Below are 288,358 nucleotides of genomic sequence, written 5' to 3'. Positions count from 1 at the left end.
TTGTAACATCTGTGAAATTGGGATGTGTCTTACGTTTGATGGTATTTGTTGGTTTTGGCCAGGTGATTGTTGTGATGTAGGTGATGTAGTTGTCATTGCTCGGGCATGAACTCTGCCTTTCTCTTTATGTTGTTGTCATTTCTTCCGTTTACAACCTTTGGGAAGGTGAAGCAAACACCAGTATCAGAACTTGCAGGATGGGTGTCTTCCTTGAGTGACAGTCCTGGAGTAATATTGGAGCACTCTTCAGAACTACGGTCTTGAGGCCAGAAGGATGATAACGTGAAGAAAAATTTTAAGTGATGAGAAAGCACTGTGTGATAGTATGATTTGTAGCTTGTTCTTCCTTCAAGGTTAATAGAATAGAATACCATTTGAATAGATGGCTTTGTGTGTTTGTTGAAACAGAGTAGCTCAGCTGTATTTTTAAAATCCTTGGCCTAACAGCAGGATGTTCATGATTATTACAACAATAGTAACCACACCATGCCAGGCACTGAGTTAAGCGTTTATCTCATTTAATTTTCAGAACTGATATTTATTATATAAAATAGAAAAAAATAGAGGTTTAGGTATAAATGTTAGATGCAAAATGTGATTAGACTTCAAATCTGGTGTTTTTATGTGTTGCATATATTACTATCCCTGTATAGATGAGCCTTGTTGTATGTTTCTAGACAGTTCTTTAATTCTACTGCCTATGTTTTAGCAAACTGAATTTAGTATTTTCTCATTCTGGTAGATTAAAAACTCAGATTTTGTGTCTTTATCCACCTTAGCTTTTATGCCTGTGATAAAGCTACTTCATCCATCTTGTCTTTCCCCCTCCTCCCTTCCCCAAAGAGCCATACCCTGAATTTCTTTTAGCACATATACACCCTTAGGGCATCTGCCATTCTCCACTGTGTATTGTAAATGCGAATGGCATGTTTTAATTATCAATTTGTAATTCTTTTAAGTTTGGGTCTGGACCTGATTGATTTTTTTTTTTTTTAACCTTTTAGCTTCTGGCTTAGTGGTTTACCCTTTTTTGGGTGCAGCAAGTAAATGTGTGTTGTATGACTCTGAGTCCAAGATGAAGTTTAACACTGGTTATATATGTGCCTAAGTAGACTCTGAAAGCATTGTAGAAAGGGAGCACAGAGGAGGACCGCATTTAACTGCCCAGAGATATGTATCCTCTAAAGACTGAAGTTACTAAATATAGCCTTTTGGGACTTTACTTTATTACTAGGATAAGTTCACAGATACTATGGAAAGAATCACATGAATGGTTATGTACACAGCTGACTGAACTGAGAATGGGTATTCATTTTATATAGCGAAAGGTAAAAGGGGTATGAAAAATTGAACCAACTTTTTGATAAGAGATTCAAAATGAAACCTTCGGTCACTGTTTTCTCTGAATTCATAGAACATAAACTAATATATGCGAATGGAAAAAAGTATAGTATCTTACTCTGTTTTTTTGTGTATGTGATGAGAAATTCTTCCATACAAGGACTAAAGTGAAGATAGTGAAATGAATCTATTGCTGTATCCCAAGCACTCTGATGCTTTCATTTCAATGTGGATCAAGGTGTGATTTTGAATCTGATACATTTTACAGCAAAGTTTACAGGAGAAAATTGATCTGTCTGTCCTATGGGTACAATAAAACAGTTTTAATCCCAATATAACAATTTTATTTAGAAATCTAAATGTTAAATATTAAGGAAGTGGATGCGTGAAATAGAGTTGGGCTGGTTAAAATCATGTGTAATGGTGTATACATACATGTACACACACACACACACACACACACACACACACACACACTGTGTTCTAGTGTTTAGTGTGGCAAAAATGTCCTAATGAAAATTTAAAAAGCTTTGAAGCTGAGTAAGGCTGCCATAATAAACGTAAATTTTTTTTACATTAGTAGTGAACCCTTAGGCTTTCATACCTATTGACTTGACTTAACTCAATTGAGAGAAGAGAGGGTTAAAAATAGATGAGGTTAGTAAGATATGTTAAATGTCAGAAAAAATCAGTTTGAAAATGAGTATATTGAACAGGATTATCCCTCGTCTCTGAAGCTGTATAATCTTGTGATAATATAATGATTGGAATATTTTGGAGAAGTCAGAGGTACGGAGAATAATGGAAGAGATCTTTAAGGGAAGAATATTCCTTGGTGGGAGGCTTTCTTTTTAGGAGGAAGTATGTACAGTGTTTAGGAGTGTGGGTGGAGCTGGACTGCCAGGGTTCAGTTCCTGGCTCTGTTTCTTATCTATTGAAATAAGCAAGTCACATTTAATTTCCCTTTGCCTGTTCTCTCATCTGTAAAATGAGAATAATGTAATTTACCTCATGTGTCTGTCTTGAGATTTTAATCATTTTTGGTCTCTCAGTGTAAGGTCCTTAACTGTGCTTGATGTAGTGTTCAGTAAATGTTAGTAGTTTATTACTATTACCATCATTATCGTCATCATCATTGAAGGAACTGATTTTCTAGAAAGGAAGCTGTTGGATTCATTGAAATAGCTACATTCTTTTAAGAAAGCTGGATGTCCAAAAGTCTATCTCTGTAAGTAACTTTTCAAGATCATTGATGTGGTTTTTGTCTGTTTAGTTGGTAACAATGCAGACCATGTCCCCTGTTCCAGCATACCACAGTGGAGGAGAGGTTCATAAGGGTAATTTAATTCATCAAGAGCAGCTCATGCCACATGTAAGTTTTCCTGAATAATTGGTTCTTAAAAAGCCTATTTAAAATGAAACCATTTATGGGGCACCAGGGTGGCTCAGTCAGTTAAGTGTCTGCCTTCGGCTCAGGTCATGATCCCAGGGTCCTGGGATTGAGCCCCACATCTGGCTCCCTGGGCTCCCTGCTCGGCGGGGAGTCTGCTTCTCCTTCTCCCTCTGCCTCTCTCCCTGCTTGTGCTCTCTTTCTCTCGCATGCTCTCTCTCAAATAAATAAATAAAATCTTAAAAACACACACACACACACAAAACCGAAACCATTTAGGGGCATCTGAGTGGCTTGGGTAAGCAGATGCCTTTTGCTAAGGTCATGGTCACAGGATCCTGGGATCAAGTCCCTCGTCGGGCTCTCTGTTCAGTGGAGCCTGCTTCTCCCTCTCCCCTTGCCTCTCCTCCCACTGGTTCTCTCTGTCTCTCTCTCATAGGCTCACTCTCCTCTCTCTCTCTCAAATAAATAAATAAAACCTTTTAAAAAAGGAAACCACTTAAAATTTGATCCGTATTTTAAACTTAATTGTAAATTACAGGTCTGATTGGGATTTTATCTTCAAAAATTAAAATTTTAGAAAAACATTAGGTTATAATTGTAAACATGTATTCTTAAAATGAACAAAGAATGAATCAAGTTTGATGGATAGGCTTATTTAAAAAATTTTTTTTTAAGGAGAGTGCATGAACTGGAGGTGGAGGCAGTAGGGGGGCGGTGGACAGAGGGAGAGAGTCAGTCCTAAGCAGGCAGGCTTCACGCACCGTGCAGATGCTGACACAGGGCTTGATCTCAGGACCCTGAGATCATGACCTGAGCCGAACTCACTGAACCACCCAGGCGCCCCAATAGGTGTAATTTTTCTCACAATAATTTAATAGCATGATAGGGCATCCTTTGTGTTTGTCATTTGTGCTACTAACATAAAGATCATTTTTATTTTTTTTACAAATATATCCATAAAAAATAAACCTTGATTTTACTAAAGACCAAGGTTAATCCTTTGAGAGTGAAGGTACTCTCTTTCCACAAAGAGAGGCCTGCTTAATGTAACTGTAAAAGGGTTGAATTCCCCAAATTCATTGTTCCTCATCAGTGCAAACTCACTGTAGGAGTACCGTCCATCTTGGCCATATTTCATCACTCCCATGCCTGTGGGTCTCTTGGAGGCAAAGGGAACTGCAAATCTGAGGCTTATGCTGCTTGCTGTGCCATGAGTGATAAAGTCCTTTGTCTCTGGCTTAGGAGTCTTGTGGCCTTTGTCAGCATCCACAGAACAGTTAACAAATTAACTTACTTGCTTGGGGGGCTGGTAGGGCAAAATTAAATCCCAGCTCCTACATTGTTGGGCACTATTTGAATAAACTTTGTGAAATCTTACTGTATTTTGCAAACTTTGCACTTTCACTGTTGGTTTTTAAGTCATTATGGTGAAAGAGATGGTAGTGAATGGGAACCAGTTTTTAAGTGATCAGTTCGCTAACAATTTTTTTTTTTAAGATTTTATTTATTTATTTATTTATTTGTCAGCGAGAGAGAGAGAGAGCGAGAGCGAGAGAGCAAGCACAGGCAGACCGAGTGGCAGGCAAAGGCAAAGGGAGAAGCAGGCTCCCTGCCGAGCAAGGAGCCTGATGTGGGACTCGATCCCAGGACGCTGGGATCATGACCCGAGCCGAAGGCAGCTGCTTAACCAACTGAGCCACCCAGGCGTCCCCGCTAACAAGTTTTTTGAAGACTTTTATAAATCTTAAGGTGTATAGCTCAGTGAACTTTTACTTAGGTGTACATCTGTGTCATCATCACCCAAATCAAGTTGTAGAATAGTTCTTTCTCCCCACAAGGCTCTCTTGTCCCCACTTAGTAACCTTATTGTCTTTGATGACGTAGGTTAGTTTTGCCTGTTTTTTTTTTTTTTTTTTTTTTTTGACAGAGAGAGAGATCACAAGTAGGCAGAGAGGCAGGCAGAGAGAGAGAGAGAGGAGGAAGCAGGCTCCCCACTGAGCAGAGAGCCCGATGTGGGGCTCGATCCCAGCACCCTGGGATCATGACCTGAGCCGAAAGTAGAGGCTTTAACCCACTGAGCCACCCAGGCGCCCCAGTTTTGCCTGTTTTTGAGAAGGAATGATATACTGTGTAATCTTTTATATCTGATTTCTGTATAATTATATCTCTGTATAGCATGTCTGTGCGATTCATCCGTGTTTCTCATATGTTAGTTTGTTCTTTGACATTGCTGCGAAGTAGTCTATTCCTTGAAGTTATTACTATGATTTATTGTCCCACTCCACTGTTGATGGATATTTGGGTTATTTCAAATTTGGGGCAAATAAAAGTAAAAATAAAGTTGCTTTGAGCATGTACTTGTCTTTTGATGACAATAGCACCTGTTTTTGTTGGATATAATTGCTGGGTCATAGAGATTTATGTGTAACATAGAGTGATATTTCACTGTTTTCTTTAAAATTTTTTTCTTAAAAAATTTTTTTTTCTGATAACTAATAATGTTGGGCCTATTTTACCATCTAATGGCCACTGTAGTATTTTCTCACATGAAATGCCTGATCAGTTCTTTTGCTTATTCATCAGTAAATTTTTATGATGAATTTTGTTCCTCTTTTTTTTTTTTTTTAAAGATTTTATTTATTTGACAGACAGAGATCACAAGTAGGCGGAGAGGCAGGCAGAGAGAGGAGGAAGCAGGCTCCTCGCTGAGCAGAGAGCCCAGTGCGGGACTCAATCCCAGGACCCTGGAGCCTGGGATCATGACCTGAGCAGAAGGCAGAGGCTTTGACCCACTGAGCCACCCAGTTGCCCCCTCTTTTTAACTTTGTGAGACTTAGATAATGAGTACTTGGATTACTTGCTCATACCACTCACACAGTTTGCAAAGTTACAAAATCTTTTTGGAAAGAACACCGTGTGAGACGTTTCTAAAATTTTTAATCACTTAATATTTAAAGATTTGAGTACCTGGTTTGTGCCTACTCCTTTCCCAGTGCTAGTTTTAAGAAAACACTAATATTGAGTCTTAGGTTTTTGGAATCTGACACCCATCTGTTTTTCTGAAACCGGTCTTGAAGTTGAGCTAATGACATCCTCATTTACCAGTCATTCTCTCTCTTGCCCTTCCCCCATTCCATGCCTCTCCCCAAAGGTAACTGCAATGATGAATTTAGTATGTAGCCTTCTAGTCCTTGTTCTATGTGTACATGCAGAAGTAACTTTTCCTTTTTTTTCCTTTCAGTTAATACATAATATGGTTAGTATTTGATGATGGTGATGATGATGATAGTAAGATTAGTAGTTAAAATTTATTAAGCACCTTCTAGTGGTTAACTACAATATGTTACCTGGTCTTCAAGCTTTTCTTCTCTTGTTCTCATTTTTTTTTTTTTAAACTCTGCCTTGTGTATGATACTCTGCAATACTATTGTATCTAATTCTAAGCTCCTCCTTTTAATGATACTTTATTGGTAACTTTTTTTCTCTTCCCTACCAGTCAGTGTTCTCTAATATGCAGGTGTTAACATGCTGCCCTTTTCTTTCTATTGAAAACCTGTTTTTTATTACTGTTTCAGATGTTTGTAAATGCAAAATCTTAAATCTCATCTTTTTCCTTGCCAAACCTATATGTCTACTCGTGACCCTTTTCCAGTAGAGTTAACCATTTTCTCTACTGACTAAACTACTTTCTGAGTGTCCTTAATTCTGCTAATGGAGTTATCATTATCTTAGTCACCTGGGTTAAAATTTGAAGTTTTTGTTAATTTCAAGGTACAGTTGATAGAAAAATCAATGACCGTTCATTAAATGTTCCTTTAATATGTTGTATGATGCATGGAATAGTGCCAGGTGCTGAAGACTTCCTCCTGGAAGGATTTTGTATTCTATCTGGAAAGTTAAGATCTGTTCTTATCACTGTCCTATTAATTTTTATGATATTCAATAGCCTCTTTAGAATTGGGTGGTAAAGGAATTTTTCACCAGAGGGGGTGGCCCTGGGCTCATTATTAAGGATGAGTGAGATTTCTCTTGGAAAACCCAGATGGGCAAAAGTATAGGAATTTGGTCTGGTGTATAAAGTGTATAAAGTGGTGGGTATATTAGGTTGGTACTAGATCCAGCCCTTTTTTTTTTTTTTTTTTTTTTTAAAGAGAGGGAGTGGGGAGGGTCAGGGAGTGGGAGAGAAAGAGAGAATGTTAAACCGGCTCCATGCCCAGCATGGAGCCCAACACGGAGCCCAACACGGGCCTTGATTTCATAATCCTGAGATGAGGACTTGAGCCAAAAAGAAGAGTTGGATGCTTAACCCACCCAGGTGCCCCAGATCCAGCCATTTTTTTGAGTCTTGATTCTTCCTTTGAAAACTCATGATCATAATTCATGTTTGAAGGACACTTTTTAGTGCATCTGTTGTGTTTGTGTTTATACATATGTGCACACATATTTTATTATTTTTTAAAAGATTTTATTTATTTTAGAGAGGATGTGCATGTGTGCAATGTTGGTGGGGCAGAGGGAGAGAGAATCTTAAGCTGAGCATGGAGCCCGACATGGGTCTCCATCCCATGACCCCATCCCATGACCCTGAGATCATGACCTGAGCTGTGAAAGCAGGCGACCCTACATATTTTATTACTTGAACATTTCAGTCACTTAGGAACCATCATCCCATTTTACAGAAGAATTAGTAGAATTACAAAGAGTGATACCCGGTCATGGTCTTATATCTTGTCGGGGACAGAATCTGATAATTTTCTGTTTTTTATCACACTACTTTATAAAAATTTAGAAATTGTGAATATTTTGAGTTATGAAATATTTTAACATAGAGAAGAAGAGAGAATATAACATCTCATGACTTGCCAAACTGTTTTTTAATCTGGTTTTAAAACAGCTGAAGCTTTTCCATTCTTTGTCCTTTTTTCCTTTTAGCAGTGGCAACCTGTACTCATTGTCCTGAGACTGGTGTGTATCATTTTTATCCATGCTTTTTTTCTCTTACCATATCTGTCCATATCCATAAATACTGTGTTTTGTTTTAACCTTCACACGGTTGCTCTGGTAAAGAAATGTATATTTTTCCAAGTTGCTTTTCTTTAGCTCACTCACTCACTACTTGCTTGCTCATTCATTTAATAAATAGGCACTATTCTCAGTCTAGGGGAATTTGATGATGGATAAGGAATATGAAGCTACCTGCCTACTAACATTTCAGTAAGGATGACATATACTAAGTAAATAAAATTAATATGTTGATTAGGTTAGGAAATACCATGAAAAGTGAGCACGGTCAGGAAGTAGAGAATGATATAGGAGTGTGATATATGCTATTTTAGAAAAAGTGGCCAGGGAAGTCCTTTTTCAAGAAGTGACATTTGAACAGCTGAATTAATTGAAAGAGTAAGCATGTTAAATAAGATCAGGGAGAATTCCAAGGAAGGAAATATCAAGAGCAAAGGCCTTAAGGTAGAAATAACTTTGTAGCACTTGAGAAATGGAAACGAATGGTTAAGTGCAAAGTTAGGTAGGAGAATGTACAAAATGACTTGGAGGAAAGGCTAAAGGCCAGATCATGTAGGCCCTATAAAGTGATGTTAAGGAGTTTGGATACCAAGTGTAATGGCAAGCCACTGAAAAATCTTTGAGCAGAGGAATGACATAGTTTGACATACTTATAAGATTACTTTTATACTAGAATTCTGTGTAGTAGAAAAGAATGTGGAAGCACTTTCTATATTGGAATGGGAAGATCTTGAACATACATTGTTCATATGTTTCTCTGTACCTGTTTCTTTTTAGACTACCACTATGTAAAAAAAGATTTTCTGTATATATTTATATTTGTTTGTGTTAAATTTCTCTGTAAGGGCATGAAAGACAGATACAAAAGGATTACCTATGAGAAGTGAAATTGATTGATGATGGGGAGAAAAATGAGAAACTGGCACTCTATACTTTTTTGTATGTCCAGAAAATTTTTAAAAATCATACAGAAGTGATACACATCTTAAGTATCCCACTAGCTGGATTCTCACAAACTGAGCTCTCCCATATAATCACCCATAGGAGAACCAGAACTTCACCAGGATGGCCAGAACTCAGATTTTCTTCTAGTTAACACCCTTCCTTTCAAAGGGAAACCACCTGTCTGACCTCTAATAAAGCGTGCATTAGTTTTACCTCCCATTGTACTGGCACTTGTAACTCTGTTTTCTTCACAACAATTTGTTTTAGATCATTTACTATTTTTATTTTAGTATTATGCAAGTAATGTGTTAATAGATTCCCTTTGTGTAAAGCTTTAAACGATACAGAAATACATAAAACGAATCACAAGGACCCCTTTCTCTCTCTTGCCCTTCCCCCATTCCATGCCTCTCCCCAAAGGTAACTGCAATGATGAATTTAGTATGTAGCCTTCTAGTCCTTGTTCTATGTGTACACGCAGAAGTAACTTTTCCTTTTTTTTTTTTTTCGGTTAATACATAATATGGTTAGTATTTGATGATGGTGATGACGATGATAGTAAGATTAGTAGTTAAAATTTATTAAGCACCTTCTAGTGGTTAACTACAGTATGTTAATCTGGTCTTCAAGCTTTTCTCCTCTTGTCCCTTTCATCAACTTAATCTCTACATTGTTAATATATTCTCTCCCCACACACATGCACTACCCTGTCTGGTCTCCATTATGTTCTGGTGTTGCTGGTTAAGATCTCATTTAGCCAGACCTATCTGTTGTCTACTTTAGGAAATGCTCTAGTCATGTTTGCCCACAGATTTTTTTGTTGTTGTTTGTGTCCCTATGCCTTTGAAGTTTCTCTTGTTTTAGACAAGCCAGTGATACTTTGGCTTACTCTATTACCTTTACTCTCTGGTCCAGATGGCTTTTATCCTGTATTCTTGATGTAGCTACAGCTGAGCTCAGCTGTCTTAGCACATAACACTTCACAGTCTGTGACCTGTTACTGACACTTTTCGTCTTTCCTTATATTTCTTTAGTTTAATATGGTCAGTTTTGCCTACCCGGCAAAAATTACCCCATGTAGGGTTGGGAAGTCCATCCACACAGGAGGGGTATTTACTTTACCTTTGTGCACCTTTGCACCCATTGTTCTAGGTTCTCATCATGGTTCATGGCAGTCTGGATAGCCAGTGCTGGTTGATCATCTTGGCACTTACTACATCTCAGTAAGTGTATGCTGAATGAATGAGTCAGTTGGCTCTTAAGATGAAACATAATTTGGTGTATCTTTTTCTTTCTTTTTTAAGCACCATCATGACAGTTCACAGTGTATGGCACATAGCAAGCAATTAGATATTATTTGTTGAATTCAACTCAGTTTTATTTTAATTTATGTTTGCCTGGGTTTTACTGAACACATGTATTCTTTTCTGGGAAGATGGGTCCCAATCCAGAATGGTCTTCATGCCAGAGTTTGGTAGATATTGTCAAAGACAGAGCTGCAGCATTATTTCCAATTTTAGGCACAAGAAAAGGAGCCTCTTGGCTTCCAATTTGTTACTGACATCCTTTTTCCAAACATTACTCCTGCTGTTTCACTAGCTACTCATTGTCTGTAGTTGGCTGTGTAGTGACCACAGGGAATTGTACCCATTCTTATCGGTGCAGTGCCGCTGCACATCACTTCCTCTTGTCATCATCTCCAAGAGCTTCGTAAAGGTACAGCGGGGCAGTCTGCCTAGAGCAGGTTCTTTAACTTAGCATGCCTAAAATATCACAGAAGGCACTAGGAATCACATAATTATAAACTGTGCTCTTCTGGGTTAAACTTTGAATTTATTCTCTTTACATCTATTCAGCGTTTTTAGTTTTAAAAATAGATACTTTGCATTTTTCTGGCAGTTATGTGTGTTACGATTTATCTGAGGATTTGTTATCTCATTAAAAAATCTAATATAAAATTTGATAAAATTTCCATCTAATAATGTGACTTAAATAGGACAATAGCTTTTTCCCAAACCTTATATAAGTCTATGAAACACTTTACGAACAATAATGACCTTAGGAAAGAGATTTCTCTGAAGACTTGTAGACATTAGGACATAATGTGTTCAAAATTGACATGGCATGACATGGGTTTCAGTGAAGGGAAGTACTTCAGAATCAGACCTTAGAAGGGTGTATGGGGGCTTATTGGCCTGAGGAAAGGAAATGAAAGTCTAGAGCTTACTTGTTTGGAAAATATATAGGAGAGAAGGTAGAGCAATCTGTTTTGCTTTTGGTTATTATTTGGCATTGCCAGTGAGTTATTTTTTCATGTTGTGAAGAAAGGAAATGAGTGGTCACAGGACTTAAGGGAAAATTTCTAGACTTGGGTTTTTTGTAATAATGCTTTTCTGCTCATATTTAAAAATAACATACTTTCTAATTATATTGATTTAGGTGTATGTTAATTACATGCATTTAAGTTAGGGGTCTTATCCTTTTCCCTCTTTCTCTTTCAGGACTTGAACCAATGAAAGAATCTTATGGCACTTATGAAGATAAATGTCACTCCTCCCTTTTTAATTGGAACTTCTGCTTAGAACCTTTATGTGATTTTTCATCTGTGAGCTGTTCTTTGAGTAGCCACTGACTTTGAGTTGCAGGAAGGTCTCCGAAGATTTATATCAAATGACGTCAATGGCCAGCTTGTTTTCCTTTACTAGTCCAGCAGTAAAGCGATTGTTGGGCTGGAAGCAAGGTGATGAAGAGGAGAAATGGGCAGAAAAGGCAGTTGACGCTTTGGTGAAAAAGCTAAAAAAGAAAAAGGGTGCCATGGAAGAACTGGAGAAAGCCTTGAGCAGTCCAGGACAGCCAAGCAAATGTGTCACTATTCCCAGATCTTTAGATGGACGCCTGCAGGTTTCCCACAGAAAAGGCTTACCCCATGTTATATATTGTCGTGTTTGGCGTTGGCCTGATTTGCAGAGTCATCATGAGCTAAAGCCATTGGATATTTGTGAGTTTCCTTTTGGATCTAAGCAGAAAGAAGTCTGTATCAACCCATACCACTATAAGAGAGTGGAGAGTCCAGGTAGGTTTTACCTTGAGAACATTTACGAAAACTTGTCTCTTTCCGATTTATAGTTCAGTGGATTTAGTAATTAAAAGGCCATATTAGCCTTGTGTTTCTTTCCTAAAGATTTTACTCTTGGAAGAAATGGTGGATTTTGAATTTAGCTTTTTGTGTATAGATAAAATAGCTCCCAAGTAGCTAATTCTAATTCATGTTCACTGTAAGCAGTTGGTCATATGTACATGAATCAGTTGGAGTCAGTGATTTGCATGCCCTGCCTTTCCTGTGGATGACATGTCTCTCTTTTTTTTTTTTTTAAGATTTTATTTATTTGACAGAGATCACAAATAGGGAGACAGGCAGGCAGAGAGAGAAAGGGGGAAGCAGGCTCCCCGCTAAGCAGAGAGCCCAATGCGGGGCTCGATCCCAGGACCCTGAGATCATGACCTAAGCTGAAGGCAGAGGCTTAACCCACTGAGCCACCCAGGCACCCCAACATGTCTCTGTTTTCTCTAAAACCCAAGTCCATATGTGTACTACATCCCATTCCTTTTTGTCTACTCAAGAACTTTGTTCATACAGTTATCACCCCTCTCCCCAGGATTACATTTCCCCTCTCTGTTATACTATTTCTGTCAGCACATAGGCATGTCATGCTACTGCCCATCCTAGACAGAAGTTAAAAAAGAATTTTGGTCCCAACTTCATTCACATCCCCTCACCCCTAGTCTCCTGTACTGTTTCTTTGAGTCCTTTTGTAGGAGTCTCCTTTTTTTTTTTTTTTTTTTTAAAATCTCTACGTTACTTTATTCCCATTCTTTCTGGACACTCCCTCTGCTTAGTCTGTCTTCCTTACCATTTAACTTGTCAAGATCACTGGTGACTGCCTTCTGGTTGGAGGGGTCTTTCTCAGACCTCATCTCACTTGCCTTTTTAGCTTCATTTGAGAAGTGCCTCAACAGAGGCACTTGCTTTCCTTCTCTCCCACTCACAACTTTCTCTTTATTGGCTTCTGAAACATGACACTCTTTTAGTTCTACTTCACTGGCTCTTTTTGCTTAGTCGTGTTATTGGCTTATTTTCCTATTTTCACATGACTCAGTCCCTAGACCTTTTCTACGTCCATATCTTTCCTCTGTGGGCTCTCATGTGGTCACGTGTCATAAAACCATAAGCTCATTCTCACGTTTTGAACTCCAGAGTGAACTTCTCCTTTGAGTTTTAGGCTTCTGTATTCAGTTGCCCACTTGACATCTCCACTTGAATGTCTCTAAACATGTCAGATTTAATATGTCTAAATAGGACTTTTGATTTTTTCCCCCACCGAGTCCTTTTTACCTCTAGTTTTCCCAGTTGAAGTAAATGGTACCAGCATTCATGTAATTGCTATCTAGAAGTCATTTTTTTTCCTCTTCTTTGAAGTCTTCATTTAAGTTATGAACAAATGCTATTTGCTGTATCTTCAGAATATATCTTAATAATGTACCCTTTTACACCATCTCTCAACACCACTACTCTAGGACAGACCATCATCATCTTCTACCATAAGCAGTGTCCTAATTGGTCTCTGCCTTTCTTCTTTCCCCCAACCTGTTCTGTTTTTTGCACAGCAGCCAAAGTGATCTTTAAAAAGTAGCAAATCATGGGGCACCTGGGTGGCTCAGTCAGTATGTTCAACTTTTGGTTTTGGCTCAGGTCATGATCTCAGAGTTGTGAAAGTGAGCCCTGTGTTGGGCTCCATGCTCAGTGGGGAGTCTGCTTGAGATTCCCTCTATGTATATCTAAAGTCAGTTTTTAAAAAAAAAATACCAAATCACGTCTGTGCCTGCTTAAAACACTTAAGACTTTTATCACACTTAGAACAGATTTCTACAAGACCCTATGTAACCTCTCTTCAAATTTCCTCTGTTCCATGGACTTGGCCTATTCCTGCATCTAGACTTTTTTTCCCTTCTCTATTTCTACTACTTAACTCTCAGAGAACATGATCTTTTCATGATACATTTTCTCCCTCCGTTCAGTCCTTACTCGTGTACCACCATCACTACTTGATGCTGTGTTAGATATTTATTTTATTTACCGGCTGATAATAAAAAGGAATTTTCTCTGTTTCATTCTGTACTGCATCACCAGTGCCTAGAATGGTCGTAGTACCTGGCACTTAGTAGGTGGTACACAATAAATATATTTTTTAATGAATGAATTATATAAGCTGAGATACTAGTTGGGTGCATTAATTATCTTTTGGTGCATAACAGATTAAGTGGCTTAATACACATTTATTACCTCACAGTTTCTGTAGGACAGGAGTCCAGACATGGTTTACCTTAAGTCCTTTGCTAGGCTCTGTTTAAGGTATTGGGTCTCAGTGTACGGCTCAGCTAGGGAAAGATCTGCTTCCCAGCTCACGTGATTATTGATGGGGTTCAGTTCCTTGTGGGCTGTTGGACTCTTCTTGCTGGTTGTTGACTAGAGGCTGCCTTCATTTGTTTGCCACCTTTTTCATGGGTAGCTCGCATTCATGGCAGCTTACTTCTTCAAAAACAGTAAGAAGAGAGGGCATTATATTATATTGTGTCACACATAACATCCTATCACCTTTGCCATGTTCTGTTGGTGAGCAGCAATTCAGAGATAATACCTTGAAAGGGAGAGGGTTTTGCAAGGGTGAGTACCTGCCGAGAGGCAGGAATTATGGTGGCCATATTCGAGTCTATCTTCCATGCTGGATTTCACATGGAGACAATAAAAGCCTGGTATGGAAATAACACTGGGTATGGAGACTAGCTAAAAGAATGGCAGTGATAGTGCTGTTAGGGTTAAAGACCCATGTATGAAATTTTAATATATCATGGTTAAAAAAGAAGATTCTGAAAACTCCCAGAGAGAAAAGATGGGACATATAGAAAGGACTGGAAGTGAGAATGTTGGGTTTCTTAGAGCAGTTCTGGATTCCAGAAGATAGTGAAGCAGTGCCCTTAAAATTCAGAGAGAAAAAGTTGTTTATTCTGGAATCTGCAGACAAAGACATTTTCATATATGCAAGGACAAAAAATTTATCTTCTTTTTACCTTTTTAAACAATTCTTAATTATTTGAGAGAGAGAATGAGCAGGGGGAGAGGCAGATGGAGAGGGAGAAGCAGACTCTTACTGAGCAGAGAGCCGATGGGGGTGCATCCCAGGACCTCGGGATCATGACCAGAGCCAAAGGCAGATGCTTAATGATCTGAGCCAACCAGGTGTCCCCTTCCTTTTACCTTTCTTAGGAAACTAATAGAGCATGAGGTCCAGGAAATGGGTTCCAACAAAAGAGAAGGGAAGTCTAAGGACTTGAGATCTCCAGATCTCCAGACTTAAGGATTTAGCATTCTAGATTGTAGAAGGATGAAGAGTCCAGGGGAAAAATGAGTTAATAGATCACATATTTGTGGCATCTGGAAAATAGTACTGATAGGAATTTAACATATCTGCTAGACTTCTGGAAATATTAGTGGTGTGTAATTAAGATTAAGCAAATGAAGTAACAAGTCAATAATCAGCTTTACTTAAAGCACTGTTCAAGAACAAATATAATCATACCACACACTTGGCTCAGGAATGAATAATATTTGTACAGATAATAAACACCAAGTGTTGATTTAGCCAGCATTTTTAATGTAACTTTATTGAGGGGAATGAGAGTGGGGTAGAATAATGTAAGAAAGCTACTTCATTTGCCACAATAGCAGACCGGCAGATGATGTTTTGGCAAATTAATAATAGCAATATAAGCATATTGTTTTAGCAGTGCACAAAATAAATGTTAGAAGAGGTAGCTAAGAGTTTAAATTTGTTGTCTCTGGAAGCTGTATGAGAGGAGACTTAGAAATTGCTGTGTTTGTTATCTCTTGTAGCATCTGCCTTTTTAAACTATGTATTTTGGAGGAAAATAGTCTTTAAAAAGTGATGTGTACAGATAATAGACAAGAGAGAAGTCCATGATTTTAGCTCTGTCTTGAAAAAAAAAAGTAGAAGAATTCTTACTGGGTTGAATTCCTCATTAGTTATTTCACTTAGTCTTTCAGCTTGCTGGCCAGCTAAACATAGAAATTCTTATTGTCTAATGCCCTACTCTCCAGTGGCAGCTGTCCCATCATTCTGTAAAGGGAACAGCAGTTGGTAATACACAGTAGAACGAAACAATCGTAATCAGATGTTAACCACATAATTACAACACTGATTTAGTACAAAGAAAAGAGATGAAAAACAGTATGAATACTGAGTTACAAAGCCTCTCATTCCTCAGGTACATCCCTACTTCAGGCAGGGAAGTATGATCTAGTTAACTTAAAGACAGATTGATTTTGTTGCTGCTGAATGACGTCAGAGTCAAAGTGAGATTTTTGGAAGTAAAATTACTTTGACAGATATGGGAAAGTTGTATAAGAGATGAACTCATACCATGGAGTTTAAAAAAATCATGTTTGTTTAGATTTCCTACGGGGTGGGTAGTCAGACATTTCTTTGTGATTGGCCATTTGGGTCTTCAGAGATAGTGAGTGTTTGAATAAAGTTAAGCTTTTAAAAAATAGGTCTCTTAAAGTATTTAGGCTTTGTTGGATATGTTTTCCTTATGATCATGTGTAGAAAAGTGATTTTGAATGGAAGACTTCTACTTAGGAAATGTTACTATTTTCACTAGGGAAGACTTGACTGAAGAACATAAAATGTGAAATCTCTCCAGCTAAGAAAGTTGAGATGTTCAAAATTGGAAACACTGAGGCTTTTGGGGCATCATAATAGCTGACCTCAGCATCACACTCTAATCTCAACTCCAGTTCAGTGCTTAGGCCAACTGTTAATATGCTTTCTCATCCCTCTTCTGGAGTCTCCCCATCTCCTTCTCTGCTGTCCTGCACCTGGCACCCCCTGTTCTTCAATGTCCGATCAGATGTAATCTTTTCCAAAACGTTTTGATTATTGCTAGATGGAAGTCCTCAACTCTGTTGAACTCTCATTACATTAAATTCTTTGTGTTAGGATTGTTTTAAAATAGGCCTTCTCTCCTATAACAGGAGTGGTATCTTTCCTGGATTTTCAGTTTTCCAGAGCTCTTTATGCAGGCCTAAATCCTTAGAGTGCTTTTGGTTTAGTTATTATGTAAATATACATTCAAGGTTCTACAAAGCAGCCATTCCTGAAAGTAAATTGTTTTAATAGGTTTACAATTCTACCGAATCCTTTCTATCTATCCTTTAATATGTTTGGGATATTTGCTTTAGTCTTTGCTGACAGATGACTTTTGATTTTTGTCTTTCAGTCTTACCTCCAGTATTAGTGCCTCGTCACAATGAATTCAATCCACAACACAGCCTTTTGGTTCAGTTTAGAAACCTGAGCCACAACGAGCCGCACATGCCACAAAATGCAACGTTTCCAGATTCTTTCCACCAGCCCAACAGCACTCCTTTCCCCTTATCTCCAAATAGCCCTTATCCCCCTTCTCCTGCTAGCAGTACATATCCCAATTCCCCAGCAAGTTCTGGACCAGGAAGTCCATTTCAGCTCCCAGGTAAGAATTTATTTTATTTTATTTTATTTATTTTATTTTTTTTTAAAGATTTTATTTATTTATTTGACAGAGAGAGATCACAAGTAGATGGAGAGGCAGGCAGAGAGAGAGACAGGGGGAAGCAGACTTCTCGCTGAGCAGAGAGCCTGATGCGGGACTCGATCCCAGGACCCTGAGATCATGACCTGAGCCAAAGGCAGCAGCTTAACCCACTGAGCCACCCAGGCGCCCAAGAATTTATTTTATTGATTAAAACGATGACCCTTGAGAATCAGTGGTTGTTCTTATACTGCCGGTCCTCTGGTGAATTGTTACATGCTAAGAGATGGCTATTTTTGACTCTGTGTTCTTTGGTAATTATGTGATTTCAGAAGAGTTTTGGATTTTATTTTGCTGTGTACCATATGTTTTTTAAAAACGGAAGTGGCCATATTTTTCATAGCAATAGAAAAAACAATCTTAAAATTTATATATAGCCATAAAAGACTCAAGAATAGCCAGCGCAGTCTTAAGAAAGAAGAATCAAGCTGGAGGCATCACATTGCCTGATTTTAAACTATATTACAAAGCTATAGTAATTTTTCAAACAAATTTTTAAAAAATTGAAGTATAATTAACTTACTGTTTCAAAGGTACTATAATTAAACCAGTGTGGGATTAGCATTAAAACAGACCTGTAGGTCAGTGGAGCAGAAGAGAGAGCCCAGAAATAAACCCACACTTAGGTGGACAGTTAATTTATGACAAGGGAGCTAAGAATATGCAGCGGGGAAAGGAGAGTCTTTAGTAAATGATGTTGGGAAAATTGGACAGCCACATGCAAAAGAATGAAGCTGGACTACTATTTGACACTATACACAAAATTAAGTCAAAAGAGATTAAAGACTTGAACATAAGACCTAAAATCATAAAACTCCTAGAACAAAATAGGCAGGCAGCTCCTTGACATTGGTCTTGGTGCTGATTTTTTGAATTGACCTCAAAAGCAAAAGAAGCAAAAAATAAACGAATGGGACTACATGAAACAAAAAAATTTCTGCACTGCAAAGGAAACCATTAATAAAATGAAAAGGCAACCTACTGAATGGGAGAAAATACTTGAAAATCATATATCTGATGAGGGGATAATATGGGAAATACGTAACTGCTACAGCTCACTAGCACAAAAACATTCCAACTGAAAAACGGGCAGAGGACACGAATAGGCCTTCTTCCCAAGAAGACACACATGATCAACAGGTACAGGAAAAGGTGCTTTGCATCGTGAATCATCAGGGAAGTACAAATTGAAACCACAATGAGTATATATCTATCACCTTATACCTATTAGAGTAGCTGTTATCAGAAAGACTAGAGATAAAAAGCCTTGGCAAGGATGTGGAGAAGAGGAAAACCTCATGCAGTTGGTGGGAATGCAGATTGGTACAGCCACTGTGAAAAACAGTATGGAATCTCCCAAACTGCAGGTTGCTGACGGGGAGGGGGTGGCGGAACGGGGTAACTGGGTGATGGACCTTAAAGAAGGCACATACTGTAATGAGCACTGGAGATTATATAGGACTGATGAATTACTGACGTCTTCCTCTGGAACCAATAATATATGTTGATTAATTGAATTTAAATTAAAAAGAAAAGGAAAACAGTATGGCATTTCCTCAGAAAATTAAAAATAGAAATGCCATGTAATCCAGTAAATCCCATTTTTTGTTACTTATCTGAAGGAAACAAAAACGCTGACTTGAGAACATATGCAGTCCCAGGTTCATTGCAGCATGATTTATAATAGGACACAGAAGCAACCTAAGTGTCCATCGATGGATGAATGGATAAAGAAAATTGTGGTATATTCAGCCATAAAGAAGAATGAAATCTTGTCATTAGTGACAACATGGCTGGACCTTGAGGGTATTAAGCTAATGAAGTAAGTCAGGAAAAGACAAATATCATATAATTTTTCTTATATGTTGAATCTAAAAAAAAACAAAAACAAGAAACCCAGATCATAGATATTGAGAACATTTGGGTAGTTGTCAGAGGCAAGAGGTAGGAGAAATGGATGAACTGCTTTTTTTTTTTTTTAGTTGAAATAAATTGAACATTGTAAAAAAAGCAGAGTTTTGGAGAGATGATCCTTTAAGAACAATAAAAAAATTCACATTCTCCTTTCATCCTGTCTTCTTTCTCTCACTGCTTGATTTTTCTTGATAGCCTATATTACAACCCAACAGATCGTCTGTATTTATATTCTGTCCTTTCCTACTCTCCCTTTCTTGACTATAAACTCCATGAAAAAGGGAATTTTAGCCTTTTTTTTTTCTTTTTTAAATTGCTACATCCCCAGTTCCTATATCAGAGCCTGGTATATAGCAGACCTTCAATAAATATTTGTGAAATGAATGGGTAAACTTACAGAAATATATATATATACATATGTATATATATATATATATATATATATATATACATATGTATATATATATATATATAACTAGCTATGCAAAGTGGCTACCCCTGCAACCTGAGAGTGAAGCCAAATGGTGCTAACTTGAAAGGCTTCATAGGGGGTCTATATATGTGAAAGCAGTGTTCTAACAGGTTATCAAAAACCTGAAGACAGAAAAAGACTTTGTGTTTGATGACTATTATGTGGAGTAGGTATTCTGGAAAACTGAAAGTGTATTTTAGGTATCATTGGATCATTTATTGGCCCAAACACCCAAATTATGTATTTCCAGGCATTAAAAATTAAAGTTCTAGGGACGCCTGGGTGGCTCAGTTGGTTAAGCAGCTGCCTTCGGCTCAGGTCATGATCCCAGCGTCCTGGGATCGAGTCCCACATCGGGCTCCTTGCTCATCAGGGAGCCTGCTTCTCCCTCTGCCTCTGCCTGCCATTCTGTCTGCCTGTGCTTGCTCTCTCTCCCTCTCTCTCTCTCTGACAAATAAATAAATAAAATCTTTAAAAAAAAAAAAATTAAAGTTCTACCCCCCCCCAAAAGAAGTAACCTTGTTTGACTTAAATATTTTCATGTAATTTGTAATATGAAGTACCATTTATTGAGTGCCTTTTGTATAACTGGTACTGTGATGAAGATACTGCATTAAATTTAATCTTCAGAGCAACCATGTGAGATAGTAGTCCGATCATACAGGTGGAGAAAGAAATTGATACTCCCTTTAGGAGTTTAAGTATCTTGGCTGAGCTTTGCGGCCTAGGTTTCTCTGCTCTCAAGTCTGTGCTTTTTGCTTTTTTTTTTTTTTTGGTAAACATATAGTGTATTACTATAGTGTATTACTCGCTTCAGGGATACAGGTCTGTGAATTAAACTGTATGCTTTTTTAACTTCACTGGTTGTCATATGATTATAGACTTTGGAAAGTTAAAAAGGCACCCCAGTTATCTTTAATTAGATAACTGATAAACTGGTTTGCCCGGGGAAAGTTCATAAGTAGATTTTATAAAGTGCCCAGATTTTGTTAATGGCCTGTCATATATGGACGCATCACTATGTCACTTTGTCAAGAAATAATTGAATGCCTACTGTTGCAGGTGGAGTCATAGATAAGTATGTTGTTTCTGGTTTCTTTGTTGCATTGGTTGATGTGGTTTTTTATTTTTTTAAGAAGAATTAAGTATCAGCTGTTTAATGTGCTGTTGGGTTTTTGTGCCAGAACTAATTTTCATACTTTGCCCTAGATTCAGTTTGATTACAGTTCTCTGTCAAAATATATTTTGTACAAACCTTGGAGTGAAAGACAGAAATAGAGCTGTAGCTTCTGCAGAGATTTTTTAACTACGAGGGCTGGAATTCAGATTGTCTAGTTCACATTCAGATGTCCTAAGAATTACCTAATCATTTACTAAGGCCTTACAGCCATTTCAGGATATTGAAAAGAATTAAATGTCTACCTGCTGTTCATGTTGGTAGTCCGATCATACAGGTGGAGAGTATAGTTTTAGTTTTTGGTATTAATTAACAACATACAGTATGGGATCTTGGTAATTTCAAAGTGTCTCTGTAGAGGTACACTCAAACTAGGTTAATCTGCGTCCTTCAGATTGGTCTGTAGTTGTTGCAGTTCCTCCCAGCATGGGTCTAAGCACATAAAGACAAAATTCTTGACCTTGAATTCTATTTTAGTGAATTTCAGCACTGATCTACTATCCTGGATTGAACTGAATATATGTGGTCCTTTAGTAGGTTTTCAGTAACTAATAGGTGTGCTGTCTTTTCTCCTTTTCTCTTGCCTCAGGTAGCATCGTACATTTTTGTTTTACTATAATGTTCAGTGACAAACCCTGTTATTAATCTTAGGAAATTTTTTTTTAAAGATTTTATTTATTTATTTGACAGAGATCACAGTAGGCAGAGAGGCAGGCAGAGAGAGAGGGGGAAGCAGGCTCTCTGCTAAGGAGAGAGCCAGATGCGGGAGGGACTTGATCCCAGGACCCTGAGATCATGACCCAAGCCAAAGGCAGAGGCTTAACCCACTGAGCCATCCAGGCGCCCCAATCTTAGGAACTTTTTAATGCTTTTAGAATACATTTAAGCAGGATGAAGGTATTAACAATTCTTTTGGAACTTTAACTTTTCTCATATTCTTCTTCTTAGCTGATACTCCTCCTCCTGCCTATATGCCACCAGATGATCAAATGGGTCAAGATAATTCCCAGCCAATGGATACAAGCAATAATATGATTCCTCAGATTATGCCCAGTATATCCAGCAGAGGTAAGAGAAATTTTCATCATAATTTGTTGTTACTGCTATTTTGTTTTTAACTTCTTACCACTTTTTAAAAACTTTATGAAGTATTGTTTATAAACCATAACATTTATCCATGTATATGATTCAGTGACTTGTAGTAAATGTATAACGTTTTGTACCATCACCACAATCTAGTCTTAGAACATTTTCATAATCCTTTAAAAAGATAACCTTGTACGCATTTTCAGTCTATCCTTGCTCCTGTCCTCAGCTCCAGACAGCCTCTAATCTGTTGTCTGTGTATATAGATTTACCTTTTTAAAATATTTCATGGAAGTAGAATCGCATAATGTATAGTTGTTTGCATCTGGCTTCTTTCACTTAGCGTAATGTTTTCAAGGTTCTTTCATGTTGAAACATGTATCGGTAGTTTTTTCCTTTTTATTGCTGAACTGTTTTCCATTGTATGGATGTACCATATTTTTTTAGCTGTTCACCAGTTGGTGGACATTTGAATTATTTCTAGTTTTTGGCTAGTATGACTACTACTCTAAGGAACATTTGCATATAAGTTTTTGTGTGGGTTTTGTTTTTATTTTTCTTGGGAAAATACCTAAGGCTGGAATTTCTAAGTCAATATGGTGAATTTAACTATTTAAGAAAAACTGCCAAATTTCTCCAAAATAGCAGTGCTGTTTTATATTCTTACCACTAACATATGAGGGTTCCAGTTTCTCCACATGCTCTTAATTATTTTTTAAAGATTAGTTTATTTATTTGAGAAAGAGAAAGCACAAGCAGGAGGAGCAGCAGAGGGAGAAGGAGTCCAATGAGGTGCTCCATCCCAGGACCCTGGAGTCATGACCTGAGCTGAAGGCAGATGCTTAACCAACTTAGCACCCAGACACTCCATCTCCACATGCTCTTGATTCTTGTTACTGTCAGTATTTTGGATGTACCCATTTTAGTGGGTATGAGGTAGTGTTTCATTGTGGTTTTAATGTGTGCTTCTGTTTAATTTGCATTTAATTTTCCATCATTTCTGTAATCAGTGATGATGATGAGCATTTTTTATGTACTTATTAGCTGTTCATGTATCTTTTTTTTCATGACATATTTAAATCTCTTGCCCAGTTTTAATTGGGTTGTTTTACTTTTGAGATGTGAGAGTTCTTTTATATATTCTGGTTAGAAGTCCTTCATTAGATGTATGGTTTGCAGATATTTTTGTTTACTCTGGATTGTTGTTGCATTTTCTTAATGTCTTTTGAAACACAAAAGTTTTCAACCTTTTTTTTGGGCACAATTTTATTTTCTCTTCAGTAAGTTGAAATCCTTGACGGGTACAATATCACATGGATTCTGTGGCAGATGACTTTAGCAGGAAGGTTGCTAGGGAATTTGGCACAAACAAGGCTACTGTTTCCATGAGCACGAGTTACTTTTCCCCAGATTACTCTGATTTTGTACAGATTGCCACCAGGAGTCACTGTGTTGTTCTTTGATTTGTACACAGAAGCACATCTCTTGCCTCCATAAGAGTTCAATTTCATTTTGAGCATAAACACCTTCAATTTTAAGAAGAGCTGTGCACTCCTTCTAGTTCAGAATACCTCACTTACAGCTAGCAAAAATGTCTCTGGACCATAGCCTTCCAGACATATTTGTCAGTTTAGGAGTTCTGTTCCCAGCAGGCCTCTGTAGGCTGTAAGATGGCAGAAAGAGCTGAAAGTTTTAAATTTTGACGGAGTCTAGTTTATCACTTCTTTCTTCCCTTGTTCATGTTTTTGGTGTGCATCTGGGAAATCTTTGTCTATCCCAAAGTCATGAAAATTTTGTTTTGTCTTATAGAAGTTCTGTAGCCTTAGCTTTTACATTTAGGTCTGTGATTTATTTTGAGTTAAGCTTTCTGTATGGTAGAGATCTCAATTCATCTTTGTGGATGTAGACATCCATTTGGTTCTAGCACTGTTTTGTGGAAAAGGGTATCTACCATTTCTCCACTGAATTGCCTTAGCATGTTTTTCCGAAATCAGTGGAATAAATGTAAGAGTTTATTACAGGACTCAATTTATTCATTGATTTTTATGTCTGTACTTCATAGTCTTAAAATACATACTAAAGCTTCATAGTAAGTTTTGAAAACAAAAAGTGTTAATCCTCCAACTTTGTTCTTCTTCAAAATTGTTTAGCCGTTCTGCATTCTTTGCATTTGCCTATTATTTTAGTACCGGTTTGTTAATTTCTGCCTCCCCAAAAATCCCCTCCTTGGATTGTGATAGAGATCACGTTGAATCTAAATCAGTGGGGGAGGTTTTCCATCATCTTCCAGTGCATAGATTTGGTATGTCTTGTCATTTATTTAGATCTTCCAGTGTTCAAGATAAATTTTTTTACTTTAGCATCTCTTTATAGATATATTCTGAAGTGAATGGAATTTGGTTTCTTCTTAATTAAATATATTGAAATACAATTGGTTTTTCTTGTATTAATCTTGTAATCTGCAGCCTTGCTGAATTCATTTATAAATTCTGGTAGGGATTTTTGTGTGTGTGTGTGCTTATCTATCTGGATTCCGTAGGACCTTCTAAATATAAGAATGTGTCAGTGACAAATAGCATATTTTTCTCCCTGCTATCGAATCTGGATGCCTTTAATTTTTTTTTTCTCTCTCTCTCTCATTATTAGAGGGCATGTATGAAAAACCTATAGCTATCATCGTCCTTAATGGAAAAGACTGAATTACTATTGGAAACAAGAGAAGAATGCCTGTTCTCACTACTTCTGTTTACCATCATTCTGGAGGGGCTAGCCATAAACTATTAGTTCTATTCCTAGTTTGCTGAGAATTTTTACCATGAGTGGATGTCGGATTTTGTCAGAAGCTTTTTCTGCATCTGTTGAGATGATCAGATGAGGTTTCTTTCTTTTTTCTATTTGATGTATATTACATGAACTTATTTTCTGATATGAAACCAGGCTTTTATTCCTGGGATATTCTCATGTGGTCTTGGTGTATAATTCTTTTTAATACATTTCTAGATTAGATTTACTGATATTTTGTTGAATATTTTTGCTTGTATATTCGTGAGGCAGGGATTGTGATGTCTTTATTTAGCATTGGTGTCAGGGTAATAATGATCTCATGGAATGAGTTGGGAAGTGTTCCCTTGTGTTTTTGGAAGGGCTTATTTGTATTATTTCTTTTTTAAATATTTGATAGAATTTACCAGTGAAGCTATTTGGGTTTAGACTTTTCTTTATGGGGAAATTTTTAATTACTGATTCAATTTCCTTAATTGGATCAGTCTATTCAGAGTCTCTGCTTTTTCTTGAGTTAGCTTTGATAATTTGTGTCTTGCTAGGAGTTTTTCCATTTTGTCTAAATTGTCTAATTTGTTGGCATAAAGTTTTTCATAATATATTTTATAATAGTTATAATTTCCTTAGGGGTTAGTGGTGATGTCTTCATTCCTGGTTTTGGTATTTTGTGTCTTGGTTGGTTTAGCTAAGGGATTGTTAATTTTGTTGATCTTTTGAAAGAACCAGGTTTCTTTTTTTCATTGATTTCCAAATTCATTTGCTATTATTTTCTTTATTCTGCTTACTCTACTTTTAGTTTGCTTTTTTTTTTTTTATAGTTTCTTAAGATGAAATCTTTGGTTATTGGTTTCAGTGTTTCTACATTTTTAGCATAGGAGTTCAAGACCACTCCTTTAGTTGCATCCCATAATTTTGGTATGTTTTGTTTTTATGCTTATTTAGTTCAAAATTTTTTTCAAGTTCCCTTGTGATGTTTTACTTTGACCCTTAGATTATTTAGTAACACATTAATCAGTTTCCATATATTTTGGGATTTCCCCATTTTTTCTGTTGATTCCTAATCAGATTCCATGTGGATTACAAAGCATTGAACATACTTTGTATGATTCCAGTTCTTTTTAAAATTTATTGAGAATTGTTTTATGTATGTTTTGTGTAGCCTGTGATCTAAGAATGATTTTTAGATTATTAAAGAGTTGTTAAAGAAGAAGAATATGTGACAAAGATAGTATTTGACTTACGAAACCTAAAATATTTGCATCCCACTTGGTCATGTATTTAATCCTTTTTGTATGTTCCTGGATTTGGTGGACAAGAAAGATTTGCCAACCCCGGGCACAGCAGTGGTCTGTTTTAGAGACTATTCCATGTGCATTTGAAAAAGCAAAACAAAAAAACCCTATACATTTTGATACTGTAGGGTGTCCTAAATTCTGTGCATTTTATTTAGATCAGGTTGGTTGATAGTGTTGTTGCTCAAGTCTTCTGTATTCTTGCATATTTTCTTTCTAATTGTTGTATTAGTTGTTGAGAGTGTGAGATTGCAGGTTGGGATATCCCTAACTGTTGTTATTGGATCATTTATTTCTGCTTTCATTCATGCTGGTTTTTGCTTCATTGCTTTGGGGGCTCTGTTGGTAAAGTAAACAACTCATTATGATTTCGTATATTCACAGAGACATGCAAAGCATCACCACTGTCCATTTCCAGAACTTCTCATCATCTCAGACAGAACTCTATACCCATTAAACAGTAACCCCTCTCCCCTTAGCACTTTGGTAATCACCATTCTACTTTCTGTCTCAATGAATTTGCCTAGTGGAATCTTATAATATTTGTCCTTTTGTGACTAGCTTTTTTCAGTTAGCTTAATCTTTTCAAGATTTATTCATGTTATAGCATGTATTAGAATTTCATTTCTTTCCAAGATTGAATGTGTTCTCTTGGATGCATAGCCCACATTTTGTTAACCCATTTATCAGTTGGTGGACATTTGGGTTGTTTCTGCCTTTTGGTAGAACAGTGAATAATGCCATCATGAATATTATTGTACAGGTATTTGCTGGACTGTGCTTTTTAAATCATTTGGTATCCTATGCCTGGGAGTAGAATTGCTGGATTTTATGGTAATTCTGTTTAACTTTTTGAGGAACTGCCAAACAGTTTTCCACAGCAGCTATACCATTTACACATTAACACTAGCCATGCTTTAGAGTTCTTTCTCTACATTCTTGCCAATACTTGTTAATTTCCATCTTTTTTTTTTTAAATACAGTAGCCATCCTAATGGATGTGAATTGGTATCTCATTGTTCTAAAGTCACTTTTTTAAAAAGATTTTATTCATTTGAGAGAGAGAGCACATGCCCATGAGAGCATGTGGGGATGGCGGCGGGGACAGAAGGAGAGGGAGAGGCAGACTCCCCACTGAGAAGGGAACTGGATTTGGGGCCAGTCCCAGGACCACAAGATCATGGAAGGCAGATGCTTAACTGAGCCACCCAGGTACCCCTGAAGTCACTTTGTTTTGAGACTTTAATCTTCTTAGTTTATAACAAGTTTGGGAGAAGTTCGGTACTGCCATTTTATACATTTCTTAAAAGAATGATGTTTTTGTGTGCTTTGTATGTGTTTGTGATGATACTGAAGGAGTGAGTGTATGTCACACTTTGTTTTTCTGGGAACCCCACATTTCTAAGAACAGTTAAATTTCAGCCCTCCTTAGTAGTCTTGTTAATGTGTGAATACTGTCTTTGCTTTTTCAAGGTGTAGAATTTATCTAGGACTTATATCATACTAATTTTCTTATAATTTATACAGTCTACCTTCACATAGAACAGAATGTCTCTGGAGGTGAATTCCTTTACCGCTCCTTACTCGCTTTTTAGCCTCAGTTAGCATTTAAAGTCTCTCCACTTCTCTTTCTCATTTGTACATTAAACAGAATATTTACACAGGAATTATTAGTTGTTGATTGGGTTAGACATTGTGTATAATGGCTCTAACATAGTGCATCAGGGGATGACCAATAAATGGTGTTCTCATTCTTATTTTGAGACTTCGGGCTGGATTTACCTCCATTGCCGTCTTCCTTCCCTTCTTTGTCCTAGCTGTCCAGAGATCAGCGTGCGGCTCCATGGTGGTGTCTGTTGGGTAATCCTTGCACTATCATTTGTCGCAGCCAAACAGCTGAGTCCTCTTTAGGGGCACTTGGCACTCAAGTCATCTTGCCCTCGTTGATGTCTTTTTTCACCAAAGTTTCCTGTCATTTCAGTCCTATTTCGTGTTTTTTCTCTCTGTTTTATTTTGACAGAGGTGGCAGAAGGGACATCAGAGTGAAACTGCAGCGCCTTGAATTGCCAGTTGACAATATGTCCTTTGCCTTGAGCAGAGCTCTTCTTTTTCTTTTCTCTGAACCAAAGTTGTCTTTTTAGTTTTGCTTAGCAATTTTTTCTTTGCAAGCTTCTGTTCATTTTTGGCTCTAGCTTTCCTGACACTATTCTTATAACTGCTTACAACTCATTTGTATGTGTCTTTGGTTGTGGGCCCCTCCCTGTTCTATCTTTTATATAAACTTCATATTCTGAGCCCTTAGGACTTCTCTTTATGGGTCCACATTGGTTTATTTTTTTCTCTTCCTCCTCATCTGAATTCTTTGCAATTCAGTAATCAAACTGAGTCTTAAAAGTTAACCAGTTATTTTGTATTGCCTACCTAGTCCACATAGCCACTCTTAAGAGTTTTTTGGATATTTTTAATTTGTGCCTTTTTTGAAAGGGAATTTGAGAGTTCCTGACTTCTCTTTCTGATTTCAGCCCCAAGAAAGATAATCCACCAGCACTGGGTGAAAAATTTACATGTGTCCCTTCCATGTGTTACATCCATTATGAATTGTTGACTTCTACAGTAATAAGAGTTTGGCTGTAATTTATTTTGTATATATATCTGTCTCCATAGGCAGTTCTGGCATTTAACATTAGATTGTATACCAGCTTTTATCCAAAGTTCATGCTCACTTAGTTGTGTGTGTGTTTTTTTTTTCTTTAAGTTTTTTTTCTTTAAGATTTTTTTTTTTTTATTTCTTTATTTAACAGAGAGAGAGATCACAAGTAGGCAGAGAGGCAGGCAGAGAGAGAGGAAGAAGCAGGCTCCCTGCTGAGCAGAGAGCCCGATGTGGGACTCGATTCCAGGACCCTGAGATCATGACCTGAGCCAAAGGCAGAGGCTTAACCCAATGAGCCACCCAGGCGCCCCACTTTTAGTTTTTTTTAAAACAGACTTCATGGGGCACCTGGGTGGCTTGGTGGGTTAAAGCCTCTGCCTTCGGCTCAGGTCATGATCCCAGGGTCCTGGGATCGAGTCCCACATTGGGCTCTCTGCTCAGCAGGGAGCCTGCTCCCCCCACCCCCTTCCTGCCTCTCTACCTACTTGTGATCTCTATTTGATAAATAAATAAAATCTTAAAAAAAAATAAAACAGACTTTATTTTTCATATGAGTTTTAGGTTCACAGCAAATAAGAGTGGAAAGTAGAGCGAGTTCCCACACACCCTCTGTTTCCACACCTGCACAGCCTTGCCAGCTACCAAAACCCTATACTGGAGTGGTACATTTTTTTGCTTGTTTGTTTTTTTAAAGATTTTATTTATTTATTTGACAGACAGAGATCACAGGTAGGCAGAGGCAGGCAGAGAGAGAGGAAGGGAAGCAGGCTTCCTGCTGAGCAGAGAGCCTGATGCGGGGCTCAATCCCAGGACCTTGGTTGGGATCACGACCTGAGCCAAAGGCAGAGGCTTTAACCCACTGAGCCACCCAGGCGCCCCTGGAATGGTACGTTTTTACAGACTTAGCTATCTTCACACATCACCCAAAATTGATGGTTTACATTAGGGTTCGTTTTCGCTGTTGTATGTTTTGTGGATTGTAACAAATGAATAATGAGAGGAATGTACTACTATCGTATTGGTAACATACAGAAATATATCTACAGTATACAGAATAGTTTTACTGCTGTAACAATCCTCTGCGCTCTCTGCCTGTTCATTCCTCACTCCTGACCTGCAACCGCTGATATTTTTACTGTCTGCATAGTTTTGCCTTTTCCAGAATGTCATTTCGTTAGATTCATACAGTATATAGCTTGTCATATTGGTTTCTTTCACTTAGTAACATGCATTTTAAGTTCCCTCATCCCTTTTCTTTCTTTTTTTTTTTTTTAAAGATTTTATTTCTTTATTTGACAGAGATCACAAGTAGGCAGAGAGGCAGGCAGAGAGAGAGGGGGAAGCTCCCTGTGGAGCAGAGAGCCTGATGTGGGGCTCCATCCCAGGACCCTGGGATCGTGAAGTGAGCTGAAGGCAGAGGCTTTAACCCACTGAGCCACCCAGGCGTCCCTCCCTCATCCCTTTTCATGCCTTGCTAGCTCATTTCGTTGTAGAGCTGAGTAATATTCCATCATCTGGAAATTACCACAGTTTATCCATTCACCTGCAAAAGGACATCTTGGTTGCTTTCAAGTTTTGGCAATATGAATAAAGCTGCTATAAACATCTGTTTGTAGGTTTTTATGTGGACATAAGTTTTTAGCTCCTTTGTGTAAGTTCTGAGGAGCCTGTTTGTGGATTGTATGGTGAGATTATGTTTAGTTTTGTAAGAAACCACCAAACTGTCTTCCAGAGTGGCTATACCATTTTATATTCCACTAGCAGTGAATGTGAATTCCTGTTGTTCCACATCCTCCCCAGCTTTTGATGTTGTCACTGTTTTGGTTTTTGGCCATTCTTACGGGTATATCATGGTATTTTATTGCTATCTTAATTTACATTTACTGATGACACATGATGTGGAGTATGTTTTTATATGCTTATTTCTTATGCATATATCTTCTTTGATGAGGTGGCTGGTTATGTCTTTGACCCATTTTTTAAATTGGGTTACTTATTTTCTTGAATTTTAAGAGTTCTTTGTATATTTTGGATAGTAGTCCTTTACCAGGTCTGTCTTTTGTACATATTTTCTCCCAGTCTATGGCTTGTCTTCTTATTCTGTTGATAGTGCCTTTTCCAGAGCAGAAGTTTTAATTTTTAGTAAAATCTGGCCTAGCAGTTCTATCATGGTTCATGCCTTAATGTTGTCATTACCATATTCCTGGGCCATCTAGATTTTCTGCTATGTTACCTTCTAGAACTGTTATAGTTCTGTATTGTACATTTAGGTCTGTGACCAGCCTTGAGGTAATTTTTGTGAAGGATGTGATGTCTGTGTGTAGATTAATTTTTTTGCATGTGAATATCTGTTGTTGTAGTATTTGTTGAAAAGACTGTCTTTTCTCCATTATTGCCTTTTGTTCCTTCATCAGGAAACAGTTAACTGTATTTATATAGGTCTTTGTCTGGGCTCTCTCTTCTGTTCCTGTTTGTGTATTCTTTTTGCCAGTACCATACTGTCTTGATAACTGTAGCTTTATGGTAAGTTGAATAGCATCAGGCTTCTGATTTTGTTCTTCTTCAGTATCATATTGGGTGTTCTGGATCTTTTGCTGCCCCAAATAAACTTTAGGATTGGTTTGTTGATATCCACAAAATGATTTGCTGGGATTTTGATTGGGATTGCATTGGTTATCTATAGATCATATTGGGAAGAACTGAATTCTTGGCAATATTAAGGCTTCTTTTCCATGAATGTGGGCTGTCTTTTTAATTTATTTAGTTCCTCTTTGATGTCTGTCTTTGGGGTTTTATAGTTTCTTCATCTAGATCTTGTACCTATTTTGATTTTTACCTAAGTATTTCTTATTTTGAATGCTAATATAAGTGGTGATGAATTTTTAATTTCAAATTTCACATTGTTCATTGTTGGTATATAGCAAAGTGATTCACTTTTGTGTATTAACCTTACATCTTGTGATCTTGTTATAATAGCTTAATTAGTTCCAGGAGGGTTTGTTTGTTTGTTTTTTTTTTTTTTTTTTCTTTTTTTTTTTTTTTCAGGTTTTCTAGGTAAGCAGTCATATCATCTGTGAACAAAGATGATTTTACTTATTCCTTTCCAATTTGTCTACCTTTTATTACCCTTTCTCTTACTGTATTAGCTAGGACTTCTAGTGCAGTGTTGGAAAAGGAGTGGTATGAACATCCTTGTTACTGATCTTGGCAGGAAGTCTTCTAGTTCCTCACCATTAAGTGTGAAGTTAGGTATAAGTTTCCTGTAAATGTTCTTTATCAAATTGTAGAAGTTATCCTCTATTCCTAGCTTGCTAAGAGTCTCACTTGTTTTTTTTTTAGTTCATATTTTTGTTTAGAGTAATTTTACAAATACTCATATATGTCTTTCAGGTTGCTGATACAGACAGAGGCTTGTTTTATAAATATAAATCTTGATTAGATTGTGCTAGAAAAACAATCTAAAATGTTAAAACACACCTGTTGAAAAACTTTGGGACACAGCATAAGCAGTTCTAAGAAGGAAGTTTATAGTAGTGCAGGCCTACTTTAAGAAACAAGAAAAATCTGAAATAAACTGTCTAACCTTACACCTAAAAGATCTAGTAAAAGAAGAAACAAAACTTTAAATCAACCAATGTGTTATAATACATTAGTAACATGAAGGATAAAAACCATATAATCGTCTCAGTAGATGCAGAAGCATTTGACAGAAATCATTATCTGTTTATGATGGAAATGCAACAAAGTGGATTTAGAGGAAACATACCTCAATATAGTAAAGATGATATATGACAAACCCACAACTAACATCATTCTCATTGGTGAAAAGCTGGAAGTTTTAAGATGAGGAACAAGATAAGGATGTCCATTCTTGCCACTTACTTGTATTCAGCATAGTACTGGAAGACCTAACTGCCGCAGTCAGATGAGAAAAAGAAAGAAAAGCCACCCATACTGGAAAGGAAGAAGTAAAACTATCACTTGCAAATTATGTGGGGGGTGTGTGTATAAAATCCTGAAGACTCCACCAAAAAAACTACTAGAACTAAGAAATGAAATCAGTAAAGTTGCAGGGTCAACTTTAGATCATTTGAATAGGATAGAGAGCCCAGAAATAAACTCATGCTTATATGGTCAGTTAATCTGTGACAAAAGAGGAAAGAATATACAATAGGGAAAAGACAGTCTCTTCAGTAAGTGGTGTTGGGAAAACTGGGCAGCTACATATGAAAAATGAAACTGGACTATTTTCTTAAACCATTCACCAAATAAACTCAGACTAAGGACCTAAATGTGAGACCTGAAACCATGAAACTTCTTAAAAAAACAGGGCAGTGATCACTTGGACATCAGCCTTAGCAACATATTTATGGGATATGTCTCCTCAGGCAAGGAAAATAAAGACAAAAGTTAACTATTAGGACTACACCAAAATAAAAAGCTTTGTAACAGTTACAGAAACCTTCAACAAAAGGAAAACGCAGTCTGCTGGATGTGAGAATATATTTATAAATGATATATCTGATAAGGGGTAATATCCAAAATAAATAAAGAACTTATACAACTCAAAAAAAAAAAAAACGCAAAACCAAAATCAAACAAAAATTAGATTAGAAAAATGGGCAGAGAAGCTGAATAGACACTTTTCTGAAGAAGATGTACGGAGAGCGAACAGACACATGAAAAGATGTTCAGCATCACTAATCATCAGGGAAATGCAAATCAAATCGCAGTAAGATGCCACCTCACACCAGTTTGAATGGCTAGTATCAAAGGACTTAAGTATTGACAAGGATATGGAGAGAAAAGAATCCTTGTGCACTGTTTGTGGGAGTATATATTGGTGCAGCCACCGTGGAAAACAGTATCAGATTCCTAAGAAAATTAAAAATAGAAATATCATATTATCCGGTAATTCTACCAGGTACTTACCTAAAGAAAGCGAAACACTAATTTTTTTTTCGAAAACACTAATTTGAAAAGATAAAGGTACCCCTGTTTTGTTGTAGCATTTACAATAGTCAAGATATGGGAGTAACCTGAGTATCCCTCGATAGATAAGCAAATAAAGGAGATATATACACAATGGAATATTATTCAACTATAAAAATGAATGAGCTCTTGCCATTTTGCAGAAGATGGTTGGACCTAGAGGTTATTATGCTAAATGAAGTCAGACAAAGAAAGACAAATACCATGTGATTTCACACATATGTAGAATCTAAAAAACCAAGCAAATGAACAAATAAAAAATCAGAAACAGACTCATAAATACATAGAACAAACTGGTGGTTACTGGAGGGGGTAGAGTACAAAATAGGAAAAGAGGATTAAAAGTACAAAATTCCAGTTAACACATGAAGTAAGTTATGGAGATGGAAAGTACAGCATAGGGAATAATAATATAATAATATTGTACAGTGTTGTTCGGTGACAGATGGCAACTATGTTTATCATGGTGAGCACTGAGTAAGATATAGGAATATCTAGTCACTATTGTTGTACACTTGAAACCATTATGCTATTGTATGTCAACTCTACTTCAATAATAAAAAAATTTTAAAAAATAAAATAAATGTGATATTATCCATCCTTACATTTGTATTTAGGTAAGTTTTAAAATCATTGTATTCAAGGCATTACTGATTTTTCTTTCTTTCTTTCTTTCTTTTTTTTTTTTTTTAAAGATCCGAACTTTTTTCCCAACACCACTTACTGAAGAGACTGTCCTCCAGAGAGGACAGCAAGACTGAAGTGAAATATGTGAAAGTATTTTTCATAGAGTGCTTGGGTTCACTTAAAGGGAAACACAAAGAATCCTGGGTTTCTTATTCACTCACTAATCATTTTTTCTGTCTGGTTTGTTTACAGATGTTCAGCCTGTTGCCTATGAAGAGCCCAAACATTGGTGTTCAATTGTCTACTATGAATTAAACAATCGTGTTGGGGAGGCTTTTCATGCATCTTCTACTAGCGTGTTAGTAGATGGATTTACAGACCCTTCGAATAACAAAAGTAGATTCTGCTTGGGGTTGTTGTCAAATGTTAATCGTAATTCAACAATTGAAAACACTAGGCGACATATTGGAAAAGGTAATTTTGTCATTTCCCTGCATTCAGTTGAAATCAGTCATTTGTTGTGCTCACTGTGTACCGTGAGTTGTGTAAAGTTGTCTATACCACGAGCCTGAGGCACTGGCTCTGCCCTCAAGGGTCAGGTGCTAGAGAGTGAATTAAGTCAAGACCTGATCAGTTCTCTTTTCCTTATCCTTATTGTCATAGTACTTAGTCTCTGAAATCATACTATTCCTATATTTATTTTTTGAGTGTCTTCTTGACTGGAATATAAGCTTTACAGAAGTTTGCTTTGTTCACAGCATTATTTTCAGCAGCTAGAACAGTGCTTGGCTTATAGTAAGCACAGACAAATATTTGTGAAATATATGAATGCTGGTGAAGGATTAGAATTTTTTAATTACGGTATTTTGAGTTGAGGTGCCTTGTAACAATTTGTGTTATGTTGGAGGAGCTGGGTTATAGTTAAGAAGTCCAGTTTGAATGATAGCAAGTCTCCAGTGGCTTCATCACCACCCCTCCTACCTTTTAAATTCAGGTAACTAGGTTTTATTTCCATTTCATCCCACAAGACAGTTGCCACAACAAACAAGGAACCTTTCCCACCTCCGTGAAATGTCTGAGTCTCATGTATCAAGTGGTCAGGAAGGAAACCTTTCCCAGGTGGAGCGTATTGTCTGTCTTTTAAGTTTAGTTTTTGCCACTAGCTCTGTTTTGTTTCCTGGATTTGAGAAAGTCTTAGTCCAGGTTAGATAGAACAAAAGGTACACTTACATCCTTTACCTACGAACAGTAAACTTTATTTGTACCTACAGGAGGTACAATTATAATTGTAATGTGATTTCTTAGATAAGAGATTCAGCAAAATACTATGGCCAAAAATAAGCTGAAAAGAAATTTCTGTTCTTTTTTGACTCTTGCTAACTTGGCATTGATTTTGTGGGTGAAATGCCTCACTTCTATGTATTGGTTTTCCCACTGCAGGAGAATGATTTTAGAGAAGTCTACCTGGTCAATTCTTAAATTCTACTATCTGTTTTCCCATTTTTCCTAGTATCTAGTTTTAGGATCCCTTCCTCCATGGGTCATTTTATTTGCTCAGAACAAAAAACAAAACATAGGTTTTCGTACCATAGCCTAATATAAGTCTTTGACTCACATGTGTATGAGGTATGAGTGTACAGGGATCATCTTTTTAGCACTGTTTGTAGTGGTGAAAAGTTGGAAATAACTTCAGCTTTAGCTGTATAATTTGAAGTTTTAATATTGAAACTGTGTTCACATATTACTTACATACATATTTTTAAAATACCCAAACCAGTCTTTTCAAGGGAAATAAAATAAATCTGCCATTTAAAGTCTTTTCCTGTGACCTGAAATTACATGTACGACTTAGGGTCTTTTTTTTTTTCCCCAAAGATTTTATTTATTTATTTGACAGAGAGAGATCACAAGTAGGCACAGAGGCAGACAGAGAGAGGGGGAAGTGACTCCCTGCTGAACAGAGAGCCCGATGTGGGGCTCGATCCCAGGACCCTGGGACCATGACCTGAGCTGAAGGCAGAGGCTTTAACCCACTGAGCCACCCAGGTGCCCCGACTTAGGGTCTTTTTTAATGCTCCTGTACTCCCATTAGTAAAAAGAAAGCGGAGCATCTTGCCAGTTGACTCTTCGTGATAGTTAAATTAACTTAGCACCAAGTGCTCCTTTGAAAAGACTGATCATAGGTGCTTTTTGGTCTTTTTGCCTTCGCTTTCTCTCACAGAGATATTAAATGATTGTTGGCAAAGAGAAAATAACCTAAGAACTGATAAACCTGAGGCTTAAGTCTTACTAGTTATTTAAGGACCATTGTAGAGCTCTTGATTCTCTTTGGCAGTGTAAGGCCCTCTAGTGGTAGCTTCTGTCTACAGACTGCTGGGCATTTGCTGTAGGTTAGTGGGTATTCTTGGTTGCACCTTATACTACCTCTTTGGTTTCATTATACTGCTGTATTAAGGTGAGTCTTGTAATGCTCGTCTTTTTAAGGTGTTCACCTGTACTATGTTGGTGGAGAGGTGTATGCAGAGTGCCTCAGTGACAGCAGCATATTTGTTCAGAGTAGGAACTGCAACTTTCATCACGGCTTTCATCCTACCACTGTCTGTAAGATTCCCAGCAGTTGCAGCCTCAAAATTTTTAACAACCAAGAGTTTGCTCAGCTTCTGGCTCAGTCTGTCAACCACGGATTTGAGGCCGTGTATGAGCTCACCAAAATGTGTACTATTCGAATGAGTTTTGTCAAGGTGAGTGGGTTGTAGCCTGTAGCTTAATTAGAGTCACTGTAAATATGTATATTACATTTCTCTAGGTTGTGATTTTAAAATGCCTTTGTGAAATGAAAGTATTTACTTTTGACCTGACTTAATAGGTTTTTAAATGATACTCTTGAATTTAAAGCTTTAAAACCACACGATAGGTCTAAGATTTAATTTTATAATCCGGACATTATATAATCCATGATACTGATACTGATTTTGATATTGAATAGGGGCTGAGTTTATAAAGAGCTACGGTTAAAGACTGAATTGCTAGAAATATTAAAATTGCTTTTGAAGTTCCTTAGCTTCAGCAGTTTCAATTATTATTAGATCCCACTGGGGTGACTTAAAAAATTCTTCAGAAGACTAAAATTATCTTCCTTGCATTTAACCTCTGTTATTAAGGATTTGCAAAGTTGAAAGAACTTTTCAAATTTATCATTTGCTCTTGGCCTGATTTTACTGGCCTTCTGAAGATAATGGTTTGTGAGTAAAATTAGGGAAGAATTTTAGTGACACATATAAGCATCTTGTACTCTATCCATTTGGTCCTTAAGGATTTAGCCAAAGAAGAACAACTGTGAAATGCTCTAAGTGGGCTTTTTCTTTTTGGCATTCAGACCCACAGTCCAGTGTTGCCTTGCTGCTTTGCTATAGGTCTTTTTTATGCATCAGTAGCCCCAAAGGCATTCCCCCTCCATAGAAGCATAACTTCTTAAAAAAACATTTTATTTATTTATTTATTTGATTGAGAGAGAGAAAGAGTATGAGGGTTGGGGAGGAGCAGAGGGAGAATGAGAAGCAGATTTCTCACTGAGCCGGGAGCCTGACTATGCAAGAAGTGGGGCAGGGATACGAGCTTCAATCCCAGGACTCTTACGAAGTGTGCCACCCAGGTGCCCCAGAAGCATAACTTTTATATGTTTAGTCTCTACTTGCCCATTTCCCCCTTCCCAAGCCTTATTTTTCTGGGCCAGCACTACCGTAAGCTGTAAAGCAGAGAGCTTGGTGAATCCAGGCACATAAATGTGAAAAAAATTCTGTTTAGAATTTTAAGCTAAAGTGTTCCAGTTTAATTCATCCCACCTACTTTAATTACAGTTGCATGCATTGATCAGATCTATAGTGTCTTATCGCATACTTAAAAAAAAAAAAAAATCCCAAACCTGAAAACCCAAAACTTTTTCATAGCAAAATCTGATGTGAACTTATATGAGGCTCTTTGTGGGTTTTATTTATCCCATTAAGTGAGAATGTATCTCACTGCAGAAATAATAGTGTTTTAATTATGAGATATTGTACTTTCTGAAGTACAAAACTTTACAAACTTCAAAAAGAGGAAGAATTCTGAAACATATCTCACTCCAAGGGTTTCTATTAAGGGAATCCTATCTCTTTCACTACTGTAACTCTGTTGCTTTTAACTCCATGGTGAATTTTGAGATTGGTTTTGTGGTCTCTACTGTTAAAGTATCTCTGTTAGTATGTTAAAATTGTTTTAGGCTGGTTGACAGTTTAAAGAGAGATTTGCTATGATATCTTTTCATTTTCTTAGGGCTGGGGCGCCGAATATCACCGGCAGGATGTTACCAGCACCCCATGCTGGATTGAGATTCATCTTCATGGGCCTCTTCAGTGGCTGGATAAAGTCCTGACTCAGATGGGCTCCCCTCTGAACCCCATATCTTCTGTCTCATAGTGTAGAAGTAGTCTTTTCAATTATATTATTAGTGGACTTGTTTTAATTTTAGGGAAACTTTCAGTACAGATACTGTGAGCTTACATGGAAAACAGATATTATAGCTTATTTTTTTTTCTACATAATTGTGACCAATACATTTGTATTTGTGATGAATCTACATTTGTTTGTTAGTCATGTTCGTGTGATTAACTCCCAAAAGTGTTGTGAGAAATGCAAAGTAAGTGTTGTACCCCAGTTGACAAGTTTGGCATTGAGCTTAAATTGGGACATAATTTTGCCTTCTTGTCCCAAATGACTTGTTATTTGTTCATTTTTTTTTTTTAAAGTAATACATCACATGATGACAAGTTATAATAGTGTTAGAAGGTATGCCATGAAAAGTCTTCCCTCCTCCTCCTAACCCTACGGAAGCTCTACTTTTACCAGTTTCTTTGTCCTACCAATGTGAAGAAAGTGTAATTCATTATTTCATAAAAGCATATGGTAAGGGCTGAAAAGAAACTATAAAAAAACAACAACACCCTTTTATTTGAAGGAACACTATGCACTGCTCTTAACAGGTAGTGTTCGGTAAAAGCAAAGTGATAGTTTTCTAGGTGATGTCATGAAATTTACATTTAATACAGCTAAATGTTTGTCAGTCTGTTGTGACTTCACTCAGTATATCTTTTGTAAAACATTTCCTTTTAAAAAAAAAAATATTGTAAACAACAGATCTCCAGTATATGTCATTTACCCAGAATCTGTCCTAAGTACTACTTTATAGCTAGTGACAGTGCACGCACGGCCTTGTTCAGACTTGCTGCTTTTGGCCAATGTTGCAAGAACTCTAATTTTGACATGCATTAATCTTTTATTTTGCACTTTGATGGGTGACAGTTTTTAGTGTAACCTTTTGTGAAACACGCTCAAGTGACTTGGACTTGGATGCTCACCCTTACTTCCTTGGTACCCCTTTTATATTAACAAACACTGCAGTTTATAGACGACAGTTGTAGGAAGTTACACTTTTTCTAGCTTTTGGTGTATTTTCAACCTAGATTATAAGACTGTTATTCTGTAGCTCCAATTTAAGGGGCCTTTTTAATTTCCTACTGCTTTATGGGTGTTACTCATGTTGGAAAATCACACACTTAATCCCATTGCTCTGAGTGGCGTCAGTTGCCCTGAGCAAGGAAAGGACCTGTGTACTGTAGCCAGAAGAGCCTCTTCAGTCTGGCCCTGAGTTGAGGCTCCTGGTCTGGTGCTTGAATGAATAAGCAGTGGTTATGGAGATAGTTGACTTTAAAATAGTCACATATGAAAGACTGCAGACTGTTCTCTCTGTTAACATGTGTGCTGGTTCTCCCCCCCCCCCTTTTTTTTGGTACTTTTGTGGATGCTAGTCTCTCAGAACAGTCCTCAAGAGAGGAAAGACAGGAACACTCTAAAATACCCATTCAGTCAGTCATGCTGGAGGGCTTTGGGTAAAGAACTTTTAACCTCATTTTCTAGAGAGCAGTCAGATGGACACTTTGTTATGGCATGAGAACAGAGACATTATTAAAAAAAAAAAAGGAAATTACCTAATGTACCTATGGGAGAAAACTATTTTTCTGGTGCCTTTTGAAAGTATATGGAGCCATGTCAGTCTTCTATTTAAAATGTTAGTTTGGTTTGACTTTCTACTTTGCCCTTTCTGCTTTTAAGAGAAGAAGAAATGCATTTTTTGAGGAGAAGAGAATGCGGTTCATTTTGTTTTCTGTGCCATTATTTATTGCTTTTACAAAGTGCAGCCAGTGGGTGGCTTTAGTTCCTTTGGGTGAGGCGCCATATGTGTTTCAGTTCATGGTCCTTTGTTGGGTAAAAGGATCCTCTCTGACCCTCACCTGTGCCTTAAACGTAAGTTCTACATGGCATGCATTCTTCATCTTCCAGTTGTGTCAGCCTCAGGAAAGAGAATTACTTGCTCCGTGTTTGAACCTAGCTACCCACATAATTCTTTTACTTACCAAGCATATGGCACAATCTTTGGAACAAATTTATAAGAAAAAAAAACAAAAACAAAGCACGCTGGTTGAATGACAGATACATGTAGTCAACTTCAGTGGGTTTGAACTGGTAGAAACTATTGAATTGTTTTATTGATGTTTTCAATTGAGTTAATTAAAATTTGTTTTTATTCATGCCACAGCCTTTAGAGTTGGCAAGGTTTCATGTGATTGGCCTTTTCTGTGTTTTCCCCAAGGAATTTTGTCTCATGAAGGACAGTACTGAAGCTCTTAACTGTTGAGAGTTTCATGGAAAAGTATAAGCTTGTTGTATTTCCTAAAAGTGATTAACTCCACACGCCTGGATTATAAGTGAGAATTGTACTCAGTGTAACTGCTTCTCTAATTCCCAAGGGTGCCCAAAATCTATGGATGGGAAATAAAAATTGCCAGTGACCAATGAAAAGAAGACATTTCTGAAAGAAACCTTTTCAGAAAAATGCAGTTTTAAAATTTTATTTGATTTCTAGAGTGGTTTATAGTCAAATTTATGGAAACATCAACACCACTGGAACAATCATGTTTTATAGTGTATAACATATTAACATATGTGAGCTGGAAAGACTGGAGTCTGGAAATAATAAAATCACAACCGGTTTGGTAAATGCAGAAAGAGACATAGAATCAAAATTAATCTGAGTAATGAATTATTGCAACAGAAAGATGGTTGGGGAAAAAAAATTAAAAGTTGCATTTGATCAGCATCTCTTTAAAATAAAGTGTTATGGTCTTTTTGGTATTGCTTGGCTTAAGTTATGGAATGTCAACTAGTAGGCGTGTTATTGATCTACTGAAGCTAACACTTTCTCTTAGAGATTGAAGAAGACATCAATCAAAATGTCAAGTCATATACATCAATATAAATCATTTTTCACATTTTATTGTTAAATAAGGAAACTGTGGTAATAGAATTGGCTGGGTTTCTGAGTTGAAATCCACAGTAAGATTACTAGGTAGTACAGTGAGCTGTATACCTCATAGTACAGAAAGAGGATGTAGCTACTTTATGCTGTTCATAACATTTGACAGTGAGATATCCGTTTAAGATGTAAAATGATCAATAAGTGTTCAGATTGAAATCTCTTGTCAGGGTAAGAACTGGGGCTCACATTATAAAATCCTCAAGGGTACCTGTGGGAAACAGTCCTCCTGTAATAGTATTCTGTTGAAGGAGAAGGTTTATACAAAAAATAAAATCCTACCAGTAGCAGAGAACCTCCAAAAAGTCTGATAGTACCTGTTTAAGTACTGTCTTTGTGTTACAGAGAGCATCTGTACGTCAGCTTAGATCCATTTCTTTATACTCTTTTTAGTTGTTTTTCAGTATTACTTTGGATTGTTATCACTTTCCCACTTAAAATATATTAATATCTTTCATGCTTAAGAAGGAAGGCTCTTCTGATCATTTTGAACTCATCTTCCAGTGATGATTTCAGTTTGGATCTGTTAACTTTTCAGAGGGTCTGAGCCCTTCTTTGTCTTATTAAATCCTCACTCACTCTCTCAGCTAGTAGTATAAATATGTGTCCTCATTATGCCAGTGAGCTAGAAAAGCAAGGATATTTTAAAGTAGTAGATAGCAGGGTGGTTTCAGGCATGTTTGGTGATTTTCATGGAAGGGACTTCTCCTGAACATTGGTTTATGGGTGGTCTCTTGGGATACTAGCTAGGGCAGCTTTATGGGGGTAATCTCAGGTTTGAGGCCTGTTTCCTCTGGAGCAGCAGCCATTTTCCTCGATGGTACAGGCAGGACTTGGGGGAGGTTTTCTGCTCATAGAAGATGCATGTATGGAAAGTGACGATTCAAGGCATTTCTTCTGTATAAGCAGTGTGCCTGCCGGACAGTTCTTTGGAATCACTGGATTACAGTTTAGCATTTCCTAATTACAAGAGGTAACAGTATGTATCAAGCCTTTATCAATTGGATTATTCATAATAGAAACTTACCTTCTAAAATACAGCTGTGTTATAACTGAAGTGTTAACCTGAAATTGGATGGTGTACAAAAACCAGTAAGAGGGATTTTTACATAGCAAAAAAGATTTTTTTTTTTTTTTTTAAGGAAGAGCTTATGATATAATACTTGCTGGTTAGCATTTGCTGTAAAACAGGTGATGGGATGTTATAGTGAAAAGATCCAAGAGCAGGATTCTTCTGTCGTTCATGGCAGAGTGAAAAAGGTCGGTGTGGTTCTTGTCCAAATAATTCAATTCTGAAAATTCTTGCAATCATCGTAAACCGTTGTCCTTTAAGGATTCATTTGAAGATAGTGTTCTTAAAAAGTTCAGAATTTTGTGTACAGGTAGGTTCTTTTCCCTAATTAGTAAGTAGTGCCTTGTTGCTACGAGCTGGTATTAACTGTAATAAAACTACAGTGAGGCCAGATGGTTCCACATTCCTTACTTTTATAAGGAATTTTTTAGAATCATCTTTTCCCTTCTCATGTCATTGGAGATGATGTTGCTTTGATTTATTCATGAAATATTTTATGTGTAGGGACTCTGGAAGAAAATAGTTGGGCAAGTGATTTTCTTGATCTGGTGGGTTAAAATTGCGTTTTGAAAATCACTTATTTTAAAATTGGATAGGATTGTAATCAAGAAAACTGGATGTTTGTATGCACCTGCCCATCTTCTCTTAAAAGGATACTTCATATGCAGATGATAAAGACCAAACCAATGGCTGCACTATAGATCTGCTTATTTGTACTTGTTCTGCTTCTGTTTATGTTGTAGAAAATGAAGTTCTAGCAACATTCTTCAATTCTGTTGCCTTTTTGATACTTATAAAAATGTATTAGGTTTTACTATATTATGCTTTTCAAAGCCATAACTCTTAAGAACTTTGTTTTTGCGTATTGTTTGCTAATACTTTATTTTAATAAATCTCAAAACCTGATAAATGTGTGTGTGTGGATTTTTATTTTGTGTGTTTTTTGGACTCTCTTTCGACTTAACATGTTTCACTGAGTGGAGTTATAAAAAGGATGAGATGCCCAGTTGCTGTGACTGGCTGTGTTATCTGTGTGTGCTTGGGCAATAGAAAATGGATATACCATGCCTTTCTACTCAGCAGGAGATTTGCTCAGAATGATCAGTGTTTTTCCATTCTGTTTGTAAAGGAGTCCATGTATTTTTCTTTGTTGGTTGAGTTTAATTTAGTTGTGTTTTGAAGAAGTATTTAGATCTAGTCTGGGGTAATTTTGTTTAAATACTAATTTCCCTTCTCTCTGTCTTTCTGTAAATGAGTGATGTTGACCTGATGATTAGGAGATAGAGTAGCTCTTAGCGGAAGTGGCTCTGGGTTCTGCCTTCCTCCACAGGGGTCCTGGGCTTCATAGCTCTCTCAGCTCTGTACCCTAAGGCAAGTTGCTTAACCCCTCTGTACCTCAGTTTCCCGTCCACTTCATAGGATTTTGGGGAAGATTGAATAAAGTCATACAAATAAAGTACTTAACAGCAGTGCCTGGCACACAAGAACTTGAATTTATTCTTACTGTTTCTTACATTTCTTCTGCTGCTTTGAGAGGAATTATTTCTGATGCTGCTTGACTTTAGGATGTCCACCCTTGGTTAGTTTTATTTTATTCTTTAAAAAAAATTTTTTTTAAGTCACAGATTAGTTTTACAGCCCCACCAAGTACACACTTTTACCACTGTGTGAAGGAGTGGTAGAAGTAGAGGAGTGCTGTGTAGAGAAGTTCAAATGCATTCTCATTAGGAAGGGATGGTGTAAATCTGTGTGCTCCCCCTTAGGAAAGGAGGAAGACCCAAACTAAACATTTTAAGCCAAAAGAATAAATATAAAAGCTCTTACTGTACTTTTTGGAGACAAGACGTCATCCAAAGAATCCATTTCTGCAAATCAGCTCCTTCTTGCAGCTTTTTAAGTGTAAGGTATTTAGTAGTGACTTCAGTGGCTGTTTTCGAAGGATATTTAAAAAAAAAAAATTGTTCTGGCACAAGATTTTAGTAAACAGAGGTGTTGGCTTCTCTCTGATTTAAGGTGATTAGTTTACAGTTTACAGATTGCTGTAGCCCAAACAGTTCAGGCGAGGAGGGGATCAGCTGTGACAGCTGCTTTGGTTTTCTTTCAGACAAGAGACTCAGTAGCTAATGCTCCTCCACAGCACAGCAATTTTGATGTAGCTCAGATTTTATACATATTTATAAGAAGGCTGTTGGGAGGCTGGGGCAGGCTTTTAAGAAGGTACTTCTTGAGAGCTCGGTAGTACATATGGTTCAAAAAAGGAAGCATTTTTTTTTAAAGTTCCTCTATTTAACATGTTAAATATTACTCTTTCTTTGTTGAATTTGTAAGCCTTTCATTAATGAAGACTTGATTTTTTTAAGAAAAGGTTGTGTGTTCTAATCTAAATCACTTTGTGATGGTAGTTTAAAGAAAGGAAGATGAGACTATAGGAAAGTATAAGGAAGGGTTGTTGGTAGCTTCCTTAATCATCCTTGTGTATGTGGGATGAATGGTGGAAGGGGCATTTTAGACTTCTATTATTCATATCATATCAAGTGGGTATGTGTAGAATTTCTGTGCGAGGCAGTTCCTGGGGCAGGGTTTTGATGTTTGGGGTTGGATTTTGAAAGTATCTTTATACTTTTGTTTTAATCTCTTACTCCCTTCCCTATCTGATAAAAACCTCACGTGTTATTTCATTTCATTTAATTAATTTTTAAATTTACATTTATTTATTTTTAATCATTTAAATGATTTACTTTTATTAACATATATGATTTATTTTCGGGGTACAGGTCTGTGATTCATCAGTCTTACACAATTCACAGTACTCACCGTAGCACATTTTATTTATTTATTTAAAAAAATTTTTTAAATTTTTTTTATTTTTTAAAGATTTTATTTATTTATTTGACAGACGGAGATCACAAGTAGGCAGAGAAGCAGGCAGAGAGAGAGGAGGAAGTAGAGAGCCTGATGCGGGACTCGATCCCAGGACCCTGGGATCATGACCTGAGCCGAAGCCAGAGACTTTTTAACTCACTGAGCCACCCAGGCGCCCCCGTAGCACATTTTAAATAATGCTTTTATCTGAGCTAAATGGTGAGAATTGTAACAGTACAGAAAAGGATAAACAACAATAACAACAAAAAAACCCCAAGCCATAGCTAACCATTAAACATTTCCATGTGTAGCGTGGTCCCTTCTAACCTGGTGGCGTAGTCGCTCTACATGAGTCCTTTTCCTGTCTCTGACAACAATTTAGCTGATTAGGAGGAGTAGAGTTATAGCTCCTTTTCTGAAACCACTCAGAGAAATTGGTGCCAAGTGTTTCTTGAATTTTATATACCCAAGAGAACACTGTCCTCTCTTTAGGATCTTTTGTTGAATGGCAGACTTTGCAAAATGTACAGCATCAAGCCTTGCTGTCCAGATATTTTGTGAGATTGCTGGAGTGACAAAGCCCATTGGGATTAATCTGAGAAGGCTTTCAGAAAGAAGGAAAAGAAGACATTGGAAATTAAGCAGAAAAAAGGTTTTCATTCTTCATGGCATTTATCCCCATCTGACATACTGTAGATTTTATTTCTTTACTCTGTTTACCGACTGTCTCGTCTCATGGGGTTGTAAGGTCTCTGAGGCCAGACCTGTGTTCCCACTGCTAGGGCAGTTCTTGATAAACTGTAAGCATGCCAGTATTTGTGGAATGAATGAGGCCAGAGTCAGATGTGACTTTTTTTTATACTAGAATTCCTCTTTTGAATTACATAACATGGTAGTTCTTAGTTGAATGGTCTGTAGCTCAGCCCTTTAAATATTAGATTGCTTATTGCATGTCTTATCAGAGAAGAAGGGGAGACTCAACTAAGAAATTAGGAGATGAGTATCTGTTCTTTCTCTTTGAACTTTGAGATCTTTGCCCTGAGGTTATCAGGTTCCTGGAATTGTTGGTCAGAGAACCTACAAAATTGACAGTCAAGTTGGAGACTTAGCCTGTTGACTGATGTTTAATATTTTTCTCAGAGAAACTCGAAAGGCCACAGTTTACTTGATAAATTTGACCAGAGAAATAGCCAAAGAGTGCTTGCAGGGGTGGTGGTGAAGAGCCCTGCAGTCAGTTTGACTTCAGCACCCTGGTTTTCAAGGGTGGTGGTGAAGAGCCCTGCAGTCAGTTTGACTTCAGCACCCTGGTTTTCAATCTCCTAACAGCATCCCCAGTTGTTGTGCATGAGGGACAAGACTTTAACTGCATTCAGGTAGGGCCGCACTAGTAACACCTTTGAGAGACAGAGCATAGTGGCTGTGTTTGTACTTCCAAATCTAAGATTAGTTTTGCTGAAGAGTGTGTGTGGGATTGTTGTGGGTAAAAAAAGCATAGAGGAGTTCGAAGGGCTATCCCAACATTTGTTAAGATTAATAGTCGGCATTCCCTGATTGCCTTCTTTTCACATAAAATTCTTTGTTTTACAAAATTTGCTTCAGCCTACTTCGTGATAGCAGTGAGGGTGAAGATGACGAATGCAAACGCAAACTAGTTACATACAGACGGTAAAACTGGAAATGAAAAGCATTTATTGTCTATGTAATAAACTGCTAGAATTTGACCAATACCCATCCTCCCCTTCCTTAATTATAGAACACCTATGTCCAGCTGTACACCATACCTCCTGGCCTCCCTTTCAGCTAGATAATGGTCATGTGACTAAGGATAGGAACAGAAATATGTGCCATTTGGCGTAAGGCTCCAAAGGGGAATGTTTTTGCCCCTTGCCCCTTCCCAATGGCTCGAATGTAAATATGGCGGCAGGAACTGGAGTAGCTACTTTGAAATGGATGTGGAAGCCCAGGGATGAGGGTGACAAAGCTGTGCTACACCAGGAAGTTTGGGTGAAAACGAAACTCGGAATGGGGAGTGTTTTTTGTTAGGACACTTCAGACTCATTCACTTAACTCTAACCAGATCTTCCGTGAGTGCTTATCACAGGCCAAGCTTTATGCCAGGCAGGCACTTAGAGCTGTAGCACAGGCGTCAGCTGTCCTTGCGGAAGGCAAAGCTGTAACAGTTGAGTATTTTCGACCCCTACCTAGTTAGGGCTATCCTGTTAGTTTGGAAGGTGGAGAAGAAGCAGAGATGGAGAATGAAGGAGACTTGCAGAAATAGACTTTGCTCTTATTTTCTTGAATGTTTTTGTTTTGTTTTGTTTTTGGTTTGGAAGAGGATCCAGGTAGTTTGCTCATTCATTCAACTAATATTAGATGTCAGGCTTAGGGCAAATAGCATAAAACAAAGCTTTCCTTTAAGGATCTTGATTCTGGTTGATGGAGACACAAAACAAGAACAATAAAACATAGAGGTAGTGGGAAGTTTTAAGGAGAAAATGCAGGAAAGGGAGTTTTGAAACATCGAAGGTTGGAAGGGGAGAAAATGGTTGAAGTTTTAGATCAATGACCCAGAGAAGGTCGCATTGAGAAGGAAATCTTTGATCCAGGTTCAGGAAGAGGTGAGGAAGTCCATGTGTGAAGCAGTGGTTTAACTGATTCTTAGCCAAGACAGTCCAGAAAGCATAAACGACGCTACAAAGGTCTCTACTTCCCTACAGGAAAAAGAGTGATTCAAGCAGAAACAGCTAAGTGTACAAACTTAAATTGCATGTTCTTTAGTCTCTTCAGGAGACCCAATAATAACTGAGGTGTTACCTAGATGGAGACAGGAAGTGTCGGTTGCTAACAACTTTGTGGATTACCACCTCCAGGAAAGTGGCCACTTGAAGGGCCAATCAGTAAGGAGAGTTCAGCTCAGTATTTTATCTGATACAAGTTTAGTTTAAGGCAGAAAATCAAAGGCAAAGAGCTTAGATGAAGAACCCACAGGCAAATTCACCTTAAACCTCTAGCTCTGTCTTTCCGCTCTATTTCATTCAACAAAGAGTCAGTGTCTCTTTTGTGTTTAACACTTTGCTAGGCACTGGGAAAGCGGCAGTGAACAGGGCAGATGTCATCCCTGACCTCATACGACTTACGTGGTAGTAGGGAGAGAGTAGCATTAGGCTCCAAATTGCACAGTCGTTTAATAGCTTTGATAAGAGAGCTGACTGGGGGCTATGAATAAAGAGAACTGGTCTCCGAGGACTCAGCCAAGTCCTTTTGAGGAGGAGATCTGTCAGTTACACCTGAAGGATGAGAAGGCACTAGCAAGATGAGGGACGGGAGACAAATAGCTCAGGCAGGAGACCTTAAGGCTTGAAAGGCCACTGTGACTAGAGTCTGGAGTACAAAGGAGTGGGAGGAGATGAGGCTGGAGCAGTTGGTGGGGGCCACATAGTGCTAGGTCTTGAAGGCCAAGGTTAAGTTTTTGTTTTAAATCCTGAGGACAGCGAGAAGCCGTTGGAGTATAAGCTGGAGTTTATGCAGTGGTGGAAATGGAGGGGAGTAGATGAAGTGGAGTGGTATCCGGAAGTTGATGGATTGCGTGTGGGAGGATGAAAAGTTTGGGGTCAAGAAGGACTACCGTGGCTTTCACTTGGGGCCACCAAATGCTGGGGCACCGAGCTGGAAGAGACTGGTGGAAGATGCGGTGTTTATCAAAAGATAGTGATTCTCGGACATGTAGAGTCTGAGGTTCCCCATGAGCTGTCCAAATGGAGATAGCGAGTGGGCCCAGGGATAAGGTCTGGAGCGAGTCATTTGAAAAGCCCCTGAAGCTGTGAATGTGCAGAGAGAGAAAGGACCCAGAACAGCTGCCCTCAGACTCTGGGCAGGCCTGTCAGAAAGGGGCAGGCTTAGGGACTGCAAGTCCTTGAGGGAGAGCAGTGTTGTTAGTGCTGCTGTGAACGCCTCCTGCATGCTCATCCTGGTTCACAGTAAGGGTAGCTCACATCCAGAGCACTTACTTTGTGTCACACATGAGCTGAACACCTCACCTGCAGTGTCTCGCGCCATGTTGAAAATCCTGTGAGCCATGTGCTGTTATGATTTCCATTTTATAGATGAGCAAAGTGATGCTACCAGAAATCCAGGAACACAGTCAAGGCACCAGCTAGTGGCAGGACTAAGGGTCCCGGTCCCTACACTCTGCTGCTTCTCCCTGGTTCCTGGTATCTGCAACCACCTTCCCTCATTTCCACCCTACCACCCCCTAAATCCCCATCTGGGAGGTGTGCTCGGCCCTCTTGCCTTCTCCCAGTGGCTGGTTGTGGCAGGGCAGCCCCATCACCTGTCATGGATCCCATTCTTATCTTTAGCCTGCCCTGTCCAGCTCACCTCCAGAGGTGGTTCCAAGGTTTTGTGGGATTATTGGAAGAGCAAAGGGCAAGAAGGACATGTGTGTATGGACCTACCTCCCTGACACCCATCTACATGTCCAGTTGCCACATTGTAGTCCACTCACCCTCCCTGTCAGTAGAGGGTAGACATGAACTCAGCCACATCCCCGCTTTCCAGGGAAGGCTCTGGGGCTAGGTCCAACAAGAAAGGCCCGTTATGTTACTGCTCATCTAGTCTGATGGCCTAGAGAAGGGAATGGAAGTATTTGGGGTCACAGTGCTGGCAAAAGCAGAGCCCCGGTCTAGTTCTTCTCATGGACCCTGCCTGGTTCCTAGGTCCCATCTCTGCATAGGCCCTATTACGTAAGAGTTTATTTCAAAAGGATCTGCATATCTGAAGTGGCCAAGTGGCTTAGGTGGCTGACATGGCTGCAAGCTTGCAGACACACAGAGGGATGCTCCCCGGGCTGCCTCCATCTCAGCCCTTTTCTGCCTCCAGCTCTTGAGGCCTTGGGCCAGGATTGCATCAAGGGATCCCACGAGCCCCCCTGGCTCTAGCCGATTCTGGCCCAGGAACTGCAGGTGACCTCTAAGCCAGTCCTATTTCCCCTGCAGGGTCCAGCCTTTGCACTGGTTTGGGGTCACAGGAGACCATGAGCCCTTGTGACAGCGCATTTTGTTTAGGGGTCAGCTTCACCTTTCTGCACTACTGCCACCAGCCTAAGGCTCGATTGGAGTAAGAGCCAACGCCCCGGGGGCTGGCTAGCCAGCATGTTTCATGTGTTACCACGTGTCAAACCTGTAGAGCTGGGAGATGGAATTCCCATTTCGCAGAGAAGGAAGCAGCCTGGACTCTAGATTAAACAGTGTGCCTAGAGTCAACCTGCCAGTGAGCAGGGCTGCTGGGATTTAGAGCCTGTCAGACTCGAAAGCTTGTGCTCTACTTCACACACCTATGCCTTTAGATGTACCCACTGGCAGATGTGCGCAAGGAGGACTCTGTCTCTATGTCTCCTACTCCTCTCAGCTCCCAGATCAAGGCCAGAAAAGGGTCCCCCTTATCAGCAGAGTGCTATCTCATTACACCAGCCAGGGGGCTTCATATTTCCTCACATTTATTTCACTTAATCTTCTCTGCAACCAAAGGTCATGCGGATTAGCTGGGTTACCATTACTATAAACTGGAGAGGTTTGGCTATGTTTCCAAAGACCCAACTAAAACATCTGAGAGGTCGTCATAGAATTAGCACCATTAGCATGGAACGAACACCACTGGTGGTAGCTTTCCAAGACCTGGTTAATCTAGCCCAAAGTGAGACCTTGTCGCCTACTCATCTGTCCTGCTTCCTGGGGTAGGGTCCAGGAGGGATTCTTGGGCACTCTCTGGCTGAGGCAAAACACAGGTGGGGAGCCCTGGCCCAAGATTCCATCCAGCCCCAGCAATTCATACCCGCACCCCCCACCTCAGCAAGGGTCCTTAGGCATTCTTTGCAAAAGGTTTGCAGAATTGTGTGGCTGTCTGCCTTTTGCCTCATGCAACATCCTAGCATTCTTCAGATTCTCAAAACCCCAGTGACCCCACAGATGGTTGGGCACTGCTAAATTAGATAATCTACCAGATCTTTTTTTAGTCACACATTCTCTGAGCTCTAGTGCCCTGCTAAGCCAGGTAACTCCTGAAACTATTTTAAACCCCCGTAAAGTACAGCCCCTAGAGTTAGGTTAACTTGGGAAATGGTCAAGGTTATCACAAATCTTTCTATTTATTCCCTCTCAGGTTCTCTATAATCATCCCCTCATAGCTGGCTTTATTCATGCTCTGCTTTCTTCCTCTGTGCTCCCCAGACCTGGCTTCTGCCTACTTCGGGAAGAAGTGCTGAGCCGCTGATCCCATCCCTGGGCCCTCAGATGCTTCCATCGCCAGACGGTTCTGGTATGGAACTGGCTCTTGGGAGGGTTCAGGCCCAAGAGTCTCTGAGAGCAAAGGAGAGGACCAGGTGGAAGGAAGTGCCTGTAGGAAGGTCTCCATGGAGCCTTCACAGGGAATTTTTTTTTAGCAGATGAGGCAGCAGTTCCTCTTTGAGACCGGCTCTGAAAACACTTCCCAGAACAACGAACGGGCTGAGGCTGGGGAAAAGCTGGGGAGGAGGAAGTATCATTAAAACTGACCTGAGTCACGTTGAAGTAGGAGGCAGATTGCCCTTGAGTGTCGCTAGCCCGCTTGCCCGGCCCTAATCCCCTTTCCAAAGTGGCGCAACCAAAGACCAAAGCGTTCTGAGCACTGGGTCGAATTCGGTGAGGTTTTATTGGAGAGTGCGGGACGCGGATCCCCGACCACAGGGTGCCGCAGGTGCGACCCGCTGCTTCTAGACCAGCTTCCCCTCCGCCCGTGCCCACCGAGAAAATGGAGCCCTTGGACCCAGGCGGGACCTACTGAAACTCGGCATCCCCTCGTTTCCCCCGGGGGACACAGCCCCCCAAAGGGATCATTTCCTAGTTCGGCTGAGTTCACGCTCCGATTCTAGGTTCCCAAGCGAGGAAGAGGCAGTAACAGCCACGGGAAGACAGCCACGGGGCCAGGGAGTCCGGAGAGGCGGCTCCTGGCTAGTTGCGCGCTAGTCGAGCCGTGTCTGCCCCTTCCTTGTGCAAAGCAAAGGAGGCGGCGGGCGGCGGAGAAGGCTCGGCGTCCCGGCTGGCTCTCCGTCTTTCAGGAAGGCACCCCTGCTAGACCCGCTGTCCCGTGGTGGAACGGGGAGCGGGGAAGCAAGACTCCGCCAGGGGATGGGAACCGTGGTGCCTGCGGCCGGTAGGATCGCGCCCCCGCACAGCCTGCGAGCGCCTCCGACTCCCTTTACGCCCCGGTGGCCGCTCGAGGTCGTAAAAGGTCTTTGGGTCAGGGCGCGGCGTTCCCAGGGGCCAGCGACCCCCGGCGTCGGGCTCGCGCGGCCCGGCTCCTCCCGGCGGCCGGCGGTGAGACGGGGACACTGCGTCTGGCGGCCCTGGCTCCCCCCGCCGCTACACCGGCCGCGACTTCCAGGGTGCGCGGGCGTCGCGCAGCGAACGGTCGTGGGGCAGGGCGGCGAAGGCCGAGTGGCGCAGCTGGCAGCCGATGAAGAGGACGACGAGCGCCACGGACAGCAGCAGCAGGAAGAAGAGCAGCAGGTAGGTGGGCAGGTCGGGCTTTGTGGCCGCGCCGTCCCGCATGCCGCGCGCCGTGGCCAGCTCCAGAGGCAAAGCGCCCTCTGCCTTGACCGTGGCTGCCAGGGCCAGCGCGCCGCCTCCAGCCGCCTCGGGGCCGGCCGTGGCGTTGAACACGTCTCCGTACATGGCCCGCGGGGCCGCCGACCCCGGCCGGACCGCCTCACTGGGTGTCGTGCCGACCAGCGCCGCCGGGCGCCTCCATGGCGCGCCCCTCCCGCCCTGCTGCGCGCACCTGACCGGGAGCCGGTGCCTTCGGGTCAACCCGGGCCGCGTCGCTCCCTCGTCCCCGCGCTCAGCTGCCGTCCCCGTGGGGCGGCGGGCCCCGGGGCTCGGAGCTGGACGGCCCCGCGCGATTAACCCTCGGTCTTTTCCTGGGTCTTGCCGTCGCCCCCCGCGCTGCCAGTCACCCGGCTTGCGGGTTTGGAGCCGCTCTCTGGGCTCCGGCCCCCCGCTCCGGTCAGCTCCGGGCTCGGGGCTTCCCTAGGCTGCAGCGGCGGCGAGAGGTGCCCGGCGAGTGCGGCCGCAGTTCGCGTGCCTGCTCAGCGCCCGGACGCCAGGTGCACCGAGGGCGGGCGGCCGGGAGTTCTTCGGCGCCGCCGCGGCCGCTGCGGCCGCTGCGTCTCGGATCGGGCAGTCCTGCAGCCGCGAGTCACTGTTCAGATGCCTAGTGTGCGGTGAGCTCGCTTTTCCTGCTGCGCTCCTGTCTTGAGCAGGAGACTGCGCTCCGTGACAGCTCGGAGCGCGCTCAGGTCCCCGGCAGGGGGGGCGGGGGGGCGGGACTGACAGCTGCTGCCCCCGAGGAGCGGCTGCCGACCAATGGGGCGAGAGTGGACGCGCTGCGACTGCCCTGGCCTGGCCTCACATCACTTAGGGCCAGAGAGACACAGAGAGAGTGGGAGGGAGGAAGAACAGGGTCACAGAAGACTGACGGACAAAGAAATGGTTACAGACCTATGATCAGAGACACAGGCAAAACAGACAGCAGTGGACAGCAGACGGACTCAGAGGCAAGGCTCAGCCTGACGTGGACACCTGCTTCCATTCCTCTCCTTGATAGTCTTCCTGCCGGTGGAGCCCAGTTGGCGAGGAGCCCCACTGGCTGCTGGGTAGTGCAGGCAGGGCGCATGGCCTCCAGGGGAGGCTGGGCCAGTGGCAGAGGCGCTCCTAGACAAGCTGGGACAGTGCCCCGGGCCCAGGCCCTTCTGTAGCTGTGCCTTGAGGGCCCATGTGCTCCCCCACTCTGTGAGCTGTCTTGCTCAGCTCCCCTTGCCTGGTCCTCTCTGGCACAGGGAGCAGGAGGAGGGTGTGAGGGTTGTGATGGCCCGCCTGACCTTGCCAGCCCTGGCAAAGGCTAGGTGGCCAGAACACGGGTGAGCCGTCAGTGGAGCTAAGGGGTTCTTCTGGTCTGCATTCCTCCCTTCGCTGGAGAAATTGTGGAAGCCCTCCGACGAGACTAGGAACTGCTGCCTGTCTTCTATAGCCCCTGCACCTCTCTGGAAGCACTGACCGCCAGGGACCGTCATTGTCTGACTGGCCCCAGCTGGGCGGGTGGCAGCTGAGAAGCCCAGGGCAGGAAACCATGGAGGCCCTTGCCTTCAAGGTCCTGCACACGTGTAGGCAGTGCTGAACGTACCTCCTTCCACTTTGCACCCTAGATACCTCACCCCTCACTGCCGTCTCAGTTCTGTTGCCCGGTCACTTGCCCGAGATCCCCACAGGTCAGCCACGTTCGTAGCTGTGTCTCTCATCCCATCCTGGGGTGCAGCGCATGGGGAGGGTTGGGTGAGCCCTGGCTGTGTGAACAGGGGGAGATATATAAGCTAGTTCTTCCCCTTGCCCTCACCACACCTGGCCACAAGCCTTACATGAACAACCAGGGTGGGCAAGACCGATCCTGGTCAGAGCTCGTTCCACAGATCCCATCTCAGCCTGGGAGAAGCACCTCTGCAACCCCTTTGTCTGACTTTGAAGTCAGGGTCCAAGGCCTGACTCTCCAGAGTGTTCGACTGCTTGCCGAGTGAGGCCTCTGGCTCTGCAGGCCCTCAGTGGGGCTTTCCTCTTGGTCACGCAGATGGGCTGAGGGGGGCCTCCCTGGGGAGAACACAGCTGTGTGTGGGTGGTTGGACAGCAGGACCCGGCAGGATGGCCAGCTCATCTCCCCACCTTGGTTCTGGCGAGCTGCCCAAGGTGCTCCTGGGGCATAGGTTGCTGGGCGCCGAGGCCTGGCTGATGCTTAAGCCAACAGCCAGCACACAAGAGTGATGCGCTAGCCATGGGAGGGGTGGGCGGAGGGGCTGCCGCTCGAATGAGGGGAGGTGGTCCCTTTCTCTGAAGGCCTGACCTATTTTGGACAGCATTTTTCTCAGCCAGCAGGATCCCAGGGGCCAGGATGTGAAATCAGAGCAGGCTTCCTCAGGGACACCTGGAGTCTGGGGGAGGGTCAGCATGTGGAGTGATTGGAAGAGATGTTGTCCAGGTGAAGCCCATGCTGTTTTGGTTCCCTGGCTCTTGGTGAGGCTCGAAAGGTAGTGCTTGAGTAGCTGGGTTTGGGATTTTGCCTGGGATTTCCTCTTTGCTCTGTGTGGGGAATAACATGGCCCTGCTTGCTCTACTTCATCTCTGACCGACCCATGGGATGAGACAAGACACTAGGTGATGGCGGGAAGCCGGGACAACTCAGCTGGGAGGTCCTCCATGCAGTCTGGGGCGAGCTCCAGCCCCTTGGGCTATAAAATGAGGGATTATAGTAAGAGATTTCTTGTGGTGCTCTGGAAACATCCAGGAAGTGGGCACAGAGCAGGGGAGTCTGCAAAGATTTTGGTGGGGACACATGGTCCCAGCAGTGCCCTTGCTCATGAACAGCGGAGGGGAATTCTCTAAACCTGGGGTCTGCGGCGCTCTCATTCCTCCCCTGCAGTTGGAGCTCTTCAGTGTCAGAGTGACCCACGCAAGGGCTTAGAGCCTGTGAGAGGCGGAGCTGAGGCTGGAACTTAGGCAGCCAAGGCTCCAGAGGCCATGCCCCTCACCACGACCATGACCACCTCCAGGGGCAGAGCAGCGCGGGTAGCTGCCACTCACGGGCCTCTTCCCCCAGGCCAAGCTCCAGCCTGAGCCTCAGCACATGGTCTTTCTCCTTGAAGGGGCCTGGGAGATAGGCCCTGCTGTGTCCTCCCTTTCCCCGAGGAGGAAGCTGCGGCCTCTCGAAGTGATGTCACTTGCCAAGGCCCACATGGCTGGGTCAGGATGCAAGGGAACCAAGGTTGTGCAGCCTGTACTTGCCCACTCCATCTCCAGCTGCTGCTTCTCACGAGGAGCTCAGCAAACGGCATGTGGGCTGACCGCCTGGCATTGTAATCAAGTTGGAGAAGGTATCTTGCCCTTTTTTGGGGGTCTTTTGGTCTCCAAGCGGGGAGGGCGCTGTTTCTTTTCTGAAAGACGTTCGGAGCCCTGGGAGGGCAGTCATGTTCCCCCGAAACGTCCCCGGGGAGGAAAGTAAACAAGGCCAGTGCTGAGTGAATGCAGAGATGAAGTTTACACAGCTTGTTACACAAGCCAGAGCGACCTTCCATTAAGGGAGCTTTGTGTACTCGTACACTTAAGTCTTGGAAAAGATTATAAAGGGGCTCTGAGTTGGCTTTGACAGACAGGGGTCACAGGGCCGGGACCCCAGAGCGCCCTCTTCCCCATTACGTGGTTGCTGAACCACGTGCCCTTCTCCCTCCCCTGGCCTGTCTGTGGAGGGAAAGGCAGGCCAGGCGAGGGGCCTCTCCTGCCACGCTCAGGCCATTTGGCAGCTGCTTAATGGAAACTGGGGAGACTAGGAGCATTAGAGCCCCAGGATTCCGTAAATTGTGCTGTGCGCGGCCTGTGGAGCTGGGTGAAGCTATTTCTGTTTCTCCTGCAAGCAAGGGGAATTATTATTAAACCGCTCCCGGAGGCCGGGGCGCAGGTCAAGGGTGAATGTTGCCGGTTCACCGCGGCTGGAGTGGTTTTCCGTGTGTGTTGTATGCTGTGATTGCTGTGGCCGGCTCCTCTGTGAATGCCATTGATGCCCTGGCTTGCTGACCTCTTCATTTGAACCATGGCCCCTGGCAGTGGTTTAGTGGTTGGTTTTTGCTTTTGTTGTTTGTTTGTTTGTTTGTTTGTTTTTATAGATGGCTTCAGCAACCACAGTGGCTGGTGGCTTTAGGTTGAATTTTAGAATGACCATTTTTAAGAACTAAATGGCAAGTAGGCTAAGCCTGGCTCTGAAATGCAGTGTTTTTCCAAGAGGGAAACAAGCATTTGTGGGCTTGGGGGGTGGTCAGGCCAGATCATGTGAGGGACTGCAACTTGGTTCCTGGTGCAGGATACCTGGGGAAAGGATGAGGTGTGAGCGTGAGGCCAGCAGTGAGGAGAATGCTCCCGGACACCCTTCTCCCAGAAGGGGTGTCTCCACCTCTGTCCTCTGATGCCACGGGTCTGCGGCTTCTCTTGCTGGATCAGAGGGTGGGATGGAGAGAGTCAGTGACAAGATTCATGGGCCTGGCAGGGGCTGGGTCTGGAGACACCAGGAAGCAGGTGTACGTACACTTGGTCTGCAGGTGGGGGTGGCTCTGACTCTGGTGATGGGATGACCCTGGGTGTATCAGTTTTTGGACAAAGTCTCACTGCTTAGCGAGACTTCTCTTTGGTTCCAACAATATGTGACCTCAGCTGCCTCTCTGAGTCCCTAGCTAAGCAGGCTCTAGAGACACAAAACTCCCAAGGCTGCTGAGAATGATGGGAGCAGTTGCCACCCCCTGAGCCAGATGACCGAGCCTTTTCTGGAAAGGACAGAGGTTTGCATGATGGTGAAGCTTGCACTCCCCCTGCTGCCTGGACCCAACCATTGTGGGTGGTGTGGAGTCATGAGTGGGGTCGCCGAATACTAAGGATTAGGCCATCATTCTGGTCAAGAATGGGGAAGAGGCCAAAGCTGGGACAGAGCCAACATGTGCCAAAAGGACCAACAAGTCTTGAAACAGGGCTAGTGTTGGGAGTCGGTAGTCAGGCTCAGGGGCACCTGGGAGTCTGGCTGGGTCCTCTGGTCTTGCCCTTGTATTTCCAAGGGTGGGGGGGCTGGCTCGTGATGTTACACTTGGGGAGAGATCAGGCACCAGAGGGGGTGTCTCAGGCCCAGAAGTAGAGACAGGAAGCAAGGTAAGGCAGACCGTCTGGAGCCCCCCTACCTCCCCTCTAACTTGTCCCATGTGTGGTACTGAGGGAGAATTGCTTCACGGAAAGGTCTGGAACTTGGTGGTGATGCCAGGGCACAAGAACTCATTCGGGAAGGTTCTCTCCTAGGTCTGTATTTCCTAGGACTGAGTACACTTCCTTCAGGTGAGATGCAGTCAAATCTCAGAGAGCCCACTGGTAAAGCGTGAAGCATCACTGAATCCCACGACGCAAGAATTCTTGGCTTCTAATCTCCTTTAATTATTCTGCTTATGGCACGAAACAAAACCCAGCTGGGCTCTGTGTCAGTTCAGGTCCACCACAAAGCACAAGCCAGAGATGAACTGGCGGAAATGCCTGTGGCAGACTAAAGGTGCAGGAGGAGAGGCAGGCAGGCAGGGGGCTTCCGGATCCCGGTGCAGCCTGGGGATAATGAGTACAGAGGGGAAGGAACGAGAGCAGTTTGAGCTGGAGGGAGAGCCTCCAGCTCAAACTGCCTTGGCCAGGCCAGGGGTTGCCTGCCAGGCAGGATGTGTGCGGCCACGGGCAGGTGGGGCTCAGTGGGTGGCCAAGAGTAGGGTCCCTTTTCCACAGCCTGGGCTGGGCTGGGCTGGAGGCCTTTTGCAGAGAGCTGTGGAGGCCCGGAGGAAGGGGCGGTGCCAGGGCTTTGTGAGTCCCAGCAAGACTCCCCTCTCCTCAGAAGCCTCCTCTGTTAGTCTTGGCTCCAGGGCTCACCCTTCCTCTTTCCTGGGTTGGTGTGACCCAGGAGGCCTCCCAGTGTTGACAGCTGGTCTAGACTGCATGCCGCACGTTCAGTGTCTCCCAAGGCTGAGAAGGCTGAGAGTCAGACCCTTGGGTTTTGGTAGATGAGTCTGGGCCAAGGTCAGAGCCCAGGGTCTCCTGCACCCAACACCCCCCCTCCCCCGCAATAGCCAGTGCCTTATGTCTGTGGCCCTGGGCTGTGTGTTGTGTCTGGGTCTTCTCTCTCTCTGTCCTCCCTGTTGGCATTTCCTCCTTCCAGACAGCTTCTGCCCCAGGAGCAGAGCTCCACTGCCAGACTCTGATGTTACAGCAGCCCCCTACCCTTCCTCGTCCCTCTGCAGCCCACCCTCGGGGGAGAGCGAGGTTTGGTGCGACCCTTGTGCATCCTAGGGTCCCTCTTGGAGAATAACACCACAAGATGAGGTTTTCCAGGGGGTATTTATCTAGAAAGAGAAACAGAATCAAAATAAATTATAGATTTTAAAAAGCTGACAAAGATCCAAAACATGGGGGAACAGTTCAGACGGGCTTCTGGTGCCCCATGTTTCCTCAGTTCCCTTCCAAGTAGTCACATTGCCTGCTACCAGGGGTTCAGGAACACCTCAGCAGGGGGTCCCCCACCCCTGACCCTGTACCTCTGTGTCCTGGAACCAGGGAGCCCAGAGAGCAGGTGCTGGCATGTTCCTGCGAATGACCTTCCTGGGGGGAAGACAGTAGTTTCACCCAATAAAATGCCTTACCTTTGCAAATTATACAAAAATGCTGGACCAGGGCAACATGAGCTGAGACCCAGAAGCTCAAGCTTGGTTGACCTTGCAGTAAACCCACCTCCATCCTTCCTGGGTATGCTCCCTGGCCTGTCTGAGCCCAGATCACCTTCAGGTCACTGCCTGAGTCAACGATGTCCAGTGGCTCCCACCGACCTTCTTAAAGTAAAACTCATTTCCTCTTCTTTTTATGCTGGTTTTAAGAATACTATTTGGCCATTATCTGGAAAATAGAGACAAGGGTAAAGAAGGAAATACAGGCCATCCTGTACACAAGTAGTAGCAGCTTAGAATTCTCCTCTTCTGCCATCCCATGCTGGGAATATGTGACATGACACCGGTGGCCGAAAGGTTGGAATGTGTGACGTCAGCATCTGGGCTCGCATTAGGTTCCCCCCTTCAGCCTGGTGGGTCGTTCTAGAACAGTCCTGTTTATCAGCCTCTATTACTGTTTCTACCTAGAGTCCTTCAGCGCTCAGATGAAGGCCTGGCCAGTAGAGGCAGCGCCTTTTTTTTTTTTTTTTTTTTTTTTTTTTGAGGCCTTGATAAGTGAGAAGCAGGCTCCAGCATGTTTTGAGGCAGTGGGAAGGGGTGTTTCCATGCTTGCTGTTGGAGATCTGTGAGGCTGAGCATTCCCAAGAACAGACAAACAGGGACTGATTCTGCTTCCAACTGGGTCAGGGCTGCCTGATGTCAGGTGTGGGAACTAAGAGAGGCAGAGGGCCTGCCCTGAAGGAAGGACTGGGAAGGGCCATTGGGCTCAACATTCCGAGGGTTCAGATATGACTGGACCTATACCTGTGGGGGTGGGGGAGTAACAGGGAATGGCCCAGGTGGCCTGCAGCCCGACCCATGGGGATGATTGGGGAAGCTCTGTGACTGGGGTTCTACCAGCAAGAAAGGGTGTCACCAGCTTCTGCCATCACTGCATCCTTCTCTTAGCTGCCTCTAGACTGAGCAGTCTGGGTTTGGGGAGCTGGGCCAGGTCAGGGAGCTGCAGCAGGCACAGGCTGGAGATCTGCCTCCAAATTTCGCTCCTGAGCCCAGTCCTGGCTGGACAGTTAGAAGCCCGACTTCCATCTTAGGGGATTAGTCCTGGCCCGTCCCTACTCACCTCCCTCCCCGAAGACCAGGCTAAGCCTGCAAACCCTGTCCCTGGCAGCTGGCCTGGGCTTTCTGCAGACCCTGTCTTCATGGACACAAATCATCAAGTCACTTTTCTAAGTTAATGGGAAGGTGGGATAGGAGAGACAGCCTTCCAACAACATTAAATTTTCATGCCCCTCCCCCCACCTACACTTAAAATAGAGGGAAGGGTTTCCATCCTTGACGAGAAGGAGTGAGAAAAATCCAAATTTACCAAATTTGGATTTGATCCTGTACCTTCAGGATTTGAAATTATGTTTTCTTCCCCCCCCCAAGGTTTGCTTGTTTTAAACAACTTATTTTTTTCCTATGGAAGGTAGGTAGGGTCCTCTCTACAGCCAGTCACCCCTGCTCCCAAACTGCCCCTTGGCCAGTGTCTAGGGAATGGCTCTCTCTTCCCTCACCTCTGCATCTCTGCTCCTGGGGGTGCCGTCTGCCCCCACAGGGGAGCGGCTGGGTCCTGGCGGATCCAGAGGGACCACGGATGTGGGGTAGGAGCAGGGAAGGCCTCCCAGCCAAAGAAGCGGCAACTGGTTAGGAAAAAAAAAAATCTGAGAAAATATCCTTTTTGCTCTGGCAGTTCCTGACAGGGAAGGAAGGACAGATATGCCCACGGCCTGATTCATGAGGAAATGTGATTATTTAAAAAAAAGTTTTAAGTGAGAGAACTGAAGCTGGCCTTTAAGTGGCATTTTAAAACCTAACTTGGAAACTACATTAGCATTGCCATTTTGTGCAGAGGCCACAGAAATCCGACCCGCTCTTCTACTGTGGTGGGTTTTCAGGTCTGAATTTCGGGCGTCTCCATCCTGGAAAGTGTCCTCTAGGGAGGCATGCGTGGGCCCCGCTGCCTGTCACTGCTGGGGAAGGGACTGCGTGCCACCCGCCCCCCGCAGGAGGCTGTCCGTGGGCTCGCTCTGCTGGGTAGGAGAAGTGGGCTGAGTGACTCGAATTGTTTGGTCTTTCTCTATGAAAGCCTTCAAGATGCTGCTCCCCCGGAAATGGTGTTGTGAGGATTTTCTCAGCATCTCAGCTGGAACCAAATAGCGGGAGAAAGGAGAGGCTTGGGGGGGGGGTGTCGGGAACATTCTGAGACAGGACCTCCACCATCGCCCAGCTGGACCCTGAATTTGCCCACCTAGGCAAGGAAGGCAATGGCTTGCACCCCACCCCGCCCCCACCCCAAAGGGAGCTGAGGGCTGTGGGCAGGGGTGCTCCAGGGACTGGGTCTCAGTTTCTCCTCATGGTACCTCTTCTCCCCCACCCCCGCAGGCCCACCTGAGGGAGCTTTTTAAATTTACCTTCTGGCCCCAGACCCAAAGATTCAAATCCAGCCTTGAAGCTGGGAGTGCACGCGTGTGTGCGTGTGCATGTGCGTGTGTGTGTGTGAAAGAGAGAGAGAGATACCGTCAGGCCGCCCCGGGCACCCATGATTCTTCCTTACAGACAGACAACAGTCACAAAGCCCCACATTAACTCCCTCTGGGAAGGGACAGCCATGCAGGACTCATTCACACAAGAGTCAGATGACTGGCTTTTGAGTCTCCAAAGTCTGGGAGTAAGGAGTGGAACAAGGCATCCTGAGTAAGGGCAGGTCTATGCCTGACACGTGCAGCACATTTGGGGCATCAGAAAAGGTGCCTGTCTACTTGGCAGGGCTGGTGTTAGCCTGTTGTGTCCTCCCAACTCAGCAAGGTCTATGATAGCCCTGTGTCGGGGCAAATCTTCCCATCCCTGACATTCCAGGAGACCTTCCAGCTCTCAGGGCAGGGTGATGTGGGAAGTGGCCTGGGATGCAAGGAGACCTCTCTGCCTTGAGAGGGCTGGCAGAAACATGGATAGTTCTGGGGATCAGGGTGTGGGAGATAATCAATACCAGTCTTGCGTAGAGCCCCACGCAGGCAGGAGCCTCGGGAAGATGGGTGGTTCTGCCAGCTGGACCGGGTGTGAGAAGACAGAGTGATTCCTGCAAGCCTGCCTGTGCAAGTGTGAAGGGCCACAACTAGCTTCCTCCAGCTCCGAAATGTTTTGGAATCAGAAGAAGAGCTTCTGAGCCAGTGCTCCAAGCATGCAAGTGGAGGGGAGGTGTTGGGGGTGTCTTTTGGATGGGACTGACCTCTAGGAAGCAGATAGGACGGCAGGTGCTTGGTGGACGCCAGCACAGAGAGGGAAGACCACCCACCCACTGGCAGCCCCCAGAATTTAGCACAGTGCCAGGAGCGTGGGTGCGGGCAGGGGAGTAGTAGGGGCGCTCCTCAAGGAGATTGGCTAGTGGAAAAATAATGGCACTATCCTTGAGTTACTTGAGTTTGTGGATTAACATTGATATAAACATGCCAAGAAAACCACAGGAGGGATCTCTGTGCAGTGGGATTAAAGACAATTTTCATTTGCTCCTGAGTGCTGAGGTGTTTGCAAATTTCTCCAGTGACTACCATTTACTTTTATAATGAGAATAATATTTTTTAAAAAACATAAAACAGCGAAAGTAATTTGCTTTCTTATTTCTCTGCCCCTCTCTGGGCTTCTCTCATCTGGCATGCTTCCCTCAGCCCCTCAGAGGCCCCCCTTCTCCCCAGCCCTGCAGGGGCAGGCTGGAGGTGGGGCTGGGCCCCAGAGAGAGGAAGGGAGTGGGCCCCGCCGGGATTCCTGGCGTCCAAAGCTCAGATTCACAATGACATGGACAATGATGTCACCAGAGACACTTTTCCATCCTCTCTGCACCCACTGGAGAAGACAGCCGGTGGGGAGAGACACTAGCCATTTTTTACTTCAGGGAGAATGTCTCCTCCTCCACAGGCAGGAGGGTCCTGGCTGGGCTCTGCTGAGCTGGCAAATGAGTAGGCTGCGCCTTTCCACTGTCCAAGTGCCCCAAATCACGTCCTTTCTGGGAGTCTGCTTCTCTGGCCCCTCTGAGCCCCTGAGCAGAGCCTCAGTCTGAATCATGAGGAAGACAAGGCCCACTCTGGGGTCTGTTAAGGCCATTTGGAAAGAAAGGGAAAAGATGGCAGACTTGCTGGACCCCTTTCTGGAGACCCCACCTGAGAAGGCCAGGGCAAGATTAGAACAGGGGCGGGAGGGGTTTTGGTGAGCTGAGCGGGAACCACGCTGATCATTAAGGAGCAAATTCTAGCTCCGGCTAGGGGCGTACTTAAAGAGCACACACCCTTCTCATACAGATCATAAGTGGCTGCGGTTCCATCCCAAATAGAAGGAATGGGTGACAGAAATAAGAGAGGGGTCCCAAATACGAGGACCTTGGTCGTGATGGCAAGAGGAGAGGGTGCCCGTGCCCACTTGCTCAGCCTGCAGGAAGCTTTCCTCTTGCATCTCTGTCTCCATCACCAGAACCTGCCCACATGGGGGATGAGCGGGCCCCCGAGGAGGTCTAAGGCCGGGATGTCCAGGAAGCATGCTGTCCCACTCCGGCAGGCTGTCCGCCTGACGGCTCTGCTCTCTGACTTCTAGTGAGTCCCTAGACCCCAGGATGGAGTGGGCAGGGACCGAGCCCATGGCCCGGTGTAAGAATGACATTGTCTCACCTCTAGGAAACAGGAGACAATGTTCTAGAGAATGTCATTACCCCAGACCCGTGTTCGTGTGTCCTGTCCCTTTACTGTGATCTGCTTCACAATGATGGTGTTTACTAGTGGATCAGGGTGGAGCGGGACTGAATTACTTTTCCCACCATTTTCTTCTCCAGTGCTTTATCCTCCATCTTCCCTGTATGCCCGGATCTTAGAGATCCTTCCCAAAGTGGAACAGTCCCACCTCCCGGGTGAAGACCAGAGAGTTAGCTTGACCCCTGGATCGTGGAGCCCCAGTCCCATTTCTGCTCTTACCAGTCAAGTAACCTGATAACCCTACCACGTAGCAAAGGGACCTTTGGGGCAAGAGTGTTCAAATATGGTTGACCAGGGGAGTCACCTGGGAGCTACTTCAATACTGATTCCGTGGCCCCAGTCCCAGTCTGTAGAACTGCATTAATACCGAGCGTCCCAGGGCAGGAGGACAAGTGCCCCCGCCCTGGGCAGGAGGTGCTGGGATCACAGTGAGAAATCCTTGGCAGGTCGCCTCCCAGGGTAGTGCTCCCACACCTGGTGTCCAGCCGGAGGGCGGTCTTCCCATTCAGCTGTGTTCACCACACCCACCTGGGCCTCGGCCTGTTCGTGGGACTCAGGGGCCCAGGGCTTGAACTTCTGGTTCGTGGGGGTTCTACTGGATGCCCCCCCATCCACCCCCAGTACTACTTAAATTCTTTCTTTGCAAAAGTGGTAACGAATGCTGCTCTGCCCGCTTTGCTGGGTTGTTGTTTCAACTCAAAGAGGTCAGGGACACGAAAGCGCTCTTGCACCTGTAAGCTTGGGGACCTAAGGGCGTGTTCTCATTGTCCGTGGGGCAGTGATTCACTGATGGCTTTGTGACATCACCTCCCTGCCGTCCATCGGTCTTATTGAAACCTCGCCGATCCACTTAACTGTTGCTGGGCTCGCCGCCTTTCCCTCCGGGGAGCCCGCAGCCTGCCAGCACCCCGGAGTCCGCAGCCTCCTTTCCGTGCTCCACGCCCGGCCACGCACGTGCTGAGGGGATGGCTCTGTCCACCGGCAGCATCCTTTCTCCAAGAGGCCAGTGGTGCTTTGGGGCTTCCTTTCTTTTTTTTTTTCCCCCGCTAAGATTTTATTTATTTATTTGAGAGAGAGCAGGAGAAGGGGGAGAGGCAGAGGCAGAAGGAGAGAGAGAAGCAGACTCCCCGCTGAGCAGAGAGCCAGACAGGGGGCTTGATCCCAGGACGCTAAGATCATGACCTGAGCCCAAGGCAGAGGCTTACCGGACTGAGCCACCCCGGCGTCCCTGTTTTGGGGGTTTCTGTTCGTGCACACAGACGGGGTTTCTCTCTGGGCGAAGCCAAGCTGGCCTAGGTCCCTGGGAACCCTGCCTGTGGCTGGATAAACACCAGCAGAGTCGCATCGCTAAGGCACTTGCCCCACTCCTGGGGCGAATGGAGGAGAGTCCGCTCCTGTGTTCAGGCTGCGCGTCGTGTGCCAAGTTCCGGGACCGCCCTTCCGTCCCTCTGTGACTCTACAGCTTGGGTCCTACACTGCCCCCAAACAGGCTTCTGCCGGGTGGCTCTTCTCCCAGTCTCCCGTGGCTGCCCTCAGCTAGGAGCTGGACGAGGCTGCAATGTTCTAGAGGTTTCCCATGCTCCCGGTTCCTCCCTGCACGGCCTCAAACATTCAGTAGCCCCGCTTCTTCAGGACGCAGCCTCGGCTTCCTAGAAGACAAGCCCCAGGGGCCACGTGCCTATCCAGCATCTTCTGGTGCCAGGCTTGCTGATGTCCTCCTGGCTCAGGCTGGTCGCCTGACCAAGCCAGTGTGGACGCGAGCTGGGAATAAGCAAGAGCTGGAGAACCAGGAGGCATGTTTCCTTCGCGACGCTGATGTGTTAATTCACGGAAAACTTATTTTCCTTTCTTTCTTAGGAGGTCCCCCAAACGCTTCATAGTACAAGACAGTGGCCGTGCCTGGCCTTGGTACCCCCTTGCTCTCGGTGCACTGGCCCTGCCAGGTCCTGGGCTGGAAGGCCTGCAGTGGGACTTGGGGAGCTTCCCCAGACCCCCACTCCTCTGCTCTGTGCCGATGGAGGTTTCTACCCCTGGATGTTGGAGGAGACTCCGAGGCTTGGCAGGTAAGCGGGTTCTCTATTCATTTTTCTCTGCAGCCCTGAAGTGTCATGTAGATCCTGCCTCTTACACATCCGTTCTGGCCTCTTCTTTCTGGGGGTGGCCTTCAGAGAGCCCCGGGGAGTCCCTGCACGTGGCCACAGCCAGGGTTATCATTCTCATCTGCTCCTGTGGCAGTGTGTATGGCTCTGCCTTCTCTTGCCTCATGCCAGGCGTCTGGGGGCTTCCTGGGTCCCGTTCTCACCGTTAGGTCCCTCTCCTCCTCTCCGACCCTGTGGTGGGCACCAAGGGTGACCGGCAGTGCCCTCAGGCTTGACACACCTTGGGTCTCTTTTCCGTTCTGCAGGCCCCTGCCCTGTGACCCTGTGGGTGACACACACCTTGGCTGCATGTGGAGGGACAGTCCCTATGGTTCCTGCTCACACACCTGTGCTGCTGCCTCAGACCGTCAGCTCTGTCTTCCTGAAGATGTCCCTTATGCTTCACCTCAGGCTGAATCTTTCCTGCTGTGTGTCTGTGGGGGAGGACAGACCAGGAGGTCTTTAAGAATCAGGAACACGGTATTTGTCCCCTCTGGGAGAAGAACGGAAAATCTATCTATAGTGACTAGAATACTGATCTCTACTGTCCTGACCCTGCAGCCTCAGGAGGATGGAATCAGGCGCCCCGAGCTGGTGCTTGGGGACATCGGGGTTGAGGAGTCCCAGGACTCAGCAAACAGGGCTGTGTATCTTTGGAGGAGAAATGTCACGAGAAGCAGCCAGGCCCCAGCCCCCATGGCCTTTGCTGAAGCACCAAATATACATTCTGTTCACGCTGTTGGTGACAGACAGCGATGATTTTCTGCGCGTCCTTATGTAAAGATGTGTCTAAAAAAACAGCTCGGCTCTCGGAAATGTTCACCTTCAGCCGGGCTCAACAGGCTGTGGGGGCTTCTAATTTAGTTCTGCCAACTGGGAAAGCACCAGAGGCTCTGTTCTGCTGGGTTGTCTCTCCTGTGATTGATTGGAGCTGAGCATGAAACCCCGGGGCTCTGTTCTGTCCTGTCCCTGAAATGATCCAAAGAGTCATTTCCCCTCAGAGACAGACTGCCCCAGCTCAGGCCTGCTCCCCGGCCCCTCCCCAGCACCATCAGCCCTAAAACCATCTGAGTCAGTGGTTTCATTGCTGGGATTCATGCACAGCCCCGTGCCCCGTGCTCCTGGAAGGCACAAGAAGCCCCTCACATCCAATATCGAGTTTCATTTATGTAACTCGAACAGTCTCCTTCGCTGTGTGTACCTACAAAGTAAGGCTCTTTATCTCCTCTTTGTAGCAGGCGCCTCACCTGCAGAAACTGGCCTCCTCAGCGTGTCTCCCGGTAATTTCTAGAGTCTCTGAGTAGTGACCCCATGCCCAACAAGAATGATACGTCTAGCTACCGGCTGGCTGCCTCGTCCCACCTCTCTGACTCCCCACTTCTTGCTGCCGGCCCTGCTGTTGACAGATGCCTCGCTGGAGACCACCATCCATCCCACAGGTGCCCAGGGAGCCAGTTCTGGAGCCTTCAGAGCTAGAGTCTGGGCAGAGCAGGGAGTAGCTCTCCTGTCCAGTGTCTTGTAGATTTGCCCTCCAACAGCTTCACTAGCTCGAGGCCATCACCTGTTGTCAGGACCTCACTGAGGCTCAGTCAGAAAGGCAGAACCCTCAGTTTTTGGCCCCGCTCCTCTCACCTCCTCTTTCCGCAGAAAGAGCAAACAGCCCCTGGGGAAGTGTGGGGCAAAGAAGTCCTGGTGTCATTTCTGGGTCCCTCGGGACACCGGGCATGTACTCCAGACACCGGTAATGTAAAGGACTCTCAGAAACCCAGGGCAGACTAGCTTCATCGACAGCGGGGTTTGTTTGCCTGCAAAGCTGAGAAGGCTCCTGGAGCAGGTCCCCACTCTAAGGAAGAGCTGTAGGAAGAAGGGCCCGGGAGTGAGACTGCACACTGCTCCCTCCTCTTCCCTTCCCCCACCTCTCCTCACATCCTTCTGCCTCTCTCCTCCTTTCCCTTCCCTCCTGCCTTGGCTTCTCCCCTCTCCTTTCTTCCTCTCCCCTGTCTGGCTTCCTTCCAGGACAGTCTCTGTCTGTAAGGCAAGGAGGGGGTCTCTTGCTGTCTGATGTTCACATTCTCTTGCTCAGCGACCCCAAGAGGACTTCTCTTTCCCAGTGTCCACAGGGTGGGAATGTGATTGCCCTGCTTGGGGCCATGTTGGTTTCTGGGGTGCTGGGTACTCTGGTCAGTTAAGTTGGGGTCAGGGCCCAGCCCGTGCCTGGGAGGTGGTGGGAGGTGTTTCCAGCCATGGGGTGGTTCACGACCAGCACAAAGCCTGTTGTCCCCTGGCTTCCCCCCACTTCATCTGTGCAAACACACAGCTGGGGCTGGGGTGGAGGAGGCCAGGTTGGAAATGTCTAGTCAGGGTCCGTATCTATGCTCGGTTGCCCAGAAGTTTGTGATAAACTTATATTTATATAAGTTGCCTTTTTCTGCCTCCTACTTCTAAGTGTGCTACTGGAGCAGGTGGGCCATTGGCCTGTGTGTGTGTGGAGTCAACAGCACAGGACCCACGGGCCTCTTTGCTCAGTCGGCGCAGTTGATGTTGTGTCCCTGTCCAGATACAACAGGCTCTGTTGGACCCAGTTATTTCTGACTCACTCAGGACATGGAATCCACACTTTTAAACTCTCTTCCTGAGAGTGTACCTGGCTCTTGCCTGGGCTGGGGGAGCCCGTCCTTTTTCCTCCTCCCGCCTCCCTGAGTGTGGATGGGGGTGCAGCTAGGCTGGGCGAGGATGCGGCCTTCCAGTCGTGGTCCCCATGTCTCTGGGCCCGGCTGCCTTGACCTTCCTTTCTCAGGCTCCCGCCTCCTTTCCTGTCCTGCCCTCCTGTCACAGGGAAACATTTCTGGGTAGGGGAGAGCCCTGTGCTCCTCAAACACCATTTCTTTCCAACTCTGTGATTCTTCCCTCAGTCCTTTCCTTTCCTTAAAGACTCAGGCCTCAGGAGACCCCAGCCCCGGATACCTTAATTCTTCTCCTGTGTCTGGGTCCTTCCTTCCCTAAAGCAAAGGGAGAAATCTCCAGCAAAGAAATGGTAGGACTTCCTCTGGGAAGAACCTGCTCCAGTGGCCTCTGCTCCTGAGGGCTGGGCCGAGGCTGGATCAGCTTGCGTCCTTGCCCGGTCTGCAGGCCATGGGCGGCCGGGGATTTTTTGCCTGAGCTGATGTGCATTCTCTGTGTCTCTCCTGGAGGCCCTTCCCTCTAGTATGCTCACTCTCCAAGGGATGAGGCAAAGACATGGGATAAACATAGCATGGGGGCGTTGCCTCCCTGCCTCAGATGATCAGACTCCTAATTCCTGTCAGCCTCTGGGAGCCTGGAGCTCACACTTTACATAAGCCATAATGAACCCTTTGAGGAGTGATGGCCCAAGGCTGCTTATTTTTAACCAGACTCTGGGTGCTCTGAGCAGGGCAAGGTGTCTCGGCCTCTTGGGGGCAGGTGGACCTGAAGATGTCCCCCACGGCCTGCCCCTCCTGTGGGAGCTTTCGCACCGGTGCCCTCGCATGAGTGAATGTCTCTGAGCCTGGGGTTTGGGGTTTGGTGGTTGGTCCCTGTTTTGTCTTCCGGTGTCTGTGGGAGGGAGGGAGATACTCTGTGACTGCTGGGCACAGGAGGCTGGCCGTGCTTTCTCAAGTGTGTGAGCGCACGTCCTTTAGGAACAGCTCTGGGGTCTAATTGGGGGTTTTTGCCCAGGAAATGTCACTAGGATTTGTCGAGTTCTCTTAGGAGCCACCAGAAGGTGACAAGTCATGGGAGAACTGGCTGCTTTAACCGCTGGTTCCCCGGAACTGTGGCCAGGGCTATCATGCCTGAGTCGCTCCAGCCCCGCCCCCGTGGGGGCCTGCCCTGTAGTTCTGTGCTCCCGACCTTATCCGAAGCAGCCTCATGGTGACAGAGGGTGCCAGAGTGGGGCCTCCCTTCACACCGTGGCCAGGAGCGAAACGTGTGTTTCCTGCAATCTCACCAGATTTTCAGAGCCCGGGGTGCCATCTGAAGGAATTCTAGAAAACTGGGCCCCAGCCATGTTCACTCAGTGGTTACTCTGGGGCCCGGTGCCAGTGCACAGTGGTGATAAAACAGACCCAGACCCCCTCATGGAGCTTCCAGCCTGCAAGCAGTGAAGACAGATGTTACAAGCACACAGGAGTGTTGTAGACCTACATACACACTGTTGAGGACCTGTTCCAAGGGGACAGATGGGGTGCTTGGGGAAGCAGGAAAGCCTGTGGGGTCTGGGGACTTTTTGGGGAGGACCTGGGCTCTTTCTCCTCCTCTTCTGTCTGTGAGCTCCTCTCAAACTCCCCTCTTCACACTCCTGCTTTGTTTTCTCTAAGAGTTGCTTTACTCACCTGGTTAATTCAACAGGAGCCACAGAGATGGGGCCCGAGGGAGGGAGGCTGTCAGTGCCTGGAGAAGCACTAAGCTCTTGCCTCAGCTCCAGGGGATGGCTCTGCCAGCCCTCAGTTCCAAGGCCTTTGCAATGGCTTTCCACGGAAGAGGGGTCCCTCTCTGGCGGTCCTGAGTCCCCTCCTGGGCCACGAGTCCAGTCCTTCACCTCCCAGACCCGGCATCCAAAGCCTAAGGGACGGTGCCAGGTTTCCTTTTCAGTTTTTAATTACTCAGTGGGACTTGTTTTCCTTTATCTTCCTTAGAGGGAAAATTTGAGGCTGAGGTTTGAAAGGAAAAGGGCACCCCAGGATTTGAAGCTGGGGTTGCCGCCTGCCTGTGGCCGAAGGCAGACAGGAAATTGTGTAATGCATCTTCCCAGTGTTTATTAGCATTCCGATGAAGATGAGTGAGAGATCTGAGAGGAAATCTTCCGGAGGTGCTGATAATTTGTCCCCTGATCAATCAGTCACTCTTCCTACAAAGCACATCAGCTTTCTGATGCAGAGTCTGGGCTTAAAGAGGAGCCCCCCCGCGGGCCCCCCACCAAGCAGTGTCATCCCCAGCACTTGGCAAGGGATTTGGTAAATACCTGCTGAATGAATGCTGTCCTCATCTGTAGGCTCTGGGGGGCCATGGATGAGAATTTGGGATAACCCAGAACAACGTAAAATCATGAAGACAAGTACATGGTCTGATGGGCACTCGAGTATTTACAGGTTTTTTGCAATTCATCCGTGGTCCCTCCCAAGGACCCCAGGTGGAAAACTCCCAGCTGGTGAGCACACGGTATGCGCCCGGCACCCGCTGGGCAGCTTTGGTTCCCTCTTGTTGGAGCTCTGGACGGTGGTGCCAGGACAGCCCCAGTGCGAAGCCACGATTCTTGGCTGCCAGGGACCCAATGGATATGGGCTCTCCCTACCCCCTCTGGAAATTGGGAGGATTTGGTAAAGCTGGACCTGTCTTCTTTATGGCAACAGTTGGCTGGGCCAAGGGTCTGTGGGGCACTTCGGGTAGGACTCAGCTGCCCTGTGTGCCGTGGCTCTCGCCCCTGCCTCTGTGCCAGCAGCAGCTTCACAATCCATGACCCCGTCTCATCTGCTCTTAGAGCCGCATAAAGTACAAATGTTTGCTCTCTGAACATGCAGTGTGTATGGTGAAACACAAGCCCCCTCATGCATACACATGTATAAAACAAACACACACACACACACACACACACCCACGTCCATCTGTACGTTTTGCCCTCCCAGATATCTGCAGGGTTTCTGAATTTGTGACCCTGAGCCTCTTTCTCTTCCCAGGATTGCTGTGAGGGCTCAGTGGATGGGTGCCGGCAGACATTTCAGCACTGTGTCTGGTATCCAGCAAGTGCTCACTCAGTACTTCTGGCTAGTGTTACTAGTAAGTGGCCCCTTGGGGCCAGGGGCCTGTCCCTGAATCCAATGGCATCTTCTCCAACCTGCTCTGAATGGGTGTTGTTTGGGACTGGGGCTCCCTCTGGTGGCTGCTCTCCTCATTCACACGCAGGTTGCTTCTTGAGCTCCAGTACCGGTTCCCCTTCTATAGGGGAGAGAGGGGAGAGGTGGGTGGGAGGAGATGCTTTGCTTCCCTCATCTTTTTCTGGACCTCCTCCCTGACCTTGGTGAGGTGGGGCTCCGAAGGTGTGGGGATAGAGGAGGGCTGGAAGGTTGGGGTCCTGGCTACAGGATCTTGGGGCAGGAGGAGGTAGGGTTGGTACCTTCCCCCTCCCCCCACCCCACACCTGCCCCATTCTCTTCCCAGAGAAGTTCTGAGCCCGCGGGCTTCCGAGGCCACCTCCAGACAGGCCACGGGACAGCAGGAGGACAGCACACTGAGAGGCTCCCCAGGCTCTCATGAGGTAATTTTATTTCTTTGCGTTTTAGGTAAAAATAGTAAATACAAGATAATCATAATAAAGGTAAAAATACATCATTTGGATTTTGTTGTTGTTCTCTAAACAGTGCTACCTACAGTACAATTTTTGATTTAGCATTTTTAATTTTTTTTTTTTTTATAAACAAATAGAACTATTTTGCTATTAGGCTGTCTGTGTTCTCGTCTGGCACTTAAGAATAGATCACAGGTCACCTCCCGGTTCTGTTGGCATGAGGGTGGGTGGAAGGGAGGGAGTGAGAAGGGGTGCGTGGGGTGAGGTGGTCTGTCTTCCTGGGACACAGAGTTGGATGCCGTCCGTGTGCTGTGGGAGGGCACATGTGTGCATCCAAGAAGGCCTCTTCCTGCGCTGACCACAGGGACACGTGTCCCTATGACTGGACGAAAGGTCTCACACATGTCAGAGGGACATTTCCTCCCCTCCTCCTGTGCTGGCCTTTCTTACCCAACAGCCTAGATTCACAACAGTTCTGGGTCAAGGCAGGCCATGACGCTGCCCACGTCAGCTTGTCTGCTCAAGATGGAGCCAGTGGGTCCCCTTAGTGTCCTGGAGGAGTGGGTGCCGGGCCCCTTCCATGCCAGGCCTGGTGGCTAGGAAACCCATCCTGGCCTGGGAATGCTGGTAGAAGTCACAGATGTTGAGGAGGGCTGCTAAATGTCTTTGCCCTTGTTCACCCTCAGGTGGTCTTTGTTTAAATTCTTTCCAAATTTCTCGCTGAGCTGTTGGATCAGGTCTGCCAGCTCCCCAGTAGCTTGAGATTTCTCTTCCAGAAGCTCATAGCGCAGGCTGGAGATATCTTGCTTGATTTCCTTCAGTTCACCTGCAAGGACAGATGAGCTTGTGGTGAGCACGAGCAGCAGAAGGGGCTCCTTCCACATATGTTTGGGGCATGCCTCTTTCTAGCACAGTGTCGGGGCTGGGCCGGCCCATGGAGGGTAGAGGTGAAGGGACGAGGGTTGTGTTTTGACCTCAGTCCCACCTAACCCCTAGCCCTGAAGGACTCATCCACCCATTTAAAACCCTCTTCTTCCTCCTCCCATTCCTGGTCAGGCTGTTTGTGAAGGGTCTCAGACAGACAGGGAGTCGGGAGCAGGGCTGTGCCTTCCTAGTGCCTATCTCGTACCATGGTAGAATGTTGGCCTCGGAGCCACTAAAGGCAGATTTCAAGACTCCGGGCAACACCGTCATTAACTGGAACAGTCCTCATGACGCTCCCTGGTGTGTTCTGGGATCGTCGTCTGCAGACGAGAAACTCCCAAGTGGGAAGGGATGGGCTGGGCACGGGGCACACAGCAGCCTGATGGGAGCAGGGGTCCACCCCGACCACCTGTCCCACGCTGTGTCGCCAAGGCCACTGCCTCCTTCCCTAGCAAGGAGCCTCCAGAAGGGAACTTGCCCTGGTTTCTACCATGAACCACGTGGGTCAAATCCACCTGGGCCTCGGCAGTACCCATCTTTTCATGAGCTACAAAGAGGACTCAAAAACTTTCTATTCTGATATCATAGATACCGGACTTGCCCTCAAATGGGAGTCCGATGCCTGGGAGCACGTTATCCTATCTCTTTTTTCCATATGTGTTGTGGACAGAAAATTCAAAGATCTTAAAGCTACTAGCTGGCCAGTTTGGACAAACACATACATCCTCTGTTTCCTTTTTGTGGGGTGCTTTTCTGCACCCCGGTTGCATGGTATAATGACCCCTGGCAACCCCACCATCTGTGATGAGCTACATTCCTGACGATCACAAGGACGCACTGCTCGAGGTGACTGTCAGGCCACCTGGTGGTGTTAACGTTCCAGACCCCACAACAGGGGCAGCTAGACGGCTGCCGCTCAGCCCCGGGACAGTGTCAGCCCAGGAGTGAGTTCTGCCGCTGGGGATCTTCTGGATCAGGCTCCTTCTGGAACCTCCAGTAGGAAGCAGAGGGTCACTAAGTGACCAGGCTCTTCCAGTAGGTCCCTGTGGCCTGAGCAAGGGGGACACTGACTGCCTTCGTTCATGGAGGAGAGGGACACTGAGTGCCTTCGTTCATGGAGAAGGCTGTTTCCAGGTAGCAAATATTTGTCTTGTGTGTCTCATGAAGATTAATGACCTGGTATGAGGTAATTTGCTTTTCGCTTAAGAGTAACTGCTTAAAATGGCCTGGAAAATCACCCAGGTGGTGAAAATGATGTCGTCTGCAAACCTCAGTGTGCATCAGAATGACCTGGGGCTTTTATCAAAATGCCCAGCCTCCAGGTGCCACCCCACAGATGTTGACACCTTGGGCCTGGGTGCCGTCTGGGATGGGCATTTTTAGCACATGGTTCTGAGGTAGGGAATGCTTCCAGAAACACTGCAGGCTGTCAGGTATCTGACAGCCTAGAAGGGAGACAGGATGGTGGCAGGATCTGAAAGAGGGGTCCAGTCTGCCTCCGGCTCTCTGTATGTGTACCCGCGGAATGAGGAATTCTGGGTCGCCCTGCACCCGTGGGACACAATGGGGGAATCGAGGCAGCCATTGCTGGGCTAGGCAGGAGTATTACCAGCTCCCTGCCCCCAAAGAGATGACCAGGTCCTGATCCCTGGGGTCTGGTCAGCCGGTTTTGAACAGGGAGATGATTTTGGATTATCCAGTCTAATTGTGAGTCTTTACAAGCAGAAGAGGAAGGCATGAGAGGGTCAGAGGGACATGAGGACAGAACAGGAAGGACCGTGGCAGCTGGAGAAGGGTTCAGGGCCGGGGTGCTGGCTCTGAGATGAGGCAGCTGTAGGCAGCCGGGGGGAAGGTGGTGGTGGCCCCAGCCCACAGTCAGCGAGGGGACAGGAACCCCACCCCCACAGCCACATGACACCTCCTTCTGCCTACAACCGAACCAGCAAGGGAAGCGAGTGCCCCCAGGGCCTCAGGATAGGAACACGGCTTGGTAACCCCGGAGCCCACTGCCCGTCCGCACGAAAGGAACCCCTAGCTCACCTTCATTGACTTCGTCACTTTCTCTATCCACCTGGGCTTTCAGGACATATCTCTTTATGAGCCGCTTCATGATTTTCTGAAATGGGAGCACAAGGAAAGGGTCAGACAAGCCTGGCCAAGGACAGAAGCAGGAGCCCGCATGGTGTATGTATGCCCACCCCACTCCCGCGGAGTGCCTGGTTAGTGGCTGGGGGTGCCCCCGTGCCTGGTGCCTCTCTTCTCAGGGTGCTTCTCCTGTTGTGGGACCTGGGCCTGTGTCTGTTTAACTACTCCCCTAGAGTGACCCTACCCCGGGGACGTGAGACCAGGACACTCAAGGGGGAGAGGCCAAACCAGGGAGAGTGAGGGCTGCTTGAGGGCCCTATGCCTGACTCCACCCGGACATTTTTTGTCACCTTGTCTGGTCAAGGCCTCTCCTCGGGGCTTAGCACAGAGTCAGGACCAGGCTGGACAAGTCCACTCTACCTTGGAAAATTCCTACCAGAGGCAGAAACAGTTATGGGGGGACCTCAGGAGGTTTTGCCAGGATCCCACTTCCCTGAAAGCCTGCGTGCCTGTCGTGCTGGAGGGGAAGGGCTGGGCCTGCGGCTTCCGTGTATTATGCAGATACAGGCTCTTGAAGCAAATGAGGAGGTAGGAGTAAACACTTAAGAGACACCAAGAATAGAGCCAAGTTCGAGAAAGACAGCAGGAGGTGAACTTTGGATTTTGCCAGCTGGTCGTTGGAAGGTTCCTGGGCAGTCACAGGATTCAGAAATACTTGGATAGCTGAGATGCCGGAATCTCACCAGGGCTGAGCAGCTGGCAAAGAGGGAGGGATTCCCTGCTCCTTGCTGACCCCTTCCTGTCGCCTGCTCACACCTGGGGACTCAGGGGACAGAGGCAGCATTTTCTAGATGGGAGGGACATGAATTCTGTCCCTGGCTGTGCTGTGTGTGGTCAGGCAGGTTACCGAGTTTTCTCCAACTATGTGGGCTCAGGAAAAGCTTTTTGTAAGCCAAGGGAAGTGGATGGCTGGATGGCAAAGAGAAGGATTGAGCCCATTCTTGTCATCAGCTGAGGGTTCTCTCAGTGCCTTTGATGGCAAAGCCCTCAGCCCGGTGTCTCCAGGCTGTGTGACTCCAGGACTCTAACCAAACTCGTCAAAGGCCGTCTGGGGGGAGCCCGGTGTCACCTCTAGGCCACTGCTGCCCAAACCCCCTCTGCCCTCCGGTACTGGTCTCCTTGGCTCCGTGCTTTGAGTCATGATCTTATTTTGGCTGAACTGTGAGACAGCAAGTTGTCTTCATGCTGCCCTCTGTCAGAGAGGCCTGGGTCTTGCCGTGTTAGTGGTTAAACTGCGCTGCTAGATTTCTCCTTGATGTTCTCCTAGTCCCTAAGGCAGGTTACCCAAGTGGTAAGAATCAATGCCTTTCCTGGCACTCAGTAATGCTCTTTTCACTTTGAACTCCGAAACCCATACAAAACCAACTTTGACCTGAGCCAGTTTTCAGGGAAGAAGCCCAAAACCCCTAAAACCCAGACCACCAGGTATCTGGAATTCATCCTGAAGGTAACATTCAGGAGTATTCTGCAAGTTTTCGGGCTGAAGCAAGTCAAGGGGATCTTGTTAACATCTGTTGCCATTTGAAGGAAAACCTCAAGAATTAAGGGTTGTTTAGTTTCTGGATTCATCAGTTGAAGACTCTTTAAATATATGGGGTAGAAGTATAAGCTGGAGGTGGAAAGTGGAGAGTTCACTGTTCCGCAATGGTGCTGAGTCAAGTCTTTCTACAGATATGGCCGTGATCACTGTCTTACCCTGTGTTGTAGCACAACATGACTCAACCCCTTATTTTAAAAGAGTCCATGGTACATTTATTACTAATACACAGTGTGCCCCTCAAGCTCCTTTTGTTTTGAATAGGTGAGACCCTGCTCATAAGCCCCCTTAGTGTAGAGTGGCTCTCTGGGAGGAGGGGAGAAAGGGAGAAAGAAACAAGAAAACACTTATATTGAGTACTTCCTATAGACTGGGGTCCCCTTAGCCTCCTTGACAAAGTGACCTCACTGAATGCTTCCAGAAACCTGGTGAGCGTGGGGAGTTCATCTCCATTCACAGATGAGGACAGCGAGGCTCGTGTTGTGAGGTGACTTATCCAAGGTCACATAGCCAGGACGTGGCAGATCTGAGATGTAACCAAAGTGGAAACCAAAGCTGGGGCTTCTTCCAACCTTCAGGAAAAGGTCATACACAAGATGCTTTTGGGGGTTGGGATATAGGAACTGGTTCCCATTGGTCAGAGGGGCTTGGGCCGCTCATAGGTACCTACTTGTTCTTAAGAAAACAGTTTTCTATGCAGGCAGAAGCCTCAGCTAGATTTTGGAGGATGGATGGCTTTGTTCAGTTTTACCCCTTGGAGTATTTCAATAAGAAAACTGTTTAAAAAAACTTCCTTGGGGAAGAAGGCCACTGGCTTGTCACAGTCACGAGTGCTCACGGTCCATTCTTGAAGGCTGGCATGCCTCATCTGAGCTAAGGTTTGCACATCTGTGGCTCCAAGGGGAGAGGAACAAATGTTTGTTATTAAGCCCCTCACTATGCATCAAGATTATAGGGGCTTAATATGGAATAAGCAGGACCTCATGAGGACGGCAGACAGGCAGGGACTCGTTACCCTTCCTCCCACCCCCACTTCACTCCCAGGAGTGACAGATGTCTTCAAGGAGAGTTGTGTGACTGCCTAGCACCCGCTTAGAGACTCTGTGTCCTGATGGGCACCAGGTTCCCCTCCATTGAGTACGTGTTAGACAACCTGGGGTATGTAGGAGAAGATGCCGGTCTTGTCCCCAGAAATGCGGAAGTGGCTAGAAACTGCCCAAACTGCCCAAAGTTCTCTTTAACACAGATGCTAGAGGGGATATCTGTTTTCAGAAAAGATGGACATCAAAAGCCCCCCCCCTTCACTGTCTTTAAGATAGAAGAATGTTCCTTTGTGATCGGTTTGGGATGTCCCCTTGCTATCTTTCATAGAATTCTTTCACTTCAAGATGATAATAAACTTTCCCCAAGTGGATGTGTCCCCGTTGGTGTCGATTCTACTGACCTTGCCCTCCTGCCCTTAGCAGGTGCTGGAGATGAGCATAGCTAGTGACATCACTCAGGCCAAAGAACTAATACTGGAGGGGATGAGGGTGAGAGGCGTAAGGGATCGGAATGGTCATGACAGTGAGGTCCAGGGAAGGAGCCTCATGGTTCCCTTGCCCACATTCCCAGGGATGCTGGTGGTGCTGGGGAGACATAGAAAGCCTTTCTATGGAAAAGAAGCATCTCTCTGTGCAACCAGGGGAGCTCAAGATGTTGACAGAGAGGACACAGATGGGCTGTTGAAGATGGTCCACAAAGCAGAACCTAGAGGGAACAGTGTTGCCCCCCAGGAAAACAGAAATTGAGGGATGCTTGGAAGGGAGGGTAAGAAATGGATCCCAGGACATGCCATGTGTTCAACTAGGGTTTATCAGACACCAGAAATAGAAGGGATCACCGTTAGCGAGTTGTCTATCCTGTTTGCTTCAGTCTCTACAGAAAAGGCCACATAGAGCATGAAAAGGAGGACTGGGTTTGGGGAAGGGATTACACCCCAGATGCTGGGGCTGGTGTGATGAACAGACTGTGTCTGGATTCTCTGGTGCATTTGGGGTGCAGCTTGTTTGCTTTGCTAAGAAGGAAATGCAGCTCTTGGAGCGGGACTGGATGAGTCTGCACGCACCCCAGCAGACAGGCACCTTGGATTCTGGAGCAGGTCACAGGGTAGCTTTGACAGGAGTCCTTTGACCCCTTCATCAGTATCTTGGTTTTGGTTCACTGTTTAGTTTCACCTGAACCCAGATTGGGAAAAAAAAAAAAAATCAAACAAACAAAAAAACCCCCACAACATTGCAAAAGTAAGGGGTCGGTTTTATAAAAATAGCCATCAGACCCCTCACAGCCTAAGTTAAAGCAAAGCACAGAGAGCCTCTGGTCTGAGGAAACGGCCTTCCCTTACACCAGAGCACCCCCAGAAGGCAAAGCATGGACAAGCTGAAACACCCCACGCACTGAGTTTGAAAAACCAAACAGATCTACTGAAGAGACACAAAGGCAACGAGCTTAAAAACTCCATGCATGTGGACGACACTGGGATGCTACAGCATTTCTCAGAATGCTGACAAGTGTAAGGGACGTGTGTCCAGCCATCCGTCCTCAGGGAGGTGACGGCTCTGGGTGCGGCCAGGCGCGTAAGGAAGAGGAAGTGTGCCAGGCTCCTTCTGTACATTTGGAAGTTGCTTTGGGAAGAAAGTAGTGCAACTTGGAAGGCTGCCAGTGGGCCCAAGAAAACAAGAGGCTTTGCCAGACCCTTGCCCCAGTCCTTCATTCTAGAAGCTGCTTCTATACCTTGCCCCCTCCCCTCATGTTCCACAGACTCAGATGTTCTCAGGCAGGCAGGACAGGTTCTCCGCAAGGCTTGGGTGCCCAGGAAAGGTGATGTAGTAAGAGAGGACTATTCTTGTGAGTCAGAGAGAGTTCAACCAGCTGTGGACCTTTACCGCTGAGCCCCCGTTTTCTCTCTGTTTAATGGGGTTAAAGCTACTGCCTCTCCCTCTGGCGTTGGGTGAGATCACACCTGGGCTAGAGTCTAGGCTGCACCCCGCCATCCTTCATACCATCTCTTATTTCACTCCTTTCTGAGCAGATGATGGCTCAGGAAGATACCCAGACTTCACCTTGCAGGGCTGAGCCAGGGCATATGGGCAAATGCAAAAAGGGCTCTCCCTTCTTCGCTCCCTCTCAATCCTTCCCCTCTTATGCATACTGGCCCTGTTTCCTTCCTTCTTTTCTGTGACAACTGTTTGAATAAATAGCCCAGGGGCTTTTCTTGGTGGAATCACAAAATATGGGGTGAGCAGGCTGCCCAAGGTCGTCAGTAGCCCGAAGCCCAATACCACCCAATCTCTGTAATCACTGTGGGAAGCTTTTGGGGATGTTGATGGCAGCAGGGACCTCAGCCGGTGGTGAGGGAAGACAGAAATGGGATCACCCCAAGGCTGCTTTCGAAAACAGTCTTGTTCATAAAGGATTCATTCCGGGCAGAGGACATTCACCACATCATCAGTCTTCCTTTATCTCTGCAGCTGATTCTTCTCGAAACCCATCAGAGACTTGACCCTAACCCATGAGGGCTTTCTATCTCTTTCGTGACACAGATAATCTATACTTTTCTCTGAGAAGCTGAGCAATAAAAATCTCTCCACTGACGGAAGGATTTGTGCTGTAACATAACTCAAAGCAGATCAAACTGGTCAGGCCCAATTTTGCACATGATTAAATACAAGATTTGCCCGTTTCTAGTTTTTAGCCTGTGTCCTCTCATCAAACTCTAAGTACTTTGAGGGATGAACCTTTTCTTAATTGTGCGCTTAAATGCTCCTACCTGCATAGCTGGCTTCTGAAATATGGGTGGAGATACCTTTAGGGACCTACGCCTGGAAGATGCTAGGTCTCATTGCTCCGTCTGGGACAGCGGCAGTAGGGGCCATGCTCAGGACAGCTTCCAGTTCACCTCTGATAAGCACTGATCAGCATGGACAGAACTGCTGATCATCGAGAAAGGGAAGGCAGGAAACGAATGGCCTGTGCTTTTATAATCAATAACCTGAAGTTGCCATTTATCACTGGCTCATGGGCTGATTCAAACGGATAGAGAGGTGTGGCACTAATTTCCAAAAGCCACGCAAAGGACCGTAAGCATAAAAAGTCTTCTAAGGTTTATGTATAAGAACTGACTTTGGCAGGCTGGCATCTTAGGTCAGGGGCTCCGTGAAGACACCCACGTCCACCTGGTCGCTTCAGACAGACACCTGGGAGTCATGCTGGGCACCCGTCCCTGCAGAGGAGCATCACGCCCCATTGCCTGTCTGTCCGGAATGTATATTGAATCTGTCTGCTTTTCTCCCTCACCCTACTCACAGCCCAGTCCACGTCTCGCTCTCTTACACCTGGATGACTGTCCCCTGCCAGGCTTCTCCCCTCCCGCTTTTGTGGATGCCCTTTCCGTCCCTGGGAGGCCCCACAAGGCTACCTCCTTCTTTGAGGTTTTAGCTAAGTGTCCTGTCCTTGAAGTGGCTTCCTCTGATACCGCACCTAAGCAGGGACTCCCTCCTGTTCTCCATTGTTTGCCCCCTGTTGTTTCCTTCTTTCTCCCTTTATCAATTTGAGGTTACATATTTACGTGTGTGTTCCTTGTTCCTTGTCTCCATGCCTCACCGGCCTGGACGTGCTGCTGCGACAGGAACCCGTCTCCATCCCCAGGGAGTAGCGGTGCCTGGTCTATCCTTTGCACTCAGTGCATGTTTGTGGAATGAAGGAAGGAATGGAGCTGTGGGCTGGGGGGCCGACACAGCCCAGTTACTAAGTCCATGTCTGGAGAGCGCCCCCTTCTGCCCATGCCTGGGGAAGGGGTGGCTACCTGATATCGGGTGGGCTTGCTGAAACTGTTATTTGCTGTCAGGTTTTCAGAATTCCTCATCCCAGCCTGGTAGCGAGTCTTCTGGAAAAAAAAAACAAAACACCCAAATACATAATAAATACTACACACACACACACACACACACAGACACATGTTCATACAACACATATGACAGCCATCTGTGAACAGCACAGATGAGACTGCCCCTGAAAAGAGGCCCCGCACGAAGCTTATATACCCACTGCTGCTAGGCTTCTTAGAACACCGTTCTTAGGACCTTAGTTTTGTGGGATGACTACAGGTTATAGAATATAGTTTGGTCCACTTTGGGAAGCCCTGAGTTATAGTTCATAGGGGGTATCTTTCTTCCAGGGGCCTCAGAGATTCTCATATGCTACTAAACCTTGACAATCTTCGGGAGGGGGAGATGATGGGCAAGGGAAGCTTTCTTCCCAGAGATCATTCTCCAGGCACTTTCTGGGAAGAGCCATTCCTCTGTGGGGGCCCACAAAGTGGTTGCCTCCATGGGGGTGCGGCTCAGCCCCCAGTAGGGCCACCCCTGCAGGGAACTGTGGGGAGAAGGGCAGCTACCCCAGGCTTCCTCTGCTGGGGCTGCAGCTTACACTGAAGTGCCCGCGGATTCTGAAAAGCGGGGGCCCCTTGCTGACCTCCCTCGCATCAGCGGCACCCTCTGAATCAAGCACATCCCCCTCTCCCTCCCACTGTCTTCTCTGGTCCCATAAACCCCACGCCACCTACCCTGAATTTGGAATTCAGCATGCCCATTTCAAGGTCATTTTCACAGCTTTTGGCCTTGGATTTACAGAGTTTGATGAGGCACATCTTGATTCTCATTATGAGATAATAAAATGATTTAGGACTTGGCACTAGATTGAAAGGAGCAGGAAGAGTTCTTCCTTCATCAAAGTAAGACAGCCAGAGCTTTGCTCGGGCAAATTTCCACTCCACATCTGCATCCTCCTGTGGGACAAAGGGAAACAAACACACCATCAAAGGCCACAGTTGAACAGCGGAGTTCGGTGTGAGGGGCCGGGATGCAAGGCAGACTTGGAAACGTGACCAGCTGAGGGGCTGTGGATGTTATTTGCTGTTCACTATGGCCCCGGATGAGGAGTTTCTCTTGCTCAGACCATATGAAATTAGTCCTCCCTGAGATCTCTGCCTGACTCCGCGGGATTCATTTCTTGGAAAACCTCAGCCTGTTCCTCCTCCCTGACTCTCCGCTGGGTATTTTCACAAACATTTCTCCACGGGCCGCAAGCCCGAGAACTCTGCTCACTGGAACCTAATCCCATCAGCCATCTAGAGCTCTGCCAGTTCACGAATCACCACCACGGCATCAAGGGATTCATGTTCCAGAGCAGTGCTGCCCAGTAGAAATAGCAAGTAAACCACAAAGGTGAATCACGTAAGTAAATTTAAATTTTCTAGGAACCACAGTATAAAAGGGAAAACGGAACAGGGGCGGGGTTTTTTTTTTTTTTTTTTTTCCTTTTCAGGTTTTTATTTAAGTTCTAGTGAGCGAATGCATAGGGTAACGGTTTCAGGTGTAGAAGTTAGTGATTCATCAAAGCTTACATTATTTTAAAGTGTTATTTATTTACTTGAAGTAATGTCTCCACCCAACGTGGGGCTCAAACTCACAGCCCTGAGATCGAGAGTCTCACAGCCCTCCTGACGGAGCCAGCCAGGTGCCCCACAGAACAGGTGAAATTAATTTCAGTGATATCTTTTTTTTAATGCAGGAGATCCAAAATGTGAATCATTTCAGTGTGTCATCATTATAAAAATTCTTAAAGAGATAACTCACATTTTTTTCCCTACGGAGTCTCTGAAATCGGTGTGTATTGTATGCTTACAGCACATTCCCATGTGGACCTGACACATGTCATGTACTTAGCAGGTACACGTGGCGAGCAGCTCCCGTGGTATATCTTATCGCTGCGTATTTCTAATTAGCAAGCGTATTTCTGATTGGTCGGAGTGCTGCCACAGGGGACGTGAAGGGATTCTGCATGTTTCGTTTGAGAGAAACAGACCTGACTGTAGTGAGCCCCAGCCAGTCCAGCCATGCTCTTTTCCCTCGTAGCAGTGTGAGATTTAAACCCCACATCCATTACTTCTGACATGGTATCCGTGCCCCCTAAGAGGTAGCAGGTGTGTGTGGCTTTTATAGGTGGGCTCTTCAGGCTTCTATCCTAGTGGGGCGGTTTGAGAGCAGCAAAGAGGCATGGGGCTGGCCGTCAGACAGACCTGGGCTCATGACCCCTTACTAGCTGCCTGACTTCAGCAAGGGCTTTGGGCTCGCTCACCGGGAGATGGAGACGATGCCGCCTCCCTCTCGTAGCCTTGAGATTGGCACCGAGTCTGTGCTCTAGCAGAGGGTGGGTTCCGATCCTCACAGACACTAGCATAGGTCATATGATGAGAATGACATGAGTTCACTTAGTGTCAGACATTAGTAGGCCCTCAGTAAATATTATTTTTATCTCCATAACTTAACACAGTGCCTGGAGTTCAACCTGTAGTCACTCAGCAGACATGTGTTTAGTACCTACTCTCTGGTTGGCTTGGGCTGGGGGTAGGCACAGGGTTGACTGTGGACTCGTGGAGCACGCGGCCTGGCCCATGGCACAAATATGGTAAACTGTTCATCGCCTCGTCTTTCATCTGGAGTCGAGCTAAGGGCTACGGGGTCCTCTGGGTGTAGAGCTCCTGACCTGGCCTGCAGGGCCGAGGAGGCTGCCTGATGGCTGGTGTTGGAGCTGAGCTCCCCGGGGTGAGTAGTTCTCTACCAGGTCAAGTGTGGGTGGGGTGAGAGCGGGGAAGAGTGGGAGGTAATGAGTAGAAGAGGCAGTGAGAAGTGTAAACGGCTTTTCTGAGAAAGTTGGCAGGAAAGAGCAGGAGGGAAAGAGCTGGAAAGCAGGATCGAGGGAGGATTTTTTTAGTTACTTTTTTTTTTTTTTTTTTTAAAGATCCAGCATCTCATTTAAATGCTGACAGGAAGGGTGAAGCTAGGGGGTGGAGCAGGGATGATGTGTGGTGGCAGCTTCCAAGGACGCGAGAGGACAGGGAGCACATGGGCAGGGCAGCTCAGGTGGAGGAGGCCTCTCTCCCCCAAGAAGGGGGTATGGCCCTTGTAGAGGCAGGTGGGTCCCTGGATTTGGAGAGTAGGTGCTCTAGATCTGTTGACTGAAGAAATGAGTGTTCTCGCAGAAGATTTCACAAAGTGTACTTCATTGAAGTTCAGCGTGAGCCGGGGTACCTGGCACTGTCTAGTAGCCGTGTTCTGCTTCTCAGGATCCTTGCACACGCATTGTTGGTGAGATGGGGGGGAACACGTGCTCTCCCTTGAGGAGAAGCCCAGAGCCCTGAGAAGAGGTGTGGGCTGCAGTGTGCGCTCTCCATCTCGTGGCACAAGGCCATGCTGGGGTAGCTTGACCTCACAAGCACACGTGACGTCATGGCCATGCCTAATCCTTCCCCAAACTAGTGGGCATCTCTCCACACTAATCCCATGGTTTCCATGCCACGTTCATTTGGACCAAAGCACAATGTGCTTGTTAGAATGGGGCCGCACCCTGGGTGAGTGGTATGGAGACCTGCATACTATCCAGGCACCATCTGGTTTCTCTTACATTTGGGGAAACTGAGACCCAGAAGGGCAGGAAGGGCTGGTTGGCAACAGCTCACCCGCATAAGTGAGTAAATATGTACACCATGCAAACATATGCTCGTTTGTGGACAGAGTGCTGCATTTTCCTTTGGGGGGAAGGGGGAGAGTAGGGACAAGGCTCAGGCTTCGTGCTGACTCACCTCTCCCTTTCACCTCTTGCTGCTTTTCCTGGTGCTTTTCCTTCTTACAGGCCAAGAATACTACATTATTTCACCCCTCCTGCCTTGGCTCATGTTGTTTTTGTGGGGAGGTGTGTGTTATGAACCAAATGTGTCTCCTAAAATTCATATGTTGAAGCCCTAAACCCCAGCACCTTAGAATGTGACTGTGTTTGGAAATAGGGTCTTCAAAGAGGTAAGTAACGTTAAACAATGTTGCTAGAGTGGGCCCTGATCTGACATCAAGGATGAACTTATACTGAGCAGAAGAGATATCAGGGACCCACTCACAGGGAGCAAAGACCATAGGAGGATACCATGAGAAGGCAGCCATCTGACAGCCGAGGAGAAACACCCAGAAGAAACCAGCTCTGCCAGCACCCTGATCTGGGACGTCCAGACTCCAGAACTGTGGGGGAAAACCCAGTCTGTGCTGCTCTGTTTCCACAGCCCTGCAAACCAATTCTGGGAAGTCTTTAATTTCTTCTTGTTGAGAAATACGCTAGTGCTTGTTTCTTATAAAAGATCCAAGTACAAAGGTGTGGCAGCCCCCTTCCAAAGCTCTCTCCTTTAACTCCCTTCCCCAGAGGATGCTCAGGGTCAACCCATCAATGGTGTGGTAGCTTTTCCCTGCCTTTCTCTGCTTTTTCTTTCTGTACCTGCACATTCGCATTGTTATGTAAATAAGATTTTCCTAGGTGTGCTTTTCCACAACTTGCATTTTTTTCCCACTTAACGATGTCATAGAGATTGTGCGATATCAGAACAAACAAGTTTTTCCTCATTGTAGATGCAGTGTTCTCGAGTCTCCGTCAGAGTTTATTGGAACCCTCTGAAATCAATGGGCTATTTACACGTTTTTCCTTTAATGAGCACCTATGTAAAACCATACTTCTGCCTAGATCTATCCTAGGATTGCAACTGTTGAGTCAATTCAAAATAGGTTAGTGCATTTTATTAATCCTTAGCTTATTTATTTTATCTTATAAGAAGTGAAACAATAATAAGATTTAGAAAGCTTGAAAAGGCCTAAGGAGAAAGGCATTCTGCCCCTCCCTTCCCCCCCAATTCCCTCCATTCCCCCACCCCCCTTCTCTTCCACTCTCCCCTCCCCCGCCTCTGGACAGGTAGCCCTGCTGTGTTCCTTGTGGACCGTTTCAGAAATTTCTTCCTTTTCAAAGCTTAACCAATTAAAAGTGAGCATGTATGCCCTTTTTTTCCTTTGCTACACAAGGGAGAGCACACTATGAACACTGTTCTGCAACTTGATTTTTTTCATTTAAACGCTAACTGGCAGGTCTGTCGTCCAGAGTATGAAGAACATCTTTGTCCTTCCTGAAGTCGAGCACTGTTCTCCTGTTCAGATGCATCATAATCTGTTTCACTAGATTCCTGTGAATGCTCGTTTAGTTTGTTCTTAATTTCTTGTTCTTCCAAGCAAGGCTGTTATCAACAGCTTATGGCTTATGCATTTCAGATTTTGATAAATTGTCTCCTGAACTCCTCCCTGAGCTATTTGGCAATGTTGTATCACTCTTTGAATGGCCTTCAGGCCTCACCTCTGGAATCTTCTCTGCTTTTGTAGCTTGTGTACCTGGTGGGACTGCTCTGGTTGCACTGGGCCCAGGGCAGTGGAGTTTGCTCATCGATATATCTGTTTGTCTCAAGGAACTGAGTTGTTACAGGGCAGGGACTTAGTCATCTTTGTGTCACCAGTGCCAGGCATGGACGTTGCATACAGTAGGTATTTAATAAATAACATGCAAGAGACAAAGGGGATGTTGGCTGAAAGATACAGTCATTCTGATTGGCCATGGGCCACTGGCATGCTGTCTCGAGGAGATATGTAGAAGAGGAAAGATTTACCATCCTGATTCTCTCAGCTGTGGTTGGGCCACTTGGTGTGGGGGGCCACTCTGCCATGTGGCACGTTGACCAAAAGGGCTCCTGGGGGCAGTGTGATAAGCATGCTGGTTGTGTGCTGTTCTGACTTCACTTTTTTTTTTTTTTTGAAAAAGCGATAGAGAGAGAGAGAGAATCCCAAGCAGGCTCCCTGCCCAATGCAGAGCCCGACGCGGGGCTTGATCTCACCATCCTGAGATCATGACCTGAGCCAAGAGTCAGATGCTTAACCCAGTGAGCCCCCCAGGCACCCCCTGGTTTCACATTTAGTAACACAGGAGCTGCTAATGTCATTACTCTTGTTGCTTCAAACAGCCATGTAGATGAAACCAAGGGAGGGAGGACAAGTTCAGTGAGCTGACCTTACCTCAATCTCCTGATACGAGTTGTTGATCATGGCTATGAGCATATTGAGCAGCACTACGACCATGGTGACGTTGTAGACGCCGTAGAGGACGTAGCCGATGTTCTCGATGAACTTGTGGTCGTATTTCAGCACCACCGAGATCACTTCAGACAAGCCAAAGATGGACCAGAATAAGGTTTTAAAACTTTCTTCAACCCTGTAAGGAGAGACAGTCCCTTCAGGCAGTTTGCATCTGCTGACACTTTTCACAGGGAAGTCCCAGACTTTGGTGGTTACCCTGCGGTGGGGCTGGGCTGGCTGGCAGTGCCTGTCTTCTGAAATAATATTCAGATTTCTAGGAAGACTTCAAAAAACTAGCATAGAGGGAAGGCTCTTTCTTTTCCTTTCAGTCCATTTATTGGGACTCCTGGCTGTGGTGTCACTTTTATCTTGTAATTAATTAAACATTTAAAATGAACCAGCAGGTCAAATGTTTGTTCTTGTACGTTATCAGCCACGCCCTTCCTAAGTCTCTTGAGGATCTCAGACCACCCAGCCCCATGGGCAGTGGGGAGAGGATGGTGTCCCCGGATGGAAGCCGCATCGCTGGTCACAAGCAGGACCTTAAGCCTCACGACCATCTCCGTGCCAGGCTTGCTTATTACCTCCATTTACAGACAGAGGCATGGGCACTCAGAGCTTTATCCCCTCCAGTCACATCTGGCTGGAAAGTGGGGTGCAGACCCAGGCATGTCTAGGATCTCCAAAAGCAGGTGCTCCTAACTACTACGCTTCCCCACCCCCTGGCTCTGGGGAGTGAGGCCAGCCACACATCTCATATCCTTTCAACGAGAGTCGAATCATGAGCAGTGTGACTTTTGTGTGTCCACCTTGTTCAAATTCAGCAGGCAGTTGTCCACACTCGCCGCGCAGCTCACTCAAGGTAGCTACTGCGTATGCTGGCAGGGTAGTGTGTGGGGAGGTCTGGCTTTTCGGGCACTGCTCTTTGACTCTTTAGAGACTGTGAACTTGTCAGGATCCGCTAGCTTTAAGACGAAGACCCAAGCATGTTTTACCATCTGTACTTTGTGGCAAGGACCCCACATCAGGTTTCCAACAGAGAATCCAATCAGAAAGCTGGGTTTTGGTTGGGTGGTTTAGAACGCCCCCGGGCATCCGCTAATATCTGTATGGTTATATACAGTGTTTTCGGTTTGCATCCGGATTTGGGGTACATTATGAGACAGCACTTTCTTTTTTCCTCTTTAACATTTCATGTTTTCAGCACTCACCCACAAGTGGCCAGGTTTAGCTAGATCTCAAAAAAAAAAAAAAAAATACCAGCATTTCTTAAGGATTGGTATTTATCTGACAAGATGTACAAAAATACTAGCACTTGTCACTTTGGCTACAAAATCCAGCTCTAACTTGCGTGAATCTTCGGCTCTCCTGGGTGTGAGTACGTGTGGGCGTATGTGTATGTGTATGTCTAGCCAGCTGTTTGACTCAGTCCCAATGCATCTCAGAGTCTGAAAACTGAAAACTGAAGTGGGTTTTTGTTGTTATTGTGTGTTTCCGGTGTCTCTGAAAACTTTGGAATATTTGGAATATTTGATTCATTTTACTTTAAATAAGTGGGAATTTCTTTGGGAGTATCCAGCATTCCTCTAGAGCCCCAGCTCCTGATGCCATTCTCAGAAACAGGGGAACACACTGCCTTCTTGGGTGAGATCCATTTTGTGTGAAAAAGATGCCATTCCATCACTGGCCACGATTCTCTACAGGTATTGGCTTCTGTTAAGAAGGGAGCTTTTGGTTATCATCCTAGTGGAAGGGAACAGTGGCAGAGAGACTCCAGAATGGCCCCAGTCCCAAACTGGAAGGGGACAGCAGGATGTGATTTCTCTGACAGTTGTTCCCTTCCTAGCTGGATCAGCGGGAAACTGGAGGGCACAAGATCTGAGCAAGGGACTGGGCAGGCAGGCCCTGGTCCCAGGTGACGCACTTAACCGTGGACGCTGTACAAAACAGATAATGTATGCAGCTGAGTGATGCTTTACAGAAATTCATCTTCCCTTGCTTCCCTTGGAAAACCCCACAAACCTTTGGCTGACACAAATGGAGCAAGCAATTACAGAACTTTCAGGGAAAATTCTCTGAATTTTGATTAGGGAAAATGGCCTAGATTCGGAGTGTATTTTTTTTTTCTTTCTCATTTGCTTCTGGCTATGCATTTTGCCACTAAGCTCTGTTTTATCCTTGGTGGCTTCACTTGGGCATTTTGTGTAACAGAATAATCTAAAGAAGGCAGAGACAGCCCACTAAGCAGTGTGTGTTGCGATAAAAGAACATTCACAGATCCCTAAATGCATGGCTTAGCTCCCCCTCCTTTGGTTCCCCTCCCTCCACAACCACCCCTCCCCCACTTGGAATACGAATTCTTTAGCTTTGTTATATGGCTTCTGGACAATCTTTACACCTGTTTCATTTCTAGTCTATAGATCAAGGATTAACCTCCAGACCTGAATTTGGCTATGACCTACAGGAGTAACTAATTACAAGAGGCTCAGACTCACTCTGAGCCTGGGATTTCCAGAGTGAAAATGACCCCCTCCAGAGCAGTAACACATGCACCCAACTGGGCAGGAAGGGGTCTTAGCCAAAGTATGCATTTTTAATAATCTCTTGTAAGCTCTTTCAGGACTATCTATATCCCTCTGTCCTCTTATTATGGGGCAAAATGGGTCATCATAGCAAAGACCTCCTTTAAAGTAAAGCCAGGTCTACTGGCTTGAATCATCCTCAATGGCTAGACCCACCATTGATTGGGTCTTTCGTTTACCCCTCTTGATGTGATCTGGACTAACCCAATAGACTAATTTTGTTGTCATTGTCTCTCAGAAGGGACCTCATGGGCTGAGTTATGCACAGTTAGCTGGGCTAAATGGTAGGCAGTACAGAATTTTATCCATAGCTCCACCTATACAACTAAATTCTGAGTGGAATTGAAGAGCTCAATGTTGGAAAACGACGCAATAGAAGGCTAGACTAAAATATTGCTATTTATATAATATTAGGCTGGAAGAGGTTTCAGAAGCCAGAAAGGGAAAGATGGAGGGATTTGACCACATAAAACTTCACTCATATACAACAAAGATGTAATAACTAACAATGTAGGGTAAAAGACTAAGTGAGAAAAGAGTTTGTATCTCCAATACACATGACAGTGTCAGATACTGGGGGTCTTCTTATATAAAGAGATCTTATTAATTAATATGAAAATAACAGACATCTTAGCAGGAGGAAAAAGGGGGGAAAGAAACTTCTATGAAAACTTGATGCTTTTTAGGGTGACTAGAGCTCCATAATTAACTTGAAGTGTGTCATGCTAGTGGCATCCTCTCGTTTAATATGTGGTAGGAAATAAAAGAAACTTGTCCTCACTGCCCTGAGTGGGAAAAGGCTGTGTTACTTTGACCTTGGAACCTACCATAATATATTCTCAGAGAGAAGGCTGGCCTTGGAAAGGAGCCAAATAGTATGCTACTAATGCCAAGAGCTTGGGCACTGGAGCTGGCCTCAATATCTTGTGAGGTCACGATGCTCCCTGAGTCATGAATTAATTATCACCCACAATTTTCAGGAGCTATGGGACCCAGGGCATGGGGGAGAAGGCCAGTCACTGTGGAGGGTGGGTGCTGCCTTTTAGGAAGAAAGTATCTTTGGAACTGGCTTAGCTGATAATCACCATGAAGCTACTTGTCTCATAAAAAACCTCTACTGTCAACCAGTGGGTCTCAAGGCTAAATGTGAGGTTCTTTACTCAAAGGGATAGTGGTCACGGGCTCCACGTCCTCCTCCTAACCCCTCTGGCTACCTACAGAGTTAGTCACAGACTCCTTCAGCTGTGTCAGTCACGGGAAGCTTCAGGAACATAGTCGGAGGAGTGAGAATAGCACAGGTGCATGCCTGGGTTCAAATCCCAGCTCCACTACGACCTGGCTGTGGGCATCTGGCCATGTTACCAAACCTCTTTGAGTCTCTGTTTACTCACCTATGAAAGGAAATAGATGTGCCTTCCTAGGAAGTTGCTGTCAAGATTAAATGAGGTGGAGGTCCCACCTAAAGCAAACCCAGCAGGGTAACAGAACACTGAAAGCCTGGAGTAGGCAAGCCTGCCTGCCTGGTCTCACCCAGGATCACACCCAGCCCCGTGGGCCCCTCCAGGGCCGCCAGGCAGGGCTGAATGGAGCTAAATCATTCAGATGCCATTGACCTCACTGAACAAGCCGATCTTCCTTCCCACCTGCAAAGATCATCACAAACCCTTGATTTTGTGCAAATCCTCTTTCTGACTTCTCCAGCCCAGGCAGTCTTGTGACATTTGACTCTTGGCTTGTATGTGGAAGGGACTGGAAAGTGGAGTCAGTAGGCTGCCCTAGCCTAAGCAGTGCTCCTAGTGAAGGAAGAGAGGGAGAGCTCCTGTGAGTGATGTTGAATAGGGCTGTGATTCACACTGCTCCCACTGTGCGGGGGTGTGTGGGGGGAGAAGGTTGGGGCTGATCTGTCAGGCAGAAGGCGGGGACCTGGTAATGAGCGCTCTCCCAGGCCTGTCTCGCCTGGATAATGGGGCTTTAATAACACGTTGCCCGAAGAGGCGGTTGTGTATGGGTCTCAGAGAACAAACTGATCAACAAGGAGAGGGCTTGGGGGCAATTGTTAGGAAAATTGCTGCTGCTTCAGAATGCCATAATGCCCTCCCCCTGGTGTGGGAACTCTGCCTCCCCACTTCCCCCTAAAACAGTTCGATTACCTACCCCGATCTGTGCATAGCAGGCTAAAATTAAGAGGGAGGCTAGCATCCCAGCATCCAGGCTGGGATGATGGAGGACAGTGCTTGAAATATACAGAGACCCCACCAGAGCCCCAGGGTTCCCTAACGCCTGGACCCGCAGACCCAGAGCACCCAGGCCGGGCTCAAAGGGTGGCACAGAGAGGCAAGTGCCTGAGGAAGCCTGAGGCTTGGCTTTTGGGCCCCGCAAGCTTGTGTTCCCTAAAGGACCTCTTGGCTTATCCCGGCTCCTAAATGAGGAGTTGGATTCAGTGTGTCCAGAAGGAGAGGAGGCTTGCCCCCAGATCAGTGCCAAGGAACAGGGGTGCACAAAGCCTGTGCAGCCCAGATTTATTCCTTCAGGGATGCCTGGGGACCCGCTCGCTCCTCCGAGGGCAGAGCTGTGTTTTCTTCGCCATTAGCTCCAGACCCTGGTGCAGAATGGAGCACCACAGGAAGTGCTCAGTAGATTCTGATGAATGAATGGGGGGGTCCTTGATCCCAGGCTCAGGGTGGGGCTCTGGTGAGGCCCTCAGAACTCACGTTCTCTGTCAGGCAAAGCTGGCTTTGCATGTGGGCTTCAGGCCACGTCCCAACCTCTCCTGGGGCCTCTGTTTATCTAGCTGTACGATGGGAAAACTACAATCTCTCCTTCACAGGGGTGTTGTGATGATTCAAGGAGTTAATTGATTGCTTGGGAAGTGCATGAAAGACGACTGCCTGGCATGTAACACATGTGCCATCAGTGTTATTATTAGCATAATAATAACACTTATTATTAGCATTAGTTTTTTCTTTCTTTCTGAATTGCAGGAGGCCCCAGGGTCAGGCTGAAAGGCTCTCACGGCCTACAGTCAACTCTCAGCATAACCCTTTGAAAAAAGCATCAGACCTTGGCCCTCTCCTTGAGTGGCTTTCCCAGGGCTGACAGTCTCTCCTGTCATCTGGGAGGCCTCAGGGCCCCTCCTAGTGAGACTCCTGGCACCCCGCCTCCACTCACATAGCCCCACTGGCTCCAGACTGCCACATCTCAGCACTTCTTCAGCCTGGAGGGCCCTTTCCCCATTGTCTCCGCGTGGCCGCCCGCCTCAGCATCCTCATGCACTAGGGGTAAACTTGACTGTCACCAGCTCAGGTAGCTCCTGTCTGACATTTTGGCTGAAGGAGGCCTCCCTCGTTACTCTTCTGCTCAGTGTTTTTATTTCTTTCCTAACCCTCAGTACTTAATCTATAATGACCTCTGTCTCTTTGTTTAGTCTTTAAACTATCTTCAGCCTCTTGTCCCTCTTTTTTCTGTTCACGGAAGAGTGTGACTTCCATGAGGACCGGGCCTGCTGACTGGCACATGGCTCTGTCATTGGTGATGGGTAATGCCTTGCTGGTAGTAGGGAGTCAGTCAACATTTTTGGTCAGTGAAGGATTGAATCCTGAGAAACTGAGGCACGAGGTGACTTGGTCTTAGCCAGCTGGCTTCAGGTCTGCCCAAGAACTATACTTGTGATAATATTTCTGGAGCTAACCCTGAACAGCCTGGTCTCCTATCACTCTTTCACTTTGAGGAAGGATAGTCTGACCCCATTTCCATCCTAGAATGGAATGTTATTGATAAAAAGGCAGGGCTTTCTCCCCATGAAGGTGGCAACAATCAGTCTGAGAACAAGATGGAGGACGCGGGGCAGGGCCTTAAAGTGTTCTGTGAAGACATCATCGAAGAGAGCACGTTTTCTGGGTACCATCAAGCCATTCCCTCATGAATTGTGGACTCTCGGCCTGTTGCAGAAGCTTAAAGGTACCAAGCTTTTAAAATTTTATGTCATGAATAACATGAGGAAAGGACATAAATACACATTATATGATAGTGGAATGCCTGCTGTAACAGGCGTAATCATTCTTCTGAACTAGTCCAGGAAAAGAGCTATATTTTTATCACTTCCTGGAGAATTATGCCAAGATGAGGACTTAATGTTAGACTCAAATGCCTTTTTTGACACACAATGGTCATTTCCAGATGCCCAGGCTCTCTGAGCCTGAGCCAGACCCCCTTCCATGACCACAGCTGCCTGCTCTGCCATGTCTAAGAACCTTCCTGCTACTGTCTCCTCATGATAGCAGCTGTAATAAGCTCCCTTATTCCCCCAAATCCTTATACCTAGCTTGCATTTAAATGATGAAAGGCAAAATTCTAACTTTCAAAATGCAGTAAACTATGTTGTAACCCTTCTGTATCAGAGATGCCCAGATTTCAACACAGACCCAGAAGACTCTGTCCCCTCTGAAGCCCTTTAGGCTGGTTCCACTCCCGGTTCCCACGGACAGACACGGGCAGTGTGTTCTGCCCCAAGAACATGGTAGTCAACCGTGGTCTTGCCATGCTACAATGTGACCTTTCCTTGGTTTCTCTTACCTAGCCCTTGGTTATAGTGAGTTTTACTAGGGCTGGCAATGGGATCCAGACTCTGCAGCCCTTGTAGGGCCCTCCTCTGCAGTCAGATCCTTCTTGGCAATACGGCTCTTGGCTGTCAGGACGCCCCCCTGGTTCATCACTCCCTTAGCGATACCTTGGGGCTCGTATGGCTCATCTGTCTCACTTATTTCCTTTTTTTTTTCTCTTCCATGGGCCAGGGAAATTTCAGAATCTTTTGTTTGCAAAGCACAGTATGGCATTTTTAGCTGAAGAGCCTATGTTGTTCCTTTAGCAAGTGTCTGCTTGGCCCCCGGTGCTAAGCAGGGGGCCTTCCTTCTCAAGACCCTCCAGTTGCTCCAGCCTGTAGGACACGAACTTCACTGAAGACACCAAGTGTGAACCTGAATCTGAGTGTTTGCCTTTAGCTCTGCTGCATACGGGTCCCGCTGAAGGTTAAAGCTCCACTTTCTCCCCTGAATCACCAAGGACCTTGGCTTTCTTCCCATCATATGCTCCTTCAGATTGTCTCTCCCAGATCCTTCTGGGGCCTTCCCAGTGTCAAAAGCCTGAAAACATCCACCTTCCCTCTCAACCCCCACATCAGTCAGTCACCACATCTCCACTCCAGCCTCCTCAGTGTCCCTTCTCCATGCCATCGCCACTCCTCGGGGTCCTGTCCTCTCTCATGTGGCTCCCTCTCCCAGCCACCCAACAGACCACATTCCCCACAATTGGGAGCTGCCTTTCTCTCAAGTTCCCTTCTTTCAGAACATCTCAGTTTATAAACATGCGCTCATTCTATGATTTTTTTGATTAACATCTGTCTTCCCAACCAGTCTGCTTGTTCCATGAGGGGAGGAGCTGTGACTGGCTTTAGTCACGATAAAATCTCGAGCTGGAGCTTCCCCTCCACCCTTTCCAGTCCATCCTTCGCACAGTTGCCCCAGCACACTCCCCAAAGGCAGATCTTCTTTCTTTTAAAAAGGTCTTAGCAGAGACTCTAACTCCCTCTCAGGATCCTAACACCCTTCAGAATCTGGATCCTCCTGGATCACCTTATGTAATCTTCCCTCTTTTCCCCAAACTCCTGCTTACCGGCCATTCTCCAAAAATCCTCTGCCCCTTTACCCCCTGTGCAGGCTAGGATACCCTCCGAGTCATCCTCCAAGACCCTCCATGGCCACCTCCTCCATGAAGCCTTCCCTGACTCTGCCAGTCGGCGTTCAGTGCTTCTTCCTTACCGTGCTGCCCCAGTACCCGCTGATGATGATCACGTGGTGTAACAACTGAGGCTATGTGTTTCCGAATCCTCCACTTGTCTACAAGCTCCTCAGGGAGAAGAGAATTGTCTTATCAATTAATCCCTGTGACCCCAGGGTAAACACAGAACTCGGCTTTGCGTAGCTGTCAATCAAATGAGCACACTTCGGGATAGAAACCTACTTTACCCGGGGGACAAGCTCGGGCTGCGTATTTAGAGACAAGGTACGTAGGTTTTCAGTGATAACCATATCTGAATTCAGCACGCTCTTCTTTAGAATTTTGTGCTGCAAGAAAGTGACCCAACTTTTCAAGAGACCCCCGCCCCCTCCATTTTAGAGCAGAGGCTTTGCTGTGCGAGTGGGGATCCCACTCTTGGGAATTGCAGGTCAAAATGTGGAGGACAGGAGTCATTCAGATCTGGGTTCAAATCCCATCCTTGGCTCTGGGATTTGGGCCAGTCTAGTATCTCTCCAAGTCTTAGCTTTCTGGTGGTGGATATCTGTCATTCCATGGTTTGGAGGAGGAAGTGAGAGAGCAGATCACGTGTGTGTTCAAGGAGTTGTTCAACAACAGGGTGAGACAGCATTGCTGGGCCATGTGTGGGCAGGCCTGCCAGAACTTCTCCCCCTGCCCCAGGGCCCCCCTCCACCCAGATTCATGGGAAGGAGGAGCTGGCTTTTCTGTGGCTTTGCAGTGCTGGGGGAGCTGAATCAGCGCCTCCTGCTCCTGGTGGCCAAATGAGTCTCGCCCTTTATAGAAGGTGCAAACTTTCCATAACTGTCATGGAAAATGGAAGCTTCGAGTTTTGCTTAGCACTGCTGAAGCTCCTTCCATTAAAATGATTCCTAGGGAGACAGAATAACCTTAGGAGAGGTATTATTTTTGATTAGAAAAGTCTCAACCCAGCTGTGCTGTGAAGCTGACTCCACAACAGCCTGGCGGAAAAGGCTGGCTGGCTTGTTTTTGGGGAGGCAGGCCCCCCATTTACTGTCCAGTCAGAATGAACTAGGGGAGGCCAAGTTCACCCAAAGGGGGAGACCAGGAGCCCATTGTGAGTCGTGAGTGGTGTCAGAAAGCCCTTCACGTCCCTGCTCTGGGTCACCTCCTTGGCCCCAGTCCCTCCCGTTCTTCTCTGTGCACCTGTCCTGCCATGGTCACCATCAGAGTAGAGGGAAGGCTACCCCCTTTGTACACATTCATCCCAAGCTGCATTTCATCCACAAGCCGAGGATTTTTTGTCTCTTTCTTTTTCTTTTTTTCTAAAGTAGTCTCCATGCCCAGCACAGAGCCCATTGGGGGGCCTGAACTCACGACTGTGAGATCAAGACTTGAGCTGAGATCAAGAGTCAAACGCCCAGCCGACGGAGCCATCCCCATCTCCCCTGTCTCTCTTTTTCTAACACCGTAACCACAGTGCTAGGACCCCATGGTTTTCATGAGTTTCTAGGCTGAAAATCCCCAAACGACCCCCTCAAAAGGCAAATCCTCTTTGTCTACAGACTTCCACGATGAAGTCAAAGATACGTTCCTAATGCAAACAAAATTCCTAACAGAATCAAAAACTTAAAGAATTTCCTCAAGAAAGAGCAGTGTCTGGCTGGCGTCTTGCTCAGCTTTCTCTCCGCTTCCTGACCCCTGTCGTGGGATACTTTGATTTTGTACTCTGAGAGCATAAAACTTGTCTGAGCGCCGTCTCTCCCTCCCCTTTGGACATTTGCAGTGTCTCACAGAAGCTACTTGGAGATAATGAGCTGCCAGCAGGTGCACAATCTGTCATGCCCAGATAGGCCCAGCTCACTAGCCAATGACCCAGGCACTCACATCCCTGCCCTCCTTCAGCCAGCCCCCGGCACAGCGGCTGAGAAAAATAACCCAGATCTTCGAGAGCACCCTTGGTTCTGAAGTGGACGGAGGCTGACAAGTTGGGAACCGTTTACAGACTCTGACTGTCCGGAGCTTGCTTGATGCTGGATCTGGCTACCTGTTCTGACTTGAACTTACAAAGGCAAATCCCACCTGCAGAGCTGGAAGTCTCCTAGGAAGACACTCCCTTGGGTGAACAAGCCTTTTGTCTCTGAAATGTGTATAGCCGAGAGTGGCCTCTTTCTCTCCGTGTGAGTAAAGATGAGGTTGGATAGCATCAGTCAAGGTCACTATCTAGCCCTAGGACCACCTTCGCAGAGCCCCCCAAGTGGCTTGTTCATCAGACTTCCGGGCCCTACCCTAATTATTGCAATTAGACTCTCTAGAGAGTGAGGCCTGGGAAGTCCCCAGTTTAGCCATTTTCCCAGATGAGTCTGGTGTGATTGGAGAAACCGTGATCTCAGTTAAGGCTGTTCATCCCGTGTGTTTGTTTATACCTGGGCAGAATTAGTTCAATCTGTCTGTTTTCTTCTAATCCTCTCACTGGTCTGCTGGATGGAGGGAATGGGAATTTGGGTTGGGGAAGGAAGAACTGGAACATGTTGGGGGTCAGAGCTGTACTGGGCTGAGGGCTGAGGGTCTGCAGTTGGTAGAGAGACTTTTCCTCTCTTTCCTTTGGTCCCAGAATGTCCCCACCCCTCTCTTTTGGGATAACACTGTAACTTGGTGGGATTCAGGTGGGACTGGCTTTTGCGATCTGAACGGGGACTGCACTGTCCCTGGGTGAGCAGGGGTCTTCAGGGATAGCAGTCTCTTAGCTCCTAATAGCTGACTTTCGAAGGGGCCTCTGGAACAGCCTTTAGGATCCCCAGCTGCCCTTCAACATGACAGGTGTGGGCTTGAAGGGAGGATACCTGCCATGTGCTCTAGCCCAAGTTTCCCTCTGGAGGACTGAGTCTTCTGACTCTGTGGAAACAGACAGGGCACCCATCTTACCCTACAGGCTCAAAATTCCACAGGAGAGAGGCCCCCTTCCCCCATAGGAAGGCCAGAGGGAAAATCCCAAGCTCAGCAGGGCAGCCTGGAGATGGGTTGCTCTGAAGCAAACGTTCTCCTGAGGGGGTTGGTCATTCGATTTTATCATCAGTGTAGGTGGCATGCAGAATAGTTTGAGTCCCCTAGAGCACACATCTCATTTACCCTAACATTGCTTTCTGCTGATCAAAGATCTCTTAGGGGGACCTGCTCTAGGGAGCAGTCAAAAGGTAAAAGATGACATTTACAAAAATCCATTCTTTCCTCCACACCTCACTGCTCTGTTGACTGTTTCCCTGTTCAATCACACCGTCTTGCTGCCGCACGTCCCATTTTAGGAACTGCCAAGGCCATAAATATCCCATCCTTTCTCTACCGTACTTGCTGCCCCCACACCTTTTCCTTCCTTCCCCATCGGGGCACCTGGGTCCTCTTTGGTTGGGTCCCTTCTGTCTAGAAGGTCTCCATGTGGTTCCCAGGACTTGGGACAAGCCAACTGTATTGCCCTTGTCTTCTGCTTTCCTCTTTCCCCCTGGCTTTTGCTTTTTTTTTTTTTTTTTAAATACTTTATTTATTTATCTGACAGAGAGAGACAGCGAGAGAGGGAACACAAGCAGGGGTGGGTGGGAGAAGAAGAAGCAGGGTTTCTGTTGAGCAGGGAGGCTGATGCAGGGCTGGATCCCAGGACCTTGGGATCATGACCTGAGCTGAAGCCAGATACTTAACAACTGATACTTAACTGATATGTAAGGCAGATTCTTTTTTTTTTTTTTTTAAAGATTTTATTTATTTTTTTTTGACAGAGAACACAAGCAGGAGGAGCAGCAGGCAGAGGGAGAGAGAGAAGTAGGCTCCCTGCTGAGCAGGGAGCACAATGTGGGGCTTGATCCCAGGATCCTGGGATCATGACCTGAGCCGAAGGCAGCCGCTTAACTGACTGAGCCACCCAGCCACCCCTATAAGGCAGATTCTTAACTGAGCCACCCAGGTGCCTCCCCCCATGGCTTTTCCTGATCCCAAAGCTTCACTGTATAGGTTAGCTGTATCTACCTGAGAATTATGGCCAGGTCAGCCCTGCCCTTAAATCGTGACCCTTTTCATTTTCTCCTGTGTCCTGACACTGATGCTCTGAGCAGCTGGGCCTGTAGGGCAGGCTCCCTGGGAGGAGCAGGGAGAGAGATCGCACAGAACACCCAGGCCAAGAGAGATGGAGCCCAAGTTCACATGGTCAGATTCCCAGTCCAACGTTGACCCTACCGCCTTGAACCTGGCTTTGTTTCTCCTGTTGCTTCTGTCATTCACATTCCTGAAGAATTTAGTGAGCTGGGAATTGCTCAGGAAACCTGTGTGGCTGGGCTCAGCCATTTACATCTGTTAAGAAACAAATCCTAGGCCCCTCAGGGCTCCTGGGGCCCCAGGTCAGGAGTGCTAGCACTGCAGGTCCCAGCTGAGTCACGTGCCTGGAGATGTGACGGTCCTTCCCTCAAGATTCTGCATGGGACCTTGAAGAAGGCAGGGAGGAGTTCTGAGCCTGGGCAGGCAGGAGAACGACCTAGGCTGGAAATACCGTGCTAGCCCTTACATAACCCCTTATTTATTCCTAAGGGCATTTATGAACAAGGCAGGGAGTCATTTCCATTTTACAGGTGAGGACAGAGAGGCACAATAAATCAACTGACCTGGCATAAAGTCATCAGCCAATAAACACCTGTGTCAGGATGGAAGCTCAGGTCTGCCTGACTCTGCTTCTAGACCACTACTCAGTGCCACTGATGGTCCTCCAGGACACCACGTGGCATCCCCCACACCTGGGAGGAGCCCTGGGTCTGCATCATGGGTACTCTAGTACCATCTCCATGTGGGAGGCTATGGCACCTGTCTTGCTCAGTGTGCGGCAGCTACTTCTGGACCCTAAGGTCCGTTGGCTTGACAGTGCCTTGCTTCGGGCTTGTGCACGTGCCTCTTGCCTCCCTGCCCAAGCCTTCCCCTCTGCTGCTGAACCACGTGACGCTGCCGGACTTGCTCAGTGCCCACGCCCTGGAGCCGGCTTGCCTAGCTGGGCATACAGAGCTGCTGAGCTGCACACACTCGCATGCCTCCCTCTCATGCTATGTGGCTCTGGCTTCCCCAGGGCTGCCCTGGAGGGGTAGGGGAGTTCATGTCTTCTGGAGCGAGTCTGATTAATGGAAGACAGCAGATGGGAAGGCTCTGGCTGATAAACTGTCTATTTCTCATTCTGATGGGCTATTTGGAGATGCGGTGTTTCTGTATAATCTCCCCAGAGAGTGTGTCATGACCAAGTTGTGCATTCTGATAGATGGCGGCTGGGTCAGCACCCTTATCCGCTCGCCCTCCTCCTCCACTTCACTTTCCTTTCTCCTTCAGTCTTACTGCATTTGGATTGCAGCTGCCTTTCTCCAGTAAAGTGTTGGTGTGTGACAGTTGCTTAGGGCTCTGTTTTCTAGGTAGCATAGGTGAATGCAGTGATAATAGTAATAATAATTCCTTTCGTGTATTGAAAGCATACCGTGTGGCCGCTGTATCATCTCTCTGCATCTTCATACTATCCCCATTAAGCAGGTATTATTTTTATCCCTATTTTAAAGATAAGGAAATGAAAGCTCAGAGAAGTTAAGGAACTTGCTCATGGCTGCACAGCATCTAAGTGGCAAAAGAATTGAAGATCTAATACAGCTTAAAAATTGGATTCTTTCACGTCCAGAACCTGAACTCTCAGCCACCCTTAAAGAAAGTTGCCTGAACTTGTAGAAATACCAAGGAAACATGAGTCTCTGTAAGGAGCCACCTGCCAGAGACTCCGAAGGATTTCCGGGGAGCCCAGGGAGACCCTCTGAGGAGAGCCCTGGGGGTACTCACGTTGTAAAGGCTGGGTTGTACTTCGCACCTCGGTAGTAGGAGTAGAGATTGAACATCCCAATCATGAAGGCCACAAATACCATGATGAAAATGACCATGAACTTGAAGATATCTTTCACGGTCCTCCCCAGGGAGATCTGCAGGGGTCCAAAACTTTCGTTGGCTGGCAAGATGTACGCGATTCGAGAGAAGCTGAGCACGACAGCAATCGCATACAGCCCTTCTGATATGATCTGAGGGTCTGAAGGCCACCACTTGTCCCTGGCTGAAAGAAAACAAGCTGGGTTACTCACCAGGGCGACAGGGTCTGCTGTGCTGACTTGTCTCTGGCAGAGAAAGCAGTTAGGCATCTTTAGAGGTGTCTGACCTCATCGTGGCCTTTCCTGCCCTTGTCTCTAAGTTGATCCCAATACACTGGGATCACCCTCCCTCTGGGAATGTGTTGGCCCGTCTGCTGGGAACCCCCTTCCCTCACTTCAAGGCCACTTCATTCCCACTCATGCTTTAAGACTTGGGTCAGGTGTCAGCTCTCTTAGGAAGCCTTCTGTGACTCCCACAACCAGGGACAGGCTCCCCATTCCTCTCTTTGCTCCTGCAGTATCCTGTGTGCACCCTTTATCATGGAACTTTCCATGCTGCTCACCATTCTGTCCTTCTTGCCCATGTTTGGGCTCCACTAGCAGAGGCTGCCCCAGCCACTGGGGAAGCATCACGGGGAAGCGGTGGGGAGGAGCATGGACTCAGAGTCGGACAGACCCGGGCTTGACAGTGGCCTTTTTACTCAGAGGCCGTATGATCACGACCAAGTCAATTAACCTTTTAGAACCGGATTTTCTCCATTTGTAAACTGGGGATAATATCATCAATCTCACAGAGCTGTTGTGAGGATGAAATACGACCCTGTACGTAAGGTGCTTAGCATAGGCTCTGGCACACCGCAGGTGTTGCTAAATGTTTGTTACATGCCTGACTGAAATACCACAGGTTTGGATGGGCCACAAATCAGAACACATGAGCCCACACGGGGCCAGGAATCTGAAGGGTCTTCCCTCAGAAAATGCTCTAGGGTTTTGTTTCTTGGGCAGCGTGTGTCTGGAAGTGTTGCTCTGGGTTTGAGCGAAGGTCTCTAATATGGTGACCGGTCATCCAGGTTTGCCATGACAGCTCTGTTCCAGATGGCAAGAGTCTTGGGACCTGTCTTGGGCTGTGGAGTTTCTGCTTGTGACCTCGGGGAAGGGTCTGATCTGCCTGGAGTGTATTTCTGCGGCAGAACAAAGCTGTGGAGTAAGTGTTCCTATGGCACCAGGAATGGCATCCATCACTAGTAAGGCTCCTGCTACGTGTCAGGACACACAGGGGTTCTCTGGTGAGGGCACCATCTTTATTCTTGGGGACTGTATGTGGGTATCTGCTGTTGTCACAGTGCCGGGGCAGGAATATTACTGAGATGCTAATAACCTGCAATGCTCCGGACAGACGCATACCATGAAAACTGCTCTGCTGAAAAAGCCAAGAGTCTCCCTGTTGAGAAATGCTAAGTGAAACTTAAATTGAGAAACATCAAGAAACTGAAATTAGCCCTTACACGTACATTAGCTGTAATTCTAGCGACAGTCCTGTAGAGTAGATCTTATTATTGCCATTTTCAAGATTGGATTAGGGGTATGGGGTCCTTTTCAAAGCCAGGCAAATGCAGATAGCAAGGAGATGACATAGCAATTCTTGGCACCCCTAGGGAGATGGAGGAGGGATTTTATCCCTTATCTTCAAGACTAGACTGTGTTAAACAATTATAATAATAAAGAGCAGCAAGAAACCTTTAGTAAGGGAAGCCAGGCCTCTCTTTGCTACAAGGTTTCATGTAGTGTATTCTAAATTACATTTGGAAATACAATAAAATTATAGACTCTATGTTCTCATCAAGATCATAACTCAGAAGTCCAGGAAAGACAAGTAAGGAGAACAAATTACGTTTTTCCAATATATCTGTCACCCTCCAAGGATAAATAACACATTTGGGTAATATGAAATAAGAATTGGCTTCGGCAAAGAGACACCAAAAAGGAATTTCTTTTTTTTCCCCTCCTATAACTTACCATGTTAAACCTCAGCTGTCATAATAAAGCCACTTCTATTATCTAGTAAGATAGATTAGCTGTTCTTGGACCCTGGTGGCCAGGCCAGGACTTCTAGTGAAAAAGTGTTCTACTTGGACTGGTTTTTCAGAGTTACGATGGGTGTAAAAACAAAGAGCAGTGTGATGATTCAGACGAAGGGATTTTCTTCTTTTTGGCGCTCTTTCCATGAGAAATATTGCCCTATCCCAACCTGGAAAACTGGAATCTGCCTAGGAGCTGAGGTTGGAAGGCACCACGGCCTGGATGGCCACGAGGGGGCGCTCTTGTCCCGCAACTGCAACACAAGCCACCGCTCTGAGCCAAAAGATCTCCAAGGGCACAGGGTGAACCTCAAAGCAAGGGCAACAATGTGCAGTACTTTGCAGTTGGCGAGACTTTAACACAATCCTTAATAGGAACGGAAGTCACAAGTGGACAATACTGCAGGCTGAATCAGGGCATTAAGAAAATTATTCAATTTAGTATCAAGATTCTCTCATCTCCTCATTGATGAACCCTGAACGGCTCAGAGAGGAAAATACACAAATCCATTTGGCCTTTAACAAATCTGAATTTGCTAAACCAACGAAAAAAGAGTGAATGGTTTGTAATACTAGAAGATTCCTCGTTTCTCAGGAGCTGTGCCCTTACCACATTTACATGTACATGATCTGTATAGAATACGGATAGCACTCAACTGCTGTGTTAGATGGCCAGCCCCCGGCAGCTCACGGCTTCACCTGACCATGAACATTCTGACGTCACAGGAGCCATGTGACTCCTGGAGCCATCTAACAGGGACTTTTGACACTCAAACCCTTCATGATGGAGCAGCGGTTGTTAATAAATGCCTAGTAAGTGTCCAGCTAGTCTACTGGTAATGATAAAAGAGATCTGTATTCTTCTTCCCACTTCTCTTTCCCTTTTAGAACAGAAAGTACAATGCTAGAGCAGGAAAATGAACCAATAGGCAGTATTGATAATAAATGTTACCATTTAGTGAACACTTAATATTTTCAGAGCATGGTGCAAAATTCATATGCACTATCTTATTTAATCTGTAAAAGAAACTTTTTACTTGGGTATTATCCTGGTTTTATGTGTGAGAAAATAAAGGCTCCAAAAAGTTAGGTAAACTCAGAGTAAGCTATAGAAGTAGGATTTGAATCCAGGTGTGACTCCAAAGCCTGGGGACATAAGCACTGTGCCATTCTGCATGGTTTTCAATTCATGTTGGGCCAAGATCCCTTGCTACCCAAGGCATTCCTATATTTCTGAGAACATTGCGAGCCCTGCCATGGAAACCCATTCATAATCTGTAAAATAGGGACAGAAAAGACCCCTTTTTGTGGGCCTTTTGTAGGGACTGGAGTTTATGGTATATGTCTATACAGTTCCTGGCATCTAGTAAGTCCTTAATAAATGGATGCTACAACTCTTACTCTTCCTAAAATTTCAATCTACTACCTCATACTGTATGGTCTTGTGGTTTGAAAGAATTAATGTATCTCCAAAAAACTACTTTGGCCATGAGAAAAGAATTTTTGAATGGGGGAATCAGGGCCCATCTTTGCACAAAATGCAGGGATCCAGTATAGAAGGACATTTCTTTCATCTCTACATTTCCTCTTAGTGCTCCTGGATTCACATCAGAAATGAGATCTTTGGGGATGCCTGGGTGGCTCAGTCAATTAAACATCTGCCTTCGGCTCAGGTCATGATCCCAGGGTCCTGGGATCGAGTCCCACATCAGGCTCCTTGCTCAGCGGGGAGCCTACTTTACCCTCTGCCTGCCATTCCCCCTGCTTGTGCCCTCTCTCTCTCTTATAAATAAATAAAATCTATTAGAAAAAGAGATCTTTATTTAAAAAACAAAAAACCTCCCAGAAACGTTCCAAGAACCTTTCCAAAACAAATCCATCCTTCTTAACACATACAAAAAATTCATTTCTTAGAGTCCTTAATTCCACGCTTTAGGAAGCTGTCTGTGTTGCCCAGAGCAGGACCGCTTTGGAAAGGGATCTGCAGGTGGAGTGGTGCTACCGCCCGTGGCCACGCCCCAGGAGGGCGGGGTGGGGCGGGGCGGGGCGGGACGCGACGCGGTGGAGCAGCGCCCTTCGACTCACCATAAGTGAAGTAGGCAACTTCCGGCGGAAGTGAGACATTGTGCAGCGTGTCGTCCTGCACGTGCTGGTCCACATACAGCTGGGCCTCGCTGGCCTTCAGGAAGGCCATGAACCTGGCGGTGAAGGATGCCACGAAGATGGACAGCATCCCGAAATCCAGCAGGTTCCACAGGTGCAGCACGTACTCGCGTGGCCCCTCCTCCCAGATTTCCTTGCATTCGGACCAAATCATTCCTGCGGGAGAGTGAGAAGCTCAGGTTCATTTTCCAGTTCCCTGGGCGTTTGTGACCACAGTGCGGCAGGGAGGGAACCAGAGTACGAATGTGTGGGAGCTCCTGAGAACTGAGAACGCTCGTAGCCAGCTGCAAACGGAAACGTGTCTTCTTCAAAGGCAGATTTAACAACAGGCAGTTCTCAGGCCGCCTGAAGGCGTGTCACCTGCCCTCTGCTTACGGGTAAACCATCTCCAGAGGTGAGGAGAGAGTTCTCATCCTCTCTTAGGTTCTTGGAGGTAATACAGGAGAAACAGAGGGTCCCGTATTTGTGCATTTTAAGAATTGAGAGGGCTTTAAGGACTCCTCCCGTTCTAAGTAAAATGCAAGGAAACTGAGGTCCGGGGGGAAAGGGCTTTCTGCAGGTCCCACTGAAGACCTGGAACCCCCTTCTCCTAACTCCCACATTGGAACACTTTATATGTTTCTGTGATTGTTTCCGTGAGCATTCATTTTGAGTTGTTTCTTTACTTTTTAAAGTAACTTCCTGGATTTTAGATACCTACAGTCTTAATTGCTACTTATTGAATAATGTAGAGGCATGTAAACAAAATGTTGCTAGTTGCCCCACCCCACCTCTAAGCCAGCCGTGGGAGGTGACCTAGAGTAACAGTTGGGTATGTATCCATCTGTACCTGCAATGTCAGTTTGGTGGCCATTAGTCACATGTGGATATGGAGCCCTTGAAATGTGGCCATTTGAATGAGAGGCGCTGTGTAAGTGTAACATACCAAATACTAGGTATCAAGGACTTAAAAAAAGTAAAATATCTCAGTTTTTTAAATATCAATCACATGTTGAAGTGACAATATTTTAGATAAATTGGGTTAAATAAAATAGTAATTTCACCATTTTTATTGTAAGGCTGCTAGAAAGTTAGATATGTGGCTTATGTATGATTTGCACTATATTGCTATTCTCTATCTTAATTATTAAAAATGAAATGATTTAGGTTATTAAAACTTAATAACTCTATAGCATTTTGAGCCCTTCCTATGTGCTAGGCACTCTTTGGCATATGTATGTATTAACTCAGCTGAATCTTGGCAGCAAACACAGGAAGTACATCTATTATCTCAGTTTTACAGCTACTGTTTCATTAGGTACAGAGAGCTGGACTGTGCTCAGGCAGGAGTTAGATCTGGAGTTTGAATCTGGAAGGTCTGCCCCTGAAGTCTGTACTCTTGACCACTCTATTATTCTGCCTCTTCAGGAAATACAATTGGATTCAAAGCCAGTGATGTGTAGAAAAACCTGAATATTTTGTAAACGATAGTAAGCAGTTTCTATAGCTACTCAAACCTGGGAAAGTTCTGATGCAGACCCAGCCATGCTGTGCACTACACTTAGCCTGCATACTTAGGAAGTTAATGTAGTAAGAGGTTGGCTAAGTGACTACTCACTCCCCAGAGGTTAACACTGCCTGCCTCTTTTGGCACTTCCTTGGCTCCTGTGCATCAGACATGAGGGCTTGCCTTCCCCCATCCTCTACCTCCCTCACTGGCCCTCCTCATCCTCCTTTGTTACTCATCATCCTCCACCCTCCACCCCTCCACCCCATCCCTTAAAGGCTGTTGCTTTCCAAGGCTTTGACCATTCTTGTTTTCCCTTCTGTCCTTGAGTAAGGGTGTCTACTGTTGCATCTTTGTCCTTCATTTCCTTTCAGATGTCCTGCAGAGAAATAAATTCTGATTTTTCTTAAGTGCTTGGAAACTAAATTTCCACTATACAGAGAGACTGTTCTAAGAGGATGTCCTGCCAGTGCCAGAAATACAGTATACCCTAAGTTGGCCTCCCCATCCCTCCCTAACTCTTAGTCCCCCCGTGGCCCACTACCCTCTGTCTTGTAGTCCTGACTCCTCAGACTGTCCCCAGTGGATCACTGCAATTCTGCAGATCCTCCTCTGGTGGGCTCCCAGATCCATCCTGCCCTCTCAGTTTTCACTTCTTTCTCCTTACTCCTCAAGCACAGGTTGGATCATGGTCACGTCCCCCTGCAGTATACTCCTCAACCCTAAGATAAAGTCCAGACTGCAGAGCTGGGCTGTCACACCTTCCTGTGATCTCTGTCTGTGTCCGTATGTCCTGGAGTTCAGCAGAGCAGCTCTCCCCAACAGTCCCCCAACAGTTCCACCCCAGCCATTTGCTGGTGCTCTTCCAGACCTCAAACACAAGCACACTGGCAACTGACCACATTATAATTCAGTGGCCTTTGAGGACTTCGCTGCCTACAAAGCCTGGAGTCGAGGATGATACTAGGAGCAGACAAATGGTCATGGGCAGAGAAGCATGGCTGACTTGGTCACAGGCCCCCATCTGGCCACACTGGATTGTGTCTCCTCTGCCCTGGGACAGTTTGAATCAGAGTTTTCCCTTTTTTTGGTGAAAGTGGTTTGTTACATAGGAGGAATTGAAACGAAATGTGTCTCTAAAGGGGAAAAGTAATTTGAGAGCGTCTGTTTAGAGGGGTTGTGGCTTTGTTTTTTTGAAATAGCTTCTAAGATCTGCATGTCTGTATCACATCAGAGGCTGTGCAGTAGGAAATATCCCAAAACATTGCAGGTTTGTTTACAAGACACCCCCAGTACCCACCTTGCCTTTTTTCTTTTTCCTTTGCAAAACACCCTTCTCAAGCTTACCATTTCAAAATTTGTATGGTAATTCAGTGAAGTAATAATTTTCTTAACACTGAAATTACTTTCAATTGTGCCAGTTCGAATAGATATTTTAGGAATGTTTTTAGGAAAACCATTATGGGCTGGAAGAAGTAATGTTTATTGCTCTTGGCTACCCTCAGATTAAAATTCCTGATGTCTCAGTGGAAGTGCTTTTAGCTGGGTACTAGCACAGCTGCAGGCTATCACTTAGGGCTGTCACTGGCCTGAATTCAGAAAGCCCTGGGTTCAGGTTCTAGCTTTGGCCACTTCCTGGGTATGTGACTTTAAAAAAGTCCCTTGATTTTCTTGGAGTTTTGGGGTAATTTCAAGCACCAAAATCTCTGTGAATCTGAAATGCAAATTGTTTATAGAAAACTGACTTTTTTGACCAGGGTAAGTAGCTCCTCATTGGGTATTGCAAATCATTTCCTCCATAGTCAAATGCCCTTGTCAGTTTTAGTAGATTTAAATATTAACTCAACCAAGCTAATTTAAATTATTCTAGGGCCATGAGTAGAAGTAGCACGGGCCCAAGGGTTTGAACAGCAGGAATGCTTAATGAAAAAAGAAAAGCGAAATTAAGTACTTTAGTGAGTGAAATTAGGCCCCTTGCTTCCAGCGGGGTGAGGATGGTTCAGCCTTTTCTATCCATGCTGAATATGATGGTCTCTTGCCTCCAGCTTGTCAGTCAGAGGAGTGTTTAGAGCCCAGGGACTCAGGTGTAAGGATGCTGGGCACTGGAGCCTCTTTCAGGCAAAATCCCCTTCACTCTGGGATGCCCCCCCCCCCCCCCCCCCGGAGTCCAGAGGACAAGGTCACTGATAATTAATGAGGGTGGCTGACAGTGAAATGGGCTGGGAAGCCTTGGGGGAAAGGAGTAGCTTCTTTTGGGCGGGTTCTGCATAAGGGCTGCTGAGATGGAGTTTGTCAGCTCAAAAGGTGGTTCCCGCCCATCCCAGCTTCAGATGCTATTCTGCAGGGATCCCCCTTCAGAATCCTGTGAGCCTTAAATATGCACATTCCTTAAGTGGTCCTGACCCCAGGGCATCCTCTGCTCTGTCCCCCGGTCCTCAGCAGAGCAGACTTCAGAGACCACCTCCTGGGAGGCCTGTGGGTCCTTTCAGGTCAGCCTCTCATTATTGGGCCAAAAGGAGGTGTTCTGTGAACTTACAGGAGGGAGAATATGCCCTCAAGCTGTGACATCCAAATATTGTCTCAGTGGCAGGTCCTTTGTGACAAATCTGGGCCTCATACATATTTGGGATTCAGTTGTTTTCCAGGCAGGAAAATGATATTAATAGATTAAAGCATTTCTGAACAAAACTCTCCCTCTTTCTCTTCTTTCATTTTAGTACTTAGCAAGTGCTACACACCTGCTAGGTGCCAGGCACTGTGCTGAGCACTTGAGCAACAGCAAACCTTTCTCATAGTCTGATAGCTGGTTAAACTGTAATCATCTCCACCTTATAAGTGGAAAAGCTTGTGTACCAAGATGGCAAGTACGTTGTTCAAAGGCACACAGGCACTGCAGGGCCCTTGCTCTCCGCTGGGCTGTCACCTACCATGCCCTCTGCTGGGCACAAGCGTACTCTTCCTGGTTGGGAAATCATCCACCCACTTAATAGACACTGTTGAGTGCTGACCCAGAGCCAGCCACCGTTCTGGGGACACCACGACCAAGATGAAGCAAGCTCAGTCTATCTCTGAAGACAGATGCATCACAAGCCATCATGAATGTTTCTGGGTGACAGATGCTGTAATGAAAATGGGGTTTCATTTTCATGGGGATTGTTTGTGGAGATGCAGCGATCAGAGCAGTCAGTGTTATAATCATGAGAGTCAGCAGAGTTCCTGGAACAACTTGTATTTGTTCACTGACAGAGTGAATTCACGGAGGAGGGGACACTTGGTGTGAGGAAGCAGGAGCTAGCCAGGTGACGGAGGGGCTGGCCAAGTGTTCCAGATAGTGGCTGCGGAAGTGTGGGAGGATGGGCTCTTTCAGGGGACTTGAAGAGGCTGAGTGTGGCTCAAGATTCAGGGCGTGGGCCTGGAGATTGGTAGCAGGGAAGGTTAGTGAAGGCCCAGTAGACCCTCAGTAGCTTTCCTACAGGCCATGATGGGGAGACTGGGCTTCACTCGGAGCGGCTGGACAGTCCCTAAAGGTGATAAGCAGAGCAGATGCCTGGTCTCACTTGTAGGGAGAAACTTTGGAAAGTTGACTGGAATCGTCTGCTTGAAAATGGATCTGACTAAGTGAGGAAATAATCAAAAGAATGAATTAGGTGAGGAACCCAGCCCATAGGCTTTTATAAGTTCAGTCTTCCCAAACTTCACTGTGTGATCCTAGAGCTAAGACTTAGCACCTCCCTTGAAGAGTTTATAACCCTGGGTGGGTTGGGTGAAGGAGACCTTGAGCCTCACATTTTACACATGTAAAAACTGAAACGCAGACAGGCAGGGACACCAAGGGTCCCAGGACTGGGTTTCCTGACACCCAGTCACAAGTTCTTCTCTGTAGCCTTTTAAGTGTATTTTCCTATTACCCCGGGCATTCACGTCTCCACTCCACTGGCAATACCGGGAAGTCTGTTTAAGAAAACACTGCCAGGTTCTAAGAGTGGTGCAGAATGTGTCTTCAGACATGAGTCTATTCCTAGATGGAGAAATGGCATGCATTGTGCAGAGACTTCCCGCCCTCCAAGCCTGACGGCTTTCTGGTACTACTCATGTTACATCATCCTCTGATGAGTGTCTCTGGGGCCACAGTCTCCCATTGAAAAGCCTTATTATAAGCTCTTACAACTACCCCAGAGTTGCTGCTGATATAGGCAAGAAAGAGTTCCTGTGGTATGAACTGATCCTGGAGTTCTCTAGGCTGCAAGGAGTGATGGTCCCTGGTTTCCAGAGTCCTCCCGATGCAGCTCATTTGACAGCACTACAGAGTGCAACAAATCTACTAGCAAATTTATCCCTACTTCCTCTCGTACTCTTCTTTTCCTTTCCTTAATACTGTGTCCTGGCTTTTCTTCTGTCTCTGGGTGTGTCTTCTCAACCTCCTTGTGCCTCACTACCCCCATCCTTGAATCTCTTGGATTGACAATCTAGGATTTTCCGTAAATCCTATAGGTAATCAACTAAAGCATCTGGAGTGAAGGAAGAATATATTTCTAAGTGAGTCTGACCTTTACACAGAACTGTACAGTAGAAGAGAAACAACCTCCATGCCTAGTATGAGGAGAGGCTTGGGGAAATAAGAGTATGGTCACATGATGTGGCTGTTGGAAGTGGTCATTGGGAAAACCACATGGCCAGATGGAGAGAGGGATAACAAAATATGGAAAGAGTCAACTACAAATTTATATGATTACAGAAATGTTAATATTAATAGAGACAGGAGGTAACAAAAGAAAGCATGTAGTTTGCTTAGCAGTGTTAACTGTTAGGAAGAAAAGGAGCCTGGGGTATAGGACAGTCAGGGTGGAGGAACTTGTGGCTTTAAATAGGTTGGTTTAAAAAGACCTCACTTTGAAGATTTTTTGAACAGGGACCTGAGGAGGTGAGGAAATGAGCCACGCACTGTGGGAAGAACACTCAGGCAGTGGGGACAGCCCCCGCAGAGGCTCTGAGGTAGAAACAGTGTGCAGCAAGGAAGCCAGTGGGGCTGTGAGGTGGGAAGTGGTGGGATGTGAAGTCACAGAGATGGCGTGGAGAGGTGGAGGGCATTGTAGGCCATTATAAGGGCATTGGTGTCCCTCTGAGAGAGATGGGAAGCCACCGAAGAGTTTTGAGGCAAAGAGGGACAAAACCTGATTGAATTTTAAATGGATCACTCTAGCTCCTGGCCTGAGAATGTACTGAGGCCTGGTGGTGGGAAAGACAGAAGCAGGCCACCCAGAGAAGGCCATTCACCTTTTTGTGGCCAAGGTCTTCATCCATGAAGGGAGCAGGTTGGACGTGCAAGGGTCCTGAGGTTCTTTTCAGCCCTAGGGCAGCTTCTGGTAGAGAGGGAGTAGTAGTGTTCTTATAATCAATCTGTCCATAGTCCCTCATTTATGAGTATGATACATTCTTGGAGAAGAGACCGTGCTACTCTGTATCCAGCTGATCAGGGTCTGCTTGGCAGAGTAGAATTTGAAAATTCTGTCAGTAGGGGCCTCATGCCACTTCAAGCCCCTCCATGTCTGAGCAGAGGGTAGATCAGACTGTAGACTTCAGGGCGTGCCAGTAGTGCACACAGTGTTCAAGAGCTTTCTCTCAAAGATTAGTATTACCCTGTAGTAAGTAAAGAGCTCCAGAATGTATTCAGGGATAAGATAATGTTAATTGTATTTTACAGCTGCTTCCCCAGTATCTGGCACAGTGCCTGATATTTAGTATAATGCCTAATAACTAGAAAATATATATTGAGAAAATAATTGAGAGAGCAAAAAAAATATCCAAAAACTTCCACGTTGCTCCCCCACTGTATCTGGCAAGCTCCCTGCTCTGTGGCCTCCCCTCCAGCTTCCCTCCCGGTACAGTGGGTGAGAGTCCACAGTCCTGCTAAGGCCGGGTCCTCCACCTGTGTCCTGGATCTCGTCCCCTGTGGCTACTCAGGAACTTAGCTTCCAGATTCAGTGGTGAGGTCTCAGGCCTCATGTTAGCTGATCTGTCAGCATTCTTTGGAAGTCATCACTCCCTGGTTCTCGACCCAGTTACTTTGATTGCCTTCAACACCACTCTCCTGGCTCTTCTCTTACATAATCTTCACTGGAGACTTCTCATCTTTCTGTCCTTAAGTATCCTTGTGCCTCAGGACTTGGTCCTCAGTTTGTCTGACCACATTCGCAGTTGGGGTGATTGCACACTTAATTTACGTTAAGTACGCTGTCATGCTCATACTTGTCTTCAGCCCCAGCCTCTCCTTATGTGCTTATGGACTTCAGACATGCATATCCAAGTGCTGCTTGACATTTCCACTTGGACATCTAATAGGTGTCAAACAGAACTCTTGATTTCCTTCTCTCCTTCCTCTCTGAACTGCTCCTCCCCTGGTCTTCTCTGTTGGTGTAAAAGACTCTAGCATACCATCACTTGAGCTAAAACACATGGAATTTTCCTTAACTGCTCTCTCTCTCTCTCTCATACCCTACACCAAGTCTGATAGTAAATATTATTGATTTTACAGAATGTAAATCACGATGTACCACCTCCTCAAAACAAACCATTTCCTATCTGCATTACTGTAGTGGCCTCCTGACTGGTCTCCTTGCTTCTGTTCTTGTTCCTGACTTCTCTGTCTTGTACATAGCAGCCAGCAAGTCATTAACAACTTCAGTCATATGATGTCACTTCTGTGCTCAGAACCTTCCAGTGGTTTCTTATCACAGTCAGAATAAAATAAAAATTGTGTACCATGGCCTGAAAGGCCTTGTGTGATCCAGCTCTGCCTACCCGTCTGAGTTCATCTCTGTTCTCTCCTCCTTATTCATTACACTTCAGCCTCACCAGTTTCCCTGAATCCAAGCCTTTAACACATACTGATCCTTCTGTCTGGAATGCTTTTCACCCAGATGTGTACAAAGCTTTCTTCCTCTCTTCTTTTAGGTCTCTGATCAGATTTCATCTTGTTAGAGTAGGGAGATGGGAATGCATGTTCCTACTGCTGAGCTCTTTTGAGAAGGTAAACTTTGAACAGAGACCTGAAGGAAGAGAGAAAGCAGGCTACACAGGTCATTATCCACCTAGTCTCTTCAATCAGAGAAATTGGAGTACTAACTAGAAATTTGGAGGTATGAAAAAATCATTAACTTTCTTTTACATTTGTGGTTCTGTTTTAGAAAAGAAGTTCTGGTTTCTGTTACCAGCCATGATGGGTAATAAACTGAAAAAGAGAAAAAGAAAAAAAGAAACCATCCTCAGGCACTGAAAACAGATATTCCTTCAGCAAGGTAAGCCGCTTGAACATCAGGTCTTTCTTTATGGAGACACATTCCAGTCTGTAGTGCATGGAGTGGAATCCCAGAAGCATGAAAGGCAGTCTCACAGAGTTAAAGAGACAGAGACTGGGGGCGCCTGGGTGCCTCAGTGGGTTAAGCCTCTGCCTTCAGCTCAGGCCATCATCTCAGGGTCCTGGGATTGAGCCACCCCGCATGGGGCTCCCTGCTCAGCGGAGAGCATGCTTATCCCTCTCCCACTGCTCCTGCTTGTGTTCCCTCTCTCGCTGTCTCTCTCTCTCTGTCAGATAAATAAATAAAATCTTAAAAAAAAAAAAAAAGGAAAGAAAGAAAAGCCCTGTAATCATCTGCAGGTAATTTAACAGCTTGTCAGTGTAAAGCCAAATGCTCTTCCAAGGAAGACAACAAAGTCTGGATGTTCAACAGCATAACCTAGGAAGTGCCTGTCATTCAGTCAGAAATGACTAACCCACCGAGGCACATGTGATCCATGTCAGGAGAGAGATTAGATAGAAGAAGGTAACCCAGAAATGACAGAGATGATGGAATTAGGAGTTAAGGATTTTATAACAGTTACTGTAAGTATGCACCGTATGTTTATGGATTTAAAGGAAAATGCAAGCTTCATGAAGAAGGAAATGAAAAGATAAAAAGAGGGCCAAATGGAATTTCAAGCATTGAAAAATATAATATCTGAAAGGAAAAATTCACTGGTTAGGGATTAAAATCACAGACAATGCAGAAAAATTATCATGAACCTGAAGCACAGAGAGAAAAAAACATTGGAAAAAAGAAAAATAACTTATCTTTTAGTGATACACATAAAAATGTTTATGGGTGAAATATGATATCTGAGATTAGCTTTAGAATGCTACATGTTGGGGGAAGGGAACTGGGGAAGCCATAGATGACACAAAGATTAGCCATGACTTGCTAATTTTTGAGCATGAGAGATTGGTTTATGGGATTTATTGTACTCTTATCTTGATTTTTGCATATTTCTTAAAATGATTCATAATAAAACGCTTGAAAATTTACCTAAATAAGAAAAAGTAATTAGAATCTTTCTTCCATCCGAAATATACCAGGAAATAGGTCAATGAGAAATAAACCCTTCCTCCTCCCTACTTTTCATCTAAGGGTCTTAAAAACTCAGCTGTGTTTTGATGGGCGGGACCTGGGACCAGGCTATAGACATTGGGTCCTCTGCAGCTGGAGAGAAATGCTTCCTCCTGGAATAGTGCTCTGACATCCAGGAAGAGAAATAGGGGTCAAGAGGAAGTCTGCTTCAGTAAGAGCCATGGACATGGCATAGCTCTCTCACTCAGGGCAAGTGTGGTTGCACTCACCACAGTCTCCTCCCTGGGGGCTGGATGGGGAAATGTGGTGGGTGAGTGATGGGGCCATAAATACTCTTATGTTTTTATCCATAAGCCCAACGTGTGAGTTATGGGTGTTTTGTTTTGTTTTGTTTTAATCTGTGTCGTAGTCAGTTTGGGCTGCTCTAGCAACATACCACAGGCCGAGTGGCTTGTAGACAAGAGAAATTGATTTCTCACAGTTTTGGAGGTTGGAGGTCTGAAATCGGGATGCCAGCGTATTTGGGTTCTGGTGAGAGCCCTCTTGTGGGTTACAGACTGCTTGTTGTACCCTCACATGGCCAAGAGAAAGAGAGAGAGAGAGAGAGAGAGCACACACACGAGTTCTCCCCGAGGCTCTTCTGTAAGGGCACTATCCCATTCATGAGCATTCTGTCCTCATGACCTAATCCCCTCCCCTAGGACCTACCTCCTAAGACCGTCACATCGGGGTTAGGGTTTTCACATATGGATTTGGGGCCGTACAAACTTTCCATCCCCTGCAGTGTTAGGATTAGGGTAGATCCTGAACTGTGAAAGTCAGGCCACCAGAAGTCACTCCGCCACAGGCTTTAATGTCTCCTTACAACTTTAGTGCCAGTGACTTTCCTAAGTGAGCCTCTGGTCAGAGACTGGCTGGTTGATGAAAAGCCTGTGGGAAGCATGCTCTCCTGCTTCTTTCCTCTGGATCAAACCATCCTTCTCATCTCCCTCTTCCTATTTAGAGACCCACCTCAGAGACCATAGGCCCCCTTGCTCTCAGCTTGGGCATCTAGGATGTTCTCACACGGTTCAACCGTTGTGGCTCTCTTAGGCTCTCTCATTTAACTGCAGTGGGCCATGTGTTGTGCCATTTTCGAGTACTTGTTCTTTTGTGATTTTGTTGCTTGATGGCACAGACACTGTGACCCTGTGTACATTTTGACTCAGTGCTCAGTGTTTATTAACATAAACCTAGTGAAAATTATACCATTATTGAATTTTTGTGAAGAAAGCAAAATCTGAGGTACGTACCATTAGGGCAGTTTAATTAGTAGAGTACATCTTGATACTCCAGAATTAACATTTTTCAGTTCTCTTTTCAGTTTTGTTTTGTTCAAAACATTCTCATCACATTCATATCTTTTTGGTGTACATATTGTAATCTATTGATCAGGTTTTAGTTATGTGCAGTGTCACCAATGTTAACTTATACAGTTTTTCATTTTTTTCCCACCAAGTCTGATTTTTTCCTACCAAATAGTTTTGCAGTTTTTAGTTTTAGAAAAGCCTGTATCCCATTTTGCCTGTACAGTTTTAGCTTTTACCATTTTAGTTTATCTTGTTTGTTCCTCTTCATAATAGTTCTTATAAAGTGGATAAAAGAGGGATGTTCTTTCTTAGCTAGACAGTGGGGAAATCGGGAAAATTTCCTCGGCACTTGTAGTGGCAGACTTTGGCCGCATAGAGCATTACCACAAAAAGGAATGTCACGGCTTCATGGTGTTCCTTAACACAAATAATGAGAAAGTGTAGCTCCCCTAGCTTCTTAGATTTCTGTTTATCATCTACATTCTACTATACATTAGTATTCAGTGATAAAAAATATCATTTAAGCTATGCAATTTTATACTGTTTTCTGGAAGCAGACCTTGATTTCCTAAGGCCTCTGGTAGACTGTAGTTAAATGATCAAAATATGTTTTCCCATGCAAGGCTGCCTTACAAACATTTTCAATACATGTGTAATGGAAAGCACATAGCAAATTTCCTCCAAACATCTCCTTCCAAAATTGGGATTCCTGTTAAAGGCCCATGCCTCGGATACACCAGCATATGTAGAAGCTGACTCTGCCTTCTCTGTTGGTCATCTGCTCACCATTTTGACTGCCAGAGTGTGCTCAAGAGGAGATGGAGAGGTTCAGAAATCAGAGTTTAATTATGTCCTATTATTAGTAGGGGAGGAGAGAATAAAGGACAGAGTGCTTACCTAAGACCCACTTCATGATGAGCATTTCTGTCCAGGAGAATTGTGTGGTTTTCACTCTGAAGATCTGTTTCGGGTGGTCTGTGAAGGTTTCGTTGGGCAGGTTTTTAACGCCTTCAAAGCGGTCTGATGCATTCACAACTAGCAATCCCAAAAAGATTGTAAAAGAAACTGCATGGGCGACAAATTTCATGAAGGGGCTCCTCAGGGTTCTTCCTAGCTGGAAACAAAATATGTAGAAGACATATTAAACTGGCATCTGTAGGTGGGGACAGGTCTCTCTTTAAAATGCTTTGCCAAAGTTTAACGAGAGAATCCATCACGGACAGAAGCTGCTAACTGAACTCAGACAACCTGTTCTCTTGCCCTTTCATGTGAGTGGCTCCTTAACCAGGTACATCTCCTGTTGAATTCAGTTATTCCCATTTAGGAATTTCGTGGGAGTGGTATAAACAGGAGTAGAATACACTGATGTATTACCGTGCTGTGACCTGCACGACTTTTCCCAGCCATGTGATAGGTGTCTTAGGCCATTCACATCTGGAAAAAGAATAGTCTCAGTAGAGTTCAGAATTTAAAAAAAAACACATGTTGGCTATGCTCTATTGCTCTTTGGTCCATTTTCCTGAGTTTTGTTTTTTCTATGATTTGTTTTCATTATTTCTTATATGTTGGTAAATTAAAGCTTTACAGTTCCCTCTGCTTTAGCCATATTCCAAGAAATTTTGACAGGTGATATATTCATTGATGTTCAGTTATCAATATTTTACAGTTTCCCTTTGGATTTCATTTTTAAATCACAGGTTAATGTCCAGATGTAGAGGACTTTTTCCTCATACTTTGAAAAATTCCTTTTTCGTTGCTGCATGTGTGTAGATCATAGCCTCTTTGATACTACTCTGAAACTTACTGAGGTTTCCCTTGTGGCTCTGGTGCATAATTGACTTGTGTGGTTGTTCTGTGTGAGCCTGAAATGATCCAGAAGATGCCCCGTTAGGGAGCAAGTATTAGCCATATCTTCTTTGGCCCTGGTGTGCCATCCCAAGGCTACCTTGGTCTTTGAGGACTAAACTGTGGGCCATCCAATGAGTCTTTTGACCCTTGTTAATGAGCTCATATGAGTCCCTTCTAGGACACAGCTATCACTTGCACCTAGGCACCAAATTCTACCCCTCACCCTGGTACACTAATCAGAAGAGAGCAGAGGGAAACCTTTTCTGAAGCCCAGAAAAGTTCCTTCTCTAGAGCAGATGTTCACCTGTAGCCACTGTCTGGTTAATTGATGTTCACATTCGGCCTCATTCAGGAGTCCTAGAGTGAAATGTCATTTAGTAGGTGATCAATTTACAGGGATTTTTGCAGGTAAAATTTCCCTAATTATGACTGTATTCAATGTAATATTTATATGTCCAATGCTTGATAATGTTCTTTGAATATGCTTCAGCATGGTAATCGTCCACTTTAATTATACTGATTGTTAGTGTAACATGGTTTATTATGATTCTAATACCGTAGAACCTATTGAAATTAAAAAAGTGATAATTAAATGTATATGTATATATCTATATACATATATATATATTTTCAAAAACCCAACATCTCAGGTCTAGACATTAGGAATCCCTACTATGCTGGAAAAAACTCATTTCAGTTCATTTGCATTGTTAGATGTCATATGGCACTAAAGCTAGTGCCCCAAATCCTGAAATTCTAGTTACCTGAAAACCATGGAGCCTACAGACATTTTATAAATGGCCCTTCTTTGTGATGTTTGACTTCATTATCTACAAAATTGGATCATAGATTCATTCTGGCCATAGGTAGATACATTAAATTCAGAATGCACAGGTCAAATGTAAGGACAAATAAAACATCTCACATAAATTAAGTAAGAAAACTGAATTCAACCATGTCTCATTTTGATTTATATATCAAACTGTTAGTTTGAATTTTTCAACATTTTAGATGACTGCGTTTGAATCTTGAAGCCCCATTTCCCAGCCAGGTTGCTGGTGTACCCAGGAGACATCCTTAAATAGTCCCTGCTTCCTGTCTCGTCACCGTGTCCTAGTTGGGGTAGTGGTGAGAGGCGAGGGAAGGTGGAACTGACCATGGGTTGGGGAGTCGGGAAGGCTGAGCAGAAGGAAAGGGATGTCAGATCTTGTGTATCCCAGCAGAGTCCCACAATTGTCAGAAAAAGCTGGGGACCATGGAGATGGACCCAAATCTTAAGGGACTGGTGGCCGGGTTTCCCGTCCTTTATCAGTGAGCTCTACGTAGTATCTTCTGATGACAACCTGGGTGAGGATACGGGGACACTGCTCCTCCTCCTCACCCACAGGAGGCAGCTGATGCAGCTGAACCTGAGCTGGCCTTGGGATTCCCCAGAAGATGTGGTTTGAGGCATTTACTGTTCTCTGTTACCTCCTTCAAGTTGTTATTGTCTGGCAGAAGTGGAGTCTGTAAAAATTACTGTATCTACTGCAGAGGTACCACAAAACCCTGATAAGGCCCTATGGTCCCGTGGAAAGTGACCCTGGGTTCAGTTCCCACTTGATCTGGGCCTTAGGGAGGAAAGCGAGGTTAGGTAGTAGTGCGCCTTTCTTCCTCTTCTTCTGGGCTTGAAGATTCCTTTTTTTTTTTAAATCATTATTATTTATTACGTTAGGTTAGTCACCATACAGTATGTCATTAGTTTTTGATGTAGTGTTCCAAGACTTCTTTTTAATTGGTCAAACTTGGACAAAGTTCATTTGAGATCAAATCATTTCAATGGCTTTCTTTCTTTTCTTTTCCCTTTTTTTGGGGGGGGGTGATATTTCCTTTTTGTCTCACAAAAATAATTTTTGAAACAAATTACACCCGCGGAAAACTTCCTTCTTTTACAAGGCCACCAGGTAAGCTAAAAGAAAGGAGAAAAGTCAGCCAATATATGCCAGCAGCTCTTAGCTGGGGAATCACTAAAGCTGGGTCAAGGAACAACGTTCAGTGTAAAAAAAGACAGTAGAGCTTTGGGAGATGTAGACCTTGGCCTGCTCTGCTCTTTGCTCACCAGTGCAAAACTGGTGAGTCTGGACAATGGGCTAAAGCACTTCCGTCATTCCTTGGACCGTATGAGCAGAGAACTGGTTATCTAGAAATGCAGGCTTGTAGTACCTCAGTGTCTAGCTCACCCCAAACCTCCTGGGAAATATGTGAATATGACAGCAACTAAGTAGTGCTCTTGAATTAGCTGTAAACAAATAGATCAGAGGTGACCTTTTACTGGTTAGCACACCTCTGTGTTTCCTGCTGCTGGGCTCTTAGCCCTTACCATGAGTGTAAGCTTCTAAATGGGGACCTGGTGGCTGCATGCCTGTGAGGTAGGTCGTATCTGCAGGAGAGCACCCAGAGAGTGTTTCCACCCTGTCTCCGCAGTCTCGTATCCCCAGATGCCACCCTCACTTGCCACCAGGTGCCAGTGGCCTCGAGGAAGGGCTCAGTGTAGAAGTTGGAAAGTGGAACGGCGGCAAGCTTTGGATCAGGTGCTCCAAGAAAAAAACATGCACATCGTCAAGGCCAGAGTGGTTCTTAAATGTTAGAGATCCTGGTTAAATTAGGGGTGGGTTTCACCGTATGCTTCCTGTAAAATTCTTACTCGAAATGTCTAATGTAGGGCTCAGCGATATTCCGTTCTTTAAGGCAGGAGGATGTTCACTGGGTGTCTCTAATCTGGGCGTTCTCACATTGCCATGGGAATCCATCCTTTGTCCCATGGGCTGAAGAGGTGCTAAGTGATAGTGGACACTTGAAGGTAGGGTTTCTCGGGAAAGAATACAGTTTGTCAGTCTTGTTTTTGACTCCTCCTTTCTGGGAAAGTCCTGCCACCTCTAAATTTCTGAACCAAGTCCATTGCAAAGTGAAGTAGTCAGCAGTTAAGATGCTTACATTCAGCATTGAAGGTTATAATGCTGCTGATGGATTAGAAAGGGTAGAAGGGCAGGTGTGCATGCATGTGTGTGTGTGTATGCGTGTGCACGTGTACACACGCTTGTACAATGGTTAAGGTCAGGTCTCTTGAGCTAGAGATCTTGGGTTTAAATCACAGTTCCATAGTTTGTGGCATTTAGTCCCTTTATGTCTTATTTTCTTCATCTGTAAAATGGGGATAAAATATAACTTTTCACATAGGGTTGATGAAAGAAATGAATAATATGCATAAAACAGCAGCTCCTGGCACACAGGAAGCACTTACTATGTGGCACCAGAGAGCCTCAGACAATATTCCTAAGGGGGAACATAAAAGAAACCCACCTGGCTCTTTTAAAGCTAATAGGCAAGGCTCTGGAAAGTTGGAGCTACACAGAGTCCTAATGCACTTCTGCCGTGAGCCTTTGGGGTGCTGTCTGTATGCACCATGATCCTGGGCCCTGGAGGGGATAGAATAAATAAGCCGGCAGAGTTGGTCCTTTCAAAGTTGCTGATTTTCTGGTGGAGAGAGATGCAGGCCATCGCCTGTGCTAGGAAATCGATGGAGAGTTGGGGAGAGAATGTCACAGTGCTTAGACTGGGCTCCGATAGAAGCAATCAGCCTTCTAGTACTCCTAACTCCTGTCCCAGCAGGGTGGCAGGTGATGGACTTTCCTTTTGGATTTGAGGGCAGATGCTTTTGTTAACATAAGAGCAAAATATGCTCTATTTCCTGTCATGAATTTCCCCTCCATGACTATGCTTCAAAAATTACAGCATGATTGTATTTAATCTTGTGCTCTCTGGTAGAAGCAGATGAGGGGGACACACAGGCCTTTGGAGGCATTGTCTTCTCCTGGTCGGCCTTGGATTGCATGGTGTGAGGACCCTTGTTTCAAATCATTTCAACTCTGACAAGGCAAAGCAGGGATCTTCCAAAGCTGCAGAGTTCCTCTACCTCCTCATGAGGTGTTTTGTTTGGCACAGGGCTTAGGGGCTGGGGTGTGGTAACTGACACTTTGGCATTCTTCATCTGAGAGTTATGTGGCCGTATATGAACTGAGGGCTTGTACCCTGCAAAGATACCAGGTAGTAGGCTGAAGCTATTTACAGCTCTCCCTGCCTGAGTCCTGGGACTGAGTTATAAGGATAATTGAGCCATCAAGGTTAATGTCATGGAGGAAATCAGTTTCACCTCTCACACCTTTATAATTAGAATTTGTGTTGTTGCTCAATACTTTTACCATGCTGACTTCCTCCTTGATCCGACCCACTGTAGAGACCCCATTTGAGCCCATAAGGATTGCTATTAACTCTTTCAGGTCTCAGATTTTAATAGGCAAACAACCTAAAGTATGAATCAGAATGGAATAACAAAGGGTGCAAAAGGGCATTGAGCCATAAAGGTCCTTTGACATCAGAGCTCTCCTTGAGAGGATAAAGAGCTCTGTGGGTAAAGATCTACCTGATAGCAGCCATGAGGAGAGAACTCACCAGCTTCCCAGTGGGCTGCATGACCTCAGCCATGTTGAGAAATAATAGAAAAATATCACTGTTCACTTTATAGACCTTGACAGGCCTGTTCCAAGAGCCAGACCAGCCTTTGTTATCTTATGTACACATGTATGACTTGGATACCCTCTTCAGCCACCGTATTAGTAAGCTGTCAACTTCTGTTGACATCCTTGACCTTATCCTCTCCTTATTTAGCTGTCTTTCTCAGGGACCCTCAGAAATTTAAATAAAAGTAGAATTGACAGCTATGGGGATTCAACGGGAAATAAACGACATCATTTTGGCAGGCCAATCAAGTAATTTTGGTCTTTCTAGGGGTCCCTAAATCAGGAGAACAACTATTCAATAAGTGGACCATTAAGTTGGAAACAGAAACTTCAACATTTGTTAGACATTGTTGGATGTTAGCTGGTTGATGATGTTTTTATGAAAACATTAAGAAAAGAATATCAAGTTCTACTTTCTTTGAGGCAGGTGTCATAAGGTGGTTAGAATATGAAGCTCCTGGGATGACACTGGCTTTTTCATAGTTGTATTACACAGGTATAAAGTGATCCCTTGGGAGAAGGGAGGCTAGCACATTAACAGATTTCTCTACTGTGCCCCTTTCCTTGGGAGGACCTTGTATTCTGGGCCTCAGGAGCCTTTGGAGAGGGGTAGTTTCTTCACATGGAAGATGTGACCCTTTATAATCCCCAGTATATAATATCTTTGCCAAACTTGAAAAGATTTCTTTTGTAGTGGTGAAAGGAAAGACTAAAAATATCTTGGCTGTTTTTATCTGTCCTGTGGCTGCTTCAGAGCAACTTTGACAACTAAAGTTTCCCTCCTTAAGGAGGGAATCTTCCCTCAGAATAAGCAGTGCCACCAAGAATGATCTCATGCCATAGACTAAGACTTGTCATTCCAACGTGGACATACCCTCCAATGTGTTGAACTCAGACTTACAGCCTAAAAAGTACTCAGAAGGCACAAGCGGCTTAATGGCCAGCCTATATTTATCTGTAGTGCTCTTTTTAACTTTTTTACTGGGAGCTCTGTGAGCACCAAATGTCAAAAAGACATATATCTGAACAGAGGAGAGGAAATCTCAGCCATTGGGCTAAATGTTCTTGCAAACATTTCTTCCAGAATGTTCTAAAAGACTACTGTCAGTGTGACCCCTATGTTTCATGGTGGCATCAGTCTCCTGGATTTACTGGACCCCAAGAAAGTCCTCCCTCCCCCTCCCATGCAATTTTTTGGGGGGGGGTGCCATCACATCTGCATGATAGTGGCCAAGATGATTCTTCTTAGAACTACTGAAAATCTGAAAAATTTAGTCAACAACTGGAATATCATTTCTTCCTGAATATTTCCCTAGGCGACCAGGCAGGCGGAGGTAAACCAGTTTGCTGGTATTGGCTAGTCCCACTTTTCTGGTAGCTGTCACATTTGGTTTTAAAAACAAAAGTGAGGATTGTCATTGTTTTCTCTACCAAGTGGCTATTATTTTAATGAGTGACTGTCCTAAAAGTAGTTTGGGGCTCCTAGAGTATGGAGGTGAGTGTCCCTATCCATTGAGACTTTGGATGAAGTCAAGGACGTATTTCCAGTGTGAAAACCTGTGCCTAGAACCAGTGACCTGCTCTAACCCAGCTTTAAATCTGGTTAGGCTTGTTTTACTCACTGTACTTTCTTCAGCTCATAATGAAAGACAGAAAAAATTGCCTTCATTTACATGTGTATCATTTGGGGAATTCTGATTTAGAAATCCATGGCATGGCAGACTGTCAAAGAAACAAAATCTTCAGTAGATGTAAAGTTGAACACCACAAATACTGTTTGAGGACTTTTTAAGACCCATTTTACATAAGGAGTCCTAACCTGTCTCTATGGTACACATCTTACTCGAAGGCAGTGAATTCACTGCGTTTTCTGGTAAGGTGGCCTCGTCAGCAGCCCTCAGGTCTTGGGCCCATCATTCTGGCATGAGTTCCCTCTTACTGGAGTTGGCAAGAGGTTCTATTTTTGTTAACCACATTAGCTGACCAGATTCCCTGTGGAATCATTTCTCCATGATTTTGTCCTATAGTTGCTAACTCTTGCCTGAAGCTGGAGAGAGTGCCATGGCTTTCTGTGGCTTCAATCAGATGGCTGGGCTGTAGGGACGGTGGAGCGGGAAGTGGGGAAAGTTCAGTTCCCTCTGTTAGCAGCAGGCAACAGACACTCCCCTTCCCTGTGAGAAAAGAGCCCAGCTCTGCACCTTTCCAGCTCTCCCTCTCTTTCCTTTGTCTTTTCCTTCTTGCGACCCAGTTAGCTGCCCGTGTGGGCCAGAGCCTAATCAAGGAAGCCAGGGAAACTGGGACGATGTGGAGATGGGGCTGCAGAGCCCAGCATGAGCTGCATTTGACTCTCAGTCTATTAGCTATTTCTCTTTTCTGAACCTACTTCATAAAGTATATGCGTCATAATGTAATTGGGGGAGTGAAATCAGATCTTCCATGAGAAGGGGTTAGCCAAAAGAAAGTGCTCAATAATGTCGCCTATTCCTGTGATCATTATCGTGGTGATTACTGTGAGTGTAGAGGACATGTCTAGGATATGGCATAATTAGAGGAGCAAAAGTGCCCGTATTTCCTCTCTCTTCCTTTACTGATCAGATTATGCCTCATGTATCTTAAATGTCCCAGATTATCACTTCTCTCTGTTTTAGAGAAATAATGGAAAAAAGCAGGTCTGTGTGGTTTCCTACTTTTGCTAAGTATCTCAAAACTCTTTTCTCTGGACACGGGAAACACTCAGCTGTTGCTCTGAGCCAGTGGTCTCCAGGTCATGCTAAGGAGAGAGAAGCAGTCACCGCAGACGACATGCACCTTAAGCAGTCTGTACCTTGCTGCACGGAGCAATCCAATAGGCTATGGCGAGAAAAGGGAGGCCTAGGGAGACTCCAAAGACAGCCAGGAATTTCACAGCGATAGACTGTTGACGTAAGCCTGAGAGATTTTCATACCACATGGTAAGCAATTGCTGCTGACAGTTAGGATGAGCAACGAACTGTAAAAACAAAACAAAAACAAAAACAAAACGCAAACAGGAAAATGGCATCGGTAGCACTCGAACAGTAGAGGACCTCCAAGTAGCTAGGGGCCGAGCTGTTTTACCTGGGGCATGGCCTGATGCTAGGGCAGAGCATCACTTAGGTCCCCGGGGGGCACCCTTCTGGCCTGAGGACGCTGGGTGTGGTGGCACTGTGCTCAGAGGCCTCCCAGGACTGGCTGCATCAGTGCTTGGCACTTATCTTGGGCAGAGTTCAGTTTCGAGGCAGCGTGAGTCATGAGTGGAGCAGGAATGGGGTTCTGGAGTCCCACTTGGGTTTGAAATTTGCTCCTCTGTTTCCTAGCCACGTGACCTTGGGCCACGTACGTAACTACTGTGAGCTTCGGTCTCGTTCGTGAAACAGCCTGTTGTCTTTAGGATTAAGTGAGTTTGTAGAAGTGTTTCCCTCTCTTTTCCTGTACTGGCTAAGGAAAGGGCTTGCCGTGTTTCTAGAGGGCACGTTAAAACTGATTATTTCCCCAGTGGGCTTCTGTGGGGTCGGCTTGGGTGCATAGAACCTCTTGTGGCCTGCCAGAGCACTGACACGCAGTGTCCCTCGTGCGGCAGCTTCTCCCTGCTGCTTCCCTCCCTTCAGACTGCGCTGTCCTGATGTCCCAGTTACAAGACAGACCTCGGCTGGCCGTTTGGTATTGAGTGACCTCACCCCTTCTGGATATCCCTTGTGGGGCTGGGCAGAGAACCCTGACTTAAACTGGCCTATCAGTCCCCTCACCTGGGCCTTTGAGACTGATGGATGGAGACAGTTTCTTTATTTACCAGGAGTTAACAAGTGATCTTGGGAGAGGTGGGTAGCCATGTTCCTCTGTGGACTAAGTGGCAAAAGAGCCAGGTAAAAAGAAAGAAGAATGATGTTGGGCAGGAAAGAGGCTCAGATAGCGTGTGCCCTCCCTTGGGCCTGGCTCCACTCCGCCCACGTGGTACGTGAGACGCACTTCTGTTCATGCAGGGGTCTTCCTTGTTCTGCTCTGTCCGGCAGGTTGGCTTGGGCTGCTGCAGCCGAACAGCCTTTCCCTGCAGATATTTGCTGCCGTTTGGCCACGTGTTTAGTTGATTTTGAGTCTTGGTCAGTGGAAATGGGCAATAGGCAATATTTAAGTGAAATTTATGGGAATGAAGTTGACATTTTTACTCATTACTTTATTTTGCCCCTGAGATGGGAGGAAGCCATTGAATGCTTTTGGTAGCCCTGCTCTTTGGCCCTGCTCAGGATGGCCCTGCATCCACAGACTGGAGCAGACATGCTGGGCATTCTTCAAAGGGTCTGACTTTTCCTCTGATTACCCTGGAGCATAATATGCCAATTTTCATCCCATTTGCTCATTGGTATTGTGGGGACATGTGCAGTGGCATTAAGGGGACATGAGCAATGATTAGGAGGAAATGTAAAAACATTTCCTTTTCATTGTAAGAATAGTGTAAATACCGTTTTAAAACATTCCCAGTGCAAATTGCAGCATGTTCTTATTTCCAGTTTTTGGGAACTCAAGGCAGCAGCCAGGTCATGTGTGAAGACACTATCAAAGTTTTATGTGGCCACGCGGCAACCCCTGATGATACCAGTCCTCAGACATTAGTGACAGTGAAGCCTTTTTGGTAGCATTATTGGACCCAAAGCAAGCACTGTGGTCTTTCCCTCTAAGGACGAGTGCTATGGATCCTCCTCAGCCTAGGGTGAGACTCGCCAGGCCAGCAGGTGACAGGATTTGCTCTGCCCGTCTTGACTCACAGCAGAGTAGAGCAAGCTACAGAAACCCACGTGGGTGTTTTAGTAATGGCCAGCTTTCTGGGAGCTGAGGCCCCTCAGAGGGATGGGGGGTGGGAAAGGGAGACATCCAGTTTTGTTTTTTTGATAGCCCGCCTTCTCTGGGTGCTGAAAGGGATCTGCTCTGGAGAAACTCACAGTCTGATTAGAAGGTGGGACGTCTGCTCCTGAACTAGCACAAGACCATTTGGCTCACCCCGTGGCTCCTTGTGCTGTAGCTGCTCTGGAAGGACTCCAGGGCTGAGCCCCTTTGTTGGTCTCTCTGTATCCTGGGAGAGAGTCAGCCCAAGCTTTTACTCCTGTCTCCTACAGATAAGTCGGCACAATAGATTCAGCAGTGGGGCTAGAGGGGAAGAAATGCTGAGGCAGAACACAATGGGGGCCATTTCCTCTCTCTCTTCCCTGCCTCAGAGGAAGACAGTGGTCACAACTAAAACAAGGGGTCTCTCTTGAGTCTTCTTCTGATTAGACATGTGTTAATTTTTATAGCCGCAGTTCTTCCCCCATAATAAAACAATCCAGCTCCAAACACGATATTAATTTACAGACAGATTTTATAGTGTTTGGCTCCCAGAAAGCTGGCAGCAACTAACAGCTGAAGCTCAGATTATTTATCTTTATATGGGCACTTTTCTATCCTTGTGGTAGGCTTTGGAAATTCAGTGTGTAGCAAAGGAGTTTTTCCACTGTGCTTTTGAAGCACAGAGATATCATCTGTGATCGCAGGAAGACGAGAGCACCATGAGGATGCCATCAGGACACAACAGTCTAACCAAAAGGACACTCAGCTAGGAACAAAGACAGGAACAATTCCTGCAGGGTGAGGTGGGGGGTGAGGAGGTGAATAGGGGAAGGATTTTCAGAAGTAGGGTCAGAAAGGAGTGGACGAAAGAAAAGCCCACAGCTAGACTAGAATGGGAACACAGGAAATCAGTGTTGTCCTGAGTTTGCTTTCTGTGGCATCTGGCTCACAAGAGGATGGATGACACCAAGGGCTTTGCCCAGGCCATTCTCACCCCAAACCATCATGGTCTGAGTGTGGTACACTTTTTATGGAGGTTCTTCACAGAAAGAACTGATGAGAACACCTCAGTTTTCTCAGCAGTGTGATTCCCACTCTTCATGGCAGGGAGTTCCTGATGGCCTGGGGCTGAGAATCTGTTATGGTGGGCTTACGTGAAGCTGAGCGGCCTCTTCAGAGAAAATCAGTCCAGCACGTCCATGACCAGACATGTGTAGAAAAAAATAAATCCAGCCACCTGGTGGACTGGGCAGAGAACTGGGGCAGGAGGGGGAAGATGAGGCAAGTAAAGCTGCAGGCTAAGTGGGAGCTCTGAGCCAGAGCTCATCTACCATGGACAAGGAGATGGCTGGAAAACAGGAACCGAGAGTCAGGAGGGACTAGCAATCATGTGGCTGCCGGTTTTTGAGTCCATGTCATGCCAGTTATCCTAGTGGCTCATTTGACCAGCATTCATGGTTCATATAACAAGTTATACCCAAAGCTACTTTTCTGTTAAGATGTCACCTAAGCATCTTATTCCTTCTAGCCCTGGTGACATAGTGAGACGACAGTGCTGGCATACTGGTTCAGTCTTGGCTGTTATTCTGCTTTTATTTGATCTGTGGGCTGTACTTTTCCTTTTGTAGCCCAAAGGAGAACCATTCCCTTTACTGTCTCCCTGCTTTATATTCACTCACAAGGAAATAGCTCATGTTGTAAGAGTATATAGTTGTTTTAAGAGATCCAAACATTCCTTAACTAACTAACTAAACTAATTATTTTTAGGGCTGTCTCATGGCATGCTTGTGCCCTTGGGCCAGATACTTCGATCACAACAGGGTCGAAGACTTTCCTCATGTAGGGTGGGTAAGGGCATGGACTGGTACCTGGCTTCCTGGGTTCAAGTCCCGGTCCTTCCACTTGCTGGCCCTATGCTCTCAAGTCATTGCCTTAGCTTCCCTCTTCTGGAAATGAAGCTGATCATGAGGATTAAGTAAGTTAGTATATGTAAAGTGCTTAGAATAGTACCTGGTAAATAGTAAGCACTGTATTAGTATGCCATAAATAAAAGTAAGCCCATGACTCTGCTTTCCTTGCCCATTTTCTCTGTCCCTCTTCCTCTGTTTCTCTCTTCCTTTCTCCTACTCTCTACAGCTCTCCCTCACTCTCCTGTCTTTATTCTTGTCTGCACCTGGTGTGAGCAGACAGATTCTTGAAATGTTGGTATTTCTGCAAAGGGCCATGTCCTCTCACATGGGTGAAGCCACTCCCTCTCTAGCCAGTCCCTCCTGCCCCACCCTCCACTGAAAGCGCAGCTTGATTTATCCTTGCAATTAGCTCCAAATGGGCTGGTCTCTGCTGGGTAGGTAGGGTCACTATCAAGTGTATTCTGCACCCTGATACCCATCTACCAGTTGTAGAGCTCTCCATCCCTGAGGCACTCCCTCCTTAGTGCCCCTCCTCTCTACTGCCTTAAAAGCTTTTCAGTCCTGCATTTTGCACTTTTCACACGGAGGAATAGAGGACTACATTTGAGCTCAGAGGCTTTGAGACTGTGTGATTTCCATATCCTTTAAGCACAGGTTTTTCCCTCGGACACCAAGTTCATTTATAGAGTGATGAGATATGGGAAGGCATCATTTGATAAGCTGAAGAATAACTTAGCTAAAACAAAATTTATAAAATCCAGTGCCTATAGATAAAAGGACTTTCTTTTATACAGATAAACCATCAGAGGGCCCAGTGATGGCTGATATGACTGTTCAAGATTTCCCACTTAGCTCAACACTGGCATTTGCTGATAGAAACCTGTTTTCCCTGGAAACTGTCTATGTACACAAAGGGAGACAGACACTGTCTCAAGCTATAGTCACCAAGTGGCTTTTCTTAGTGTGGACCATCCATGGGAATTAGAATAATTCTGTGGTGCCATTTTTTGTTTGGAGCATCTCGTGGGATTGGGTTCAGTGGTGCTAATGTTTTTCCTTCCCATTCTATCTTGGTAAAGCTCTCAAGTCTGGGAAGTTGAGGAGGGAAGAAGAGAAATGGAAGTGTCAGTCGTTGACTGGTGGGTCATTTGTTTGTTCATTCACTTTGCAAACTTGTCCTTGGTGCTCCCTCTCACTGGGCACTGTGGCTACAAGCACTGGAAGTACAGAGAGAGCTTGCACTCCTTGTCCACGTAGAGCTCCTGGCCCTGTGACTCTGGAGGTGGAACAGGGCCTTGGAATAACATACACAGCTGGGTCTGGAGTAGGCCCTCCCTGACGGGTGATTGGATAACACTGAACGATCATCCCCCGAGTGGGTGTGCTTGGTGGCCTTTCTCTGTGAGACCTAATAGTGAGAGCCCCACAGCCTTGGCACAGCTAGTTGGCTTTGTCTCCACTGATGACTTTTAGCTTGCTCTTCTCTGTGCCAGCAGTTAGCAGAGCAGTTGCACTCACAGGCTCTAAGGCTGGCCCAGGCAGGTTCAAATCCCAGATCTGCCATTTCCTAGCTGTGTGACCTTGGGCAAGCCACTTCCTGGCTCCTAGTTTCGTAGTCCAAGAGAGGTGGCAAAAGTCTGTTGAGTGCCCCAGACATGGTCTGGCACTCAGTATTAAAGGTATTACTAGGGGCGCTTGGGTGGCTCAGTCAGTTAATAAGCCTTTCCCTTTGGGCTCAGGTCATGATCCCAGGGTCCTGGGATTGAGCCCCACATCGGGCTCTCTGCTCAGCGGGGAGCCTGCTTCCCACTCTCTCTCTCTGCCTGCCTCTCTGCCTACTTGTGATCTCTCTCTCTCTGTCAAATAAATAAATAAATAAAATCTTAAAAAAAAAAAAAAACGGTATTACTGCTGGTGATGTTTTTATTACCACTTCTACTCCCCACCACCCCAGGGATGTCTGAGTAGTTCTCTTGGCTCTTCTCCTTGCTGAGTTTATGCCATCAGCAGAGGACTGAGTAGCCATGGTGTTTTTAGATTTAAAAATTCCTGAAGAATTTAGTATGCTCGACTGTAATGAAAAAAAGCAGAAAATGCCATTGTTGTATTAAGTTTTAAATCGGTGGAGCGTTCTGGTATGGAACCAACATTGTTACCATGCTCATGGGACCTGTTTATTTAGCCTTGGTGCTCCCTAGTGGCCACCACAAGAGGGTAATCCAAGATAGTTCTGTGGATGGTGGTAGGAGCGAGAAAAGAAAGGTGTGGGGCTTGGAACTCTGGAAGGTGGATCCAAAAAATTACACCTCTTTCAAGGAGCCTGTCAGCAGTGGCAGCAAAGTAAAAAATTTTGAAGTCATGGCTTGAGTGTTTCTTGCTATTAATTATCGAGGACCTACTACATGAAGGAATTTTAGTTTTGTTAGGTATAATCTTCACAGTAACCCTCCAGAGAATGGATGTTTACTCATCCTTGTATACCAATGAATATGTGCTTTCCTTCGCAGGTGAGGGAGCGGAGGCTGAGTCACCTCAAGTTGCCCACAGTAGTACCACTGCTAGAAACTGGTTCCAACTTGGGTCTTTCTGACTCCAAAGCCTGAGGTCTATGTAGTTTACTAAGCTCCTTCTGGAATGCTCTGGATCTGGTCAGCTTGAACTTTAGTCCTTCCTGGTCTTAGTTCTCTGTCATAAATAAGACAATAAAAAGCTAACATTTATTGAGCACTCATAGAGATTGGGCTTTGTGGTAAGCACATTACAAACATTTTCTCCTTGAATCCTTTTAACACAGCGAGGTGGAAAGTGTTATGCTCATTATAAAGCTGGTGGTACTATCACTGTTTACGTCTGACTCCAGAGTCAACATTCTTAACCATTTCCTTGTATTGCCTCTCCTGGGGGACATCTCCTGCATCTCTTCTAGGTCAGGTCCCTGTCTCATTCTATCTGCCGAGTGGGAGGGCATCTCTGTGAGCCTCCAGATTGCAGATGTGCCCCAGAGATGTGCATATGGTTTTTCAGCCAGAGTTTTGGGTGTCTCTTTTTACTCTGTGGCAATGGGCTATGTCCTCCTGGGGGTGGGGCAGTTGATCTCTGACTGGCTTCTTCAGAGCAGTGGAAGTTCTGTGCTAGTCCCCCGTCCGCTCCATTCGCACTGTTTGGGATGGATGGAGCCATGGAGGCATAGATGGAGGGGATTTTAATTGGGGAGAAAGGAAGCAAGTGAAAGGGAATGAAAGGAAGAAAAGAGAAGCAGAGAAGAGAGCAATGGAAAGGAGAGTCGGGGATGAGTTTCAAGCCTGACTTCCAGCTGCTGTTCCAACTTGACTCCAACTCTTTTCCTTTGCATCCCTAGGCTCTGGCCTGACTCTGGCAGCATTCTTCCAGAGCCTGCCCCAAGCTTGACCCTCATTGAGCCTTTGCCCAAGATGTCTCTGCTCCCTGGCATGCTTTCCCTCTCATTACCACCGTCCAGGTTTTGTTCAGCTCACTCTCTCTTTCCTGAAAGCCCACCCAGTGAGAATCTCTCTTCCTCTCCTCTCCTCCAATTCTCGGTCTCTCCCTTTTGTCATAGTGATATGCCTGGATGATCCTCTACCAGAGAGAAAACTCCTCCTGGATGGCTCCAATGGACCTTTAGCGTTGTATTCAGTGAATGGGTACACAGGTGGTGCCATTAGCATGAGTAAATGGCACAGCTAGAAGTTGTGTTCAGACTGCAAATCTGGAACCATCTACAGGACCAGAGTGGCCTTCCTTACTCATTGTTCCTGTCGTTTGGCAGATTCTCAGCACATCTGGCTATGTCACCACATCTGGAAGGTGCATATAGGTACAAAAGGCTGAAAGTTTCCTTGTTCTTCAAGGCAGATAAATGACCGAATTCATGTCTTGAGTGAATTTGTTTTCACTGTACAAGTGCCAGGAGACAGGAAAACAATGACGACAACAACTTGCTTCATTACCAAAGGCAGTCAAGCTGGGCGTTTTAAGATCTTATCAGGGAAAAATTCATACCATCATCTGGAGGGGAGCTACCTGGGAAATGAGCCAACGAGGGAGATTGGTATGGGAGCTCAGTTAAAGGGGATTTATGCTTCTTTGTTTCATATGCATCGCTTTGCCGCGCTGCCTCCCTGTCCTTACCTTTTTTGCAATACCACTTGGAAAATGCTCCTTTTTCTGGCTACTCGGGTGTCTTTCAGTCCTCCCCCTCATATCTGGGAAAATCCATTTGGATGCCTGTACAGATGTCTCGCACTCGATTCCGGGCCCCCTTCCTCCTCCTCCATTGTGCTCCCACAAGCTTAACCAGCCCTGGTGTGCTTCTTCGTTATTCCTACAGCCAAGTGTCCCGCCAGGCAGCCAGCTCCTCCCCGAGCCATCCTGCAAGTCCACTGTACGGCGAAAGGAGTTGGCTACTTCTGAAGGCTCTTCCCTCCCGTGAAGATTTGTTATCATCTGTTCCGTTGAATAGCTTGCTCCATTGTTCTCTGTTCCAGTTTTCTAGGGGCAGCAGGACATAAAAAACTTCCCCCCCGCCTCAAAATAAGCAGTCCTCCAGTTTTATAGACCAACTAGAATGACACAAATGGCGAGTACTCTGAACACTGAGTGCTCTGAGCACTGTGCCTGAGACTTAGCAGCCTGTCTCTTAGCAGAGGCAGAATGGTTTTCTCATGGAGACTTCTGTTCATGAACAGCCTGTGCTTTAGTCTGTGGGGGAAGAAACCTGAGCAAATGGTGCCGGACTTTCCCAGAGCTGTGCGTGAGATTTTTCCCGAGTGCAGGTATAAGGCCAAGGGCCTTGGCCGCCCTCCTGGAGGCGAATGCTAAGTGCATGATTTGCCGGTGCCCACCAGGAGTCCTCCCACAGCACCGAGCCCACAGGTGGCTGACAAAGTCACTGGGTTTCCAATCTGACTTCGCTCTCACGGTCAGAGTCCCACTGTGGGCTCCAGATGACTGCCTCTGCTCTCACCACGCCAGACACCACGCTCCAAACCCGGGTGGGGACTCCGGACTCCCCACTTAGGGTTATGCCCTAGCCTGAAACCCCAGGAGAAATGGAAGCAGTGTCTAGCAGACCTTCTTGGATTGTCTTCTTGGGCCTTCCTCTCCAGCCAAGCTGCTCCACACACTGTTCCCAAACATGGCCCGTGTAGCCTACCCACCTGTGTTCATCCTGCTCCTCTGTGATTCACTTCCTAATCAGCCTTTGGGGCCCAGATTTCCACTTTCGAGTCCTGTCAAGCCCCTCAGTCCCCTGAGATGTTTTGGACTCCCCTGGGTCTTGTTCTATGGCCCACTCACTTGGCAGTGATGGCTGAAGGGTCAAGTTGTGAAGAGCTATTGTATTGTGTTGACATCTTCTCTCTCCTGCTGTTTTTAAGCTCTTTGAAGGAAGCACCTGTCTTTGTATCCCCAAGGATGTGCAGCCTTAAGTTTTACACATAATAGGTGCTCATAATAGTAACATCTGTTGAGTGATGAATTGCATGCTCTTCTGGAGCCTGTGAGGTTTGCTCCATGATTTTCTCTGTGACTCATCATTTCAGCATAATTTCTAAATATAACAAATTCTGTATTACTCAGGGTCTGATGAACATTTAACTATCTTCACATCTTTGCTAGAAGGCAAACAGGAAGAGGTGATGCAGACTAAACCAGGCTTCTGTTTTCTTGCGCAGGAGAGGATTGAAACATGAGACTAAAGCAGGGTTTGAGGCTTATCTTCTGGATCAGATGAGGATTGTTTAATTTCTGGGTATGCCATTACCGCTGTAAGCTGGCACCAACTAAGAAATAGTCACAAAATAATAATAATTATTTTAATAAAGAACAGTTGATGTCTACTGAGCATCTGTTCTGTGTCAGGCTTTGTCCTTAACAGTCACCATATTATTTAACCCTCCCTTCACTTCCTTGAGATAGATGGCTACTGTTACATTCTTAAGTATGGAAGTATGAGACACAGAAACTCAGTAACTTGGCCGTAGCCACAAAGGTGACTGTGACATGATCTTGACTTGAAGCCAGGCCAGTCTGACTCCAAAGACAGTGTTTTGTACTGTTCTTCTATCTTTCCACAAGGTAGATTTTTGATGAGGCAGGTGTACCAAAGCGTGAGGGAGCACGATGATTTTTCCAAGCCCACAGAGGCCCGGGGGCCTTATGATTTAAGATGCTGTTAGAGCTCTCATCTTTTTCTGCTTGTGTCAGTGGGCCAGCCAACTCCCAGTGGAGATAAAAATCCAGAATACACAAGGGGAAGGCTCGAAGCCAGTTTCCTCGACAACTTTATCTTCCTAAAAGGAGTAAGTCATCACACAGGAGATAAAATCCTGGGCGCTCTCTCTTGCCTACACACAGGAGCAGCAGCTGATTCAGCAGTGGCTCCCTGCCTGGTCACCACTTGGCCAAGAACTAGGTTAATGTGAAGGCCACCTAAGTCCAGATTTACACCCTTGAAAAGTACAGACTCCGGGCAAAAAACCGCTTTGCGGAGGACCTCATTAGTATCTTGGGTCTCTTGCCAAGTCCCACCTGACACTGCCATCTTACTAGAAGAGCTGTAGTTTCAGATAATTTTCTGAGCCTGAGTTCTGACTGAATAATGTTCCCAAGTTGAATCCCCAACTCTGCAGACCTTTCCTGGGGGCTTTGCTGTCCCTTGGATGCAGAGATTCAGGGGGTCGTGGAACGAGCACAGGTTTCTGGTCAGCCCATCTGATGCCAGTCTTGGCTCTACCACTGATGAGTGAGGGACAGAGAGGCTCACCTTCTCAGGTCTCAGTTTCTCCATCTATAAAATGACCGTAATCATGCCTAACTCAAAGGAATTTTCAAGGTTCAGGAAATGCAGTTCAGTTTTTGGTTTATAGTTCAATTTTTAAGTGCCAGAATTACTGTTTGTTTGTTTTTTTACTGGTGTAATATTTTACTTTTGTAATAAAAGTCGGAAATATAAATTATTTCTATGTTAAGCCCTGTCCAAAGAATTTTATCAAGAATTGATTTTTTAATGAGTTAAAGTTATGCTCACTTACAGAATATTCATCTACAGATTTCATGGTAAGAGGAAGAAATTTGATTTAACTTTTTTTTTTTTTTTTGCAAAAATTCTTACTCTAGTTCAAAGACTTTATCAACAAGGAGAACATATATTTAAAGGTACTGATACTGATACAGGAAATTTGCATCTATATTTAATTAAATAAAGGAAGACAAAGACTGGACATTCTTTGTTGAAATAGAAAACACAGCTTTTAGGGGTGCCTGGGTGGGTCAGTGGGTTAAGCCTCTGCCCTCAGCTCAGGTCATGATCTCAGGGTCCTGGGATCAAGCTCTGCATTGTGCTCTCTGCTCAGCAGGGAGCCTGCTTCCTTTTTCTCTCTCTGCCTGCCTCTCTGCTGATCTGATCTCTCTCTCTCTCTGTCATATAAATAAATAAAACCTTAAAAAAAAAAAAAAGAAAACACAGCTTTTAACCAAAGCAAAAATTCTAGTCCTAGGTTGATGGAACTAGTGGTAGGTAGTAGAGTGGGGTGGTCATACATTTTTCAAAATGACTTTTATCAAATTATCTACTAAAATATTAGGCCAGTTACAGATGAATGAATCAGAGGGAGTTATCTGGAGTTGACTTATGACTTGACGATACCAAATCTTTCAAGTTTATGTTTCAGAGAAGTGTGGATGCATATATTTCAGCGATGATGTATAGATATGCTTTCCTTTTTAAAATCACACTTCACATTTTATCTTTATGGAATTATTATTATATATTTTTGTTTTTTGAGAAAGAGGGCACATGCTTGCATGAGAGTTGGGTGGGGTACAGAGGGAGACAGAATCTTAAGCAGGCTCAACACCCAGTGTGGAGCCCAATGTGGGGCTCAACCTCACAACCCTGAGATCACGACTTGAACTGAAATCACGACTTGAGCTGAAATCAAGAGTTGAAAGTTTAACTGATTGAGCCACCCAGGTGCCCCGCTTAATGTAATTATTTTAAAATCACACTTTAAAGTTGACTTCATCTTTTATGAATTTATATTTATAATGCTCATGTATGTTTAATGTGTATTTTGCCCATGTTTTATTTTTACTTGATGCTTTTATTCGTATATATAGTTTGCACTTAAAATATACTCAGGATTTAATTTCTTTTAAAATTCAAACTTTCTAAAATGTTAACTTCTGAGTTTTCAACACTTATAAAATGTGACTATTACCAGTATCTTGGTATGAGACCTGAACATTGAAATACTACCAGGTAAGTGACCCGAATGTTGTGGGCCTTGTCAGCTGATGAGCACAGACAGTCCCATGGGTGGACACACATCCATCTATCTCCCCACCAGACAGATAGTTAATGTTGATTGCTGCGGGTGCCAAGCACCTCAGGCCCAGAGAATACAGCAGTATGCAAGGTGGTCAAGGCCTTTGCCTTGGGGGAGCTTGTGAATTCCCAAATCCTGATGTTTCAAGGCCCTTTCAGGCTGATTGGCAAGAATTTTCTTATGACGGCCTCCCCCTCTCCTTGATTCAGATACTAAATGTCTTCTGAAATGTCCCCAGGTGGCTGAGCCAATGCACAGGCACACCTCCTGTTGCGTCTCTGTACCCCTGTGCTGGCTGTCCCACCATCCGCTTCCTCTTCTGCCATTCTGCTTGCATTGAAGCCTCCTGCACTGCTCCATGTCTCTGGAGTGTGTCTAGTCCTCTGCCCTCTTCTCTGCTCTTAGGGACTTTCTCCTGCAGCTCTGCTGCTGGTCTCTTGGGCTCCCACATGGTAGTGGGTGCTGAATTCTTCAGGACCTTGAATGCCTTTCCGGTGTGTGGGCCATCCACTTTCTCGGCACACATGACCCCTTGCTCACCATCATGCCTATCTCCACATCTCCATCTGTCTACTCCAGAAATGCCTGTACCTTCTCATGACCATCTTTTCTGCAGGGCACTCCTCCAATAGAGTCACTGGAACTGATGCCCAGGGTGAATTAATGCCTTCCATTGTTCCACAGTTTCTCTGTGTAATTCTGCTTTGAGGACTTCAAGTGGAGGATTACTTGTCTTACTCATTTTACCTCTATTTGACTACATGAGTTAGCCTCCCAAAAGCAGAGGTGTGAGATCCTGAGCCAGTACTCTCAGTTCCCTACATACAGCTAGCTCAGCTTGGCTTATGGGGAGGTCAGGGAGGATCTGAGGACTGCCTCATATTGAACTCAGAACTCCAGCTCACCCCTATGTTCAGGTTTTGTCCAGACGTATCCTTACTTCTGGGAGTTTTTCTCTCTGTCTTTCCATAACATTAACCTTATTTCCTGCTCTTCTTCTTTCCAGCACCAGCCTGGTCAACAAAGTTAACCCTAATGTAGACAGTGTTCAAGTTCCTTCTCACGTACTTCTGGGCCTTATGCAAACAATAGGGGGTATTTATGATGAACACCCTCTCCCCAGTAACTACCATAATTCTCTAGAATTACTAGCACGCAGGCAACTTTTAAAGGATGTTTCCTAATTCTCGATTTCATATTTCCCATTTCTGTCATCCGATACCTTAAGGGACATTGTTACTTGACAGAGATCCTGGCACATACCTTAGCCAGCTACTTAGTACAGGTTGCTTTCTTTTTCTCGTAGTATTGGTGCCTTCTCTGTCACCCAGGCTCCCAGTTGCTCCTTTCACTTCTCTGGGAAATGTGCGTATTTATCACGCCCATGTTTCCACTGGGAAACATGCAGTGTTTATTTCTGGCGAATGCATGTTCTGGTCATGCAGGTGACTGCTGGATGTCATTCTTACATGTCAAATGACGGGTATGAATATTCAGCAACCAATGCAAAGGTCCTCTTGACACTTCTGTTTAGTATTTGAAGAGGCAGTAGTCCTCCTTGTCATTCAGGTGTCAACCGCCAAGACACACACATAAATATAAAAGTTCGTGTGTGTGTGTGTGTGTGTGTGTGTGTGTGTATATATATATATATATATATACACATACACACATATAGGTTTATATATATAAGTTTATATATATATGTTTATATATATATATAAATATAAATAAAAGTTCTTGATGGGTTAATTTTAGTCTTACTTTGAGTGCTGGTTTTTAATCAGCTCATGGCTGTCACATTTTTTCCTTCTTTCAGAATGTTCATATTCTTCAGAAGTAGAAACTGAGTCTTATAAATGACTGTGGTATGTTTAAGGTCACATCTGTGTATGCATATATTTACATCTGTCTTTCTGTCCATCCATCCATCCAGCCAGCCAGCCATCATTTATCCATCCATCCGGAAAATACCCACTGAGCCAGATACCAGGAACACAAAAGTCAAAAATAATGTTCTGGCTTTCATGACCCTCGAAGTCTAGTCAGGGAGACAAGTCAGCAGGCAAATTCATTGTAGCTCAGTCAGTGCTATAGCAGGGTTTAGATCAGGATGCCATGAAAGAGCGGAGAAGAAGCACCCATCCCAAGAAGGGACGTGGAGGGACAGTGAGGGAAGGCTTTCTAGAGGAGGAAGGTTTCTTAAGTTGAGCTGCGTAGCCTATTAGCAGGCTATCAAGAGAGTCAGGAAGGTCATGCTAAAGAGAAGGAGTTGCAAAGATTTTGGAGCTCCAAAGTCAGATAGATCCTGTTTTAAATCTTGACTCTGCCTCTCAGCCAGATCTTTTTCACTGGACAATGGGGATGACGATATTGAAAGTGCAGTGACTGAGCGCAATCAAAACACTTGGTATGGTGAAGGTCACAGATTAAGCACTTAATAGATTGTTATTGTTATTCAGAGCCTGGTATGTCAGGAGAAATACAGGTAGCTTGAGGTAGGATGTCTTTTGGGGAGCAGTGGAAGATAGGAGCCCCTCAGGAGTCTAGCATCACCCTAAGATGGAGACTAAGCATGCCTCAGAGGAACAGGATGCCTTAGGAGCTAGCAAGAGTTGTAACAGTCTTTCTTTTATTTGTAGATTTATGGGCCAGAGGCCCATGATGTAGATTGTATGTGCACACACACTTGTCCCTGCTTCTCCCCCTGCTGCACTCCCACTTACCAAAGAGCAGAACAACATCATTGAAATTACAGCATCAGACAGTCTCAAAAGGCTCCAGAGGCACCTGATTCATGGAACCTGCCTAGCAGACGATGATAATTTATTGTGATATCCAGGGTTCTGTTTGCAGCTCCTTTAAATGTTAATGATCAATAATGTAATTATAATGAGGAAAGTTTCTGGGCCAGTTGTGAGTTTAATTTAATTTATAAAGCCATCTGGAGCTTCACAGAATTCTTTTTATATTTTTTCCGGGCCAAATTTGATAGATTCTACTTGCTATAATGTCAAACATATAGTAAAGACACTACCCCAAGCTCTGAGAATCCTGAGGAGAAGCCTAGTGACCCGATGATGAGTCAGAGGGCACAATAATGATGGTGGATTCTGTAATCTCCCCTCTCCTCAACTCCCCAAGAACAGAGAAGGGGCCAGTGAAACTGGGTTTCTGCTGAGAACTGAGCCACTTTCATCTAGACAAGAGGCCAGACCAATGACTACCTGCTATGGATAAAGAAAAAGAACATTTCTTCCCATGTCTCTGAGATTTTTGATAATCTGTTTCTTGAGTACTTCCAACCTGACACTCTCCTTTTTTCTCAGTGTGATGAAGCTCCACTAGCCTCCTTACCCTTCCTGAAACATACTAAGGCTTCACTTGACTGCCCTGGTCAAAATAGAAGTCTTCTTTCTGCCTACCAAACAGTCCCTTGCTCTCTCTCATCTGGCTTTATTTAGCTTTATATCACTTAGCAGCCGCCAGAATTTATACTATACATTTATTGTCTGTTCCTGCCCTAGAATGTCAGCTCCATAAGGGCAAAAGAATTTTTTTTATTGCATTGTATCCATAGTACTCAGAACAGGGTCCAGTACATAGTAGGCTCTCAATATTTGTTGAGTTAGTGAATGAATGAATCTTCCAGCTCATCTCCTTAACTACCATGTAACCCCCCCCACCCCAAATAGGAACTCTAACTCTTTTTTCCACCTGGGGTGTAATAAGACATTTTTAAAGATGGTGACAGCAATATCTTCCATCTCACATATTCAGCAATGTGATAGAGGTGGGGTCTCTTTCTACTGCTGCTGAGGTTGGGCTAGTTCTCAGTGATCTTTTTGGATCAGTAGAATGTGGCAGAAGTGAAGCCACAGAACTTTCCAAGACTGGCCCTTGGAGATCTTCAGCATCTCTCCTCACTCCAGGGGAAGCTCCCTCTTTAAAGGCAACTGCCTTGTAAGAGACCAGTTCCCTAAGATCACTGTACTGTTAGGGAGTGCCACATAGCCTGTGGGGTGGGGCAGGGGGATGGGGAGAGAGACAGAAAGAGAAGAAGAGGGGAAGAGAGAGAGAGAGACCAACCAATCAGCCAAGACTATATAAAAGGGCATTCAGGTGCCAGACATTTAAGTGAAGCCTTCTGGAATCTTCCATTGCAGCATAACCACCAATTGAATACAACTGAGCAAATGACTCCAGCTGATGGCACTGTGGCCGTAAGAACTTCTCCCTTGAGCCATGCCAGATTTCCTGACCCACAGAATTATAACCAGATAAAATGATTTGTTGTTTTTTTGAGCCAGTAAGTTCTGTGCACGAGAAGATAAATTGCACGCGTCTATTCACTTTCAGGCCCCAGTACTCTATCTTGCCTCCTTTTCCCTGGGGTAGCTGGGCAGGAGCTCCCTCCACAGCTTTCACCTCTTCTCTGCTGGGATGCTCTTCCTCTCTTCTTCACAGAGGAAGAAGTGTCCCTCTTAATCACAGCTGACTGTCACCTGCATTCTTGACCTACCCTCCTGCCATTGGTCTGTCTGAAATCTGGCCCCTGAACTCTGCTGCAATTGCTCTCTCAAAATCATGTTAATTTCCTTTGCTAATCAGACCCAAGAGTCCATTCTGTGTCTTCCTTCCTTCTGACAGCTCTGTAGCCCAGATGCCACCTCCTGCCCACTGAGCTTTAGATGTCCCTGCCTTGATCCCCTCTGCATTGCTAGATGTCTGAATAACCTGCCCTGAAGATGAGCCCATCATGTTTTTCCAGCCGAAGGGTCATCCCAGCAGAATGAGTGGTGTTTTGCCTTCTACCTTCTAAGGAGGAGGACAGGAGGGTTCTGTGAGCGAGGTAGTCCTGGCTCAGGAGGAAGTACACAGTATCTTGGGGTTTTTGTGATGGTTCCAAAGGCCACATGGTGGGCTTATTGGGCGATCAAGGCCCAGTGAAAGGGAGGGGTGGAGGAGGGTACCTGGTACTGGAGAGATGCTTCCTGAGACGAGAAGAAGGAAGAGGCCTCTATGAGTTTTCTATGGGGTGTAAACATCAGACTGCATTTGAACTCTGCCCCAGAGGTAGAAGGACCACCAGATAGGGGTCATTCTAAAATACTGGGGGTATCGATCCAATGCCAAGGGGCTTCTTTGTGGAAGGGGAGGATCCCAGCAGTAGCCTGGCTCACAGATCCTGCTTCATTGGAAGCTCCTTGAGGGAAGGCAATCTTGTGTGTTTTGTTTTATCGTATTCCCAACACCTGTTACACTATTTGGGACAGAGAAAGTGCGAAAACCACCAGAGCAGTATGGTTCAAAACCACACTGTTGAATGAATTAGATGGAGCTATAGCTTGGGCAGATGGTGATCAGTGCATACTAAAGGCAGCAGGTGTCCCCAAGGAGAAGTGGACAGGCCAAGAGCTCTCCTTTGGGTACACAGGTGAGTTTTCAGGACTGTGGTGGGACAGACGAGGATGCCCCAGAGTGACTGAGATAGGCTTTCCCCGCAGCCTGGGTAGGAGATGCTGGGTCAGATTTCACATGGCTTAGAAAAAGTAATGTTAGGAGCCAACATTTACTGAACATTTGTGATGCCACCCAGTTAATATGTAGCCAGTCCCTTAACTACTACCTGCTATGGGTCAGAATAATTCCTGGAAGGTAGCATTTGTAATGTGCTCGCCGCTCACATTTATCCAGTACTTACTATGTTCCAGGACTTTATAAGCGAGTATTATTGCCCCCACTTTTAGAGATGAAGGAAAAATAAGGTTAAGGGATTTGCCTAAAGTGACTCCAGGCTGTTTCACCCCAGAGCTCATGATTCGAACCACTACTCCACTCAGAAAAGATTCAGCATGATTCACATCATGTTGAAAGACCTGGTTTTCAGCAGAAATGTGCATTCTTTGATTTTCTGGGAAGGATTCATTTATTTCAGGAAGAAGGCTTTAACAACCATGTTATATGGTTGTGCATATAAGTGCAATGCTTATAATAACCAATTACAATAGAATATGTATCCATGTGTGTCCCCCACCCTCATAGAACACTGTTTTCTTGGGGTAGTGGTCTATTATCAACAAATGATCTGTAACTGGTGCTAATAGATTAGCTTGCTGGAACTTTGTCTTTATAAATCCTCCCTAACAGACCTTAATATCACTAAATTTCAACCTGATGGTTACTGAAAGTCGCTTCCAAATTAGTGAACATTTTAATATTTCCTTTTTGCTCATTGAATGAAGGTCTTTATTAGAAAACCAAGTACTGTTTTGCATCCCCTGAAAATAATCTGAGGAAGCTGGAGAAGAAGGGGTTATTGAGGATCTGGTGAGAGATTATGTATCTCTGAGGATCTTGGCTGTGTTAGTATCTATAGCCAGACCCCTTCTCTACTTTCTGGCACTGCTCTGCCTTCATGCATAGGGCTTATGGATTGAGCAGGACCACTCAGCTCTGTGGGTTCACTTACTCCCCCACCTCTTCCCTTTGGGAATTCTTCTGGCAACCTGCTAGGCAGAGGGAGCTGGTCTTCATCCCCTGGTCCCAACACAGAGTGGTAGCTAAGAACAGAGGCTTTAAGACCAGGGATGTAAGTTATTAGAGTTCCTCTTCTACTTCTTACCAGTTGCATAACTTTGGGAGAGTTGCTTCCCCTCTCTGGGCCTTATTTCCTTCATCATTAGTATGGGGATCCATGGCTGAGGCTATGAGATGCGGCATGCACATGAAGAATGGGACAGGGCTGGCACTCTGAAAGAGAATTACTCTGTGTGTTCTTTCTGAGCATTTCTCTTGAGTCCTGATTCATTCTCTCTGTGTCCCTGCCCAGTCCTTCTCCCCTCCATGTGGGCCCAGGACCCTACACTGCCTCATCCCACCACAAAGTCCCCCAGGCTCCGAAATGCCCTCCTGTCCCCTCTGTCCCCTAAATGAAGTCTCTGTTAGGGCCATTTAGGGATCCCAGTAATATACTTTGTCCAGTGGTTGTGTTGGTAGGCCAGACTCCACAGAATCTTCTAGGTTGGATTTGTGCCCTGGACTGCAAAATCCTATTTTCTGTGTCCAAAAAAACCAGTTCTACAGATTCTTCTTCCTTTTCATAAACATAGCTGCCACCTTGCTTCAGGCCCTCATCACTTCCCACTGGAGTCCTTTAGTTGCATCTTAGCTAGTTTCCATTCTCCCTGCTACGTGAACTGTCTTATGGAAGCAAGCCTACCTATAGTCATGACATAGCAGTGACTTGGCCCCAACTGTGTAAAAAGTTCTGTATTGCACAAGAGCCCTTCGTATGGCTCCAGTACGCACACACTGAAGGATATTGGTGGTGGTATGTAGTGAGTGGCCATGGCTGGGGGGATTTCACATAGAAAATGCTCACGTGCCTAATGACTAGAGAAATTCACTTTAAAATATGCATAAGACAATATTTTACATCTACTAAATTAGAGGGAAAAATGCTAATAATATCTAATGCTTACAAAGTACTGATGAAACCAGTTATATAAAACTATTGATACTAAAAAAATAGTGTAGCCCTTTGGAAAAATAATTTTGCAGTGTTTTTTAATAAAATAAAGTAATTTTGCAGTGTTTCACAGATATTTGTGTCCTTTTACCCAGAAGCCTCACTCCAGAAACTCAATTTTAGGAAATAACTAGGAAATAAAAGAAGGAAAGAAAGCGATACGTATGGAGATAATAATAAAATATCAATCTAAGAGAAAAGCGAATATTCATCAGTAGACAAGATATAAACATTGATACATGAATCCTGGCATAAAAATAATAATTATTGACAAAAACAGAAAAATGTTTACCTTCTAATGCTAGGTGAATCACACCACAGAATTATTTACCACATAGCTTTAAGTATGTAAATACAAGTCTCTGTATGGGAAATAATTGGAGGAATGTAAGCAGATGGAAACAATCGACATATGAACATATGATTGTAGATTATTCTTTTCCTTTTTAAATTTTTTCCTATTGTTAGGCTCTTTGTGTAATAAGAGTATAGAGAGAAACTGTGAAGACAGCGTTATGGATTCCATTTCCATTATGGAATGAAGCCTGTATGTTTCAGCACATATCTACAGCCCAGCACATCTGGCCCTACAACCCCAGGCTCCTGGTCCCCAGCCCCACCCCCATTTTGCCCCTTCCTCCCTAGCCTCCTCCCTTCCCAGATGCCTTCACCCTGACCATCTGCAATTCTCCAAACATTGTCATACCTTTGTGCTTTCCCCCAATTTCCTTGTCTGGAAGATCTTCATTCCCCTTTTATTTTGAGCTCTGACATATCTTTTACAGTCTGACTCAGAAGCTACCTCCTCTTCTTCCTTACAGGCTTCCCACATCATTTTTGCCTGAGCTAATCTTTCCTTCCTTTGTTGGTCAAAGGACTAGATACAGGTCTCTGTAGTCCTTTAGGATGTAAGCTCCTGATGGCAGGGACTGGGTCTTACTTTCTAATGTCCACAGATTCAGCTGATAATAGGTGTCACATGATTTGTCTCCTCCCCCTTCAACTTGTAATTCTGCCTGTTCAGAAAGAGCTAATACCTATCAGAAGGGAAGCAAGCAAATAGTCAAATGATACATCAAATGGGGTTTTTTTTTTTTAAAGTAAAAAATTGATAATTTCTTCAGGATTCAGTTTTGGAGACCAAAATATTACTAACTTTTGTCAGTCAAACAGTGGTATTTTATATTTAAGTGATCTTTCTTTCTTTCTTTCTTTTTTTAATAAAAGAAGGCTTTCAGTGATGATCTGAGTTTTCCCACAGACTCAGTGCAAATAGTTATAAGAGTTCAAGAATGAGACAAATAATGACTGATATCCAGTAGCACATTGTGGGGTACTTTTCTATTTATATCATTTGATCCTCAAGAGAACACTTAATTTTTGGGAATGCATTTCATCCACAACGTGTGATTTTATTGTATTTCAGAAAAATTAAAGCTGGGAGAAAACTCAGGCATGTTTCATTAATTTATTTAGTCATTTAATGAGTAAATAATTTTGAGAATCTATTGTTTGCTTGGGTCTGCTGTAGGCTAGGGATACAGTGGTGAGCTGCTTCTGCAAAGTCTAGTGTGTTGGAGGAAATAAACAGTAAACAAGTAAACAGACATTTACTATAAAAGAGGGTACTGGGATGGAGAGTAGCCAGTGAGGGAGGGAGCAATGTGGTGACCACATTCATATAGGATGATCAGGAGGGTCACTCTGAGAAGGAGATAATTGTTATAATTATATCTGAGTTTTGAACAATGAGGAAGATCTGGCCAGCAAATATTTGAGGGAGAGGGATCCATCCATAAGTTCTCTGGGTTGGGAACTAGTGTGGAATGTTGAAGGGACAGGAAACCAAGCAGTGTAGTTGGAGATCAGTGAGCAGGAGTGAGCTTGGTGCAAGGTGAATTTAGAGAGAAAGGCCAGGCCATGCATCATCTTGTAGGCCGTGGTTAGTAGTTTGGATTTTAAGTACTTTAAGGGCAAGAGGATGGTGTTGGTGGCCTGCCTAGATCCCTTTATAAGTTAGTCATACACATCCTCAGCTTCTGGGTGTGTTGGTTGTTTAGAGCTCACTGATACATCCTTCTTCAGAAATTTACCTCCACCAATGGGAGCTGCTTTGCCCAGAAATGCCTGGGAGGTTATGTCTGCCTTGGGGATAGCCTGCAAGTAATGACTTACTGATACAGATGCCCCTGTCTTCAATATGGGGCATGAATGTCGTGCTACTCACACTCCTGAGCTCCCCCACGAGATGTGCCTGAAGTTAGGCTTCACTGAAGCCACTTCTTAGCATCTTCTCCAACTTCTGCCCCTTCATGGCAGGATTCTTCTGAGGTCACTCACTTACACAAGAACATTTATCACAGGCTCTGCTTCTCGTAGTGCTAATTAATAAACTGTGAGTTCCCTCAGGGCAGGGGCTGTACCTGTCTTGTTCACTTTTAGATGGAAGATGTGAATGGGGCATAACACAATCTGATTACTTTAAAAAAATCTGTAACTTTTGTTTGCTTGTGTGTGTTTGTGTGCAGGAGGAGGAGAGAGAGAGACCAGAGGAAGAAGACCAGTTGGAGGCTACTCCAGTCTTTTAGGTACAATTCGACTATGGCTTGGATTATTTAAGTGAAACGATCTTTATTTGGCCAAGATTTTCATCCATAATTATACTTACAAAACTCCCCTTCCATCAAGGAATTTGCAAGTGACCTTAGGCAGATGAATGTTAATAAAAGAATAATGCATTATGGTACATAATGGAAGGAATATATAAAAGATCAAATGCTCATTAAGACTCTGAATCCATATATGAGCATTTAGTACAGAAATAATGAGAGTTGGTCTTTAGCTTAATTACTGGAGTTAGTCACAGGTCCTTGGGGGAACTATAATTTCTAAGATCTGTTTGACTCTGGGATAAAAGTGACAACTTGAAAATGGCTCTTGCTGTTCTTTCCACTTCAGGCTAGTAAATGCATCTGATTTGCATCTGTTTCTTGGAGGCACTGGGGATTTATGTTTCTCCCTTGAATGCTCCTCTGATTCCCTTCTTCTTGTTAACCTCCAAATCTGGATGTAATAATAATCACACTCAGACTGTTTTACCAAATGCAGCACATGATGAATATCAGGATAGTCAGAAAAGCTAAGGCCAGGTAGCCTAGGAAACATGATAACCAAGAAGAAGAAAATGCTTTAAAAGATTATCCTTTTGTGCAAATATTTATATAGTGAAAGAGCTGAACAAAAGGCAGCAAAATAACCAAAAGGCAGTAGCTTTCTATCCTGTTGTGACAGCCCATGCTTTGAGGATCTGAAATCCTTTTTGCAAAAGCATAGTAGTATCTGCTCTTTAGAGGAAGTTGTGTCAGATGATTGATAGCAGGCCTGAGGAAGGGCAGAGAGGAGGTATCATGTGCTCTGTTTTTCCCTCTTAAAAGTGAGCCTGGCAGGGTGTGGGGGCAGTCCATCAACTCTGGCTAGTAAGAGGAGGGAGCAATCCTGAGATCCACCATGAAATAGTCAGTGATCTGAGCTTACTTTTGGAGGGTAAAGGCTGCAGGTTCTCTCTCTGACTGTCCGGGGTGTCCTAGCAGCCACCCATCTCTCTGCTCCATCCCTAAGACTACCAGGCCAGAACCAGTGTTAGGGTTTTTTAAGATAGTAAGAGTTCTCTTGCAGAGTTCCAGCCCTATAGTGAGCCAGGTCAGCAATAGAAAAAATGGGGGTGGTGGCCTCTTACTTTGACGCCAGCATGGAATAGCAGTTGAATTCTGTTATGAGCATTTATAATCACAAGGGGAATTATAGTTAGTGGAGAAGGATTAAAGCCTATGACTTTGCACTTTATGTCTGTCTATTCATTTGCTCAGCAGGGAGTAATACCCTGTATGTACATGTAATGTGCAGGGTGAGTACTGTTTTCTGTCTTCAGAGACCAAGGTGGATGAGGATGGGTCCCATCTTCCAGGAGCTCAGTCTTTCCAAAAGCTAGAATCATGAGAGCTTTTACAAAACACCTTCCCTGGGCTCCCACACAGAAGAATTGGATTAGAAAAATCTCTGGGTGGGGCACCAACATTGGTGTTCTCTAATAAAGCTCTCAAGTGGTTTCACCATGAAGCTAAGTTTCAGAATTTAGTTTTAGAGAGATCTAACCTTGAATTTGGTCTAGAGAGATGGGATACATCCTTGAGAACTATAATCCCTGCCCTTAGGGTTTATAGGTAAGGGGTTATGGCCTACATTCTGAAAACTATCCCAGAGATTCTCCACACAGGATGCTTGTGTCCCCACTATTCCCCCAGGGGCATTAGAGAATATCTGGAGACATTTTTGGTTGATACAGCATGGGAGGAAAGTGGTACTGGCATCTCGTGGGTAGAGGCCAGAGATGGTGCTAACTATCCTATAAGGCACAGGATGGTGCCCCCAGCAAAATACTGACTAAATATACAGTAGTACTGAGGTTGAGAGATCTTGGTTTAGTCTTTTGTTTTTAATTTAAAATCAAGGTAATTAATATTTAGTATAGTATTGGGTTGAGGAGTAGAATTTAGTGATTCATCACTTCCATATAATCCTCACTGCTCATTTTATCAAGTACCCTCCTTAATGCCCATCCCCATTTAGCCCATCCCCCCCACCCACTGCCCCTCCAGCAACCCTCAGTTCGTTCTGTCTTTAAGAATGTCTTATTGTTTGCCTCCATCTGTTTTTATATTATTTTACTTTTCCTTCCCTTCCCCTATGTTCACCTGTTTTGTTTCTTAAGCTCCACGTATGAGTGAAATCATATATTTGTGTTTCTCTGACTGACTTATTTTGCTTAGCATACTTTCTAGTTCCATCCATGTCATTGAAGATGGCAAGATTTCATTCTTTTTGATCACTGCATAATATCCGTGTGTGTGTGTGTGTGTGTGTGTGTGTGTGTGTGTAATATCTTCTTTATCCATTCATTAGTTGATGGACATTTTGGCACTTTCCATAATTTGGCTATTGTTGGTAGTGCTGCTGTGAACATAGGGGTACATGTTCCCCTTCAAATCATCATTTTTGTATCCTTTGGGTAAATACCTAGTAGTGTAATTGCTGGGTTGTAGGGTAGTTCTACCTCTAACTTTTTGAGGAACCTCCATACTGTTCTCCAGAGTAACTGCACCAGTTTGCAATCCCACCAAAAGTGGAAAAGGGTTCCCTTTTTCCACATCCTCTTCAACATCTGTTATGTCTTGAGTTGTTAAATTTAGCCATTCTGACAGGTGTGAGGTGGTACCATTGTGGCTTTGATTTCTGTTTCTCTGGTGCTGAGTGATGCTGTGTATCTCCTCATGTGTCTGTTAGTCATTTGGGTGTCTTCTTTAGAAAAGTGTCTGTACCTGTTTTCTGCCCATTTCTTAAACTGGATTATTTGGTTTTGGAGGGTTGAGTTTGATAAGTTCTTTATAGATTTTGGATGCCAACCCTATGGAATATGTCATTTTCACATACATTTTCCCCTTCTCTTGGTTGCTTTTTAGTTTTGTTGAGTGTTTCCTTTGCTGTGCAGAAGCTTTTTTATCTTGATGAAATCCCAATAATTCATTTTTGCTTTTGTTTCTTCTCTTGCCTCTGGAGGTGTGTCTAGAAAGAAGTTGCTAAGGCTGAGGTTAAAGAGGTTACTACCTGTGTTCTCCTCTAGGATTTTGAAGGTTTCCTGTCTCTCATCCGTTTTGAATTTATTTTTGTGTATGGTGAAAGAAAGTGGTCCAGTTTCATTCTTCTGCATGTCGCTGTCCAGTTTTCCCAATGCTGTTTGTTGAGGAAACTATCTTTTTTCCATTGGATAATCTTTCCTGTTGTGTTGAAAATAGTTGACCATACAGTTGTGGGTCCATTTCTGGGTTCTATATTCTGTTCCATTGGTCCATGTGTCTGTTTTGCCATTATCATACTCTATTGATGATTACAGCTTTGTAAGACAGCTTAAGGATCCAGAATTGTGATGCCTCCTACTCTGCTTTTCTTTTTCAACATTATTTTGGCTATTCAGGTTTTTTCTGGCTCCATACAAATTTTAGAATTGTTTCTTCTGGTTCTGTGAAAAATGCTGGTGTTATTTTTATTGGGATTGCATTGGATGTGTAGAGAGCTTTGGGTAGTATAGACATTTTAACAATATTTATTCTTCCAATTCATGAGCATGGACTGTTTTTCCATTTCTTTATGTCTTCTTCACTTTCTTTCATAAGAAATTATAGTTTTCGGTGTACAGATCTTTTATCTCTGGTTAGGTTTATTCCTAGGTATCTTAGGTGTTTTTGATGCCATTGTAAATGGGATTGATGCCTTGATATTTGTCTTTCTTTTGCTTTTATTATTGCTATATAGAAATGCAACAGATTTCTGTACGTTGGTTTCATATCCTCCGACTTTGCTGAATTCATGTGTCAATTCTAGCAATTTTGGTGGAGTCTTTCTGGTCATCTACAAAGAGTGAAAGTTTGACTTCTTCCTTGCCTTTTTGGATGCCTTTTATTTTTTTCCATTGTCTGATTGCGAGGCTAGGACTTCCAGTACTATGTTGAACAACAATGGTTGGGAGTGGACATCCTGTCATGCTCTTGCACTCAAGGGAAAAGCTCTCTCAGTTTTCCCCATTGCGAATGATATTAGCTGTGGATCCTTCATTTATGGCCTTTATGATGTTAAGGTAAGTTTCTTCTATCCCTACTTTCTTGAGGGTTTTTATCAACAAAGGATGCTGTATTTTCTCAGATGCTTTTTTGTATCTATGGAGAGTTTCATATGGTTCTTATCCTTTCTTTTATTAATGTGGTGTATCATGTTGATTGATTTGCAGATATTGAACCACCCTTGCAGCCCAGGAATGAATTCCACTTAATTGTGGTGAATAATCCTTTTAATGTACTGTTGGATTCAATTAGCTAATATCTTGTTGAGAATTTTTGTACTCATGTTCATCAGGAATATTGGTCTATAATTCTCCATTTTAGTGGGGTCTTTGTCTGGTTTTGAAATCAAGGTAATGGTGGTCTCATAAAATGCATTTGGAAGTTTTCTTCAATTTTTAATTTTTGAGAGTTTCAGAAGAACAGGTATTAATTCTTTTTTAAATGTTTGGTAGAATTCTGCTGGGAAGCCATGTGGCCCTGGACTCTTGTTTGTTGGGAGAATTTTGATTGCTGATTCAGTTTCTTTTCTGTTTGTGGGTTTGTTCAAATTTTCTATTTCTTCCTGTTTCAGTTTCCAGTTTTTAGGAATTTATCCATTTTTTCAAGATTGTCCAATTTGTTGGCATGTAATTGCTCATAATATTCTCTTATAATTGTATTTCTCTGGTGTTGATGATCTTTTTTCTTTCATTCATGATTTTATTTATTTGAGTCATTTCTCTTTTCTTCTTGAGAAATCTGGCTAGAGGTTTATCAATCTTATTAATTCTTTCAAAGAACCATCTCCTAGTTTCATGATCTGTGCTACAGTTTTTTCGATTTCTATGTCATTTATTTCTGAAAAATCTTAATTATTTCCCTTCTTTTGCTGATTTTAGGCTTTGTTGTTCTTTTTCCAGTTCTTTTAGACTTAAGGTTAAACTGTGTATTTGAAACTTTTCTTGCTTCTTGAGGGAGATTTCTATTGCCCCCTACTTCCCTCTGTGACTACCTTTGGTATATCCCAAAGGTTTTGGACTGGATTGTTGTGTTTTAATTCTCATTTGCTTCCGTGTATTTTTTTTTAAATTTCTTCTTTAATTTCCTGGTTAAGCCATTCATTCTTTAGTAGGATATTCTGTAACCTCCATGTATTTATGGTTTTTCCAAATTTTTTCTTATGGTTGACTTCAAGTTTCATAGTGTCATGACCCGAAAACATGCATGGTTATGATCTCAGTCTTTTTGTACTGATTGAGACCTGATTTTTGACTCAGTATGTGATCTGTTTTGGTGAATGTTCATGTGCATTCAGAAAGAATGTGTATTCTGCTGCTTTAGGATAAAATGCTCTGAATATATCTGTTAAGTCCATCTGGTCCAGTGTGTCATTCAAAGTCATTGTTTCCTTGTTACTCTTCTGATTAGATGATCTGTCCATTGTTGTGAGTGGGGTGTTAAAGTCCCCTACTATTACTGTATTATTATCAATGAGTTTTTTAACTTTGTTGTTAATTGATTTATAGATTTGGCTACTCCCATGTTGGGGACATATTTACAATTGTTAAATCTTGTTGGATAAAGCCATCCTTTATTATGATATAGTGCCCTTCTTCATCTCTTATTAATCTTTGGTTTAAAATCTAGTTTGTCTGATATAAGTGTGGCTATTCCAACTATCTTTTGATGTCCATAAGCACGATAGATGGTTCTCCACCCCCTCACTTTCAATCTGGAGGTGTTTTTGGCTCCAAAATGAGTTTCTTTTGAACAGGATATTGATGGGCCTCAGTTTTTTGTCCATTCTGATACCCTGATTTGATTGTAGCTTTGAGTCCATTTATACTCAGAATAATTATTGATAGCTATGAATTTACTGCCATTGTATTACGTGTAAAGTTGCTCTTGTCTCTGTTGCTGTCTAGTCTTTGTTGCTTTTGGACTCTCTTTCCTGCTTAAAGGAAAGGAGATTCTCATTCCCCTTTAGTGTTTCTTGCAGAGCTGGTTTAGTATTAATGTACTCATTTAGTTTTTGCTTGTCTTGGAAACTTTCTCTCTCCTTCTATTTTGAATGACAGCCTTGATGGATAAAGTGTTCTTGGCTGCATACTTTTTACATTCAGCATGTTGAATATATCATGCTGCTCTCTTCTGGCCTGCCATATTTCTGTGAACAGGTCTGCTGCAACCTTATGTGCCCACTCCTGTAGGTTAAGGACCTTTTATCCCTAGCTGTTCTCAAAACTCTCTCTTTATCTTTGTATTTTGCAAGTTTCACTGTGGTAAGTCTTGGTGTTGACCTGTTTTTGTTGAATTTGAAGGGAGTTCTCAATGCCTCTTGGACTTGAATTCCCATTTCTTTCCTCAGGTTAGGGAATTTCTCAGCTATTGTTCAAATAACACCCCCCCCACCCCGTCTTCTTCTGGGACTCCTATGGTATGGATATTATTGCTCTTTGTGGAATCACTAAATTCCCTCAGTCTTTATTCGTGATCTGTCTTTCCCTCTTCTTTTTCACCTTCATTATTTTCCATAACTTTGTCTTCTATATCATCTACTGGATCCTCTGCTTCTTCCACCTCATTGTGATTACATCTACTTGGTTTTGCATCTCAGTTACAGCATTTTTTATTTTGGCCTAGTTTTTAGGTCTTTTATCTTTGAAGCCAGGGTTTCTCTGGTATCTTGTATGCTTATTTCAAGTCCAGTTAGTATTCTTATGACTCTTGTTCTAAATTCTTATTCAGCTATATTGCTTATATCTATTTTGAGCAAATCCCTGGCTATGATTTATTCTCCATGTTTCTTTCTGGGAGAATTCCTCCTTCTTGTCATCATGTCTAGGTTTCTGTCTTTTGTGTATCAAGAAAGCTTGTTCTGTTTCCTGGTAGTGAGAGTAATACTATATTAAGAAAGGGTCCTACACTGACCAGGGCTTGGTGCTTCAGGAGGTGTTTCTAGTGTATGCTCTGTGCACTCTGCTGTTGTGTTTTGGTTGCTCTTTCTCACAGGTCAGCCCTCTGCATAGTTCTTCCTTGCTTGCCCTGGGGAGTGTTTGGAACTTAAACTATATGTGCTTTGATTTGTTTAAGCTAAGCCTGATTAAAAAATTTTTTTAAAAGGCCCTGACCCGAGAAAAGAGAAAAGTAAAAGAAAGGAACAAAAAAACAAGCAAACAAACAAAAATGATTAGCCTGATTCCAAAGAATAAGAAAGAAAGAAGAAAAAAGGAAGGAAAGAAAAAGAAAAAGAAGTCTAATCCAAAAAATAAGAAAAGGAAACAAGCAAACCAACCAACCAACAAAACAAAAAAGTATAAGCCTGATACCAAAGAAAAGAAAAGAGAGAGAGAGAGAGAGAGAGAGAGAGAGAGAGAGACTGGTCCTATTCCACCAGAACTGAAGCTGACTCTTTGGAGCACTCTTTGATCAGCAGACCTGGTACATGAGTTGGGGGGCGTCTTCTGGGGCAGAGGTCTTCTGGGGAAGAGGCCTGCTGAATTGGCTCACAGTCATACCTGCCCTTGTAAAGATGCCCCTGCCAGGCAGAGGGGTGGGGTTTGGTTTAAATGACTCCAGCCTTCACTGGAGGTGCTGTGTTTCTGAAGTCTGATTATGCTGGTGGTGGGGGTGGAAGATGGCATCACCCCATCCTCTCATCTCCAGGGAGGGGGAACTCACGGCCACTGCTGTTCAGGAGACCCTCACAGAAAAACAGTCTCCTCTCCTGTGTCCCAGGCTTTCATCAGATCCCTGCCATCACCCTGTCTGTACCTGGATGGTGACATGCCTGGTGCCACAGTTCTTCTGTGTTTGTCTCTGGCTGGTGGCTGGGATTCAAAACAAATCTTAAAGGGCTTGGCAAGGTGTGAACCTGCTCCCCTTCCCCAGAAAAGAGCCTCGAAGCGCTGTGCCCGACCCCATTCTGTCCCAGGAAATCAGTCACATGGTGTGGGGCCTAGGCATGGTGGCTGGAGTCTGTTTTGACACAGTGAAAAGCTGAGACCAGGTTATCTGCCCTCTGAGCGTCTTTCTGGCCCCTGCTGCTAAATGGCTGCTAGTTGGCTCCCCTGTGGGCCTTTTGTTCTTGGAGAGGCAAAATATCCTCTTCTAAATGTACTCCAGGAAGGGGAGCGATCTCTCCCAGTGTGACCTAGGAACCCCACACCGCAGTGCCTTGTGTGCACCACTCTCTCTCTGACTCTCTCCCTCTCTCCCTCTCTCCCTGACTTCACTCTGTGAAAACGGTTCCCTCCCCTTTGTGGTTCTGTGACTTTTCTCCTCTGGTTCATGGCTCCGAACCTCAGATCTACCATGTAGTTTCCCTTCAATTGTGTAGATTGTTTTCTTAATCCTCAGATCTATTTCCTGCTTGTTCAAAATGATTTGATGTTGATCTAGCTGTGTTTGAAGGATGAGGCAAGGTCAGGGTCCCGCTATTAGTCTGCCATCTTAACTCCTCCCTCAATCCTGTTTAGTCTTAAGGATAGGTCTACTTCTAAGGTGAACATGGCAAACAGCTTCCTTTAGCTCATATTTATTATGTGTATACCATATTCTAGCTGCATTATGTGTGTTAAGAAACACTGATTATTGCTTATTAGGTATTATCTGCGCTCATTATAGAGATAAGGAAACTGAGGCCCAGGAATGAAATAATTTGTCTGAAGTCACATATCTAGTAGGAGAAGGACTTAGGACTTGAATATACACAGTCAGGCTTCTAGATGAAATATACTGCTGCCCAACAGGTTCTCTTTTTCCTCTGAGAGTTTTTCCCCAGGCAGTTAAGTGGTCCGTATATGCTTGGATTAGTCCTTAAGATTTGCTGCTTGAGAAAAACAAAACTTCCTTTTCCTACACAAAACATAGCCCATCTGAGCTGAGAGATTAATGGACATTGATAATTATTGTGCTGTGTGGTCAGGTTAGGGCTATGAAGTGCTGAGAGGAATCCCCAAAGAGGTTGCTGATGGATGCTTTTGACACCAATGGATTCCAACAGCGTTTGGCAGCTACCGGGCATCCTGGGGCACAGTTTGGGGTAGTGCCTGACCGGCCAGGCTGTGTTTGCGACAACTCTGATCTTCTTAACTCAGAGCATCTGGTAAAACGATGCCTCAGCAGGAAAACACAGTGGGAGAATGTCTGCTTAGAGCATGTGAGTGTCTGAATGGACTCTCAGATGTCCTCTAGAAAGCCCTGATGTCCCTAGGTCCCCTTTGCTCACTGTCCCTGTGCTCTGTGCAGAGAGAGGAAGTGAAACAGAACCACAGCAGAGGTCATCTTCCCTCCATCCTTCTGGTGTCCCTCCCTGTGGTCACTGCATTTGGGTGAGGGGTTTCAGCCAGCTGTGCATCTATTTCTGGGTCTCATTGTGTCTTTTAACACAGATTTCAGCCAGCAGGCTCTTGGGCATCAGGGTTCCCCTTATCTGGGAGTCTGCTGCAGGCCAGCAGGCTCAGCAGCTTAATGAAAGCCACATACTTAGTGACTGGAGAATTTGAGCAGGCCGGCACTCAACTGTAACACTGTATTGAGACCCAATATGTTCTGTTTTCTTCTCCTGGGAGTTTTTCCAGGTAGAAAAGTGGGTCCATTTGCAGCATGGCTGTAAAATGTGCACAAGGTGGTGATTTTTGGAAGAAAGAAGCAAAGGAACTTGAACTTCTGTTGGGTTTAGAGGTCCTGGCCCAGCTTTACAGAGTGGTGATGTGAGTGGAATTGTTCCCATCCCCAGCTCACCCCACCCTACTTGGCATTATTCTCTGGGAGGAACTTATGGTGTGCATTTTGTGCATTTCTGGGCCCTATGGCTATGAAAAAAAATATCAAAATAAAATTGACAGCTTGGAATTGAGGTTCATGGAGGACATTGATTTAGTGTGTTGTTATTATTATTATTATTATTATTTTTTTTTTTTGGTAGAGATTTTCTATTTTTATTAAGAACACTGACTATTCACGAAGAATTTACCATCTTCCCTCTTGGCTGGGCTGTTGGCTCTACTGTTCAGTTGTCTGTTCATCTCCCATGGTATATTTCCCCAATTTTTTTCACTTTTTTCAGGCTGCCTTCTACCTCAGAGGGTGATTCTGTTTCCTATTTATAGAGAGCTTGAGGCTGTTAGTATGAATTCCTTCAACTTTTATCCTTTGGAGGTCATTAGTGCTATTTGCCAAATAGCTTCATTTTTCTCTCCTTTCAATATATGGCAGGGTTATACATTCCGGGTTCCCTCATGGTATTGTGGGTGGTGTGACTAATTGTTGACCGTGAGTCGTAAGTGGAAATAATGTGTGTCACTTCTAGGTGGAAGCATTTCCTTGCTAGTGTGGGACTCTCCATCGCTGGAGTTCCCTTTGACAGGGTGGGGCCACTGGAGAGGGTAGCTGTCCTATCATCTGAGTTTCTGAGTGAATTCTGTTCCAAGACAGAAATAGGATGAGCAATAAATAAGCCTTCTTTCACTGAAAGTCACTATAACTTTGACTTTGCTTGTCAATGAAGCTTAATGATGCCTGTCTTTATTAATATCATGTCCCTTTTGCCCAACAGTTATGCTGCATCTATACCCACCCTGTTTGCCTTCTAGCCTTTCTCCTCATATTTACAACTGCTTCTCATTAAAGTTTTCCAGTGGCTTCCTCTTATTCTTGAAAAAAAGAATGAGAACAAAATTCTTTAGCATGCTTAGTGAGCCTCTGCATGGTCTGGTCCCTGCCTGCTTCTTTACATTCATCCCACACCCCACTCTTCCCTATGCCTTCCAACTCAGCCACATTCACCTTCTTTCAGTTTCTCTTATATGCTATGTTTTCTCTTACCACAGGGCCTTTGAATTTGCTTTGAACATGTTCTCTCCTTTAGAAATGTCCTCCCCACATCTGGTTAACTTTTATTCTTTAGCTGTCAGAGCAAGTATGACTTCCTCAGAGAAGCCTTCATTGACTTCCCTGATTAGGTGACATCTGACTTTAGAAGTTATAATATCATGGTCTTCTCTTTTATAACACTTACTTCAAATCCAACATCACAATTTATTAGTGTGGTACGTTGATTATAATCTGTCTCTCCCTTGACGACTGATATCCTGTCCTTTATTCAGCACCGTGTCCCTAGTAATTAGCATGGCATGCTTTGTTGGCACTCACTGAAAGCTTGTTGAAGGCATGAGTGAGGATATAGGTCCATACTGTCCAGTGTGGTACCCACTGCCCATGACTGGCTTTGCTATTTGAACTAATTCATTTTAAAAATACTAAGAATTCAGTTCCATAATTACCTTAGCCACATTTCCAGTGCTGGCTAGCCATGCATAAGAAGCTAGCACCTACCGTGTTAGACAGCAGAAAATAGAACATTTGCATCATCACAGAAAATTCCCTGGGATAGTGCTGCCAGGATAAAGTCCAAGTGGCTATGTAATGAAATGCCCTCAAGGATTGGGTTCTGAGAAGCTTTTCATTCTGCTCCTTTCCCACAGTGATACGGCCATGGCGAAACACTTGTCGCCCTCTAAACATAGCCCCATCCATGCCACTCTCCCCCAGGTATCTGCGACTCTCAGCTTTCACCTCCCTCTGCCTAAATTGTCCTCCCTTGCTTCTCTGCTAAATTGACATCCCATCTGGTATCTCTCATCCTTTTAGCCCTGTCTCAAGCATTTCTGGGCTTCTGGGAAACTTTTCCTGGGGTCCCATGGGCTGAGCTGGTCACTGCTTCCTCTGGCCTCCAGGCTGCCTCTTCCTGTTTCTGTTTGTCCTGCTCAGACACGATTGTAATGGTTGTTCACACTTCTCTCTCCTTTGTTCTCTTGTCCTCTCTCCTTTGCTAGATGAACCCCTCAAGGGTGAGGCCTGGGTCTTGATCTCTTCAGTCTCCCCCGTGCTCAGCATAGAGTTGGTGGTGTGGTGGACACAGTGAATGTTTATTAAATGATGCCCAAGTAAGTGAATGAAAATCATAGGGAATATTATTTCCTTAGTACAATGGTATGGAAAAAAGGGAACTGTTTTAGTAGGGTTAGTGAGGTCCCCCCTTTAACTCCTTGTCCCTCTCTTTGTCCTGTCCCAGGGCTTTATTTCATGTGAGACTAGCTTTCTGAGCTAGGAATCACCTAGGAGCTTGGCGGACTCAGGAAAGTGCAGCTCTCAGAGTTTGACAGACTTAGCAAAGTGAAACTGCTCCCATAGGAGGATAGGGAGTGTCATTAGTTGGGAGGAAAGATGGCCAGTGCCATGCTTAGGTTCCACAAACCAAGCCACAGGCCAGGACACCAGACAGCGGGGGGCCACCTGCAAGTCTGAAAGTGACTACTGTGACTTCTACTTTACTCAGCTAGTGAGGTGCAGAGGCTGCTGCTGCTACAGTCGTAGCATCCCTGTCCCCACCTTACCTACCACCTGATGGCTCTTTGAGAACAGGACTATCGTACCCGCCTTGGGATGCCCAGCAGGCCAGTCATTGTCTACAGAGCTCACAGGCAGTGGCTGAAACAACATGTCAGATTCAACTACCCCCTTACTGGTGATACTGCCTGGTAATAGACATGCTCTCTACAGTGGGACCAATGTAATTTTGGACAAAATATTCATGTGTTCTCCTTTTTAAAAAAATAATATATTTTTGCTTAGTTAAGTCCAAAGAACCTCCATCTCCTCTCTAGGTAGAGGTAAGGCTTCTATTGTGCAAAATTGGACCTTCGGGGTCCCTTTGTCCCATTCTCCTGTGACATTTGAACTTGAATGATACATGTCTACAAAGTTCTTTCAGTGAATAGGAGGTTTATATGATCCCCATCTAGGCAGACCTGGAGTCAGGAAGAAGCAAGGGATAATGCAGGGGCAAGGAAGATAATATCCCTGTGAGCCTAGAGATGAAGAAGGATCAAGAGGAGAGAGAGGGAGGGGTGAGAGTAAAGGGTTCAGATGTGTGTCTTCAGTTAATCAAGTTGAAGAGAGGACCAGTGATTGAGTCTGGATCTCTGTGACCAGCTGGTCAGCAATGACCACGTGCTAGACACTGGGCTCCCTTTATGGCTGCCGCCTGGGTCTGGCTGAGCCTAAATGGATTTTGAGACTGGTTGGGTCTTCCCTGTTGGTGGAGCTGGAAGTTCCCTAAGCATTTATTTAGAATTGATATGCAGAGGGAGAAGAGTGCCTTTAAGAAGATATTAGGCATGGTTCTGTGGGGCCAGAGATAGCTAGAAGTGGAGAAGACAGCAAGATGTCTGCCAGTCCCATTGGCCCTGAAGAAGACCAAGGCCTATATATGGCAGGCTGTGGGCCAAAGTTGGAGGGATTGATTTCTTTATCCATGGGGCCCAAGTGGAGTTACTTCTGAGATTATGTGTGACTCAGCCTGGGGAGAGAAGCCTCCTTGCTTCTTCATAAGGCAAGCTTGGCTTCCAAAGAGACCATAGCCTGTTAAGTCTGGTATGGACTGAGATGGGTGACAGAAATGTGTTAAGTAACATGAACATGGGCTCTAAGCCGTTGTAGTGTGCATAGTGTACCGCTTCATTCATACCCACAGGCTGATGGGCACAATGCTATTTGAGGCACACTTACTTTATCCCATTTGATTCTTATCATAATCCTAGGAAATAGGTATTATTATCTATACTCAATAAACCAAGTGAGACGTGGAGAGGCTAAGTGACTTGCTCAGGTGACTCTATTAATAAGTGGTTGGGCCAAGATTAACCTCGAAGGGCACCTTCTGAGCCACTTTTCCAAAACTGTCTTCCAAACACAATGATTAACATTTCATATAACACATATGTGTGGGTTTTTGGGGAGGCCGAGTTACTTTCTTAAAACTGAAGTCATGGAGAAAAACCATATCCTCACAAGGCCTTTTGTCTTTTCTGGAAGGATTTTAGGCTATAATGATAATGTCCTTACCCAAGGGGAAGTTTCTAGCATTTTCTAGGGAAAAGACAAAGGACAAGCTAGGGAATATCTCTGGAAATAGACCCCCCCCTCCCGGTTCCAAGGAAGAGGGACATCATTGAATGACAACAATGATGCTTCTCTGTGGAACTCCAGAGAACTTTACAGTTTGCAGAGCATTTCCTCTCATATCATCCTATTTGAAGGTTCACAGGAAATGGGAGCAGAAGCTTATATGCCCATTTTGGAATGGAAGGAAGGAAGGATGAGACTTAGAGACCTTCAGAGACTTGTCCAAAACCACGTGGCTCATAAGTGAAGGAATCATGCTAAAAATCTGGTTTTGTGACACCTACTTCATGATTCTTTTCTGTTTACCAGGTGGTCCCTTGTGCAATGGTGGGACAATTGTCTTGATCTCATAGAGGCTGATATTATGACTGAGCCAGCCAGAGGATCAGACATACGTGTGGTGCGTGAAAAGCGGCAGACATTTAGGTGAGGGACACGATCGAGGGCTCATTATCAACCACAGGGCGGCATCCACTTCATTTAGATCTGTGCGTTTTATAGCTCAAAGAGGCTGATTTGACATTAGAGTTTCCATGGATATATCTGCATGGAAAACGAGTTTCATCAGTGTTCCATGAGAAAGAGTTTTGTGGTCAAGTAATACATATTGTACTCTTTTTCTTTTAATTAGAGTAGCAAAGCATATTAAAGCTCTGTAATGTCTTTAAACAAAGAAATCTTTTTGACTCTACTTAACTCAGGATCTCCCAATTTATTAACACAACACAAGATCTTACTTAGTAGCAGCCCATGAAACTGCCAAGAACAATTAGTTTGCTTTAATGACTGAATTAGTGGTTTGATTTGATATCATGTGGGCAGAGGCTTAGGAATTTTTTATGGTTCTGTATTCTAGCCCTAAAGCTATTATATATATCAGGTGTAAAGGGAATGTATTTATAAAGAGGCTTTGATGCTAGTCATTTCATAACTCAAAGACCTAGGGTTAGATTATGCCCATGGAAGCATGCTAAAGTTCATAAATTAAAAATGAAATCTCATTATAATATTAATGTATCTTTTTAATATTAGGTATTTTCACTATAATTCACGATAGAATAAATGTCAAGGAAAGCTCTGTGTCTGTCCGCTGTTACATAATGGTACCCATGGTTTGAGAGAATTTATCCATTGGAGGTGTTTCAGATGAGCAAGGCTGACTTTTTAGGCAGGTGGTTTATCCTCTTCCCACCCACAAACTGCTGCGGACACTTGACATTCATGATGCATATTTCCTGAGGCCTTTATGACTTCTAATTGGCAAATACTGCTAAGTAATTTCCCTCATGAAGCCTTTTTTATTGTGCCCTGAACTGTCCTGTTCATGGCGTACTTCTCTTTTTCTTCTCATTCATCACCAGGGCAGTTTTGTACTCAGTAGTTGACAACAAGGGGAACACATAGCTCTGAGGTAGCGGCCAGGCTTCTGGACTAGCTGACTGATCTACCCTCACTGATGGTGTTGCTAGAGGTTTGGATTTATGTTTCAGAAAAATGGTGACCACTTGCATTTAATGGGTCATTGCAATTGCTCATAAGTAGCCAAATGGCAAATATAAATCTGCAGATGCCAAGCATCTACTGTTCTTCGGGTTTTCAGGGACATCTTCACTTCCACCCTATGCTCCTTCCCTGTGCTGGGAGGCGGGGAAGGAAGGAAGGAAGGAAGGAAGGAAGGAAGGAAGGAAGGAAGCAAGCAAGCAAATGCTTGTGATTCTGGAAACTCAGGCTCATCATTACCACTGCTAATAGCTTCCATTGCAGGGTTTGTGTGAACTCCAAGGCCATGGGTATCTTCACCAGCTTCTGAATTAAAGAATGCTGTGCTTTGATGAAAAGCCTCATTGAGCTCTTGGGATTGGTGGAAAAAATGAGAATTTTCCTGACCCCAGAAAATAAGGTTGTACTTGAAGCTATAGCCTGCTTCTTCTCTTTTCATAGCCCTGTGCTTTTGAATGGTGATTGAAGACCACATTTCCTATGATTTGTCCACTTAACCTTTGGGACCCAGAGTCTTTGAACAAAGCTATTTTTCCTAGATTTTTTTTTATTATTATTAAAAGTAAGAGGGACAGGAAGATTTTTTTCAAACTTGGAAGCTCTAACTAGATGATTTGCACAGATGCATGTGGTTTGTTGAAAGATGGTTCCCTCCATACAAATTAACGTAAGCAAGAGAATTGCCCAGAGGTCAGTTTGGGGGCATTGAAAATACCCCAGTATTGACCCTGTGAAATAGCTGGGAAAAATAAAAACCCTTGAAGGCCGAGCACCCATTTTGCATATATGCAAAGCACAATGATAATGAAACACATGGATCTTTGGAGCGCTGCAGTTTTCATCAGGATGGATGACATCCTGAGCAGTCCTGCAAGGCTGTCAGAGCAGATTCTAAAGAATCCAGAGTCCATCCAGAGTGGAGGCATAATTGACTTTTGCTGCTTAGGACTTCAGTCTGACCACCCACTGTGGGCCTGAGGGCTACTGGATGCTTGTGGCCATTAAAGACACCTTGAGGTTGACTGAGGAGGTGGGACAAGCTTACTCCTGTGAAAAGTCTCCTTGAGCTTCCTACTAAGTACTTGCATAAGCCTTTGGAATGAAATTCCTTTAGGCTCCAAGAACGCTGACTCCCACAAAGCCTCCATGCTAAACATTTCTACACAGCAAGTCCCTAGACATACAGATCTCAATCAGTGCTATTGACAGACCAGAGTGATTCATTTTCTTGGGAAAACTGGGGAATTGGCGTCCTAGCTGATGTCAGGTCACATTGTCCCTGCCAGTCATTTGGAGGCTGAAAATCTCCTCTGTTGTTTTCCAGGCTCAAAGCCTGCTCGTGGAATTACAGTCCTGCTACCTTTCCCTTGGTGGACTGGGGAGTGAAGGGAGGGGCTCACTGAGAGGAGCTTTGAGCAGTCCTGCAAGGCTGGCCATTCTCTGTCTAGAGAGCAGTCGGGAGATTGGTGTTTTCACGGTCACCTCGTGGGAACGTAAAATACGCTTGGGCACAAAGCTAGGCCAACAGTCCCACAAAGTGGGAAGGCCTGGAGAGGTGGGGAAGCTTACCTTCTTGACTTCGTATTTAATGGCGAGTTTGATGCGGCTCAGGCTTGGACGGTGGTGGTCGGACCAGACTTGGAAGTTCACATCGCCATTTAAAATCGCTTCCACCTCTTCCGTGTCTCGGCATAGGTCCAGCACGCCCACCACAAAATCCTTGCATTGCATAGATAACTTCCTGTAATCGTTCTGACAGAATAAAGAGAAATCAGGGGTATGTCACACCGAGCCCCACGGAGCGGCACAGCACAGCAGTGTGGATCAGTAACTGTCCACCAAGTGTGAGCTCACGGAGAGCACTGGAACCAGGGCTGGGCTGTGTCCAGAAGGCACAGCAGCTTAGAGGGGCCTCTTCTCTAAACTGGGATTGGACAGGGTGGGCTCCGAGGGCTACCTGCTTCGGAGTCACCGTGGGTGCATGCTGGAACTGCAGATTCCCAGGGCCCCTCACAAACTGAGTCAGAATTCCTGCTGCTGACACCCAGGATCTGTCCTTTAACCTTGTTCTCTAAGGGATTCCGATGGCTTCTGATCCCCATCTTGGCTCTTTCAAGGTAGCACTTCTTTGTGCACAGTTCTGAGAGAGGGGTGATAAAGAAATGAACTTTGGAGGCTGGAAATAACACTTCACTCATTTACTACCCACTTAGAGTTGTGACTGTTGTACACAGACAGTTTACTGGAAGATATGGCTGATAGGCTAAAACTGGAAAAAAAATGCACATAGGTGTGCTTTCTTTTTAGGGGCTGGAAAATCTGCTTGTAAATTATAAATTTAAAAATCAAATGTAATTTAAAACTAATGGGCTCCTTTCTTACTGCATATCCTTTTGTGGCAAATCATGGCTCCTTAAATTACTTGCCAGTTGAGTAAACGTCTTTAGACCTCTGTTTTGTTTTGTTAATAAGTTGCCCCTGGGGTCTTCTGTTCTCTTCCCTAGGCACACCTTTCAGAATAATCTTTGAGAGTCTGCATTTCCTTCCTGAGTGACATGCCAGCTTCTCCCCCCTCACCCCCGCCCCAGGCAGATTGCTTCAATTCCAGATAATGATCCAAAATGTTGGACAAAAAAATGTTTTATGTCACCCTCATACCACTACTCCCCAGAAGTATTTTCCTCTAGAGGTTTCCTTGTTTGTTTCTTAGTCGAAACAAATCTATTCAGAAAGGACAGGAGCGCCAAATGTCACTTTTAATGTTAATCAATGTCAACAGCCTTCAGACTGGTAAGTAGTAGTTGGTAAATAGGAATGCAAGTTTGCTTTTCCAGAATTTGGATTCCTCAGTAAATAGGTGGGAACCCGGCAAACTGTAGAAGCATAGCTATTTTTCTGAATTAAGGATTCTTGTCTCCTTCTAGCACTGCCACGTCAAAATACCACTGTGCATTACAGAAGGAGGGCGGTAAGTGTTTGTTTGCTAGGAGGAGGATCAAGAAAATGTTTTCTGACAAGAATGGCCTTCATTTTCCTATATAATTTAAGAAGGAAGAGGAAAATTCTGGGTAGAAAGAGATGACTGCTCAGCTCGGGCAGACTGTCATGGAGAAGGATTCAGGGAGAATACTTGGAGTCTTCTAGGTTTTGGCACAGAGCTGGGTGATGAGATGAAGAGCTGTATTCTGTGCTCCTCCATCCTTAACATCTCTCCCTCCGTCCTTCCCTCCCTGTGTTCCTTCTCTCCCTCATTACTGAGGGCCTGTTATGTACTAGGCAATGAAAAATTGGCAATGAGCAGGGCAGATGTGGTGTCTGAGTTCGTGTGGGGTAGAGGCTAGGCATCCACTCTCCGGGTTGCGTAACAGTAATGCTAGGTAAAACTTGCTCAGAATGTATTCCAGCTAAGATATTCTGAGAGCCCTGATGTACCAGGGGTGGGAAACTCAAGGGACTGGGCTCAGCAAAAAGGACCTGTTCAACTCTGGCAGTCCTGCTGCTGCAGCTCAGGTGTCCTGAGCATTTCTGGCCCCTACTCCATCACCTTTCTTGTTTCTGTCTTGAGAAGGAGGAGTCTCTGAATATTGTCACCTGTTCTTGGTAAGGCAGACACTTCCCCGTTAGTTAGACATGACCTCATCTCTTGGTAGAAACTCCTGCCTAGAGCTGAGTGCATGGTTAGATACAGAGAAGAAATGGAAAGGGCTTGACCTAGCCCATGGCCCAAGCTCCCCATGCTAGAACATCAGATTGTACTGCCCTAGAGCCTCTGCATGGTTCTGCGCTCAGCACGGTTCACAACACGAGGTTTTAGCTTCCCTGGGCTCTTGCAGCTAACCTGGCCATAAAAAGTTGGGGGGACCCACTCGACAGTGTAGCCAAAGCATGTAGTTTGCTTTTGCCTTCTGCATTAGACAGACTGGGAGACAACAAACCTGGTGTCTGCAGATGGCTGGAAGACTTAGAGAAAACTCAGGCCTGCCGAGAAGACAGAGGTGACATGGATAAGGACAGCTGCAGATGGTGGAGGTGCTCATGGCCAGGCCCAGGCTTACCAGAGAGGACCACAGGTGGATGTCTCTGGGAAATTATGATGATTGTGATTTATTGGGCCACCCCTGAGCTCAGTAAGCCTTCCGGGTCACACTCTCCCAACTTTAGCTGGAAGTAGATGAGACACTCACCCAGGAGTTCACAAGGACCCTTTTAAAAATAATTCCATTTTCTGTGTGTTAAAATCTGCCAGTCCCAATGGGTGACAGATGTTCTACCTGCAGCATCTCACTTAATCCTTAGAAAAATCTCATGATGGAAGGACTGTCAGCATTTCCAACTTAAACGTGAGGAAACTGAGACCCAGAGAGAGAGACAAGCAGGCTGAATCACTTTGCCTTCTATTTGTAACCTACTCATCTCTGGGTCACTCTTAACTTCCCTGAAGATTTCAGCCCCCATCTCACTGCCATCCTCCCAACATTGCTGTTGTTATCCGTGGTGGTTTCCAGATCCAGGAAGGTGACCCTCCCATTATTCTGCCCTCTCATTTCCTTGACAGAGTCTTTCCCAGTCACCTTCTCAACTCCTAACTCGGCCACTCATTCTCTTACTTGTTCCTGGGAACCACAGCTCCTTCAGGACCCCACCTTCAGTTCTTCCCACTCTGACCACCGCCTTTTATATGTTGAGCTCACTCCCTCTGGGACCCCAATCCCAGCAATCCTTGGATTCTCCCAGAGCTACAGGGCTGCTTTGATTATACCTCCCTTTCACTGGTTTTCCTTCCCTTCAGGGGCCTGGCTCCCTCCCTGCAGTGCTTAATAATCTGGGGCAATGGTTATAAATCATCCCTGTCCATATCATCAACTCTCTTCTCCTCTTATTTCATCCTTCTTACTGGACAGAAGCCTGACCTTAGTTGAGTCTACCTCTCCACTGCCATGTTCCTGCCTCTGCAGAGTAAATGTGGCTGCACAAGACACAGCCGTGCTGATCAGGCATGCCATCAACCACCCCCACCTCCGGCGGTCCTTGGTGTCTCTGGGTAGCTTACCCTCCCTCTCTCCTGACAATTATTGTGTACCTTCTCCTCTCAGTCTTCTGACACCTCCCCTTCCTCCTAATTTTCAAATGAGGACCTTGTCTCCAGTTTTGCTTGAAAAATAGGAATCATCAGAAGAGAAGCACCACATGCTGACGTTCTCACACTTTCTGCCTTCATGCATTTGCACTCACGGACTACTCCCTCTTCCTGCTGCAGAGGAAGTGCTCCTGCTCCTATGTAAGGTCGCCTCCTCTACTTTGGTGTTGGATATCAGCCCTTTACGCCTACTCAAGCACAGGGCTCCTGCAACCTTCCTTTCTTTCTCCTGTGTTGTCAGTCTTTCCCTTTTTTTTTTTTTTAAACATTTTATTTATTTATTTGAGAGAAGAGAGAGACAGTGAGAGAGAGCATGAGCGAGGAGAAGGTCAGAGGGAGAAGCAGACTCCCCATGGAGCTGGGAGCCTGATGCGGGACTCGATCCCGGGACTCCAGGATCATGACCTGAGCTGAAGGCAGTCGCTTAACCAACTGAGCCACCCAGGCGCCCTCTTTCCCTTTTCCTACTGGCTCAGTATACAAACATGTTGCTCTTCTCTCATCTTAAAAAAGAATTTCTCGTGACTCCACTTTTCTCTCCAGTTACAACTACAATTTTCTCTTCCTTTTTATAGCAAAACTCAATTGAGTTTTCTACACTCGTTGTTTCCAGTTGCCCTCCAGGCATTCTTTCTTATTCCATTCAATAAGGCTTCCACACCCACATCCACTTTCTCCCCTGAGACTGTTTTCATCAGGGTCACAAGTGACTTTTATGTTGCCAAATCCAGTGGTTGGTTCTCTAGCCTCATACTACATGACCTATTGAGAGCTTGGATATAGATGATTACTCCCTCCTCTCTGGTACACATTTTTCACTTGGCTTCCAGCCTAACATGCTCTTCTGTGTGTTTTTCTTCCCGAATGACTACTTTTTATATTCTTTCTGGATTTATTTTCTCTTTGATATCTTAATTTTGGAATGCCCCAAAGATGTGCTCTGTCCTTTGAATTCTCCTTTTATCTATTTATACTCATTGCCTTAGTGATCTTATATAAGAGCATTAGATACTGTCCATATGCTGATGACTCCAAAAGTTATGTTTAGCACATCCTTCTCCTGAACTTGACTCAGATATCCACTTGCCAAATTGATATCTCCACTTGAATGCCAAATTGTCATTTCACACTTAACAAAACTAGTTCTGGATCTAGTCTTCTCCACCTTAGTTTCCCCCACCTTTTCACTTGCTCAGGACCAAAAAATAAAAAATAAAAAAAAAATCTGTCCCGGTCTGCTCTAGCAGATTCTCCATATATCAGTTGGAGGGATACTTAGAAGAAGTAGTCATATCATGGCACTGCCCTGTTCAAACCAGCCAGCAGTGTCCCATCCACTCAAAGTAAAAGTGGGGTCGTTATGTCATTCTGTAAGGACATACATGTGTAGCCCCTCCATTTTCCTCCTGATTTTACTTCCTCTGGTTCTCTCCTTCCCTCAGTCTATCCAGCCACTCTGACTTCCTTGTTGTTTTTCCTTGCTTCCTTGCTGTACATTTGGCATGGACCAGACCTTTGTACTGGCTATTTTCTTTGCTTGGACTGTTCTTTGTCCAGACTCTAAATGAATAACTTCCACAACTCATTCAAGTCTTTGCTCACATGTCACTTTCTCAGAAGCCTTCCTTGACTATCTCTTAAAAAAATTGTAACCCATGAGAGACTCTGGACCCTGGGAAAAAAACTGAGGGTTTCAGAGGGGTGGAGGGGGGGTGGAGGGAGGGGGTAACAGGGTGATGCGTATTAAAGAGGGCACATGTTGTGATGATCACTGGGTGTTATACTCAACTAATGAATCATTGAACACTACATCAAAAACTAATGATGTACTATACAGTGGTTAACTGAACATAATTAAAAAATATAACCCTTCTCCATTTGCCACCACCCTATCCTACTTCTTTTTCCTTCCTAATACTCCTTATGACAATGTGATATGATATAATATATATTGTACCTATTTATTGTCCATGTCCTCTCCTGGAATGTAAGCTTCTCGAGGGTAGGAAACATTGCTGTTTTATTAACAAGGAGAGTGTAGAACATGGTTTGGAACATGATAGATGTTCCATGAATGTTGAGTCAGTTGGAGCAGTTTACTTGTCTAAGATATCATAGCTACTAAGTGGTTGAGCCAAGATTCAAAACATGTAGATCTGGCCCTAATGCTGCTGTCTTTCCTTTCACTGTGTTGCCCCTTCCCTTCTCTTTAGCACACTGTGAAAACTAGAGGCTTAACTGGGACTGACTGTCATCTAACTTGGGAAAATAAAGGATGGACTAGTATATGGAAATTTGAACACCTAACAGATTCTCCAGTATAGTTAGTGAGTATACAGGTTTTCAAGTCAGGAGGACCTACAGGGTATCATTCTAAGTGAGTTGCCTCTTTGTTTTGTTGACTGTTTCCTTTGCTTGATGAAGTCCCAAAAATTCATTTTCGCTTTTATTTCCCTTGCCTTTGGAGATGTGTCTTGAAAGAAGTTGCTGTGGCTGATATCGAAGAGGTTACTGCCTATGTTCTCCTCTAGGATTCTAAGTGAAATAAGTCACACAAAAACAAATACCATATGGTTTCACTCATATGTGGATTTTAAGAATCAGATGAACCCAGGTGAAGGGAAGGAAAAATAAAACAAGATAAAAACAGAGAGGGAGACAGACTGTAAGGGACTCTTAACTATAGGAAACAAACTGAGGGTGGCTGGAGGGCGGGGAGGAGGGAAGATGGGGTAACTGGGTGATGGGCATTAAGGAGGGCGCTTGATATAATTAATGATCACTGGTGTTACATACAACTGATGAATCACTAAATTCTACCTCTGAAACTAATAATATGCTATTAGTTAACTAAATTGATTTTGAATAAAAATTGTAAAGAAAAATAAAATCAGGAGGACCTGGAGTTTGAACTTCTATTTTACTACTTGTTGCGGGAAATGGAGCAGACCATGTACCTCTTCTGCATCTCAGTTTTAAATCTGTAATAATGTACACGTCATATAATCATTGGGAGAATTAGTACCAAAGTGATGTAAAATGCTTAGTAAACAAAGAATAACACAAATAACAAAATAAGTAAACACCCAAATAAATAAAAATTTATATTTAATCCTACAAATGGCAATTTAAATCTTTTTATAATTGGCATGCAATGTTACATTAGTTTCAAGTGTACAACATAGTGATTCAACACATCTGTGGTTAGGCAATTATTATTATTATCACTTTATTTTGACCATTGATTTCAAACTCTTGACCTGTTGCTCTTTGTGGTGGTTAATTGCTGGAGTGAGAACAAGACTGGCTCATGGGAAAGAAAACATAAAATACAGGAGAAACCCGTGATTTCTTCTCTGTTTCCTTCCAGATCTAATGCATATATCAAAAATATCTCTGGATTTGAATTCACTTTTATCTCTGGTGATCATACCAATGCTGTCCTGGTTAGCACCTCCAGGCACTATTCACAGGTTACCATTCTTGGACTTAAGATTAAGTCTATAATCTTGCCAGTTCCAAATCAATCTGACTAAATTTGTTCTTCTTGTTGAGACCAGGGTTGTAGATAGTGCTGGTATCAGGAATCACCAGATAGTAGATTTCTTGTGTGCCCACAGAGATCTTTCTCATTTTGCACAACTTGGCATTTGTTCTCTTCAGGAGTAATATCATGAACAGTAATGCGATTCTTGGTGCCATAGATGAAGGTTGTCTCCAGCCTTGTCAGTGCTGGTGACTTCCATTAAATCAGCAATGTGGTTTATATCCGTGTGGACCTTGCCGTCCATCTCAGTGAACTGCTATCTGCAACTCTTCTCTATGTTCTATTAAGGCACACTCAAGTCCGTCCTTAAGGAAAATAACAAGGGGGCTTGTGGGTACTGGTCAGTGGACAGAGAGTAAGCATCCCAGTCAGTTTGTCCAGTTTTAGCTCTTGGAAGATACATTGTGTTACAATGCTCTTTGGGACCATGAGCTGTGGCTATGCTGGGCAGGAACCAAGAGGCCCTAGAATTTTGAATTTTCCAGAATGTCATATTAAGGGAATCCTATATTATGTAACCTTTTGAGACTGGCTTCTCTTACTCAGTATGATTCCTTTGAGATTCATCCATGTTGTTGCATGTATCAGTTATCCACTTATTTTTCTTCCACATTCACTGCCTGTACATGTCAGTTTGTTTATACATTCACTTAGGGAAGGACATGTGAGTGCTCCTAGTTTTTGGCAGTTATGAATAATGCTTCTACAAACATTCATATACAAATTCTTGTGTGAAGGTAAGTTTTAAGTTCTTAAAGGTAGATATCTAGGAATGGGACTGTTGAGTATATGTAAGTGGTAACTCGGATAAGTTACTCAGTTTTTAGAATGGATACTATTTTACATTACCACCAATGAATTATGGGAGTTCCAGCTCATCCATATTCTTACCAGAACTTGGTATGGTCAATTTATTTTCTGTGTTGTAGTATCTCATTATAGTTTTAATTTGTATCCCCTAATGTCTAATGATGTTGAACATCTTTTTATGTGCTTATTTGCCATCTTTTATCTTTTTGGTGAAGTGTCTATTCAAATCTTTTGTCCGTTTTTTTTTTTTTTTTATTTATTTATTTATTTATTTGACAGAGAGAGAGATCACAAGTAGATGGAGAGGCAGGCAGAGAGAGAGAGAGAGAGAGAGGGAAGCAGGCTCCCCGCTGAGCAGAGAGCCCGACGCGGGACTCGATCCCAGGACCCCGAGATCATGACCCGAGCCGAAGGCAGCGGCCCAACCCACTGAGCCACCCAGGCGCCCTTTTGTCCGTTTTTTAAATTGAGTTTATTTTCTTGTTATTGAATTTTGTCAATTGATGCAGAAAAAGCATTTGACAAAATATAGCATTCTTTCCTGATTAAAACCTCTTTGGAATATAGGGATAAAGGGAACATTTCTCAATTTCATAAACTCCATCTATGAAAAACACATAACGAATATCTTTCTCAATGGGGAAAAACTGAGAACCTTTCCCTTAAGATTAGGAACACGACAAGGATGCCCACTCCTGCCACTGTTGTTCAACATAGTACTAGAAGTTTTAGCAACAGCCATAAGACAACAAAAATAAATAAAAGGTATTCAGATTGGCAAAGAAGAAGTCAAACTCTCACTCTCCCTCTGCAGAGGACATGATACTTTATGTGAAAAACCCAAAAGATTCCACCCCCAAATTACTAGAACTCATACACATGTGACAGGATACAAAATCAATGCACAGAAGACAGTTGCTTTCTTATACACTAACAATGTAACTGTAGAAAGAGAAATTAGAGAATCGATTCCATTTACAACAGCACCCAAAACCATAAGATACCTTGGAATAAACCTAACCAAAGAGGTAAAGGATCTGTAACTACAGGACACTAAAGGAACTACAGAACACTCATAAAAGAAATTGAAGAAGACTTAAAAAGATGGAAGAACATTCCATGCTCATGGATCAGAAGAATAAACATTGTTAAAATGTCTGTGCTGCCTGGAGCAATCTATTTTTCAGTGCCATCCCAATCAAAATACCAACAACATTTTTCAAAGTGCCGGAACGAACAATTCTAAAATTTGTATAGAACCAGAAGAGACCTCAAATCGCCAAGGAAATGTTGGAAAAAAAAAAAGAAAAAGCTGGAGACATCACGTTGCCTAATTTTAAGCTATATTACAAAGCTGTGCTTCCCAAGAAAGCATGGTACCAGCACAAAAACAGACACATAGACTAATGGAACAAAATAGAGAGCCCAGGTATGGGACCATCAATTCTATGATCAAATAATCTTCAAAAAAGCAGGAAAGAATGTCCAATGGAAAAAAGACAGTTTCTTCAATAAATGGTTCTGGGAAAATGGCACAGCTATATACAGAAGAACGAAACTGGACCATTCCCTTACACCGTACACAAAGATAAACTCAAAATGGATAGAAAGCCTCAGTGTGAGACAGGAATCCATCAAAATCCTAGAGGAGAACACAGGCAGTAACCTCAACATCGGCCACAGCAACTTCTTTCAAGACATGTCTCCAAAGGCAAAGGAAACAATAGTGAAAATGAACTTTTGAGACTTCATCAATATAAAAAGCTTCTGCACAGCAAAGGAAACAGTCAATAAAACAAAGAAGCAACCCACAGAATGGGAAAAGATATTTGCAAATGACACTACAGAGAAAGGGCTGATACCCAAGATCTATAAAGAACTTCTCCAACTCAATATCCAAAAAACATAATCAAAGTAAAAAAATGGGCAGAAGACATGCACACTTTTCCAAAGAAGACACACAAATGGCTAACAGACATATGAAAAAATGTTCATTAATCATTAGCCATAAGGGAAATTCAAATCAAAACCACATGGAGATACCACCTCACATCAGTTAGAATTGCAAAAATTGACAAGGCAAGAAATAACAAGTGTTAGAGGGAATGTGCAGAAAGGGGAACCCTCTTGCGCTGTTGGTGGGAACGCAAGTTCTTGCAGCCACTTTGGAAAACAGTGTGGAGGTTCCTCAAAAGATTAAAAAAAAAAGAGCAACCCTATAACCCAGCAATTGCAGTACTGGGTATTTACCCCAAAGATACAGAGGACCATAGGCACCCCAGTGTTCATAGCAGCAATGTCCTCAGTAACCAGACTGTGGAAAGAGTCACAATGCCCTTCAACAGACGAATGGATAAAGAATATGTGGTCCATATACACAATGGAATATTACTCAGTCACCAGAAAGGATGAATACCCAACTTTTGTATCAATATGGACAGAACTAGAGGAGATTATACTAAGTGAAGTAAATTAAGCAGAGGATGTCAATTATCATATGGTTTCACTTACTTGTGGAACATAAGGAATAGCATGGAAGACATTAGGAGAAGGAAGGGAAAAAATGAAGGGGGGGAAATCAGAGGGGGAGACATACCGTAGAGACTATAGACTCCGGGAAACAAACTGCGGGTTTTAGAGGGGAGTGGGTAGGGGGATGGATTAGGACTGTGATGGGTATTAAGGAGGGCACGTAATGCGTGGACCACTGGGTGTTATATGCAAACAATGAATCATGGAACACTATATCAAAACCTAATGACATACTGTGTGGTGACTAACAAAATATCATAAAAAAATTCGTATATATTTTCTAGATACAATTGTTTTATGAGGGTTTGTAAATATTTTCTCACAGTCTGTGACTTATAGTTTCATTCTCTTACTATTATCTTTCAAAGAGCAGAAGTTTTAAATTTGTCATTTTTTTTCTTTTATGACTATGCTTCTAGTGTTAAAGCTAAAGAATCTTTTTTTTTTTTTTTAAGGTTTTATTTATTCGAGAGAGAGAGAGAAAGACAGAGAGCGAAAGTTGTGGGGAGCGGCAGAGGGAGAGGGAGAGGGAGAAGCAGAGCAGGGAGCCTGATGCGGGTCTCAATCCCAGGATCCTGAGATCATGACCTGCTTGTGCCAAAGGCAGACACTTAACCAAATGAGCCACCTTAGGTGCCCCAACTAAGCAATCTTAACACAAGGTCACAAATGTGTTTTCCTCTCTCTTGCTCTAGAAGCTTTTTGTTTAGGTTTTATATTCCGGTCTGTGAACCATTTTGTGTTAACATTTATATAAATAAGGTGTAAGGTTTAGGTCAAGATTCCTTTTACTGCACATAGGTATTCACCCATTCTAGCTTCATCTGTTGAAACACTCTTTCTCCATTGAGTTGATTTTGTGCAGCTGTCAAAAGTCATTGATCATATTTGTGTGGGTTTATTTTTGTGCTCTCTATTCTCTTTCCTTGAGTTTATATCTATTATTTCACTAGTATTTAGTATTTCTGATTTTTGGCTTTATATTATCTGAAAATGAGATATGTTGAGTCCTTTGGGCTCTTCATTCTTTTCCAAATTGTTGTTAGCTTTTTCTCCTTCCTTTCCTTTTCATATACGTGTTTAAATAAACTTGTTCTTATCTATGAGAAGTTCTGTTGGGATTTTTGCTGGAATTGTGTTAAGTCTATGAATCAGTTTGGGGAAAACTGACATCTTAACTATATTGAGTCCTTTGAACTCTGAATGTGTTCTGTTTCTCCATTGTTTAGAACTTCCTTCACTTCTTTTCTTAGTGCTTTATAGCTTTGGACATATAGAGTCCACATTTGTTTTCTAAGACTTTTATCTAAGTATTTTTTTAGCTATTGGAAATATTTTTTTAAAAATGTTTAGTTTCTAATTGTTCATCGCTGTGTGTAGAGATATGATTGATTTTTCTGTATTGACCTTATATCCTGTGCCCTGGCTACACTTACTGGAGCTTTGTAGATTCTCTGTAGTTTTCTACATAGACAAGCATGTTGCCTGTAAATATGGATTGTTTACTCTTGAATGAACACTTAGCTTGGTCTATTAATATGACTAGTAAAATAGTTACCTGCTTTTACATTGGTTTAAAGATTTTTAAAGTATTATGTTTTAGAACAAAATGTTGACAGCAAAGTTTTGCTGGCTTTCAACCCCAGATTACTGGCTCAGAGGTTGTTACTTGGTAAATGTATTGAACAGTTTTTACAGTATTCATCCATCATTTCTTTTTTGTATGCTCAACATGGATATTAATGGATATTCTTTGATTTTCAACTGGTCCAGAATTTCCTCCCTTTCTTTTGGTCCACAGTTTTCACAAACTCACTTATTATTGAGATGAAACTCAGTCTGTAACACATAATACATAGAATACAAACTCAAATCTTCTAACATGGTATGTTCATACCTTGAATTTTTAGTGCTGAAGCTATTGTTTTGGCAGCACCATAATTTCTACTGCACAACAATACAGATGACTTCTTTGCTTGACTTCAGTTAAAAAATCCCAACTCTAAAACTTTTTCCAAGCTACTGAGAAACTTAAAGTGAGGAGAGAGAGAGAGAAAAGCTCATTACCCTGATTGGTCAAAAGTTAAATGAATTTCTCAGACTGATGTTGTGGAGACGCCCACACAGTACAGGATAATTAACACTTACTCCTCAATGGAGACCTTAGAAATTAGATTAAAAAGGGTGTGGGCCTCAAATCTATTCCCCCTTCTCCTCCTTTTGGGGACACAGTTATTGGGCAGGAATGTTCATTGAAAGCTCTTGCTGAAATACTGTTGGAGATAAATCACCATTTGTGTACACGCTGGGATAATTTCTGCCTTTAATATTTAGGCAGAATTTGATTAAGAAATAATTATAATAGTAGCTTATAGTAAAAGTGGTCTAAACATTTCAGTATTTCATTAAGTGGTAACACCCTTTAAAGCTGGTGGTAATACTATTCCCAAAGAAGAGGGGGACTGAAAATTGACCATTGGATTTAATAACTTGGAGGTCACTGATCACCTTGATGGGAGCAATTTTGGGAGAGTAGAGGGTGTGACTGGTGAGGATTAAAGAGTAGGAAGAGAGAGAATTTGAGCCAATAATATAGACAGCTCTTTTGAGGAGTTTTATTGCAAAGGAAGGCAGAGAAATGGCAAAGTAGCTGAGAAGTAGGGTCAAGAGAAGCTTTCTTTTTGCCCCCTCTTGCTTCCCTCTCTCCCCTCGTCCCTCTATCCCTTCCCTCTTCTGGTGGGACAAACCATAATATTTTGTATACTTTTGGGAATTTTTCCATAGATAATTATATGGATCATTGCGTTTGATCATTGTATTAATCCTGTAGTTCAATAGCATATATGACAGAAGATGAGATATTTATATATAAATGAAGGAATAGGTTCAGATAGAATCACATATTGTTTATTTATAGTAGGAGGGAAAGTCAAGTTTGTGGGTAAGTTTGCTAGTAGGTAGACATTGGTGGTGAGAATCTGTAGACATTTTCTTTCTGTTGTTTCACTTTTTTTTCTTTTTAGTGAAATAGGAAGGAAAAATTATCAGCTGAGAATAAGCATGGCAGGAGAGAAGGCAATGGCAATGGAAGTTTGAGGAGAAGCGGTCAGAAATAAGTTTTAGGAAAATTTCAGAGTGAATGGATTCAGGAGATAGGATATAATTGCTGGAGGACAATGAGTCCAGTTGAGGTTTATGGTCAGAAATTCAAAATGAGGCCAGCTAATGTGGTTGATTTTTTCTAACCACATTCACCTCCCCGGGTGCCCGCATGGAGTAGATACAGAATTAGATGTTACAGTGGATCAGGAGCGGAGCACAGGATTGGAGGCATGAACGTGAGAGCAATTATAATGACAGTCCATGGGATTTCAGGGGAGAAGGAAAGCTTTGGAAAGGCTGGGAAAACAAGACACAACTACATGTCATCTACAAGAGATCTGCTTTAAATATGAAGTTGCCAGTGTCTTACAAAACTAAACATAATCTTCCCATACAATCCATCAGTTGCGCTCCTTGGTGTTTACCCAAGGGAGCTGAAAACTGTCCACACAAAAAGCTGTACGTGGATGTTTATAGAGGCTTTATGCATAACTGCCAAAATGTAGAATTATCCATGCTGCCCTTCAGTGGGTGAATAGATAAATAAATGGTGATACATCCAGACAATGGAATATTATCAAACACTTAAAAGAAATGAGCTCTCAAGCCATGAAAAGACATGGAAGAACCTCGACTGCATGTTGCTAAGTGAAAAAAGCTAATCTGAAAAAGGTACACTCTGTATGAATCCAACTAGATGACATCCTGGAAAAGGCAAGACTGTGGAGACAGTAAAAAGATCAGTGGTTGTCTCGGGTTTGGGATGGGGTGGTGGGGAGGGATGCAGAGGTATAGCACAGAGGACTTCTAGGGCAGTGAAGCCACTTTATATGATACTATAATGGTAGATACATGTCATTGTACATTGGCCCAAACTCTTAGGACATACAACAGCAAGAGTGACCCCTGATACAAGATACAGACTTGGGGTGATAATAATGTGTCAGTGTAGGCTCATCCTTTGTAACCAGTGTCCCAGTGAAGCATGTAGGTAATGGGGATGCTATGCATGTGAGAGGGTGGGATATATGGTAACTCTCTATACTGTCTGCTCAGTATCAACTGGGAACCTAAAACTGCCATAAAAATAAAGTTATGTAAAAAAAAAAAAAAAAAAAGACGACTGGGTTTCTGAGTTGGAGGCCATGATGGAAGCAAAAGATAGACAGAGCTGGGCTATGAAAGGCAGATGGAGACGTTTGAGTGAATAGTAGTCAGAGTGTGAACATGATGCTAAGACTAGGGAGAGTTTGCATTCATTGGTCATGACAGGGGTTGGCTCAGGTGGGTTCACGCTGACTACCATAAGACAACTGGAGGGGGTGAGTTCAAGAAACTGAGTCGGGTCCTGAAAAGGATCATCTGTGTATATAGTAAAGTGCTAGGAATTGAAGTCTAGGAACTAAAAGCATGGAGAAATGACTGAGTGATCAGCTGTTGCTGGCGGCAATGATGAGGGAGAACGGGTGATCTAATCCGATGAAGTATGAAGCAAAGGTGAATGTTTGTAGGGAGGAGAGAAGGAGGAAGGTCTGGAACTGGTAAGGAGCAGCAAGAGAGAGACTCCCACCCTCCTTTCCAGGCCCAGGGATGTGTGGACTATGGGAGCAGGAGCTGGCAAGGGCTGCAGGGCAAGTGTGTCCTTAGGGAGCCCATCTTTTCTAGGAGTGAGATGGTGATGCATCTCTGCAGGGTAGGGGGCAGTGACCTGGGGTGTTTTGTTCTGGAGGAGCTATCACTTCCAGAGGGTAAAGTGGGGCAGTCTGGAGATGAAGGTTCTATGGCGTCTGAGGAAAGAGTCGGGCGGGGGGTGCGGGATAGAAGGAGCCTTGCCCAGAATCAAGTACAGGTTCTGAGGAGTGACCTGGGGGCGGTGATAAGGTTAGGAAGGATTACAACGGGCTGAGGATTCAGTGAGGGGAGCTTCAGAACTTGGCACGGAGCCAGGCACGAAGGTCACACTCAGTACCTTTTTGCCGAGAAGGAAGTCAAAGCCACCTCCTGCCTCTAGCATTCCCTCCTGCACATCCCTCCACCTCCACTACCCCCTCAGCTGATGGATGAGAAAACTGAACGTTAAGATTTAACACACATGGCTGAATCCTTATTAATTGTAGCTGGAATCACTGAAATAATTAATGGATGTGAAATGCGAGGTAAGAACCCGAGCCTGGTGCTCATTATTACAGATGAAAATTGAAAAGCTTCAATCCATGTTTTAGCTTTCATGCGTGCACTTAATTGTTTCATTAACCTTCACCATATCAATAAGCCCATGCTCCGAAGGATCATAAAAGACCAATATTCTTCAGCATTTAATCTCCATTTAGGAATGCAGAGCCAAGGAAGGTAGTTTAATTTTCGTACATGAGTCAGATAGCCAGTCTTCCTTGCCTTGACTGTCCCAGGAGCATTTAGACAGCCCCTAGATCCTCACATCCAGGGTTGTGCTCTGAGGGTGGGATGGGGTGGGGAGGGGCTGTCTCTCTACCCCAGGGACATGCTCAAAGGCCCCATCCTGTCACTCTCCCACTGGTCACCCACTGTCTCCTTGGATTTGTCATTTGCCTTTGCAGGAGGCCTTCCTTTATCTATCCCAGACTTAATCCCTGCATTTCCCAGTGGGGTCTCGTGTGCTAAGTGTTTCAGACTGTGAGAAAAATGGTTTATATCTGAGTCACTGGTGATCTTGCATAAGTATTTGCATAAGGAGACTGCCTGGGTAGTCAGTACTTGTGCTTCCGAATCAGAGCATCTGTGTTCTGCTCCCACCTCTGCTGGGTCCTGTCTGCGTGATTTTGAGTGTATTCTCAATCTCTGTGTGCTCTAGTTTATTTGGTATAATGGAGATGATGATGCTCTTTACTTTTTGCTGAATAAGGTAATTTATGTAAGTTGCTTAACACAATGTGTGACAAGTATTAGCCAGTATTACGATACCTGCGCCTTATAGGTTGGCAGCGAGCATGAAAAATTTGTCTCCTTTGGGGTGTTGATCTTCAGGTTCCTTTTTGAATAAAGCAGACACACCCTTCATCGGATTCAATGCCCCAGGTTCACCCTGTGTCAGTCCTCAGGTGGGAGGTGCAGGCAGTAGGACAGAGGCTTGGAGCACAGGGCTGGAGCAGAGTCCTTGATAATTTACAGTGGGGGCTGAGCCTGAATCCTCCGGTGACCACACCGCCTTTCTGAGCCAGGCACTGCTGGCAGTTACCTCTGTTGCTACTTTGGTTTCCAACCCGATTTTTAGGTTACTTAATTGGCAGTTCTGACATTGTAAGGGGCTCCCTAACCCATCACTGTGACATTGTGAAGTCCCAGAAGTCATGGGTAGCTCTGCTTGTTGGCTTTATAACAAGTCCCCTGTGATGGATTCAGAGACTTGCCTAAGAAGAAGAGTGGCTGCTGAGTAATTCCAGGATTTGATCCACTATTTGAGCAAGTCTGTTTGAACATCCACTGTGTGCCAGGTAATGCGGATACATAGCTAAATGGAACCCAGTCCTTGTCTTTGAGGAATGACACGTAAGCAGGCGTGGACCACAAGGTGGCCTAAGTGCCTTGCTGCAGACAAGGAGGACTCTGAAGAAGAGGCAGAGTGTAAAATGACACCTGAGGCTGAGTGAAGCTTCCAACTGCAAGGCGGGTGGGGGAGGAGAGGTAACAGGGAATGGACACTCCAGGGGGAGTGACTGGCAAGTGCAGAGGCCTGGAGGGGGAGAACCTTCACTGATGTGTGGACTGTGATGGGGATTAGCTCCTGTAGCCATCACACGGCCGTGTGCATAGGTTATGCACATTATCCACTGTTTTCTGTAACTTCACATTATTTTTTTTTTAAAGGATTTTATTTATTTATTTGACAGAGAGAGATCACAAGTAGGCAGAGAGGCAGGCAGAGAGAGAAGAGGAAGCAGGCTTCCTGCTAAGCAGAGAGCTTGATGCAGACCTCAATCCCAGGACCCTGGGATCATGACCTGAGCCAAAAGCGGAGGCTTAACCCACTGAGCCACCCAGGTGCCCCAAACTTCACATTATTAAATAAGCATGAACATGTTTAGGTATCAAAGAGGAATTCATGTACACTCTCCGTACAGCCTTATTACACAGATTAAAGATGCTCTTGGTTCTGTCTTGGGAACTCCCAGAAGAGCCTTTTCTCTGCTTTCTGCTTTTTATACTGGAACCACAGGGAGCTGAGATGGGAAAGCAGGTCTCCCTGTGTGAGTGTTTTTCCATCCTCACACCTCACAGCCATCTGGCCTCCTCCCTCCTCGTTCCCCTCCCTCCCTTCCTGTCCCTCTCCCTCTCTTTCCCTCCCCCCCCTTCCTTCGCCTGCCCCACACACTCATCATCACTCCATCATCTATCCAGTCAGTGCTTCATGGTAGGGGGGGGTTGCTCCAAGCTATGAATCAGGACAGTAGTTGGGGTGTGTGAGTTGAAAGAGGAAGAGGGACCCTGGGGGTTCATTTATACAGAAGCAGCCCCACCTTTCCCCTGCCTTCTTGCCCTTCCCACATGGGGTTGGCCAAAACCTGATTGGTTGGTCTTTGTGTGTAATAGAGTGGGAGACAGTATTAAAGCATATGGTAGTTACAGTTATTACTGTTAGTCATCATTTATTGAATGCTTACTGTGTACCAGGCCTCAGGCTGAATGCTTTACGTTATTTAGCTCACTGACTTCTCATGACAAACCTAGGAAGTAGACGCTGTCATCAGTCTTCTTTGATAGGGGAGCTGAGGCCCAGAGACTTCTCTGGCACCTGGGATTTGGACCTGGATGTGGCTGACCCCAGATTCCATAATGCTCATCCTGGGAAGAATCAATCTGATAAAAATACTAACTTCCCTGACACGTGCGCTAAAACCCTGAGCACCACCCTGAAGAGGTGGGTTCAAGGTCCTTCCTGGTGAAGAGAAAGAAAGAGATGAGGGCCTGCTGGGGAAGAAGCAGAGGTGCGAAGTAGAGGTGCTGAAACTGAGTAAGGCATTATCCCACGTGAGCACATCCGGGGAAGGTCAGGGAGCTGAGTTTGGCCTGCAAGTTACCAGAAGGTGTGTTGGCAAACAGGAAGTCAGGGTGGTAGTCCTCACTAATTCCTGTTGCTCCCAAGGCCCTCAGCCTCTCATCAGAGTGCTCGTCTAGCTACAACACCCCTCCCTCCCCCCGATCTTTCTGGTGTTAGGACTGTCAGTAGGATGTTGTCCTCTCCTGTTTTGTAACATGTCCCCTGCCCCATCCAGGATCACTGTGGACCTGGTGAGAAGATCTGGGAATGGGTGGGAAGCTGAGGGTTTGCAAAGTTTCCCCCCTGCAGCGGCTGGGGGACCTCATTGTTCTGTCCTCAGATCAGCAGGGAAACAGCGCAGCCCGGTGGGGTGGCATCGCTTGTGCTAGGTGGATTCCAGAGGGGGCCGCACGCTGCGGCTCATGGAGGTGAGCTTATTTTTGGGGTCTGTTTGCCTTGTTGGAGCCGAAGCGTACAGTATCGTTGTAGAGTGATGCTGAATTCACAACTTCCTGTTCCCGGATCCTTGCAAAGCTTTTAGCCACAAGAGCACCTGAGTCGCTTTGCTTTGTGGATTGGCTCCTGGGAGAACTTGTAGAGTCATTCACTTATTCGTTTACGCCACAAAAATGAACAGAGATCTCCTGCATGCAGACAACTGTGCTAGGGCCCCAGAGATGCTTGAAGAACGAGGCAGGCATGGTTGCTGCCTTCATGGAGCTGCAGAGCAGAGGAAAAGGGAGACCGTGAAGGCCCTGCAGTGAAGTGTGGTGAGGAGCTCACCTCTGTGCAAACTAGACCTGAGCTTCTGTGCATCTGATCTCACAGTAATTCCCGGGAAAATACTTCCTTACAAATAAATGCAGCTGGTAAGCAGTAGAAGCACTATGAGTCTATTAGCTTGTAAGCTTGAGTGCTTTGCAATGATTCATCCTCACAAAGATGTTCTACCCAGTTCAGCATGTGCTTACTGAGCCTTCTCTGTTCTAGAAGCTGGCCCCAGCCCGGGAGATGCAAGAAGGAGTGAGTTGCAGTGGCTGCCCACCCGTAGGAGGGACAACACATAGCCCAGTCATTTCAGTATTAGGCTGCAGTACTAGTCTTTCACACCACGACTCTTCACTGAATACCCGCTGTGCCAGACATGGGTCTAGATCGTTGAGATACAGCTCTAAGCAAAGCAGAGGCCTGATGTTTTAAGGGGGGCAGAGGGGCTGTAGATTGTTATTTTATACAGATGGTGTGAGGCTTATGCAAAATCGCCTCCTCGGTGAATCCCGGGGAGGCCATCTGGGATAGACAGTTGAAGTTGGTGAAGGAGGGAGCTATGTGGATACACAAGGGAAGTGTTCTGGACAGGGGCTCACCAGTGCAAAGAAGGAGAGTGCAGAGGCAGAAGAGGGGGGCATCTGGTGTTTTTGAGGCATAGCTGGTTGAGGCCAGTTCCTGGGGCAAAGTGGTTGAGCAGAACAATAGGTAGAGATGAAGTCAGAGGAACAGCAGGGCGCGTATGGCCAAAGGCCTGACTGCACTGATCAGGATTGTGGCTTGTACTCTGGTGAGGTGGGGAGTCACTGGAGGATTTCAAGAAGCAGTTTTTGTGATCTGAGGAATGCTAGGAGAGCATCACTTTGGCTGCTGGGGTGGGGTGCATTTGTGAGAGCAGAAGCATGAAGACCCCTGAAGAGGCTGTTGTAGTTGCTCAGGGGAGAAACAAAGGTGGCCTGGCCCATTTTGATCAAGCAGGCGGGAAGTGTTGATGGAATACTGGATATCTTTGAAAGAGAGAGCCAAGAGGGTTTATTGAGGTTTTGCCTATGAAGAAAGAAAAACCAGACAAACAAACAAAGGAGAGATAAGGTGACTGAGGTGTTGCCGCAGAGCAACTCGAAGGATTGTCACGGTATTTGAACCGAGCATGGTGTGAGATAAGCTCATCTTTTAGCAGAGATTTCCTCCTCCTTCCCCACCTGCCGGAGACCAGTGTGCTTCTTCCCGCATGGATGTCCTCTTCCTCACAGGACTTGCTTTAGCCCAGGACCCACAGTGTGTGACCTCCAAACCTAGGTCTTAAGAGGCATCACATATTTTCCCTTGGCCCTGTGGCAGATGTGACTTACACCGAGAAAAGAATGTGCCACTCACTCCCTATCTTCCCTGGGCCCCAGAATGAGACATGGAGAGCAGCCTCCTCTGCTTATCCTCAGACCTATAAATAGGACAGTAAACATGAACATGAAGACCACTGAGTTTTGGGTGGTTTGTTACACAACAATCTTGTGGCAGTGACGGATGGACAAAGGGACAGATGCAGGTTCACTGCTTTTGGGACATCAACGTCAGAGACTGGCTGTTAGCTCTGTCTGGGTGTTGAGGGAAGTTGCCCTGGAGGAAGGCAGTCATACCTGAATCTTAGAGGATAAATTAGAGTTACTCAGTTCAGCAGGTGGAGAAAGGGCATTCCTTGTTGGAAAAGAGAGGCAAGGAGAAACAAACCTGGCTATACAAACATACAGGGAGCTATTCAAGTAGGGGTAGAGGGTGGGAGAAACATGAATCTGGAGGAGGAAACAGGAGCTGGGGCATGATGGGTTTTGTATCCCCTGATAGGGAGTTTGGACTTTCCTCCATAGGCAGTGGGCAGCCACGGACACTTTTTTAAGTGGGAGAATGGCATGGTCCGGTTTGCACCTGGGTGGGATCCTTCGGGCCCTGTGTGAAGGACAGCGTCAGTGTTGGGGCACATTAGGGCCTGGAGGTAGGGTCGCGGTTAGAGCTGGTCAGGTGGAGGTGGTAAAGGTACAAGGATGGAAATGGGCTGGGGAAACATTCAAATTTTAATACCAATAGGACTTAAGGGACAGAGAGAAAATGAGGGTGATACTATGTGGCATGTTTGGGACATCCAACACTGGAAGGAAATTCTCTAACATGTTACTATCTGGTGGGATTATGGATGAATTTTGTTCTTTTTATGCACAAATTCATTTTTTATGTTAATTGTGTATTACCAGTATAATCAGAAAAAAAATGTTGAGGGCCACATGGGTGGCTCTGGTCATGATCTCAGGGTCATGAGATCGAGCCCCACATTGGGCTCCATGCTCAGCATGGAGTTTGCTTGGGATTCTCTCTTTCCCTCTGTGTGTCCCCCAGCTTGTGAGTGCTCTCTCTGTCTCTCTCTCTAAAAATAAATAAATAAAATCCTTAGGTGGGGGAAAAAAAAAGAAAGTTTGAGTGTGTTACAGTGTTTAAACAAGTCCCTAAACCTCAGTGTTGGAGAGGGGTCTGGGGTATCCAAGCCTGGTGCTATCTTGGCTACGGTTGCAGTTCCCTGTACTTGATAGCTCATGGCTTTGTTTCTTTGTTTAGTACCAGATTAAAAGAAGATCCAAAAAGAAGTTCAGAGCAAACATGACCTGTGCATCTTATTTGTACTAACTGGATATTTTGGAGACATATCAGAGAAACACGAATTTCTAAGTGGCATCATCAGATTAACATACCTTCCAGAAGCTTATGTCATAACTCACCTGATTATTATTCTGGATTCAGAATAGTACACGTTCATGAGGCTTGTTTTGAAGAGTAATTAGAGCACAGTGTATGTATAGAAGTAATTTTTAAAAATTTGCTTATGATTGCTGAAAATGCTATTGATTAAGAGAGGCTAGTAATTAGATGGCAAAGTAGCAATTTAAAAAACTGCAGAGCCCTGCTAATTATGAAACAAAAACTAAAAACCAAGTTAGCTAAGTTAGTACTTATGACTTCTCCATGTGGAGGCTCATACTTCATTCTTTTCACTTTGGTGCCTCTGTCCCTTGTGTTCCCACACCTGGACTGGGCTCCTCTTTGATTCCTCTGAGATTCCCTATCCCCTTCTCGAGATTGGCTCTCAGGGATCTCTGAGTGGTTTTCCTGATATCCCTGGGGAGCTCCACTGCCTCACACTCGGGCCCCCGCTGCATTTTCTTCTTGGGGCCCAACAGCCCTGACCAAGTACTCTTTAGTTTTGACAGTTTCATACTTAACATGCCAACTTCAGTCATTTGTATATTTCAGCTTAGGGCATGCTGCATTATAGGAATTAATAAATGCTGTATAAAATGACTTAATACATATGTCCAATTTGAAAATTTTATTTATAGGAACTTGAGGAGCAAGAAAGGGCTGATGTCTGGCTACCAGGGAATTGATCTAGGAGCAGCAACGGGGGGATACTTGGCTCTTGAGGTGGTCTTGGAGTCAAAGCTGACTATTATGGGGCTCATTATCTTGTGCACAGACATCTGTGGTGACTTTCTAAAAGTCCCAGAAGACATGGGAAAAAGATGAGTAAGTGATTGCATTTAAATAAGTTCAAATCTAATCAGGAAAATCAAATTCCAGGTTTTTTTTTTTTTTTTTTTTGCTTTAAACTGATTTATCCAATGAATGACTGAATTGCACTCGGAAGTAGGACCTATATCTATTTTGTAAATATGAAAAAAGAAGACTGAGGCTTTGATGTGATTCCATTTATCTCCACAGATGTTGCTGTCACTTCTGATGATTCCTAGGTTTTTACCTGCAGCCCCAACCTATATTTGAAGGAGCTGATTTACATATTCAACTGCCAGGTGTCATCTACTCTGGTAAGTTTTGCAGATATTTCAAACTCTGCATGTCCCAAACTGAACATACAGGTCTTCCTTGTAACAAGCAAAATTGATCTTCTGCTTTCTGCTTCAGGAAGTACAGTCTCCATCCACTCAGTTTCCTGAGCTAGAAACCCTGGGTTCATCTTTGTCTTTACCAATCACTTACCAGAATCTATGGATTGTGATCCAGAGTATCTCTGACCCCCATAGTCATTTCCTTATATCCATTGTCATGATCTTCATTCAAGTTCTTGTAATTTAGTGTCTGGACTTTTGAACTAGCTTCCTGATTGGTCTATTTACTGGTAGTTCCTTCTACCCAAATGCCAGCCATGCCCTTGGCTAAAAAGCTATAGGATAAAATCCCAGCATTTTTATTATCAGACCTCAACATACCTCACTAACATTATACCCATTCTGTAATTCCACTCTCCTCTAGCTACACCAGTCCACCAAGCAGTATACTAGGCCTTCCATGCCTTTGCACACACTCATTCCTCTGCCTTTATGCTTTTCTTTTTGTCTCCATTTGCCAAACTTCCTGGGAAGCCTTGTCTCACATTACAAAGCCATTCTCTGCACTTTGCGTGTGTGTTCTCACAACACTCTGCTCCTATTCTACCACACTGTGATTATCCCTTAACTACTCCAGGCTGTCCTTTTGCAGTGGGAACAAAGTCTGGGTCTTATCCACACTTATAGTCTTAGAACCTAGTATAGTGCCTGGCACAAAGCAGGAAGACTGCCCTTTGTTGATAAATCACTTAACTACTCTTAGTTGTTTACTCATCTGTAAAATGGGAATAACAATCTTGTTAAATCTCAACTTAGATGCTCTTTTGAAAAATACAGATTCGAATATCCTCCATGCTATAACTTATGTTCCACATATGAGTGAAACCATATGATAATTGTCTTTCTCTGCTTGACTCATCACGCACAGCATAATCCCTTCCATTTCCATCCATGTTGATGCAAATGGTGGATATTCCTCCTTTCTGATGGCTGAGTAATATTCCATTGTATATATGGACCAAATCTTCTTTATCCATTGAACCTTTGAAGGGTATCTTGGCTCCTTTCACAGTTTGGCTATTGTGGACATTGCTGCTATGAACATTGGGGTGCATGTGCTCTTTCAGATCACTCCATCAAAAACTAATGAAGTACTGTATGGGGACTAACATAACATAATAAAAAAAAAGAAAATAATACAGATTGGAAGGGATACATGCATCATGATGTTTATAGCAGCAATATATTATATACACACATACATACATATACACACACACACATACACACATACATAGGCCACATCTTGGAAAATATATATATACACACATATATATATAAATATATAAAAATATATGTAATGGAAAGTCACACAATGGAATATGACTCAGCCATCAAAAGAGTGGAATCTTGCCATTTGCAAGACATGGGTGGAGCTACAGTGTATTATGCTAAGCCAAATAAGTCAGTCAGAGAAAGACAAATACTATATGATCTCATTCATATGTGGAATTTAAGAAAGAAAACGGATGAACATATGGAAAGAGGGAAAGAAAAAAGGAGAGAGAGAAACAAGCCATAAGAGACTCTTAACGATAGAGAACAAACTGAGGGTTGCTGGAGGGAAGTTGAGGGGGTGGGTGGGCTAGTTGGGGGATGGGCATTAAGAAGGCTAATGTTGTGATGAGCACTGGGTGTTGTATATAAGTGATGAATCACTGATTTCTACTCCAGAAGCCAGTATTGCACTGTATAGTCACCACCTAAAATTTAAATAAAAATAAAGAAAATGCTCTGTAGAAAGGAGAAACAGAAATGGCTTCATTAAGGGGTTATAAGCACCTGGCTTTGTAATTGAGGAAGATGAGTAGCACTGGAGTCGCACCTGTCAAGGCCCCATCCTAGCACCGCCCCTAAGGATCTTCTTTTAGGATGTCATATCATCTGTTGACAGATGCCATGTCCTGGGTGAATGAGACCACAAGTCTTCCAGGCTATTTGGTTCCCTTGAGCAATGTCCAAAAACCTGACTGTCCTTAGAACATGTCGCAACTATTTGCTATAGAAGAAGAAAAGACCCAACTTTGTGTTTGAAGTCTGGTTTCTGAATTTGTAATCTTAGAGGAGTTATTGCTTAAGGAAGTAAACTCTCGCACCTAATTTTGTCAGCCAGATTAAAATGTTTTTCCTTTTCCTCTACATTTCCTGGAACTCATCTCCGTGTTTATGTTAAAATATCCATTTTAAGTATATAAAACATCAAGTTTCTGATGTGTGTGGTGGAAGGGTTTTTGGTGAATTCTTTGGAGTATGAACTTTTAGCAAAATTAATAATCACCAGGGAAGAGAAATTGTCATCAGAAAGGTTCTTGGGCCACTGTTTTCAAAGACTGTGGAGGAGAAGCTGGAGAGACCTATTAACTCAACAGGCAAAGCCTTGGTCTTCCTTATGCAAAAGGCCAACAGGTTCATGCTGCTGTTCCCAAGAATGGAAACTCGAGCTCTGAACCCTGGCTTCCAAGCGATTGTATCATTAGTAAATGTGGAATGTGTTGTATTCCCAGGATATATGTGTGTATGTGAGACAGAGAGAGAGAGAAAGAGAGAGAGAGGTCGTGTTTAGCATTTCACTGTGACCCTTCTTAATTTTCAGTGTTGATCCATCCGTAATTAGCAAGGCTGCTCTGGAGCCCAGAAAACCAGGCCATTATTATTAACCTCACACTGGACATATGAGGGACAAAGTGATCATAATAAAATGAAAGATAATTTTGCTGCCAAGTGTTTGGGGAGCTTTTTCTGTTGGGCAATTGATAGTATTGAGAAAATTTTAGCCTCATTCTTACATCCCTGTAATTTTAGGACTAGGTGTACAACTTGAGCTTTCTTAGTTTTCCTGAGTCTGATGCCCTCCTGCTCCTCCTATGACCAGAGCCTGTGCTTCCGAAATCCTCTAGATGTCTTGCAGGCAGCAAAGGTGTGCATGTGCTTGAACGCAACTGGATTTGTTTCACTGACAGCTGATGGAAAAGTGCATTTCCTCCATGTGCTCAGGTGGTACATGTTTTGAAAGGAAACCTTCTCTAGGATTTCAAAGAGTGTTTATTGCAGAGTTTCCTATCCCTGCACTGTGTTTAAGTATGTAACATTTAACAGTAGCTACTGATCACATAGTTTGTAAATGGGAAAGGAGACACTTAGTTTACCAGTGCCAAATGAGGTTTCTGAATGAGAGAGATTTTTTTTTCCTACTTTGCAATCAAATACAGTTCTCTCAGTTTTCTTGATTGGTATTAAATGGAACTCTGCCTTGGATCCAGGAGCTGCAGTGGCATTTGTCAGCTGCTTAAAATTCATGGGCTTGAGGGGCAGTAGAAAATGCCACCTCCAAATGCGCAGCTTTGGTGAGAAGATGTCCCTCTCTTTGACTGGAAGCAGGACATACTTGTAAAGGGTTTACCCTCTCCTCTCTCTATCAAGAAGGGCAGAAGTTCATCCCAGGAGTCAGCCCTAGACACTCATCAGCCCAGAGACAGCACCAGAAGAATCTGTGTAACACAGCTTCCTGAAACTAGCCCTCCTCCAGCATTCGTGCCCACATCAATTTACCTTCCTGGGATTTAATGTCCACAGAAGCTCAAAGTCCTTTTTCTTTGTTCTGTCACTTCTCTAAAAATGTCGTCTTCTTTGTTAAGATCCTGTCGCAGCCCAGCTCCTACCCACCCCTTTGAATGACTCATTTCTGACTTCACTCATCTGTTTGTGGGATACACGTTTGTAAAACTTCTGTTTGTTTTTCTCTTGTCAACCTGACTTTTGTCAGTGTCATTTACAGGGCTCCAGGTGGGCAACCTTAAGGGAGAAAGAAAAGAACCGTGGCTTTTTACCATTATACAGCCTAAAATCCAAACACTAAAATAATCCAAAGGCTGGAGGGAAAAAAAGCCTTTAAAAAATATTAAAAATGACTTGAATGTGGCTTTCGGCCGTTTCTTTTTAAAACTTACGGCTTAGGGGTGCCTGGGTGGCTCAGTGGGTTAAAGCCTCTCCCTTCGGCTCAGGTCATGATCTCGGGTCCTGGGATCGAGCCCCACATCAGGCTCTCTGCTCAGCGGGGAGCCTGCTTTCCTTCCTCTCTCTCTGCCTGCCACTCTGCCTGCTTATGATCTCTCTTTGTCATATAAATAAATAAAAATCTTAAAAAAATAAAATAAAAATAAAACTTATGGCTTAAATGTGTATATCTGGGATTTGATGAGCAAATGGGTAGTCACGTGCACTGGCGGCCACCTTCCTTCTGCTTAATTGCATGAAGTTCCCTTCGTTAATATTTTCAACTAGGGGTCTTGAGCTATGCAAATGGAATTGAATTGAATCTTTAAGGAGTGCAAAGCCATTCATTGCAGCGTTGTTCATTAAAATAAAAGCTGGAAGTAACCTAGAGGCCCATCCATAAAGGAATGGTACACGAATTACAGTGGGTCTGTTCTGTGGAGCCCTTCTCTAGCTCTTGGGGAGGAGTGGGGAGGTGCTGATATGGACAGACTGCTCTGCAGATTTTATTATTAAGTGAAAAAAGTAAGCTGGGAACTGAATGTGGAGTATGTCTTGGTACATTTAAGGCAAAAAGCGAATGAATACATATATATGTCAATGTGTACCACTGTATGAACAAAAAGATTTATGCCCAGATATAAAAGAAATTTTTAATAAGGCTGAGTCTGGGAATCAAGACTGGGGCAAGGGAGAGAATTAAGGAAGGGGAGACTTACTTCTCATTGTATACTGTTGGGTGCTATCTGAAATTTTTTTTTTTTTAAGATTTATTTATTTTAGAGAGTGAGAGAGAATGTGAGCAGTGGGAGAAGTGCAGGGAGGGGAAGAGAATCCCAAGCAGACTCCCCACTGAGCCAGGAGCCTGACACAGTATTCGATCCCAGGACCCCAGGATCATGACCAAAGCTGAAACCAAGAGTTGAACACTGAACAGGACACCCCTGAGTTATTTTTTACATCATGCATTCCTTCGATAAAAATTTATGAAGAAAATGGGTGATTTCTCTATTTGTCCTGTGAAGGGAACCTCAAGAAGAAACCAGATTCTTGACTCTTCCAGGCTGAGCTGCTACATCTGCCAAGGAGCTTTCCTTTTCTTTCTTCTTCTTTTTTGTTGCAGATTTTTATTTAAACTCTAGATAGTTAACATATACTGTAGTATTGGTTTCAGGAGCAGAATTTAGTAATTCATCACTTACAAAGATCCCTCAGTGCTCATCAGGAACTTGTCAGCCAGTTTGGGATACAGCAACAAGGCAAGAGGATGGTTTGGTTCTGATCCTCATTGTGGCTTAATTCAGTGGAAATAGATTAAGCCTATCTGGGGCATCTTGCTGAGCCATTTGGAAAACAAAACTGTGATCTTTGTCTTCTTAGCGTTGATATGGAATTTTAGCTTCTTCTTGTTGATCATTAGGAAATGACAGAAACCAACCCTTACCTTCCTTTCCTGATAGCCCTGTGGGTCATTCACTCACATTCTTGAGGCTCCCCCCCAGCTGTGCTCCAGCACTTAGTCCTTTAACCCTAAATCCCTAAATGCAACTTCCAGGGGCCTCCTAATGGTCTTTTTCATACCACTTCAACAAAAATGGTGGAAGATCCCCTGGCAGCTTGCCGTGAAGCTGCCTAGGTCCCCAGTGCCTGGTCCACCTACTGGCTGGGCTGTGCTGCTTGGTGGATGGATATGAGCACACAAACCTCCTCACCAAGCCAGTTCTATGGGACCATCTGCAGAGCATCAAGGGTTTCAATGATTTGTCTCCTGATTCTGCTCAGGGCTGCCAACTGGTGGGTATTTATAAGAAGGAGCCTCTCAAAAAACAAGGATCCCCTCTTCTCCCTTGTAAATAGATGGTCACCAGCCCCTGGGAACAGTGGGTTCTGTTTTGGAGAGAGTGGCTGAAGGTGACACTGTGGAAACCAAGTCTGGGTGCAGATATTACCAAGTAGCCAGTGAGGGATAGCAGAATATGCCACCCTAAAACATGACTGTAGAAGTTCAGGACATGGTACCCCAAAATATGCCCTTTGGGTATATTGATTATTTTGAGCATTAGGCACTTGAAAAACAGCAAATGAAGGGAGAGGCTTTCTCTGTATGCCCCTTCTATGCCTGAAAATAGATTGTCCAGAAGGAATGTGATTGCCATAAATCCTCTCTAGGGGAGCCTCATCAACCTGGGAAGATAGACTTATCACAGGAGAGGACCCCGTACCCAGACAGACTCTGTCACAAGCTATCATACTTCCCATCTCTTCTTCTAAGGACACACTCATCTTTCCTAAAAATCATTTACTCTCCTCTGGCAGGTGGACTTCCTCCTATCCTTTCAGGAAGTGTTTAATTCTGATTTCTAAGCTACCTCCGAGAGTTACTAATTTTTCCCTGTGTGTTTCCCTTGTATACATGATATAAACATGTTGCTAAGCTTTTGTTTTCCCCTTGTTAATCTACCTTTTATTACAAGGTTCTCAGCTATGAAGTCAGCAGGGTGGAGGGAAGATGGTTCTTACTCCCCTACAAAGACCTGTCTGTCTCTTTGGCCAGGGCTGGAGGCTCTTTGTCATGGGGACTTTCCGCAGCCCCTGGGGCCCACCTTTGCCTTGTACTGGGCCTCAAGAGTTATTCCATTTTTGGGATTCAGTGAATTGTTAGAGATGGAGTTTTATTGATCAGAATGTCATGAAGATTATTTTAAGCAGAAAAGAAAATCCGAACAAAGAGCAGCTTAAACTTCTTTTACTTCTTTTAAAACTTTTTAGCAGCATGTTCCCAAAATATAGTTGCCATAAATCCTGTGGCCCTGGAGCATGGGGGAGGGTAGCAGCTAGAAAGGAGACTGTCCTCTTGCACCCAGTTGAGAACAAACAACACAAACTCTCATGCTTTCCATTTTTTCCCTGAAAGCTTACGTGTTTCCTAAAAGTCCTTTTTTCCTTAGAAACTCTTTTCTCCCCTCCTTTTCCTTACTAAGTTGGTGTGTCAATTCCTGTGTTAACTGTTCAGGGAGCCCGTTCTTCTCTGTACTTCTGTATGCATATGAGTAAACTCTTATCTTTTCTCCTACTGATCTGTCTTTTGTTAGTTAATTCACAGGCCCTGACCTGTACAGCCTAACACCATAGAGGAAAAGTTTTATCCCCAACACAGGACACTAAACATTTCCAGGAAGTGTTATTTATAAAGTGTTAACATTACATGGGGGCAATGACAAAGTTACAATATTCAGTAAGAAAACCAGGATTCCAGACTGTTCGTACAGTCTTGTCACCATTGCACAAAACAAATGTAAGCAGAGAAAAACATCAGTGGCTCTCCATATCAGGAAATGGGTCATAAAACAAAGTCTGAAGATTGAAACTGTGGAGGAGTGGGTAGAGGAACGGACAGATAAGACCCTGGAGTGGGACAGAAGGTCCAGAAGCAGAAACGTGTGTATTTGGGAATTGGTGTGTGATTGGGGCTGCAACACAGATCAGTGGGGAAAAGTCCAATTCCTGACTAGATGATGGGAAACTAGCTTACCATGTGGAGAAAGGCAAGCAAGTGATGCAAACCCACCCTACACACAAAAGCAAACTCCAGCTGGACTCAGACCTAAATGTGAATGGTGGATCCATCAAGGTATTAGAAGAAAAAAAGAGATGTAAGGTAGGAGAATGCGCTTGCGACCTTGGTGGGGAAGGGTTTTGTAATAAGACTAAATACACAAATCATCCCAAAAAGAAGTTTGTCTTCAAAACAAGGTGTCACAGACAAATGTAACAGACGAGTGATAGCCTGGGAGAAGATGTTTGCAATGTCTGAAATAGATAAGGGCCTAATATTTAGAATAGATGAAGAACTCCTGAACGAAAATTTCAAAATACTCCAGACGGAAATCCTGTTAAAAAGTGGATGAAGGAGGGCGCCTGGGTGGCTCAGTGGGTTGAGCCGCTGCCTTCGGCTCGGGTCATGATCTCGGGGTCCTGGGATCGAGTCCCGCGTCGGGCTCTTTGCTCGGCGGGGGGCCTGCTTCCCTCTCTCCCTCTCCGCCTGCCTCTTTGTCTACTTGTGATCTCTCTCTGTCCAATAAATAAATAAAAATCTTAAAAAAAAAAAAGTGGATGAAGGAATAACAGGAAGAGGCAGTTCACAGAAGGGAGAAACCCACAGGGCGACACAATATAGGAAAAAAGACTCAGCCTCATTAGCAATTAGAGGAATGCACATTTAAATCACCATATTTCTCATACCAGCAAACATGAGAAGGCAGGATAATACCTAGAAGTATTGGCAAACCACAGCCCCCCAGGGACAGGCCTTCTGGGGGGACAGGCAGCTGGGCTGAGTGAAATTAACTGTAGGCGTTCCTTCTGGAGCCTGTACTGTGAGCACTTAAATAGGCCTGCAGGCGGGTACAGGGATGGGTCTGGTAGAATCATTTGTATTTAGAGCAATGTTGGTGCCCATCACCGTGGGAATGAGAAAGTGAAAGGCTGCAGATGCACAGAACGTGGTACTGAGCAGGAAACAGAATCAATGAAGGAGGCTCACATAGAGTGAGAGTGACATGGAGAGACCATAAAAGAACCTGGTGTCGAGCAAAAGAGTATGGAAGGTCATAATTTTGTACCACGATCCCTTTTATGTAACTTACAAACACTCAGTACTATATTTTTCCATTGGAATCTAAGCTCGAAGGGGGCAGAGGTTATTGGGTTTTGATGGTTTCTAAATGTTCCCAGCCTCTAGAACTTTGCACATGGTAGGTTCAAAAGAAATAGTTCCTGAATGAATACCACGTATATACCTATGCATATTCATAATTAATATAAATATATGAAATATGTATAAGTACATTAAATACACTGAAGTAGGAGCTTTTTTGGGGTGAGGGAGTGTGGCAATGAGGATAAAGTATGATGGGAAATGAAAATATGATAACGTTTCACCATCTGAGTCTTGGTTTTACTCAAATTTTTGTATGTGGCTATAGGGGGAGCACTAGGAGAAAACATACCAAAATATGAATTATTCTTAGATGGTGGAAATTAAGGATGGCCTTTTGGTTCCTGCTACTTTTCTATATTTTCTAAAAATTCTATAGTAAGTGTGTTTTTATTTTCATTATTCCCAAACCCAGCTCTTGAAAATGTCTTTGAGAGGGGCAGTGCTCAGGTACCAAGTTTCCCCCATTGCTTCTGTCAGCAACCTCCCATTTCCCCCAAACACCACACACACACATTTACAGAACTGCAATATTGCTATCTTAGGTTGTGCCTTGGTCAATAGGGAGCATCAGCAGTCTCTCCTTTTTCTTCCAGACTGATCTCCTAGTTTTAGGGCTGTGTCTGGTTTCCCAGAATAAAAGACCTCCTGCCTTCTCTCCTGCCCTGCTCTGAGGGTTTGGGTTCCTGGTCTCAGTCCTCCCCAATTTGTCTCAGCCTGGTGCTCTCCCTCACTGTATTGGGTTGAGTGGTGTCTTCCCCCGAATTAACATCCTCCCTGGAATGGGGCCTTATTGGAAATAGCGTGCTGCAGGTGTAGTTAATTAAGATGAAGTCCTGGGGCGCCTGGGTGGCTCAATGGGTTAAGCCTCTGCCTTTGGCTCAGGTCATGATCTCAGGGTCCTGGGATTGAGCGCCGCATCAGGCTCTCTGCTCAGCAGGGAGCCTTCTTCCCCCTCTCTCTCTGCCTGCTGCTCTGCCTACTTGTGCTGTCTCTCTCTCTGTCAAATAAATAATGGCCACGGTCGCCAAACTGTGGAAAGAACCAAGATGCCCTTCAACGGACGAATGGTTAAGGAAGATGTGGTCCATATACATTATGGAGTATTATGCCTCCATCAGAAAGGATGAATACCCAACTTTTGTAGCAACATGGATGGGACTGGAAGAGATTATGCTGAGTGAAATAAGTCAAGCAGAGAGAGTCAATTATCATATGGTTTCACTTATTTGTGGAGCATAACAAATAGCATGGAGGACAAGGGGAGATGGAGAGGAGAAGGGAGTTGAGGGAAATTGGAAGGGGAGGTGAACCATGAGAGACTATGGACTCTGAAAAACAATCTGAGGGTTTTGAAGGGGCGGGGGTGGGAGGTTGGGGGAACCAGGTGGTGGGTATTGGAGAGGGCACGGATTGCATGCTGCACTGGGTGTGGTGCAAAAACAATGAATACTGTTATGCTGAAAATAAATAAATAAAAATCTTAAAAAAAAAAAAAAAAGATGAAGTCCTATTGGAGTAGAGTGGCCCTTAATCCAAAATGACTGGTTCTCAGAAGAATGTCCTCATAAGAGCTGGGTAAGAGACAGAAACACAGAAGATCACTATATGGCAACAGAGGCAGATAAGGAGATAAGCCTACAAGCCAAAGATCTCCCAGGAAACCGGCAAGCGGAAAGGAAGGATCTTACCCTAGAGCCTTCAGAGAAAGCAGAGCCTGCTAACATCTTGATTAGGGACCTCTGGCCTCCGGCAGGGTGAGAGCATACGTTCTCTGTTATGTCATCACATGACAGCAGTGCCTGGGCTAATACAGCCCCCTGTACTCAACCAGGCCTTCACCATGGAGGATTTTCAGTGCCCAAGAAAGCTTCTCCTGCCCCCACTTTCCTCTGCCTCTGGTATTCTCAACATCCAAAACCTTGGATGTTAGAAGAAGAAGAGGGAGAGGTCGACTTCATGCTTTTGTTGATGCTAAAACGAGCTCTGGTTGAAAAAAAAAATATATGAGATAAGATTTAGTCATTTTCCTCTAATGAAATGTTTGTTTACCTGGTCGCTGCAGCCAACAGAGAAAGATTTGCTCAGAATCTGGAAGATGTACCGCACAGATTAAAATCCAGTGGAATTCTCTCTGTTCTGGGGCTGTCACTTCTGAACCCACTTTGCAGTGCGTCTGTGCTGGCAATGAAGAGTTGGAGCTGGACCACACCCTCTCCTCTACCTGCAGGTGCCTGGGTGGGACCTTGGAGTCCTCACTGCTCTCCCACTGTGCTGGGGCTCCACAGGGCTTCTGCTGTGGAGGGGGAGAGAAGGAGCTGGCTCTTTTCTGCCTCTTTCTCTGTGTCTCTCCATTGCGGGAGCTCCACAGGGCAGCACTGCGGGGCCCCCAGAGACCGAAGAAGCAGGATCCCCGCAGTGCACAGATGAGCAAGCTGTCCTGGAAACAGCTAGGAGTCTGTGGGGTTGCTCCAGCCAGGCTCACCACCTGCAGGTTGAGATCTGCTGGTTCTTCTGCACTGGGGTGCCACTCATCTCCTTCCTAGGAGGACCCCCCTCTTCCTACAGCCGTTCTCCAACTCCTTCAATTCTTGTTCCCTCCAGTGCGCTTTCTTCCGCTGGTGCGGCGGATGTTTCTAGACTGCACACGAGTCACTCACTCATCTGCTGAGACCTTGTGGTGGCTCTTCATTTACCGAAAATGAACTCTAGCTTCTTACATGGGAAGGCCACAGCTAGGTGGTGTGCTTTCGTGCCCTTATCCCCTGCTCCTCCCTATCCTGTGGCACCACTGACCGCTCTCTCCATGGGTCTCCCTCCCCTATCTGCGCTGCACAGTTCCTCTGCACTTTTTATGCCTCGCTCCATCCTTCCCATTCCCTTTTGGGTGTTTCTCTCTCCCACACTCTCAGCTTTCATTTGAACATTGTCTCCTTAAAGAAATCTTTTTTTTTTAAAGATTTTATTTACTTATCAGGGAGAGAGAGCTTGAGTGTGTGAGTGCACAAGCAGTGGGGAGGGGCAGAGGGAGAGGAAAAAGCGGACTCCCCAGTGATCAGGGAGCCAGATGCGGGGGTTCCATCCCAGAACCTTGAGATCATGACCTGAGCCAAAGGCAGGTGCTTAACCCACCTGAGCCACTCAGGCACCCCTCCTTAGAGAAACCTTTAAACACACAGACACACACATGCACACGCACACACACAGAGGGTCAGCTGTCCCACTAAGTCAGCTGTTAAAACCTCCCTTTTACTGCATAGCCTCAGCCTGATTTGCAAAGCCACATTTACTTGCATGATTGTATGAATAATGTCTGTCCCCTCCTCTAGACTCTCAGGTCCTGAGGAAGGAAGCTTGTTGAATCTGGTTCATTATTTCATCCTAGCACCCAGCCTGGAGCCCTGCTCTTACTAGAGGCTTGACGAGTGTTTGTCGCAGGGATGTCAGGTTTTCAGAGAGCTCTGTGAGTAGGGCCCACCCACCTGTGATCTTCTCCTGACATATATTTTCCACATTGAATCTGTGAATTTGCTGCTAGGAAAATACATGCCTGCACACCAATGGGGTGTGCAGCTCCTTGATTAATGATACCCTATGATGACTAATTTATATAGCATTGTAACTTTTTTTTTTTTTCCAGAGAAAAATCATTCATTTCCATCATTTCCATTTGAGGTAATTTGTGCTGCTACTCATCAACTAATATTCTCTAGAATGGTCTCCAGTTTCTCCATATCTCTGATACTTCATGCTGATAGTTGGACTTGTAGAGGAAATGATTTTTCCCCCATTTTTTGGTGTGTGGTGATGAATCTTTTCCACGAAGCTATTTTTCAAAAAAATAGTCTCTTTCTGTATTTGTCAGGAGGTCTGCCTGCCCAGTTCCTTGCTCCTCCTCCTGTGCTCCTCGGTCCTTCCTGCCCATGCCATTTCTTTTCACAGCAGTGTTTTAGCAACACTCCAGGCTTATGCACTGTCAGTGGTCTGTGTGTTTCCAACTGGAACTATTCCCTTGGCCTTTTTACCATGGAGCTCACAAGTACAGCCTCTAGTTTTTCTAGTTCTAGAAAGATCTATAGGGGGTGGGGCAGGGGCTAGAGAAGCCTAGCAGAAATCAGGAAGACTGAGTAGAGGAGGTGCTGAAAGAGGAGGTGTTATGTTCATTGGAGGGACCATTGTGATGTTGAAAATCCAGTGGGCTCATCCCCACTGAGCTCTCTGGGGGAAAATTATGTACTTACTCTGGGTCAAGTTCTCTGCAGAGAGTTTTAGATCCTTCATCTAATCAGGGTGCTGTTGAGGATTCGATTAGATGAAGAATATAAAATTACATGAAGAATATAATCCTCACCAGCACCCTGCACAAGGACATTGTTATTAATCCACTCACTGACTCATTTATTTCTTTGCTGAGCTAATACTCGCTTTGTACCTAACATGTGCCAGGATTTTCTGGAGGTTCAATGGGATGAGGCATCTGAACAAGTGGGTGAATTGTGTTGTCATTTACAAAGATTAGGGTTAGAGCCAGGATTTGAGTGGGAAAGACAGGCATTCCATATTGGACATGTTACAATTCTAACACCCCAGTTTCCAAATAGGAAAACTAATTTCCAGTCGATGCCCAAGATTGCACGGTTGCCAGGAGATGGCAATGGACTAGAAGCCAGGTCAGTCTGAGTGCAGAGCCAAACTCTTGGCTCTCCATTCCACAGCCTTGAGGAAATGAAGCACGGCTGCCCTGGGCGCTCACCGGAACCTCTCCCCTGCCCTTGTCCTCAGAAAGCAAATGGCCTCCTTTATCCCACCTGAATTCCTGTCACCCAATGTACACTGTCTTCCTGTATTTCAGAGGCTGATGCTCTTGGCATAAACCATAGAAGAAGACAGTCACATAACTTTAGGTATTAGTTGTGACCCAATGAAAAATCGTCACTGAAGCATAGGTTAATTAGCTCATTTCCTATGATGACTCATTAATGAATGCCCTGGTGAGAGTGCTCCTCCAGATGCTTAGGTAGGAAAATAGAAAAAGATGGAGCTAGTATGGGCAGAGGTCATATCTGTCCCTTGTCCTGAGATAAGCCAGTCCCTGCATCTTGCTCTCAGACATGGAAGCCAGTGATTCTGGCCACAGTGTGGACCTGTTGACTGGCAGGTATGCTCTCACTGCACCAGACCTGCACGTGGTCCGGAGGTGGGGGCATCCCATGGCAGCTCATCCCCTGATATCTGTGATCCTCTGCTTCCATTCTATCTTTTTGGATGCTCAAGCAGAGGGCTGGGGGCACACAGTCAGATCCCTGAAGGTACTGGGGATCGATACATAAGTGAGTGGTTTGAGGAATTTTCTGCCAAGTTCTCTTAAAAAAACAAAATGAAACACAACAAAACACCCAACAACTTGTTTTTAAGACTTGCAGACTTCGCAGCTTAAACAATATTTTCCCAGTGGTAAAGGAAACAATGTTCAAGTCATTTCTTGCATGTTAAGTAGGCATTTGTTTATACTACCAGCCAGGCTTTCAAACTTCAAGGAAATGTATTTTCTAACGGTGTTGGTTTGTAAAATTTGAAAAGCCTAAAAATATTCAAAGCATGAGAAACAGGTGCAAAACACAGTTTCCAGTGGATGCTGGGAGTGCAGGCTTATTCAGCCTTCCAGTACTGCCTCAGGCCCAGGGTGCGCCTTTACTCAGGCTTTCTGGCTTCCTAGCTCCCCGGCTCCAAATGGCCTAGTTCCTATATGCTTTGAGCTCTCTCTACCACCATACAAAGACATTCCTTCTCCTTTTCCCCTCCTCTCTCCTCTTCCATTTTGATAAGTTTGCAAGCAGATTACAAACTGTCATCTCAACATCTTTACCTTCCACAATGGGATCTCACTAGAGATCATAGCAGGTGGCAAATTGGTCTGATTTATCATTATTTGCATTTTTAATCTGTGGTATTTTAGGCCCAGAGAATTTTTTTGCAGGTCTTAAAATGGCAACACAAACATTGATACATAATTCATTATCTATTTTTTTTCATAATACCTGGGTTCACAACCCATTAACAACCAGTAAAGTCATCAGCACTTTAAGCAGGATGAAGCTACAGCTTTAGCTTTCTTGCCTTTACTCTTCTCCTCTCTGGTTTATTAGAATCAGTTGCACCGTCAGCAGCCTCCATGCTGATGTTGTGTCAACATGAATAGCCTTCTTAGTTGGAGCTTTGTTATTACTCTGAATGACCAAGTCTTCAGTAACTAAGGGAGTGTTTTTAGGGCTTCCACAGTCCCTTGACTTGGGAACAGGGGGTACTTTAAATTTAAGCAGAAGGTGAGAATGCAAGAGGGATACCTCCAGTCCCTGCCCTGTTTTCTCTTCCTTTCCAAATCCCTAAACCTCACTTCCTGTTTTTCTCTTGTCCTTTACTTCTCTACCCCTTCCTGCTCCTACTAGTGTAACTGAGTTGGAAGAAAGATTAACACCTGTAATCCTTTTGAAACAACAGCTCTATAGATAAGCAACACAGAAGACAGGATGCCCTGGAGTTTGGCAAGATACCAGCAAAATAGAGGGGATCCTCAGCAGTTTTATCAGAAGGCTGATCAGTAAAGAAAACCAAACGGACTAATTCAAGAAAAATGTAAAGATCTTATTGTGTTCCTGGTGGCAGGGGCTGTAACTCAGCCTTATTTTTTCCATGCTACTTCAGGTGCCTCTCTATATAGAGAGAACCTCTGTCAGGATGAAACACCTCTGAATAACCCATCCCATGCTGATCTTCCCTTTCTTTGTCTCTGTCTCCTCCTCTTCAGATAAACCAGTTAACCAAAATGTCACTCGTAGGTCCTGCTGTCCAGGATTTAGTGGCCGCTGGCACCGTACAATGCAGCACATGGTTAGTCTTCTGTTATTTAACTTGTGTTTGTTTGATCCCTTTAACTGCCTCCTAACCTTCTGTAGAGCTTTCCCATCCCACTGTGTCTATCAAATAGCTCTATTAGATTCGTACATGTAGGAAGAGTTTAAATCATAGATAAAAGTAATCTCTTGCTTCACCAGTTGAAAGGATTATGATTTCAGGATTTCATTCATTCCCTTCATCAAGGATTTATGGAATGCTTATTAGATTACTGAGCACTGGTCAAGTCATTAGGAAGGTCTTATGGGCCACAATGAGTTTTCATATCTTTTTAGACCCAAGAAGATGAGAGAGGCATAAGAGAAATCTTTGAGGAGATGCATCATTTCTAAACCAAAAATACTGGCTTGCTGGCAGGCATCTGACTTCAGCCATAATTTACTGGAGACCTGGACATTGGCTGTAGATCTTGCTAATGACTAGACTCTATTCTGGTGATAAATTACAGTGACTCAAAAACAGTAGACTGGGCCACTGAATCTAGGTTTCCCTGTGTGAGCTTTTCTAGTCAGGAGCAGCCGTCCCCAGGGCGAGTGTCTTAGAGGATCTAGAGGATGACATAGGACACCTCCAGTCAGGACCAGATCTCTTTTTTATACAGCTGATGTCATGGGTCACCCACATACATGTGGCTACAGTCAGCAGCCCACAGTTCCTTTAAAGTAGGGCAGACTCCTAAAGAGTGCATTTTAGAACACACACTTGCTCTTCATTCTTTTATTACAAATTGACTTGTCTTTTGCTAAGCTGCTTTCTTCTCTGAGAAGATTTATAATGTCAGGAATGCACATACAAGGATAGTTGAATAAGTAATAAAGTTCTAAAGGAACGCTTGTGTTAATTTATAATGCGCCATTTGTCGACAGTGTGAAAGACATTATTTCAAACAAAGGTAACTAGGGGATGTTAATAGCCAGCAAATGTATTTATGCTAGCTCTTATTCTGAGTAAGGCAGTGCATTGTAGAACACATTTGTCATCATGTTAGGAGTGCTCTTAATTGTCTCTAATTGCCATAATTTACTTTTTAAATCAAAATATCATGCTTTCCACAAACTTCCAGCTTTAGATATTATATATACTAAAATATGCCAGACTTTTGGTTTTAGTAAAGGAAACAAATGGCTCAGATATTATTCCACATGTTAGTCTAGCATCGTTTTTTCAGGAAGGCTGGACTGTTCCCAGATTGTAGAGAATTGGGCAATTGGGCAAGTGGGCGATTATCCAGAAAACTGAATCCAGAAAAAAAAAAAAAAAAAATTTTTTTTTTTTTTTCTGGAACCCCCCCCCCACTCTTGGGCCAGAAATTGCTAAATATACTGGATTAGCCACTTTTACATGGCCTGTGAAGATTCAGTCTGAAGCTGAGGGAACAAACAAAATTCTACCAACATTCCTTGGGGCTTCATTGACCTTATTGCTGGTTGATGGAGTTTATTATACAGAGACAAGGAAAGAACAGGCAATAGCTACATTCTTTGGGGGCCTGTTTGGGTAATCTCCTCATCTACATCCACCAATATTTTTAGATGAGGCTATGAACAATGCAGGATTGGGGAAGTTGTTCCAGTTCAGTAGATGGGTCCAAGATAAGGGGAACAGATGGAATAATATTAGTTAATTCCAGGATTCTTCATCTATTCACACTTGTAGTGCCCCACAGCTTTTGGTGAGCTTGTCCCTTCTGTCTGTGGCTGTGGGCGATCCATTCCTTTGGAGAGGCTTCCATGGTCTCATGCATGCATATCTAAATTGTCTCTCCTTGTGTCCCAGTGCCTCACACGCCAAATCCTCTAATTCAGCTGACCTACCAGTGAAGTAAATTTCCAACACTCTAGCTTTTATCATTTTCATCACAATCACAAATCACAAATCTCATCACTATCTCAGTGGCTCTCCATGTCCTACAGGATAGCTTCCACAGTGCTCAGCCTGACACACAGAGCCCCCTGAGATCTGCCCCTGAACCGTCTCTGCAGCATTCCTCCTGCGTGCCCCTACAGGAAGCCTTTGTTCTAGTCCTATGCAGCTTCTTGGCAGTCCCTTGCCTGCTCTGGGCCATTCTGGACCTTACCTTCATTTGCCTCCTCCAAATGCCCACCTCTCTCTTCCCACTGATCCAATTCCTCTGCCTCAGCAAGACCCAGCCCCATTCTGTTTCCTCCTTTGAGATCTCCCTGAACACCATAGTTCATGGCCTCCTTCGGCTGAATCAGTAGCCATCCTTGGCCACCTAATTGTGTCCCTAACATCTTATTAGGACAATTAACTTCTCTCCTGTAGTTAACATCTTTTCCCAGCTCCGTTGTCAGCCTTGCATGTGACACATTTTTGTATGCTCCCAGGAATCCTAGGCTCTGGTTGAATAGCAGGATGAGAAATGCTGAGGCTGGTTGTAGTTTCTGCCCTTCCAGATGCACCTTCTGCAGTGGGGGTATTCCATACCTTCATCATTCAGATAAAGACCAATGAACCCTGAGCAGCCCAGTGCATGAACAGTTTTCCCAGAATGGCTAAGAGTTGGCTCTGGGCTCTGAGTGCCTAGTGGTTTCACTACTTCTTAGCTATATGATATCTCTTTACCTCTGTGCCCTCATCGAAAAGGAGGATAATAATGGTACCCATATTAATGGTTGTTTTTAAACACCTCCTCCTTTAAATAGTGTCAGTTGATAGTTAAAGCACAGGATCACTCCACTATTGAATGGTGGACTTTGGAGATGGGTCTCCATTCCCCACGCTAGCCTGGTCATCTGGGTGTTCTCAGGGGGTGGAATTATAGGGTTTTTGCACTGGGCCCATCTGCAGAGGTAAGAAGCCCAATGACACAAGAACAATTTTGTTTCATTTTCATTTACCTTTCCCTTAGTCCCCTGGCAGAACAATAGTAATAGCTTGCTAAACCGAGAAAGGCTTCCAGCAAGCCTTTCTAGCATTGGGTAGGAGACTGGATCTAGGATCAACACAGCCCAGGACAGGATAGAGAGCTGGATAAGATATATCAAAACCATTCAGGTGAGACAATCAAGAAATCCCAGACCTGGGCTAGGAAAAATTCACAGGTGTCCTAGACACTACTGAGCTCCGTGGGGCAGAGCCCAGTGAGGCGCTTACCTCCAAACCACAACACCATCCTGCCTATGTGCTGCTTGTCTTTTACTGTGTAGATTTGTGCTTAAGTCACCTCTTGTTCACATTTAGGTGGTTTCAAATATTTCATCTAATGGACTGCTTTTCCTTTAGGCCTACATCTGGCAAGATTGAGGAAATCCCCTTCCTCCCATGGGCCGGTGAGACCCCAAGGCCCTCACCTTGGGTTAGACCAGAAGACAACCCATTTGACTAATGGACACACCTGGAAGAGCCCTCTGTCTGCAGAGTGGTGAGTGGGAGAGTTACCTTGAATTCAGTCTCAATGTTGGCTAGTCTGGCCAATTCGTTGCTTAGCTCCAGCGCGGTGAGGACAGGGTCTTCACTGGACAGAGACAAGTAGGCAGCACTGGCCAGTCCCTTGTAGGCATTCATGCGGGAGCGCGAGTGGCTGAACGAGTCCTTCCGCTGCTTCTCGGTGCACTCATTGCACTTGCAGAAGTAGTCGTGTGGCCGCTCAATGCGGGCACCCTTGAGCAGGAGGATGTGCACGATCTCATACTCCTGGCAGTGAGCTGCCAGGATGATGGGTGTGATGTCGTGGGAGAAGCGCGTGCCGTCCTCATCGTAGGCGTAGAAGTCATCGTCGCGCAGCTCCTGCTCCAGTGGGCTGAGGGTCAGTCGCTGGCCCTGCGCGAAGGCCGGGTGGTTGAGGATGGCCTCCACGATGCGCACATAGCCCTTGCTGATGGCTAGCAGCAGCGCGTCCCCCACCCGCGCCAGGTTCTCCTTCTTGAGCAGCAGCTCTGTGACCTCCAGATGTTCGTTGCCCACGGCCAGCTGCAGCGCGTTTTGCCCCATGTAGTCCACGCAGTTGAAGTTGAGGGTCTTGGACTCCTCCAGCATTTTCCTGACCACAGGGATGTTGCCATACTCCGCCGAGTCCAGGAAGCGCTCCTCCTCGGGCGTCAGGCTGGTGCCCTTCTCGTTGAACATGTAGGCGGGACCCCGGATGGCCTGGCGGCGGCCCTTTTCCCTCAGTGTTGTGTGCCGGCGCTGCATGTTTTTGAAGGTACCGCTCCCCAACCTATGGGGGTACAAGGCAGAGATGCTCAGTTACTCTCCCAGGGGCCTGTGGAGTGTCCAGGGGCAGAGCAGACCCAATTTGTCAAGGTGAAAAAGAATCTCATGAGCAGGATCGTAGGAGAAATTATGAAATCTTACTAGAAACCATTCTCTGCTCGCTGAGATGAAGACCGGTTAGTGAACCTGAACTATTCCTATTCATATAGAGGGATATTGATTAGGCTATCCAGCATCTGTGCGCCTCGGGTGGAGAAATGGTGACAGACTGAAATGTGGCTTCAGGCGGAGGGTAATGGGAGATAGGGAGCGTGTGGGGTAGGAATGCAGTCCAAACAGGCCAATGACTATGAGTTTTCTCTTGGTATGTGCCAAGTTCAGCACCTCACTTAATTTCTCTGGGCTTTGATACCTTGCTTCTCTGTGAATTTACCTGTACAATGTGGGTAATTTTTTGCCGTAGGGTCCATCAGAGGGTTAAGTGAGGTGACATGTATTAGAAAAGCGTGTTGGTATCCTCCTGCCTGTTGGCACACCCAGTTCCCCCAGAGCTCTGCTGCAGACCTGGCCACTGCAGATACTGCTCTCTTTGCTTCGGGTGCATTGTCCCCTTGAGCTCCCTCACTGTGACAGCCCTCCCACAACAACAGGTGTGGCCACGCGCCTCTGTTTCCACATCTGGTGCTGTCCCCGGTGGCTGTCCTGTATGGGGAACCTGTTTGGGGACCGTGCTTGCTTTCTGGTTCCTGTGAAGCCTGAGCATCGCTGAAAGGGCAAGGTGTGGCAGGAAGTAGGCCTGGACACATTGCCACTTACTGATGACCACTGAGGAAATTCAGCCCTAGCTTCCTCAGCTCAAACCTAGATTTTTGTATGGGTGGAAGAGCAAGTTAGTTTAGATGCTGGGTTTATTTTTCACTTGTTCTTTGCTATTGTGGCAGGTAGAGGTTAATACTAATACTTGGTAATAATGGTTAAGCATCTATTAAGCACCTATTCTCTGCCAGGCACAATACTGAGAAGTTAATAATTTCACCTATATTACTTGTGCAATTCTGGCATCGATCCTATTACAGGTTATATTGCTGACACAAGTAGGACTGAGAGACAGGCTTTGAAGTCAGATGGCTTAGAGTAGGAGTTCCTCTTCCACCTTTGGCCACCTTGGTAACTTTGGGTAAGTAACCTAGTCTTTAGTTTGCCAGGGTTTTGAAAAGGTCAGACTAGAGAAAATAAAAGGTATTGTGTCATTTGGGACTGAGTCAGGCACCCCATCTCTAGCTAGCAGTGAGACTTCGAATGGATCCCTGGCTCAGGGATGCTTTCATTATAATATAGAGTTCTGACCACTTGTTCCCTAAATCTCTACAGAGTTGAACAGCTGATTCTCTAGTTGGCCCTACCCATATTTTCTATTCTTTTTTTTCTTTCTAGTCTACCCCTACTCACATTAAATTAGAATGGCATACATTTCGATAAGACAGTATATATTCTTTTTTTTTTTTTTAAAGACAGTATATATTCTAAAGAGTAAGTACTTGGGGATTTATTTTTGAACTATTTTCTGGGTTTCCAGTAGTCTTTTTTTTTATTGGTCGTATCTCCATGCCTTAAAAATACTCCTTATTTTACTTAAGCCATTTATAAAAAAATAAAAGTAATCCCAGAAGAAGGACTTTAAACTAAATCTAGTGCTTTGAGATTTCAAAAAAAGTGGCAATCTTGTGATCTTTAAAATTCTGGGCTCTATTTGGTTTTCTGCTTGTTTTACCCTTTAACCTGCTCAAACCTTTATAGTTTTAGCTCCTTTAGGGGGCCCTGTCTGGCATAAGCCAAAAGACTTGGAGCTCAGAGCTTATGCTCTAATCTTGCCTAGGGCCGAGGCCCACACTTTTGGGGGGAAGCTGCTGAACTCTTCAACAGAATGACTTCTTCATCTGCAGAAAATTAGAAGGAATAATTACAGGTAACTCCGTCAAAATGTAACCGTGGGTGATAAATTCTAGCAGAGAGCTCTACGCTCCTTTAGGAAGAGATCCGAACTGCCATCCACTTTTCTAAAGTGCATTTGGATAAAAGATTTCTGGGGAAAAGGTTCTCAGGATTTAAGTCCATGAGCTTCTCTGAGCCCATTTCTCTCAACAATGCCGTCTTCCCAGGGAGAGAGGCTGCTTATTGATGCCAAAGCAGACTGTAGATTGGGAATCCACTAGAGACCTCTATAGTAGAGGGACGTAACAAATAGGGTGCAGGCATTTTATTACAGGTTTTTCAGAGGGAAGAAAGAGACTGAGTTGAAAGCTAAGCAGTCACCTTATTTATATCCCCAAAGAGCCTTGTTTCAGAGGATGTTATGATGTCAGTTTCAAAGTCTGTCACCTGGGTACACACACGCAGAGGGCGAATTGAGCCCACAGAAGACTAATAGTCTTTCTGATAGAATTACTTAGTGTGTCCTATGATGAGGCTGACACCCCTCTCTGGAGCACCACTCTGGATTTAGCCATTACGACTCAACCTGAGAAAAGGTAGTTTCCACTCAGGAGCACCTGAGTGGTGTGTCAGAAATGAGATGGCAGCTGTCCTAGAAGGAGCCCGGGCTTCAGCTTGTTTCTATGTCACTTTTCCATTAGAGGTCTGCTCAAAAGGGAGAATAGGTCAGACTCCAAGGTCAAGGGCATACAACTAATACATAGCAACCATCCATGGAGATATTAATTCAAAGGAAATATAGTAACTACTGAACCAAGTCAGAGCAGAGAACATTTCACCAGGAACATGCAAGTACCCAATCCAAATTCAGAATCTGTATGAATGTCATAGACATTGCAGCTTAAAAACTTAAGGGATGTTAAAACATTGTTTGATAATTTCCCTCATTAGACAATGAACAAACATAAAAGCAAGGTGTTAGCATTCTTATTTTTTAAGCGAAGCAGAAACACTAAACCTTAGGGCAAATAATTTCTGCACAAGAGTGGAGTGTCATATAAATCTTGATGTTTCTATAATAATTATGTTTTATCAAGGAAAAAGTACATGTGTGTGCCTAGTATTTGTCAGAATGTCAAATGTCCTCCCCATTTGACATGCATTTTTCTGAATGACCTTGAAAGCAGACACCTAGATGTAGTAAGAAACAAACAAGCCATTCTCTCCCAGCTTTTAAAATCTCAGCTTTGAGATACATTCGGATGCTTACAGAATTGTCAGTTCTGCTCTTTCCCTAGGAGAATTTGGCCTTGATGAAACCTTCTGGGCCCTCAAGTCATGTATACATCCTAGGGTATACTGGGGCATCCTGTGCTGTGAGGTCACTTTCACAAAGCACTTTACAGCAGACTGTGGAGTCACGTGAATTCCTTCAGATATTGGTGGGGGCCTTTTTACCTCACTGGGGGCTTCTTATTTACTCTGACCCCCGCTTATCCTGATACCCCTCTAATCAAGCTTTTTAAGCATTTATTTTTTCAGCTTTGTTAAGGTATGATTGACAAAATTCTGAAATATTTAAAATATGCATTGCGGTGATTTGATGTAAGCATGCGTCATGGAAGGGATCCCACCATCTAGTTAATTAACACATTCATCACCTCACATGTATGTATTTGGTGAGAACATTAAGTTCTCTCTTAGAAAATTCTGTTTATGTAATACAGTGTTGTCAACCATTATAGTCACTGTGTTGTACGCTAGATCTTCATCTTATGGCTAAAAATTTGTACTTTTTTACCAACCTTTCCCTGGCTGCCTAATTTCAGCATCTTTAAGCTTGCAAATATACTTAGCCTTACTAATAATCTTGACATTATGAAGAGTTAGGCTTTAGCCATACATTTCAGATGGATTGGGAAGAATCCACAAAAGGTGATATGTCAAAAAGATAAAGTCATTTGGCTCACAATAGCTGATGGCCACAACTCACACTCATGAATTGGCTGTGTTGCTCTGCTGGAGTGTGGGGATATTGTCCCAGTTTAAGGACCAATAACAAGCAAAATGAGTCTCCTTAAAATCCAATTAGTATTTGATTGCCCTTACTCTAATATTTTTCTTAAAAATGAGCTTTGAATGCAAATGCCTTTTTATTTGCATATATTATTGAGATAATGAGTGATCAGACTCATCAAACATCTCCATTAAGGTACTGTGTTTTTCATCTTTCATAATGCATACATTGACATTTGATGTCATTGAGAAGAAGGGTTTCAGTGGAAACAAAACCATATTTGAGAGGAGGACTGATTATTAAACTCCCTCTTGATCCCTTGGTTGCTATTTTTATCAAACTGCTTTTACAGATGCATCAGCCAGTCTGAAGAAAGCCAGATGTCAGTGTTCCATGAAAAGTATAAATTCTGCATCCTAAATCCAGCTGCAAATAAGCATGACCATTAAGCATTTTGGAGACAGGGATTGTGATTAATTACTGATGAAGAAAAGGACACTTAATCAAAATGTCTTTTTGGAGACACTTGTTGTCTTTTTCATAAAATTGCTCCATGCACCATAGGTCTCTGTGGAAATCACCCAAGCCTGAAACTAATTCAGTCTGTAACATTCCACAACTGAACGTCGAACTGAACAAAATCCAGGAGTTAGTCTAGTTACCTAGGAAGACCCAGCTCTGGTCTGTGCATTCTCTCCCAAGTGTACACAGTCTGAGTTTTAGTCCAGAGCAATAGCGATGAAATATTCAAGTGATTTAGAATCTTCTCCTAAATCTCAGTTCTCTTACCAAAATAAGAGAATAGTAAAATCCATCCTCCCTGCATCTCAATCACAGTGAAAATGCAGTAATGTATATGACATGTCCTGGATACTGTGAGCATTATGCAAATGTCCATGACAGTAATGATCAAAATGTTACATACCAGTACACTTAAGTAAATGACTATAAATTGGCTTATGTTTTACTCTCCACTGATACAGTCAGCTCAGCTTAGCTATTTTTCTAAATGACTGTATAATAGTGATAACTAACATATATTACACATTTGCCATGTGCCAGACACCCTGATAAGTGCTTTATATGAATTATTGTTTTAATTCACACAAATCATATGATAAACTTATCAGTTTTCCTCAGTGACTAATCGTAATGATTAACATTTAGTACACATTAACCACATTGCAGGCACTGTGCTGAATACTTTACATATATTAATATTTTAAATTCTCATAAACTACTTACTACATGTTGCTGGTGCTGTTGTCATTCCTATTTAACAGGTGATAAAATGAGGCTGAGAGAAGTTAACCACTTTTGTTAAAGCTACATAACTTGTTAGTGATAGATCCACTATTAGGGGTCTCATCTGTTTGGTTTCAAAGCCAATGCTTTGGGCTGGTATGTCAATGCCATCCTTTTCTTCCTCCATTTTTTCTAAATTTCTTTAGACTGTAAATTTTTTTCATTAGAGTGCAGGATTCTTGAGGGCAGGGGAATTACTTGTTTATATGGCATATGTATCTGGCGCCCCATACTCTTGGTGCATGGTCAAATAATGTAATCAGTTCTTAAATACCTGAATTTGGGTTGGTCATTAAAGAAGACCAATAAAACGGGAGGTGTTAATGTTTACAAATATCGGAGCCATATGAACCTGTAATTATTATTTCCTGTTTGTGCTGATAACTTTTAAAATAAGGCATGAGTTCCAAGGCCAAATTAATTTTCCAGCTCCACTATAAATAATGGTCCATAAGTTGCTAAAGGAGACCATTAATATCAGAGAGTATATTAAGTCCCTTGGGTGCCTGGGGCATTTCCACTTCTTCAGGATACTTCTGAAAAATTTTCCAGAGGCATCCAATTAATTTTTAAGTATCATCTTCCTTATTCTGTTGAAGCTGAGGTGAGATAGTACCTATGAGTTACAGTGCCTAGTAAGTGTGCTAGTAACATTGGATACTATTAACTCTCTTAGTTTAATATAATCATAATAATTATGGATCTGTAGCATTCAAGTTCTTACCTAAGTTAGTGGCAATGATTTGCTTGTACAACACATGCATCTAGAATAAAAGGAAAGTATCCACGTGGTTATCCCGTGAATATACATGAGTTCATATACCTTACCATTCAGGTCCTATGAGAATAGCAAAAATATCCTTTTGCTACTCATTATAATACATTATATTGAGATATACTTTCCAAACAATTCTGCTTGAGATCTGCTTTCCAAATACAATAATGTGTTATATTTTTTCCATTACATCTTGGATTGAAAATATTATCTAGGGGTACCTGGGTGGCTCAGTGGGTTAAAGCCTCTGGCTTCAGCTCAGGTCATGATTCCAGGGTCCTGGGATCGAGCCCCACATCAGGCTCTCTGCTCAGCAGGGAGCCTGCTTCCTCCTCTCTCTGACTGCCTCTCTGCCTACTTGTAATCTCTGTCTATCAAATAAATAAATAAAATCTTAAAAAAAAGAAAATATTATCTAGATTCCTGAATGCTAATATATGATTTTATCAACAACTTATTTTTCAACAAATGACATCATTTAGAGGTTATTCTCTATATTTTCAAAATACCTTATATATTAGCCATACAAAAATAACTAGTGCTTTGTATGTGCTTCTTTTATTTATTCTTTCTTTTTAATCCTTATTATTCGTCTTATTTGGAACCGAGGAGTTATGAACCTGAATGTCTCACTATGTATATCTCCAGATAGAACTGAAATGACAAGTTCTTACAGTTATATATTTTTTCCCCCAAAGATTTGTCTTGGTGTAAATTATATATGTGTAACCTTTTAACTGTTAACTTTCGTAACAGGAAAGCCTGAAATGATCACCTACTACTGAGAAAATAAGAGAGGCTCTTAAATTGTGAAATGACAATGCTGAATAAAGTAACATGCTGAATATTTATCTGGGGAGAATGTTGATTGCCTTTCCTTGAACAAGAAATCCTGGCAGCTCTCATCCAGGATACCACATGTATCTGAAATTAGCCTCAGTGAGGCTCCACATAGTTCTCATTTTTTCTGGGTTAATTACTGCCAGAAGGAGTTAGCTAATCTGTATGCCCCTAAGCTTAGGAGCAAGTGTTTTTGGAAATTTTTATGCAATGTAATTGTGACGTAGAACCTTGGTAAGTTGTTAAATAATTAAGCCAATGCCATTGTTTAAAAAATCTTAGAGAGTGAATTTATATCATATTCATAATGAATATTCTGGATTTAATGTGTATTCATTCATAAATCTGATGTGTGTCCAGTGGTTCAGAAACAGGACCCACCAGCAGGTGGCATTCTGAGGCAAAAATTCACTGAGTGCCACCAGACAGGGTCAATCATTATTGCCTCTTTCAAATCTACCCTGAATTCATTAAGCTGTTAAATTACAATTAATGGCAACAGCATCTTGATTAAGTCTATTCAATCACACTTAAGTGAATTTACAACTTCACATGTATAGAAGGAGATTCTGTGTTAAGAGTTTCAAAGCTTGTGTCAAAGCCCTGCCCAGATTACATCTCTTTTATTAGGAGCATATTCATTATGTCAAAATGGACATCTAAAGGACATATTTTCCACAAATAAAAGGAAAGAAAAAGCAACAGCCTCTTTCTTCCCACCTGTAGTTCTTTCATGGTGGCTACTTATCAGAAAACAGCCTTCCTCTTCGTATCCCCATATTTATGTTAAGATAAATAGTCACAAAAATGTCAAATTAAAAAGCTGTCAGTAGTGAAGTAGGAGGAGAACAGACAAGACATATACTCTCTTCCAGGAATAAAAGAAAAAAAACTGCACTCTAGCACAAAAAGAGACTGGGTTACCAGGATGAGTTGTCTATTTTAAATGGATTTTAACTTAGACTTCCAAGGAAAAGTAAAAAAAAAAGAAAAATTCCTCTGCCAACCCAACGAATAAGAAAGATTTCAGATCCAGATTTACATCTAAAAATCCAAGCAATGCACAGGAGGAAAAGAGCTAATAAATAAAAGTTTAATTCCCTATTTCAGCAAGAAAACAACCTCTGTTGGAAAAATCAGTATGAAAGAATCATCATAGTTGCTTACATTGAGGGAGAAATAAGCAGGCTGGTCCCTCCTCTCTAGATGACCGGAATCCGGTGTTGAGTCCCGGGAATCTGGCTCCCCATGGGTGGTAGCTGAGGAGACGCTGCTCTCCGTGGTGCTGAAGTGTAGAGCTGGTCAAGTGAGTGGAGTTGCGAAGATGTGAAAGCGCGCTTCTCTGTCCTTTGTGCTGCAATGGTAAAAACTCGCCTTCCGAGGCAGACTTGCCTTACGGTTCTTTTCCTAATCTGGGGGAAATTTCCCAGGGAACATGACGGAGAAGGATCTGTGTGTGAGACTGACATGTGGCGTGCTGATGGGTTGGTATAGTTCCCACCCCTTCTCCCAGACAGTAGCTTTGAAAGGGAGGTGTCGACTCTGCCTTCCACCATAGAGCCTCAGGATTTCTACCTGCCCCCTCTCACATCCCAGAACAGTGCACCCCACACACACACACACACACACACACACACACAGAGGCATGCACACACCTCAATTATGTAAGGGAGCAGGTTCTGGCTCCTGAGGCAGAATATTCATCTGTTTAAATAAATGAAAAATGAGGAGTGAATTGATCTCCTACCTGTTGTGTCTGTGAGTGGTTACACAGGGAGGGAGTTGAAAAGAAAACTAAAACCAGAAGAATTTGAAGAATGTCAGAAGTAGTTTTGTTTTTGTTTTTGTTTTTGTTTTTAATAAGCTTTAAGGTCACACCCCACTTTGTCTTCTATGAATGATGCATCTCCTCTAACTTTGCCCTTTTGTTTCATGACCTTTTAACATTGTCTAAGATCAGGAAGAAGTCAGTGGTATAGATCAAGTCTGATGTTAATAACAGGACTTTAAAAGAATTAGTTTTCATTTGTAACTTTCCATTTTTTGTAAGGAAATTCCTAATGCAGAAATCCATTTCCCCCACAATCCCCACTCTCACCAATTGCCTTGTTAAGAAATGGCCTGTGATTCTTACACACTAAAGTATTTTGATGGCCTCATGAGAGAGAAACCTTCTTAATTGAAATATTGCCTGTGTGCAAAAAAAGAGGATTACTCCCAGGATCTACCTCTGTCACTGAACAATAAATCAGAATGCTTATTCTTTGAAACCAACTCATGGATTAACAACTCACAGTCTGTAGAGATTGTGTCTGTGTATAAATCTAATACTTAGGTCTAAAGAATTGGTTTATAATATAATGTACTTTTCACAATGCCATTCTGTGTTTATATGCAAATCAGATTGCATTAGTTTATTAATCTGCCACTACCATTTTTCTCTGGAAGTGACATGGTATGTGGGGGAAGACCCTGGAATCTTCATTCATTTATTGACTGTGTGATTTTGGGCATAATACTGAACCTCATTGAACCTCTGTCTCCTTATATGTAAATGGTAGGTAATATTATGGGGGCCAGTAATACCTTTTTCCAAATGCATGGTGATAATTAGCTGAAATAACATATAAAAAGCTCCCAGAAGAGTCAGTTAGCATATAAGAGGTACATAACAAGTTTGTGTTTTCTTCCTTTCTTTACTTAGAGAAGTTAAATTATCTAGTTTCAACTCTCTAAAATGCTTGACAACAAACTAATTTTATTCCTGTAAGCCTCTACCCAAGATTTCCAATGTAAATGATTGTGGTTTATTGGCTAAAATACCTTTTTAAAATGAAATTCTCTTAAAATTAATACTTTTTCTTTTAAAAATTTAAGTCTTGAAGAACAAGGGAATTTTATTTTTAATCAGAATCAGGAATGGATGCATTGAACTCATTTGAATAGAATATTAATGAATTAAGAGCTATTTATCACATTAATATCACATTGAAGTGTAGAGCTGAATATGTGAAGCCAACAAAAGTGTCTTACACAGCCACGAAGTTAGCAGGTTAGCTGTGACACTGGAAATATTCTTTTGATTGGAATCCTCATCATCATGATTAGTGAAGCAGTATAGAATAAGAGATTCTTAATTATAAAATACTTTCTTAAGGATACTGAGTTGTGGCTTTTAGTATAATGCTAGAGATGAAGGCTTTTTTTTTTTTTAAAGATTTTATTTATTTATTTGACAGAGAGAGAGAGAGAGAGAGAGATCACAAGTAGGCAGAGAGGCAGGCAGAGGGGGAGGGGGAAGCAGGCTCCTTGCTGGGCAGAGATCAGATGTGGGGCTCAATCCCAGGACCCTGAGATCATGACCTGAGCAGAAGGCAGAGGCTTAACCCACTAAGCCACCCAGGCGCCCCTAGAGATGAAGTCTTATTATATTGTTTTAATAAATAGCAAAAAGAATATTTTCATGAAATTCTGACATGAACTGTGTTCTTGTTTCCACTCATCATGAGCTCCTTAGAAAACAAGTCATATTTTAAGAAGTGTGACAATGACAGTGCAACAGTTATATATATAGAGGAAATGAGCTAATTATTTTATAGATATATTAACTGAAACAGGTCAGAATTGGGCTAGATAGCTCTTCAAAAGTGATTGGTTAAGATGACATTTGTGAGGAATCCATCCTTCATTATCCACATTATTTGAGAGCTTTATAACTTCTAGAAGTTATTGTATACAACTTTCATTCAATGGGTTAATACTTCTAATCTAAAAAAATGTTACATACATGTCAAAATATTTTCAGTATGTAAAATACAGAAATAATAGGTCTTATCAATGGTGAAATTTCAGAAGACTATAGAGGCCTAAGTTTCCTGTGTAAGGTCTTGAGCTTTGTTTTCTCCTTGGCTCACAGTAGAGTTCATACCATTCTAGTCAAACTTCTTATATTTAAAGTTCAAATCTTCCAGTCCCTCAGTTTTATCACCTGTAAAGTGTAAGTAATAACAATCTCTCATGTGTGGAGTTACAGTGAGGATAAAATGAGACAACTCACATGAAGTGCTTACAGCAATGCCAGGCATAGTCAGAGCTCAGTATACATCAGTTTCCATTAGTGCTTAACAGCTCACTCTGTGACTTAACAGTGAACACGCTATTGATCTGTGGTTCTCAGACTTTGTGTGCTCTATTGTCACCTAACCAGCCTGTTGAAAATATAAAATATAAAAACATATGAAAATATATAAAATTGATATATGAAAAATATAAAATATATTAAAAATATGAAAATATAAAAATATATTTTTTTGTCCTTCCCTAGGGAATTTGCATTTTTTTCTAAAGAACTTGTGGTCATTCTGTTGCAGGAAGTTCATAAACCACACTGTGAGGAAACACTGCTCTTGTCTACTGGAAGAGTAATTTGTTTTAGAAACTGCAGCTATGAGTGTGAAAGTCTACTTCAAGTGACTGAACCCCATGCTACTTTGGTTATTGGACAGACCTGGCTTTTTCTCCAAATAGAAGTAGCAGTATAGTAGTCCGACTTCTTCATATACTTTTCTTTAATTTAAATCTAATTACCCAATATATAGTGCATCATTAGTTTCAGACGTAGTGATTTAAGAAAATGATGTAAAAAAAAAGTGATATAAATAAGTCCCATAGGAAAAAGAAATCCGGTTGAAATTGCCAGAAGCCACCATGTTAAACTCATACTCAAAAAGAATAGGTGATCTACCTTATCTTGGTTGACGGAGGTGTCACTGCAAAACTTCTCCAGAGTGAACACAGATCTGATAAAAATCTTGTACTCTACACTGTTCTCAGGTCATGAAAAATTGTGTCTTAATTCAACAGGTGAGGAGTGACTTGACATGGCATTGTGTCTCAAAGTGATGATAAGAATAATGCTAATTTAATGCTGTTCATTTTATGGAAAATTTTTGATCTTTTTTGGGCTGTAAACTTGTAGATTTCAGTGGTTGTGTCTTTAAAGGACTTATATCCACTATAATTGGCTAGTAACCTATTAAACTTTTCTTTAAAAAGCAAGCAGAAAGTAATGACATAGATAATTATTTATACATGGTGATTCCCTTTCAGGGAAGGACTTGCACAGAGGTGACAGTCCCTGACAGACCCCAGATTTCATATCCTTTGGGGTTTGCCTCAGCTACAGAGAGCCATCTTACCTGACATCACACCATTTCTTGGGCATCCTTTATCTGGTGACTGATCCTGGTGGGAACAATTTAGCCATTTTAGGGACACTCTTATAAGGAACACTTACTGCAGAGCTCATTGACACACTGGCCCAGTTATCAAAGTTTGATTTCTTCCTCTGTCCAATCCTGCTTCCTCTCTCTTCCTTTAATAAATGTTGATCATTAGTAAGTTCTCTTTCACCTCCAATTCTGTCTTAGTTTCTGCTTCCAGGAAATTCAATCTGCATTAATTGGTATAGGTGTGGTTTGAGAAAATAGGTGATAAGATAAGGCTGGATCACTATCTAGATGGCCATGCAGATCCCATCACTGGTCATATGTGGAGCATAGACAGCTCCTGGAACAAGATGATGGTCAAGTTCCTAAACTTTTACCTGTATTGAACTGGGAATTTATACTGGTGGAAGAGAATACATTAGCATGTATGATATTCATTTGAAACTTTGAGGAGAAATAATAATGTTAAGCATAGTGGTATTGAATTGCTATTATTAAATGCCACTGATACCCAAAGAATGATAATGAGTAGCTAAGGTTCCAGGTGTAAAAGCCAGAGGACCTCTTGGTTGCATATAAAGAAGCTCTTATAAAGTCTAGGGGGAAGATAGAGAAGGTCAAGGTCTAAACCTAGGAATTAATATTCAGAGGATTGAATTCAGCGATGACTAAATACCCAACCAAAGTAAGTCTATTATGCCAAGTACTTTGGTTGGGAAAGTCCAAGGTTCTGATGGGATGAGGACATCTACATGGATGTCTCTCAAGATTTTGACTTATTATATACCTTTGAACCTTTGAACCTGCAGACATGGTCCATTTATCTCTATCAAGAGTTAATCTCACACTGGAAGGCTTTATAAAGACCTCTCATCCATGTAGAATTGTGTGTCTGTCTCAGGACCCATACCACCTTCCTACTGCCAAAGGCCTATAACTAAGTTAGGTTGTACATGGGCTGTGAACTGACATTAATATCTGAGACCCGTAATAGAGCAGAGGATGTTCTGAGTCTGATAAGGTAGGAAAGGGACAGTGCTCCAAAGGAGCTACAAGAAACAGCCAACATTTGCTGGAAGGAGTCAGGGGAATAAGTGTGGGCCTGAATTCTAAGAATGCTTGATCAAGGGGGCCTTAAATAAAATTTGCATATTGAAGAGTTTATTGACGATGAACTCTAGGAAACAACCTGAGGGTTGCTGAAGGGGACATGGGTGTGGGGATGGGGTAACTGGGTGATGGACATTAAGGAGGGCACTTGAAGTAATGAGCACTGGTGTTGAATGCAACTGATGAATCATTGAATTCTACCTCCAAAACTAATAATACAGTATATGTGAATTAAATTGAATTTAAATAAAAATTTTTTTAAAAAATAAAGAGCTTGCAGATGTGGGGGTGCTGGAATGAATATTTTTGGCTGGAAGGCCCATGAGCCAGTTAGGTTCATGGGACCTAGAGGACACACCTTTTACCAAAGGCATAAGAAATACACTGGTTAGAAGAACACCAGTATTACCACAGTTTACAATGTAGGTCTTTTTTGTAGGCCAGGGCTGGCAGTAGCACAATCTGTTACAGGGCTTGGTTCAGACTGCAGTGGGCATATAATAGAACCCTGAAATGATGGAGGCCAGATGGTGGTACTTAAACATCCTAAACCAGTCTGTTGTAGCATTGTCATGACCAGCAAGAATGATGGGGCAGTCTCTAACCTACAGAGTAATGGAAATGGTTATTAGAAAATATCATCTCAAAGGAAGAAGTAGTTGGGTAACAGACTAAGGTATTATTCAGTTTGTGGCTATAGAAAAATCAAGAAAGGATAACTAGCAGGCTGTGAGTGTTGTACTTCAATAAAAAGTCATGATCCTAAATGCGTATTACTTAGTCCAAGAAGGCTTTCTGAAAGGGCTGCATACTGTACGATTCTAACTATATGACATTTTTGAAAAGACAAAACTATGAAGACAATAAAAGGGTCAGTGATTGCCAAGGGTTGGCAGAGAGGGAGAGATGAATAGGCAGAGCACAGAAGATTTTTAGGGCAGTAAAGCTCTTCTTAATGATATTATAATGGTGGATACATGTCATTATAAATTTGTCAAAATCCATAGAATGTCAACACCAAGAGTGAACCCTTATATAAGCTGTGGACTTTGAGTGATAATGTGTCAGTGTGGGTTCGTCATTTGTGACAAATACCCCACTCTGGTGGAGGATGGTGATAGTAGGGAAGGCTGCGCATATGTAGGGGCAGGGGATATAGGGGAACTCTCTGTACTTTCTGCTTGGTTTTGCTGTTAACCTAAAACTGCTTTTAAAAATAGAGTCTTCATAAGACAAGTCATGATCCCTAGTCCAGTTTTGGGATCTGATCCAGTTTTCAGTTCTGGAAGCCCTTATTGAAGTGGTGGGCAAATTCCTAGGAGAAAGAATATCTAGGTTCTTTATGTGTTAATGGTTCCTCTAGCCCTTCTCCAAAGGATCCTGCAGTCATTTACTTAAATAACTTTTCATTAGGGAAAAGGGAATGCTCAGACATTTTGAGATCTGTTGGACTCAGGGTCTGAATTGACATTAATATCCAGGGACTCAGTGCTTCATCATGGTCCCCTTGTTAGAGTGGTGGCATAGAATGACTGGGTAATAAATGGAATGCTGGCCAACACTGAGCTTGCAGGAAGTACACTGGGTCCATGAACCCACCTGATGGCCATTTCCCTGGTCCCGGGATATTAAGTGACTTTGGCATACTTGGCAGTTGGTACAGACTCCACATTGGGTCATAGTCATATGGGGTAAAAACTATAATAGCAAGGTAAGCAAAGTGGAAGGCTTTTGAAACTTTCCCCCACACTCCCTACACAACCAAGGAAGTAAAGTAAAAAACAGTATGACATCCTGGAGAAGGAAAATAGTGAAGATTAATGGTACACTTTAGGATTTAAAGGATACAGAGGTTATAGTCTCTAGGTATCTCTGTTTAATTGGTCAGTGGCAATGCTTGCAGAAGCCAATGTCCCCAGGGTGATAAGTGTAGACTCCTGCAAGTTGAAGCAAATATTAGCCCCAGTCACAGGCACTGTACTTTTTGGAGTAGATTAATAGGCCTCAGATATGTTGTAATTATTTTGGAGAATATGTTATTTTCTATGGCAAATTAAATGAGGATGAGATGTTCACAAGGAATAGATAGTTTTGCTTGAAAACTTATGTTAACTGTCCTACTTATTGTAATAATATAGAATAAAGAGATCTGAACTGCCTGAGCATACTGTAGGACATCATATTAATTTATTTAAGTTGTTGATGATGTTATGTTGATTGGACCCAATGGTGGTCAAGAGGTAGTCCGCATACTGGAGGTCCTGGTAAGACACATATACTCCAGAAGATATGAGATGAAACCTGTGAAGATTTATGCCTTTTTTTTTTTTTACAGCTGTCAAATTTTTTAGGCATCCAGGAATTAAGAACATGCTTGTCCATCACCTCCTAAGTGAAAGACCAGTCATTGTGTCTTGCTGTCTCCTATCCCAAGAAATGTGTGTGTTATTTCTAAAACTAAGTAGCATGTATTGTGTCTTCTGCATGGTCATCTGGATTTGATCTGAGTTCATAGCCTAATTTTTATTCATTAGCCAGTTTTTCTGCACTGAGTAGGGTACTGCTACCTTAGTCAGTATTTTTTCATTTGCCGTTCCCCTCGTTGCCTCCGCCCTTGTTCACTCCCACCTCCACCCCCAGCCCAGCTACTTCTCCTGTAGTGTTCCTATGGTTCTTTTTACATCTGTTTAACAAGAGGTATGCCTGTTCTCACTTGCACAGAAAACATTGTTCCAGATTTGGTCAACTGGGTTCATGTTCCCCGGCATAGTTTTTAAGGTTATTTACTTAAATATATGATGTATTTTATTGTAACAGACACTGTTTTGCCAGCACTGCCAATTTCAGTGGCACTTCACAATCTAGCTTAAAAAGGAAATTGGGCATTTTAAATGGAAAAGAAAAACAAGTAAAAAAAAACCAGAAAACAAATGTGTTATGATTCTGGAGTCAGCAAATTCTACAGCTCAGGGTTCTGCTCCAGCCTGTATTACAGGAAGTATGAAATTTGACAGCTTCGAGTGGAGCCCAAAGAGGAAAAAAATCTACACTGGGATCAAGCTGTAGTGCAAGTGGACCTGCTTTGGGGACACACAGTCTGGCAGACCAAAGAGTATTAGGGGTTATCATTGGTGGGAAAAGATGTCATTTATAGTTTGTGTTAAGCCTCAGTGAAAGCATCATAATGGGGGCCTTTGGCTTTCTGGAGTATGGTCTTAACCATTTGCTATGGAGGATTATATACCTTTTGAAAACAACTTCTGGTACTGGTTGAGAGCTGATTAGTGACCCAGTATGTGATCTATTCTGGGAATGTTCCATGTGCACTTGAGAAGAATGTGTATTCTATTACTTCTGTTACTTCAGGATGGAATACTCTGAATATCTGTGAAGTCCATCTGGTCCAGTGTGTCATTCAGAGTCCTTGTTTCATTGTTGATCTGCTTAGATGATCTGTCCATTGCTGTGAGTAGGGTGTTACAGTCCCTTAATATTATTGTATTATTATCAATGTGTTTCTTTAATTTTGTTATTAATTGGTTTATATAATTGGCTGCTCCTAAGTTAGGGGCATAAATATTTACAATTTTTAGATATTCTTGTTGATTAGACCCTTAAATATGATATAGTATCCTCTTCATCTGGTTTAAAATCTAATTTGTCTGATATAAGGATTGCTACCCCATCCTTCTTTTGATGTCTATCAGCCTGATAAATGGTTCTCTACCCCCTCACTTTCAGTCTGGGGGTGTCTTTGGGTATAATCAGCTAATCTTTGACAAAGCAGGGAAGACTATCCAGTGGAAAAAAGACACACTCTCTTCAACAAACAATGTGAGAAAATTGGACAGTGACATGTAGAAGAATGAAACTGAACCATGTTCTTACACCATACACAGAGATAAACTCAAAACGTATGACAGACCTATATGTGAGACAGGAATCCATCAAAATCCTAGAGAAGAATACAGGTAGCAACCTCTTCGACCTTGTCCATAGCAGCTTCTTGCTAAACATGCCTCCAAAGACAAGGGAGACAAAAATGAACTATTGGGACCTCATTAAGATCAAAATCTTTTGCACAGCGAAGGAAACAGGTGACAAAACCAAAAGACAACCTACAGAATGGGAGAAGATATTCAAATGTCTTATCAGATAAAGGGCTAGTTTCCAAGCTCTATAAAGAACTTGTCAAACTCAATACCTTAAAAAACCCCTGAAGAATCCAGTCAAGAAATGGGCAGAAAACATAAACAGACATTTCTGCAGAGAAGATATACAAATGACCAACAGACATATGAAAAAATGTTCAACATCACTTGGCATCAGGGAAATACAAATCAAAACCACAATGAGATACCACCTCACACCTGTCAGAATGGCTAAAATTAACAATTTAATAAACAGCACATGTTGGCGAGGACGAAGAGAAAGGGAAACCCTCCTACACTGTTGGTGGGAATGCAAGCTGGTACAGCTACTCTGGAGAACAGTATGGAGGTTCCTCAAGAGGTTAAAAATACCCTACAACCCAAAAATTTCACTTCTAGGTATTTACCCAAAGGAGGCAAATGTTGTGATCTGACTGGGCACCTGTACCCCAGTGTTTATATAGCGATGTCCACAATAGCCAAACTATGGAAGGAACCCAGATGTCCATTGACGGATGAATGGATAAAGATGTTGTGGTGTGTATATATATATATATATAGTATTCCATTATATGTAATAGAATATTACTCAGCCATTAAAAAGGATGAAATCTTACCATTCAAATTGATGTTAAGAGTCTGCCTTTGGCTTAGGTCATGATCTCGGGGTTCTGGGATTGAGCCCCACATTGGGCTCCCTGCTCATTGGGTAGTCTGCTTTTCCCTCTGCTCCTTCCCCCTGACTCCTGCATGTATTCTATCTTTCTATCTCACATAAATAAATAAAATCTTAAAAAAATGGCCTTGAAAGATAAGGTAAATCCTGTTAGTGCTCAGAGGATTGGTGGGCCTTGTTCTCCCTTTTGCATGGAAAGAGAACTAACCTGGGGTTAAATATATATAAACTCATGGTCAATGATGAATGGCGTGGCCAGTTGATCAGGAGCCTGGAAAAAGAAAGAATGGAAGATTATTGACAAGAAAGTCTGGGTTAGAGACATGTGGCTGGACATATGGGAGTGATGTGAATGGTGAAGATCATTTTACCATGTGTTCATGTCCACAAGGTAGCATCCACCATAAAACTGATACTTAACAACCAGGTAAACAAAATTACTTTCCAGCTGATATCAGCCAGTCTCTGTCATCATCCACATAGTGCTGGCACAGTAGGCACATGGATGATGTTGGCAAAGATTAAAGATATACAAGACCCCAAGAGACTGGACTCCCATTTATGAAGACTTATTTATCTATGCTTACCACTGAATATCCAATATGCCAGCAACAGAGAACAGTGTTAATATGACACCATTACTCAAGAACACCAAATAACCTGTAGGTGGCAGGTGGACTACATTGGGCTCATTTCATCCCAGAAGGGTTATATTTTCTTATGTCTTACAGGAATGGACATGTATTCTGGGTGAGTTTGCCTTTCTTGTCCATATGGTCTTTGCCAACAGGACTGTCCAAGAGCTTATAGTATATTTGATTCATTGGCATAGAAAGCTGTGTAACATTATATCAGACCAGGGCACCCACTTCATTGCAAAAGAGGTTCATGAGTGAGTCTACGGTGAGGTTCACTGACCATATCACATTCTATTCCACTCAAAAACTGCCAGCATGATAGATCATTGGAAGCTCAGAGGCAATGGTCTACACAGATGGGGTGCTATCTTCTAGAATACTCTATATGCATTGAATCAATGACCTTCCTCAGTAAGAAGAATACACAGACACAGGGATCAAGGGGTGGAAATAGTAATAGTAATAGTAATGACTATATAGGACTATATAGTAATGACTATATAGTAATAGTAATGACTATAATAGGAAATAGTAATGACTCTACTTACCATCACTCTCAGTGACTCATTGGGAGTTATATGTTTCCTTTCCCCATACTTATGGGTTCTGCTGGGTTATAGGTCCTGCTCCCCATGGGGGTACATTGGCTTAAGGGGACACAGAAAAGTCCCAATGAATTATAAGCTTCATTTGCCAATTTTCACTTCAGTTGTCAACCTCGTTGTGTTTGGGAATCAAAAGAAGATGAGTCACTATCTCAGTGAGGTAGTTGATCATTTGGAGGACTTAATGGAGGAAGGAAGGAATGTAGTAGAACTCAGTTGATTCACTTGGGCCTATCTTAATACTCTCTCACACAATTGTGACTGTAAATGGGCTTGTATAGTGACTGGCCAAAGGGCACAGTGACACCAGGCTCAAATCCTTTGGACTGGTAATACTAACAAGTAAGTAGCCAGGCCAGCAGTAGTGCTAGCTAATGGTTAATGGAATCTAAAAAGAAGAGTGGAAGAAGAAAATAATGAGTATGAGTTGGGACTCTCAGACCCACTTGCATTTTAGGCACTGTGGTTATCTCACTAACGTCACTCTTCCAAGCTTCTTTCTTGAAGAGAAGTACACCAGACATCCAGAGGAACTTCTCATCCATTATGGAGAAGGAGATTGAAGTAGAAAAAGAGGTGGATGGACCACTCAACTTCCCATCAAGGAAGGACTTTCTGCCCAGCTGAGGGTATTCCCATCAGCAGACATATTTCAACTTCTTCAGAGGCTACATCAGTTCTAGAGACCAATTTTGCCTGAGCTCACATCCTTGTTGGAGAAGCTTTTGTCTGGTGACTAATTGAGGAGGCGAATATACCAGCCAGTATGGGTTGCCAGAGGACCGTGCTCACTTCAGAGCACCTGCCAGGTTGGCAGAGGTTTGCTCAGGCCTGCATTTTCCCTCTGTCCAGTCCTACTTCCTTTCCTTCAAAAATGTTGATGACATATAAATATATTGCACCACCCAAACTCTTTCTCTGATCTGTTTCTGGGGGAAGTCAGCCTGTGGCAGCGACTTACAGGAATGTAATACAAAACAGATTTAGAGATAGGCAAAAAATAATAGGACAATAATAAAGATAGGGACATTAACTGCTTAAATTAAGCTACTATGCAGATATTTCTTTTGAGTTCTATCTGCAGGACCTGGAGAAGCTCCAGATTTTCTAGAAGCCAGAGTGAAGTAAAAACAAGCCTAATAACTAATGGAAACCATGTGTTTAGGGGAAGGACAAAAATTCCTCATCTTAAGAGCAGAGAATTTTTTTTTTTTTTTCTGAGAAAGGACACTGTGTAATGAAATGAACAACCTTAACAATTACAGTTGTGCTGCTTGGTTAACTGGATGGCACAATGCCATTTGTTACATTTATTTCAAATGGAATTACAATCAATCACATTCTCCTAAGCAGGTTTATTGTTTGTCATCCACAATCCACTGGCTCTGGATCAGTGGGTATGTATTAGTCATTGGATCAATTATCCAAGGGTGTTTGGTTAAGGTGGTTTAATTGGAGATGGAGTATGCAGAACCACAATGACTAATGGTCATTATTATTGTTTATTTCATCCTCTTGTGCACCAGGATGTTTGCTTGAGCTGATTTATTTTTCCTTTTGATTCTTCCCCCAAATGGTGATGCTACCCAGTGCAGAAGAGGACACTGGCAAGTAGGTGAAGGGAAGAACGAAGGGGGAAGAAAGAAAAGAAATAAGTGGAACAGGAAGGGCCTAGAGAGTCTTCTGGCTGGATAATTTTTTCTTGAGTACCTGAATCACAAGTCAGCCAAGTTGTCTGATTTTTGAGCCCTTGATTTTCTAGGAACCTGAAGAGAGATGCATTATTGGTTTCCTTATGGGAAAATGATCTTGTTTCATTTGACTAATTCTGAAAATAAATCATTTCTTTAAAAAATCAAAACATTGGTTTTATGAGAAATACTGAATCTTTAAAACTAGGGTTATATTTGGATTTTGCTAGATTAGGATATATAAATAATAATTGTAATGGATTTCTTAAGGTATAAAATGGAGTTTTATATTTATTAAAGTTCATATTTCTAAAAACATTACATTAAAATGTAGCACCTCGAGATGAAAGGATTATTGAATATAAACTTTATGCCTTGGATCCAAGTGTTTGAATTTGAAAGCATTATTTGTTCTGTTTTTATTATTATGTTAGTCACCATACAGTACATCATTAGTTTTTGATACAATGTTCCATGATTCATTGTTTGCGTATAGCACCCAGTGCTCCATGCAATACATGCCCTTTTTAGTACCCATCACCGGGCTAACCCCCGCCCCCTGCCCCCAAAACCCTGTTTGTTTCCCGGAGTCCATACTCTTTCATGGTTCATCTCTCCCTCCGAATTCCCCCCTTCATTTCCCCCTTCCTTCTCCTAAGGTACTCCATGTTATTCCTTATGTTCCACAAGTGAAGTGAAACCATATGATAATTGACTTTCTCTGCTTGACTTACTTCACTTAGCATAATCTCCTCCAGACCCATCCATGTTGATGCAAAAGTTCGTTGTTCATCCCTTCTGATGCCTAAGTAATATTCCATTGCATATATGGACCACATCTTCTTTATCCATTCGTCTGTTGAAGGGCATCTGGGATCTTTCCACAGTTTGGCTATTGTGGACATTACTGCTATGAACATTGAGGCGCATGTGGCCCTTCTTTTCACTACATCTGTATCTTTGGAATATACCCAGTAGTGCAATTGCTGGGTCATAAGGTAGCTCTATTTTTAATTTTCTGAGGAAACTCCACACTATCCTTAAAGTGGCTGCACCAACTTACATTCCCACCAACAGTGTAAAGAGGGTTCCCCTTTCTCCACATCTTCTTCAACATTTGCTGGTCAATTTTTACCATTCTAACTGATAGAATATGGTATCTCAATGTGGTTTTGATTTGAATTTCCCTGATGGTTAATGAGTCCATTTATAACAGCATCAAAAATCATAAGATACCTTGGAATAAACCTAACCAAAGAGGTAAAGGATCTATACTCTAGAAACTACAGAACACTTATGAAAGAAATTGAGGAAGACACAAAAAGATGAAAACCATTCATGCTTATGGACCAGAAGAATAAACATTGTTAAAATGTCTGTGCTGTCCAAAGCAATCTATGCTTTCATTGCCATCCTGATCAAACTACCAATAGCATTTCTCAAAGTTCTGGAACAAACAATCCTAATATTTGTATGGAACCAGAAAAGACCCTGAAAGGGAAATATTGAAAAAGAAAAACAAAGTTGGAGGCATCACATTGCCTGATTTCAAGCTGTATTTTAGAGCTGCGATCACCAAGACAGCATGTTACTGGCACAAAAACAAACACATAGACCAGTGGAACAAAATAGAGAGCGCAGATATGGACCCTCAACTCTATGGCCAACAAGTCTTCGAAAAAGCAGGAAAAAAGATCCAATGGAAAAAAGACAGTCTCTTCAATAAATGGTGCTGGGGAAATTGAACAGATATATATGGAAGAATGAAACTTGACGGTTCTCTTACACCATACACTAAGATAAACTCATAATGGATGAAAGACCTCAATGTGGGACAGGAATCCATCAGAATCCTAGAGGACAACATAAGCAGTAAACTTCGACATCAGCCACAGCAACTTCTTTCAAGACATATCTTCAAAGGCAAGGGAAACAAAAGCAAAAGTGAACTTTTGGGATTTTATTAATGTAAAAGGCTTCTGCACAGCAAAGGAAACAGTCAACAAAACAAAGAGGCAACCCATGGAATGGGAGAAGATATTTGCAAAGTTGTCTCTTCAGGGTTTTTTTGTTTTTGTTTTGTTTTGTTTTTGTATCCAGACAACTTTATAACTCTGAATACTTATATTAGAAAGTAAGTGACTTAAGGTACAAGTCAAACCCAGAGTAAACAGAAAGGACATAATAAACATAGAAATTAATAAAACTGAAACCAGACAAGCAAGAGAGAAAATTTCCCTAAATAATAATTGAATTGATAAACACCAAGAATGAGAAAAAAATAAGTGAGGGTACAAGTTACCAATATTATGAATAAAAGAGGTGACATTACTAAAAATAGCTACTGATCTTAGAAGGATAATTAGGGAATATTATAAAGAGTTTACACCAACAGATTTGACCACTTAGATGAAATGGACAAATGCCTCAACAAACAAAACTTACCAAAACTGACCTAACATTTACACTGAATATTTTTGGCAAATATACTACCTAGATGATGTTTTGTACTTCTACTGCGTTCCTCCAGGAGGCACATGATATAAGATTACCCCACTCTAAGACAGGCCAGGTTTGATTACCTGGTTAAAGTGTAGAACATCAGACATGTCTGTTATAAAAACACATATTCCTTTTACCTCCACTAATTTCTGGGGTGATACTTTGAGACTGTGTAGGTATCCTGTCCCTCAACAATCTTTCACCCAGTGGTTTCAGCAGTCATTGATCATCCTACTGGAAAAATTGATAATTAATAATTGATACATAGGGCACCTGGGTGGCTCCGTCGATAAGTGGCTGACTTTGCATTTCAGCTCAGGTCATGATCTTTGAGCCATGGGATTGAGCCCTACATCAGCCTCCATGCTCAGCAAGGAGTCTGCTTGAGGATTCTCTCTCTCTGTCCTGCCTCCCACTTGCAAGTGCTTTCTCTCTCTCTCTCTCTCTCTTGAATAAATCTTTACAAAAATAATTGATACTTAACTGATTATATGAGGTAAAATGCAGATTTTCTAATTGTGTTACCGTGTCTACATTTTTTGGCTACCATTCTTTTATAAAAAGAGCTTTCTTCTCTGTCTTGATCTCTCTTGATGCCTACCCCACCCAACCAATCTCATCACTGTGAACTCATGAATTCAGTTTTTATTCAACATGTTATAATCAATTATCATCATTCTTTTTAATGTGTCACTTGTACCAAGCCAGCTTTTGTACTTTTCTTTTTAATGAACCCATTAGTCTTTGTGCACCTACTAGCTTTTTGATGTGAGATTTTTCAGGCTTACCTTGTAAATTCCCTGCCCCGGGCCTAGAAATAACCATTTTTCTAAGAAGCACTTTAGTCGTGATCAGTGTTTAGAAACCAGATATAGGCGCCAGGTATACTCAGCGCTACTGAAGTGGATTTGCTTTAAGGTCTTTCAGGGACCAGAGCTAGGAAGTGTGTATGTGTGTTTGTGGTATCTATCAATATGTATGCATACATAATGAGCTTGTATTGATACCTCTCATTGAAATCCAACCCTAATATCTTTTGTCCTCACCTAGGAATGTAAAAACCCTACTTCCCGAAAACATCAACATATTTACTCATTTGTTTTATCCTATTATACGTACAAAACAGTTGCATAATTATATCACCCATACCACCACCAAGAACAAAGTTGCTAAGCAAATGTCAATAGTTCTTTGCCACTTTTTTTTTTCCTTATAATATATTCTCTTTAGGGTGTATAGTCAAAGCCCTGTACTCAAAAGTTACTTGAATTTTTTTTTTCTCTGTGTGATTATTATCAATTTGGCATGCAGCTGGGTTATTTTTTCTGTTTGCGTTTAAATTTAATGTTTGTACTTTTGTGTTTTTATTTTTTAACATTTAAGATATTTACATGGTTCAAAATGCAAAGTACGTAAAAATGGTCCACTAAAAGAAATCTCACTTTCCTCCGTATATCTTCCACAGTATCCCTACATACCTGGTAGTAAATATTTTCATTAATTTCTGATTGATATATCCTGTTCCATTTTGCAAAGAAAAGCAATTTCCCCTTCTTTCTCACATAATCGGCAGATGTGCACACCATTGTATCCTGGACTCATGGAGAGCCTCTTTATTTTCCCTTTTTAGCTACATTGTAGACCATCCTATGGAGCCGTCTACTTAAGTCCATCGCTCTCCTTTGAGCCATTGTTTAGAATGACTGCAGAGTTTTGTTATTATAACTTATTCCTGAATGAAAACCTTGTACCTATGCTCTTTGGTATTTGTGGAGGTGTGTCTTGGGGCAGATTTCTAGAAGTGGAGTTTCCAGTTCAAAAAGTAAATGCATATATAATTTTGTTAAATATCATCAAATTCCCTCCAGAGGGATTGTTGTCATTTTGCATTTCTAGCAGAAACTTATAAAAAATAACTGAATTTTCACAGCCTTGACAAAAATGTTATTTAGATTTTGGACTTTCTACCAATCTGATAGATGAGAAATGGTCTCTCAATAAAGTTCTCAGTGACATTTTTTTTAAACTTCTTTTCAGCGTAACAGTATCTCTCATTGACATTTTATTACGAATAAAGTTGAATATGTTTTCTTGTATTTAAAGGCCATTTTTATATTTTTTAGTGAACTGTTTGAGAGTTTTTTCATTATATATAATATTTTGCAATTTTTTCTTTATTTTTAAAAATTCTTTATTTATTATAGATGTTAGCCTTTTGACCATCATATAAGTCTCCTGATTTTTTTACTGGTCTTTTGACTTTGCATATGGTGTTCTGCCATATAAAAAATATTTTTATATGATTGATATTATAGATTTTTTCTTTCATTGTTTCTGGATTTTGGATTATAGTTTCTAACTTTCTTCATGCTCAGGTCAGGAGATAAATCAGCCATGTTCATTTTTTACATTTAGATCTCTGATCCATTTGGAATTTGATCTGGCAATTTTTATGAGATATGAAACTAATTTTTTTCTCAAATGGCTATACAGTTGTCCCCAAACCATTTATTTTAAAGTTCCTTATTTTCCAAAACAGAAGGAATGTGAGGCACAGAATTCATTTTGTGAATAGTGGATGACTGAGAAGACAAACAAGCTCAGAGACAGACATCCGCAGGAAACCACCATCAGCCCTGGGCTAAAATATCCAAGAGAGAAGGGAATGTTCCTGAAGCCCAGTGTTTAGGGCCACCAGCAAATGCAGCAATCATGGCTGTCTGTCCAATAAGATCTGAAGCCCTCCAGGAGCTGCACTTGCTGCCTAAGTATAGAAAGAGGTAGAAAAATGCTTCCTTTCTTCCTGACCTCCAGTCTCCCACCAATGATTCCTATTGGCCAAATCGAGATGAAAGTCAATTACTAGGGAGCCTGGGACAGGCACCCTATAGAGCATAACTCTCTTGCAAAATAGAACAGAGATAAAAGGGAGCAACAATTGCTCTGGGAATAGGTGCTCCAAGGTGGCTCAGGTGGTTGAGCATCCAACTCTTGATTTTGGCTCCGGTCATGATCTCAGGGTTTTGAGATCAAGCCCTGTGCTCAGTGCAGTCTGCTTCTCCCTCTCCCTCTGTTCCTCCCATGTGCTCTCTCTTTCTTTCTCTCTCAAATATGTAAATAAATGAAATCTTGGAAAAAAAAAAAAAAAAGAGTTCCTCTGAGGACAAACGGGCAACACAGTCCTCTACAAAAATTAAGAATAATTCTTTATCTTTTCATTACAATGAATTCCTAGAAAATAACATGTAACTTATTAATACTCCAGTAGCCAAATTCCTCTAAGTAAATTTTAAAAGGTATACATGGATTTAAAGATAGACTGTAACACAGTCTTCTTATAGTTCAATCATCTCTTTTGAAAATAATCTGGATCAGTGAGCAATTTATTATGTATGTGTGTGGCATGAAGCAGAACTGAGGAAATTAAGAATATAGGAATGGAACTAGAAAGATTTTACTTACTTATTTTGATTATGTTATGTTAGTGCAACTTTGCCTAAAGAGGCAAAAACAGAACAGAGAAGCTTGTGAGCCTTGAAAGGATCTTGGATCAGGAAGTAAAAAACAAAAACAAAAAAAGACATTTGGGGAACATTTGAAGAAATGTAAATATGAACTGAATAACCTCATTTTATTGAGTCCTTTCGGGTGTGGTTAATGCCTCTCACTTATGTAAGAGAATGTCATTTTCTGGAAATGGATGCTGAAGTATTTTTAGTGATGAAGTATTTAGGGATGATGTCTGCAACTTATTTTCAAATGGCAGAGAGACGGACAGAGAGAGACAGGGAGAGAGAGGTGCAAAGTGAGAACAACTGGTGAATTTAGGTAAAGGGAATGGGGTTATTTTTCTATTCTTTAGCATTTCTCTGGGTTTGGAATATCTCAAAATAGCAAATTGGGAGGAAAAAAAAAACACTCCCTCTGGATAGATAATTAGGACAATTTTCTTGATTCCTAGTTAGACCCTAGGAATCATAAAGCATCAGGCGCATTGATTTAATTCTTAATACAGTCAGCACTATTATTATCATCACTGTTTTGCTGGGCCAGGGAAAAAAATAAGGTTAAATAATGTTGCTGGTGTTGCAAGAGTTGTAAGAGCAATAAGAGGTGGATGGAGGGCAGTCAACAATTCTACAGCCTGTGTTCTAAACCTCTATTTCTTACAGTTTGGCTACCCAGGTGCTTGAATTCCTCTTTTTTTTTTTTTTGGTTGGTGATTTTATTTTCCTTTGCATAGTAAATGTTTTCTCCGTAGGTAGACCAGAGTTAAATTCTGCCTGTTCCGTATTAGGCTTATGACAGTCAAACAAAAATTGCACTAAATGAAGTTCTGAAGTTGAACAGGTAGCAAAGTCTTTATTCAAGGCTACTACAGTAAGAGGAGAGGCTGGAACCTGATCCGAGTTCTACTCTAGTGACACATGAGGCTGGAACATTTTTAGCAGCCAGGATGGTGGGTGAGGAGGATCATAGGATGTGTGTATTTGCTAATTGCTCTTCTCTAAAGGAAAAGTAAACTTTCTGTATCCTTGTGACAGGAGATAGTTTTACAGCATGGAGGAGGGTGTCTGTGGGATGTTAGTCTCCTCTCTTCCCACAGAAACTAGGAGATAGGGATGCTATCTACCTTGATAATTACATTTCAAAGGGATGTCTTTTTCCTTGAGAAAGACATTACAGAATTATAAAACTAGTAAGAAGCTTTTTAACAGATTTACATCTCACAGAAGCAGAGAGAAAGGATTTATAGTGACAAGTTTTCTAAAATAAATGCTCTCAGAAGAGGCAAGCACGTCTAACATTTAGTCAAGTTAGGGTAATGATAGGGCCATTTTGTTCATGATGTTGTAGGTTTACCAAGTTCTTACTGAGAGATAAGCAACTTAGGTGTTCCACCACAGCCCTCAGTCCTGTCTTGATCTTAAACTGCTCATGACTATAGACAAATCCTTCTTTTCCTTGGAAAATAGGAGTACTTTCCCTCCTCTGCTCATATACTTTTCTTCTCCTCACCTTAGTTCTGCTGAGTGTTCCCTTTAAAGACCCATGATTCCCCTCTCTCACTTTCTTCCAGAATTTTTAGCCCTTCTTTCCCCCTTCTTCTTTGTTTCTAGGGAGAAACCATCTATTCGATCCCTTCTAGTTCTAATTCTCTGTGGGTCTCTCTCACTGTGCACCCAGGAAAAAGTAAGTAGGACTGTACCACTGCACTAAAGAGTCTGGCTCTTTTCAGAATTTCTTAAGAGGTGATGATTGGAAAGATTTCTCTAATGCCACAAGAGTAGCAGAGTGAATTGCTGATGGGCAGGAATTATGGAATCAGAGCAATGTGGTCCCAGATTTGCAATTTGCTGTGTAGCTTTGAAAAAGCCTGTTAACTTCTCTAAGCTTCAATGCTTTTGTTTGCAAAGTAGGGGTAATTAATATAGTGCTAACCATAAGCCTTAATTAAGGTAATGGCTGTAAATCCAGTGTTGAGTATTTAGTAACTAATCACTTTTTCTGTGGGGAGAAAAACAAACACAAAGTTTTGCCATATTTAACATCAAGAACTGCTTTGAGAAGATTTAAAGCAACATTTTCTCAGGTAGAGCATGTGAGTACTTTCTTTTTGTGTTAGATCTGCCCTCACAAATGGGTGCGGTAAATTTATGTTGTGTCAACTTAGGTAAAACTACATTTCCCAGAATTCCTTTCTATGAGTACTTCGAAGTCATTTGGACCATACAAGGCATTTTGCAGGGGATATGGCAGGTAGAATTGAAGCAGCAGCCATATTCTGTATGCCTAGGAGGTCAGCATAGGGCAGGAGGTGTTGCTGCAGCCCCCTACAGGTTGTCACATGTGTTAGATGATCTGCTGGCTCACCTCCAGCTTTCTGCTGCTTTTCTGTCTCCCAAGTTTCTCTGATTCTTGGATAAGAACTGTGCTTAGCTCTGTGATGAAGGGTGCCAGCTTCCCCTGCAGGATACCGCCATCAACACAGCAGGAGCTTGGAGGCAGCAAGATTCTGCAGTGGGTACTAGTTCTTTCTATGCATTCTGATAGTTTCCAGTTTCTCCTTGCTTCCGCCATTGCCCATCTGTCTGCTCTTCCTGATGCCCTTGTCTGCAAATTCAGGCTCCAGTACCAGAAGCAGGTGGAATAGTTTCACAGAGACACCTTAACCTGCTCCGCTGGTTGTATAAAGTCAAATGCATATGATTCATCTTTTACTGCATCTGAATTGTCTTCGTGATTTAGTTTTTGTGACTGAGCCTTGTCAGATACAATCCGTACTGAGTTTCATCAGAGAGCTGCTTAGCTCAAGCTTGATATCTCTTAGTTACTAGGAAAATTCCAGTAAAAAAATAACCATTTCCTGGGGAATGAGAATGGAGGCTCTGTGAGTGGGCCTTCAAGTTCTCCTCCCCTGTAGAGAGCGTGTGTGTGTGTGTGTGTGTGTGTGTGTGTGTGTGTGTGTGTATTTCCTATTTCTAATTCCTTTGAATCAGACTAATTCTAGGGTGGTGTTTTCACTCCATCAGCGATTACAAGTTCTAATGATAGCCTTTCCTAATGTGGTGACAGAATATCACATAACTTTGCCGATGTTACTTTGGTAATTTCTAATCCAGGCTTTGAATGATTTCTGTAGTCAGTGTGTGCAAAACTGCTACTTTTCATGTTTTGAGGATAATAGGCAATAGTAGTACCTTTTACAAGATAAGATATGCAGTATAAAATATAATAAAAAAATCTGAGTAAAATTATTAGTTCAGAGAGGCAGCAGATTTGTAGGAGTTCGAAATGTAGAATCGACCAGACACCCTGGAGTTTTGATTGTTAGCTCTGAGCTTACTAATCATGTGATTCACGCTGGGGGATTACTTGGCCTCTCTGTGCTTCAGGTACCTGCTCTACCATCCCGGATCAGAGTGGTGTTTGTGGTAATGCAGTAATAAAAGTCCCTCAGAGCCGTGCGTGGCACAATGCATGTAGAAGCTGTGGGTTCATTAAAGTGGATTCTTTCATATAAAGTAGAAACCACTTATTTCCTCATTGATTTCATATAAAGTAGAGACCACTGAGGGCAGGGACCAGGCCATCTACCTTTATATCCCCTACCTGCCCCATTGAAGGTGTATGTTGTGGTACCCCCCACAGATTCCCCTCCAGGATATGGGTTCCTGATTCCTGCCACTGCTGGGAATGTTACCCCCTAAGCTGGCAGCTGAGTCCCTCCCCAGGAGTTGCCTTGGGCCAAAGGGAGCTGCCAAGGTTAGGCTTCCCCCTATGGGGAAGTACACATCTAGTGACTGGTAGAAATGAGGTACACAGGATAGGCTCCCTTATCTCAATGTGGGGTGCCTTGTCTCCACATGGGCTCAGCCAGGCTGGGCCTCTGTTCTGTCTTCATTACATTTCAACCCCAGCCCTTCTTGCTTTCAGTCCTGCTGCCCTCACTCCTACATGGGCACTATTGCTGACAGCGCTCTGGCCAGGCTTGCATGCAGACCTCTGTTTCAGAGCCCATTAAAGAGGCACGAGGAGGAAACTTCTGGGAGTGATGGAGATGTTCATGATGTTGGTTTTGCAGTTGGTTAAAGGGGGATGTATCTGTGTCAAAATTGTCACATAGTTCAATTAAATATTTTTGGCTAATGACATGTCAATTATACTTCAGTGAGGAAAAAAAAGTTAGAGGGACAGTGGGAGAAAAAAGTAAAGTGCATTTTGGTCACATCCCACTCTTTGAGTTTGTCTCATGTATTGTTTGAACCCTTCTCATTAAACTTTTTCTTATGAACCTTATTAAACATCCATTCTTCTTGCCTCTATTTGTATAGTCATTCTTTCTTTCTCTTGGACAGATATTCCCTGCAAGCCTTGATTCCAAGTATTTGAGCAAAATGACAAATTGTGCACAGTCTTTCTCCACCATGAGTCCATGGCCCTGTGGGGAGACTGAACTACAGGCAATTCCAGTGTTTAACCTTGGCATTCATGACCCTCCATAGGTTGGCTTCAGCAGCCCTCAGTTTGTTTCCTAGAGCTAAGAGTCTGACAGAGCAGGATTTCTAATCCAAGTCACTTTGTTGCTAGTTCATCAGCCTTTCAGGTATCCCCAGCTCCGCACTCATCCACGGAGTTTAAAGGATTTCAAAGAGGAAAGGAGAAGGGAAAGAAGTCTACATGTTTGGTAAAAGATAGTCAAATCAAAATGACCCCTTTGGATGTTTTAACTAGGGAACTGGAAAAGGAGCTTCCTTGGGAGCAGTGAACACCTGGAGAAACCAAGCATGAGAAACTAGAAGCTAGTTGCTTTGCTTGGCCTCCTCTGCTGTGATGCTCTGTTTGAACCTGAAACCCATGGTGCAGATTTGAAAAAGGGTGCCTTATGACTGGGTGGAAAACCCAAGAGGAATTCAGTTTGTTATGTTGAAGAGCAGATATTAGTATAATAAGAATACCAACAATGAAACAAATGTAAAGAAAACCTAAAAAAACCCAAACATTAGCTATAGCTATGTGGTCTTGCTTAATGCCAAGTGCTATGTATCATCTCATTTAATTCTCACATAGCCTTGGGAAAAAGACACTTTCCATTCTGACTTCGAGGAAACTGTGACACACAAAGGTTGTGTCACTTCCTTAAGGTCACAAGGCTATTAAATAATGAGCGAGAATCCCCACTCGACTCTGCTTGACTCCCCAGGCTACTTTTTAAAGTCCTTTTTCTTTACTCACAAGGAAGAGGCCCTTCGCTATGTCCCTTTCTAAGAGGTTGGCAATATATGAAAAACCCTGTGAGGGCTGGACACAGGGACTGTGAAAAGTTGCCATTTTGCTATGGATTTCGAATGCTATTTTCCTGTACTTAGAGAATTCAGTGTTTGGTATTGATTCCTTGGTGGAAACTTCTTTTATGGTGCAGAACTTTGTCAATTCTTGTGAATTATGCATGTGCTTGAAAGGAACGTGTTTACTCTATTTGTAGGATATATCTGCAGGATCAATATTGTTTATTTTGTTGTTCAAACTTGTCTTATTTTATTTATTTATTTTGCCTGCTTGATGTGACAGTTTTATAGAGAAATGTGCTAAAATATCCCATGGTGATAGATCAGTTTCCCTTCTCAAGTCTACTTACTCTTTTTTTTTTTTTAATAACATTTTGAGACTGTATGGTTGCATTTATACCAGATTGGTATTTTTGCATCTTCCTGATGAATTTTTTTCATCATTAAGTAAGACCCTATTTTATCCCTAAAGTTTCATTTTGCTTAGTATAATTTGATGATAATATATTTCCTTTCTGTTAATACTTTTTCCTTTATCTTTCTTTACTAAACTTTTAAAAGTAGTGTAAAAAGAGGTTTGTTACTGTGTGTGTGTGTGTATGTGAGAGAGAGAGAGAGAGAGATGGTGGTATTTTGCTTATGCAGAATAGCAAAAGGGTAATGATAGTCAAAACTACCCAAAGAAGAAAAATATGGTAGAGGGGATTGGTCTAACTGATATCAAGATTCATTTTAAAACTATAAAAGTAATTCAGTGAGGTATTACTATATGGTTAGAGAAATAGACCAGTGAATCTATATAGAAAAATCCAGAAATAGACTTCACATACATGGAAAACTTGATTTCAGACAAAATTGGAATTGCAAATCAGTAGGGGAAGGGATGAGCTTTTTAATAAATGGTACTGTGTTCGTTTAAATATTAAATATACGTGATGGGATTCCTTCTTGAAATACCACAAAAAATTAGGGTGAAATTCAAATCATAAAACTTTAGGGAACAATATTGGAGAATATATTATGACTTTGGAGTAGGAAATGATATAAAATTGTGGCAAAAATTCTAAACTACAAAGGAAATATAGTTACATTTGATGACAGTAAAAAATTTTGCCATGAACAGAGTGAAATATGAGAGAGATATTCATAGCATATGTACTTGACAAAGAATTAATGCCTAGAACTTATAAATAATTTCTCAAAGCACAATAGAAAAATGGACAAAAGATAAACTGGTCTGTCACAGAAGAAGAAACGTAAGTAGCTAGTAAACATATAACTGAGGATCAATCCCATTAATAATCAAAAATTGCAATTTAAAAAGCACAATGAAATTCCATTTTATACACACCAGTTAGTAAAAATTAAAACATTTGCAAATATATTTTATAAACAACTTATAATACCTGCTGTTTCAGCAGCATCACTCCTAGGCATATGCCCTAAAGAAATGTTTGTTTTTGTGTACCAGGAGACTTTTATAAGACTCTTCATAGTAGCTGTGTCTGTATTCATAAAGACCAGAGATCACCCAAATGTCTCTCCATTGGAGAATGGGCAAATAAATTCTGGTGTAATTATACAGTAGAGTACTAGACATCAGGGATTCTGTGCCTCTATGAGAGCCATGTGCCATGGGATACCTAATCTTTATCCTATAGATCTGTGTCCCATGTGATCCTGGCTTCCTGAGTGATCTTAAGCCCCAGCTCCCAAGCCCTGAAGCCTATCTCTGGTCCATACTCCACACAACAGTGCTTCCTCTTGCTGCTTTCCTATTCATTTCTGACCTATGGGGATTTCCCACCGTTTTGCCCGCCCACCTACCTACCTTCCTTCCTTCCTTCCTCTCTCCTTTCCTCCCTTCCTCTCTCTCTCTTTCCCTCTTTCACATGAACTTTGATTTTTACATTTTGTGAAGAATGTTTTATCAAGTTTTTCTCTGAGTTTAGAGCAGAAAGAGGCCTCTCCACATCAGCAGTGTCAGCAGCCACTGCCTCACATCTGTACTGATTTTGCCTGCTCCAGGATTCACATGTTACTTTGCCCAAGTCCAGATTTTGTCCCTGCTAGCAGGCAGTAATACATATGTTCTTCATGAAATCTTTGTGGAGTTCTCCTATTTATAAGTTTGTTTCTCTTACTGAGAAGATAGGAAGTCAGCAGTTTGGAAACATAATTATTTTCCCTGCCTTTTAGACCTAGCTCTGTAATTTCCACACCAGTCTGTGTGATCACTTACCAGGAAAAGGGCATTTTATTTAATTAATTAATTTATTTTTTAAAGATTTTATTTATTTATTTGACAGAGATCACAAGTAGGCAGAGAGGCAGGCAGAGAGAGAGGAGGAAGCAGGCTTCCTGCTGAGCAGAGAGCCCGATGTGGGGCTCGATCCCAGGACCCTGAGATCATGACCTGAGCCCAAGGCAGAGGCTTAACCCACTGAGCCACCCAGGCACCTCAAAAAAGGCATTTTAAAAAGTCTTTTCTGATATTGTCTATCCTGGTGCATCAGAAGAATCATTTCCAGCTATTCTCAAGGGCTGAGTGTAGGTTCGTGAAAGGAGACTGGGAAGGACAGCACTGATATTCTTAAATTATATGTGCAAAAACCAAGATTTTATTTTATTTCATTTTATTTAAAGATTTTATTTATTTATTTGATAGAGATCACAAGTAGGCAGAGAGGCAGGCAGAGAGAGAGAGAGAGAGGAGGAAGCAGGCTCCCCACTGAGCGGAGAGCCTGATGTGGGACTCAATCCCAGGACCCTGGGATCATGACCTGAGCCAAAGGCAGAGGCTTTAACCCACTGAGCCACCCAGGCACCCCCAAAACCAAGATTTTGGAATGCAGTCATAAGCTTGAGCAAATATTTGCCTTTCCTGCCTCTCACCCTTTCCTCTCCTCTTCCTTTTTGCATTAGGATTTAATAGTGTACTCTAAAATTTTTAGAAACAGCTAGGCCACAGACCACCTGTACCTTAAAAGTATGTGAAGTTAGCCAGTCCAAGGAAACATTTTGAGACTTCTTCAATGGGGTAATTTCCATTTGATGTTTGTCAAATTGCCAAAACTCCCTCATCTCACTATGCCTAGTCTCTCGTTTTTTTCTGCAACCTGTCTTTTTTTTTTTTTTTTTTTGAGCACAAGAATCTGCCTGAAATGTCTCCCATTTTTAGAAATACTTATGGTACTTGAATGATCCCCAGAAAAGGTTTGAGACGCTTTCTCCATGAGGCCTGGTACCATCCCTGATTCTAGCCTTTGATCCAGGAGAGGTAAAAAGGAAAAATTTTCAAATTGACTGTTGGAAAATTATAAATTACCTTATCTTTAGTACCTCTGGATTTTGCAAAATTATGTTATTTGAACCTCCAGAGTAGGTATTCCTCATCTGATAATCACAAATCTAAGAACCTAAATGAACTGCAGGCATGAGAAGTACAAAATTACTGCAAGGTACATAATCACATTTTCCAAAATAAGTAATAAAAAGAAAAACTTAAAAGGAGGAAAATGAAACATTGTGTATAGAGAAAGATGCAGGGGAATTTTTCATCAGGAGCAAAGCAAGTGAGAAGAGAATGGAACAGTATCTTTAAAGACTGAAAGAAAAATATTGTCAGCATAGAATTCTATACTCTGTAAAAATATCTTTCTTTTTAAAAATTTTATTTTATTTTTTCAGTGTTCCAAGATTCACTATTTATGCAGCATACCCAGTGCTCCATGCAATACATGCCCTCCACTATACCCACCACCAGGCTCACCAACCCCCACCACCCTCCTTTCCAAAACCCTCAGTTTGTTTCTCAGAGTCGGCAGTTTTTCATGGTTCGTTTTCCCCTCCAATTTCCCCCAACTCACTTCTCCTCTCCATCTCCCAATGTCCTCCGTGTTGTTCCTTATGTTCCACAAGTAAGTGAATCCATATGATAATTGACTCTCTCTGCTTGACTTATTTCACTCAACATAATCTCCTACAGTCCCGTCCATGTTTATACAAAAGTTCGGTATTCATCCTTTCTGATGGAGGCATAATACTCCACAGTATATATGGACCATATCTTCTTTATCCATTCATCTGTTGAAGGGCATCCTGGCTCTTTCCACAGTTTGGTGACTGTGGCCATTGCTGCTATGAACATTGAGGTACAGATGGCCCGTCTTTTCACTGCATCTGTATCTTTGGGGTAAATACCCAGGAGTACAATTGCTGGGTCATAGGGTAGCTCTATTTTTAGTTTCTTAAGGAATCTCCATACTGTTTTCTAACATGGCTGCACCAACTTGCATTCCCCCCAACAGTGTAAGAGGGTTCCCCTTTCTCCACATCCTCTCCAACACATGTTGTTTACTGTCTTGTTAATTTTGGCCATTCTAACTTCTGTAAGGTGGTATCTCCATGTGGTTTTGATTTGAATCTCCCTGATGGCTAGTGATGATGAACATTTTTTCATGTGTCTGTGAGCCATTTGTATGTCGTCAATGCAGAAGTGTCTGTTCATGTCTTCTGCCCATTTTTTGAGGTGATTTTCTGTTTTTTTGAGTGTTGAGTTTGAGGAGTTCTTTATAGATCTTGGAGATCAGCCCTTTGTCTGTAGTGTCATTTGTGAGTATCTTATCCCATTCCATGGGTTGCCTCTTTGTTTTGTTGACTGTTTCCTTTGCTGTGCAGAAACTTTTGATCTTGATGAAGCCCCAAAAGTTCATTTTTGCTTTTGTTTCCCTTGCCTTTGGAGACATGTCTTTTTTTTTTTTTTTTAATTTTATTCATTTGACAGAGAGAAAGCCAGAGGGAACACAAGCAGGGGGAGTGGGAGAGGGAAAAGCAGGCTTCCCGCAGAGCAGGGAGCCTGATGTGGGGCTCGATCCCACGACCCTGGGATCATGACCCGAGCTGAAGGCAGACGTTTAACGGCTGAGCCACCCAGGTGCCCCTGGAGACATGTCTTGAAAGAAGTTGCTGTGGCTGATGTCAAAGAGGTTATTGCCTATGTTCTCCTGTATGGTTTTGATAGATTCCTGCCTCAGGTTGAGGTCTTTTATCCATTTTGAGTTTGTCTATGGTGTAAGAGAATGGTCAAGTTTCATTCTTCTATACATAGCTGTCCAATTTTCCCAGCACCATTTATAGAAGAGACTGTCTTTTTTCCACTGTATATTCTTTCCTGCTTTGTTGAAGATTATTTGACCATAAAGTTGTGGGTCTATATCTGGGTTCTCTACTCTGTTCCACTGGTCTATGTAAAAATATCATTCAAAAATGAAGAAAAAATAAAGACATTTTCAAGTATCCAGAAGCTGAAAGAATTTATTATCATCTTATCTACTTTATAAGAAATATTGAGAGGAGTCCTTCAGACAGAAGGACAATGATACTAGAAGGAAATAAGAATCTGTACCCAGGAATAAGAAATGGTAATTACATAGGTAAATATATAAGATTTTTAAAATTACTTAAATCTCTTTAAAAGATAATTGACTATTTAAAGAAAAATAACAGTAATGTGTTTGGAGTTTATAATATTTACATACATATGCAAATTTACAATAATAATATAAAACATAGAGGTGACAAATGGAAGAATGCTGTTGTTAGGTTCTTAAACTTTGTATGAAGTGATATCATCTCACTTAAAGAAAAACTGTGATAAGTTGAAGGTATGTACTATGAACCGTAAAGAAACCACAAAAACAACAAAGCAAGCTAATAAACCAACACAGGAAATCATAAAAAAATACCCAATGCAAATAAATGCAGAAAAGAAGAAAAATGGAACAAGAAATAAAGGAGAAAAATAGGAAACAAATAGCAAGATGAAAGACTTAAACCTAATATATTAATTATCACATTACATATAACTTCTCGAATTAGAAAGCAGAGATTGTGGAGTGCCTGAGTGGCTCAGGCAGTTAAGTGTCTGCCTTTGGCTCAGATCATGATCCCAGGGTCCTGGGATCGAGCCCTGTGTCAGGCTCTGCCCTCAGCATGGAGTCTGCTATGGATTCTGCCTCCCTTCTCTCCTCCCCCCTGCTCCTGTTCTGTCTCTCAAATAAAATCTGTTTTTAAAAGAATCAGAGATTGTGAGATTGGATAAAAAAGCTAGACCCAGTAATATGCTCCTTACAAGAAATATGAAAACACACAGGTCAAAAGTAAAAGAAGGGCCAAAAGCTCATTTTCGCTTTTGTTTCCTTTGCCTTTGGAGACATGTCTTGAAAGAAGTTTCTGTGGCTGATATCGAAGAAGTTACTTCTGATGGATTCCTGTCTCACTTTGAGGTCTTTTATCCATTTCGAGTTTATCTTTGTGTACGATGTAAGAGAATGGTCGAGTTTCATTCTTCTACATATAGCTGTCCAGTTTTCCCAAAACCATTTATTGAAGAGACTGTCTTTTTTCCACTGTATATTTTTTCCTATTTTGTCGAAGATTATTTGACGATAGAATTGAGGGTCCATATCTGGGCTCTCTACTCTGTTCCACTGGTTTATGTGTCTGTTTTTATGCCAGTACCATGCTGTCTTGGTGATCACAGCTTTGTAGTAAAGCTTGAAATCAGGTAATGTGATGCCGCCAGTTTTATTTTTGTTTTTCAGCATTTCCTTAGCAATTCGGGGTCTCTTCTGATTCCATACAAATTTTTGGATTATTTGCTCCAGCTCTTTGAAAAATACTGGTGGAATTTTGATCGGAATGGCATTAAAAGTATAGATTGCTCTAGGCAGTATAGACATTTTAACAATCAAACAAAAGTGTTTTGATCCTATCTCACATATATTCAGAGATTAATTCAAAATGGACCATAAACTTAAAAGTAAAATCTAATGCTGTAAAGTTTCTAGGAGAAATAGAAGGAAACATTTGTAAACTTGGACTAAGCCAACATGTCTCATGTATGACACCAAAAGTATCCATAAAAGACAAAAAATTGATTAGTTGGACTTCATCAAAATGAAAACTTTGCTCTTTGAAAAGCACTGTAGGATAATGAAAGGACAGCCCAGAATCTGAAAACATTTATTCGCAAAACTTGTATCTGATAAAGGGCTTGTATACAAAATATAAAGATAATTTTGAAAACTCAAAAAGAAGAAAACAGCCCAGTAAAAACATCGGCAAAAGATTTAATTATGCACTCCAGTGAAGAATACAGCAAATGGGTCTTTAAAAAACTGATCAGTTTAATTAATCATTAGAGAATGCCAATGAAGATCACTGAGATACTACTACACACTGATTCTAATAGCTAATGTTAAATGGAATGTCACATCAGATGTTGGTGAGGATGTAGAGAAACTGGAAATCTCATGCACAGGTGGTAGGCATGGCAGATGGCACAAGCACTCTGGAAAACAGTTTTTTAGTTTCTTCAAAAGTCAGACATTGTGTATACCCTATGACTCAGCCATGTTGCTCTTAGGAGTGGGATTTACCTGAGAAGTATCAGAGACTTGTATATAGATGTTCAACACGGCTTTATTGGGAGTGGTCTCAAGCCAGAAACAACCCAAATGCCTATCAGTAGCAAAAAGTTAAACATACTGTGTTCTATCCATCCAAAGGAATGTTACTGACAATAAAAATAATGAACGATGGATAGACACTATTATTACTCTCAAAATAATTATGCTGAGCAAAAAACATTATACAGAAATAGAGCACATACTGTACTTGACAACTGTTGGTTGCCTGAATTCATAGGTTGGGATATATTGGGAAGGGGCCAGGAGAGAAGGATTGCAAAGACATAGGAGGCAGCATTTGCGGCTGATGGATGTATGTTCATTATCTTGATTGTGGTAGTGGTTTTGTCGGTATACACATATGTCAAAATTTATGAGATTGTGCACTTGAAATAGACAGTTTATCATGTCAGTTACAGTGCAATAATAGTGTAAAACAAACAACCCCGAGAGATTATTTTCATCTTCGTATCTGTAAGGAGATTGATGTTCAGGGGTTATCTTGCTTAATGTCACACAGGGAAAAAAATCCAGCTTAGGCACTTTATGTATTTTGACTTTATCTTTATAACAGTCCACAAAGATATGTTTTACCTGTTACGTTTTACAAAAAAGAAAAATGAGACTGATAGAATTTAAGTAGCTTGTCCATGGTCACACTATTTGTGCTTAAGCTAGGCTTAGAACCCGTATCTCTGTCCCTCAAGCTATGTCTTCTTACTGCTGAGCATCTGGATATCTTTGGGTTTTAGACATGATCTCCGAGTTCTTACACTTTAAAAAGAAAGACAAATCACCACTGAGCCTTGAGAATTCCACTTGCAAAGAAATGCTCTGGCTGTACCCGGAGGGGCATGTCTGAGCCTCCCCACCCCAGGATGCGACAAATGATGTTTTCATGTGTGCAAGGCGCTCTATTTGGTATTCCTGAGATGGTGAGCCATTTCCCACAGCCTAACTACGCCTCCAGCCTTTCCTGGTCATTCGAGAAAGTGTTTCAGAATGTGGGTCAATGAAAGTGATGCCTTGTCATTTAGCTTCAGAAAAGCACATAATTGATAAACTTCACTCATTAAAAATAATAGCTAATAGTTGTTGAGTGCCAGATGCTCTCTGAGCACTTTCCATGTATTGTTCTAGGTAATCCTCAAAAGGTATGAGAGGCAGGTATTATTATTACTATTTTTTTGTTTTGTTTAAAAAATGAGGGAACTGAAGCTCAGAGAGGTTAGAGTCATTCCCAAGGTCATACAGCCAGTCAGTGAAGAAACCAGGGATGAAAAATCAGTCTAATTCTAAGATGTGCTTGTATTGTCCATGCTAAATTGCCTTCCAGTATTTTAACTCTTATTTGAAGTATTTCTGGTGTTAAATGATTTGGAACATACCTGGTTAAACATCATGGCAACCTGTGCTGCTTGATCTCTGCCATGGAAAGAACTCTGGTTAGCCCACAGCCCCCAACAATCTTCAAATGAGAGTCTGTAAACCCAGCAACACACTGCAGGCTTCTTAGGAGAAGGAGGTCTGGAACACCAGTTTGATTAAGAAGAATTAGCTCCGTCAGAGGAGGTGAAACATTGGTGACCCCTCTGGGATTACTGATTTTATCACTGTTAGGATGGATTAGGGGAGCACAGCAGATGGTGTTATCTCTGTAAAAGCTTCGAAAATGATGTCAACACCTTTCTCATCTTCTGTGCATGCTCTGAAGTGAACAGGTCCAGTTCCTTAAATTGGAGAGAGGCAAGATGAGCCCAAACTTCTCTGTCAGAATGATGCCACCCCCAGCTTCGGCTCCCTGCTGCTCTTGGAACAACCCAGTTTACAGAACATTTAAAAAGTTCACTATGATTAATAATTAATACATGGTCTTTAAATACTGAAAATACTGAAAATGGCAACAATGCCAGGGAGTCTTTAGGACATCAAGGATTAATTACCAGATGCATCATGGGAAGCAGTCTTTTTCAAGCTTTTGTTTTGTTTTGTTGTCTGCCGTGGGACCCATTTTCAAATAAGATTTCACACATTTTAAAACAGTTAAAGCTTTTTATTAATAAAGATTGATTTTGTGTTTTATGATTCGTTTATGCATTTCTATAGTCAGTCAATGTAGCTGCTCTGATGAACAGAAATATTTCAAATTGGGCATTATGGTGGTACTTCTGGGCTCACATGCACGTCAGCATCTTATGAAAGTAGACCAAAACCTTGGTGGGGTTTTGATAGCACAAGGCGGAATGTTTGGTGAGATGGTTTGGAATTTGCAAGGTTGACAGATCCTAACGGGAGAGTGATTCCTGTGGCTGCAGAATCCAGAAAAAGCTCCAGAAGTAGTTAGGCCTGGAATGAGTCTTGGAGGTGGGGAAGAGGTTGTTGGTGAAAGAGATAGGGATGGAGTGGGGTTCTGTGTAAATTATCTTGGTCTCATGTTCTTTTCTGTAGTTTGCTCAATGCTCAGGACCTGCTTACTCACTAAATAGGGCACCGGGTGAGGTATAGGGGTATAGCGTATGAAGCAAGAGGTTCTCTCTTCCCAATTTCAAAAGGATCATTAAGTCATGCCCAAGGCTTTCATGTTCTCTTGTTTATTAAACAGTTTGTCAGAACTTCACTGTGAATTTACAGGGGTTCATTGGGACTCTGGGTTTCATTTGGGAGGAGCCTGGAAAATGGGCAGCACGTGGCATGAACGACCTGCACGGACTCTGTCCACGCAGACATCCCAAAGTGGACATTTTGAATCAATTGATGTGCTGATTAATTTTCTTGTTTGTGGGCTTCTTTTTAATCATCCAAGAACCTTCAAAAAGCACTTTGCTCTTAACTCTTCAAGTCACTACCCTGTCTCCTGAGATTTTGCAGATGAATACACCTAGCTCCTCCTGGGTGCGGTACTGGGCTGGGTGCTTTAAGGACATCCAGAAGTTGGGAGGATGGGGTGAGGACACAGGCATTGAGGAAGGTACAAAGACGGTTCAGCATAATTGGCTTAACTACAATAGGGAGCTGTGACAAGGCACAGAATGATTAATTGCCAAGTGAATTATGCCGACAGTCGATGCTCTGGGGGTTCAAAAGAGGAAGGCAAGAATTGTTGGAATGATTTACAGAGAATGTAGGGACTGAAGAGGGGCTCGGAGCATGGAAAGGCTTTAACCATAGCGGGTACACTGAACAGGCCGTTGAGAAACTTGGAGGGCAATGCGCACTCCCTATTCAGCAGGCAGTGGGCAAAATGACTGGACAGAGAAGGAAAAAAAATTCTTTTGAGTGGAGATCAAACATCAACAAGAACAATAGAGCAATGACAATGAACATTTATTGAACATGTAATTCTTGTCATACATAGGGCTAAACACATAGTAATCATAATCTAAGTGAATTCTCGCAGAATCTTATGAAGCAATCAGGATTCTGCTAGCCTGTGCAGGAGTTTTGGGCAGTGAGAAGGTAGCCCCCCTCAGGCAGACATACCTCATGGGAACATGGCTTGGAGTGACTGAACAACTTTGTACAGTGCACAACTGTCGAACTGTACATGGTGGGAAAAACAATCATCGAGTTTGCCCCACGTATTTTAATTTGTGAGTCACATGTGTATTAACCTTCTTACTCTGTGAAGAATGTGCTCTTCAGTTACCCACTCCATGTAATTCTGCTTTGGGAGATAGTGCTGGTAAAGTAAGTTGAAACCAAATTGTGGAGTGTCTTGACTATAGACTTGGGAAATAGGATCTTATTCTATGGGCTTAGGAGACTTTTTACCCCAGTCATTTGGTGAATCTTTGGCAAAGCTGTCCCATTTGCCAAGGCCTTCGAGGCTTAGCCAGGTGAGGTTCTCTCACACACTAACTGGGTTCTTGCTGAGAGCATGTTCATGTCCTCCACCCTGTCCCTTCTTTCTGGAGTCCACCCTCCACCTCCTGCTTCTCATCAGTGCAGTTACTGACCTGGCTGGACACCCCCACTTAAGGCCTGGGCAGTGAGCTCTCTGGTCACTGTACACATGAGCCCCTCGAAGGCAAGGGCATTCTCACTGGACCCTCATAGCAAAACCCACAGACCTTTGGACTTAACAGCAGTTGTGAGGACACTTTCCAAGGAACAACCCTTCTTCTTTCATTCACTCAGTTTAAAGAGCTCAACCTTGGGTGCCTAGGTAGCGCAGTCAGTTAAGCATCTGCCTTTGGCTCAGATCATGATCTGGGGTCCTGGGATCAAGCTTTGCATTGAGCTCTCTGCTCAGCAGGGAGCCAGCTTCTCCCTCTGCCCCTCCCCTTCCACTTGTGCTCCGTCTCTCACTTTCTTTCTCTCAAATAAATACATAAAATCTTAAAAAAAATACCATCTGCTACCCAACATCTCCCCAATGTTAATGGCTAAGCCAGAATAAAGGATGTCCTTGGCAAAATCAGCAAATGATTTTCTTTATTTGGACTTTGCCTTGAAAATTCCCTGACCTGTTACTTCTAATGCAATGGCAAGATAAAAGCAGAGATATTAGAACCCACAGAGGAAGGTGGCTACACCTTTTAGTTGCCTTCTTTGCAGCAGCACTTGGAGACGTCATAGATCATCATACGTAGGCACATCATGCAGATATGTGCATGTAATGAAATTCAGCAAGCACTACTGAACACCTGCTGTACGTAAAACTAGAACCAAACCTGGGTAAGCAAGAGAGTGTCTGAAAAAGATCAGTGAACATTCCCAGAAGACTTCAAAAAATATATTTAATCTCCAGCCTCTTCAGAACAGTTCTAATATTTTCTGATGCCAGGTTCTGGAGTACCAGTTATTTTGTGGTGTGTTCATACATATTTGTTGAAATTAATTAATTAATAAATGGTTAGAGAAGCTGAAAAAAAAAGGGCCTAAAGAAAGGAGAATGAGAAGAAAAATCCAGGAGGTTGTGGCAAATGGTGGGGGGGCAGGATAATCTAAACACATCATAGTTTTGGGTCTCTGGATGATGGGGTTGGCTAAGCCTTCCTCAGTCAGGAAGATTGTTCTCTATCAGAAAGAGCTTCTATACCTTAGGGCCTTCAGACTCCAGGCAGGAGGGAAACCGAACTCAGATGGATATGGCAGTGTGGGACTTTTGAGCATGATTTTTAGCTGTGTTTAGTGTGTGGTTGTGTAATCCTGGCCTGTGTCCAGGACAGACCACCCTGTGGTTATATGTCCAATCATGGACAGCCCATTTCTAGGGGACAAAATCAGAGGAACCCAGAACTGGGTAGTGAGCATCTGGAAATGGCCTAGGAATGTCTGATGGGATAAAGAGTTGAAGAGGCTGAGATGTTTAGTCTTTAAAAGTGGATCACTGCTCTGTTTGACCTCAAAGGCCAGAGGGTGACAAGCAAGCAGAGGTTATATCTCTATAGGATATGTAAAAAATAGTACTAAGTGGGGAAGGAACAGCAGATCCCAAGGCAGACTGTGTTCTGGAGAGACGTATTTAGATTCTTTTAGCTATTTTATGGCCCAAAGAAGTAGGGCTTTACAGTAGGATCAAAGATAAAGATGTCTGAGGGGAGGCTGGGAGATAGGAAGACATCCTTACCCAGGGTATGAAGAGCAGGGATTCTGGAGCCATGTGGCAAGTGACTTAGCCTCTTCTTGACTCCATTTCCTTATGTATAAATAGGAGTAACAGTAGAACCTACCACAGTGGGTTGTTTGAGGATTACGTGAGTTAATATTTGTAATCACTTAGAATGGTGTTTGTACAAAGTGAGCACTTTGAGAGTGTGGGCTGTTATTATTGAGTTCCTACAAGGACAGGAAGCATCAGCCTGTTAGCCAGGTTGCCTTCTGTCCTTTCACAGGGCAGGACATTTTATAGTGCACAGAGCTCTTTCACATGTAGTAACTGATTGGGTCTTCCCAGCAACCATGTGCTTTCTGTAGGGTCCATATTATCATCCTCAGCAAAGAGATGAGAAAACAGGGTTAGGGTCATTGGTGACTCAGCAAGGGAGGAAGGCTTGATTTCAAGTCTTTTGTCTAAATCTAATGGTTATTCCCTTGCACTAAATTGCTTCTTTCCTGGTTTCCAGTTTGGTAATATAGCTGGGCAGCAGTCACTTTGGGATGAGCCTGATTCAGTGACTCCATCTGGTTTAGAAAGTGCAGTCATCTTCATACTCCAGCCAGAATCCGAGGAACAATGCACCTGTGATTTACATTACAACATTTTCCCTTTAACAGTAAATAATTAGCTCAGAAAGGAGGTTACCTTCTGGCACACAGTATCCTTTCGCGATAAAATTTTCATGCCACGTATTTCAGCTGTGTTGATTGGAAGTCAAATTATAAGCCTCAGGGCAAATACAATATGAGGTTTCCAAGAGCCTTCCTGAGCTTATTACCAGTTTTCCCATATTAACTTCCATGAATTTATCTCCGTGCAAGAGCTGATAATATAAAACATGAAATGAAATGATAAATATGTTCCCCGGGTTTTCACTTGCAGATCTAATGAGGTCAGAGCCGTAAGTGCCCCAAAAGATGCTCATTTTCTGTAACTTCCTGTGTTCTCCATCTCAATCTGCCTGGACTTGGTGGCTCTTCTGTGGGGACAGAGAGCCTTCCCATTTTCTGTGAAAAAACTGGGCCCCAAGCACTTGGAGTCTCATTCTCTAAAAGACACACATTCTCATTTCTAAGATGAAATTAAGGGAGATCGTGTATGAAACAAGGGTCTGACTCATAAAACAACTTAGTAAATGCTGAGTGGGAGAACCAAGATTAGCCATTCTGTTGGCTCTACCATTCTAGTACAAGGAACTTTACTTTCTTTGTAGAGCTGATCTATAACCTGATTAATAGTCCAGTATATAGTTTATTGCTTAAAATCTTAAATACTATGAACAGAAATCAATGTTTTATTTATTTATTCAACTAAAATTTATTGAGCACATGGTATTAGTCAAAGACATGAAATGATTGCTTTTAGTTAGCTCAGTCTAGTGGAGAATCAGACAAGTTAAGAGGCAGTGAGATACTATTTTGATGTATATACTATTGTATTTGGTTATTAGCATTTTGGGGAGAGTCCTGTGGTACATTGCCTAGTCAAACCACACTTTAAGGCATTCTTTGCCTTGGGAAGAATTTTTTACAGCAGAACAGAAAGGTATGAGAAAGATATGATCCTGAAGGAGTCAAATCTTGGGGTGCAGTTTCAAGTTATGTTTGAAAACTCAAGACACAGATGATTGTTTGAAAGGGAAGACTTGTGACTTCTAAAAGCTTAGGGATTTGAGGCTCCAAAAAATCATTGCCTTGAAGAGACTCAAGGTCTACAGAATAGAAGACTAATCAGAGTTTGGGATTTTTTTTTTTTCCTGCTCCATAAAAGGTAAAGCTTATCTAGGCTAAAGGAGAAGAATTGGAGGGAATGCAACAGAAATGTACACTGGGGAAAAAAAGAAGTCTGCATTGGTGCTGTTCCCTTAAAAGGGTCCCATGACTCTCAGGGATGAGTTCTTAGGGAGGCTGGGTGAAGCAATTGACAGTATATCCAGTGGTTTTGGGGACAACCTGGAGGGAGGATATCTACACTTAACTTTCTTAGGGGAGCCTAGAAGGGTGGCAAGACTTCCTGAGTTGTTCTTCATTTATCCTGACACCTATGGGCAGTAGAGAGGAGCATGTGGAGTGTGCAGGGCTAGTGGCCTCAAGAGGGCTTCTTAGAGCTCAGCGTTGCATGGAGAATAGGAACGTGATTTGCATGTGCCCAGAGAGATGCAGAAGTAAGCACACAGTGCTGGACTTGGAGAGGCAGATCATGGAGCAGAGCTAAGTTCTCTGTAGATCACTAACAGAGGACGTGATGGGCATGGGCTGCATCTCAGCAGATGCCAGCATGAATTAATGACAGCAGCTGGAGAGCAGTGCCCCGTCCATCTCTGTCCCCACCCCACACATTCCTCAATATCGTATGAGGCTCTCAGAGCCCATAGTCACACTGGGGAAGATGTGGGTGTTGAAGGTGTAGCCAGTTTGGCTGGCACTGTCTTAAGGTCATTAATGTTATCTGAAGTGACCTAGATTATGATTTGGAAGCTCCAATGGAAATTAAGTTCAGTTTTTGAGCAACAAAGGAAAGGTATTATTTGTGCACAGTTTAGATTGTAGGCTGAGATACTTGTAATTGCTACACTGGCCATTCTGATTCAGTGTGATACTGGCATTGATGGGAGAAGGACAAGGACCTATGAAAACTCCTGAGTGGTCACCTGACAGCTTGGGTGGGAAGGGATGTCACAGGAGGCTTTCAGAGAAGGTGATGGTTGGATGGAAAGAAACAGGAGTGAGCTAGCCCGAGAAGGTAGGCAAGGATGTACCAGACAAAGGAAAAAGCCATGCAAAGATACAGAGGCATGAAATACACCATTTTCTTTTTGGAAATGTGTAGCTAGTCCTGTGGAGTGAGACTTAAAGCTATGTATGTCCGAGAAGGGAGTGGACTAGGTTGTGAAGTTCTTATGCATTAAGGCTAATTTGAGAAGAGGAGGAGGTTTCTCTTGTGGGTGTATTGAGACAGAAGTATCTGTACACTCCACACATAGAGGCCCATGAGGCAGTGAATAATGGAAATACCGACCCCGGGATCCCCCGCCTGTGTGAGGGGGTTAGTGCCCTGAGCAGTTATCCAGCCAGCATGGGCTGGCCAGTTACCAGTTTCTGAGTACTAATTCCGTTCTGCCTTGCGGCAATTATTTTGTGTGCATTAAATCACTTAATCATTAACTCTCAGAGGTAGGTGTTACTACCATTTCTGTTTTTTGGGTGAAGAAACCAAGGTTCAGAGAAGCTAAGCAACTTGTTTGAGGTCCCACAACCAGCACATAGCCTCGCGGGAATCAGAACTTGCTCTTAACCATAAACCCCACCCAGCCTGGAGGGTTAGCCAGACTGCTGGGATGTCAGCTACAGGGAGAGGAGGAGGCTAAGCCTCAGCCCTGGCATGGTTCCATCAGCTGAGAAGCTATTTGTGAGGTTTGTTCCCATGCCCAAGTGGACTCCTCCTTTTATTGGAGGGATGATCTGGCCTGCCACAGGCTGCTATTCATGGCCATCACCCAGAGGATGGATTGTGGTACTGAGCTGGACTGTCCAATCTGAAAAAAAAAAAAAACAGGCATAGAGGGCAGTCATCATGAATGCTCAGGAAAGCCCTGAGCAAAAACCTCTCAGCGTAGAGCCACTGTTGGAAGAGCAGGGGAGTCTACAGCACAGGCTGAGGCTGTGTGGGAGAAAGCAGAAGCCAAGGTCCATGGAAAGGTACACATGCCCTGGGGAGGCCCATTTGGGTGATAGCCAAAATCGCTTAGCAAAGGAGGCAGGCACTGCACAGAGTGGCGGAACCCTGCCTGATTGCCAAGCTTGCAAAGCCAGCCTGATGTTCCCCAGGGAAAGCTTCGGTACAGTCTCTCACCTTGGAACAGACTCCATTATTTATGTAGATTATCTCTGAAACATTATTGGGCTTGGTCAGATGTGCTCTGGAGAATTCTTGGGCAGTTGCAGCTTGGCCAGTAAAGCAGCAGACAGGTGCATGGGTGGCGCAGAGAAACAAAACCTATTGCTTGGAAGATGGAGCACCAGAACCACGAGGGAAATGGCCTTATGGGGACCTCAGCCCATGTCTCCTCGAGCAGAAGAAAGAGACTTAGGTTCTGTGAAATCAGGTGACCTGCGCCCTCTGCCCTGTTCTGCCGCTTGCTGGTTGTGGGGTCTTGGTCAAGTAAACTTTCCATTTCTGGGTTTCATCTTGTATTTGAAGTTTGGGTCATTAATGCCTCCATAGGTGATTGTGAGGAAGATAGGAAGGGGAGTGTAAGTTGCTCAGGATAGCTCCCTGCACACAACTCCTTCAACTCATGTTAGCTCATATTTCCATAATCGTCGTCGTCACTACTGTTCTTACTGCTGATCTGCAAACACAGCTGTGGCATTAAGTTGGGAGAATTCACCTGACCTTTGTCCTGCCTTAGCTTCTCCTCCAAGTTGCCTCCAGAGTCAAAAGCGGCACTCCTCCCCTGGGGAAGAAGGGCTGGAGGGAGGGGAACAGGCTCCTGGGACCTCAGGTTTCCTTTGGGTCCCTTGGCAATGAAAATGGGAGTGCATTCCCAAGGAGGCACTCTCCTGAGTGTAACTAGCAGAAGGGCGGTAAAGGAGCAGGTTTTTTGGGTAGAAATGATGGTGCTGGCTCCCGCAGGGGCAAACAGGGGTGTATGCTGATCCTCACGTAACCGAGACTGGCCTGAGACTCCACCTGCCAGGGACCAGGTAGAGGCTGGCTGGCCCCATGGCTAGGTCTCTCCTTGGAAAAACTGCAGATCCCAGAGGTTCTTCTAAGACTAGCCCTGGATTTTTGAGGGAATTGGGTGGGGAGGGAGGTTTTCAACAAACTTTTGGAGGGAACGTTCTCCAAAACTTGATTTAGGGAGTCAGGATGACAAAAGAACCCAGAGCATGGGTTTTGATGCCAGATAGACCTGGATTTAGCTTCTGACTTTGCCATTTATCAGTCATGTGGTTTACTTCTTTTTTAAACAATTTTTTATTTAAATTCAATTTAATTAACATATACTATAGTATTAGTTTCAGTGATAGAATTCAGCGATTCATCAGTTGCATCTAGTTAATTCCCTCTAGATAAGAGTCTTTTATGGTTTGCCTCCCTCTATGTTTTCCTCTTATTTTATTTTTTCTTCCCTTCCTTATATTCATCTGTTTTGTTTTGTAAATTCTACATATGAGTGGAATCCTTTATTTGTCTTTTTCTGGCTTATTTTGCTTAGCATAATACCCCCTAGTTCTGTCCACTTTGTTGCAAATGGCAAGATTTCATTCTTTTGGTGGTTGAATAATATTCCATTGTATATATATATATACCACATCTTCTTTATCCATTCATCTGTTGATGGACATCTGGACTCTTCCCATATTTTGCCAGTTGTGGACATTGCTGCTATAAACATTGGGCTGCGTGTGCCCCTTTGAATCAGCATAAATACCTAGTAGTGCAGTTGCTGGGTTGTAGGATAGCTCTATTTTTAACTTTTTGAGGAACCTCCATCCTGTTTTCTTGAGTGGCTATACCAGTCTGCATTCCCACTAGCAGTGTAAGAGTGTTCCCCTTTTTCCACATCCTCACCAACATCTATTGTTTCCTAAGTTGTTAATTTTAGCCATTCTGATCAGTATGAGGTGATATTTCAATGTGGTTTTGATTTGTATTTCCTTGATGCCAAGTGGGTAAGTTACTTCTTGAGTCTCGATTTCCCTGGCTATATACCAGAGGTAATTTAAAACTACCTGCCTTTTGGAATTGTTGTGAGAATAGTGCTTGGCACAAATTAAGTACAAATTAAATGGTGCTAAAAATGATGAAGTCATTTAACAAATACTTATGTGATAACTTTCTATCTACCAGTCACTTTTCTAAATACTTCAGAGAGATTTTCTTCTTTAACATTCTTAGCAACTTTATGTGGGAGATAATATGATTGTCTTTGTTTTCCAGAGGTGGAGACTGAGGCACAGAGAGGTGAAATAACTTGTTCAAAGTCGTGCAGTTAGTCACTGGGTTCTGACCATGGCAGTCTGGCTCAGTATCAGTCTGGACAGCCTCACAATTATAATAATGATTCACAGAGGATAAAGGCGAAGGGCCAAGAAGGTGTAAATATGAACTAGAATGCAGGAGATGCCTCCACCCCAAACAGCATGTTGCTAACACTTAGTGTAGTGAGGTTCTGTGTTTCTTTAGGGACAAAATTAATCCACATTTCTGGGAAACAAACTGAGGGTTTTAGAGAGGAGGGGTGGGGGATGAGTGAGCCCCATGATAGGTATTAAGGAGGGCAGGTATTGCATGGAGCACTGGGTGTTATACACAAAGAATGAGTCATGGAACACTACATCAAAAACTAATGATGTACTATATGGTAACCAATATAACATAATAAAAAATACTTACCATTTACATCAACATGGATAGAACTGGAGGGAATTGTGCTAAGGGAAATAGGTCAGTCAGAGAAAGACAATTATCATATGATTTCTCTCATATGTGGAACACAAGGAATAGTGCAGATGAACATAGGGGAACAGAGGGAAAACTGAATGGGAAGAAACCAGAGAGGGAGGCAAACCATGAGAGACTCTTAACTCTGGGAAACAAACTGAGGGTTGCTGGAGGGAACGTTGGTGGGGGAAGGGGTGACTGGGTGATGGACATTAAGGAGGGCTCGTGATATGATGAGCACTGGGTGTAATCTGCAATTGAGGAATCACCGAACACTATATCAGAAACCAATGATATGTTGGCTAATTGAATTTAAATAAATAATAGTACTTTTTAAAAAATCCACATTTCTAGTGACCAAATGATTTCCTGAAGACCTGGCTGTCTTTATCCCTGTCACTCCTTTAAGAAGTTATTCTTGGGTGCCTGGGTGGCTTAGTTGGTTGATTGTCTGACTCTTGACCTTGGCTCAGGTCATAATCTCAGGTTGTGAAATTGAGCCCCATGTCAGACTCCACTTTGAGTGTGGAGTCTGCTTCAAGATCTCTCTCTCTCCTTCTCACTTCCCCCGCCGCCAAAAAGCGCTATTTTTCTTAAGTGATTCAGTAAATAGAACACCATGGGCTTGCTTTGTACATTTCACTTTGCATTCAAACTGATTTGCTTGTGGGTTGGATAGATACAGCTTTAAAGGGCTTCCCTTCCTCCATAATTAGAGTTCCTTTGGGTCTGGAATAGTGGGAAACCCCAAATTTATGGGACAAAATCTGCTTTGGTTCCAGCAACCAAGTGTCTGCTTTGTTTTTGAGCTAAGTACCCACCTCTGTGGCTACACAGCTCCATGTATACATATTATTCTCATCATAGCACTTACCAGGGAAGTTGGAAGTGATGCGCTTATCTGAGTGAACTGAGGTGGAGAATTTATTGCAAGAAAAACAATCACATGAGAAAACAACTGTTCTCCTTTCTGAGTAGAGAAGAAAACTGGGGATATGGAGTCACTGGGTCTCCAGCCTTCCTGGGACAGCCTGGAGGAGACTTTGTCATAGCAGCCATTTCCAGTAGGGAAGTAATGTTGCATGTTGAGGGAAGGGAGCGGGAAGAAGGTTGCTTATAAGTAGGGTGCTGGGGAAGCCTTGGGAGGGATCCAAGTGCAAGAATGACCCCAGAGGTTCAGGCACATTGAGCTTCAGAGAAACTGGGAGATGAGATGGGAAAGGGGGGATTAAAAAGAAGAAGAATGTGGGTGATGAACTGGATTTCCTTTGATATTCTTTGAGAGACAGAACATAGAAGCGCAATTTAATTACTTTTAGTTGTACTTATTTCTTTGAATTCACTACTTAATCAAGACCGAGTATGTGGGGGTCTTGGGACTTATTTTGGTTACATGTTTGTCTTTTCCACTAATTGTGTTGTAATGTTCTTGAGACTGTGTCTTATCTATTTCCATATCCTCAGCACTTAACCTGGCATCCAGTACAGAGTCAATATACTTGTAATGGGCTAAATTAGGGTGACCAGTTTGTCTTGGTTCATCTGGTACTTTCCCGGACTTAGCATGGAACACTCGATGTTCCAAAGGACCCAAGTCCCAGGCAAACTGACACCCTAGGCTGAATGAACAAAAACTGACCACTAATAGTAGCTTGCACTCTTGCCTTTGGCTATCATGAGCTTGAGAATTTAAGTGAATGCCCAGTGGAAATTCAGTTGCACCTCTACTCAGACCATCCACTATGGAGTCTCTTGGTGTCTTTATCAATGGGAGTGTTGTCTTTTTCCTGCAGGAGTCATTCTCATTGGGTGGTGAATGCATGGTGATGGCAGTCCAGCTGCCCGGCCCAGCCCAATGGGTCTCTGTTTCCCACAAACCCCAGTAGCTATTAGGTGCTCATCACTGCTTTCCCAGCTTTGAGCTAGAGGTTTACAAGGATGATCCCTTCATTCTGAAAAAGACAGACTCCATCTCATTGTAGCATAAACAACTTTAGTGTATAAAGGTATGGGGGGAAATACATTTTCTTAATCCATGAGCCAAGATTTTATTGAATGCCCACCAATCTCAGAATCTCACAGATTATATATTTTTTAGTTTCCCAAACCCAGTCTGCTTCTCTCTCCCTGGGCCTTGGAATATGCTGTTTTATTTGCTTGGCATTTCTTTATCTTTTCTTTCACCTGCCAAACTGCTCCTCAGCTTAAGTTACATCCTCCAGGCAGCTCTCTCTAACTACCTCTTTCATGAAGATAAGACCTCCTGCCATGTTTTCCCCCAGAACTTTGGGGGTTATGGGGTCATGGCCTATTTGTATGTGTTCTCCTCTGTACTGTGAGTACTGAGCTGTGTTGGAGGTACTCTCCTTTGAGTCTATTCAGCCAAGTGGGCGGTAAAACGAGTCCCCTGTGGGTGACAGGACAACTTTGGGACACATCTTCTCTCAGAAATATGTTGAATCATGGGGCACCTGGGTGGCTCAGTGGGTTAAGCCGCTGCCTTCGGCTCAGGTCATGATCTCAGAGTCCTGGGATCGAGTCCCGCATCGGGCTCTCTGCTCAGCAGGGTGCCTGCTTCCCTCTCTCTCTCTCTGCCTGCCTCTCTGCCTACTTGTGATCTGTCCCTGTCAAATAAATAAATAAAATCTTTAAAAAAAAAAAAAAAAAAAAAGAAATATGTTGAATCACCTGGAAATAAGTTTGCCAAGGATGATTATGACTTGAGCAGAAGACTTGGCTGAGCACGTTCTACAAACAGATCACAGGTATGTGAGAAGAGAACAGGTAATTTATTAGAGCAAGCTTGGAGTCCAGAAAGTGGATCACTAGCAGGGATAAGATGAAAAGCTCCTGGGCAGCTCTTTGGGTGTTATCCTTTCATTTTGTAATAATGGAGGACACAAGTCTTGTCTATGGAGTCTCTGTTACACACACATGTTGTTTTTACACCTTTTCTTCTCTAGGCACAAGGTAGAAAGGGGTCAGCGGTTCACCAGCTTCCCAGCCAAGTCTTAGAGGCAAGAAAAACCATCACATGGGAGGTCTTCACACAGAAAAGAACACTGCAGAAAGAGCCAGAAGCCTGCATCTCAGACCTGGCTCTGTCCCATCCCATCTTATGACCTTGAGTAGTCTTGTCTCTGTTTGTGCGAATAATGTTCATTGTGAGTGCTAGTCAACTCGCATGTTTTATCTCACTTATTATAGAAAAAAGAAAATATTTTGAGAAGTGAATGTCCCCTACTTCATAGATGATGAACCTGTGACCCTCTAGGTAGGGTTTGTAGCCACTGTCACACAAGTTCTCTGAGAAGTCAGGGTTCAAACCCAAGCCCATTTGACTCCACAGCTGAGCCCTTAGCCATGACAGAGGGTTTTTCTTGGTCTCTTTATGTGTTAACTGAGGTCTCTTCCAACTCTGTCATTCTCAGATGCATGAGGACAAACAGGTCACCCACATTTTTAGCCATACTCACAGATGGAATCCCTATCAGAAATGAAAATACCACACACATGCATTTTGAGTTGAATGGTCCATGGGAAAAGTCTTAAGATAACACGTTCATTTCTTCCTCTGAGCACCCCAGCGTTTAGTCTTTGCACATGTCATTACTCTGCCTGATGAAAACAGGAGTCAGCAGTGTAGTACTGAGATGGCTTAGTGAAGTCACTGCAGGAGGTACGTTGCAAATGTGAAGGTAGTATGTGAGGAAATAGAGTGGAATTCTTCAAAGATGATAAAAGATGAGACCATTCCCCTACCTGAAAAGGACTGGTCTTTTGGATTGGGAAAAAAAAAATCCTTCCAGTGTTCAGTGGGAGGTTCCAAGGCTGCATTAGTGTCAAGCAAGCTGGGATCACTCAGGTTTTTGATGGTATTCAAAAAAGCTAAAAGGATTGCTCTCACTCTCAGAGCCCTGTGGAGTGCGCTGATTAAGGCAAAGGTAATGGAGTCTGATAGAAAGGAGTTCAGATTCCAGATTCTGCGTTGTGGATTCTAGGAATCAGCCCTTTCCTTCTAGGCCAAGGGAAATTCATGTTTCTGGGCCCCGGACCTTTTAGTATCTGGTGAAGTTCATGGACTCCTTTTCAAGTAATGATTTTAAATGACTATAATAAAGAACATAGGATTTTATAGAAAACCAATTATATTGGCTATGAAAACACAAAATAATAAATTGTGATATAGTAATATATATGCTTCTTTATTAATGCTGTAAATAATGGGATCTAGTGATGGATCTAGTAGCCATGAATTTTGAGGTAGGAATAGACTTTTGACATATGTCAACTATAATGTGATATGAAGCTATTGGTGCCTTCTTTTGGTAAAAATGTCACAGTAGTGTTTTTCTGTAGACAGTTACCCCTGCATTCTGTCCCTCTTTACTTGAAATATCTAGAGTGGCTTCTGCTTTTGAGTTATGACTCAGAAAGTAAAATCCCAATTCTATCTGTTACCAGCTCTGGTCTTTGGTAAGTTAATGACCTATCTGTGCCTCATCAACATGATGCCAACCTCAGAGGTTTGTTGTGAAAACCCAATGGTGCAGAATATAAAGGATCTCTTGTACACAGAAAGCCCTCTTTCAGTATTAGCCAGGAAACTTTGACCTAACCAATCATGTTTATGTTAAAATAACATTTCAGAGAAAGTGAATTCACTGCCATAATTGATATGGAAATCACATCTGATTTGAAGTACCCCTTCGATATAATTAAGTAGGATCATCTGTTTGTTTGTAAGGACAGTTTAAATATTAATTGAAAAATCCATAGAAAAAATAATGAAAACTCTTATTACTGATGTTATTCATTTGCTTTTGCTAGTCTTAAATGTGGCCCCTTGGACAGTTATGCTGTAATGCCCCATGATCAGCCTAGGTAAACCCAAACTCTACCAGGATTATGTGATAATAACTGTAGTTTCAAGTCACCTTATCCTTGTGGCTGATCCTTTGCATTTTAAATAGAAAATAAACAACAATATTAAATGTCAGGGCAAATTGCCTTCATCAAACTCAGAAAAGAGAATATTTTATCAGACTATTAGGAACTAATGTAGTATCTAAACTGAATTTTTCGGATAATTCTACAGATTTCCAAAAAAATTTTTTGTGAACAAAAGATTTATGAGAAAAATATTAAATTCTTAGGGGCAATAGTGCCCACCACAAAGTGGAAAAGGAGGGAAAGGAAATAAGAGAACCCTCTGAGAGGTAAATGTTACAATTAATGCATACTGGTCAGAACAGAGATAGATTAAGAGACCCAAAAGATAAATAGTGGTCCTCCACTCAGAAAAAACTGTCTAGAATAGGGGCATTATCAAATAGGAAAGAGAAAGGGAGAGAAGCTAAAATGGTACATAAGCAATGATCATCTGACCAAAATACAGGAAGCTTTAAGCAACAGATATAGAAAATTCTGACTCCACTGATAAAATCTTCCATATATAATAGAGATGGGAGTGCCATGCATCTTGGATGTCGCCAATAGACATTGGATTCATCCTAATGTGTGGACACCTTGCTTACCAAGCAACACTGTGCTTATGACGTGGCTTTGACATGTGGATCTGCTTACAAAGACAGAATGGGATGGTAATAAAAGTAATACCAACAATTATACCTAATATTTACAGAATGATTACTATGTGCCAGGAATTGTTCTAGTATGTGATTTAATTTAATCTTCGCAATAATCCTTTGAGGAAGATTCTAATAATATGTCCATTTTAGAGGCAATGGAACTTAATGATACAGAGGCACAGAAATGTTATGCAACAAAACTGAAGTCTCACAGCTAGATCCTTGAGTTTGTTGATAGTTGGAACAGTAAAATGTGTCCCTGTTACAGGCGCAGTTGCTTTTCTTTTCATCTACATTGTGTTTTCAGGTTTTGATCTCTAATTGTTTTATTCATTTTCATGCTTTAGCATGTACAGAAACCATAAATCACCAAATATGAGTGATTAAAGCTGATTTTACTTTCTTGAAATAGAGATTTCCTTTCTAGTTGGCTACTTCAGAAATCTTCTCTGTCATTGGAATTGGTGACGGGAGGAAGGTCTTATAGGCTGTATTTTGCTATTCTCTTATCTATAATTTCAAAAGCGAATCCAACAGACTAAATTTTTGTCTTTTTCTAAAAAATATTTTATTCATTTATTTGACAGAGATCACAAGTAGGCAGAGAGGCAGGCAGAGAGAGAGAGGTAGAAGCAGGCCCCCTGCTGAGCAGAGAGCCCAATGAGGAGCTCGATCCCAGGACCCTGAAATCATGACCTGAGCCGAAGGTAGAGGCTTAACTGTTACACTGAGCCACCCAGGCACCTCTAAATTTTTGTCTTTTTTAAGGTTTGCTTTTATCCACTTGACATGATCTTCTCTAAGCCATGTCTTACCTTAGATGATGTCACCTCTTTTAGGTATCCTTTTAAAGGGCAGCTTTCTACCTTGATAGCCAAGGACCTGGTTTCTGTCAAATGGGAGAGGCTTAACTTGAGAGCTGGGCAGTGTTCTCAAGAGGGTTAGGCCTGGGGGTTTTGAGGATGAGCAGATCTTTAATATAAGCTCCTGCCCAGGTCTTTGGTTCCTGAAGATGTGCACTGGGGGAGGCAGAGCTGGGGGACGAAATAGAGCAAGAATGAGGAATGATGTTGCCCACAACAAAAGCTATTTGCTGTGGGCTAAATAGCTAGAAATTTCAGGTTGATTTTCTTGTCTGTTACCAGAGGTTAGAAATGATACTGCTCCAAATCAACTGAAAGACCAGATAAGCATGCCACAATTAAGGAGGGCGTAATGCCTTGCTTCCATATACTAGACCTTCTACAAGTAATGAAACCTGTTGCTAACTTTTCTGAAAAGACTTGAGTGCCTTAACACCGAGATGAGGGTGTGTGACATAAGGATGGGACAAGAGGAATAAAGGGAATGAGAGAGAAGATACTGTGTACATCTGTGTACGTGGCCTAAAGGAAGCATACGCCGTCTTATTACAGTAGCAGTCCTGTGGTGAAAACTTCCGAGTTCCCACAAGGTTTTCTAAGTCTATTTACATTAAATCAGCTTTTACTCAGTAGAATCCCATGACCATCGAATAATGTAGAGGGACATTTGGTGTTCATAGTTATAGGATTTTATCCCTGCATAAATGTTCCACTGTGTAAATGTTCCTTGCCCACACAGGGCAAGGTGCCCACTCCCAAGAATTGGACTCAATTTTCAGATATTCACATCTTTGTCCCTGTCACCACTCTGACATGTTTTAATGCCAGCATGCATTTTAGTGGACTGGAAAATTCTCATCTTGTAACTCAAAGTCAGGGACAAGGAACAAAGCAATGAGAGGTTTTGAGTGCTGCTGTAGCTGTGTAAGTTGTTTTATAGCAGCATAGACTCATGTCAGACAAGCACATCATGTCTTTGGAGATGAAGTTGTTATTTGACTCTTCATTACTTTGCCTTTTAGCTACTTAGAACTACAAATAAAGGTTAGTCTGAAAAATACCCATTTGCTTAGGTCTTGGAAGCAAAGGGCACTGGGCAAGGAAGGTTACTGGGAAGGGAGCAAGTCTAGTCCACCGGTCAGCTGCAGAAGTAGTGCGGGCAATAATTAGAGGGAATGAATAAAGAAGCCCATTTGTGACATGTGATTGTCGATATGGGGGGTGGCCTCTTTCAAAGCCAAAGGTGCCTGTATTAGTATTCTGTTATCCCCAACCTTAGCAGCTTAAAGCAGCAAACATTGGTTATCTCACAGCTTTTATGGATCAGGACCCCAGGAGCAAACTAGCTGGGTGGTTCTGGCTTTCAGATCAAGCTTTTGGCCAGGGTGCAGTCTCTGAAACTTGATTGGGAACTAGAAGTTCCTCTTCCAAACTCATTCAGGTGGTTTTTGGCAAGGACTGGCCGTTTGGACCTGTCCATAGGGTTGTGCATGACATGGCTTCCTCTGGCTCAGTGACGAGACGGGGGTGAGGGTGGGGAGTCTAACTGGGAGCTGAAGTCTTTTTATAACCTTATCTGTGAAATGGCAAACCATCACTTCCGTGGTGTTCTCTTTGTTGGAAGCCAGTCACTAAGTCCAGCCTGCACTCAGGAGAAGGGGAGGTAAGCTTCACCTCTTAAAAACAGGAACAGCAAAACTTTTGTGGACGTATTTTTAAGACCAAGGCAGTGCCCATGCTTAACCTGCAAAAACTGTTAGTAGTTAGTGCTTAGGAGGCTCTCGATGAGGAAGAGGACAGACAGGAGAGGTGAGAAGCTGTCTGACCAGTGTGGACAGGAGAGGCTCAATGTGGGCACAAGGGGCCTGACAGATAAAAGAAGAATCAAAAGGATGGTCAGAGATCTGATGAGAGAAAATGTTCTAAAGCAAGAAGAGCTGAGGTCAGGAAAGGCAGAGGCTGGCTGTGATAGAGTTTCACCATGGAGAGTGGAGGGCAGCAGCTCTGAGTAGTCTAAGCATAACAGGAAGCAAGCAGGATCAGCCACGGTGAGGTGAGAGAGGAGCAAGCCCAGCTCCCTGGCTGGTGTGAGGGCCAGCTGAGCCTGAGCCTGGGCTGAATATACAGGGGGGATGCAATTCTTGGGAAAGGGTCCTGGAGGCATAACTTGGCTTGGCCACTCACCTGTTCTGAGGCCTGGGGAAAATTATTAATTCGCCATTTCTATCAGATAAAACTGATAAAATATAATTAATTTCATGTGGTTCAAATGAGTATTTTGCCTCCCTGAACTTTGATTCCTCCAGCTTTAAGATGCAGATGATAAGGGGCGCCTGGGTGGCTCAGTGGGTTAAAACCTCTGCCTTCGGCTCAGGTCATGATCCCAGAGTCCTGGGATCGAGCCCCGCGTCGGGCTCTCTGCTCAGCAGGGAGCCTGCTTTCTCCTCTCTCTCTCTCTGCCTGCCTCTCTGCCTACTTGTGATCTCTGTCAAATAAATAAAATCTTAAAAAAAAAGATGCAAATGATAATATATACCATGAAGAATTGAGATTGCAGCTGTAAGTAATGTGTGTCAAAGGCCTGGTTCCGTGGCTGGCAAGTGGGCCCCCTCAAGAACTGGCAACGCCGTTCTTTATCAGGTTAACCCTGGTTGGGACAGGGGTGAAAACCATCACCAGAAGGAACTAAGGACCATTTAGTTTGGAAACACAGGGCCAGATTCGTTCCTGACCATCGCTGATTCACTTAAAGCAATTTCCTTCCCCATTTGGGCCTTAGTTTCCCCACCTTGAATATGAGGAGACTGGCATGGAAAAACTCTCATGACTCTTCCAGTGCAACTGAAAAGTTAATATACTAAGACAGGACCTCATTGGCATAAATTGCTCTATTTTCACCAGCAAAGTGGAGTGTCAAACTGATGACACAAATAATGGTAGTTCTAGCCCCAAACCTTGTTACTAAGTTATAGACATTTACGTGTGTGTGCGCGCGCGCACGCTTACAGATACATGCCTCCCATCTCTTTATGTGTATGTGTACTGTAGTGTCCGAGCCATTCTGTGTGTCTGTGTTTCCCTCTGTATGTCTGTGGGTGTAGGAGGAAGAGAAGTGAAGACAATAGTCAGAGGGGAGGGACCAGGAATTTTTAGTGTTCTTTCTAGGCCCAGGGACTGAGCAGTGGGCTAGGGTTTCAGCCGTGACAGATGGGGTCTCTGTAACTTTTGGAACTGTTGGCTTAGTGGTCCTGGCCACTGTTTCGTTCTGCACTCAGTGTCTCAGTCTGGAAAATGGAGTTGTTGGAGCTTTGGAACTACCTTCAGGCCCATATTGTAAATATTAATTATATAGTCAAGACCTGTAGGCACTAGGGAAGGTCAGTGTTTATTATTCGTCCCTGGGAGTCTGCTAGAGAAGCCTCATCCTTTGGTTGGACTAGGGGCTATGATGATTGATGTGACATAGGAGCATGGGGCAGGTGGCCCAGAGCTCCCATGTGGAGCAGTTAACATTTTATGACTCCCCCACCCACTGCCTCTCATTCAGAAGGCAACACACTTGGCTCAAAGCCCAACTTTTCAATTATGCCATCAATATATTTAGTGACATTGACAAGAGAGACAAAGGAAGAAAGTGTTTGCTTTGCCTTAGAATCTCATTTCCGTCCTCACCCTCTGTCACCACTGTTGGTAACCCCCTCATGGACTCTTTGAGGAAAAAAAAGGAAATAATTATTTCATGTTCACACTGGAGATTGTTGGCTTATAGAGCCAACATATGTCCCCCTATGTACATTTTATTGGAATACTACACCCCATTGAGTCATTTCCTTTTCAATCCAGGCAGGAGCTGATGGCATCTAGAACCATAAATGAAAGGGTCAAAGTTAAGTTCACTAGAGAGCTGGAGGAAGGTGGGCCAGGAACCACATGCCCAGGACAGTGGCTAGTCCTAATGCCACCAAAGAAACATCTTGGCTGCAGTGGATGTTGCTTGTCTTGGAGTTCTTCCTGATGTTTATATATGTTTGTGAAGTGTTGTCTGTGATGGTTCTTATATTCTCATTTCCCCAATATTGGGACTTCAGATGATGTGGTACATGGGGCTTAAGAAATGCGAGAGATATCTGAATGAGTAGACATGCTGGAATGTGGGCAGTACGGGTTTGGGCTCGCTATGAACTCAGTGTGTTGAGTTCTATGTAGAGTGTCATGCATCTCTGCCCTGGGACAGCCAGCTGCCATTGTAAGTTGTGGCTCATAGACAATCAGAGGAAAAGAGGATGAAGAGTGAGCTGTTCCCCTCACCCCCACCCCACCTCTACTTCTGCAGGATGCTAAGGAAAGCCAACTCAACTGCTGGCAGAAGGGACATCTCAGAAGCCAGCCATCCCTCTTCTAGCTCTCCTGGGTATTTAGCTCTGAACTTCTTCCTTAAAGAATAACCCATTCAGTCAGTACATGGCATGTTCTGAGTCCTCTGTAACTGTGAAAGTCCTACATGGCATCTTTTTCTAACAGAAGGCTATTTTGTGTCCTTTGAAAATCCGTTGTTTGGTGTACCATCCTCATGAAGTATCTCAACTCGATTTTCTGGATTACTTTTTGCAGCTTCTCCATCAGCACGTGCTGCTTCACCTTGGACTTTCATGTTCTGGACATGGCTTCTTTCCTTAAACCTCATAAACCAACCTTTGCCAGCTTCCAAGTTGTCTTCTCCAACTTCCTCACCTATCTCAACCTCCACAGAACTGAAGAGAGTTGGGGCCTTGATTTGGGTTAGGTTTTGGTTTAAGGGAATGTTGTGGTGGTTTGGTCTTCTGTCCAGACCACTAAAACTTTCTTCACACCAGCAATAAAGCTGTTTTGTCTTCTTATCGTTTGTGTGTTCACCAGAGTAGCACTTTTCATTTCCTTCAGAAACTTTTTTTTTTACATCAACAGTTTGCTGACTGTTTGGCACAAGAGTCCTAGCTTTCAGGCTCTCTTGACTTCTGACATGCCTTCCTCACTAAACTTAATCATTTTTAGCTTCAGATTTAAAGGGAGATGTGTGGCTCTTCCTTTTGCTTGAACATCCGAGGGCCACTGTAGCGTTCTTCATTGGCCTCATTTCAGTATTGTTGTATCTCAGGGAATAGGGAGACTCAAGAAGGAGGGAGACCGGGGAAGGACTCATGGCTAGAGCAGGCGGAACACATACATTGATCAGCGAAGGTCAGCATCTTATTTGGGTGTGATTCTTGATGCCCCCAAAGAATTACAAGAGTAACATCAAAAATCACTGATCACAGATCATCATAACAAATAAAATAATAATAAAAAAGTTTGAAGTATTGTAGGAATTGCCAAAAGGTGACATGGAGACACGAGTGAGCAGATGCCATTGGAAAACAGGCACTGGCAGACTCATTTGATGCAGGGTTGCCACACACCTCCAACTTGTAAAAAACAAACTGTCTGCAAAGTGCAAGAAAGTAAAGTGCAGTAAAACAAGGCATGCCTGGAAACAAAAACAAAAACAAAAACAAAAACAAGGCATGCCTGGATAGCAGAAGGTTTTCTCCCTTATTTCTGGGCTTGGGCCTTGGTGTGACCTCTGACTAAGTCCTGTGGGGTATGGGGAGCGGGAGATGGGTCTAAAAGGAGGTGACTAAAGAGCATTATTTCTGGACCCCTCTGAGAACAACTGAAGCCCTGCTGACTTCGTAACCCCCTATGCCATTTTGAGTATCCCAGGGGCCACATCAAAGGCAGCCTCCACTTAGAAATGCCAGCAGGGTCTGGGTGAGGAAGTGGTGGAGCCCACCCACAGTGTCTTCCTAACATTTGTAACATCATTGAATCCTGATCTCTCTCCTTTTTGGCTGTCCATGTAAGTATACAATACTTGGTCCTTCCTGCCTACTCTCCTAGCTTTGGAAATCTACTTTTTTATTTGGGAAAAAAATGAGGCATTTTCAAGGAACTTATTTGACAAATTGGTCCATCAAGGTTATTATACTGTTGTTTCTTAAAGGCTCCAATTTACCAAAACTGTACCTTCAGACTTGGTCCTGCTGTGTTTCTGCCATCTTGTGACCTCATTTTTAAGTTTTCGGTTTTTTCAAAGTTTTTTTGTTTTTTGTTTTTTTTTTTTACACATTTTTTTACAGAATGCTGTATTTCCAGCAACCACTTGTGGATTGAAGAGCCTAGAAACCATCCATGTTGGGATCTCTGTGTGACAGCATTGAGAGTGTCCTCTGAATCAGCAGGAATTCCGATCGACACAAAAGTTTTTTTTTTTTAGAAGCTAGAAATTCTACCATTTGTAGAATCGAAGACCGTTTCAACATTTCTGGATGAATGCTGCCATTTGTATTTGGACTAGAACCTCCTAAAGTTCTTGGAGGGCCATCTCTCTGGAGGGGCCCTTCCAGTCATGCAGATGTAGAACAGTTAATTACCCCCTCATTTTTCTTGGGAGACTTATGTTCACATGAACCAAAGAACAAAACAGAAATGCTGCAGACTGAGATTTTAAGTGTTTTGTTACAAAAAGGCAGCTGGCAGGGCTGACAGTGCTTCTTGTCCCTGTAGAGGGAGAGACCCGTTTTCTTTCATTTTGTTTTGCTCCTGCCTCTGGATTTTGCCTGCCCATGCCTGTTCTTAGAGGACCCATGGGTCTTCTCACTCCAGCCTCTGCTCACAGCTCAAGGGCAGCTGGAAGTAGACAAGGAGGGTGTGGGAACAGGCTTTAGCTCCTTTCTTCCAGTGAGGTGAGGTGATGAAGGGGACTGAGACTAGGCTTGCACAGTGCAGGTAAGACCATTGGTACATCTCATGCTGTTTTACTTCATGTAGTAAAAGGCCAGATGTTGCTAAATTCCCTGTTGACCATTATGACTGTCTTTTCCAGGGTGTGGTTGTAGGTTTCCTCTTAAAGAAATTAGGGTTTCCAGTCAACCTGAGAAGTTAATCCTAGGGCAGGAAGGGCACTGGTATTGGATGGGAGTGTGGAAGGACTTCTTCTTTAAGTTGGAGCCAGGAGTGAGGAGGGGTCAGGGAAGGTCATGGGCCTGAAGATGCCCGGGAGCATTCTACCGACAATGAGTTGGGCCCCACCCTCTGGGACAGGCTGAGAGGTAGGCAAGATCCAGCTGCCATATGCATGCTGAATGAAGTTGAACCCTAGGGTCTTTAGAACAGTTCCAGGTTTGTGTTGTTACCTTTGGGGAATAAGTTATACTTCTCTGAACCTGTACCATTTTGTTAACATCACAATGTGCTGAAGAGAGTGAGAAAGCCCGGTGCCCTCTCCTGGAAGTTGAGAAGCTGTGTTGATCACCTGCAGAGACTGGAGGAGGAGGTACTGTGTCTGGTCGGAACAGCAGGTTCCAGAGGAAGTGCTCAGAGAATGCAGGGGATTTGATAGAAGGATTTATATGAGTGGGGTTTACGCTGCAAGAATTTGAGTTTAAAAAAAAAATGGTTACTTTGTTTTGTAATCACAGACTGGTGAGAATGTAAACTTGGTCCTTTCTTTGGGGATCCCTACAAATATCAACAATAAATTAGGATTACATTGGTGTGTGGGATTCATGCCAAGGCTCAGGAGCGGAGAACACAGGGAGTACGCAGGACCAAAGAGACAGAAGCTGAGGGGTTAGGACACATAGGTACATGGGTCACGCCTATGCAAGTGTAGAGGAGGGGAAACAAATTTGTTCCGTAAACGTGCTCATTCTGGCGTCCATAGAGCTGGCTCTCTGCTTCTCTGATTTATTGTAAACCATAGTTTGTGGAGTGGGATAGTTACAGTACTGACAGCTAGGGTTTTATTTTATTTTTTTTCCTTTTTAAAATTTGAATTGTTAGCCAATATATAGTACATCATACAGTTTTTGAGGTAGTGTTCATTCATTAGTTGCATATTATACCCAGTGCTCATCACATCACGTGATCCCTTCTTAATGCCCATCACCCAGTTATCCCATATCCCCATCCACCTCCCTTTATGCAGCCGTCAGTTTGTTTCCCAGAGTCAAGAGTCTTTAATGGTTTCCCTCTTTGATTTCTACCTATTCAGTTTTCCCTCCCTTCCCCTATGATCCTCTATGATATTTCTTTTTTTTTTTTTTAGGACTTTATTCATTTTCCAGAGAGAGAGAGCACAGGCAGGGGGAGCAGCAGGCAGAGGGAGTGGGGGAGGGAGAAGCAGGCTCCCCACTGAGCAAGGAGCCCAATGTGGGGCTCAATCCCAGGACCCTGAGATCATGACCTAAGCTGAAGGCAGACACTTAACCCACCCAGGTGTCCCCTCTGTGCTATTTCTTATATTGCACATGTGCGTAAAACTGTGTGATAATTGTCTTTCTCTGTTTGACTTACTTCACTTAACATAATCACCTTCAATTCCTTTCACGTCAGTGTAAGTGGTAGGTATTCATCCTTTCTGATGGCTGAGTAATATTCCATTGTATATATGTACCATATCTTCTATATCCATTCGTCTGTTGAAGGACATCTTGGCTCCTTTCACAGTTAGGCTGTTGTGACCACTGGTGGGTTTTTATTTTATTTTATTCTATTTTTAAAGATTTTTTTTCATTTTACTTTATTTTATTTCTTTTCAGTGTTCCAGAGTTCATTGTTTATGCACCACACCCAGTGCTCCATGCAATACGTGCCCTCCATAATACCCACCACCAGGTTCACCCAAACCCCCGCCTCCCTCCCCTCCAAAACCTGGACGTTTGTTTCTCAGTTTGTTTCTCAGAGTCCACAGTCTCATGGTTTGTCTTCCCCTCAGATTTCCCCCAACTCACTTCTCCTTTCCATCTCCCCATGTCCTCCGTGTTGTTCCTTATGTTCCACAAGTAAGCAAAACCATATGATAATTGACTCTCTCTGCTTGACTTATTTCACTCAGCAGAATCTCTTCCAGTCCCATCCATGTTGCTACAAAAGTTGGGTATTCATCCTTTCTGATGGAGGCATAATACTCCATAGTATACATGGACCATATCTTCTTTATCCATTCATCTGTTGAAGGGCATCTTGGTTCTTTCCATGGTTTGGAAATGGTGGCCATTGCTGCTATGAACATTGGGGTAAATATTTTGTATTTATTTATTAGAGAGAGAGAGAGCACAAGCAGGTTGAGGGGCAGAGAGAGAAGCAGGCTCTCAACAGAATGGGGAGCCAGATGTGGGGTTCAATCCTGGGACTCTGGGATCATGACCTGAGTCAAAAATAGATGCTTAACCAACTGAGCCACACAGGTGCCTGACCACTGGGTTCTTAAAAGACAATGTGACATTTGTGAAAAATGTTAAAGAGCTAGAAGGAGGTGTGGTTATAGAAATAAGTTAATAACCTTTGGCCTTTTCAGAGACTCTGATGTGAGAAACTGGTAAGGAAATAGAAATAATGGGTTTCTAAACTTACTACTGAACTTTGAGCATTAATGTGTGATTCCACTTTGAGGGGAGACTCCAATTATCCTTGACTTGGAGGAGTGTCCTGCCTTACTCTGGACCTGTTTCGCCCCAGTGGAATGAGAGGTCAGTCTTAGCTAGAGCCCATTCCTTTCCAGGTGATGTTCTAGTAGGCCTCTGTAATGGGGCTGCCACTTGATGGACGCCTGGTCTTTCTCAGACTGAGAGGCTTAGCGCGCTGCCCTTGGCTACACATATGCTGGTGGCTTAAGTAGAGGAAGGCTGGCTTTCAGCTCCAAGTGTGACAAACTGAAAAGGCCTGTGACTTGGGCAGCCTGGATGCTGGATGGATGGTCCCTTGTCTCCCTGCAGCGCCCCCTGCTGTTTCTGAGCATCCTACTTGGGCCTCCTGGTCACCTGCAGGAAGCCCAGAACCTATTACATAATTTGGGGAATTCATCTTGAGGATGCAAGGATTGCTGGGTCATTTCCCTCAGCCCAACTTTGCATACAAAATAGTGATATTCAAATGCTGAGTAGAGGTGGTAGTATGGAGTATTCTCAATAGAAAAGCAGAAAGGAGCACAAAGCAGCAGTAGTGTCATTTCTGCATGATTCCATATCCTGAGCAAGGACAGGACTGACGGGAAAGCACCCCAAACATGGGAGGAACAGAACTTCTTTCTACAGAAACAGTCATTTTATCATGAGCTTTAAATTAAAAGTGTGTCCTGGGCAGCTCTTGGCTTTTGGCAGCCAGGGCTCATATCACGCTCCGGTTTGCAAGCGGCTGACATGTGATTCCGGGTGTAACAGTTATCTGTAATTGAAATCATCATAAAACAAATCCCCCCTGCACTGACTGAGGCAGTAATCAACATCAGGAATACTGTGTATATAGCATTCAGGGCCCATAAAATATGCAAGATTAATTTGCTGAACTTCATTCAGGCTTCCAGCAGCGCTGTCACCTGGGACCAGAGAAGCAGCAAATTAATTCTGAGCCTCCCCTAGTTTCAAAACATCAGGAGCAACCTCCTTCATGTGGCTATATTTTGCACTGCTTCTCTGCCTGTGCATATGCTTTTGGGAAAAATCAAACAGCTAGAATGCAAAATTCTGTTTGGCCATAGAAGGTACCCCCGTGCCCCTCCTGGTTCCCAGACTCTCCTGCCTTCCCGTCTCAGTGACCTTCATTTCCTCCTTCAGGTCCCTAAAGCCACACACTCAGAAACACAGAAAATCTTGGCTTTGGTGTACACACTGCCGCTTAGATATCAAGTCAAGGAAGGAGATGTGCCTGATGGCAAAGCCCTAGGATTTGAGTCAGGTAGTGGGTCTAGTCCCAGCTCTGACACTAATTGCTGTGTCTCTTTGGACAAGTTAGTGTCCTTCCTTAGGTTTTAATTACTCATTTTAAAAGAGAACTTTGAATTCCTAAAATTCCTTCTCATTATTTTATTCTTTGATTTTGCAAGGAAGACTAGCTAGATGTTTTTAGGCTTCCCCTTCCTCTGTTCAGTCTGATTTGTTACTTCCCTTCTACAGTGGTCTATATATTAAAAATATTGTTAGTGTCTCTCTTCCCATTTGTCTACTCTCTATTCTCTTTGGCCTTGCCTATCCTATTCCTTTGCTTCCTTAACTGTTATCGTAGTAAAGTTTAGTAACATTTCAGACATCGATGTATTTCTTCAATCCTTTATGCTTATCTTGAAGTCTCTGTGACATTTCATCTTCCAAATACGGTGGTACTGTTATAATCTCATTATTTCAGATGAGTGGAGGCTGGAGAGGTTAAGAAAATTGCTCAAAGCCACACAGTAAGTGACAGCAGAGAGACTTGAACCCAAGGTTGCTTTTTAACAAAACCCATGTTCTTGGCTACCTAGTGGTTCCAGCATTGTGGGTTCTTTGGCAAATGTTGTGAATTTGACTCCTTTGTGTTCACCTCTGAACTCTGGGCTAGTTCTTAGCCCACTGACAACACCAGCATTCTGAAAGGCAAAACCGAAGAAAGCTCATGGATCGTGCCAAAGAGACCACAGCAAAGAGAGGATGTTCTGACAGACTGTTGAGGGACAGCCGGCCAGCCTTTTCCTCTGTGCATCATCACACATACAGAGAGGAATGTGCCTTCTGTTGTGATTGTAATTTCTCCCTATGAAATATATGGTCCTCTGCCCCTCTCTGCCATGGTGGCTAGAATCAGCGTGAGGAAGACAATGTTGGGTTTTCTTTCATGCACATGCTTCTTTGTTACTGTTTTTCTAATTGAAATTTTCGTTGAGGTATGTGTAGATTTACATGCAATTTTAAGAAATAATACAGGGATATCCCACATACCCTCTAGTCATTTTACCCTGAGGACAACATCTTACACTTTATTATTTTTTTAGAAACTAAATATTTTATTAATTCAGTTTCATTGTCATAGGTTCAGATGATATGGAATTCCATAGCACAAAGCATGAAGGTCCACTTTGAACCCTGTTCTTCCAGACTCTTTCCTCATCTGGGCCCTACTCTGGTTTGCTGGGCCTCCTTCCTCTGTAGTGCACCTTCCCTTCTTTGTTGTTACAGTGGCCAGGGCCATTCTGGGGCAAAAATGGAACTTTGGGATTTCTGGCTGATCCCACATCCTCTGAATTCTGTGGAACCCCCTCTTTGATGGTGAGTGTAGATGACATCAGGAGCTCTCCTTCTCCGCTCCTCCTCTGACTGTCCTATAGCCTCTCCGTTCCTGACTCCACGCTTCTGTGTACCCAGTGAGAAAAAAATACTACCTAGTGTGTAATATAATATACATACATAATATCTACTCTCTACTTAGTAGAATCAAGTATTATATTCAGTAGTACTAAACAGTCTGTACTCAGTTGAAGACATTGACTTTGTCTTAATTAACACACTGCCAGGAACTATGCATTTTAGAAATACTAATTCTTTTAATCCTTATAACAACTCTGAGGGAGGGCATCACTCATATTTTCATTGTACGAGTGAGGATATAAGGTCCAGAAAGGTTAGTAAGTTGCTCAAGGTCAGGCAGCTAGTGAATGATGGAGACAGGATCCAAACCCATCAGTCTGGCTCTAGAGTCTGAGCTCTTAACTACTTACACAACCATCTATCAGCTGTGCATTGATGGACAGTTCACCTCTTTTCCTCTTCCTTTCCTAATACTCAGATGCCTGTTCCTTCTACAGCAGCACCTTTCTTGTAGGCTACAAATGTGTTGTAATATTTGCCATCTTAGAAGATATACATGAGTGGTTGGGCACAGGTGCATACACACACACACACACACACACACACACACACACCCACAAGCACTGTCCCTTGTCCCAGTGCCCATATCTCAAGTTACCCCTCCATCCCTCTTTTCCCCGTGCTTATTTATCCGGAGCTTACAAAATCTCCTGCTGCTGCTGTCTCCTCTTCCTTCTGTGACTCGCTCTTGGAGCCACTCAGTCCGAGCTCTGAGCTCCATCTCCACCACTGCGGGAGACTGCCCACAGTACCAGAGCCATCATTTTCCCTTACCTCTCCATTTATTGATGTCATTAATTACATTACTACATTTCCTAATATGGAACCATTCTGGTACTGACATCTGTTTTCATTCTTTAAATTTAATGCTGGATTCAATTTGCTAATACTTTATTTATGACTTTTGTTAGTATCAGATGGACGGACTACTTCCTTAAAACTCAGAAGAACATAGGAAGTTCTTTCTAGTTCATTTAATTTCCTTTTAATTCATAGGGGTTGATTTCCTTGTATAAATAGTTTTACTCTCTGTGTTGTTCATGTCTCTCCCCATGGGATGTCTTTGGTCTACCGATTAAAAAGGAAATAAATGTGTTTTGTAATTATCCCTGAATAGGCACATAAGGTAATACCTTCACATTGAAGCATGAATTAGGAAAGCTGGAAAAATCAGATTGGCTTTTCCACAGGGTTATTTTTTGAGTCCCCAGAAAAAGCAGATCGGTAGAACGAACATTCTCTCTTGAGAAAAGCCAAGAGGTTAATAATAGTGATGGTGACAAAAAGTTCTTTTTAAAAAGGAGGGAGAGCAGTTCCAGTATTCTGAGGACTCCTGCTGTGCTGTCATTGGGCCCAGCCTGCTGAATGTGTCATTTACCTGGACGTACAGTCCACCAGGGCAGGACTGTGATTTTTACTGTGTCTGTTACTCCCGCATTTGTACCTCTGGGAAGCAGGTGCTGCTGCTCTCCCCATTCTACAGAGGAGGAAACCGAGGCTCAGTGAGATGAGGCGACTTGCCAGGCTCACTAAGAAGGACTTTGGAGTGGACTGTTGGTTTTTCCCGGTAAGGATTAAAGTGTCAGGCCTCTTCATCACCCACACTCCTTAAAGTCCCAGTACTCCAGCCAAGCAGAGTGGCCTGCAGTTTGCACTTTGGCCCCTTCAGATCCCATGGTTTTGCATGTGCTGCCTCTGCTCCCCCTCATGTGTCTGTCTGGAACTCTGCTCCCGGGGCTCACTTCCGCTTGCCCTTTGAGGTTTGTTCAAGTCTCATCTCTTCCTCCCCTCATTTGCTCCACCTCCCCTGTCCCCCTGGAGGGCATTTCCCTCATGGCCCTGGCACAGGAGAGATCCTTCAGGTTCCTTTCTGTCTATTGCATGAGGCAAGGTGCTTGCCAAGGGGGCCCATGACCTCCGGGACCTCTTGTAATGTATTGTTGGATGAGTGAAGGATGAGAGTCTCCTGGTGGTTCCCTCTCCAAACTGAGCTGGGCCTGGTGAGCTCTTACCCTCCCCCCATGCTGACTTCTATTCCCCACAGTGTTGCTAAGGCTGCCTTCTGGGTTCACGCACCCTCTGACCATTCCCTGTCTCTCCAGGGAACCCCTGTTATTTAAAAAAAAAAAAACACTATGCCTTCTTCCCAGAGAAAACTACATTTAGTTCACTTACTGAAGATTAATTAATAACCGCAGAAGTCATTGAGCAGGAGGCTGAAAACAGCTTTAACAAAATCACAGAGGTCAGACCCACGGAGATTGGGAGACCACAGCCCTAGGAAATGGCAGGAATATCTGAAAACCTCTTCTCTAAGTTTTCTAACTAGTTCTTGAAGAAAGATCACATCCAATCTTTACTCTGTGACAAATACTGTAGCATTTGACTCGATTAGAGTATTTCAGCTCATGAGTATTTCTGGGGATGCATAACTTACCAGGAGATGCGCTTTTCTTTTAGAAACAAACATTTCTTTCTGTGGAGAAGTAAATGGAAAGAAATTCAGAAAAATACATCATGCTGTTCGCTCCAGAGACAGAAAATTTCTAAGGAGATTCTTATCTAGCCTAGAGTGAGAACAGAAAAGAAAAAGCGATATTTGTATTTCCAAATAGAGATTGTGTGTGGCGGTTGGGGGAAGAGATTGTAGCTCTCTCTGCTGTACACATATATCCCTTTAGGAGTTTTCCGTTCATCCACTCTCAAATCCCAATTCTTTTCCTGACATCGAAGTTGTAGGTCAAGATAACACAGGTGCCACTGTTGCTGACCCAGCTGATCATTGTTTTCTGAAAGCAGATGTGTTCATGGAAGAGTGACCAGTACTTGTTCCCTAGCCTGCTTGTCTGTTTAGGTCAAGGCCTTGTCTTTCAGGCCCCTGACTGACTTCTCAACACTGATCACTGAGCCTGGCACCGAGTCCGAGTTCACTAATTTATGTTAAGTGGATGGATGATTGAGTGACCAAGTGACTGCATTTCCTCCCACACTTCACACTGTGATGGCCCCTGTGTATATTTTGGAGACATAATTTTCCCAGAATCCTTCCCATCCTTAAAGCCCAGCTATGGCGCCCTCATCTCCGTGACCTACAGGAATTTTGTGAATGCAGAGGACACATCGTCTGACTTTGCCTTAGGTCATCTCCATCCTCATGGAGAAGGTGCCATATATGAGTAGAGTGTGTGGATTAAGAAGCAGGTGAGAGAGAAGGCTGTGTAGGAGGAAGGAAGGGGTACACCTGAAGGAGAAGAGGTGAGGGAAGAGGCATGCGTCCTCCCACTGTCTCGGATATGAGAGTCTTGGGGTCCAATGATTTCTCTCTCCCACAAGTCCCCAAGAGCAGAAGGGTCTTCACTCTTGTATGTCAGCATACTAGGACATCGGAGTGTCTGAGCTGAGAATCCTAGCACCCTGAATGCTAAAAGATCATCACATCTCTGCCTCGTGCGTTCCAGCCAGACCCACATTCTAAGGGAGCGAGGGAAGCACTCGTATGCCTTCACAGGGCTGTGAGGGAAGCATGTGAACCACCTTCTACTGACCACCCCCTTTGGCAGCCCCCAGTGCCCAGCACAGAGCCCAGCACATTGCAGGGCTTCGTAATTATTTCTTGGATGGACAAATACTGGACTTTTGGAAGTGGAGTCATTACCACAGTCCTCACCTAAGATAATCCTGGCTGGTGTCTTCATTCTCAGGACACTCAGTAGAAGAGTGACTTGGAGCATTTCCATCCCCACTGAATATCCAGAAGTGAGTTGTTCCTTTTTCCCCTGTGTAGTTAAGCATGCCATGACATGAGGGGATAGCCTCTTGTCCAAGCCGGCAGACACTAAAGAGAGTGGCTCATTCTGCAGTCAGATCTCATTAGCATTAAGAGGGCTGGTCTGGTCCCAGGGCTGTGGGAGATGGATAAATGGCAAGATTAGGTGTACAGGAATTGCAATCAGCCAAGACCAAACAGCATGGTGAAAAATAAGTTTCCCACCCAGTTGTTGTAGAAAGGCAATCAGTCCCCGAAACATGGGGATGATCACTTTGAAATCCCTACTGGGTGTATTGGTGGTAAAAGAGAATTTGAAGGAGCTGACGTTTAGAGCTGTATCCCTTCCTTTCCAGCTACAGTGAGGCTCTGGCTTTACTTACAGCTCTGTAACTGAAATACTTCATATTGCTGCTATGAACATTCAGGTGCACGTGCCCCTTCGGATCACCTCATTTGTATCTTTAGGGTAAATACCTGGTAGTGTGATTCCTGGGTTGTAGGGTAGCTCTATTTTCAACTTTTTGAGGAACCTCCATACTGTTTTCCAGTGTGGCTGCACCAGCTTGCAATCCCACCAACACTATAGGAGGCCTCCCCTTTCTTTGCACTCTCGCTAACATCTGTCATTTCCTGACTTGTTAATTTTAGCCTTTCTAACTGGTGTGAGGTGGTATGTCCCTGTAGTTTTGATTTGTATTTTCCTGATGATGAGTGATGTTGAATAGTTTTTCATGTGTCCGTTTGCCATTTGGATGTCTTTGCAGAAATGTCTGTTCATGTCTTCTGCCCATTTCTTGATTGAATCATTAGTTATTACTTCTTTGGATGTTGAGTTTAATAAGTTCGCCAAAGGAAATTCTTAACACAGAAAGGAAATGAAAAAAGAGGGCATCTTAATTCCTAATGTACCCTATATAAACATTAACTTAACAAAGATCAAAGACCTAAATTTATGAGCTAAAATTATAAAACTCTTAAAAGGGGGTGACTGGGTGGCTCATTTGGTTTGGTGTCTGACTCTTGATTTTGGCTTGGGTTGTGATCTCAGGGTTGTGGGATCCAGCCCCATGTCCAGCTCCATACTGACAGTGGAGCCTGCTTAGGATTCTTGCTCTCCCTCTGTCCCTCCCCCCGACCCCTGAAGTAGTTTCCATAGCTGAAAGATCTCATCATAGTTGAGATGTTAGGACAGTTTTCATTCTGGGAGGGGTAATAGACTTGAATTCATGACCTGCTTTGGGCATTTTAGCAGGTAATGAACTCTGCCCCTCCTTCATGCACTTCTTCCTTGCCAACCCATGTTTTAGGTTCCTATCCCTTGTCTCATTTACTGTCCCAGTCTCCTCTGGCCCCTGGTTCCTCTCCCTGTTCCTTCCCCAATCCATGCTAGGGTGCAAGAAACCTGGCCACATTCTTCTCAGGTGAATGCCTCCCAGTCCTCTGTGGAGTAAAATTGAAATCCCTTGTGTAGTGCCTGGCCCTTGTCTACTTTCTTCTTCTGTCGCTCCCTCTTCCTTCATCTCTCTTGATCTCTCTTCTTCCCCCAAGCAAGGTATGTTTTCCACTCCTTTGCCTCTGCTTGTAATTTTCTTTCTCAGCACCCTGTACCCTTCCTTCCTTGAGCACGTCTGATTGTTTTCCATTAAAATTCTGTCACCTGTGAAACCCTCCTACTGACAGTCGTCCCCTCCAGTGTTCCCAGAACACCTCTGCAAGTCCCATCAGAACGTTTTTCTCATGATATTTAATTATTTGTTTACTGTAGTACTCAGTGGTGTCGATGAGGGTAGCAACTGTGTTTGATTCCCTGTCACAGGATTCTCAGACATCAACAGAATACATAGGGCAGAGCAAGAGGTTACATCCTGCTGTGTCCAGACATTTCCCACCACCTGCTGGTCTGTCACTGCAATCCCTGTCCTCACACCACATCATTTTTAGACAGGTGTCAACATTTTAGGTTGATTTACATACAATCAAATGTATGTATTTTTAATATACGTGTTTTAATAAATGTATCCAATAACATAACCACCACTCCATTTAAGATATAGAACACTTTAAGCATTCTGAAATTTTCCTCAGGTCCCTCTGCAGCCAACTTGTTATTCCTCTTATGGGTCTAACACTGATCTGTTGTGTATGTAGAATTATTCTTGCCAATACTAAAACTTCATGTAAATGAAATCACATGGTATATATCCTTTTGTGTCTTTCTTTTTATATTCAGCAAGCTTGTGTGATTCATCTGTGGTATGTGAGTCAGTATTTTTGTTCCTTTTAGTTGCTGAGTAGTATTCCATTGTGTAAATACACCGTGGCTTGTTAATCTGTTCATCTGTTGATAGACATTTGTGTTGTTTTTAGTTTGGAGGCATTATGAATAAAACCGCTACCAAAATTATACAAGTCTTTTTGGTGAATATTTTCATATTTCTTAGGTAAAATATCTAGGAGTAAATTTGCTAGGTCATGGGGTAAGTTTATGTGTAACTTTCTAAGAAGTGGTCAAATGATGACCTGAAGTGATTATTTCATTTTACATTCCTGCTAGAGCATAACAAGAGTTGTAGCTGCTCCCCACTTTGCCAGTACTGCTCCTGTCAGTCTTCTTCATTGCAGTCGTTTCAGGGTGTTGTGGCTGGCTGTAGATCGTTGTGGTTGTAGTTTGCTGGCGTCCGTGTTTAATATCATTTCAGGTGCTTTTTGCTCATTTGTATGGTCTCTTTCCTGATGTATCTTCTTCAAATATCCATATGTTGTTGGATTTCCTTTCCTTTTATTAATGTTGTGTGTCCCATATAAAGTATTTTGACTGTCTCAGGATTTTGGATATCTTTTCCTTTGTTTTCTTCTGTAAGTTTTATGGTTTTAGCTTCTAAGGTTAAGTGAATGATTAAATTTTTAAAAATTTATTTTTATTTTTATTTATTTATTTTTTTAATTTTCAGCACAACAGTATTCCTTGTTTTTGCACCACACCCAGTGCTCCATGCAACCCGTGCCCTCTCCAGTACCCACCACCTGGTTCCCCCAACCTCCCACCCACCGCCACTTCAAACCTCTCAGATTGTTTTTCAGAGTCCATAGTCTCTCATGGTTCACCTCCCCTTCCAATTTCCCCCAACTCCCTTCTCCTCTCCATCTCCCCTTGTCCTCCATGCTATTTGTTATGCTCCACAAATAAGTGAAACCATATGATAATTGACTCTCTCTGCTTGACTTATTTCACTCAGCATAATCTCTTCCAGTCCCGTCCATGTTGCTACAAAAGTTGGGTATTCATCCTTTCTGATGGAGGCATAATACTCCATAGTGTATATGGACCACATCTTCCTTATCCACTCGTCCATTGAAGGGCATCTTGGTTCTTTCCACAGTTTGGCAACCGTGGCCATTGCTGCTATAAACATTGGGGTACAGATGGCCCTTCTTTTCACTACATCTGTATCTTTGGGGTAAATACCCAGTAGTGCAATGGCAAGGTCATAGGGAAGCTCTATTTTTAATTTCTTGAGGAATCTCCACACTGTTGTCCAAAGTGGCTGCACCAACTTGCATTCCCACCAACAGTGTAAGAGGGATCCCCTTTCTACACATCCTCTCCAACACATGTTGTTTCCTGTCTTGCTAATTTTGGCCATTCTAACTGGTGTAAGGTGGTATCTCCATGTGGTTTTAATTTGAATCTCCCTGATGGCTAGTGATGATGAACATTTTTTCATGAGTCTGATAGC

At 43.5% G+C, this 288,358-nt stretch overlaps 2 protein-coding genes and 1 pseudogene across 3 annotated transcripts in view; 1 reads left to right on the top strand and 2 right to left on the bottom strand.

The window, feature by feature from the left end:
* Window positions 1–43,782, top strand: part of LOC111141014 (SMAD family member 5) — a 55,643-nt gene extending 11,861 nt beyond the window's left edge. Inside the window, exons 2-7 of one of the 2 annotated variants that reach the window (XM_022493329.1) lie at window positions 11,203–11,774; window positions 17,057–17,308; window positions 21,919–22,038; window positions 34,651–34,872; window positions 36,883–37,139; window positions 38,710–43,782. In XM_022493329.1, coding sequence (XP_022349037.1) covers window positions 11,372–11,774; window positions 17,057–17,308; window positions 21,919–22,038; window positions 34,651–34,872; window positions 36,883–37,139; window positions 38,710–38,853 — 1,398 coding nt within the window. In that variant the 5' untranslated portion in view covers window positions 11,203–11,371 and the 3' untranslated portion in view covers window positions 38,854–43,782. Of the gene's footprint in view, window positions 1–11,202; window positions 11,775–17,056; window positions 17,309–21,918; window positions 22,039–34,650; window positions 34,873–36,882; window positions 37,140–38,709 lie in introns of those variants that run through there. The other variant, XM_022493330.1, reaches the window with a different exon arrangement.
* On the bottom strand, window positions 23,334–23,676 carry LOC111141035 (annotated as a pseudogene).
* A 30,127-nt stretch (window positions 43,783–73,909) lies between the features above and the next one.
* Window positions 73,910–239,972, bottom strand: LOC111141056 (transient receptor potential cation channel subfamily C member 7). Its single transcript, XM_022493385.1, has 13 exons — window positions 239,766–239,972; window positions 211,047–211,186; window positions 209,648–210,425; window positions 167,333–167,515; window positions 127,844–128,008; window positions 119,513–119,729; window positions 107,322–107,555; window positions 103,079–103,343; window positions 88,827–89,022; window positions 83,462–83,683; window positions 82,703–82,783; window positions 76,218–76,293; window positions 73,910–74,079 (listed from the first exon to the last, which is right to left on the bottom strand). The coding sequence occupies exons 1-13, from the start codon at window positions 239,970–239,972 to the stop codon at window positions 73,910–73,912; spliced, it is 2,934 nt and encodes a 977-aa protein (XP_022349093.1).
* Between the last annotated feature and the right edge of the window lie 48,386 nt (window positions 239,973–288,358).

The sequence above is a fragment of the Enhydra lutris genome, unplaced genomic scaffold, assembly GCF_002288905.1.
Source record: "Enhydra lutris kenyoni isolate GAN:26980312 unplaced genomic scaffold, ASM228890v2 scaffoldscaffold5, whole genome shotgun sequence".
Classification (NCBI taxonomy): domain Eukaryota; kingdom Metazoa; phylum Chordata; class Mammalia; order Carnivora; family Mustelidae; genus Enhydra; species Enhydra lutris.
The sequence above is the reverse complement of the archived record's forward strand: the minus strand, read 5'-3'. Positions and strand labels throughout refer to the sequence as shown.

Excerpts from the sequence above, each read along its gene's own strand:
- LOC111141056 (XM_022493385.1), bottom strand. The coding sequence starts at position 239,972 with ATGGCGGAAGCAAGGAGAAACTGGAAACTATCAGAATGCATAGAAAGA. Across the intron at positions 82,784-83,461 it reads TGCTGAATTCCAAATTCAGG|AAGACTCGCTACCAGGCTGG; the intron begins GTAGGTGGCGTG and ends TTTTTTTTCCAG. Across the intron at positions 74,080-76,217 it reads AAGTGACGAAGTCAATGAAG|GTGAACTGAAGGAAATCAAG; the intron begins GTGAGCTAGGGG and ends CTGTCCTTGCAG.